The sequence below is a fragment of the Phalacrocorax aristotelis genome, chromosome 15 (assembly GCF_949628215.1).
Source record: "Phalacrocorax aristotelis chromosome 15, bGulAri2.1, whole genome shotgun sequence".
In the NCBI taxonomy this organism is placed as follows: Eukaryota; Metazoa; Chordata; class Aves; order Suliformes; family Phalacrocoracidae; genus Phalacrocorax; species Phalacrocorax aristotelis.
The window spans coordinates 1,428,882-1,711,622 of record NC_134290.1 but is presented as its reverse complement, the minus strand read 5'-3'; the positions used below and the strand labels follow the sequence as shown (position 1 = coordinate 1,711,622).

General features: G+C 45.2%; 11 protein-coding genes and 3 long non-coding RNA genes across 38 annotated transcripts; 8 read left to right on the top strand and 6 right to left on the bottom strand.

The window, feature by feature from the left end:
- Positions 1–10,988: 10,988 nt before the first annotated feature.
- On the bottom strand, positions 10,989–18,217 carry LOC142064933 (uncharacterized). Its single transcript, XR_012663240.1, has 3 exons — positions 16,954–18,217; positions 14,638–14,828; positions 10,989–12,471 (listed from the first exon to the last, which is right to left on the bottom strand). It is a non-coding gene; the product is annotated as an uncharacterized LOC142064933 (long non-coding RNA).
- A 1,199-nt stretch (positions 18,218–19,416) lies between these two features.
- Positions 19,417–47,376, top strand: CABP1 (calcium binding protein 1). 5 transcript variants are annotated; one of them, XM_075110490.1, is made up of 7 exons: positions 19,423–20,223; positions 37,439–37,615; positions 41,234–41,264; positions 41,948–42,091; positions 43,353–43,462; positions 43,872–44,019; positions 44,474–44,602. In XM_075110490.1, the coding sequence occupies exons 1-7, from the start codon at positions 19,630–19,632 to the stop codon at positions 44,551–44,553; spliced, it is 1,284 nt and encodes a 427-aa protein (XP_074966591.1). In that variant the 5' UTR covers positions 19,423–19,629; the 3' UTR covers positions 44,554–44,602. The 5 variants fall into 5 exon arrangements, with proteins under 5 accessions (XP_074966593.1, XP_074966594.1, XP_074966591.1 ...); XM_075110491.1 differs by lacking the exon at positions 44,474–44,602 and adding an exon at positions 46,758–47,376 and having other exon boundaries at positions 19,427–20,223; XM_075110495.1 differs by lacking the exons at positions 37,439–37,615; positions 44,474–44,602 and adding exons at positions 32,519–32,767; positions 46,758–47,376 and having other exon boundaries at positions 20,013–20,223.
- On the top strand, positions 25,347–81,984 carry ACADS (acyl-CoA dehydrogenase short chain). Its single transcript, XM_075110496.1, has 11 exons — positions 25,347–25,350; positions 74,398–74,477; positions 74,828–74,991; positions 76,753–76,902; positions 77,103–77,214; positions 77,616–77,767; positions 78,038–78,208; positions 79,507–79,644; positions 79,911–80,006; positions 80,351–80,407; positions 81,069–81,984. Exons 2-11 carry the CDS (start codon positions 74,426–74,428, stop codon positions 81,219–81,221), a joined length of 1,245 nt encoding a protein of 414 aa, XP_074966597.1. The 5' UTR covers positions 25,347–25,350; positions 74,398–74,425; the 3' UTR covers positions 81,222–81,984.
- MLEC (malectin) lies at positions 51,607–65,475 on the top strand. Its single transcript, XM_075110502.1, has 5 exons — positions 51,607–53,081; positions 56,313–56,491; positions 57,867–58,043; positions 58,186–58,243; positions 59,434–65,475. The coding sequence occupies exons 1-5, from the start codon at positions 52,874–52,876 to the stop codon at positions 59,661–59,663; spliced, it is 852 nt and encodes a 283-aa protein (XP_074966603.1). The 5' UTR covers positions 51,607–52,873; the 3' UTR covers positions 59,664–65,475.
- Positions 67,153–74,289, top strand: UNC119B (unc-119 lipid binding chaperone B). Its single transcript, XM_075110504.1, has 5 exons — positions 67,153–67,405; positions 67,992–68,105; positions 68,618–68,729; positions 68,967–69,139; positions 70,042–74,289. Exons 1-5 carry the CDS (start codon positions 67,207–67,209, stop codon positions 70,152–70,154), a joined length of 711 nt encoding a protein of 236 aa, XP_074966605.1. The 5' UTR covers positions 67,153–67,206; the 3' UTR covers positions 70,155–74,289.
- A 5,824-nt stretch (positions 81,985–87,808) lies between the features above and the next one.
- On the bottom strand, positions 87,809–150,603 carry SPPL3 (signal peptide peptidase like 3). Of its 5 annotated transcripts, XM_075110500.1 has the most exons (12): positions 150,191–150,603; positions 132,416–132,567; positions 112,897–112,974; positions 106,705–106,799; positions 103,539–103,658; positions 99,816–99,894; positions 98,963–99,075; positions 93,638–93,744; positions 92,486–92,649; positions 91,002–91,201; positions 89,813–89,922; positions 87,809–89,059 (listed from the first exon to the last, which is right to left on the bottom strand). In XM_075110500.1, coding segments are annotated over exons 2-12 (1,140 nt in total). In that variant the 5' UTR covers positions 132,418–132,567; positions 150,191–150,603; the 3' UTR covers positions 87,809–88,987. The 5 variants fall into 5 exon arrangements, with proteins under 5 accessions (XP_074966601.1, XP_074966598.1, XP_074966599.1 ...); XM_075110497.1 differs by lacking the exon at positions 132,416–132,567; XM_075110498.1 differs by lacking the exon at positions 132,416–132,567 and having other exon boundaries at positions 106,711–106,799; positions 150,191–150,601.
- Positions 150,604–157,506: 6,903 nt separating this feature from the next.
- On the bottom strand, positions 157,507–165,263 carry LOC142064932 (uncharacterized). The gene is made up of 2 exons (XR_012663239.1): positions 163,426–165,263; positions 157,507–157,727 (listed from the first exon to the last, which is right to left on the bottom strand). It is a non-coding gene; the product is annotated as an uncharacterized LOC142064932 (long non-coding RNA).
- Positions 159,143–175,616, top strand: HNF1A (HNF1 homeobox A). The gene is made up of 10 exons (XM_075110489.1): positions 159,143–159,746; positions 166,768–166,967; positions 167,883–168,069; positions 168,389–168,627; positions 169,427–169,584; positions 171,316–171,517; positions 172,874–173,065; positions 173,345–173,466; positions 173,757–173,898; positions 174,673–175,616. Exons 1-10 carry the CDS (start codon positions 159,412–159,414, stop codon positions 174,798–174,800), a joined length of 1,905 nt encoding a protein of 634 aa, XP_074966590.1. The 5' UTR covers positions 159,143–159,411; the 3' UTR covers positions 174,801–175,616.
- Positions 175,617–177,091: 1,475 nt separating this feature from the next.
- Positions 177,092–181,200, bottom strand: C15H12orf43 (chromosome 15 C12orf43 homolog). Its single transcript, XM_075110728.1, has 6 exons — positions 181,032–181,200; positions 180,566–180,611; positions 179,632–179,730; positions 178,895–178,968; positions 178,482–178,572; positions 177,092–178,086 (listed from the first exon to the last, which is right to left on the bottom strand). Exons 1-6 carry the CDS (start codon positions 181,198–181,200, stop codon positions 177,717–177,719), a joined length of 849 nt encoding a protein of 282 aa, XP_074966829.1. The 3' UTR covers positions 177,092–177,716.
- A 3,498-nt stretch (positions 181,201–184,698) lies between these two features.
- On the top strand, positions 184,699–200,199 carry RNF185 (ring finger protein 185). Of its 9 annotated transcripts, XM_075110507.1 has the most exons (10): positions 184,701–185,350; positions 186,147–186,270; positions 188,602–188,680; positions 190,696–190,927; positions 192,503–192,521; positions 193,177–193,289; positions 193,832–193,886; positions 195,985–196,102; positions 197,477–197,524; positions 197,632–200,199. In XM_075110507.1, the coding sequence occupies exons 4-10, from the start codon at positions 190,746–190,748 to the stop codon at positions 197,727–197,729; spliced, it is 633 nt and encodes a 210-aa protein (XP_074966608.1). In that variant the 5' UTR covers positions 184,701–185,350; positions 186,147–186,270; positions 188,602–188,680; positions 190,696–190,745; the 3' UTR covers positions 197,730–200,199. The 9 variants fall into 9 exon arrangements, with proteins under 9 accessions (XP_074966609.1, XP_074966608.1, XP_074966607.1 ...); XM_075110508.1 differs by lacking the exon at positions 188,602–188,680 and having other exon boundaries at positions 184,699–185,350; positions 190,737–190,927; XM_075110506.1 differs by lacking the exon at positions 188,602–188,680 and having other exon boundaries at positions 184,702–185,350.
- A 389-nt stretch (positions 200,200–200,588) lies between these two features.
- Positions 200,589–235,219, top strand: LIMK2 (LIM domain kinase 2). Of its 2 annotated transcripts, XM_075110403.1 has the most exons (16): positions 200,589–200,760; positions 203,313–203,412; positions 217,927–218,062; positions 219,351–219,460; positions 219,701–219,889; positions 220,338–220,443; positions 221,342–221,538; positions 222,249–222,435; positions 224,840–224,926; positions 225,666–225,797; positions 226,069–226,125; positions 226,313–226,378; positions 227,210–227,384; positions 228,729–228,784; positions 230,711–230,868; positions 231,464–235,219. In XM_075110403.1, exons 1-16 carry the CDS (start codon positions 200,745–200,747, stop codon positions 231,618–231,620), a joined length of 1,929 nt encoding a protein of 642 aa, XP_074966504.1. In that variant the 5' UTR covers positions 200,589–200,744; the 3' UTR covers positions 231,621–235,219. The 2 variants fall into 2 exon arrangements, with proteins under 2 accessions (XP_074966504.1, XP_074966505.1); XM_075110404.1 differs by lacking the exons at positions 200,589–200,760; positions 203,313–203,412 and adding an exon at positions 212,507–212,903.
- On the bottom strand, positions 234,281–241,149 carry PIK3IP1 (phosphoinositide-3-kinase interacting protein 1). Of its 2 annotated transcripts, none has more exons than XM_075110407.1 (6): positions 240,917–241,149; positions 240,672–240,788; positions 240,468–240,584; positions 238,210–238,395; positions 237,992–238,070; positions 234,281–235,967 (listed from the first exon to the last, which is right to left on the bottom strand). In XM_075110407.1, exons 1-6 carry the CDS (start codon positions 240,996–240,998, stop codon positions 235,760–235,762), a joined length of 789 nt encoding a protein of 262 aa, XP_074966508.1. In that variant the 5' UTR covers positions 240,999–241,149; the 3' UTR covers positions 234,281–235,759. The 2 variants fall into 2 exon arrangements, with proteins under 2 accessions (XP_074966508.1, XP_074966507.1); XM_075110406.1 differs by having other exon boundaries at positions 240,468–240,587; positions 240,917–241,147.
- LOC142064891 (uncharacterized) lies at positions 240,577–244,776 on the top strand. 2 transcript variants are annotated; one of them, XR_012663229.1, is made up of 4 exons: positions 240,577–241,078; positions 241,688–242,316; positions 242,407–242,489; positions 244,462–244,776. It is a non-coding gene; the product is annotated as an uncharacterized LOC142064891 (long non-coding RNA). The 2 variants fall into 2 exon arrangements; XR_012663230.1 differs by having other exon boundaries at positions 244,451–244,776.
- A 3,556-nt stretch (positions 244,777–248,332) lies between these two features.
- Positions 248,333–273,447, bottom strand: PATZ1 (POZ/BTB and AT hook containing zinc finger 1). Of its 6 annotated transcripts, none has more exons than XM_075110398.1 (6): positions 271,552–273,444; positions 269,084–269,147; positions 265,708–265,776; positions 263,191–263,362; positions 257,296–257,433; positions 248,333–255,430 (listed from the first exon to the last, which is right to left on the bottom strand). In XM_075110398.1, exons 1-6 carry the CDS (start codon positions 272,850–272,852, stop codon positions 255,012–255,014), a joined length of 2,163 nt encoding a protein of 720 aa, XP_074966499.1. In that variant the 5' UTR covers positions 272,853–273,444; the 3' UTR covers positions 248,333–255,011. The 6 variants fall into 6 exon arrangements, with proteins under 6 accessions (XP_074966499.1, XP_074966498.1, XP_074966503.1 ...); XM_075110397.1 differs by having other exon boundaries at positions 265,708–265,779; positions 271,552–273,443; XM_075110402.1 differs by lacking the exon at positions 265,708–265,776 and having other exon boundaries at positions 257,296–257,368; positions 271,552–273,447.
- Positions 273,448–282,741: the final 9,294 nt, after the last annotated feature.

Sequence of the window (282,741 nt, the reverse complement as noted above, 5' to 3'; positions counted from 1 at the left end):
CTCCCTTTCTCTCACTGCTCTTCTTTATCCACTCCTCCTCCCCTCCCTTGGGACAGAGCAACTTTGTGTTTGGTGCATTGGCACTAGATTCAGATGTGGGTCTACAGTGTCTTTTTGATACTGTGTACAGAATCAGTGAAAGGCAAAAATAAAAGCAGTATCAGAGAGGATCTGCTGAAAGTTCTGCAGAGCAATCAAACCTCCTAACATGAGCGCAATCAGTCTTTTGTGATTCTTATGACTGTGTCGTTTTCTCCTAAGATTTTTTTACCTTTAACACTGGGGAAAGGGAGGAGGTGAAGGTTCAATACCAAAAAATTTTTTTAAAAATTTAAAAAAAAAAAGAGGAAAGGACAATTGGCTGAACAAGAATTCATGGCTGAAGAGCAGTAACCACTGTAAATGAGATGGGCAATTCTGATGTTTGAGTACATGGTATCGGAGACATTTTTATCCCACAGACCAGATGATGGTGACTGACTGATACAAGTTTGCAACAGGAGGATATTTATCCTATGCATATGGTGACCTCCTCCATATTCCTATCTGCAGTGGAATAATCAGTTTCTTTCACTTTTTTTCTTAATCTGAGTCCTAAGAGAAACTGAAATGTCTGGACAGCCTAAAAAGAACACATTTTTTTCTGTTAAGCAATGATGATAGCAGATATGAGTGCTTGTGTCCCCATCATTATCTAAAACCCTGCTTGTAACTGGGTAGGATGACAGTATGCCTCAACCATGGCTTTTCCTGTACAGCATCATGGCCAAGCAGCTGACTACCTGTGCTTGACTTTTTTATTCCATATAGAGAATATTTGTTCTATTCTTACACAAAATTTAATCGTGCCACTTGGCAATTTAAGAAAAATCTCATTGCATAATTACTACATCTCTGCGTAATGCAGTAGAACGGGCAGAAGGGAAAGCGAAGTGGATCCAGTGCATCAGAAAGGAGAAAAAATATGATGGTGGTGAAAGGAAGCAGGAAAGAAAATAGAGTTGAATTATGAGTCCTGCATTATTCTTACCTGAACCTGCTTTGGGTTGATTTGCCTTTTTTTGAACTTTTTCCCCTATTCCTTTATGTTTTCAGTTAAAATATTTTGTTTGTCAGTTTTCAAATGCGGTGTCCAGTTTGGAACTTGACTAGCATGAATTTTTGTCTAATGCAAGGAGATATTGCTTATGAAAAACATCTTATTATCTCTGTTCACTTCCCTATGCTCTGCTCTTCATGGGATGTCCTGGGGAAGTACACAACCTAAGAGATAAGTTTAAGCCCCTCAGAAAACTTCCTCCCTTGGGATGTTTAAGGAGAGTCTGTATAAATTTCTGGAGCGGTTGGCAGGCAGCCTCTAGGGCCTTAAGACGGCCTGCATTTCTAGGGAATGAGTATACTTTGAATAATCCTAGTGTAAAAGACAGACAACCCACCTTGCAATTGTAGTGGATACCATGGATGCATATGGGCTAATTGCTTTTTCACTTTTTGTCTGTAGGAGCTGGAATTCCCCATGCTTGGAGTATCCAAAGAATGATATAGATGAGGATGAAACAGACCTGGATGTTGGAGAGGTACCTGCTCTCAGGTGAGAAAGGATATAGATAGGATCCTGCAAACACCAGTTCAACAGAAGGAACTACTTTCAGGGATACTTCCTCTCTCCCATTTCTTGCTTGACAATTGCAAATGGCAGGCCTTTCCAGGCAGTAGCAGCTCTGTAGCTTCACCTGCTGTGTCAATGTTCTCATCCTTTCCTAGCAGTAGCTATTTCATTTGCATTGGTTTCAGTATCTTTAATTTCCAAGTTTGCTGTGTGTGATAACAAGAGGGTGCCTTACAGTCTTGGGACAATTAGGACACTTGGTGGTGGAATTGTTTTGTTGGGGGTTTTTGTGTCCTGAAAGGCTGTTTTGGGATGTGTTGGTCTTTACAAATATTTAAAGCAAGAAATTGTATTTTGTCAGTATTTCCCCTGCTCCCATCAGAAGTTCAACCCTCACTAAGGCTCTTGCCTCTCATATACCGAGTTTTCTTTTTACTAACTATTTTCTTGCTCATTAATAAAATACATATAGTAGTACTTAAGTATAGGAACCACCATCCTCTCTGTTGTGGAGCAGTCACTGTAGCCTTTGCCATTGGCATTCCTTCCCATTGTAAGGACGGGCGCTCCCTCTGTGTACACTGGCCATATCTCTTGAAGGAGTTAGAATTGTATATTTGCAAATTAGAAATTACTCTCTTATGTATTGAGATATCTCTCTGTGTCTTGTAGCTTGTACTGGCTGTTATGTCTTCATCCAAGGAGCAAGTAACAGGACTACAGCTATTACAGCTATGGTTAAAATAACCTGCACTGAGATTCAAATACCACTGAAGACTAAAGTGTTAAGTTTCTGAATGGATAAAATACATTTATTAGTGAGACTGAAAAATCCTAGAGTGCTAAGAAATAAATGAAATTATGGGAGTTCACCTATTCTATCCCTTTCCCATCATTTATGATGGGGTTTGACATTATTACCAAGGGGTTGTCCTTTGTGATTTTCTTTCTTAGCCATCGTACAACACAGGAGCTGGGGCAGCACTCAGGTACAAGCCCAGATACATTTAGTATATTTAGTCAGTAGTTGTGCAACCTTTGTAAAGCTTGGATTCCACAGAGAGGCTAAGGAATATAGCAATCAATAGCAATGTGGGTAGATCTTTTCTAATTGCAAAATTTAGAGGTGAGAGAAGTGGCGAACCTGTCTCTTCTGCACAGCAAAAAGTAAGGAGGTGAGACCTTCTGTTGTTACTCACTGATACGGGAACATTGCAAGAGAAAACAGATATTCTTCTTTGTGTCCTTGTTAGGGGACAGAGAAAGGGTAATAGGGAGGAAAGGAAGGAGAGTTTAGAGGTGATAGCAGGAAGCAGAATTGTCCTTTTGTGGGTGCCAGGTACTAGCAAATAAATTTGGAAGTGCTGAGAAGAAGGTAGAAAGCAGGAGAGGGGTCTTTTCAAGGTTTAGGTTCTTCTGTGGAGTAAGTCCCTTCTGTTTAGAAAAAAAATAATCATCAGAGATAAAATATTCTCAGACAACATGAATATAGAAATGACGAGGCTGTACATGACGAACTTACAAAATTGTGAAGGAGGTTGGTTTTAAAACTCTGTCAGAACAAAGTCATTAACTTTTAACAGAATGTACTTTGTTGATTTGATGATGAATTAAAAATTGGAGGGAAAATGAAAAAGCAGCTCATGTAAAGCTGCATCACCCTCTGCCTCCATTGAGACAACACTGTATCACCTCTACTGGTAGCAAAAAATCTGCCAGGTTTTGTCATCATTTTGCATCACAGCGTGACCCAAAAGCAAATGTACCCTCTGCCATCACATAGTACAGTGCCGGGGACCACTTGCTCTGTTTGTTCTGTTTGTGTGGATCTTCATCAACCTTACCAGTTTTCAGTTCCAATAATAGCTATGTGTGAATTTTATTTTTCAAGATTCTACTTGCAAAGGTTTGGCTTCAGCTCAACCAGAAGGTCCTGTTGTCTGTCCTGTCCTGTTGTCCTGAGCTTGCTTTCTCACACAATACTTAAGTGAGCCACGGGTCACAGCCATTAAACTTAGTTTATGGAAAACATACCAGAATCACTTTGATCCCATTATCTTAAACTCTCCATTTGAAAGAAATGTAGCACTAGGAGATTTCCTCACTTCCTGTCTCCAAATCTTTATTTATTCATAACAGTAATACTGGCTTCCAGACCCTGCTTGTGTTTTTCTTTGGTATCTACTTCGTATTATCCTCCCTATCTGCTATTCACAGAATCACAGAACCACAGAACCCCAGGTGGGAAGGGACCTCAGGGATCATCTAGTCCAACCTTTCTGGGAAGAGCACAGCCTAGACAAGATGGCCCAGCACCCTGTCCAGACGACTCTTAAAGGTGTCCAATGTGGCCGAGTCAACCCCTTCCCTGGGGAGATTATTCCAGTGGTGACTGTCCTCACTGTGAAAAATTTCCCTCTGGTGTCCATCCGGAATCTCCCCAAGAGCAACTTGTGTCCATTCCCCCTTGTCCTTTCCTTGTGACTCCTTGTAAAAAGGGAGTGTCTGTCTTCTTTGTAGCTGCCCCTTAAGTATTGGTACACGGTGATGAATCCCCTCTGCGCTTCCTTTTCTCAAGGTTGAACAAACCCAGTTCTCCCAGCCTATCCTCGTATGGCAGGCTTCTTTTCCTTCCTTTTAACCCAGTATTGGTTTAAATTATTTCTCCTACCGTAAGTGCTTACTCCCAACCTTTCCAGTCTCTGCTAATCATAGCAAATTTGGTATGTTTATCTTGGCTGATACTTGGGCTTTACTTACGTACATAGGTGTTTTTCCTAAAGCTCATGAAACATCTATCTTTATTGTCTCAGGCTTGAGAAGGGACCTGTTTCAGGAGAGTTCCATTTGCCTCTGAATAAAGCCCACAGGAACAAAGCAAACAATTGCTCCAATTCCCTTACTCTTGGGCACCTGACATCCCTATGCAAGTTCAGGAAATCACATGGGGGAACATTTTGTGACAGGACTGGAAGAGACACAGCTGCCTATCAGCTCCGTGCATTGTCTTGTTTAGAAGAGGATGTGGGTCCTGGGTGAATTTCTCTCACAATGGACTAAGCAAATCTAAGCCTGAGTTTTCTTGTTAAAATTCTCATCTTCTTTCCTCATAGGAAAGACAGAGGCATGCCTAGTATCACACCTCACCTAGAGGTGAGGCTTTGTCAGCTCACCTACTTGTTGCTGGGTCCATTCACTGAACAACGTCACCAAGTCTTGGTAAGCAGAACTTCTTTGTAAGTAGAATGAGAGGGTCACTTTCAGAGATGTGCGCAATCATTTCCATAACAAACCCATTAATGGGTTAGAAGCTCCAGCTGAAAACCGGGGTGGCGTGGATAATGGTGTGGACAGAGGGGGCTGAAGTGCCAGTGTTGACTTCTAAGGGCTCTTGATGGATTTTACATTATTCTTATTCACAAAGTGATGTGGCTTTTGGGTACTTATGAGTAATGAGTAGAACTAGTTTGTTTAGTGTCCCTGTCCCCCAAGGCCACTGACCTTTGAGAGAGAACAGCGTGTACCACTGCTTTTGGCAGCCACGCTCCCAACCTGACGCAGTTGGTTTGTGGGGGGGCCACGGAGCCAGCAGAGATGACTCATTCCGCCTCAGTGGCTCATTGAGGAGCTGCAGGGAGAAGTTATTTATAACCAGACCTTTCAGGTTCAGCGCAGCAGCATCTTCAGCAAGAGGAGGGGGACAGAATGGGGATGGGACACAAGACTTTCCAGATACAGATCAACCCCCACCCCAATACTGTAGCCCCCATCTGACTTCAGCCAGCCCAAGCTTTTTGCTCAGCTGTCTGGGTGCTCTTGTCCTGGTGTAAGATTCTGCTGATAACTCATCAGCTCCTCAAAGAGCAGGGAGACAACTGTGAATATCATCAGTGTGAACAAAACACAAACTCCTTCTATGGTAGCTGCTAAGTGGACTCTTGCTGAATCTTTCTGACCCATGGCCATAGCATTATCTTTTCTTTGTCTCTGTCCATGTTTACTCTTGGCTTGCCTTTAAGATGAGCTCTTTTCGTGGGTGTTTTCAAACAGTCTTTACACTGCCAGCAAATCCAATTTAAACCTCCTGAGGTTTCTCCATACCCAAGCTAACACTATAATTTATAAAACTGTAATTGTTTTTCCGACCTTGCCGTGGACTCATTTCATCTTTAGGTGCTTCCATGACTCCATATGTGAAACAGAGATAATGATACCCCCTGGGTTAAGCACAGTGTGATCTATAGCTATGAAACACCACCTAAGTGGTAGTATTATTACCAGAGAGAGTCACAGAACAATAGGAAAGCATATTACACAACAGTAGAGGACAGCATGTGTTAAAGAAAATATTTACTATGAATACATATGTCTTTGTATCTAGGTAACTGTGGCCTTTATCTTGAAGCATATTAGCATACATTACAATTATTGAATTTTATGTTAAACTGCATGTCTTCAAGTTGTGGGTTCTCTTAACTGGCTTTGAATTCAAAGCCACGTGCCAGCAGGGACCCTGCTGCGTGAATGCTTACCCTGTTCTCATTCTACCTCTGCCCTGTTCTTAAACCAATTTGTGTGTCTGGAGCTGCGCTGTGGTTAAATGGCTCTTTGGCTCCTGTCACTCTGTAGGCTTCTTCTCATAGCTTAAATGCTTCTTATTTGGCTATTCATCTTTTCTTTTTCTTCCCTCTATTTCTCTTTTCCTACCTCTTCCTCATTAGATAGACAACTGGCTCTGCAGTATACAACGGGTATGCAGTTAGATGAGTATAAAGTCTCAGCACATGGTAAAGGTCATTTGGTAGATCCATAGTTTTTTTTGGTGTTCTCTCTTTTGGCTGTCCTGCATCACTGTGCTATGAGCCCAGAGGTATATTTGCCCTTTTTACAGTGTTTATTATCTTCATATAGAAGCTGTACTATAAATAATTCTTGCCTTCGGTTTTGGCAACCAACTAAAGGGGAAGTCTAGCCTGCATAAACCAAACGGTGCTGCAATGAACTTTTTTTTTCTCAAAGCCCAGTTATAAGACTGCATAGATTTGTGCATATGAGACTTACCTTCAGCTCATAATCTCATAAACTGGACTGGAGGTGGTCTCTGCACAGTAGCCCCAAGACTGCCTAGCTGCCACATTATTTTCCTGAATCTCACTTTTGTTTTGGGAAAAGTAGACCTCTGGCTCTTATGGTTGTAAATAAGCCTCTGAAACATCAACAAAATGTAGCTGGTGCAGAGATACCTGTACTGGTCTTGAGAGAAAGAGACCGTATTTCAGGGGCACGGAGTGTTGTGGGTTTTTTTGGTTTGTTTTTTTTTTTTTTGTTGTTGTTGTTTTTGAGTGGTAAACTAAGATATGCAGTGATTATAACTATAATGTCAACTTTGCTCCTTGTCTCTTTCTTCAGCAAATTTTACACGGTAGATAAAATGGTTCTTAGAGCTGTTGGTTTATCCTTTCAGTAGTTGCCTTGTCTTCCCTTTGGCACCTTAGGCACCCATTAGTACACTGTACATAGTGCAGCCGGCTCCCCTGCATGTCTCACTGCCTCCCCTTTGCCTGAGGCTTGCGACATTCTTGAGCAGACCCCTGGAAGGGGATCCCAAGGATGGATGCTATGGCCAGAGAGCGCATGAGGAGGTGTGTCCAGGTTTGGCTCCATGAACCCAGAACCGAGAGGGCCAGGAGGGGGAACCAAGAGTGTGCATACATGTCAGAGACTGAAAGGATTTACCTCTCTGCATTTCCAATTGCTTGTTTCCTATCTGGGGAAAATCCCTTTTGACAGCCCAGGCGGTGAGCTTCTAATTCCTGTCTCTGGCTCATTTTTCACTTCAATCCCTTAGTGAACGGATTTTAATGCTTGATGGATTCAAACAAAATTATTTCCGTTCCTGTGGCTTTGCAAAAGCCTCTAGGGTGTGTGTGTGCCTGTGTGCAGGGGAGGAGGGATGGGGCTTGTTTTCGTTACACTCCAGTAAACCTCCTCTCCAAGGGAAATATATTTCATTTCTTCATTTAGGGCTTTCTTGCTGATGATTCCTCCCATGCTATCCTCCTGGCTCTTGGGTCACCGGAGGACCTCTAAAAGAATTGCTCTTCCAAGGGGTACAAGGTGCAATGTTCCAGATCTGTTTCTGCTGCAAGTGGGGATTCAAATCATAGGACCAGGCTGAGCTTCCAGCAGTAGCACTGGATGGGGCGAATAACTGTAGGAAAACTTTCAGACTCCCCAGCTCTAGCTGGGAGTGAGACAACACCACAGACTGAGAGATGGGGTTGGTGACTGAAGCGTTGTCTGGGTAATCAAACATCTTGTTTGAACATGTGTATAATTCACCATACTGCTATTGTAATGGACAAGTATTGCTTTTTATTACAGTTCCCAGCCTCTCCTACCAGCAGAAATCACTGTAGGGAACGGTGCAAGGGCTCTGCTTGCATAATATTCAGTAATCGGTAAGAATTTCAGCTGCTCAGCCACCACGCGTTTCTGCTGGGCTTCTTCCACAGAGTTGCTGTGTCTGGGAGGCTAAACTATTTAAATGCTCAATATCCCCTTCTATCAAAGCTGAATCTTCACCATAATAAAAATTAACAAAGCAATCATTATATGATACATGGCTCTAATAAATACTTACAGCCAGCATGCTAAAGGTCCTCATTAGTCTCTGAAGGATTTAGAGTGTTGCATGATGTTGACGATGTATCTCAATGTACAAAACCACTGTTGTTAGGATGTGGTAAGCCCACTTGGTGATACCATATCTAGATTAAGTTGTTTCAACTTATTATAACTGCTGCCAAGCTGTCACTTGCTCAGGCAAGAAAAAAATCTTGAGCCTGGAGTTGGAAATGTACTGCATGTTCCTTTTCAGCATACGCCTGTCTTCTAGGACAACCTCCTATGTCCACAGCCTCCAGTGACTACTTGTTTAGAACTATTGATTTTCATCCTAAATATGTACTGCGTCATGCTTGTAAGCTGGTGGACCCAGGGACTCCCAGGTGTAGCTTGTGAGCTTGCCCTATTTTATCTATCTATATATTATTGCAAACCCTTAGTTCCTCTAACTTCAGCTTTTTTCAGTATAAGTATTCTAATTCTAATTTTTCTTTTGTTAAATGCATAGTCTCCAGATAAGAAGCCCTATTGTATTAATGTGGTTTTCTAACATGTTGCATCAGATACTATTAGCTTGCATTATAAATACTCAAAAGTATACATAAAGCATATCTTTAAGTTTTAGTTGTAAATATGGTAATAGCATTTCAGGAATTATTTACTTTATCTAGTTAACATATTATTGCTTGTAATTGTATGTTTATTTCAACATTGTCAATAATCCCTAAGCTTTTGAGCCAGGGACAATAAATTGAAGTGTTAATTAACTTCGGAACTTCATTAACAAAATCATGCTAAGTCTGTTAGGTAGAAGAGGACACTCATTTATAAACCAGTAGATACTGTCTAGCCTGAAAGCTTCAACTACTTATTACAGCAACAGTACAGGCAAGTCTCTTTACAATACCTTCAGATTGTAAAAAATTGTATCTAATTGACATTTGCTGAAGGATCAATAAGAAATCTAATTAAATGTGAGTAAAAAGGGAGTTCTTAAATTTCTATCTTGTCTTTCTGCTGGAAAACATGGAGATTTTACCGCAGAAGTAACGATTCATTAACCTTGTGGTTTGTCACTGCAGAAAAGAAGTAGACAAATATTTGGAAAATGTGTTTTTTAAATACTCTTTTGTTTCAGCCAATGTTCTGGATTGCTTGTGTGCTATTAATAATGTTTATTAATATTTTGGTTGAACATTTTCCTCAGTCACCAGGGTTCCTTTTGCCAAAGGCACAAGTTGTGAATCCAGCTGGATACTCATTGGATTTACTTGCTGCAGATCAAATTATCTAATATTAAATACATATTAGCACCTGATTGCACTAGTTTTATCAACAGCATTTGCCAATAACTGAAACTTATTTTAACAGTGGTTTCCACCACATTGTTGGAGTGAATATAATGGAGACTAGAAGTTACCTATAGTGACAGAATACAGCATCAGTACCACCGGGAAAGCATTGTGTTAGGGGTTTTTGATTTATTTATTGTCTCTTTTACATAGTTGGTGACTCTGAGACCGATAAGCCTTTCCTGCACTGGAAATGCTTAGAGATCTGGCTGGTGTCTTTCAACTGGAAAATCATTATCAAGCTTTTCTCTAAATTCCCTGTTGCGCTAACCTTCCCGTTTGTGCTGCTGGTTGCTCAAGTCTAGGGCTCACTGTGTGTTCGGCACCGTAAACAAAACTCTTAGCCACTACCCTTAAATGTTTTGCAGTCTTCTATTTACTTATATATCTAGTCTCTATAATCCTTTAATGGTGACAGGCTTATCAGTGTAATCTATGAATTTTACCTGGATGTCCCTTGCTCTCCCTGTTTGTTTTTTATTGGACATAAGACTGCTTCTAGCATCATACTCATTTGTGTGCCATTGTCCATTTTAATAGATGTGTAATTTCCTTTCAAGCTGATAGCATATTCATTTATCACTGCAACACTGAACTTTCCTCCTATGAACAGTTTACCTGAGGTAGCAATGCTCTGCTGCCGCTTGCAAAATTTACGAAGCTGTCTGATCCATGATATTTCTTCCATCTGCTGCCACATGCTGAGTATTTTCTTGGTCTGTCCTGGTTGTTGTAGCACATGTGTGATTCTACATGATTTTATCTTTGAGCATAATATGCTTTTCTTTCTTGGAGCCCTTGCTTGGGGTATTTTGTGGTTTCATTGTGTTTAAATCTGACTTGCACTTAATTCTGGACTGGATGGCTGCCATAGATTTGTTCTTTTACCTTCTATCAGTCCTGAAACTTTTGAGGGAAAACCAGCTCCCTACCAAGAGGCCAGACCATAATTTGAATTTTCAGCGGAAGTCTCGGGAGAGGCACCCCTTAGTAATCTTTGAAGAGGTAAGAATCAGCCAGGCACAGGCATTTCTTCAGTTTCACTTTCCTTTTTAAAATTTGCCTAAAAAAACATCTTTTACACTTCATTATTACGTGAAGTGCAACATCTCATAATATATATGGATTTCTAAGAGGTTTTCACTGCCAGAATTGACTGGAACCTCTTAAGCATTTCAAAAGCATCAAAATCGAGTATTAAGAGTAATAGAGCTTTTGATTGTCTTCCTTTTTACTGACCTTTTAGCTTTCAGATAAACAAGGATTTCTAGCACACACACATGCAATTTAGTATTTTCCCAATTGCTTTTGCTGTTTCCAGATTTCAGCTCTTCTGGGCATCTTGGTAGCTGCTTCTTTTCCACTCAAGTTACACTCTTTGGCATCTTTTTACTCCTGATACCATATGGCATTCCTTAATGCCTCTGCACCCAAACTGCTTTAAAAGACATTCCTTATTAATGACACATTTCCAGCTGTCTCTGCTTAGAATGAAGGCTTTTGCCACGTCCCTGTTCCTGAGCCTGGGCAACTAAACCACTTTTGGATAATTACAGTTGCCAGGGCTGTGGCTTGGGAGGGAATACGCTCCAGGCATGGTCCCTGCAATAGAAGGTATGGTGTGGGAATGGTGTCTTTGCAGAGGGGTTTTTACAAAAGGAGGATACCTCATAAGAAGTCTATTCAGAATGCAGTCAATACTATTTGCCTGATTACAGCATATTACAAAATAATATTTCTGTACAACAGAATGAAACCATCAGAGTCATTGTTCCCATGAGAATCATGGGGAAACGGCCTGAGCTTTTAAAGGAAATACCCTTTAGGGAACTTCCTTGAAGAGGTTGTTTTTGAAAAAAAGAATCAACCTCCAGAAAATAAATCTAATAAAACGCAGCTTGTTTATGTAGCATTGAGCCCTGTGAGCTTTGGTGCGAACTCCTCTTGGCCAGTGCACATGTGTAAGGAGCTGACACCACCGCTGAATGCCAAACTCCGTTCTCACAGGCTCTTCCCAGGAAACCCAGTACAGCTGCATACACGTAAATAAGCAGATGTTTTTCCCCATGTGTGGGGACGCCTGCTGTCAGAGGGCACATGAAGCTCTAGGCTGCACCCCAAGTTTGTTTTTGCTGCTGTGGATTGCAATCTCTGCACAAGTTGTTGTTGCTGCTGCTGCTATTATTGTTGTTGTTGTTGTTATTATGTGATGCTGCATATCTGTTCCCCTCCATCCAAGATGCTGTTTCAGCCACAGCCTTTTCTTTGATCACAGCCAAGAAGATGGCTTTGACACTGTATGTATTCCCCTAGCCCACCGCAAAGTCCTAATCCTTCTAATAGCTGGAGGTTTTCAGTTTAAATCTTTTATTAATATTCCATCTTAATTGTAAAGCGCTTCAGTGGTATCTAAAACCCTGTCTTACATAACAGCCTTATCCACACTTGAGTCCTTCAGAGCTGGAGTGTCAGGAGAAACGTCTGTTTGATCTGCCTAGTCTGTCATTAGCCCTCATGCCTTTAATGTACGTACCCATTAGAAATTAACAATACATTTCAAATGTCTAAGCTCAACCAATGTATATTTTTAAATATTTGTTGTTATTTAAAAATGAGAAACAGTATGACTTGCTGTCATGTACAGATTTAAGTGATGTAGTTAGCAAAGTCTCCATAAAGTCTTCTAGGAGCCTTGTTTGCAGCTCTAAATCACCTGGAAAGTGAAGGAAGATATAGGCAATGGAGACAACTAAGATATTTCGTAACATGACAGTGCTGATAAGATCCTACTACGTATTAGCTTTTTTTGAGCAGGGTAAATAGATGAAAGCACTTGGAAACTGGAACTACTTGTGTCCTCACCGTGAATATCCCAGAAAGTCACTGAAAAAGAAGAAAGGAGAGGTGTTATTGCTGAACAATAATAAACCTTTATGAAGTATGGTTCTTAAGATTTTAATTCGTTGCAGATGATTATCCCTTTTCCTCTTATACTGCTTCAGCTATTTCAGGCAATTGCCAGCTTTTCCCCAATGTTTATATACTTTAAGAAAGACTAAGAGTGAGTCTTAAAATTAACAAACCGGCATGTTTTCTTGTCTTAAGGAGATTTTCTTCCAGAGATTTGTTCAGCTCAGACACATATTGTTCAGACTGAACAAAGCCCAAAGAGTAAACAGAGAGCCTTCCTGGTAAACTAATGCAGGAAACAAACTTAATAGAGTTTGATGTTATTAATAAGCAGATAAAGGAGAGATGTAAACTTGAGCTTCAGGCAGCAGATATGAACCTCTCCTTAAATCCCACTTCAAAAGATAAAGAATGTACCAGCACGTGTCTGCAGTTTGCATTTAGAAGTCACATCCAGAAGCCAAAGATTTCTGTTTTCCCCAGCTTCTGTACATGCTGCGTTAAATGATTTTTAGAAGCCTGCACTTTCTACTTTGTATCTGAACAGAAATTATTAAATCCAAAGAGCTGAGAACACCTTTGGAAAGCAGGCGTTACTGTCTGTGCTTCCCATGGAAAGAAACTAAGGCATAGTGCAAAAAGCTGAAATCCCCATAGGTACTCTTCACTGTGGTGGAAGATGTCGGAATTTAGCATTCAGCAATTCAAACAAAATCACAGGCAGTCGGGGTTAGCGTTAGCTCTCATTTTGACACACAGCTCCCTGCTTATACACTAGTGCATGCTGCCGCCTGAAAACTGCAAAGCTGATTTTTGCTACTGTGTGAGATAAAACTACTCATTCTATATGAGTTAATTTGATCCTTTAATAACTATGAAATAGAAATGCTTCTCTAGATGGTTAACAAGATTTGCTGGAAATTACTGAAAACCTACATTATTGAATGTAACTTCGTAATTGTACTAATGAGATGTTGTTAGATCGACTACCAAAATATAGCACCCTTCTGAAATGATGCATAAAAAGCATTTTGCAACTAACTTATTTGTAGAATTGGCAAACAACTTTATCTGAAATGGAAGGGTAATTTAGGCAGACTGTAACTACCTAAGCTGTAATTTGTTCAGGACATGAGGTCTTTTGTTAAATTTTTGGAAAAAAAAATTCAGAGCTCCAAGTTTATGAATTTCTCATGACAATGACACTGGTAGCAGCATCTTGCTCCCTCTCCCTCTGCTAGCTGCCAACTCAGCAGGGAGGTGGGCTTGCACAGGATTTTTGAGCAGCTCTGCTCCTGAAACAAGGTGTCTTTCCTCTGCTGGCCACATGGTCCTGACCCTCTTCTCTTGTGTCAGTACCAGGGCTACAATTTTTCATCTGAAAGGGCCTACTGGCTGCTAATAGAAACCTGACCATATTTTGCAGCTCATACAGCTTCCCTTCTGGTTACAAGCCAGATGTGCCAAATCCTGTCTCTTCCTGAAGCTATCTTGTACCAGAACTGTGCTGTTTATGCACCAGTATCTGTGTTCATCAAAGAAGGTATTAGAGAGAGTTCTATCAAAAGAGAACAGCTGCCCTGGAGATAATGAGTGATTCACTCCAGCCAATCCCAAATGAATTTGAACTCACTGTAGTTATTTCATACTCTTGCCTCTTTGTTGTATAACTGAGGTTATGTTGTATAACTGAGTTGTCTCATTACAGTACCTCCTATTTTAGTTGGTGGTAGTGAAAGGGTCAAAGGATGAAAAGCAGCAACTACTTATAATCTGATTTCCCAGATGCATCAGTAGTGGCAGAATAAAATATGAGGACTGACCTATCATAATCTTGATACACCTTAACACCCTTACCATTGGAAGGTAACCCTCTCCCCCAGTAAACACAAGAGGTTTTCTTTGCCAGGAGCCTGGTCAGAGATGTGGCTGCCAGGCGATGAGCAAACAATAGCTATTTATTCAGCCTTGTCCCTAAACTACTTCCAACCCAGACCTCAAGTGTGTGGCCTTCAGTGCTGCTCTCTTTCCCTCCCATTCCCTGAACTAATTCTTTAGGCACTTGATAAATAACCCTTTTTTTTTTAAACTGGCAAAGATTAAATGTTCCTAGTCAGAAAAAAAATGCAGGCTTTTTACCTGATAATCAGGGATCCTCTTTAATGCAGCTGAAGAGTCCACCTGTCTCTCTGAAAAGCAGCTATAATCCTGTGGCCCAGATCATATTTCAGAAAGAGATCACTCCATCACATACGTAGTTTATTGTGACTGTAAAACATCTGCATGGGCTTGTGAAAAGCTTTGCTCATATCTAGGAGAGCTCAGGTCATCTGAAAGTGGAAAATTATGGAGTTATTTGATTTCCTCCTTCCTATATTCATTGCTGCTCTCAATGTAAGCCAAAGACAAGCCAACCCATTGAGCATTCCTTTGCTATTGCTCTTTGGCACATTACCATTTTGTGCTTTAAGACCGTGTCAAATGGAGAGAGGCACCACTGTCACCATTAAAACCACGTCAGTCTTGCTCCAGTCATTTTCGAAGTTTTTTTTTTCTAAAACCTGGATTTAGACCTCCACTTTAACATGCTTCCTGCCTGCCTTGTGGTTCACCTCCACTGGCACAGCAGTGCCTTCTTACATAGATGTGACTGTGAAGTTGATTGTAGTTTGGCAACAGAGACATCTGATACAAAAGAGGTGACATTTGCCAGCTGTGGGCTCTAAAACTGCAAAGCTGAGCCAGCTATATCAGCTTAATTAATTGCATTTCTAGCTGTGTGAAAGACTATGAGTCTCAAAAAGGGTGTGTGGGAAGGAGGTAGCATGAAGTGTAATTCTAGGAAAATTATTTACTTTTTTTTTCCCCTCACACCTCAAGTAGGTTGGGTCTCTTCTCTGGAGTCTAGCTAGACTGCAGATGGTAGCTCAGGGTGCTCAGCCATATCTGTCCTGTCAGTCAGCAGAGTTTCTGTGGCATCTTCTTTCATGTTATTTGGTTTAACAAGCTAAGAAAGGGTTGGGGCTCTTCTCTGTTGTGAAGTGTGGTCTCCTGCTCTGACTGGCCTCTCACGTGCCAACAAGATGGAGCTGCAGAGTTAAGCCAAGGTCTGTGCCCTCACAGAGCATCGTTGTGAAGAGGTTTATTGCTTCCCTTTGGAAACCTTCCCCTCTTCCACACTGATGATTGCTCTTACCTGTTTTTCCCACTTGCAGCTCCATGGGCACAACTTGGCCCTCTGGCCAGCCCTGTGTATTTAATGTATAGGGAGCTTCACCTTTGGCCCTACGCATTTTCTTCTCCCCCTTATCTCTCTGCCATCTTGCTTTCTTCCAGCTGTGGTTTTCCTGTAGTTCATCCGTTCCTCCTCTTGTGAACTGTTATTTTTGTTCCATTGCTCTTCATCTTCCTTTCCCATTCCAGTAGGCTTATTACAGGATCACAGTGCAGCCTTTCCCCAATCCGATTCTATTTGACTGTAGAAAACAGTGACTTCCAATCCATCTGCTGCTCTCATCCTGACAAATACAAAGGGAAGTTCTCCATTTGCAATCAGGATGCAAGTAACCAGGGTGGATTTGAGCACGGAGATTACAGCCAGAACAATAATGCCTTTGTAATGCTGTCGGGATTATTCCTCTCCCGTGGAGTAAAACCTGAAGAGCAATACCAAGTCTTCAAGCAAACAGAATCTCCAGCTGTTAGTACTTTCGCTTCCTTTGGAGGCAGACACATGCCTGTCCAAATACAATAAGCTGGAAGTCCAGTACTTGGCATCTTTTTGACTATTGAAACATGCCATGTTTCTGAAACCCTTTAAAAGCAATAGAAGGATAGTGAAGGGAAAGGTAAGCCCATAAATGAGGGCTAGACAGTTCATCTATGTTACAGGACATATTCCTGATCAGTATCCTGATTCTTAGCCCAGTCCAGCTTAGATTTTATTGTGCTTTGGCAGATTGTTTGTATGATATCATACTTACCCTAGACAATGATGTTCTTGCAAATGCAGGTGAGAGAAATAATAAAGACTGAGAAACTATCACCAAGAGAACTACTCCAAAACATTACAGACTCTGTGCCTTTCTGTCAATAGCTTGCTGGAGACTTTTTTTTTGTGGGCAGTTCTCTCTCATTTCATGCTCAAACTCCTTTTCTGGGCTGTTGCCTTTAACTGAAATTGAAATACACTGTTCCAAGTTCAGGGCAGGCAATGCAGCCCCTGTTTGTTTGAGCAGTGTTCTGAATTAAAAAAAAATATTTCTCTACACAAGCAAAGCAAAAAAAAATTATAACTAACCCTTCCCCCAAAAATGCTCATGCATTTGCTCATGTGCATGCTTTTTAATAGTGCTTTTAAAGAAAGACAGGATTTTACACTTGCAGGCAGTGCCATATTTGTCATTGCAAGCTGGAATTGGATCCACCTTCCCCTGCCAGCCCTAGGCTACTCACTTGCTCCAGTATCCCCCGGGTTTGGGGAGGACAGCGCAGCTCCCCTCTGGCTTGGCCTCTGACTGAATCACACGGGTACTTTTGACCTAGCTCTGTCTCCAGAAGCAGTGAGCATGCACATTACATAATATAATCGTTGTGTCTTGAGGATTCAGGCTTGTCCTCTTTCGTGCTGCCAGATGGAAGAGGAGCCACGCTTTCTCTGGAGAGATGTCCCCGTGCATCTCGCCGCTCAGCCATGCTGGAATAACGTGCTTCTCTCTACAGCCAGGCACTGTTGTTCCCTGTCATTTGGCTCCAGAATAGCTAGCTCTTTAGTATGCAACGGATGCTATGCAGCCACTGTGATCCCAAGATTAATTTGTCTAGAAAAGGATATACATGAAGAACCTCCAAAATGAATTTGTGCGGAGGATGCACTCCAGGTTCTTTGAAAAGCCAGGGTTTGTTTCCAGCTGAAACTCAAACACAGGCGTCCTAGACAGCCAGGTTTCTCTTTTTTGGCTCTTATGCTGTCCTACTTCACAGTTTTTTCAGCTGCTGCTGCTGTTTTGTTGCTTGGTTCTGCATTGTTACTGCCTCTGTTAGCCAAGCCACTTCTTGCCTTGATCCCTGACGTGCTCTCCAAAGTCATGAATCACACCTGCACTAGTGAGTCCCTTCTCACTAATGAGGCATCTGCTCCAAATTCTGCAGTGCTCAGCTGACTGAGGCACGGAGCTACAACCCACCTGTAGACAGCAGTGTCACTACAGCCCTCAGGAATAGCTCAAAAGACCCCAAGGAGGGTGAGGGCAGCATTAGTCATGCCAGGCGGAAATCTTAACTGTGTGAACTTCCTCACAGCAAATGCCTTGTCAGCAGCAGCTGCAACTCCAGAAATGGCAGCTTCTTGAGAAGCAATGTTACATCCTGATGGAATTAATTTCCTCGGAACAGAGAGGTATTGAGAAATGTTCATTTCGGCCTCCTGCTACCTCTGAGTCCTGGCAGAAGGTCCCCTTCAGAGCCATGGCTCCAGCAATGCAGCTGCAGCAGGGAAAGCCAGGGCTTGTCTTCACCCAGCCAGGAGCAGCTTCTGGAAACAGCCCCTTCTGGAAAAAATAAAAAACCAAACCAACCCAGAAAGGTAATTTGGAGCTGAAACAATGCTGCAGGTATGAATGGGAAATTGTTCTTGACAGACATCCCCACCACAAACCCCTTCAATAGCCCATTTAGTCACCAAGACAGCGGCTGTCAAGCATCCAAAGCAGGAAAGAGGCAGAGGATGGACAGAGGGCACCTTGTGCCGGAATTGCACATGGCTGCTGTGCATCTGGTGCCAATCACGCAGCTGACAGGACAGAGCACACCGAGCCAGGGCTGCAGCATAATTCTCTTTCTGTGGCAGCTTTGCCATGCGTGACTGTAGCACTGGGGGCACAGCAGCATGGACTGCAACAGGACCCCAGGCTGCAGGGAGAAGTTGCACTTGGGCTGTTCCAGAGAAGACTCTGTCATCACATAGTAACTGCTGTGCATGTGCCAGCGAGAGCAGAGCTAGCATGAGTAAGCTTATTATGCGATAATCACACCTTCGTCTTTCTGGGTACATAAACTGCTGAGGTATCCAAGTCTGGCAGCAAGGCACAATCACTGTCTGAAGATAAGCAAGAAGGAGCCGGGTCCTTTCCTCATTGGGAACCTATGTCTGATTTGACACCATTATCTTTTACTGTTTTTAAACAGAACATCATTAGGGAACCACCTGTTGCCACTTAATCACCCGTGTTTGATTACAAATATGCTAAGCAATCGGGTTTTTAAGGTACAAATTCCTTCCTTTTTATAACCGTTTATGATGTGCCCTAATGAAGCCTCTCTGTCGGTTTCAGAGGCTTGATCGAGTCTTCCCCTGTGGGCCATATGAGGCAGGCAGAGGCCGAGCGCCCAGCTTCCTCTCCTGAACTTTGGGAAATCTGGGGTTTAGATCAAGGATTTGAATCACCTTGGTTATAATTATAAGAGCCGGTATATCCACCGTGGTCCTGTTTGGGCAGGCTGAGCACCCAGGCGAACCCCAGCCCCACAGGGCGCTGGGTCCCAGTGCCGGAGCGGAGGGGCCTTATGGGGGGACGGAGGGCGGTCACCCCGCGGGGCAGGGGGGCTCGCCTTCCCGGCTCTGCCCTCGGGGACACTACGCTCCTTCCCCGAGAGACCACCGGGAGCTTCGGGGGTCAGGTTCCCCCGCCCTCCGGGGACGAGGCTCCGGCAGCACCGGCCCGCGGCCGCGCCGGGACAGGGGCTGTGGCCCTGCCCGTTCCTCCTTCCCCACCCTGTCCGGGGCCGCCGGGCCCTGCCCGTTCGCCCGCCCGCCGCGCTGCGGGAGCGCCGCCCGCCGCCACCCGCACCCCCGCGGCGGCGCCGCTCCGGCCTGAGCCGGCCCCCGGCTGGGGGAGGCCCCGGCTCACCTGGAGAGGCGGCGGGGTGGGGGTGGGGGGACACGGCGAGGGGCTGGTGTCCGCCAGCCCCCGCCGGAGCGCCCCATCCGCGGCCTTTGTCTGCGCTGTCACATGGGCCGCGGTGCGGGATTTAAGCGGGTCTCCGCAGGACATGCCGTGAGCGGCGCGCCGCAGCCCTGCCCGCAGCGGCAGCGCTCCGCCCGGCCGGGGATGCGGCTCTAGCGGCCCCGCGATGAGCGGCTCCTCCATGGCGAAGAGCGAGTCCCGCACTTCGCTGCTGAAGGCGGCGGGGAGCCGGAGGGCGGTGGGCGGCCGGCCCCAGCCCCGCGGCAGCCGGGACGGCAGAGGACAAGGCGGGCAGGCGGGGAGGGAGCCGGGCCGGGAGCCGCTCCCCGGGGAGCCCAGCGCCCGCAGGCCGCTCTGCCACCCGGGCGCCCGGGAGGACGGAGCGAGGGGCGCGGGGAGGCTGTCACATGGACGTGCGGAGAGCCAGACGGAGCCGGTGGAAGGAGGTCCGAGGAGAGGCAGCGGCAAGGAACCGGCGCGGACATCCAGGCACCACCACCTCCCGCCGCACGCCAGCCACGGCCAGCCCCAGGACCAGCATCCGCTCTCAGACAGGGATGGGGAGGAGGCGGAGGAGGACTTTTTCTTCAGTCACAGGCAGAGGTCCAGCAGAGAGTCCCTAAAGCTCTCGGAAGGCGCTTCACCCCTGTCCAAATCCAGCAGCAAGTACTCCACTAGGTCCAGCGGCAGCGATCGTTCCGTGGAAGCGGACCCCCTTTTCCACCAGCTGCACCCCATGCTCAGCTCGGTCTTTGGCCAGGTAAGGGGCAAAGCGCCTCTCGCCCCCTCCTCCCGCCCGCTCACCGACCTTCGGCTCCCCGCTCCGGAGCCCCCCGCGCCTCCAGGCACAGCCCCCAGCTGTAAATGCACTGCTCCCTGGCCGCCCCTGCCCAACTTCTCCCGGCGATGCGGCACCGCCGGGGCGCTGCGGGGCCGGCACCGGGGAGGGAGCGCAGGTCGGGGCTGCCCGCAGCCCCCGCCGGGCGCTCCCGGTGGTGCTGGCGGGGAAGGGCTGGGGCTTTCCCTGTCGCCGGGGGAAGTTGTGGCTCTGCCTGCTGCGGGTGAGAGTCAGAGAAACGGATTTTAAAAATGTGTTTACTTATTAGATTCTATCTCTCTGGCTCCCCGCCTTGCTTTGCTCTATTTGTTTACATCTCCTTATGGAACATTTCTGTACAATCAGCATATGAATCATTTCTGATGGTAGAAGCTGTCAGGAGAAGGTAGTGGGGAGGACGAAAAAAAAAAAATCCTGACCCAATTCCGAAGCCTTCCCAGTCACTATGTTAGGATGGAACAGATGCTTTCGGTGTTTGCAAGCTCTTTCGGTACAAAGCTGTCGCTTTTAGCTGCTTCTGGTAGTGAAATTACCCAACAGGGCTACCCTCTAAAAATGAAAAGGCAGAGGCAGACTGCCTCAAAATTTTCTTTTAAAGCCATTTAGGGATGTTACCGGGAGATATGATCTCCGGGAAGATTAATGTAACTGCAATCTCCCAGAAGCACAATTATAGGTATAAGCCAGTAGCCTGGACAGTTAAGTTCTAACCCTGGAAGTGATCAATTAAACCAGAAATGTGATTTGTGGGGTTTGTAGTGGTTGGGTCGTTTTAAATTTTTTTTTTTTTTTTTAAAGCGGGTCTGGGAGGCTTTGCAGGGTGCCCTTTCAAACAAAGATTATGGAGAGACTGAGAAGAATTCTTGCAATCGGGTGGAAGGAGGTGATACACCCCTATCTGTTTAAACTGGTGTCAGAAAGTATTGTCTACTTCTGTTCATCTTGACTTCTCCACAGAAAATATCAACCATGTCTGTTCCAGTCAACAGTTCTGCAGCTTCACTGACAGTCTATTATTTATGATTGTTACGGTTGCGTTTAACTCGGAACAAGTATCACCCTCCCTGTGCTGTTGCTGTACCAGAAGTCTAGATTAAAATTTTGTAGTAGCAATAAGGAAGGGCCTGGTGAGTGGCTTGGTGTTCAACTGGGTTACAAAAAGCAATATTCCAGCACCAGGCTTTGAAGTCTGTGGGCTCAGCTCTGACTTGTGCTGTCCCTGTAGTTTTAAGGAAAGTGAAGGTGTATCTGAGAATAGATTTTAAGTCTGTGGAGCTGTATGTCCCCAAAGCGTCAGAAATGCAAACAAGTCTGTGCCAGGGCTCCCACTCACAGAAAGCTCTCTGGTTTTGAACTCAGTCCTTACCTGAACAGCATCGTTATTTTACCTGCTTTGTTGCTTGCATTCCAGTGTCATAAGACACTTCTGAAAGCCATAAACTTAGCAAAATTTAATTGCAGGGTTGAACAATGCCCCTTGCAGAGAAGAGACAGGTACAATTCTAGTTCTCATCCTGTCACTGGGTATGTTGCATTAGTGCTTATAAACAAACACCAACATCTTTCTTTTAGAGCATAATATGATTTATTCCCATTCCTCTCTGTATCTTCTCTCACTTGCTTTGTTTGAAGTAACAATGAGAGCACAACCATCTAGTGGAGATCTTAGAAGTGGGCTGTGCAGGGGGATTTGTGGATACAAGAAGGGGAACTATGAAGTGGGATACGCAAAGGGCTGATTATAGGAAGAGAGATGTGAGGATTTTTTTGTAGCAATATCAAAATCCTGGCATGAATAAAGGCCCAAGGATAAGAACTCTGGAAATTCGGTCATGGAACTGAATGATGGAAATTTTGTTTCTGTGGGTGAAGAAACAAATGCTAAGCACTGTGGAAAAATGTGAGTAATGTTTTGAGGCAGACAAGGACACAAACCTGCAGGACCCGAAGTCGCAGCGACCTAGGGTCACAGGTGCAGAAGTGTCCAGGATTGCAGTCCAAGGCTGCAGAGGCTGTAACACCAGTCTGCTCCATGTTGTAATTGGAAGAGAGCAACAGCTCAGCAGACAATTTATTTAATACTAGAACTTCTCTCCAGCCCACTGTGAAACATTTAAAACAGTAATTTTGCAGTACATAGGAGAGGAGTGTGGTGGTGTGTATCTGCAGCAGCAGAGTACTGTGGCCCAGCAGCACCAGAATATCTTGTCCCAGCTCTACAGATGTGGAACATCACCCTGTTGTTCCACAGTGGTGCAGTGATGTGGTCACAGATGCAGACGCTACAGTGGTACAATCAGATACGCAGAAAAGATTGCAGGGATGACTTCATGGAGGATGTCATTATTGCAGTAACAGCAAAAAGGAGCAGCCCAGGACTACAGGGTCGTGTCTAAGGGAGACAGATTTGTAGCTGTGCAGAAAAAAAGACGGAGTGAAGGCAGAAGTGCCATGTTTATATAACTAGCACAGCAATATCGTGCACTGTGGGTGTGTACTCTAGGAGAATGCTAAGATACTGCCAGGATACAGGATGCTGTGATATTTTATTAATTAGGCTCATGCTCTACTGGTGCAGTGATGTCCTAATACAATAAAGCAATAATACTCTTTTAGGGCATTTTACCATTTTGTAATTGAGTGGTACACGAATTAACAAATGTAGGGTAGCGTAATGATGTGTTAGTATAAGCCAGGATGTCATCTTAGTCTAATGACATGTTTGCACACTGGATCGGCGAGGCAGCTGCAGAAAAGCACTCGGTTGTGGAGTTTACCGGGTTAGCACGCAGTGCTGCACGGCACTGAGTGCCTGGAGAACACAGCACTGACACCGCGGTGGTGTGGTAACGCAATCCTGTGGCAGAACAGAGATGTCATACTGGTGCCATGAGGTAGGAGTTTGGCAGCACACAGGCATGATAATTGTGCAGTGTTGTAGCCTGACAGAAGAGTTTAGCAGTCGAGTGATGTAGTAATACAATATTCCAGACGGGAGCTATTCTATACAGCAGTGATTACTTCTGGTGTGATATGAGCAAAGGGCTGTGCTGATCTGACAGCACCATCCTGCTCTACCCAGAAGGCAGCGAGTGAGGTGCTACCACTGTGCCGCAGTTTTTGAAGCACAGCTGTGAGTGAGCATGGGGCCAAGGCCACGAGCTGACATGGTGACAGAAGTGCACTGTGAGTATGGGCGGGTTATACTACATGTGCGACAGTGGGGCGGTGGTGTTTCACAGTGGCCCTGCAGCAGCGGTAGCTCGGTGCAGTGTGAGAGCAGTGCAGTGACTCACGGGTGTAGCTGGCGAGAGATGCATGTGTGATAATGCAGCAAAGTGGGAAAGCGGCGAGAAAAGGGAGTGTAGGGAGGGTGTTTCATAAAATTTTGGCCTGGCAGCAGGATAGCGTTGGAATGTCAAAGTGGTAAAGGAGCATCACAGAGCAAAAAGGAGCATGTTGTCACCGCTGCAGAGCAGTATAGAGTGATGGTCCTATAGTGCCTATAGTGTGGCTACAGGACACAGTTTAGCGACAGCACAGTGTCAGCAGTTGCCCATCCAAAACAGCAGAGGAGCAGTGATTCCCTCAGCAGCTGGAATGGCGGCGGGTTGGCAGCCTGGCGGCAGGATGGAGTTTATTAATGTGACAACAGTAGCAAGAGCAGCACAGAGACTGGGACAGCAGGGACTGCGATGCAACAGTTCTGTGGAGGCAGCAGGGCTCCTGGGGCGGCGGCGATGTGGCAGCTTGGCACTGGGCTTGTGGCACGGCACGGTATGGGTACTGCAGCACAAAAAGTGCCAGTTACCCTTGCTTCATTCCTCCTGTGCCACTGTGTTGGCCTAGCTGGCACCTTTAAGAAGAGCTTTTTCTGGGCCTTTGCTATGCAATATTAATTTGCAAGCGATCCTGCCATGTGAGACCTGACCGTTTCGAGAGCTGTTTAGCTTTCACACTCTGCCTGACTGTTAAATTTTTCAGTGAAGTGATTCCCCAACAGTTTTCTGTCAGTTGCTTCTGGTAGCATGGGGATCAGAGGGGTCAAACAATGCTGTAGGGAATCATTAAATATTTACAGGCTTCTACTGTTAGCACTGTGGCCAAAGGGGTTTTTGTATTTCTATTCTACAGGGAGCTAAAAGCCTCTATCTGCACCATCTCCCACTCCTGCTTTAATGGCAGCATCCACGTTACCATTAAAATAGGGAAGTAATCTTTCTGCACTTCCTGTATCATTTTCCTTTTCTTCTCCTGCTCCATCTTCCTTTCCTCACCAGCTTTAGTTCTTCTGAACAGGTCTTAACGGACCTTACAGCAAACTGGGATGACAGAAGTGGCCCCATTTTTGGGCAGGATGTGTCCCCGGGCTGCCTGTGTGGGAAGCAGGTGTCAAGAACATTCTTCTCTAAAGCAGCCGGGAGCAGGTAGGGAAAAAGTGCCTTGTCCAGCCTCTCACCCTTCTGGTCTCCTTATCTGCAGGCTGACCTTGTTCCCTCCAATGGCTTTGGCTTCAGCTGATTCTAACTGGAGTTTTGCCCAAGAGCAGTCACTGCATCAGGACCAGAGCGGAGCTCCGCCAGCAGAGAGCCAGGGAGCCCCGGCCAGCCCAGCCGGGCGATAGTGGTTAATGGCTCAGTAACCAAAGTTTTCAGTTGTGCCCATGTATTAGTGAGGGAGGCTGCAGCTCATCGGGCCGTGCGGGAGTGGCAACGGGAACTTTCACGTGTGGCACTGTGGGATGGCAAAGGTAAAGGTGAAAGGTCTGGGTTTGCAGTGCGTGCATGCTGTGTTGTGCCGTGCCGTAAGGCAGGGGAAGCAGTGGCGTGTCAGGGCTCCTGGTGAACTGAGGACAGGCTCTAACATGGTAAATGTGTAGCTGTGAAAGCGGCACAGTCGTTTGGGATGATCAGATTCTCCTGGCCCAGAACGACCAACTGCCGTAGTGATGCCGATCCCGTTACGTAGCCTTAGCTCGCTGGCGCGGAGCGTGGGTGCGCAGGCTGTGGGGGTGGAAAAAAACCAGAAGAAACACCGTATCGTCCCCCGACTTTGTCTTCCCTTTTTACGGCACTTCTGAAGACTTGTTCTGGCCACCAGAGGGTCCTCAAAGGGCGCGGAGAGCGCCGGGTGTCCCCAGGGCCGCAGGGGTCGCTCCTGCAGCCGGCGGCGCGCCCCGAGCACCGGCCGGGGCGCCCCGGGAAAGGCCGCTGCGGGCGGCAGTTCGCACCCCTTCTCTCCGCCGCGGGGGACCCCCCGGCGGGGCTCCCCCGGGGCAGCAGCTGCCCGGCCCGGCCCGTCCCGTCCCGCCGCGCTCGGCGGCCCCCGGGCGCCCTCTGCTGCGGGCGGCCCGGCCCGGCCCGGCCCCTTCCCCGGGTCCCGGCGCGGCACGAACCCCGCGGGCCCTGGGCACGCCGGGGCTGCCCCCCCCCGCCGGGCCTTGGCCGCTGCCCGGTCCCGGGGCCGCCCGGTGAGCGTGCGGGCCCGGGGAGAGCGCCCTGGCTCCCGTGATGGAGGCGAGCCGGGCCGGGCGTCCCAGGGTCCGGGTACCAGCGCGGGGCTCGTATGGCCTCTGTGCTTCCATCCCTGCATGTGTTGGCACAGCCCATGTCCATGCATGTAGCCTGACATAAAAACGCCTTCATATACGTGCCTTGTCTGTACACATACAGCACATATGTATGCAGCCTCTGCTAAGTCTTCTCTGTGGCTACGCAACCGCCTCTCTATGCGCGTATACATTCCTTGCTTAAAAATGATCAGCGTATGCATACAGCCATGCCTGCCGACACCCACTGTACCTTCCAAGGTACGTATCACATATTTTCTGTATGTAACAGACACAGACATCGAAAAACATTGCTCTACCTGAGCACATCCACTGAGCAACCCCCTTGCTCAACTTGGAGAAAAAATTATCACATTTATTGCTTGTAAGGAGCTTGAGGGATGGGAGCCAGACATACAGAATCACTGAGGGGGCAATGGGTAAGCTTCCTGCCTGCAGTGGGTCTGCCAGCAAGCATTAATCTTTGTCAGTGATTTACTTTTTAAACAAATCTGTTTTAAAAGGATATGGAAAGATATCAAAATAAAACCAAGCTAAAAGAACATTCATTAAATATTCCGTTCATAAAATATACAGCAGCATGATCTAATACACTGAAATACACAAACCTTCTGGTTAGATTTGGCTTATCTTTTGAGAGAAGAAAATCATTTAATAATAAATTAATCATCATTTAAATTAGTCCACTGTGCATTCCATCAACCTATACAGCCTTGACTTTTGTTTCATGCAATATTGGGTTTGAACAAAGTGTCAGGGAAGAGTTTAACTTTAGATGTAGTGGCTGGGCTGCAGGTTTGTCAACCGAATTAGCTGTGGTTCTTTGTAGCATCACAGCTTCAGTAACCGTTTTTCCCTGATGAGTCCATGAGTGATATTGATTTCCAATAACAAGCAGCTATATGGTGTGCATCCAGTAAAAGATGCCTAGCTAACTTTGGGCTCCCTTTCAATAATCCTCTGACATTCCTGTGACCTTAGAGAGCAACAGCAGTGCCCATGAACTTGAGTAATCCCCCAATTTCAGTCAAATGCCCCGCTTAGAAATAAAGACAAACAGCTGTTGTAGCTTGTATGGTCATATTTATTTTTTTTAGCAGCTTTCTGCACCAGCATAAGACCATGAATTCAATCCTATCTATGAATGAAGTAATTAGCAATATTCTGATATTCTTCCACCCATTCCTCCCCTAGAGTACTTTGCACCTTGCAACCATCTTCGGAAAAAATACATAGCATTGCTTCATCCCATAGAGATGAAACACATTCTCTGCTCTTGGAAGGAAACAGGCAACCATGTAACATTGTGAGGCATCATGTCACGGTGGTTGAAGGCAGGAAGTAGAAAACTGCCAGCAACCCCCCTGTGTTCTGCTGAAATAACGCAAAAAGGGTTTAGGTAGTTTGTGACCAGCTGTGTTGAGATACAGCCAGGGATCTCATACTGGGATGCACAGTTTGATCCTTCTAACAGTGCTGTCAGATCCTTACTCAAAATAGGAGTGAGGCAGACCTCAGTTTTATAGTGGTGGATCTCATGTAGTGCTACAGGGCTGGTTTGGAGTGTGTGGTTACTATTGGTTCCCAGGCCTCTGCTCACCTAATAATCAGCCACGCTTTCTGTAGTACCGCAGTGTGCCAGCCAAATACTGACCCCCTGACCCTTTTACTTTGAAAGAGGTGAGGGAGCCAGGGCAGAATTAGCTGCTTTTGCAGTAGTTCCAGAGGGACAGAGAGTGATTCACAAGTCTCGTATCCCTGAGCAAAGGGAAGAGGCTGCATAAGGTTTCTTTTAAACAACCTTTGTGCTGCGTATACATGGCAAATTGTCACAGCAGCTTCTGGGCTGTCAAGCTTGTACTTGTCTTTTTGTAGCTCATTGATGATCTTGAAAGCAGAAAATTTCCACAACACATTGTGCTCTGGCCAACACATCTACTGTGCAGGGACTTGGAAGTTGGGCTCGTGCAAAATACATGGACCAGAACTGCATGGAAGGTGTCAGGAGATGGCACGTTCCCATCTCTTTTTATCTAATACAGAATAAAGCTAGCTAATTACAGCCAAAGCTGTTCTAAACAGAAGTTGACAGTCCAGGCTTTGTTACCTTGAGATGGATGGAAAATATCCTTGGTCTTTTTAATAACCTTTCTGTTGTTTGTGATTGAATATGATCCAATTGCTCTAATGGAGGGTAATATTATGCACAGCATGAGTCAGCAACACTTTCTTCCTGGAACAGCTGACAGCAAAGAAAGTTCCCAAACTCTCCGCAGAAATATTCCTCCCCCCAGATGACGATCTGGACTGCATCCACCAATGCCTGCTGGTGCCTCCACTTGAGATGGACCTGTGCTTGTCTGACTGGAATATGGAACCATCCAAGGTTCATTGGAGGTTAGAAGTCACAACTTGATGTGCAACAAAAGCACTCAGGAGCCTGACGCAGAAGAAGAGAGAGAAGCCAGTCGCAGAAGTTCAGAGTGCCAGTGCGTGTACCAGCGCTTGTGAGCTTTGCAATGAGGCTCTCAACAGCACTGGCAATGGGAGAATGTCAGCAATTCCAAATGTTTGGGCTCATCTGAGGTCATCCAGTAAACATGACTGGGTTGTGTCTTGTGAAATACAGATCTATAGCCACCAGCTACAGGTTGGGAGCAGACTTGAAAACTGCTAATCAATATTTGCATTCTCCACTCTGTGATAGGAAAAAATAGTTCAAAAATCTTGCCCTGTTAGGTTAAATTAAATAAGGTGGTGTAGTTTAAAATACTAAATCTTCAAAGCATGCAATAGGCTCTTAGGTAAAAGTGTGGACTTCAGTGAAAAGATGGTAGGAATGAGTTTTCCCTGCTTTACTATATACTCCCCTTGGAGATTAACCCCCCTACCTACTGACATTGACCTGTTCCAGTGTCTGCGTTGTGTTGAAAACAACCATCTAATATAATGTTCCAGCAAGCAAAAGACCGTGCATGGAAACAGGCCTGGCATCTGAACCGTCTCGCTGTACAAATCCATACTTCCACTAGAATTTTTTGCCAAGCAAAGCTACAGTCTGATGAGCAGTCCCAAGTTTTGGATTGACTTTTGTTCTTTCTGTTGTGGCTGTTGGATATTTGCTGCCGCTGATAAAGTTTCTGGCAGCTACCAAGAGATTACCTATGGTGGGATCCAACATTTTCCTATGGAACGAGCGTTTCTGCCAAAGCTGCCAGCCCAAAGCACAGCACTGCTGCCTTTTAAATAATTCAGACATTTTAAAGCACCTAAATCACTCCCTGTCCAATGCCAAGTCACCCAGCCTCCTCCCTGTCTGTGCTCAGGTCAGTCAGTGTGCCAAACGCTTCTTTCCTGCGAGCTGAGACCTCGCTCTGTGCCAAACCACATCCACTGAGGTCTCTGCTCTCCACCTCGGGCCTCAGAGGAGAGGAAGGGATGGGGGCACATAGGCAAGACTCTCATTTTCACAATGTTCCTACTGATTTTTAGAAAGTTTACACCAGAGCCCCAGACCTTAAAAGAACAGTGTGATTGCCACAGAGAACAGTGTGGGAAAACCAGTATACATGCATGTGCAGCCCTCCCACACGCATACTGACTACCCCAGATATAGGCATACCCACAGATCAGCACCTACACACAAATGTTTTTGACACACTTATTCTCAGCATCCTGTTCTCTTACAGCAGCCTCAGTTGGAGGAAGGGAGAAAATATGTTCCTTCTAACCTAATCTTCTAATGACCTTTCTGCCAACTCCACTTTCCTGCCTATCTCTAAGCTGTCTGTGGTAGTGATGGGAACAAGATGCCGATGTAGAGGCTGACTTTCCTCCTCAGAGGTCAGCAGGGTCTGTCCGCTAGATTGTGATGTGCTGCCCAATTGCTCTTAAGAGATTCAGGGTAAATAAGGAGACAAAATTGTTTACGACTGCGTCTCTTGGGCCCCTTGCAGCTCTGCCGGAGTTCTTGCAGAGTTGAAGGACTGTGACTGCTGCAAACCTGGTGCAAGTAGGCTCCCATCACCTCTTCCCTTCCTGGATTGTGAACTCCCTGCCAAGCCTGGCAGCAGGTCTCAGCCCTCTCGCTCTGCCCTGCACATTACCTACAGCTGCCTGCAGCTGCAGAGAAGAAAAGCAGGAGAGCGGGCAAATGCGGCAGCATGCCATGGTGGCTGGCTCCGAATGCTCTGGAACAAGCTAATATTTAGAGGATAACCATCTCAGCTTTTGTTGAGAGGCTTTTAGAGCTCTGTAAGACATGCTCAACGGCTGTTTTCCAAAGCTGTCCTGTGGCAGTCTGGGGGCTGTGATGGATTCTTCTGGCAGGAGACGCCTGACTCCCTTGCTCTACTCCCTCTCTCCAGGAGGATGCAGGAGACGGGCACTTCTCAACCGCAGGGTGTTCCTGGCCTCCATGCTGCCTGTCAGGGGGAGATTCATTAGCAGCAGGGAGGCAATTCTCTCTCCTCTGTGCTCTGGAATTGGAGTCGTTTGTCTCGGGATGGGGCCCAGGCGCCTCACTCGCTGTGTGGCAGCTTCTGCTCAAGGGAGACAAGCGCTTTGTCAATAAACAAGGAGCCTGGGGAATGGCTCCAGATGACAGGATGTTATTAACAACCGGCACTTTGGCCAAGGGTAGATCAGCCTCCCATTAGCTGCTTTAAGAGGGGAAGGAGAAATAGAGCTAAAGATGGCAGCCTTGAGAGGAGCTGGGAGTTTTGGCATCCTCCTGCGAAGTCCCCTGCTGGAGGCCTAGGGCTGACACAGCCCCTAAGGATTTTCCCAGCATCAGGGGTCTTCAGACTGTGACAGCAGGAGACAGGAACAGCTCAGGAACAGTTTCCCTTCCCAGCCCACTTAAGGTGGTATGCTATGGAAGTCTTCCAGACCAGAGCTTCCCCATCCCCTCTGTCCCTCTCTCAGTCTGCCCTGGGTACAAGGGATGTCTTCCAGTATCTGCTACTGCAGCTTCTTGCTTTGGAGGGCCTGCGGACCTTTGTGCAGCTCCTTTCCAGGCCATGCAGTGAAGGTGGCGTAGAGGGGATCTGAGAGGAGGCTGTTCCACTGCCTTCACTCTTGGGAAGTGGTTGGTACAAGGAAGAGCAAGAAAGAGCAAGAAACACCATCCCACATGGCCATGACTGGCTGTGCCTGGAACTGGAAAAGCTGTTGATTCTTGTCACGGTTCGACTCCTAAACTCATGTCCTCAGGTGGAAGAAGCCTGTAAGCTCTAAAGCAACTGTTCATTCCCCTTACAATCATACTTAATTTGCCACAACACCATCAGGGTGGAAGCAGAGAAATCCCTGCGTTGTTGTGATATTGATAGTTCATCCTTCTCTGTCCAACAGCCCTAGAGCTGCCAGGAGAGTGAGTCCTTGGCTCTTGCACAAAAAGCACGGGGTGCAAGTACTCGGCCCATGGCTTATATCTTTTGTTTGGAACCACACTAGCAAAGAAAGTTGTCAAATCTTGCAGCTGAATGCCTGAATGTCCAATCAGCCTGCTGCATAGACAGGGTGAAGGATCAGTGTCATCTTGGTCTTTACAGTTCTTGAAGGAGGTAGCTCTTCATGCCATGGCTTCTTATCACTGTGGAGCTGCAGCTGTGGTAGCTTCATAGCTAACGGTACATTCACTGTCCTGTTCAGATCCTATTCCCTGGGTGTGATGGTGAGTTTTTTATGCAGTTTAAATCTCTCTTCAGACTGAATGCTCTTATGCTCAGCCTGAGATCAGAAGAAAATCTACTGGGGATTCATCCCTTTTTTTTTCAGAGATTGTTCTGTTACCACAGATTAATCTAAAGTCCTAAAGCCTAAAGTCCAGAGTTCAGAGCTGGCTCTAGGTTTAGGAGCCTCTTATTTATTCCAGGACTTGGGTGCTTGGAAATGGAATGGATGGATCGGACGTCCATATTCTTTGCTTCACATTATCTAGCCTGAGGCTGTCCAGGTTTAGGACTCAGGTGTGAGCCCATCTTTGGCAGACTTGTGTAGGTAAACCACCAGTTGATTTCTACTTGCACAAAGCTGGAAAAACTTTACCGCAAGACTGGCTCAAGGTCTCTCCCTTGTGGTTAAAAATTACCATCCTGGGGCTCAGAGTGTTGGAGGGTCCCTGGACCACTGCGTCTAGGCTTGCTTCCACTGAGGCGGGAAAAGAATGAGGGACTTCTAGGTCTGCAGGTATTTATAAGCTGAAACAGGCCCACCCAGATAAATGGTCCATTTCTGCTCCAAAAAGAGCTCTGGACTCTGCTCCAAGCCCCTAAGTGGATTGCCTTCTGGCCAGCCTAGCTCTCCGGTGATTGAAAAGCCGAGGGGAGTTAGAAGGGGGGTGGGTAGGGATGCGATGTTCAAAGGCTATGTGGACCCAAACTAGCTGGATTCACTGAACTCATCACTGAAATCACTTCTTGCGGTGCCTCTGTTTTAATTCTCCCTGAATCAGCCCTCTCCCATGAGTGAAACAATCTCGCCTGCAGATTGAGGGGGGTGGGAGGGATTTGAACATTAATCTGATGTAGATTATACATCCGCCTCCCTCTCTCTCCCCTTCTCACTCTCTCTCTCTCCCTCTCTCTCCCTCTCTTTCTGTCTGTTTCTCTCCCCTCCCTCTCCTTCCTGCTTCATCTCTTCAAGAAAGTGAACATAAAGTAAAAACACGGAGAGAGAGAGGCAGAGAGAGAAAAAGCTCCCTGAAGAGGGAAGCCCCAGCAGCCAGTAGCTGTTTGGATTTGCCTGGCGCTGCCTTTCTTGCTTTGCTCCCAAGGAATACCTTTAATGGGATCAATTGCTTCAGTTCCTTTATAACCAAGTCCACCGGAAAGGCAGACTCAACATATTATGGGCAACTGTGTGAAGTCTCCACTGAGAAACCTCTCAAAAAAGGTATGTTCCCTGAATCAAAGTGCGTTGTGCATTTCCAGCCCTGCTTCTTGGGATGGGTGACGTTGTGGGCAGATGGGAATGGGAGGTGGGAGAAACACAGAGGTGTGTACGAAGGGTTCAGCTCTCTTCACCAGCCTTTTTTTGTAAGAGCTGCTCATGCAAGTTGCAGCCATTAGAGCCCGGGATGCTGGGTCCCAAAGCATGTGTGTACATAAACGTGTGTGTATTCGTGTACATGGGTAGGCTTGTGTCCTGCTCCGCGTGTGTGTATAGCTGTCCTCTGGGTATGTGCAAGGTTGTGCTTGTTGATGTGCACAGTATGCCGGCACACATCTTCTGTACGGGCATCTTAATGTATGTGTATATGTGTGAGTTTGCCTCTGTGTGTGCATGTGCTTCAGTCTGCGTGAGTCTAGTCATGTGTGTCCTTTCTGTAGGGACATATATTCATGTGCAGGTCAATGGGCATGTACCTGCACGTATTCCTGTTGGGGTGTAAGAATATTCACACCTGATGAGCTCATCTCAAGTACATGTGTGTCCTTAGCTCTTTATATCCCTACATACACATCCTGAGGTGCGTGAGCAGGCGTGCAATGTTTGTTGTGAGTGTACAGGCGGGAATTTGTGTGCGATCCCTGCTTGTATGGTGCTGTGTGTGTAAACCTGCTAGTGGATGTCCTCACAGAAGTCTGTATGTAGACATGCATGCGTTTTTGTGTATATCCATCCTTGCATATGCACACATCTGGTTTTATTGGTATGTGTTTGGGTACAGAAGCATGTGATCTCTGTGATCTCTTTGTCCATGCCTCTGTTTGTGAGTGGATACACTGGGCCCTGGCTGCATGTTCGTGCCTCACGTCACACGTCAGCATGGCCCATGTATCTACCTGCTTGGGCTCGGCTGGACTTCATCTGCGAGCTGCCATGTGTATCTGTTAGGCTTCAACCCGCAGTCTGCTCTGTGCTGAGGTTTTACAGTGATCCCAGGATGAATTAGATTCAGGAACGCTTCTGCTGTTAGGGACGAGATTGAAATGGGAACGATGTGCCCCAGAATATTTCTTGTTTGACTGAGGAAGGTCTTGCAGCACTGTGTACCTGTCAGCCGCACAGTTCTCACTTAGCATTGCTGCAAATCTAATAACTATGCAATTCACTCTTTATAAATGAAAAAGTTATGCTAAGCATCCAAAGTATTGGAATGAGGAGCTACCTCTGTGGAGACCTTGCCGACAGTGAAATGCCACTGCCATCAGGATGCTCTACCCAGGAGACTTTGCCACCCAGGAAAGCTCCTCTGGGAGGGAGCTGTTGGGCAGAGGACCTCCTGGGCAGGGAGTTTCTTCTGGCCAGAAATTTGCCTCTTCTGTGTAGAAACACAGTTTCCTTGTTATCTCGGCTGCTGTAAACAGAGCCAGTAATGGCACAGTGCTGCTGCAGGGACCCGGGCTACACAAGGAGGGAATTCATCACCAAGCAGTGAGGCAGTGCTGAGACCTGTCCCTAGGTCAGGGTGACCTTCAGGGAGAGGGAGAGGCAGAAGTAGTTGAGGTTTACCCAAATGCTGCACATATGAAAAACCAACTTGATTGCTTGTAGGTCGCCTCCAACTTGCAATAAAAGGAGTTGGCTGCAGCTGTGCTCAATGTGATCAAGGTGATTGCAACTAAAGTCTGACGTGTGGCCAGGCTGCTTGAATCAAAATGGATTCAAGAGCCTGTAAGTTCTGCGTTGTCAGTCTTTTAGGTAATTTATGGTTTCATTCCTAAAAGCTGCTTCTAATAATGCACTTTGTGCCTAGTTAGAAGGCCTGGAATGGCAGGACTAAAAAGAGAAAGTTGCAAAGCTGAATTAGAGAATTTCTCAGATGTTGCTTCAGCTAGCCATGAATTAAGGCCTCGGGCACTCAGCCTGACAGGTCCTGGGGCTCTGCTGTTCTTTTGATCACAACACACGTGACTGTAGTAGAGACTTTGCAGATCAGTCTTAACATTGCACAACGGCACTTGGCTGCTTTATGATCCGGGGCTTTTTTCTCAGATTTTACCTTAGGCAAACTGATTTTGCTGAAATGGTAGAGGAGGGAAGGCAGACAATGTATGTGAAAGCTGCTCTTGGGTGACAGGCTGATGTCTTGAATACATGATTTCAACCCCAAATTTGGGAGTCACTCCCAGACACTGGCTGGCTTGGTCTGGGACTGGCCAACATGGGGGTACCTTGCCTGTTTTGGTGGCTATGTTCAGGCTTTGTCTCCACAAAGTCTGTTGTTGGCAGCTTCACTTTCCCACTGTCACAGTGTCCCTGCAGTGATCCCAGCAGCCAACCTGGCTGCCTTTCCCTCTGGGAGGCACTGCAGTCAGGATGAAGAGGCCCCTCTGGGCTTGCTGCTCTACCTGGTCCCTCTGACACGCAGGCAGGAAAATGAGGTGGATCCTGTTGTGCTTCTGCTGTGCAGAAAGGGAAAGCTTTGGCATCCAGGTCCCTTGCATTGCCACTCTTCACCACCACTACAGCCATCTCTGAATCAGCTCAGTCTCCTCTCTCCACAGTCTCTGGTGTGACACAGCCAAGGGCCAGACTCAGCCAAGAAGAGTAGTGGTCCTTTGCTCAGGGAAGGGACGGGGAAAGGTCCCCTTGCATTTTCCTAGTCATGCACGCAGCTCTTTCCCCTTTAATGGACAGCTGATGTTGCTTTGCCCCATACCCATATCACACCTCCTTTTCTGGCTCTGCCAGGGTGTAGGAGGAACGTGGTGGAGGGAACTTGTGGGGATACTTGAGGAGAAACCCGGGGGGCTGCTGGCGTAGGGAATATTGAATGCCATAAATCCTGCCTGCAGTGGCAGAGCAGGGCTGGGATCCTCTGTCAGGGTCTTGCTAAGACATCCACCTTGTTGTCCTGGCACTGTGTCGGGTTCTCTGGTCAGGATCTTTGGTGGCTGTTGGCAACTGTTTCATCAAACTGGCAATCTCTATCCACACAGGAAAATAATGGGAGGACCATTCTGTGGTACTGCTCTGTGGCTTGGTAATAAACTCTATTGACTGGAAGGGTCAGCAAACAAGGATTAGGGGCTGTGGGGCCTTCGATCTTTCACGTGACTTCACTGGAATTAAACACAGAACTGATGTGGGCTATTTTAAGTGATTCGTATTATTTGGTATATTAAACTGAAAAATGTGTCAGGAAATAAAGCTGATAATTTTGAAAGTATATTGCACTGGTATTACGAAGCTGTGCAGTTCAACACAGATGCCTTGACATTTAGCTGAGCTAGTAATATGCCATTTGTGGACGGATGCTCATCTTTCAGGTTTTTAAGGACAAGTGTCCTATGTGTCAGATTTAATCAGAGACAGATTTCTTCCTCATCCATGACTGCAATGAAAATGCTTTTCTGCTTCATCATTTTCTTTCTCCATGGCTTGCTTTTTGAGTTGTTTTTGTTTTGATCCTGGATATTCACATGACATTATAAATGAGCAGATTGGTGTAAGACTGTGTACAAAAATGCGAACTACAAACCATGTGTGCAATATAACAGCACATGGCAGACACAGCGAGTAGATACAATAGACTCGGACAAGTGTGAATGGAGCATGTGTGCATATCTGGTCTTTTAGCCTGAAAAAGCACCTCAGGCTTTAAGGAAATGGTTAATAGAGACAATGACAATTGACAAAGCTTCTCTGATCACCCCTGGGAACACTGGCTGTAAAAGTAGAATAATTCCTGTAGAGGAATCTGATGTATGATTAATGTTTATTCTATAAAACCAAGGGTCTTGTGGGTTGTGCTGGCTTTTTATAGCTGCATGGGAATATCAGGATAAGAGTTTTCTTGCAGAGCCAGGGAAATGCATTTCTATAAAAGGAAAGCAGTGCCTCCTTATAAAACCCAGATTCTGTTCTGGAGCCCTAGCTTAGCAGGACGTGTGCACTTAGGAAAATGTGCAAAGGCAAACAGACAAAGATGTTGTGCCTGTGCCTGATCTCCACTCTGGGACTGTCAGTGATTAGAAAAGGCCAGTGCAGTAACTGCCTGAGACCCTGAGGATGTAACTAATTAGAAGTGGCATGGGAAGTGTGAGCCAGCAGTTGGCAGAGCCACCTGATGCTGTAAATGGCCTTCTAATAATACTATAAAGCCTGTGATGCTGTGTTGCTGAAATGTAATGTGGGGCCTAACACGGGGTCTTTGTGCAGGCTCTGCCCGGCCTCCTGGAGATGCCCTGGCCAAAGCAGCTCTGCCAGCAGCTTCGCCCTGGGCACGGGCTGGCACTGTACCGTTAGGTTGGGGTGTGCTCATCCTTTGCAGCTCATTCAAGGGATTGCTAACTCCGGGGCTGACAGTGGGAGCATGACCCTTTGGGCTGTGTCTAGGTAGATGTGAGCAGTGCTGAGAGTTTGATGTTGTTTCAAAGCGATATTCTGCTGATTGGTTGTACTTCTATCAGCTTTTGAAAGTGAACTCCTGGACTTACTGCTTCTGTACAAAACCTAATAAACCGTTGGGGGGGACGCAGCGTGGACCAGATGAAGGAAATTTAGCAATAATGTCTCTGTGAAGTGGTTCAGTAAAACTTCAGAGGAACGGCTGGGCGAGATGGGGAGGTAACATCCTCTGTTGTGTTGTTTGCTTGCTGCTGGTTGGCTGGGAAGATCCGCCATGAGGAGAAGACGTGCTATAAGGCTGTCCAGACGAGCGAAGAGGGGCCGTCGGCTTGCGAGTACCAGGGTCCGCTCATGGTGCTGGCCCAGAACTGCGCCGTCATGCACAACCTGCTGGGGCCAGCATGCATCTTCCTGAGGAAGGGCTTCGCAGAAAACAGGCAGCCTGTACGTAAGTTACACCCAGCCGGGCGAGACACGCACAAAGCCACGTGGATGCGAGCCGGGGATGTGGAGCTGCCCACGCACTCCACTGCGTGGAGCTCTGTAACCCCCAGCCCTGGCTCTCGAGCATTCTGGCTCCAGCTCCAAGTGCAAATACAATCACAGGCAAATGTCTAACCTGAAGGATGTGCAGAGATATCCTCGTGCATAAACACCAGGAAAGGAGGATTCTAAAAATGCAGCTATGGAAGATAGATCCAAGCCTACACTCAAGTAAGCATAATCATATGGACTCAGGAGAAGGACTTAGGACTCCAGGACTTATATAATCGTATGGACTCAGGAGGAGTCCAGTGTTCAAAGCTGTTATTCCAGCAAGACATCCACATCTCATTCCCAGAGGCTCAGATTAGCATTTAAGGCCTAAATAGCCACTTAAATGCAAATCAGGGCATCCATATTGGGAGCAAGCTGTCCCACAGAGATGCATGCATCTGCCTCCTCACAGTCACCCAAACGCAATCTCTTATACACTGTCATACACAGCCCGACACTGCAGTAGTCCCAGTCAAATAAACCAAAGAACATCAGTCCGTCCTCATATTTGCAAATAGTGCCAGACTACCAAATGCTATTACTCATACACACACAGATAAATAGCAAAACTACATCCATCCATCCCCAGTCACACCTATTTGTAACTGTGTGTGGATATGCATATAACGTATGCATTTATAGACAAGAAATAAAAATATGTGTTTGTATGTAAATTCTAATGTACACACCTGGACATGTTAAATATACAGAAATACACACCCCAGTACTGTATCTTTACAAGAAGTAAAACATATTTTTGCACGTAAGCATTTAGTTCCTAAAATAACATGAATTTAAAGACACTTTTATTTAAACACACTTTTTTATGGATAGATAGGAGTGAATATGTGTGTTTTCAGATATTCACCCAGTGCATTCCATGTTGTTCTGGTGAAACAAAGCTCACCCCAATTACCTGAGCGTCAGAGCTTTCTTGCCTCTGTAAGAAATCTGTTTTACTCGTGCATTAATATGGTTATCTACAGCTTTGGAGATAGCTAGATCTTCATCTCTGAAACCTCTTCTTCAACCAACAACCCAAAAAACAGTGATTATTTGTAGCTATTGATCAAATAGCTTTTGTTCTTCCTAACCTTCAGCCTCTAAGTGATCACATATTCCTTGGGCCAGTTCAGTAAAACACAAAATGTAATATTCTCACACCAGCACACTGCACAGAGCTACCCAACACAGGAGAGAGGTCCAGCTCCCTAGGGGAAGGCTCACAGCTGGACAGGTGTCCATCCTGTTTAGGCCCTGGAAACTCACAGTACCGTAAGAAGTTTCCAAAATAGGATTAGTGAATTCTCTAACTACCCTGATGTAGAATAAATGCATCTGATAAACAGCTTTACTTTTACTGACTCTCTAGACCAAAAGGATTTATTGTGCATAGAACAGAAATAAATAAGGGTAAGACCATTACCTATAATGGACTCTCTGAGGGTCACCTCTGCTCATACATAGGATCTAAACTCTCTGAACAGTTTTATTCCTCTTTCCATATGTTCTCCAAAAGCTTTAGAGTGATTCAGCCCATTTCTTCCCGAGCAAATTTCCTCCTTTATCATTTTAGGGGATCTTCTTTCAAATTTAAAACAGAAAACCTTTTCATGACGTTAGTTATCACTTGAGTCAGATTTTTGGAGGGACATAAACCCTCCCCCTCCTTTTGCATTCGCAGTCTGTGGCTCTCTGATGGTAGAATCTGCATGTGCAAAGATACGCTCAGAGCCCTGCAAACGCAAATGCCTTGGTGTGAAAAATTAGAGCCGGTGCTGAAGCCCCCCTTTCTGACATGTCTCAGGCATGTCGGTTGCAACGTGGTCTTCAGTGAGCGAGGAGGAGGATGGTCTTGTGACGACTGCGCTGGAGGAAGGCCTGGGTCCTACCCCAGCCACTCTCACAAGACAGCAGTCACGGTGGGTGAGTCACGGCACCCTTTGCACCATGGTGGTGGTAACAATACCCCTGCATCCGCTGCTGCGCCGAGCTGGCTGTTGGCACACAGCACTATCTCCAGGGATTAATGTTTGCGAACTCTGGAATGAGGTGCACGAGGTGCTGGTACTGGTCGTGGGTGGTTTCCATCTGCTATTTTATCTAAGGCAGGAGGGCAATAATGCCTCCTGCGTCCGGTTGAAGGCGTTTGAATTGTTTTATTACTTGGTGTTGATGAAAGCAGAACAAATGGGATGACATGTTTGAAAATACCAGGTCTGTGAAGGATGAAACAGCAGAGCCAGCGTGCTCCGACAGTTCCATCCAGCACAGAGATGCCTCTGGGAAGGTTATGAGTGGCAAGCTGGTCATTTCTCTGGCACAGCCCACTTTTGCACAGACATAAACCAGTGTGTGCCCTAGTTTGCTATGCACTCTGAGCAGCTGCCATTAGAGTTTCCAGAGAAGCCTGTGGTCAAATAGCAAAGGATCATCCTTCTCAAACTGGTCAAGGGCACTGTCTCCAGGGACGTGGGGTGAGGCTGGAGGGCGGCTGGAGGGCACCTGGAAGGCAAGGAGAAACTCCCCACGGTTGAGGGGAAAAGCCAACAGTGAGACGACAAAAGAGATTGCGTTTCTGTGTTTCCAAATTCTCAGATGTTTTGGATTTGCTTGAGAGCCATGAGAGGAACTAGAAAGGGCATTTAAACCAGAAAGCAGTGCATTTCCATGCTCATCTCTTCTTCCTGGTGCAGTGTTCAGTGTTGGAATTTTCCTATACTCTTTTATATCCTCCCCCTTCTTCCAAGAAATTCAAATTGGATGTTTGAAGTTGCAGTGTTTCCTGAACATGGTGAATCCTTGTCTTGTTTGGTTTGTAGATGGCCTTGACGATGTATATGTTGTGTGTCTGCCTTCATGCCTGGTTTCAGAATGCTTGTATATGGAGTTGAGGCTGGGGGGAAGGGGGAAGCTCCTCCCTTTTTGTGGGGACTGACTATAGGAGATGGCCCTGGGACGCTGGCTGTAAGAGAGCTCGTGGCTGCCGCTGTCCTGCCAGAAGGACAGGGATCAAGCAGTGATCCAACCAGACAATGGTACAGACCTGCTGGTTAGAGGGACTGCTTCCAGCTGTTTTGATCTGGCTGTGTCAGTGGGAGCTGCGGTAGGAGATACATTCAGAGCTCTAGAGGATATCGCAGAGACAGTCTGCTCCAGGACGTGGTGCTGGGGAATGATGTAGGAGCTTCATGAAGGTGCTTATAGTACCCTCAGGTGGGGAGGCCGCACATATTGCTGTGCTGGCCCAGGTCTCTTCTGTCTTGGGGGAGCACCCATCATCCCCCTGTCCAGCAGATGAAAGGGAGAGGGGCTTCTACAGAAAAGTGTGCAGGCTAACACCCCTCCCATGGGGAGGAGAGCTGGGAAGCATTGCTAGGTAGATGGTATTAAACATGTCATCACCTTCTTGTTTCTTCTCTCGCTTTCTGGCTTGTCCCAGACTGTTTGCACCAACAAGTGTTATTTTGAACCTATATTTGTGGCAAGCAAACGGCTTTAACATAGTATGTTCTCTTTTTGCAGGATAGAGAACTGCGTCCAGAAGAAATTGAAGGTAAAGTTTGTCACTCCTTCTGTGTCACCTTTCTCCCTGACCATTGAAAACCTAATGGCTGACCCTTCCAGGTTGTCCCCCATGGAGTAAAATAATCTGGGGCAAAACAGGGGAGATGATTACTGGAATAATTCCTTGAAAAAGCAGGGAAAAAAAAAAAAAAGGGAAAACTGCAAGCGTGATGACTGTGACAGAATTTGTGTCCATTCCAGCTTCTTCAGGGTGGGAGGATAAGTAAGGTAATGGGATATGGGCTGCGAGGGAACTGCTGTCCACCCCAGCTTCCACAGAAAGTGTTGCAGAGCATGGTAAAATAGTATGCTCCAGGGAAGCTGTTACCTGCTAATCCCTACAGTGAGGGCAATATACTATAGTGTAGGGGCTAAAGTTGGGAAAACTTATTAGTTTCAGTTTCTTTAGGGGGTACTGTTCAGCAGTGATCAGTTTGTGACACATGTAGTCCAAGCAAGCTTTCCTGTAAGGAATGGGCCAGCAGTGCTGCTGACAGAAGAGCTTAACATTGCTCTAGTCATTGCCTTTTTGCAGGGAGATCTGCTGGGAAACTATGGAGTATCTCAGGGAGCCTGGCTTCATGAAGTGCTACTGATTCTGGGGAGGTTTCTTGGAAAAGGTATTTCAAGCCATGACTGACAATATTGTTCTTTTTGGATCCGCTTCCACAGAATTAAGAGAAGCCTTTAAGGAGTTTGATAAAGACAAGGATGGGTTTATTAACTGCAGGGACCTGGGGAACTGCATGCGAACCATGGGCTACATGCCGACTGAGATGGAGCTAATAGAGCTCTCCCAGCAGATCAACATGAACCGTGAGTAATATTCACCTAGCTGTACCTCCCTGTTGCTGCTGTGCCCTGCACCACTGCCTTGGGCTCTCTGTCTCCTGCTGTTTCTTTCCTTTTGGATTTTCCCCACCTCTTCTTTTGTTTCTCATTTTCACTCCCTATCATGTCTCCTATTTGTTTGTTGTCCCTAGAAGCTAATGCCTTTGTTTCTTGCTTATCAAAGGGACTGTGTGGACTGTGCTGTATGGGAACAGTGAGCTGAAGCGTTGTCCTTCATGCTTATGCTGTCAGGTATATAACTGCCCTTGATGGGGGCAGTTAGACATCAGTGCCCAGGTTGTGGGTGTTGTCATACTGAAGCTGTTGTCAGATGGTGTCAGACTCAAGAAACAGCCTGGGAAGATGGAGATGCTTTGGTCTGATGGGTGATGGGCAGGCTGTTCACTCCATGGTGGTTGTTTGCGGCTCTGCTGGGTGCCTGGGGATTGGCTGCAAGCGAGCTGTGCTGTCAGTGTCAGATGGGGGCATCTGCTGGAGTCATGGAAAAATGTGACAAACCCATCCTATTCACTGTAGCTGTGTTTGTGCTCCTTGTCTTTCACCATCATTTTTTGTTGCCTTTTGTCTGTGGCAGTGCTGGATATTACCCTCAGCCAGGTGGCAAAAAGGAGACTTAGTGCATGTTATTTCTGACACACAATAATGTAAAAAGGACAAGTTACTAGTCAAGGGAACAGTTGTGACATACGCAACCAGTCATACACAAAAGCAGCTGATAACCCTGGCACACAAGTGCTTAGGAACTTGAGAGTGTTACTGCCAGCTTTCAGATAGGGGATAAACAAGAAAAAGGACTAACACAATGAATAAATAGTTGGACGTACATTAGCCGCTGCTAATGGAACAAGACTCCACCACTGCTGCAGGGCACTGCCCAGGCCATGCAGGAACATCATGCTGTGCCCTCGCCTGGCACCGGCGCAGAGGGTTGCTATAAGCACTAGAATGATCAAACCTCTAATACCTAGTGTGTGATGCCATATGGATGTGACAGTCCATGGCAGCCTAGGATGGAATAGGTTGGGCTCATTCTGCCTAGCCCACAATCCAGAAAATACAAAGGCAGTGTAAAATTACCTCTGCTTTTCCTTCCACTGTCCTGCACCTTCTGTGCTTTGCTTCCTGGAGAACCAAGCCCTCTCTGGGGCACACAGAAGTGCAAAGTGAGTGCTGGGCTTGGCTAATGTATGGGGTTCTTACACACAATCTTTCATCTTGTCCCAAGTGGGTGGCCATGTGGATTTTGAAGATTTTGTTGAGCTGATGGGACCAAAGCTGCTAGCAGAAACTGCAGACATGATTGGTGTAAAAGAGCTCCGTGATGCCTTCCGAGAGGTGAGTGCTCCCTACCGCGCGCCCCCCAGAGAGGTGAGCAACAGGAGACAGGAAAGAGAGAAGACTCACTGGGGAAGAGAAGAGGAGAAGGAGAGAGCAGCACAGTGGAAGACAGAGAAAGAGCCAAGCCAGGCATGAAACAAGGGAGGAGCAGAGAAAGTCACTAAGATAAGGGAACCCTTGAGGCAAGGAATAGGAAAGCTGGTGCAGGCACAGCAGTTACGAGGGGTTTCTGAGGAGAAAAGACAGACTGGATCCAAAAGGCACCCAAAGGAGGAAAAAGAGGGAGACAAAAGGAATGCAGGAAAAACAGGGCACTGAGGAACAGGACAATACAAAATCCAACTCAGACCAAGATCCACTGCCATTAACCTAATTTCCCCTGCTGGTATTTTTCATGTACTTGCAGTTTGACACCAATGGTGATGGGGAGATCAGCACCAGTGAGCTGCGAGAAGCCATGAAGAAGCTTCTAGGGCAGCAGGTGGGCCATCGGGATATTGAAGAGATCATCCGGGATGTGGATCTGAATGGAGATGGGCGTGTTGATTTTGAAGGTGAGGAGGGATGAACGCTCCCTGTCCATCTGCTCTGGTGTGAGTCAGAGTTTCAGCTCAGAGGTGGAAGCGGAAGGGAAGATTTGCAGGCTTGGGGCCCTGGTATCTGAAGAAGGGAGGAAAAATCAAACAAGATTTTTTTTTTTCCTAGTCAGCTGAGGAAAATGTAGAACATAGGCCCACACAGGAAATCCCTCAGCTGAAATGTTCATTTGCGTATTATCTCTTGCTGCATCTCAGTTTTTCTTGGGTCTCCGTAACTCTAGCACGGTAAGAGATACGCCCTGTCACAGAGAAGCAGATTCTGGTGCACACATGCTCTGCCAGCCTTCTTTTTGTGGGGCATTTCCTTTCTCTTAAATATATTGCAAGGGCTGTGAGGAGGCTGGATTGGTTTGGAGAATGCATTGAACCTTCCATTTCCTCTGGCTCACTTTGTTATCTGGGTTTATAGAGAATTTGTTTCTGTGCCTTTACGCCAGAAGATGGTCACATGCCAGATGTGCTCACGAGGACTGCAGATATCTGATCTAGAAGCGTCATGTTAAATCCTAGAGATAAGTAATTTCTTCTCCACTTTTCATGCCAGAAGGACTTGGAAAAATAAGAGTGGTTAGGCTACTATCCTAGCCATTTGCCATGGCATGAGCAATATTAATAGAGCTCAGGGATTCTGGCAAGGGAAGCAGTTGATATCAGACAGCTAAGCGGATATAAGAGCTGGAAGGTGTGAGAGCATGGCTTGTTTTCCTAGTGCAAATCCAGACGTCCCTTTGCAGTAAGGGTAAAGCACAGGAACTACAGAATTAAAATAAAATTGACGTTATTTTTTTTGGCTCAGAGGCATCCCTGGGTCTCCTACATGACAAGGAGTTTCCGCCTCAGGATTACTGAAGCTTCTGAGGGCTCTGAGAATGCTAAAAAACTGGATATGTCTCCCTAGAAAGTACCCAGTAGCTGCACTTGTTCTAATGCACTGGCTGATTATAAGATAGTAGCTCTCCTTGTTTCCACAGCTAAATTGTGTTAGACAGCTAAAATACATGAAATGTTACCCCAGTATAATTTTCTCTGTGAGTTACTGCTTTAGTTGTCAGAGGATAGCTCCATCAATGGAAAAGGAGAAGTCAAGGGGGTAATTTCCACTGCCCTCCTCTTTGCAGAGTTATTAGTTCCTCAGCAATTCGAGTGCAGAATGAAAACACATTTATATTTGATGGCATTTATACTCCATTTGAACAATTGTAATTGACTTCACAAGCTGCAGGGTGGTGAAGAAATAGATCCAGGGTATAGAATCATAGGATCATAGAATCATTAATGCTGGAAAAGACCTCTAAGGTCATCAGGTCCAACCATCACCCCAACACCCCCAGCCCTCCTAAACCATGTCCCCAAGTGCCACGTCTACACGTTTTCTGAACGCCCCCAGGGATGGTGACTCCCCCACCTCTCTCGGCAGCCTGTGCCAGTGCCTGACCACCCTTGCAGTAAAGACATTGTTCCCAATATCCAACCTAAACCTCCCCTGATGCAGCTTGAGGCCATCTCCTCTCATCCTATTGCTTGTTTCTTGGGAGAAGAGACCAACCCCCCCCTCACTACAACGTCCTTTCAGGCAGCTGCAGAGAGCGGTAAGGTCTCCCCTCAGCCCCCTCTTCTCCAGGCTAAACCCCCCCAGCTCCCTCAGCCGCCCCCCAGCACACTTGTGCTCCAGACCCTGCCCCAGCCCCGCTGCCCTTCTCTGGACACGCTCCAGCCCCTCAAGGCCCTTCTTGTCCCCAGGGGCCCAAACCTGAGCCCAGCATTCGAGGTGGGGCCTCCCCAGGGCCGAGCACAGGGGCCCCATCCCTGCCCGGCTCCTGCTGGCCACACCAGTGCTGACACAAGCCCGGGGGCTGGTGGCCTCCTTGGCCACCTGGGCACTGCTGGCTCATGCCCAGCCGGCTGTCAGCCAGCACCCCCAGGGCCTTCTCCGCCGGGCACTTCCCAGCCCCTCTGCCCCAGGCCTGGGGCGTTGCCTGGGGTTGATGTGACCCAAGGGCAGGACCCGGCACTTGGCCTTGTTAAACCTCATACAGTTGACCTTGGCCCATCGATCCAGCCTGTCCAGGTCCCTCTGCAGAGCCTTCCTGCCCTTCAAGCACATTGACACTCCTGCCCAATTTGTTGCATCTGCAATCCTTACAGTTAATAATTTAGTTTTAATATAAATTTTAATCTCTAATTTAAGGATAATCTGTATCCTTACAGTTAATCTGTATCTTTAAAGACAAAAATTCCATCAAAGTAAACTTTAGTCTACAAAAATGCTGGTGCCCACCAAAACACTACTGCTTTCCCACACTGGTGTCTTTTTGAAGGGTCAAACTTACTAAGAAATTATACTATGTTCCGAAGACTGTAAATCAAGGCTTCCTGAAGTTACAGTGAAGGGAGACAACGCTTGCCGTAGTGTCTCACAAGGAGTTGCTTGTGGAAACAAAACTGTATACTGGCTGGGAAGAAGTCCAGGGGAATGAACTGACCTGCTGGTGGGATCATATCACCATATCTAGGGCAAGGTTTAAAACCTATTTTGTGTGAGCTCTCCAACGGCCAGTCACAGAGCAACACAGACCTGCTGGCAGTGTGTGGACTCGCGGTTTCACCGTGGCTGCATGCTATCTCCAGGGAACGCTGGGGTGGGGACCATGGATGCCTTCTGCTTCAGGGCTGTCTTTTCTTGTTGGTTGCAGAGTTTGTTCGCATGATGTCCCGTTGAAGATTATTCTCAGCTAAAGAAGAATCAGCACCTTAGAGAGGGCAGAAGAGGACCTAGATGGAGCATTTAGCCCCGATGTTCCCACCTGAAGGTTTATCGGCTGGCTGCAACTGGGACATTGCAAGATGGCCTGCTGCTCCTCCCTTATGGTGGTCCCCATGCCCCTCCACCCTTTCACACTGTGAAAGACTTGCAACTTCCTACAACTGGAACCATTCCTTGAAGATGATTGCAGGAAACTGCAGAGCCAGGACTTGCCATGATGCTTTCATGGGATACTTGCAACTTTAGACTCCTCCTCCCCAGCTTTATTCTCCCACCAGCTGCTGCAAAGCAAGAGCAGTAGAAATCCTCTTGGCTTGGTGGATGAGAGCAAAGCCATTGGGACTGGTGGCAGCCTCAGGGCGTGCTCTGCACTTCTTGATTTCCCTTGGTGAACCGTGTCTGTGTTTGCTGTCTGTGTGTGTCTATCTGTGTGGAGTTATTTATGCTTCCCCGGCACATATTTGCATCTCCTGTGGTTATGTTTACCAAGAGTAAATTCAAATACATGTCTTGCGGGGGGAAAGTGATAAATATGCACGCTGAAATGATGTGGAGCCTGGATGTCCCTGTGAGAGGTAGTTGCTGGGCTGGGGGTGAAGGGCTGTGGCAGATGCACACCATGGCGACTGCACTGGGGTCCAGAGGTGAGGCCCTGCTGCAGGAAGGGGAGTCACTGCTGGCCACTAAGCCTGCGACAGGGCTCTGCCCTCCCTCCTGCTGTCCTCACAGTGAAGGGGCCTGAGGATGCCTCGGTGAGGGCAGCGTGGAGGGTCCCCACCTCTGCATCCCCCTGGCTTGCATGGGGGCAGGTGAGAGCCCCTGCGGCAGCATGGCAAGGAGCAATGGGAGAAAGAGCACAGAGGGGAGCTGGGTGGGAGGGGGATAGGCAGCAATAGCCAACCCCCACCTTTTCAGACAATTTCAAACACAACTGTGAGCATATGCACAGTGGGGCCATGCTGCAGGAGCTGAGCTGTAGCTCAGCTGGTGCCGGGGATTGGCTGGGAGCCTCCTTGTGTGGCAGTGCTCTGCTCTCCAGCTTGTTCACACTCAAAAATGCTGCACATGTCTGCAGCAGTGACAACAGCAGCATCCAGGCCCTATCACCTGCTTCCAGACACATCAGATGCTCATCCTTCTTCCCCTTTCCTCAAGATGCTCCCAGTCTCCTGCTCCCTACCACTACTCTGCCAGACCTACAGTTGTCCCCTTTCTCTATGCAGAGGCTCAGTCACAAGTTGCCAGGACTAATTTATGCTTGGCTTCAAAGAGAGTCATCATGGCCAAGTGTTTCTCAGTATGGCTGGGAGCTGTTTTCCTCTCAGTTGCCCCCTTACTCCAACTCGGAGGTTAGGGACCAATATCCTCCTGCTTCCTCCATCTCAAATATTTCACTTCTCAGGTTCCCTTTCACATTGTCAGGGCCCACAAACCCATGTCCCAAAGGAGGATTTTCTCTTCTGCTTCCCTGTTGCTGTGCCAACCAGCATAGCTGCAGAGATAACTGATATCCCAGCAATGGAAAAGCTGTGTTTCTCCTTGTATTTTTGTGTGTGTACTCGTGTTTGGAAGGTGTGTGCACTGGGAAAGGTTTGTGTGCGTGCACATAAAAGCGGGGAGTGCAGATAGGTACCTGGGAGGGCAGCAGTAGAAGAGTTTGTTTGCCAGTGGGTGTATGCAAACTGTGTGTATCTATGGAGCTGGTGCAGTCTTAGAAATGTGGTGTGAGCCAAGAAACTGGATATTTACAGATCTCCACATTTACTGGTACAGCAGCTGTATTGTGCTTAGGAGATGAGGGTGATAAACTGAACAGAGTCCAGAGTCCTGGTAAGTTATATATGTTCTTACGGTAATGCTGGGGAGGGAGAGACCTGTGCGGGCTTGTGTCTGCCATAGGGAGGGTTGGTACAGAAATGTGCTTCACTTAGAGTGGAACCTGTTGAGGAGGAAGCATGTGTCTGTATGCAGAGCAAGAGGACAGCTGCACTGCTTGCCTGTATGCAGCAGAGTGACTGTGCCTGCCCACAGGGACCGGTGACAGCTCGGGGCACGTGCCTTGTGTCATAGCCAGCATGCAGAGGCCCGTCAGTGGCAACAGGCAGAGTAGCTGCCTCTGCCTGCTCCTTCCTGGGTCCTGCATCGAGCAGCCGCATCTTTTCCCCGCAGTAGCAGATGGCAGGACATGGTCTTAATCGATTTAAAATTGTAAACCCATTTCTAGAGGCTGCACTGATCCATGGCGCAGCATCGTGGCGGCTGGAGATGGTCTCTGCAAACTACTGCCATTTTCACTTAGGCAGGTCCCTGTCTTTGCACCATGGCAGAGCTGTGATTGTCTTCCCAAGAAATGCAGGGACACCAGTGCTGGGGGACAGGAGGGCTCAGGACACCTTTGTGTCATTACAGAGGCAGTCCTGGAGCCACAGCTACTTCCAAGGAAAGCTGGGTCTCTGCCAAATGATCTGTAGCTCTTTTCTGCAGGGTCTCACCACGATACAGTGGACAGGTCAGACAGGGCAGGTCTTCAAAGCATTAATTTTTTTTTCCTTCCAGCAGAAGCTCTTGCAGCAAGCCTGGTTTTACTTGCACAACGAACCCCAAATAATCCCAGGGACTTTTACTGTTTTCTTGTGCAGACAGGGTCAGAGATTAAAAGCTCCAATCTAAATAATCTAATTCCAGAGATAACCCTTTTGCTCTCATCTCCAATCCGATACCAGGGAGGCTTCTAAATAGCTCCACGTGGCAGGGCAGAGCTGGTCCCCTCTGGGCACCTGAGCCCCATAGCCCCGTGTTGTTCAGGAGCTGGCCCAGGCAGCGGGACTGGCTCACATTGACTTCTCAGATGTCTTGTTAGCCATGAGGTCTGCTTCAGAACCACACATCTCTGCTCTTTTTGGACATTCCAAATCCCAATCCCTTTTTCCTGCAGGAAATGGGTAATACCCAAAACATGTGCCCCACACCATTTGTGAATAATCAGTGCTGTAGTCCAGGCAGGACTGATTCAAGACCAGCAGTCATTTTGGCACAGTTGCCAGGGGCCAGGGAGAGATCAAGGGATTGAGAAGACAGCCCTGAGCCTTTCACTTGTAGGTTACTGGTGTAAATCCAGCCTGCAGCGAGGGACTGATGGCTCAGTGGATTAGTAACAAGATACAGACCCTTTGACATCTGTGGCACAAGCTGGCATCAAGTTGTTGGTGACCGCAAGTAATGACTCAGGGGCAGCAGGGTAGGACACGGCAGACAGAGGCCATCGCAGCATGCCTGCTGTCCTCTGCCAGCAGCCATGGCCAGACCCTGAGCCAGGGTGAGGGCTCTTCCTGCACCCAGATGAGCACAGCAACTATCCCTCCTCACTCACTGCTGATCAGTTAAGCCCTCTTGCTTCATGATGGGCTGCTGATTCTTGGGAAATAATCACCCAGGCTAGTTATTAGAAGATGCTTTGACTGGGGAGGCAGAGAAGGTATGGCAGTGTTCAGTGCCTCGCCCTCTAAAAAGGCTGTGTCCTCAGACAGAGGGGAAAGAGGCCCTGGTGACACTCCCAAGGCAGGGGATGAGCTGGGTTAGCTCCCAGCTACCCTTGTACACGTCTGGGGCCAAAAAGGCCCCTTCAGCTGAGGGACCTGTCCAGGTTATACCAAAATGTTAGCTAGTAAATCCTTTCATGTCTGAGTTCCTGTCTGTGGGCACATTTGGTTTGGGCTGAGCAGTTTGGTGCTATGTTTGTAACAAAGCTCCAGTCACCAACTGCACTGCCCCTGTGCCCACCAAGGCAGCGATGGTCCTGCCATGTGCCTTATGCTCCCCAGCCCACCGAGAGGCACCGCTGGGTTTCAGCCAGGCTCTGCCCAGCTAACGCTTGGGCCCCCACTACCATTTTGTTTGTGTGAGACTGGTGAGGGCCCTGCTGAAACAGGGGCCTCGGCCTGCCTGGGCCACGCAGGGGCTATGCATGGCCCTCAGCAGAACCTTTGCTGCCCTGGTGGGTCTCAGGGCTGGAAACATGAGGATTCACACCCACAGACATTGGTGTTCGTAGCCTCAACCCCGCTGCCTCCTCAGCCTGCTGATGATTCACACCACTTCACTTTCACAGCTCATGGCAGTAACCTGGTGACACACAAAGTGCTTACGTGCTTTGAAGGTGCACTCCTGACCGAAGCACATCCCAGTTTAAGCTGAGAAATCTTGAGAGATTGGGGAGGATCGTCTGTAATCAGTACAAATGAGCTCTAATGAAGCCTCCCTTGGCCTTGCCAACTGGACAGCACTGCTCTGGCTGTGGCTGCTCACACTCCCTTGCTAACTCAACTTGGGGGACACCCAACAGGTCACAAACACAGCAGGGATAAGGGAGATTAGTCTGGATTTGATCAGATGCTGCCAGGCTGGGGTCTGTAACGCTGAGACGATTTGCCAGGAACCAGTGTGAGGTAGCTTAATCTAGTGCGTGTGTGCATTTTATACTGCTGTTCCGGAGGCAGTTTCCTAAGCCACCTTGCAGTTTCAGGAACCCCTTCCCAGCAGCAGTGCTGGCATGGGAACACAGCAGTGCCGTGTCTGTCCCAGCCCAGTTATACCATGAGCCCAAGAGCTGACGTGACAGCAGCAAGACACGCTAGGGTGCCCGCTCCAACCTGGGCAGAGCGGGTTAGGGAGCAGGTAGTTACTCTCCCCTCACCAAACTGACTTCACTTCTCCAAGGCTGTATCCTGTGAAGAGGCCTCTGAGGTACATTACAAAAGCAACAAGCCCATTTAATTCACAATCTGCAGCTCTAAGTCTTTATTTCTAAAGGCAAATGCACTGTGGAAGACCCAAATTAATAAAATGTCATTGGGACTTAGGAGCAGCCACTGCTAATGCAGTTGGTGACCGAAGTGCAGGTGCGAGGCTTGGCTGGCATCTGAAGCCATGAGGAACACTAAGACCAGACAGAAGGCCAAACATGGAGGCAAAGATTAAGTTATTTGCTCCCCAGCACCGTGTCATGAGTTTCATCCAGTCTCCATCCAGGATGTCTCATTCCAGTCCTCCCAACACCTTGCCAAGGTCCTCCAGAAGAAAACCCAGAATCTTATGTTCTCCTGTAAAATGAAACACAGGGAGAAAAACGACTGCCAACATAACGGTGAGCTCCCCCACCTCCTTCTTTTATTGGCCGTTTTCAAGCAGATTATTGCAGTCCGAAGCGGCTGCGCGCCCCCCAGCCGTCTCACCCCTCACCAGGCGGGCCAGGAGCTGCCTCTTCCCCAAGCTCCACGGCAGGGGCTCAATGGGGGAACCAGCGCGTTTCGCTGAGGCAGAGGCTCCGCACTGGGGACGGCGTGCAGGGAGCTCCCGGGATGGAACGAGGAGCTGCCCCCGACGGCAGCGGAGCTCCCGCTGCCCCAGCTCGGGTGCCAGCCGCTCCACTCCGCCGTGCGGGCCGGGGTCGCTCCATCCCGTCCCGCTGCGGCGCCGCCCGTTGCCCCGGCAACCCGCGGCCTCCTCGCTTCCCGCCACCGTCCCACAGTGCTTTGCGTCTCGGCCGCGCTGGAGCTCCCTGATTGGAGGAACGGCGGGGGCGGGGCTCTCCCCTCCGGCGTCCGGCGCTGACAGGACCTGGCCGGGCTGCGTCCCCGCTCTGGCAGCACCACCGGGAAGACTCTTCTCTCCCCGCCGCTCCTCCCGGGGGAGCCAGTTCCGCCCTCGGTCCCCTCCCTGAGCGGCTGGCACCGGCCCTGGGCGCTCCCGCCTCGCAGGGACAGGTTCCCCGCTCCGCTCCTGCCGGGCACGCCTCCCGCCGCAGCGCGCTGCCGTCCCCTCACCTCTCAACCGAGCCTGCTCGCCCGCTCCCGCCTCCTATTGGCCCGGCGCATTATGAATATGCAAATAAGCCCCCGCCACTGCCTAATGGTAGACGAACGGAGAATTAATATTCGCGTTGCGGCGCGTGGATTGGCCGGTGCGCGTTCCGCCCCGGCAGCAGGGTAGGCTGCCCCCTGGCGGAGGCAGGAAGGGGCGGGCACGGCGCGGCGCCGGGAGCCCGAGATGGTGGGCGCCGGGGCGCGCGGGGCGCCGCTGCCGCCGCCCTCCCTGCTGCCGCTGCTCCTCCTGCTGCTGCCGCCGCTGCTGCGGGGTGCGGCGGGCGGCCTCGCCGACAGTGTTGTCTGGGCCGTCAACGCGGGCGGCGATGCCCATGTGGACGTGAACGGCATCCACTTCCGCAAGGACCCGCTCGAGGGCCGCGTGGGCCGAGGTGAGGGGGCGGGGGGAGCGCCGGTACCGCGCAGGAGGTGGTGTCGGTGGGGCCGCCCTCGGGGCCCGCTCCGCACGGGTGCGCGCCGCTCCGCCGGGGGCGGTGGGGCTCCGGGACTCGCCCGTGTCTCCTCCGCCCGGTGTCGTCCCGCCTCCCTCGGCCCCGCCGCGGCGGGTCAGTGGGTCTCCCCGCAGCGCTGCGGCGGCGGCCCGGGCGGTCTCTGGGGGAGCCCCTCCGGCGGAGCGGGCCCGGGGCCCCGGCAGCGGCGGGACGAGCCCTGCGGGTTCCCCGGCCTCGGGCTGCGGGGTTGTGTAATGCCGGAGGGGAAGTCGCTCCACCGGGGATCCCGGCTGGAAGGGCGGCGGGAGCTGCCAAGCCGGCCGCCTGCAGCCGCCTGGCTCCCCTTCCGTGTTTTTTGTTTTGTTTTGGTTTTCTTTCGTTTTCCACTGTAACACCCCAGTTTTCACAGCCAGGTCCTCCAGTTTGAAGCCCAGCCTGCAGCACTCTCCGTAAAACGCAAACACCCGTGCCCGCGCTGCACAGCCGAGGCGGGGCGATGCGGGCCACCAGCAGCCTGGTCCCAGCAGCGAGGAGGAGAAGGAGGAGCGCTTCCTGGGAGCCCCGGTGCTGGGGCCGGGTACCGGAAGGTGCAGCGGGCTGCCCTGCTCCACTGAGCAGCGGAGCCACAGCCCTGGCAGGGTGCTCAACAGCAGGGCAGCGACAGGAGCAGAAGTAGAGGCAGACGGGATATAATCAGCTGCTCTAACTACTGAATCAGTAAGATCTTCTATCTACCAGTAAGGACAGGATGGAGAGCTACTGCACTTGCACACGGGTTACCTTTTCCTACTTCCCCTGAAACTGCTCCGGTTGTAAGAATTTTGTTTGTTTCTGACAATTGCTGCATCAAATCTTAGTTGACTCACAAATGTACTGAAAAGTTAGCTGTGCTCAGCTGTTCCTGCTGTCAGTGTGACAGGTGGTGGAGTGCAGAGAAGACTAGATATCTGTTGAATTCTAAGTTCACTGTTTCCATGTAGGATGGTGAGTGTCCTGCACTGTACAGCTAGGACTGCCGTAGCTCGCCCTGTGTGAATGCCATCCCAAATGGAGAGCTGTTTGGGTACAATGGATACAGGGAGGACACATTTAAATACTAATACAGTTTGTTAGGAGTTTTTCACCCCACGGAAGCTGGTGCCCCAGTCACACAAGGTGCCCTGATCGCTGTAGGTCAGCTTCACAGACCCTTCCTCACAGAATTCCCTTCACAGACAGCTCATGTGTGAGTTGAAGAAGAAGAATGTGGACTTGAACAATTTATTTTTGAGTTGAGGGGGGAAAAAAAGGGTCTTTTTCAAACACACTGTGACATGCTTTTCCTTTGGGGAAAGCCTGTGGTATCTCATCTGAACAGCAGGCTGTTCCAGTAAGCCTGCTTCAGCCAGCGGTGCCAGGCACAGCGAAGGAAACTTTACCCCTCTGAGCTCTCAGCTGCTTTTTCCTCAATAGCTTTTTATTGCACCATTATTCGGTTTACTCTGGGCTCCTCTCTGTGTTGATAGGCATGTAATGGCTACAGCAGAAGGTGTTTCTGGGCTGTACTGCCTCTGGGCAAATTAAAACTTTTTTTTTGTCAAGCCTCAGTTCAGATGCTGTGCCCTAAAGGACAAAATATGCTGATGGAAATTACAGAATAGACAGGTGCCAAACATAGGTCACTCGCAGCTTAATGTGTCCTGCTCATCTCTCGGTGAGCTGTCTCTCAGCGCACCGAGCGCGCTGTGAAGTGAAGTTCACTTCCACAGCTATGTCAACAGACCTCTGAGATGTGGGTGACAGGTCTTCCTCTCCAGTTACCTTCTTGGATATTAAAGGACTTTCTTCCTCTGCAGGCTTTCCTCTAATAGGAGCTGACTTCTGTGGAGTTCTTGGTTTGCTATCACTGTCATCTCTAGCTGGCCACAACAGGTTAAACTTTTCACCCTCTATTTCTGGTGATTAGAGTCTCCAGCCTTTGCATCCAGGTTCGAGTGGTAAAGAGAAGCAGAAGATTGCCTGAGTGGCCCTGTGTGAAACAGGAGATGAAGAAACGGCATTAATTTCCTCTCCCTTGTTTGCACTGGCTCCATCTCTGGCAGTGTGTACTGGGTTACTAGTTCTTGCTTTGTCTTGGCCAGTGCAGTGCCTGTTCCCGTGGAAATGGCAGTGGAAGTGGCAATTGTCAGCAGAGAACTTTGTCTTGATCGGCTTCTGCCACCTGAAGTGCCATTGGGATTGGGCAGATGGTGTCCACAGTCTTCTGTCCTGCCTCTGCTTCATTGGGGAGTTATTTGATTTGGAGCTCTTGAGGCGTGCATCAGTTTGCATTTGTACAGTAAAATGCCAAGTTGGGTTAAGGTCCTTTGAGGGCTGCTCTAGAGGTGGCGAAATAATGACTGAGAAGAGGGAAATTTTATGATTCCTGTTACTTTCTCAGTTATTGTCCCATTTGGGAATGTTGTTTGGGCCTTTCTCAGGGGGGCTGTTCAGATGCCTGCAGACAGCACCCGTTTCAGCTGGCTGGCTGTGAGAACAGCAGCTGATGGAGCTGCCGGTGCTCTTGAAACCCTTGTGTTTCGTTTTCACTTCCTTCTTCCTGTCTTCAAGCTGGCAGTATTGTGTGGCTGTGGTGAGAAGAAAGGGTTTTGTAAGATGTCTAATGCTTCTCACCCTTCTGCCATTCCCCAGGTTTTCACTTGAGGAGGGTGAGTCTCTAAAACCTGATGCCATTGTCTTCTAACTTCAAATCTATTGAATGGAGTCAAGTCAGTCCTACTCCGCCTGTTTCGTTTTTGTACGCAGAGTTTGTGATTTGAAAATGTTGTAAAAGTATGCTAGGTTTTTTTCTTCTTTGAAGCTGGAGTCAATGGCCAAGTCCTTTGGCTCTGTGCCCTGTTTGCGAAACAGACTCTTCTTTCTGAACCGGTGCGAATGAGTTTACTGTGTCTTAGACTGCAGCAGGTCCAGACCTGTCTTTCCACAGGACCCAGGTTCTGGGGCTTTGGCTACCTCTGCTTCTGCTCCAGTAGCGCCGCCTCCTGGTGAGAGCAAGGAGGGGAGACAGGTCTGACAAGGGCATAAGTCCTAATGCCTCTTAGGGAGTTAAGCACTTCAAGAGCATATAAAGTGTCTCTTCCATGTGCCTCATAAATTAACCTTTCCTGTCACTGCTTTGTGCTTGAAACCCAGCTTCTGACTACGGTATGAAGCTGCCAATCTTGCGGTCCAATGCGGAAGATCAGATTCTGTACCAGACCGAGCGTTACAATGAGGAGACGTTTGGCTATGAAGTTCCCATCAAAGAGGAGGGTGACTATGTGCTGGTGCTGAAGTTTGCAGAGGTCTATTTTGCGCAGTCTCAACAGAAGGTAAGCAACAGCTCCTTACTTGTCTCTCTGATGCAAGTTCCTGGCTAAGATCCATGTCTGGGTTGCCTCTGCTGCTTTGCATGCTGGAGAAAGGAGTGAAGTAAGGCTCTAATGGTTAACTTTGTTCCTAGAACTCTCATGGGCTCTGAAACTTTGAGCTCTCTTCCACATTCCAGATACACAGTTGGCCTGGAAAATCGCATTACAAAGTATTCAAACAAACATGTACAACTAAACATAACTAGCACTAGACCTTTATGATCTGTTTAGACTGTGCTGGCTTTGAGAAGTGTTTTTGCCTTTTTTCTGGACACTTGTTCCTGACCTGATGGCATGCTTGTTCTGAAGGAAGTATTGCACAGATTGAATCAGGGAAGTGATCTGGGTTAAATAACCTACTCAAAACAATTTTTATGAATGTGATAAGGCTTGATGCTGGTTCAAACTGATCCCAAAAGCAGAGAGTTAAATTCAGCTGTCTTTATTACTCTCTAGAGAAGAATAACCCTTGCCCACGTTTGAAATCTCTCATGTACAGATGTGGAAGCAGAAGCACAAAGAACTCAAAGCCCTGTGATAGACTGGGAGAGAAGTGGTGTGTGTGTTAGTCTGGGTTTCCCCTGACTCCATCAGCTTCTTTAAAGCCCTGCCCCTTAAGCACTGTGCTGCCTTCCTGCCAGAGAAGTATTTCAGGGAACAGAACTGGTGGGGCTGGCTTACAGAATGGATGCAAAAAGCAGCCTCACATTAAGCTGAAGGGCTGAGGCATCTTTGGTTCCTCTTCCTTCATGTGGTTCTGCTGGGATTCCCCAGGTGCTGAGTGAAGTTTGAGTCATTACGGCCCTGAGGAGAACTTTCACTCTGAATTTACAGATGTGGTTAACAGTTCAACATTTTACCTCCTTCAAACCCTGTGTACTTCACCAGCTTGTTTCCTCTTCTCTGCTCTGCTGCAGGCTGTTAGTTAGAAATGGGTTAGCTCCCTAGGGTGTGGTGTGCCGCAGCCACCCTGGGGTGGTCAGAGCAGGTACTCAGCCAGTAGGTGGAAGAAAGTTGTGAAAGGAAAATATGAATAAACCAGAATTAAAAACGTGCTGTCCTCAGTTCTGAACAGCAAACACAGGGGTTATTTTAAAAGTTGAAGGCAGATTTGATGGTATTTGAAAGCAGTGTTAATGCTTCAGTGTCTTTACCGGGCTGTTTTGGGGCTCTGAATCCTTCCCAAATGAGTGGGGCATGTCTGGTGGGACAGTGCATGCTGCAGTGCTTTCTGGTCCTGGGTGCATAATAAGCAGAGACCTTGCCTGTTCTGTCTTACTTCCAACTGTCACATGCCTGAATCCCTTCTGACACTGTCATTTCTTCCACCCTGAAGGTATTTGATGTTCGCTTGAATGGCCATGTGGTGGTGAAGGACTTGGACATTTTTGACAGAGTTGGACACAGCACAGCTCATGATGAGATCATTCCCATGAGTATCAAAAAGGGCAAACTGAGTGTCCAGGGAGAGGTTTCCACGTTTACGGGGAAGCTCCACATTGAGTTTGTAAAGGTAATAAGCTTTGCTGGGCAGAGCCCTGATCTGCCTTTTCCCCTTCTTCCCTAGCTGTGAGCTGGGGGAGGAGACGTGATGGTTTGTGGAATATTTCTTGCCTCAAAACTGCAGCACTGACTTCCTTCTTTGCTTTCTCTAGGGCTACTATGACAATCCGAAAATCTGTGCCCTATACATTCTGCAAGGAACAGTGGAAGGTAAGCACAGTTTTTGAGCCAGAAGGCTCTTTGCTGTTGGAGAGCAGCCTGTTGCTTCTCAGACCATGAGATCATAGCTCTTGCTGACCCACCGCTGCCAAAACTTTATTTCTCAGCAAGTTCCCACAGAGTGCAGTTGCAGAATGAAATAGGGGTGTAGCGTCCTCCCACTCCGCCAAGTGCACAAAGCTGCGTCATTTTTGCAATAAGAAGTCAGTTTTGTTCAGGTCCTGCATATGGGGTAGAGGAGAAGGGAACACGTCTGGTCAGTGTTAGCTTATAGTTACAGCTATTAGCTGTAGATAAATTCCCTCTGGCCTTGAGTGTCAGCAGCAGCCCTGCAGACAATTAATTTACAGAGATCATTTAGCTAGTAGTTACGTGTTTCTTACCTGGAGCTTTGTTTTGCCTTCTCGGCTTGAGGACAAGGCCATGTTTTTTCCCAGATATCAGTTCCTCTGGATAGCAGTGGGGAGCACTAGTAAAGTCCTTGCTCTTTCATCACCCTCTTTAAGTCTGTGATAGAGTTGGAGCCCCCTTAGCTCCTGAAAAGGGGAGATTTAGGAACCCTCTGACCGAAGCGTGTTTGCTTTATTGTTGGTCAGGGATTGCCAAATGTTGCTGAGGATTTGGTGCATAACCTTGTGTCTGGGTGGCACCTCACTCTGTAGGGACCTGCAATTCAGGCTCCAGGCTCAGAGGCCTGGACTTGAGTGGGGTTGGGCCATGCTGCTCTGATAGGTCTGGGATTGAGGGGTGCAGTGATGTGAGGTAGGACCACCTGTGGAAAGGGTTGTTCCCGTTCCTGTTTGCACCTGTATCTGCTGGTCCCACAGGCAGCAGGTGCTTCTTCTTGACTAGATGGCACTGAGCAGCTGTGGCATCTGATTGTGTATGCTATAAGTGTGCTTTTGTGCTGCGATGTCTCCTGTGTGACAGGTAGATGGGGTGGATGGATGTAATTTTCTTTGCAGCCTGGGTCTTTAGATGCTCTTGCATCATGGAGGAAAGAAATAGTGGTGTAAGCCTCTGTGAGGGAGGCTGCTCCTGTCTCCTGGGTGCTCTGGCTGTGGTGTTGATGTGGTGTCGGGTGCCCTGCTGCCAGTGTGCCTGCTGGATGGGGCAGAGGGGTTTGGGTGATTTCCCAGGTTACATCCTGCCTCCTCGTAGCCTTTTGTCTTGTCCAACAGATGTTCCAAAGCTGCAGCCACACCCGGGTCTGGAGAAAAAAGAGGAAGATGATGATGAAGATGAATATGATGATGGCTCCAGTGTTAAAAAACAGGCAAATAAGAACCGGGTTCAGTCAGGCCCACGCACACCAAACCCCTATGCCTCGGACAACAGCAGCCTCATGTTTCCTATATTGGTGGCCTTTGGTGTCTTCATTCCTACCCTCTTCTGCCTCTGCCGATTGTGAGATCGAGCCCCACAGAGCATCAGCCAAGGGGCTGGGAGGGAAGGAGTTGGACCAAACATGGTTGCTTTCAATTTCTCCATATTGTTCATAATTTAAGGAAAAAAAAAAAAGAAAAAAAAGATGATTCATTTGGAATGAATAGCAGGTCCAGGTAAGAGGGAGCTTACCTTCCCCCTGCCAGCAAGCAGCGAGGCCCTCACCTTCCCCTTTGCGCCATGTGCAGCCTCCGATCCTCCCTGGGGCATCCAAGAGTAAACAGAGTCCTGGCTGTCTGTGTATTGGGCTGTTGGAAGCTGATGCTAGCAGTCCTGGGCCACGTCCCACGCTGAGAGAATGCGATGTGCTGCAGGATTTCTACCTGTGCTGGGTGGAATATGGTTCCTTAAGCAGGGAAGCAGCTCCTAAAACCAGGCCTGGGTACACGTTTTGTCCGGGAGCGTGGAAGTGTTGTGGTGCTGTTGGGTCACTAGCGACTGTGCAGGATGGGGCCTGGCTCAGCATCTCCCTGAATGTGTGCAACACGATGTATGGTACTCGCCTGTGTAAAGATACCAGGGCTCCAGCTAGCCGCTCAGCCTCTGTGGAGATGTTCCCCTCCTAAGAGTGCAAGCTGTGCCAGGAACAGAGGGATTTATCTGGCCTGATGTGCTGCACCAGTTGGGAGAGACGTTCCTAGTTTGACAAATGTAACGTTAGATCCATTGCAGAGGGATTCTGCTGTAGCCTGCGAGAGGCTGATGATGTTAGCGTCTGATCAGATGCACTTGTTTTCTGTATTGATTATGGCTTTTGTTTCCTTTAATATCCTTTTCAAAGGTTTAATTTTAAGCCCAATTCCTTGTTTTGCCCTTTCTAGCAGGTGACCTCTCCTTTGGAAGAAACTGAGAATCAGATGACCTAAAGGAGGTTCCTTGGCCTTTGTAACAGTTAGCTCCCCTCTCTGCCCTGTGACTACACAACCTGTGCTGTAGGACAGAGCGGAGCAACCTTGCGGATGCTCCCTGCAGTAGGGACCAGGCCTGCCTGCAAGCAGAGAGAAGTGCAGTGGAGTTGGTTAGTGTCTACAGTTAGCTTGGCCTTTTGCATATCGAGGCACTGTGGTGAAGGGGCAGACGTCCAACATTTCAGCACTGTAGAGCAAGGTGGTTCATTGCCCTCCAGAGATCTGGATGTGAGTAGAACACTGGAGACAAGGTCACCCGCTTCCCCGGGCGATACTTCTGCAAGAGGCTTCTGTTTCCACATGCACAGCCGGCGCCTGCCTGACAGAGGCCGAGCAGAGCAAAAGCCCTTGCTGCGCCTGCTGAGCCGGAGCTGCAGGCCCTGCGGAGCTGCCTTCCCACGGTCTTGGCCGCTGACATGTTGAGCACTTCTGGCTGGCAGGAGGGAGATGTTCTGTGTGCCAGAGCAGGATCTGGCCCAGGCATGGCTGGGTCCCTGTGGATCAGCTTCAATCCTGGTGAGCTCTGGGCTCACAGAACACTTTACCTCATGCTATCTCTGTTGTTCTCAGAAGTGCACTCTCTTTTTTTTTTTTTTCTGGAGCAGCTGCACTGAGCAGTGTCCTCCTAGCTGCCACTCCTCCCTGGGCCTGAGTTTTCCTAGTGGTTGTTCTTGTGTTTGATCCTCTGCAGTGGCTCAGCCTTTCTTTGAGCTGAGAAGGGACAGCACAGTTCCCTAGTTTCCCGAAAGGAAACCAGAGGAGCAGCCTTTCTGTTCTGCTGGGCCCAAGCAGCTGAAGCCTTCTTTTTCTCCTAACCCTCAATCTGTGATATGAGCTGTCAGCTCATGGGCTCCAGAACGGGAGCTGGGGGAAGTGCCAGAGCTCTGGTCTGCACAGCGGTGGCACTGAACCTTGCCTTTCTGGTTGCATACATCACTGCCATAGGCCTGACCTTAATTCTGTGTCTGTGAGCTAAAAAGCAAGCAGGAGGACCTTAATTACCTTCTCTCCAATTGCACAAGTGGTAACAGCCAGTTTGGCAGAAGCAAGAGGCTCCCTGCCACACCGGAAGGAGAAGACAGGCTTTAGAGAGAGCACATCTGAAGAACAAACCGTAGGATGAAAAGCTGGTAAGCTCGAAGTTGTCTTCTTCAACTTCTAGCTGCTGTTAAAATCCTAGTACTTATAAAACTTTTATATGAGCTCTGTTTTGTTTGGTGACACTGTCTGCAGATATTCTCCAGCTTTTGGGATTGCTCTAACTGGAGCACAGAGACATTTAGATCTTTATCAGTTTTGAGAAGCATGAACTGCGCTGATTTGTTAAGCAAAGAATCTGGGCTTGAAAGCAAGCTTCTCTGTAAGGAGCTGTTCTCCTCCAGGCCTTTTAGGTTACATTTTATTTGAGCATCCTTGAAGCAAGGAATCACTCAGCTTCTTTTGGCTCACCCAGTAATCTCTGCACCTTGCCTAGCATGAGAAAAGGGGCGTGCATTTAGGTGTGCAAAAGTCAGAGACAAGTCTTCTAGGATAGTTTATCCCTGCCTCTCCTGGCAGCCAGGGCACCCATGTAGTGCCATCAGCTGCTGTAAGGCAAGGCTGTGCAGGGTGTGATCTGTTGTGTCCCAATTGCTCAGTTCAAACGAATTTGTCTTATTTGAATAAGAATAGGGAGGAGGAATAGTTCATCCTTCATGGCTTCAATTTAGTTGTTTTGGCTCTGGTTTTATCCATTTTTGTCACTGCAAAGCTGGTGTCTGGGTGGTTGGAGGGTTCCTGACCCTGTTATGGTGCTATGAGCATTTTTCCTTGTTGGTCTCTCCCCTCCTGACAGGTTTGCCTTGGAAGGAGCCTTCAAACAGTGTGTGGGAGCACAGAAGGGTGGTAGGGGATAACCAGTGAGCACCTTGCTGTGAATGCCGTACTTGGGCTGGTTCCCCTTCTCAGCTCTGTCTGGCACCCGCAAGCCAGCCAGCTGGGTATAATGAGATACCTGGTCCTGACCAGGGAAAGAGAAGGTTTGGGTTGGCTGTAGCTTTCCAGCACAGGTGTTTGAGGGAATATCCAAGATGATGTTTAGAGGCAAGCTTGTTTGTGCTTTGTTGCCTTCAGCCAGCAGCAGCAGGTGAAGCGTGTGTCCCTGTGGGGAGCTGGGGCAGAAGAGACCCTCGCTTGATTTGTGGAGCAGTTGTGTAGAGAGGGGCAGATAAGGCAATTCTAGAAAACCTTGCACTTAATAAAGGGGAGACGACACCATTGATCATGTTTTGGGCCTGGATCCAGCCTCAGGGCAGTGGTTCCAAAACCTATTTTAATTACTCCCTCATCAGCCTCTCCTTTCGTACCTTTAAGCCAGGCCGTTTCCCCCTTCTGTGTGTGTGACTAAAACAACAGCTCTGACCCTTTTGAGTATCCCAGGTGGCAGTGAGCAGAAAGCCAAATTAATTCCTGTCTCTTTGGTGCCTTTGTCTCAGGCTTTAAATAAAAGTCTATTTGAAGAAGCTTCTTCTTCTTTTTTTTGTTTTTTAAAGGAGCTTCTGAGTTGTTTTTCCCCAAGGGACAGGCATTCCCTGCCCTTGTGATCAGCTGGGGACTGTCTTGCTGTCCCTGGATGCCAGCTCCAGAGTCACAGCTAAAGCAGAGAACCGTGAGTATCTTTAGTTCCAGCCCTTGAGGTCAATGGAAAAAAAAAAGCCTAGCAGGGGATAGAAGAACTGGAAGAGCTCCTTCAGGTCTGGTCTCCCCAAGAAATCTCCCAAGGGCAGAATGGAGAACTTCCAGACAGGCTGGTGCCTGCATGTCTGTGCAGTTCAGAGCTGAATGAGTCACATCTGGGTCCTAGTAGTTGTATGGTGCCTACAGCTTCTGGGTACAGAGTGTGGCTTGGGGGGTCCTGCCCCCCAATCTCACTCACTGAGGGCCTGCCCTGCGCTGTTTGGGTCTAAACAAGGAGCAGAGACCTATGCTTTGTCCTTTTCCTTCCTTCAAGTTGAAATGGGATTGCAACAGGCAGGGAAATGTCTTGATATAGGAAGTCTGGGCTGAACAGGCCTGTCTGATGGAAAACAGCAGGAGGAGGGAGAGGACCAGCAGAGCAGCTTCAGCCCTTGATATGAGACAGATTCTGAGCAGCTGCGAAGTACCAAGTGTTTCAGGCTCTGTTCGGTGCTCAAATGTGGGAGAGATCCATCTGTTTCTTGCACTTATGTGGTACGGAGGGAAATATCCTTGCTGAGAATCCAAGGGAAATGGGAGCTGGGCCAGCACTGAGCTAATTTACCTACTGGTGCTTCTGCATCTCCACAACAAATGCCAAAGTCTAATACAATTCAAGGATGCTTTTTTTAAAGTCAGCCTGGTTCCACCAGTCTGTCTTCACTAGCTAGTCCCAAATAAGCTCAGACACATATTCTCAATGGCACAAACATAACACCAGGCTGGAGCTGTGAAGGCTGAGATGTGACTGCACAAACAGGCCTCCTGTGCTGCACCCCTGCTTCGCGCGCTGCCCAGCAGGGCTGGGGCACATGCGTTTCACCTTGGATCCAAATGGATTTGTCCCAGGAATATAGTAGCAACCGCATTGAAATGGTGCTGGGCTGAATGGGAGAGGTGAAAGCAGGTCCATGTCTTCCGGGACTCTGGCTTCCTCAGAGTTTATTGCTGTATATTAAATACTATTTTTGGAGACTGGGGGGGGAAGATGTGGGAGGGGGAGGGAAGTGGCGGTGGTGTCCCCAGGCTGATCAGTGGGACACTACTGCAGGTTATTGATAGGTTTTGATTTTTTTTCCCAAAAAAAGTGCTTTATTTAAAAAAAAAAATCAACAAAACAGAAGTGCTTTCCTCCCTCCTTGAAAGAGCACTGTCTGATTAGAAAATGTGAATAATTTTTTGCAAACATCAGAGGTCTCTGCTAAAGAGTTTGTGTGAGAGATTTTAAGGCAAGGGGCAAAGTACAGATTGAACCAGTTTAACTGGGGAGAGTGTGAATCTGGGAAATGCAGGATCTCTGCCCTGGAGTTGTTCCCGGTCACACGTAGTGGGGATGTGCTTGCCTGTGCTACCACGGCTGTTCTGTCACACCGTAGCAGCCCCTGAGCTAGGGTGCTGGAGCAAAGCAGAATCTGGAAACTTGCTGGCAAGTAGGGGCTTGAATTTTTCATGGTTTCTACAGTAGCTTTGTGTGTTCAGGGCTTCCCCATTGAAGAAACGGCCAGGTTGTTAAAGCAGCCCCAGAGAGCGTGAGAGCAGAGGCAGGATTTGTGCTCTGTGTCAGGAGGCAGCAGCCAGGACTGAGATGCTGGGTAGGTGACAACTACGTTTGAGTCCTGTCATTGTAGCAGCTTTTAGCATTGGCAAATGGTCCCACTGCTCCCTAGTGCCCAGCTGCGTAGGCTGGGCTGTGTGGAGGTGACCTGTGCCGCTGGCATTAAGGACGTGTCACAAACTACTTGAAGATGCAGGTCTAAGTTGTCTGCAAAGGCCAAACAGTGTGGGGAGAGATCTCCATCTGTACTTGTCACCAGTACAAAGGGGTTTTAAGGAGGATTTATTATTTTACTGTCCATTGCTTTGTGTTATAACAACTTGCAGTGACTTTTTTTTTTAGTTTGTTTTGCAGCAAGCTTGGGCCCTGGGTGAAAAGCACAGATGTCTATTTCTGATTGCATTGGCTTTGCAAGGACTAGTTTTGGGGAAAAAGACGGGTGTGGGGGTGGGTTATTTTATTTTTGGTACATGGTAGCGGTTTTATTTTCTAATTTCCCCAGGATGTTTGGTTGAGGGAATGTTCTGAAATCTACTGTCTGGCAGTTTTAACCAGCAGTGTGTTAAAGGAAAATAAACAAAATTATATTGTCACTTGGATGAGGTGGTCCCTCTTTTCTAGTGGTGGGGATGGGGGAACCCCCTCTGCTTTACGGCTCGCGGTGTGGGAGGCCGAGACTGACTGCACTGCGGAAGGGACTGCAGGCTGCTGCTGAGATGCAGTGTAACATCCCACTGCTGCTGCAGCCCAGGGCCTCTCGCTGTGGCTGCCTGCCTCTGGTACAGCTCTGGTATGCTCTTGCCAGTTGTTTTGGGCATTTAAGTGCAAGCTGAATGGTACAACATCCTCTTAAAAGTGCTGATGTGGACCTTGTTGCTTCCTGCTCAGATCAGGAAGATCAGAGATGTAATCTACCTTCTGCGGTTTGCAGGCTGTCCTGGTTTCGTCTTGAAACTGCATCAGAGGCAGTCAGAAGGGGCTGGAGCTGGAGCAGACAAAGTGGCACCTTACCTCTCTAGGGGCCTGCCCTTGGGGGTCGAGGGACCCTGGTCCAGTGCAGAGTGGCCATTCTTCTGGGCAGCCTGGGTCTTCCGTCTGTCTTTCCTGGGGCACAGGATGGAAGGACCAAACCTGATGCAGTGAGGAGGATTTGGGAGCACTGGCATGGGCAGGCTTGTTTGAAATAGCATTCAGTTGGCAGTAGCGGGTGTGTGCCACTTACAAGCAGCGGCAAACGTCACTAACCGCTGGTCTAAATCTGTTTCCAGTCATCTTGAGAGTGTTGAGTGTTGGCTGAAGCCTGAAAAGAGGATGCAGATGTTTCTTGTTCTGCCCCAGTTCCCTGAAGAGCTGGAGGTGACTCTTAGCAGCCCTTAAGTGCCTACTGCAGGCTGGTGGGCAGCCCCTCTTTTGGGATGGAATGCATCCTTCCCTCTGTGTCATGTTCCCGTGGGACCTCTGCAATCTCTCCTGCAGGCTCAGGAGACTTCTCAGACATCCGCTGTGGCCCCTCCAATGTGTGCTTGTGGGGGTGATGGTGGCACGGCCAGGAGGCGGGCTGAGCTGGGGAGAGCGTGGCAGGGCTCCGTGGGGGACCCACCTTGGGGCACATGGTCCTGCCTCTGCCCGGACCTGGGTCCCAGCTCCGGGGGCCAGCAGCTGGGGTGTCCCCAGGCCAGGGCAGCTGTGGGGTGTGCACTCCGTGGCATCCCTGTGCTGACGGCACCCCAGCTTGCTGCTGCCTCCTGAAGAGCACTTCCCATTGTTCCCCCAAAAGGCCAGGGCTCTCTGGGGGACACCCGCTCTTTGTAATTACCTGCTCTGCTGTGGGATTCAGGCTGTGATTTAATTAACGGGTGACCCAGGTGTCCTTGCTGTGTGGCAAAGGGGTGACCCCCCGCCTTCCTGGGTGTTGCGGCAGAACTGGGGTGCGAGCTGTCAGTCCCGGGGTGCTGCTCGGGAGGGGGGCTGCTGGGGTGTGGGGTTTGTGTCGCTTTTGTGTTTCTTCTCCTCATGTAACCGCCAACTTTTCCGCCCAGCCTGGCCCGCTGCCATCAGCCCGCTGTGCGCAGCCCCGGGAGGGGGGGGAACCCCCCGAGGTGGGCGCTCGGTTCCGGGGCTCGGGCAGCGGCCGGGCGCGGCGCGGCTCCCGGCTCCCCCCTCCGGCCACGAACGCGGCGGGCCCTGCTTAGCTTCGGGTCCCGTCCCCCCCTCCCTCGCCCGCCGCGTTGCTAGGCAGCGCCCGCGCCCTCTGACCCGCCGCAGCCCCGCCCCTCGCTCCCATAGCTACCGAGGGAGGCGGCGGCCATCTTGGCGGCGGCGGCGGGGCGATGAGCGGCTCCAAGGCGCGGGCGGCGGCGGGGCCGGAGAAGAAGCCGCCGCCGGGGACCGGGGGAGCGCTGAGCCGTCTGCGGGGGCGGCGCGGTTCGGCCGACGCGGCGCCGAGGCCTCCGTGGACCGAGTCCGAGCTGCTGGCGCTGGAGACCGTCCGGCCCGAGCACGTCCTGGGGCTGTGCCGGGTGACGGAGAGTGAGTGCGGGCCAGGGGCGCGGGCGGCGGGCCCGGGGCGGGGACGGGCCCGGTGGGCCGGAGTCTGCTCAACGGGCACCGGGCGGACCAGGGGCGGGCCCCCCTCCGCCCCGACCCCGCGCTGATCCCTTAATACCCGGTGGGCCGCGGCGGAGGGGTTGGCCGTGTCCCCGGGGCGGCGGGAGCCTCGGAGCTCGGGTTGGCGCTGCCGGCCGGCGCGCCGCCGTTGGAGGTGGCTGGGGAGCGCGTACGTTGGCTGCTGGCTGCAGCAGCGCCCTGTGCCCCTGCCTTCAGCTTTGTTACAACTCCCAGAAAGTTGGGTGGGGGTGTGTGTGTTGGGTTTTTTTTTTTGTTTTTCCTCTGATCTCTGCTTTTCCATCCCGATCCCTTCCCTCTCGCCCTGCTACCCAGCACCTAGCATGCCTTTGTTTCTTCTAGCCTCAATTTTGTTCTTCTTTCACAAAGCTTATGCAAAACAACTCGCAGTATGTATCTTAATAGGCTGGGGCTAACAGAAAAAGGAATTCCTCTGGTAATTGCTCAGAGATCTTTTGAAATGCTACTATATGTTTTTCCTCTGTTCTAGACTATTTATGCAAACCTGAGGACAACATTTACAATATTGACTTCACCAGGTTTAAGATCCGGGACCTTGAAACTGGAACAGTGCTGTTTGAAATTGCAAAGCCGTCTGCTTCAGGTATGTCATGCTAACATTGCAGGGAGGCTAGAGAGACTTGGAGAGCTGACAAGTTGCGGTGCAGGACCCATACAGACCAAGCAGAAAGGTCCCTCGATATGTTCTGGTGACGAAATTCCTCTCTTTTAAGCATAGGACTGAGTTTACCTCTGCTGAGAAACTTGTTCTCATAAAAATGTGAAGTGGTTATCGTGAGATGGGGGAGTACTATCTGCTGCAAATCTTCCCTTGTTGGCTGATTATGGTACAGAGTTTCTTTCATGTGCTTTGGCAGTTGTGAGGGGGGATATCCTGTGAGATCGAGCGTGGTTTCAGCTCCAAAGCCACCAAGGCTGTGCCAACTGTCATAGCAGATCTTTATTACTTAGTGCCATTATGAGTCTCGGACCAGTTATTAAAGACCTTTACATTCAGAGCCTGAGTAATAGTCAGTTTGTCCTGATACACCCACTAGCCAGTATTACTTTGTGTACGCTGTTAGTAGAATAACTCTGAACTGGTGCATTTTCTAGAGCAAGATGAAGAGGATGAAGATGACAACAGTGAACTGGACACTAGTGCAGGCCGCTTTGTCCGTTACCAGTTCACCCCAGCATTTCTCCGTCTTCGGACTGTTGGTGCAACGTAAGTATGAGTTCATAGAAAGAAGGGAAAATCAGGTGTTTAGAAAGTGTCACTTGAGAGTTTATAACAAAACTGAGTCAAAGACTAGAGAACCCATCTTAGGCTACAAATATCAAAGTCTCTCTTTCTGGAGTGATCTGTTGGATTCTTGTGTAGCCTTGGGTCCAAGGCTCTGTTCTTCCCAATAGGAAGAGAGGTGTGTCATCTTAACTGTTTTTTTCTACTTTTTGCATACAGAGTGGAATTCACAGTGGGAGAAAAGCCAGTGTCAAACTTCAGAATGATTGAGAGACATTACTTCCGAGATCGCTTGCTGAAGAACTTTGACTTTGATTTTGGCTTCTGCATCCCTAGTAGCAGGAACACATGTGAACACATTTATGAATTCCCCCAGCTCTCAGAAGACCTTAGTAAGTATCTCCTTTCCCACCCCGAGTTGTGTTTTGTTTGTGCGTGTGCATATGCTCATTTTCACCCTCTCTACTTGTGAAAAAAGTTGGGGGGGGGGACGGGACAACAGGAATAAATAGATACAAGTTCCTGGTTTAAGCTATGTGTAATCTTGACTGAATTACAGATTTGTGCTGTAAATTCTCCTTTGAAAATGAAAGCCTAGGACAATCTGTGTAGCCAAGTCACAGGCTGTAAGAACTGGTCGGAGTCACAGGACTGACGTGCCTGGTGCCTAACAGTACAGCCCAGAAGATAACACAACCCTGAAAAAGGGTTCTCTTGGTAGCCATGCATCTGTTTTCAGCAGTTGCTTGTTAGGGCTTGAGCCTCCTGCTTCAGAACAGAACTGGCTCTTCTCAGAGAGGTGTGTTTTTGAGCCTACCAAGATGTCTGCAAATACACATTGCACAGGGTATGTTTGACCTCAGGGGATGGATGGAGCAGGAGCACGTGGGCCCTTTGGCCGCCTAGGCACTGGAGGAGGCACAGGGTTTGTACTTCGCCTGTGTACATGCAGGGAGTGCCGCTGCTTTTTCATTTACGGATTGCTACCTCTCTGCTTACAGACATGATTGTTGGTCTGCTCCAGGGGTGGCTCTGACAGTTTCTAAGGTTGTCTTATGTGGGATTACTCCATCCCCCTTTGTTTGCTTTTGACAGCACTTGTCCTGTGAGTAGGAAGAATAGGAAGGGTAAGGCCAGAGATTTTGAAGTGTGCTCAGCAGGTCAGTATGCTTCTCTTACTTGGGTAGGGCAGAGCATCAGCCTGGCAAATCCAGCAGAGTCCTTTTTACTGTCTTTATGCAGTCCAGTGGAGTGTGGCAGGCTTTTGAATGTAATTGAGCTTTTTCTTTCACAGTCCGGCTGATGGTTGAAAATCCATACGAGACCCGCTCAGACAGCTTTTACTTTGTGGACAACAAGTTGATTATGCACAACAAGGCCGACTATGCGTACAATGGAGGACAGTAATCATTCTGTGTCTGCTGGATGCTGTGATGCTGTTAACTGTTCCAGATGTCCAGGAGTGGACTGGAGTTGCTGTCTCGTGCAACAAGGCTTCTTGCCAAACCTTTTCTTCTTGCATGAGGCTGAAAACATGAAGCGAAGATGACAGCTCATGAAAGTAAAGGAAGTCTCCCTGCAACACTTCTCTGTCCAACACTCAGCGTATCCTGCCTGTCATTCTCTGTTTCTGTACCTTCTGGTACTTTGGTTAGGTCATGGATCAGAGGCACTGTTAGAAAGTGATTCCTGTTACAGTCTTTATAGTTAGGTTGCACTTCTAGTGCTTCTGATGTTTCACCTGTTGGGTGACTACCCTCTTTCAAGAGGTCATGTTGTTTGGGTAAGCTATTTCTTAGCAGGAAAATTTCCCCCTTCAAGTAGCCAGTGATGCCTGAAGAGCAGATCTCTTCTTCGGTTGGATAGATCATCTCTTCAGTGCACAGTGGTTTAGTTTGTAGCATGGCTGAGATTGCTTTTTAGGGTGCATTCCAATATTCTCCAGCAGGAAAGATAAAATAAGAGACTAATTTAGCTTCTGAGGTGTGTAGGAATCTTCCCTCTGCCTCCAGGAGCTTGAGCTGCCTCTAAGAACAGCTTAATCTGTATCTTGCCAGAGATTTCGCTAGAGATATGAGATAGGGAAAAAGAGGCTTTATCCAGGTTGGTCATGGAGTCAGTCTGACTGGATTTCTGTTTGAGCTCTTGTGAGCAGATTGTTGAATTTTGGGGCTCGGGGGTCAACCTTAGAGCTGAAGTTAATCTCAGTATATTTACCGTTTCTCCTGCTTCCCTTTGTGTAGGAATTTTGGCTCTTGCTATACAATGTATTGCCTTTTAGGTCAACAGCACATTGTCAGTCTAGATGGGGTGAAGAGGAGGTGTCAGTCTAGTGGCTTAGAGGAAAAAGGGAGAATGTCAAAAATCACTCAGAAAATGTGTAGGAAGCAGAGCTTCTTTCAACCTCTCTATACTTTTAAACCTGAATGATCTGTGAGAGGTGCTGGAAGGAGAGAAGGTGGTGCAATCAGCTCATTTGCTTTGTTTCAGTTGAGGTATTAGTAGCTAAAAGCTTCCCGGGTCAGATCACTCAGTGTTACGAAGTGGGATTCTTACAAAGTGAGAATTTATATGATGAGCTTTTTACTTGTTTGAGTTCCCATCACTGCTTTGGCTACTTAGCTGCTTATTTATGGTTTAGGAGGTTCTGCTGAGTTAGTGCCAGACCAGAGAGTATGTATTTCACAGCTGCGTTTGGGGATCTGGCGATAGGAAATAGCATCATGCTGCTGAGAAGACATGGGTCTCCCCACTGCCATGCTGGAGCCCAGCTCCTGACCATGCAGAATCTCAGCTAACAAAACCTTTTTCTACCTATTTTTCTGCTCTCAAGGCTGGTATTTTTCCAGTCCCCACCTGGGCTGGTCAGTCATGTCTCTTGTATATGGGAGTTAGGTTGCGTCTAGACGAGAGGTGGTTGGTAGTATTAGTTCCACGTGTTCCTTGACACAGTTGAAATCTAACTCCTTGGTGGATACAGTTGGTTACCTATTGTGTAAAGTACGATTCAGCATAGTTCATGTTTTAGCAGGATTAAGTGGGGTGTTAATGCATAGACAGCAATAGGAAACCACTGCCTTTACCTCGCAGATTAGCAATGTCAGCTTTGGTGTAGAAGATAGCTGGCATCAGGGTAAGCAGTGAGAGTATGTAGGGTGGCAGCCATTAAAGAATCTCCAGCTCTTGGGAAGATATTTAATTATGATTAACCACAACAAATGACCTGTTCTGGGTGGAGCATTAATCATGAGCAACCACAACAAATGTCTGGGGAATGCGGAGGGGCAAGGTCTGTGTGGTTGAAAGACAGTTCTGCTACCATCAATCCCCCCCAGCATCTCCAAAGGCACTTAGGCAATCTTGTTTAGTTATTTCAGAATTAGTTAAAGCTGCTTGTAAGGTGGAGTGTGAGATGCCTCTTGCAGTGATTGTCTTCAGAAGCCTCGTGCCATGCTGGCGAGCTGGGAAACATTTCTTTTGATGGAAGAACAGGTAGTTACTTGTGACACAGCAGAGCTGCCTGGAAGTATTTCCATCCTGAAGTGTTCTGAGATGCTCAGGATAGTGTCTGAAGAGCCTGGTAGTCGTTCCCTGGGAAATTTTAGCATATTGAGCTGAATTTGTATGTAGTATAAATCCTGGTGCCTTTAAAATGTTACTTTGCTTCACACAGAAAATGAGATAAATCTCTTGCTTTTCTTGTGAGTGTGATGATTCCCACCGGTTTTCTGTGTCAGTGTAAGGTTCTTAAAAGGAAGATAGACTGTTGCCAGAGTGAGCAGCAGTTTGGAGTAGTCAGTGTGCAGCTCTGCACGGTCGGGGTATTTGTAGGGGTGTGTGTGCCACCTAGCCGATGCTTTGCAGAGTGCGACGGAGAGCAGGAGAGTGCTCAGCCAAATGTAAATGAGACATTTGATGCTTACAGGAAAGTGGATTCCTGTTTTTAGTCATTACCTCTGCCAGCAGCAATAAGAAAAAAGCTTTGAAGTATTACTTTCCCATTGGTGAATGCATTGGCTATTCAGCAATAAAAAAAGGAAAACCGGAGGAAAATCTGAAGACTTGCAGGCAGCACTAGCACTAGCACCCCTTGATTTCTAGCTGAATTTGTTTGCTTTGGCAAATTAGAAGGTCTTTGCCCAGAAAGCATGCTGCAGGAAAAGAAGTCCCTACAAGAGGGCAACCCAGCACTGAAAGAGTTGATTGTAATTCAAAAAGTCAGGGATGTCCAAACTCCTGTCCCCGCTTTGGCCGCTTCCCTGAGGTTCCTTTTCTCTTAGATGCCTTCTATAGAGTGTCTTCTCTTTGTGGCAGGGATGATGTGTTTGGTAAACATGATCTAACAGAGTCTTCCTTCTGGATTGCATGCTCTGATGCTCTAATGATGGGTCAAAGCTACTCATGCCAGTGAGCTGGGAAGATATTCCAGTGGGATCTCATCCTTGTCCTGGCCAGGTGCTGTGAACACAAGGGAGTGACCAGTGTCGGTTAAAGTTTGAACAAGGGAAAAGGGTATCGGTGCAGACAGCTGCTCTCAGGTCGTGTGCCGAGCTGGAAAGAGTTAGGATCATGCTGTGTTCTGTATGTATAACAAAAAAAGGGACCAAACCCACAAACTCATGTTAAATATTTTCAGTATTTGTCCTCTTAGGACCAGGACCTCCCTTTCACATTTTTTGAGGCGAGTGCTTTGGATCCATGCAAGCAGGCTTCCTGGACAGCTATTTTCATGACTGAAGAATACATATTGCACCTTGTGAAGGAACGTCACCTCTTGTATGGACTGGGTACTGCTGCCCCTGTCCTCTGGTTTTGGTAGGAAGTGTCTTTGTGTCTTTTCCCTTAGGATTTTCAATGTCTCTTGCTGCAGTGAAGCAGCAGCAGCCTTCTCTCTGGTGCTTGAGGATGTTTATTCCGCTTATCTGAGGGTTCAGGAAGGATAAAACAAGTATTTGGAAGGCAGAAATGAATGAGGAAGGTGGTGATGGTGCAGCAGTAAGGTCCAAACATGGTAACTCTACTTCTCAGCCCTGTGTTTCATGACATCCTCTTCAGCTGTTTCCCACTGCCTTCTGCCCTGCTGTCCTGTCACACGGAGCTACTGAGCCTTGTGCTACCGCAGAGCGTGGTCCCGTGTCAGGGTAACCCTTGGACTTTAACACAGCCATCTCCCTGTAGCTTTATGGTGAGGCCGAGGGACAGCTGCCTGGCAGAGTCGTCACCCCTTCCCCTGCAGCAAGGGCAAAACCGAACACCAGCAACCGCCAGCTCCGCCTGCCTGGATCTCAGTGCCGTTACAGGACATGTATTTGTATCTCTCACAGCGTGGCCTTTGGGCTGCTGGCGCGTCACCCTCCTCCGTGCTGTCCCCTCTGGGCACTGTGCAGGGCCCGTGGTGGCCGTGCCCATGTGCTCTCGGGGTCCCAGCACGCTGCCGGCAGCCCCCCTGCCCTCCGCGGCGCGGTGTCCGCGTGACGACGACTTTGTACAAAACCTTATTTTGTCACCAGCAATAGTAATAAAGAAACCTCCCATTTTCGCACGGGCGGGGGTCCAGTTTTGGGGGCGGGGCCGAGGGCTGCGGGGGGCGGGGCTACGGGCAGGGCAGCGGGTGGGGGGGGCCGCCTCCACAGCGCGTGCGTCGTCGCCCCCTCCGCGCGCTCCGTGAGGCGGCAGGCATGGCGGCGGCGGGGCTGGTCGCCCGCGGCGGCGGGGCGAGGGCGCCCAGGGGTGAGGGAGCCCGCGGTCGGCGGCCTCAGTCTCGCATGGCCGCGGCCGTAAGGGGGGCTGCGGGGCACGCCCGGGGGGTGTGAAGAGACCGCGACCCTCGCCGGGGGGCGGTGCCCCGGTGCCCTTCAGGGCCTGGCGCGGGTTACCTCAGGCGCGGCGCCGCCCGTCAGCCGAGGTCCCCGGCCCGCCGCGTCCCGTGAGGAGTGCTGGGGAAAGGCCTCCCTCCGGGCAGGCCCCCGGGCGCCTTGCATGAGTCCCGCCTGGGGCCGGGCCCTCCCGGGCCGGCTTCACCCTTCTCCCCAGGGCGCGCAGGGAAAGCAACAGCGCTTAATTCCTTCCGTTCCTTCTAGCGCTGGCCTTCGGGTTCCTCCGCCGGCTGCACACGGTGTACCAGAGCGCGGAGCTGCCAGAAACCCACCAGATGCTGCGCCAGACGTGCCGGGACTTCGCAGAAAAGGAGCTGATGCCTTTGGCCGCTAAGCTGGATAAGGAGCACCGCTTCCCGGCCGAGCAGGTGGGAGGGGGGCACCGGAGGGGCGGCTGGGCTCCTTCAGAGCCCGACTTCCCCCTGCTGCTGCCGCAGGGCCGCCTGCGCCTGAAGCTAAATGTATGTTAAGCTCTGCCTTAGTTTGGACCGACTTGTGGGAGAGTTCTTAGAGTGTGGAGGTTTTAATGCCCACAGGACATTTTGAGCTCTTTACCTTTACTTGTATCTGGCTTTAGTACCATGGAATTTTCAGTTCTCTTACTGACTTCCCTATGGGCTGTAATTGCAAATGACTTACAAAGTCAATGAAATACTTTTATAGACTGCACATAACTATAAAAATGGTTTACAGTGGGAACCGTAGATGAGCTGAGTGCATTTCAGATAGTGAAGGGAAGAAAAGAGGTCAGGAGGTAGGAGATGCATGTTGGTCAGGAGGATGGGGCCAGACTCTTTTCAGAGGTGCCCAATGAGAGGCCAAGGGGTGATGGTCTCAAGCTGGAACACAGGAAGTTCCATCTCAGTATAAGAAAAACCCCTTCCCTTTGCAGGTGCCAGAGCAGTGGAACAGGCTGCCCAGAGAGGCTGTGGGGTCCCTTCCCTGGAGACATTCACACCCCGCCTGGACATGGTCCTGTGCCCCTGCTCTGGGGGTGCCTGCTCAAGCAGGGGTGGGACAGGATGATCTCCAGAGGTCCCTTCCAACCCCCACCAGCCTGTGATTCTGTATTACCTTCTTGCAAACCGTTTTGTAGATCATTTGTTCTGTAAAATTTTGTCCTTGTGCAGCCCTAGGCTGAAGCTCAGCAGTCTCAAAGGTAAAGCTCTAATGATTTTTTATCAGCCAGATTTCCCATTGAGAGCTTCCTACTGATAGGAGACAGGCAAGGAGAAAAGCTTTGCAAAGTGGGAGGCTAAGGAAATGCTGCTGGGGTTATGTCTCCCTATTTCACCTTCAGAAGGCTTCCCTCTAAATAATCGAGAGCCTTGTCTTAGGCAGCAGTGACTGCGTACAGCTCTTGTTGAAGTCATTGGGACCTGGGGACGCTTACCAGTTTGTACAGTCAGATTCCCATTTCCTCAGGAATTGTGCGCATCTTTTCCCCTGTGCACATCCCTGCTACGACCTGTCATTATCTCCATGTGTATTTGCTGTGGTGCTGGTGGTGCAGCGGATCTTGCTTGTGTCAGCAGTGGTGTGGCCAGCAGGAGCCAGGCAGGGATGGGGCCCCTGTTCTCGGCCCTGGGGAGGCCCCACCTCGAATGCTGGGCTCAGGTTTGGGCCCCTCGGGACAAGAAGGGCCTGGAGGGGCTGGAGCGTGTCCAGAGAAGGGCAGCAGGGCTTGGGGCAGGGTCTGGAGCACAAGTGTGCTGGGGGGCGGCTGAGGGAGCTGGGGAGGTTTAGCCTGGAGAAGGGGAGGCTGAGGGGAGCCCTTCTCACTCTCTGCAGCTGCCTGAGAGGGGCTGGAGTGAGGGGAGGGTTGGTCTCTTCTCCCAAGTCACCAGTGACAGGATGAGAGGGAATGGCTTCAACCTGCATCGGGGAGGTTTAGGTTGGAGATAAGGGACAATGTCTTTCCTGCAGAGTGGTCAGGCACTGGCACGGGCTGCCCAGAGTGGTGGGGGAGTCACCATCCCTGGGGGTGTTGAAAAATCACATAGACGTGGCACTTGGGGACATGGTTTAGGAGGCCTGGAGGTGTTGGGGTGATGGTCGGACTTGACGCTCTTGGAGGTCTTTTCCAACCTTAATCTATTCTATCTTACTTCTTCATTCCCTACCTGCAGGTGAAGAAGATGGGTGGCTTAGGGCTGCTGGCTATGGATGTGCCAGAGCAGTACAAAGGAGCAGGCCTCGACTACCTGGCCTATTCCATTGCTGTGGAGGAGATCAGCAGGGGCTGTGCATCCACGGGTGTCATTATCAGCGTCAATAATGTAAGTGTTTCAGGTTGTGGGTGAGGGACAGGTGTGGAGCTGAGTCTGGCGTCAGGGGGGTTACTGGAGAGGAGTGCATGGGAGAAATGGGATCTCGTCCTGTGGTGGGTTCTGGTGTGTTGGAGAGCACTTAGATATTAGGGAGTCACTGGATGGCTTGTACCTTCAGGAGGCACTAACTTGACTCTCAATTCTTAAAGTCTCTGTATTTAGGGCCAATACTCAAGTTTGGCTCTGAAGAACAGAAGCACAAGTGGATTGCTCCCTTCACTGGTGGAGAGAAGATTGGATGTTTTGCCCTTAGCGAACCAGGTGATGTGACTGTTACCGTTCCTGTTGCAAAGAACGTAGGGTAGCTTCTTTCCTTAGTCAGGCTGAGGATCATAGTTCTGTGAAACTATAACAGTTTGTAGAAAGGTGGTTTCTAGCAATTCTATATAAATGAAGCCTCAGTGCCCGAGGTATTACCTGCTGTCCCTGTGGTCCACACTGAAAATTTTCATCTCCTCAGTGTGAGCAGAGCTCTGGAGATGGACCTGTCTTAGACATGCAGGCCTTTCCCCTTCCTGCTTGGGTCCTCTGGGAGGGACCATGCTGCCGCTACTGTCATTACAGGCAGTGCCATGAGCTGCGGCGGGGTGCGGGCAGGGCGTGGGCTTGTGCCCTGGGCGGCCGCTGATTGCTCGAGTTTTGTTTGCTGGTGCCTTGCTCAGGAAATGGCAGTGACGCAGGCGCGGCATCCACGGTGGCACGCCTGGATGGTGACGAGTGGGTTCTGAACGGCACCAAGGCCTGGATCACCAACGCCTGGGATGCCTCGGCCACTGTGGTCTTTGCTACTACGGATAAAGCCCTGAAGCACAAGGTGTGTTCAGTGGGTCAGTCAGGAAAAGGGGCTGGGAGTAAAGGAGCTGTGCAGGAGAATCGCTTTGAAAAGGTTCTGGGGGCTCTGTATTTAGAGCTGTGCAGGGATTGAGCAGAGGAGGGGCTGATGTGTGCTGGCTTTGTTCTGTCTTAGCCCTCCCTTCTCCCGGTTACCCGGGCATGTGGCTCTTGTGAGCCATGTTTATTTCCTGCTGCCACACCGGTAAGTGGGAAGTTGGCATCATTTCCAAGAGTTCGGGTCTTGTTGCAGGGTATTAGTGCGTTCCTGGTTCCCATGCCAACTGCTGGGCTGTCGCTGGGGAAGAAAGAAGACAAGCTGGGAATCCGAGCCTCTTCCACTGCCAACCTAATATTTGAGGACTGCCGGATACCCAAGGCCAACCTACTGGGGCAGCTGGGAATGGGCTTCAAAATTGCCATGGTAAGAGACGGATCGGGTGCAGCTGTGGTGGTGTAAAGCTGTGGTTCCCAAGCTTACTGCCTTCAGAACCATTTTCAGCCTTAGGATCACTTTGGTGAGAACCGGTAGCGTAAGCTCTTCTGTGTAACATTAAGCAGTTGACCCCTCCTGCCAATGTGGGAGGAATCATTCGTGTGGTCTGATGAATCATTAATTTGCCATAGATCCTTGACAGCACTTTTATTACAGACTCAGTGTGGCAGTCCTCAGATGAAGGGATGCCAATGCCACTGAGGTACTGTGTGAGCAGGGTTGGAGTATTTTAATTTTTCTCCTCTCCCAACCCTCTACTCCTCCAGTTTGTACCTGTAGATAAAGGGAAAAGACAGCATTTTCCCTAAATTCTTTGGCAGAGGAAAGCTGTGCTGAGAGCACAGGACAACCTCTGGGTAGCATCTAAAGGGGGATGGGATTGGAGTTACAGCACGTGTGTGACTTCTGAGGAGCCAGGCAGCTGTGGAACAGCGCAGTCCCTGCAGTGCCGCGCTTCCCCTTGGAAGTGTTCATCGCTCTCTGTAGGGGCAAAACACATTTGGTGGCCTGACTTCTTGAAAAGGCTGAGCTTCGGGGAGACCAGCCCCTTCCAGTGTGTCCACAACTGAAAGAACACATCACTCACCAACCATTTGTTTTTTTTAAGACACTCAGTCCTGGGCTGAGAAGATGAAGCCTTTTTTCTTGCGCTGCTGTGAATTCTCCCTGCGCATAGTGAGGCAGGGAAGCAGTTAAGAGACTAATGGGCAGGTATTTGAGACAGGTCAGGTTACTGACTCAATTCACTAGTCGTTTTGAAAAATGCTTGCTTCAGTGTGTGTACTAATGATGCGGGCAAAGAGGAAAACGGAAAACTGACCGGATTTCCTCTTTTTTTTTTTTTTTTTTTTTTTTTTTTTTCTCATTTAAAGTAAAATCAGCTGCACAGTGACCCGGGCTCTAGCTGAAGGGTGCTTTTCAGCCTCTTCAAGAGCAGATGCTCCTTGCTGTACTTGGTTTTTTTTTTGTTAGCTAATTTTTTTGTTAGCTAATAAGAAGCAATACCTTTGCTTTCTGCTTTCCTTCTTGTTCCCCTGGCTTCTCTCTGCAGCGCCCAGTGCATTTTGTAGCTCTCCATTCCTGCATAACCGGGAACATTCTGAATCAAGGAGGTCTGACCAGAGGATACTAAGGCTACAGCAGCTTCCCAGCAAGAGCAGAAATGCGAGTGTATTATTTTTGATCAAGCACAAGTTGACATAACACATATACATTGTCTTTTGCAGCAAACTCTAGATGCAGGAAGGATTGGTATTGCCTCACAGGCTCTTGGAATAGCACAGGCAGCTCTGGACTGTGCTGTGGATTATGCTGAAAAGCGAACGGCCTTTGGGGCGCCCATCACAAAGCTGCAGGCAGTGCAGGTATGAGCTCGGTGGGCGGGGCAGTTCCAGACATTGCTGGTGCTGGTGGAAGGTTGATGTGGGTACTCGGGTGTGGCATCAGGCACACTTTGCACTGTCTGGCATAAACAAGGTCATCATTTCTGTTTTCAAACACCATTAAAACTGATGGGATGGAGGTGCTCCTTTTCTAGCAATAGCGGCCTCAGAGGTGGGAGACCTGTGCTGTATGTTCTTGTGTGGGGATCGGCTGCCAACTGGAACAAAGGCAGCGTTTGTTGTTGCAGTTTAAGCTGGCAGATATGGCTGTGGCCCTGGAGGGCGCGCGCTTGCTGACCTGGAGAGCTGCCATGCTGAAAGACAATGGGAAGCCCTTCACAAAGGTATTTCCAACCTCATGTTTGTCTAGCAGTGACAGTGCTGGGCACAGGCTCGAGGCAAGGTAACTGTGCTGTGTACAGCATCACTGCCTTCAGCTCCTGCCCAGCCAGCACTGTCGGTGTTTAACCCACCAGGAGATACTGGACTCTGCTGTCCAGCCTCAGGCAGCCTGCTGAGCCTAGTCCTGGTTTTAGCCAAGGGGGAAGGGGTGGCTGCTGTCAGCTGGTGCCAATGATGAGTCCTGTCTCTCTGCACAGCCGGTCTGTGAGCTTGCAAGCACCTCATGCAAGTGAGCTGCTCCTTTTTGTGGTAGCTGCACCCTCAGTGATGTTTTCCTTCCCCAAAGGAAGCAGCGATGGCCAAGCTGGCTGCATCGGAAGCTGCAACGGCCATCGCTCATCAGGTAACTGTTTCAGTTGACATTTCTGATATACAACATGCCGAAAGGAAGTTTGTGCTCCTTCCCCTTGTCACACAACCACTGCCTGGGGAAGGTGGGATGGAATTTTTTGTGTTTTGTTTTAAAAAAAAACAAAACAAACCCACACCCACGTGGCTGAAGTGGTCAGCACAATCATGTTGCTGGATTTCAGGGTGGGCAGGGGTTTATGCTGGCCTATGGTAGCATTGTGATTCCACCTTGTGCCTTCTGCTGTCCAGGGCCACGTCAAGGTTTTGACAGGGATCCACGGTGTGTGGGGGGGGGGGGGGGCGGGGAGCGTGGGTGCACCAGTCACGGCTAGGAGTAAGTCTGCAACACCGTGAGCAGATGGAGAAGTACCTCCAACCGTCATTTCATTTCCCATCCTTAATAAAAGTGCCATAGCTGAACATGGATGACTAACAAATACTGCTGTAGCTATTAATTCTCTCACTGGGACATCAGTCTTGCTCTCACCCAGCTCAAATCCTCTTTACTGTCTGAGTGCAAATGGGCTGCAGTCATCCCCATCGGCCCCAGCCCCAGTTGTGCCTGCAATGGGCTCACCTCCTTTGAAGGTGGCTGTGTTTTGTAGGACATGAATTCGCTGACCCTGCTTCCTTTCTAACATGCTTCGTTTCAGGCCATTCAGATCCTGGGCGGGATGGGCTATGTGACCGAGATGCCAGCAGAACGCCATTACCGTGATGCTCGTATCACTGAGATCTATGAGGGGACCAGTGAGATCCAAAGACTGGTGATAGCAGGGCAATTGCTGAAGGCCTACCGCAGCTGAAGACGCCAACTAGAGCAAGATGCTGCCCCAAAGTGCCTGATAATGGTGCAAAACTGATTTGAGTCTTGGCCTTCTTGAACAAGGCTAATGATGGAAGGTTTCCTCACCAATGAGTAACTGACGCTCATGTTAAAAATGTGCTGATTCTTCTTTGGACAAAATACGGTGCGTGGAAGGGCATATCTAGCATTGTAAGTGGTGGCTGTAAGTGCAGGAGGGAGGAGGCAACCTGCCCTTTTAGGGGACTATAGGTCTGTTCCTAAACCAGAGAGTTGTTTTGTTTTGGTAGCAGCAACGTCACTTTGCTCTTCAGTGAAGTCAGCAGCTTTCCTTGTGCGCTTCCCAGCCACCGCGTGTTCAGCAAGGATTTGTCACGACACGGTACTCAGTAACCACTGCCAATGAGCAGTGCCGCGCGACATGACCCTGTGCCCTGGTCCAGGCCAGGGTTGCCTCTTCTGATCAGGCTTTGATGAATTTCAGGTGTGGGATGCAGCTCTCTGTGAGCGCCTAATTGGACACAGGCTGTGCAGCAATGTGCTTCTTCCAGCCGGAGCGGAGCCAGGCAGGAGGACACAGGCACTTCCCCCATACAAAGGGTGCTTCGTGGAGCCTGTGGGTGCTGGCTGTGTGGAGGTAAAAACAAAGGTCAGGAAACCCCTCCCCGATCTCGCCCAGCAGAGCCCAGCGGCCTTAGACATAGGTCTAAAAGCAAAGGACACAAAAGCTGCAATGCCTGGGACTGATTTTTTTTTCCCCAAAACCAAAAACCAAAAAACCCCAAACAACCAGAAAACAAACAAACAAACAAAGCCAAACCACAACCCTCTGCTCCCAAAGCTGCTTTTACTATACCAATAACTACCCAAAGGAAAGGAAATGTGTGAAGTGGCAGTAACAGCCTTTAATATCTACATGGTTTGGGCAACAGCAAGGAAATGAGCAGATGTCATAGAAAACCGTACCAGGACGCTTTAGCAGTAGCACATATCCCCAGTCAGTTATCTTTGGCAAGACGTTAACTTTCAGAAGATGGAACAGCCAAAAGAAAAGCTCTGCACTGAGGAAAAGATGGTGAGGATTAAGACAAGCACCTGTACGGTCCACCCCTCCATCCAAACGAGGCGTACACTAGCAGTAAATTGTTATTTTCCTATGGTGCCATTTATTTAGATTTGTGTGGAGAGAAAACCAGCAGGCTTCTATTACACATAAGAAAGCAGAGACTACAAATAAAACATGATTTTTTTAAAAGGACCACTGGTCCCCACTTTTTTTTAATGCAAATGTGAATTCACTTAGAATATTTTCTTCCAGTCACAAGAGACAGGAGCAGAAACCACTCCGGCCTGCAGGCAGCGGTGCAGTGGGTGTTCGCTACTGCAGACATCCCAGCAATAAAAATGATCCCTTTGCAAATCGCTAGAGGGCAACTGGATGTTGGGGCAAAGTCTTCTAGTCTTGACTCTCTCCTTGCTGCTCTCACAAGCCTAAGGGTTAACCGACACAGAGCCAGGCAGTGACTCCAACAGGAGTATTTCTACAGGAAAACCATTCTATTGGCTGTGACTGTTGTAACATACAGAGGGCTTCTAGGAGCAACAGCTGCTTTTCTAGCTTGATTTTTGGCCCATGTCACCACTTTGATGATTGCTGAAGGCTCATAGCTAAGACTGTGCAGGAGACAGTGGTAGCATTTTTTTACACTCATTTCTCCTTGCAGCCACTCAGCTGGAACAGGCGCTGTAGGGCTGCTTGCTGCAAGAAGTGCTGACTTTGGGAATGCAGCGTTACTGGTCTGTGCGTGTCTTCCCTGACCTCGTGTGTGCGCCAAGGTCCAGCTGCAGCCCCAGTGACCCAGCACAGTCAGTCGCACTTAGGCCATGCCCCTTCTCGTCATCTGCTTCTCTTAGATGTGTTTCGTCAGCGCTTTCAGCCTGCTCCACACTTCAACACTGCACTGCCTTCATTCACCAACTCTAAATGGCTGCAGCGGCTCTTCTCCAGAGCGAAATTGCCCCTGTACACACACCGTGGCTGACCTAAGGGGAAGAGGAGTGATGAACCCCACTGCTGACACAGACCACACCTGAGGAACTCAGCCTGGATGAAACCCAAGTCCCCAAGGGGCTTCTGCAGAGAATATTGGGGGGAAGCATCAAGTAACTGGCTGTCTTTGGGGAGCCCTGCTGCTGCGGCTGGGACCAGAGCCTGCTTTTGGGAACACCTGGCCCATGCACTGCATGCCTCCTTACCAAGCTCCCTGCTAGCTCTGCCAGCAGCAGGCCAGCTGCCCCGCCTCACCGCTGCATACTTGAGGCTGACTTGCTGAGGGCTGCACCTCTGCCACCAGCTGTATCAAATTACACTGCACATCATCACATTACAGCCAGGGTGAGCTGGTCAAAAAAAAAAACCCACTGGTCAAGGTACAGCATGCCAGGCTGGTCCTCAGCCTAGGACCATCTTAAGATATTCTATTAGAGTTCCCTTTTGCTAGTACTAAAAACCTGCTTTAAGAGTCTCAAACAAAAGCCTTCCAGTACCACCTTTGCTGCCACAGGTCCAGAAAGGGACCAGTAACCTGCCACGCTGTGCTGCTCCACAGCCATGCTTTGGGGTAAACAGCACGACTAGGCACGAAGCTGGCCCCAGAGCCCTGAGAACAAAGACCTGGCGTTTCTCAGAGCAAGATACCGAGAGCTTACTCCTCACCGCTGCTGGCTGAGAGACTTAACCTGTAATGCGTGTGCGTCTGCTCCTCAAGGCTGTTACAGAGGGGAACTGCTGAAAGCGCAGAACAAGAACAAGTTTTGCAGCATTAAAGAGGGAGCTCTCGGCGAGCGCTGCCCCAGACAGCTCTAACCCGGCTGGGCACGGGCGCAGCCCCGCTCGCCTTTGGGAAGAGGGGCTATTCACAGGTGACGCAAAAAGTTTTTATCAGTTTACAAACTCAGCCAGCATTGCAAAGCTGGGACACGGAGATGGGCAACTCAGGTAATACTAGAGGTGGGGAAGGAGGTGAGCCGCCACCGCACTTTTCAAGGACATTTTGGGTTTTGCCCCACAATGCTCCAAGTGTACGTGGAAGTGGTTACGGGCAGACTACTGGGAGTGAAACAGGGGAGCCCTAACACGAATCCTTAGGAAACACAGTTGCAGTAATGAGTTACTTTCCCCACCCACCGCCTTAGATTGGATACATTTTATATAAAGCTCTCAGTCTCCTCCTGTGAGTTCCCAGCAGACTAAAGGAAGAGACGAGCTGTTCTGGGCTGTCACAATATAATACAGACAGGTGAGAAATACTTCACTCTTCCTGGGAAGCCACATCCTTCTTGGCCCGTCCCCTGCCACAAACGAGGAGCTGCCTGGAGCCTGGATCCCCTTCTGAAGCACCTGCCTTCCTCAGGCACTGTGGGACAGGGCTCACCTCGCCGTTTCACGGAGTTTTGAAAAAAACAGAAGTGCCACCTCAGCCTTCCAAGTTTAAGCAATGTATAAAATGTTTTACAGGACTCAGCTGAAATTGCTGCAGTATTGCTTTCACATCAGAGTAGTCGCCTCTACTAGTCTCTTCTGACTATAGTGTTAACTATAAGAAAAAATGGACAAATTATTTTAAATTAAATCTTGTTTTGCCTAAGTTGAGAGCCCTCATTACACACACAGACCTGGCAACAGCCACACATTCAGGTTATGTTGGAGATCTTGGAAAGCATGAAAAATATCAAATTTGAAAGGCATCCCGAAGTAAAAAAGCAAAGCACCTAGAAGAATAACAGAAAGGAGGAATGGGACAGAGATAAGAAAAGGTGATGGTGTTGCAACAAATGAAAAATGCAGTTTACTACTTGTTAGGTAAAAATTAATTTTGAAATCTACTCACTCGCTACTTGTATAAAGAGAAAAATATTTGGGGAACCTTCCTTCCACTCCCCGCTCCAAGGAGGTCAGTACTGAGCTGGGGTGGCCGCCCAGCCAACGGCATGTACTTCCTAATAGCCTCAGTGACTCCTTCCCCTTCTCTCCCAGAACACACCCTACTTCCACACAGAAGACAGGAAACGTTCATCTCAGCAAAAGGCTTCTGAACGCCCCACGACTGAGACTGCAGCACTGGCCACCCCAGCGCGTTGCTGAGCCTCTGCAGGCAGCGCCGTACCGCCTCGCAGCCGGGCTGGGCACGCGCTTCACACCTCTCCGGGCTGCTCCCAGCAGGCTGATACAGACACCGAACAACCAGCCTCCATTTCTGATGTACTTCACCCACACTGGCTGGCCAGACAACCCCACGTCACTTCTGAACTCATAATGTTTGCAAGATTAAGTGTGTCCTTAGGGAAACAGTAAAATAATTTCTAAGCTTACTATTCCCAGAGATGCAGCAGAACTGCAAACAGGTTTGTACATTACAATTCTGGTCCGTGTCCTGACAACTTTGCTATAAATACACTCTACGTCTGACTTTTTTGCTGGTATCCTTTTACCTTCCTACAAGAAGGCTGGTGTTAGTCAAGCAGTTATTAAAATATTTTTTCCTGACACCTTCTCCAAAGAAAGGGCTCAGCGATTTCACTGCAGGACCTCGTGTCAAGTCGTTTATTAAAGAGGTCAACAAGATGTTAAACCAAGGCGGCGTGAACAACCGTGCCAGACCCCAGAGAGACAGGGCGCACTAGGCCCGTGCCGGCCTCTGGAAATTCAGAGGACCCAAAGCCACTTGTACGGTTTCATCCCCAAGCTGCGAAGACGCATGGTCAGCCGGACTGAAGAACAAGAGGGGCGCATCCGCAGAGGGGGCCCAGCGGCTGCGTAGCGAGGGAGGGATCTGTTTTTGCTCCCCCCGCAAATGCTGAGGTTGCTCTAGACAGAAGAGCTGTGCATCAAAGCTTTACAGCTTTAACTCACTCAAAAACCCTAGGAGAATGCTTTTCCCTCTGCAGGCATAATAGCTTTGTATTTAGAACAGTTATGCTTCAATTAACCTCTGCAAAGCACCACCATCCTTTCCCTGCCAGTGGTGGCTGCGGTTCCACGCTGCAGGGACAGCACTTTCCGGTCCAGTTTTGCTCACCTGGCAGGTGGAAGCTTCCACCAGGGAAGCCAGGCAGCTCAGGGCAGCAGGCACTACCTGTGGCTTCAGAACAAAGCACTGCAGTTGCAGCTCGGTCTCTTACCTCAGCGCAAGCCAGAAGGGCGCACAGTGTGCAGGCTGGCAATACAGCTTAAAAAGGAAGGCCAAGATTTTTCTGGAAAGCTAAATTAATTCTCATTAAGTGTTTGTCAATTAGCAGTCCTTCAACTTTTTCCAGAATCCTCTTTAAGTGTAGATCATTCATAGACACACTTTCCTGGCAGGGACTAAAAAGATGCCACTGCAAAACAGAGAGAGGCCTTTTCTTTACATTCCAAATGCAGGAGGGAGCTGCTGAGAAGCTGAAAGCACCCGCGATGTGCATTGCTGTCAGGTGGGCAGAAGGGCTGGGAAGATAAAGCAGTAGCAAACTGGATCTAAAGATGTTATTCCACTGCTTGGAACCTCACATGGGAGAACAAAAAAAAAAAAAAAAACAAACCCAAAAAGTGTTTTTTTTTCCTCTGAATATCCTCATCAATTTCTTATTCCCCTTAAGTCTAAGGTGTGTAGCTGAAAACTGATGCCTTTCTGTTATCCCGAGCTGACTGCAAGTCTGTGACCTAACTCCTGCTATGAGCAATAACAGCAGATTTTTAATTAAAAACTATTTACGTCATTAACACATGACAGTTACCTGAGGATAAGCACTGCACGTGCTAGAGGGACTGTCTTCAACTCAGTGAAGGATATGAACTGGGGCGGGGGGTGCGGAATAATAGTAAAGGTCACGGCATTCCCCGTGCCACATGCTAAAGCTCAGGGCTCCCCCGAAGGGCCGTGCTGCTCCTGGCTGTTCCGTCCAGCGCTTTGCCTGTCTCAGAGACCCGTCCCATCCGGCTCCGAGGCCTGCGGGCCGCGGCGGGTGCGCCTGGGAACAGAGGAGGACACTCGTTAATGACGGTACATGCACACGTGGGGAGTCAAAATTTTCTACTGCGCTCACTGTGCTCTTCTTGTAACACCTGACAGAGCAGAAAGGATCAGAGGTTTCACTGAAGCCTCCTCACCTGTTAGAGTGAAACTGCACCCCAAAGCAGCGTTTCTGTCCGGTCAGGTGCATTCTGAAACTCCTGTTTTCTGTCCGGTCAGCGAAGAGCTACCAGCATCCAGCCAGCTAGCGAGAGCTACGGCCTTTCAGGATTGCTCCCCAAACCCAATGTGGCAGAGTGTTTTTAAAGACAAACGTTCTAGTTACCTCAGGGAAGCCTGTCAGTCAATAAAACAACATAATTGCAACTGCTGGTTTAAAAAAAAAAAAAAAATTAAAATCCACATTTTCACAGGCTACAGGTACAAAGCAGGCAACACACAAACTCCAAGCAGTCACAACAGTAAAGGACAGTTTTCTTTTTTCTTTTTTTTTTTTTTTTTCTCATTTCTTTAAGGGGCAGGGGCATGGAAAAAATACAGCACACTAATGAAACAAAATGCAAAAAATACAAAAAAATAGAAAATAGAAAAAATGTATTTACAAGTGATACATTACTATGATCAGAAAGCACAAAGACAATTGCTGCTATAATACATGCACTGGGTCAAGAAGGAACTACCAAAAACCTGCAAGGGAGCTGTTTGTTAAAAAAAAAAAAAAAAAAACAAAAACAAAAAAAACACACCACAACAAAAAAAAAAAAGGAAAGAAAGAAAAAAAAAGAAACCCCCCCCACCCCCTCCCCCCTCCAACGAACAGGGTTGGCTTTGACCTTGTTTCTTCCCTAGTTTGCTACATTGATCAAAATCGAGTATCCCCTAAAGTCCATGAGTACAATCAGTACAAATACTACACTTGGGTTTTAACTGCAGGTTCAGCTGGGGGGCGAGGAAACAGCAGCTCATTGTAAATCCATATACAAGAAAGCCATAGTAAACTGCTCTACATGCTAAAAATTACAGCAAGCCCCTGTCTGCTACATAGCATGATCTTAGCAGGTTTTCCTTTTTATTTATTCATATATATATCTATATGTGTGTATATATATATGTATAAAAATCGTGCCCTTTTTCACTGCAACATGACATCTGGGTGGAAATGTAACTCGTTACAACAAATTTTTATATGTATACTGCAAGAAGTCACTCGATGTCTGTGGATTTAATAAGTAACCTCACACCACAGGAAATATTTAATAAATCAAAAAACCCAGTATTGTGACAGAAGACCTTCTGTCTCAGTTCTTTTCAAAACCAATGTCCAGCAGGAAACTGGTCCCAATGTCCACAAGGGGTCTCTGAAGAAGCTTCAATTTGCTTAATTGTTTTTTCTTTTAGTGTTCACAAGTTTTTGAACGACTCCAAGCCGTTTTCAGTTTCAACTCTGTCTCTTCCTCTCTCACAAAGGTAGTAGTCTGGTACTAATCCATCCGAGTGAGGAAAAGAGGAAAGTGGCTGCAGTTCCACAAAGGGTCCCCAATTCCACATCTGCAGGGAGATACAGAGTCACACGGAGCTCCAGGATCTTAGCGGTTTTTTTTTTCCCCTTTTCCTCTTAATACAAAGTCCTTTCATACGAGTCCCGGAATTGGTACCTCCCCGAGTACCAGCCAGTCCAGCTTTAGGAGACAGCAAAGCCTCATGTTAAAGTGAGAAGGACCAAGGCAGAAGTTCAGGTCACTTTCTATCTGTTCCATCATACTTCCAGGAAACGGGAGCTGCTGGACTTGGAGTGGAAAGGCTCAGACCACATGCGACGTAGATCGCCCTAGGCAGGAAAACAGCAGAAGGACTGTGCCCTCAGAAACTTTAAAGTCCACTTAGAATTCAGATTTTAAAATGCATAAATAATTTCAAGCATGTCTTGAAGCAAATCTATTCACCTGTTTTGCACATTACAAGACAGACAGTAAAAAAAAAAAAACACCAAAAACAAAAACAAAACCTTTCCCCATGAGGCCAGAATGTCTTATTTTGGCGGCAGATCTACCCAAAATGGGTTTCTGACAGGAAGGAAATATTTATGCAGATGGAAAATTCTGCCCTTTCTTACACTCCGCTCTGCAGAGTGCTAGATGTGTGCTTCAACAACAGCCCTGTGACAGAAAAGGTTACATTTTAAAATTTCAGTTCAGAACAGGTGACTGGAAAGAGGTAAATTAAGTATCTGCCTCTCCAGTTGCCGCTCAACCTTTGCGCACACAGTCCTTCACGACCCGCTGGGCGAGGACAAACGCACTCGTTTAACTAAAACAGTATTTAATGCTTCCAAATTTGGTTAGTTTATAACTACTGGTACTTTATGTACATAAGTTATCTTCTATTTCAGGAACTTGTCTCCCACTCACTCAGTCCTCCAAAATGAAGGTTCACCCCAACAGCAGCAGTACCCTAGTTCTGGGCCAGGGCTGTTAAGGACACGTGTCGTCCTCACGAGAGCTGGTGCCCAGTGCAAGAGCCTTGAACCCGCGTCCAGCCGACCCCCAGAGCTTCCTGCTGCGAGTAGATAATCCTGCCTTACCTTTAAATAGGCCATGGTGAGGAGCGGCAATAAAGTAAATGGTACCAAATACAGTAGGGCAGGCTGGGCTGCCCGGTGAATACGAGAAGCTACTGTTGCAGTTAATAGACCTGTAAAAGAAAAAAGTGACTATAAATATCTTTAGGTTGCAGATGGATGTTCTAACCGTTTCACCCACGTGTGGCTCCCTTCCACACCATTCTAAAAGACAGGCTGTGGACAAGTTACTCACCTGTGCTTCGCCTCCCCTGAATATGATTTAAACAAACAAAAGAGTGAAAAATCACTCTTATTTTAACATTAGGCTGTGTTGAACCACTTGCTGCAGTTTTGAATCTCAAAGACTAAGCTAAGAATAACTGAAATGAACACCACAAAAGGCGAAGGGGAGGAAGTTGAAGGCACCGCACTGAAGTGCTGGTACCTCTTGAGACTGCTGGCCTGAGGCGCCAGCCTGGAAACGGGTGGCTTAGAGGAAGGATTGTACAGCCCAGGAATGACCTTCCCGGATACTCACTGAGAGGGAATGGGGGGGGGGGGGAAGGTGAGGGGGGGGAGGAGGAAGGCTCTCGGTAGGAAATGATCTTTCCTTTTCACCCTCGGAAGGACTGTGGGAGGTCAAGGTATGCATGCACACGTCCTGACCTTAGGGAAAAACCTATCTTATGTTAGGGAGGAGAGGGATGGCCACCTCAAACCATGAACAGCATTCCAGCTGTGACTGCTTATGATATTCTGTATCTACTAAAATGTCACAGAATCATAAGCATTAACAGTAGAATACAGAAATGCAGGAATTATCTAGATGAATTACCCAGACATGCTCTTGCACAGCATCATCCATCCAGAAACTCCCATATTTTTCCCATAACCCAGGTATAAGCTATGACACCTTATGTGCTAGTAAAGCAAAGTACAAAAAGTTGCTAACACAAATACACTGATAATCTCTTTCATCCTCTAAATAAAATAAAAAAAAAAAAAAAAAAAATCTTAAGACGACGACTAGAAGGGTTGTTCTCCCTAGACCATGCCTACGAAACCCGAAGAGAGGGGGACTAAAAAGAAAGAACATAACCAAGCACTCTCCCAAAGCCTCTTTACCTTTGCTTTCATCATCTTTTAAACCTACTACAATAATCCCACTTCTGCTCACTACGCAGCTATCCATATTAAACTAATTACTCACCTACAAAGTATCCAATAAGTGTGCAGTGAAAGTAAGAGACCTTCTGCATACGTCCAGAGATGTTCCCGGGTCCCGGGGTACCACAGGAATCACTGTTGGATTGCTTTTTGTAGTTATCGTAACGCAGGACAAAGCAGAGCAGAAGACCTGGCATCACAATATCTCCAATCCCCAGCATAGAGAAGTGGCTGCCTGTGGAACTAGAGAGCAACTGAAATTGGCTTCATGCCTGAGATGAAGGGTGACAAGCTCTACACTCCTCCACTTTGGTTCTGAGCTACATTTTGCACATCCCTTCTTTCTACCGGCAAACTTTTCTGTAGTAAAAGCCAAATCTAGCTCCTGAAGATTCTGTCCGCAGTGATTTTACCACCACCTCAGCTCAGTTTTAAATACACCAATTTTGACAGCAACGACATGTTGCTCCAAACCAGTTCATTTCTACCAGTAGTGTTGAAGCTGCTTTTGCTCTGAACTCACTCAATGAAACAAATCCGTCAACTCAGCGTTTCAATCTTCCCTCTTGTAGGCGTTGATGGGAGGCACCAGCTGACCATTTTATCAAGCTGTTTGATTAACACTGACAGTCACTGCACCCTCATTCCCCTGTACACAGATCACCCCTACTACAAGCCAATAAGTCAGTTTTATGGACTGCTCAGGTCTTTGGCCTCGTTAAGACAAAGCATGTAGAAAACTATAGTCTCACCAGGTTCCCAGAAAAGAGCCAATTGTTAAGTAGACTAAGAACTAAAATTGCCCATGATCTTAAATCCAAGGTCTTTTTCATTAAAACAAAGTCAAATCAAGTTATCACGAAGTTGACAAAATTAAGAATTTTGGTTTTATCACTGCAGACAGTCGATTCCTAGTCTCCGTAATTTCAGCATCCCAACATCTAAAGAAACAAGAACAGAGTAAATATGCCAACATAACCTACTGCATAACAGCTGCCACACTGGGGCTTACTGCCCAAGCGGGCCTACGCACACCTGGTTCAAAACCTGAGGCATCGAGGAGCTCCCGCAGTGCAGGTGTGGAATAGCCTCCCTCCAACGCAGCACTTACCCGGTAAGCCATCCTTGCTTAGATTGGTTTCTAACTCCTTTCCCAATCACCTGCAACTATGCAGTAATCAAGACTATTCTGACATTATAATAAACCTCAGGTCTTTTGCTTTTAAGCATTAGGTCATAAATCCTATAATAGCAGTCATTGAACTGTAGAACTCACACGTGCGTCGAAACGCATATCCTGTGCTGAACAGGCCACCTTTTAACCTAATTAGGATCATTTCTGCATGCTGCAAGTCAGCAGAGGCAAAGCGTCAATCCTCGGTACTCATTATGTACCTTTTCCTCATGAGGAGGGAGTGACTGAACAGGGAACTAAGCTGATATTTTCCAAGAGAATCAGTCCTACTAAAAAGTACAGGGAGGGAAAATTTTTCTTAACTAACACAGTAAATGAACTGCTGATTTTACCTTGGAAATACAAGTTTACCAGGCAGCGACAGACGGGGAACATCTCTACCCACATTTGGTCCCAGGTGAAGTTTCCGGGATAGAACGTCAAGGGGATTATCAGCTGGTTGTGTGGCTACTTTCACCATAACATTGCTGTTAAAGATGTAGGCAGAAAAAAAGACCTGTGGAGCAAGGAAATCGTCAGAAATTGCAAACTGCAATTATACAGCAACTCAAAGTTGCGTGTATTTTTGCTTTGCTTATTCAAGTAAAGAAAGGATATTATCCAAATTTTCCATATACATACGTTGTATATATGATGGTAAAATGGAAAATGTATTTCAAAAAAATTCAGATAAAGTTTTTTACACTATTAATCCTCAAAAATAACTGGAATATGCTTTCTGGTAGCAAGATATTGATCAATATCTTGAGATCCTTCGGCAAAGAATCTGTCTGGACTAAAGCAGGTAGTCCAGGACTACAGAAGCAGGTAACTGGATACTGAAAAGATGAGAAAGCTTGAAAGCAGAGAAGAGGTAAGTCCGGTGCTCACTCACACATGGAATGATGCAACACTTGTTTCAAACAGGTTCTTACACTACAGCTCACCACACTGGGAAACCGACTGGCTGCCGGAGCTGTCAGCAAGCGCTTCCCTGGATCAGTGCTCGATATTATATGAAAGTAAAACAAAATCCTCTCAGGATTACAAAATATATTCTGTCAGGTTTCTTCTAAAGGCGCAGTAAGATTTTATGCCAACCTTTCTGGCTATAAATCAGTTTGCATTCCTGTTTTGCAGATTTCACTGCTAGCCAGAAGTTGGCATGTGTACTGTGCAAATGTGGATAAGGCTTTGTGTCTACTTGGAAATGCTTGTTCTGATCTTCAGCCAGGCTTTCAAAATTTGAGGTCCAATTTCTTTTTTTAAATAATATGCCGAAGTTGAAACATTCTAATCATGTTTCTACTTTTGTCAACTAATTAGTGAGGAAATAATTTTGTATCCTGCTGCAGACTTCAACATCTCAGAATGGAGCAATGAAGCTGGTCTTCTGGCTTTGCCAGATTTCATCAACTTCATACAATTCATGTAAAAATGGCCCAAGGCCAATTACAAATCCAAAGGATAAAAACAGTTTTAGCAAAACCAAACAAAACACTTACCCAAAAGACATCATAAATTAGTAACCCAGAGAGTAGCAAGCAGGAAACCTTCAGGCTCGGCAGCCGAACAAAGGCTATCATTGCAACGCACAGGCCCATAGCCAGAGCTACAAAATGCAAGCACATAATTAGTTCACTAAAAATAGCAAAACAAACAAAACAAAACCCAACCCCAAGCCAATACCTCCCCCACAAAGAACACCCCAAAGAAGCCTGTTTGCACCTGTGCAGCACCACATGCACTAGATGTCTACTATTTCCAGATAGTGGCATTCTTCTTACCAGAGTTAAGAAAAGTCAGAATAGGGTCGGGTGACCAACGGCAAACGTGCTCCCATGGAAGCGGAAAGCCCTTTGCAGGCACAACTGCCCGTTCCGCTCAACTTCTACCACCCACCACAAAGAAGTGTTTTCATGTCTTGTGTCCTAGAGACTCCATCTCCCCTGTAAAACACTGACTACCCAGTTAAAAACAGAAGCAACAAACCATCTTTGAACTCTTTTGTGCCCTGAACATAAACCTCAACTTTTACACTATGAGGAGGTTTTCTAGTAAATGCATAAAATAAATTAAATCCTTGACTCTTAATTCAGAAATAGCATGGTTACGTGACATGTTGGAACATGATATGACAAAAACCCGTCCAAACCGATCTGCTTGGACAAGATTGTGTAAGACTGCCCAAACACTAAGTAGGAAATATTATCGTTTAGATAGACAGGGATTTCCCAATAACAAAAATCTATATGAAAGCCTACCTACCAATGGGGAAAAAAAATAAGGGCAAGTCTTTTCCGAACCCCTCTCCCAAGGGTGAGTTTTCAGCCAGATCCACAAGCTGAACGACATGCCGCAGCTCGGGTGTTAGTTCTGTTCCAGGGGGAATTTTGTCAGGGTAGAAAACTAAGATGTTACACTAAAAAAAAAATAAATCCCAGTCTTCACATTTGTGTGATTTCCTGCTTCTTTAAGCCTAGCTTTAGCTACCAAAGATACTCAACTGACAGTTGAATATATTTCAACTGGTTACAAGCAAATCCCTAAAGAGATACTTAAAATAAAAAAATTTAAAAAAAAAAAAAATCTACTTTCATCTACAGTATCAGTATATTTACAAGGAATAATGGAGTCCTGTTGGGACCAGATTACACTTAAATACGCACGCATTTGTAAACAAAACATTTTAGTCTAACATGACACAGAATTTGTAAAATTTATGATCCTATTTTGACCAGCTGAGACCTCAGGGAAGACTGATTCACTATGTACGTGCCCACCAGCACGATAACTTGGCTAGGCCAAAATTTACAAGTTAAACTTCAGATTCTTACACTATAATTATGCAACTGTGAAGCCACCTTACACTTGCATTTCACCTGAAAGATGAGCAGTTCTTCCAGCAAAACACTAAGGAAACATTTCCATACAGATTGAGGCTAAAAAGGTCACCAAACACCTGCCAGCGTGGCTGCCTGCGGCGCCCGGGGGTGGCACCCCAGCAACGACTTTGCCAAACCCACCTTATCTTTTGAGAACTAACAAGCTCAGCACAGCATGAAGTGTCATGGCTGCCAGTTTTAACGAAATAATGGGATTACTCAGATTAAAACGTACCCTAAATCATGCTGCATAACTGTAACTAGCTGTAAAATGTAAGCAAATTATTGAGGTTTAAAGAATTTGACACAGCAAAGCAGTGAGAAAAAGAACTGCATTCAGTAATTCAAGCCTTCAGTTACTGACTTCCTCCGGCAGAGGAGCAAATACAAGGGAAGAGCCTGTCTTAAATCCAAGAGGTTTCTCTAAAGCCTATGTTAATAATAGCTCAAGCAAGCCTAAATTTAGGAGAGGATTTCCAGGTTATAATTAACAAGAAGGGGAAATATTTTAACCAGCGTGAAGTTTTATCTCTTCTTTACACACCGTATTTCGCTATCACTGCAACAAACGCAGGCACACACACAAGACACTTTCAAACTAAGTAAATAACGGGTAGAAAAGGAGATGGAAAGAAGGCCTTTAGATGACAGTGAAATACACATGCTAATAATTACGCAGTTTTGCAACTGCTTTAAGAAATATTGGTAAATTTAAGAAACAGAAGGGAAGCAAGAATCAAAGAATGCCTGAGAGCAAGTACGAGTAACATAGGGCAAAGCGCAAACCACCAACAGGCTTCTCTAAATGGAAGCCAGCTTCCTTTTCCTATGACAAAGTCCAGAAATCAGATGAGAAACAAAGTCATCCATATCCAAGCTCATGGATGGTGTGGACAAACTATATAAGGCAGATCTTCATGGAAATATACTCAGAGAGAGAGAGAGGGAAGGTAAAAGAGCCACACAAACAGTAGCTCTGGGCTGGAAGTACTGGGCAGCAGGTTCACGGAGCTGAATAAGAGAGAACTAACTCAAAGAGTTAACCTTCAATTAACAGAACTAATTAACTTCACAGTCCCTGCAAGCACACTCCTTATTCCATAAGGATATTCTGAGGATTAAGAATATTCTTGCATAGGTGATTAGACTCTCCAGATACAGTGTGTTTTTCAGGTTCACTGCAGTACTGTGTCCAGAACAGATGAAACCACCACGGTGCTGGTGGTGTGGTGTTTGGTTTACAAACCATTATGCGAGTTGGCAAGGCTTAAACTTCCCCCCCAGGCCACCAGTTGACCTTTGAAGAAAACAGTTCTGACCTAATCGTGTTCCTATAAAACTCTCAAAGTGTATTTTAAAGAGTAAGAATAAGACTACATGAAGTAGCCTCTGCCCAATGCCGCAGCAGATGAGGTCTGCAGCAGTTCCCGGGTACCCGTGACTGTTTAGTTTGCTCTGTACCTATAGGTAAACACTGCATATATCTATAGCGTTCCCATTGTACATCTCCAGCTACGTCCAACTCTTTAGGAAAGCTTCTAAGCAGGCTTTACTAGGGGACACTGACCATCCTTGATTCTGTCATCCAACAATCCGCCCTGAGAAATAAGCATTTCAAGACCTATAAATGTACACCATCACATGACAGAACTACCTCCTCAGGCACTATCTGCTCATTCTATCCCTTAAAATGTTCCTGGCTTTAATACCAGTTCAACCAGCTCCTGTGCAGATGGGGGAATTGTAGTATTTGAGCAATGAAGACTGTTCTGGCAGGAACTGCCGTACTTCGATTTTGTAAGGACTGGAAGTTACCATGAAGTCTTTCCCCTCCTTTTTACTCAGCTCTGAAGTAGAAACACTCTCAGAGAGAGAGAGAGGATCAACTGCACAACAACAAACCACACACACAAAAATCAAGGCATACTGTGCAGAAGAAACACCTGCCCCACTTCTCCCTCCAGCCACCAGCCCAGGCGATGTGAAGCATGTTCACATCATCTACTTCATTTTCTGCTGGCAGCGAAACAGAAGATCATCCCCGTGCAAGCGGGGAGGAGGAGTTAGATGACAGCACACGCAGCAGCTGGCAGGCGCTGGCTTAAAGCAAGCGAGTGCTCTTCTTGCATATATTACTGAGCAGTACTTATTGCCCACATTTCCCTCCAAACAAGATTAATTGGGGTCTTAAGTATTCAGTTACAGAGAAGCAAAGGGTAAAGGCAGAGATGATGTGATTCCAGTTGCAGCAGCAGAGTGAGGAATAAAACTACAGAGCCTGTTTCCCTGACGAAGGCCAATGCTGTCCCCTCTTCAATGTCACTGACAAACGATTTAATTGGATTTGAACAAACGACAGGAGGCTTACCTATATAGTACGAGCTCTCTTACATAAACTACATAAAATACTCCAAAGCTAGACAGTATCAACACAATTCAGTAAATCATAAACAACCACCAAGAGAAATAAAACCCAGAAACCACTCTGCACCGGACTGGTTCAGTACTCTGCAGATTAATTACCTCAAAGCTCACTATTTCAGATTGAAGTGCTCACAAAAATAGCTTTTTTAAAGGAAACGCTTCTGTCAATATTTCAGTGCAGACAAGTCTTCCCAGATTTTGCCAAAATCCACACTTGACACTCCACTGAGCTTTGTAGCTACTGCAGATCAAAAATCACCCTCGATTTCATGGTGGGCTATTCTGCTTAACACAAAACAAACATCATCTGCGTTTTTTTTCATTTAGCATCTGGGTACTTTAAAAGGTATTCCCTCAGATACAACAGGTGGAACTTTTAAAGCAACAAAAAGCATGAATGAAACATAACGCCTACATACAAAAGAAATAGTCAAGGTGCCAGTAGAGGCTTCAGTGCCCAGGACTGGCTGCTGCTGCTATCTCATTTAGGAGGAGCTGGAAAGCTGATAGATTGTATGTTTTCTATTGCAACAAACAATTTCAAGGGCAGGTAATGTTGTCCAAGCTATTTTTCCTCAAGCAACCACCACCTCAGGGTGCCATTTCATGAGATGTCCTAAGCCAATTTAGCTGCCTGACACTGCTGAGAAGCAGAGGTCCTGCTCCAGGCTACCTTTGCATCCCTTACTATCATATCCATTCCATCCTCTCAGATCCCATCACACTGCCACTTACCTTTTGCCAAATCTAGCAGGTACCTGACTGCACAATAATCCAATTCATCTCACTGCAGCAGCAGAAAAATAGCTCGGCAAAAAAAAAGAAAGACAGAAAGAAAGAAAGAAAGAAAAAAAGAGTACGCTGCCATTCTAGTGAGCTGAATCAGTTTACCATGTGATTAAATGAGCGCCAGAGCTAGCACAAGAGATTTGTAAGGCAGGAGGGGAGGAGGAAAGCTCCTTTTGGGAACAGTAAGCTGTGAATTCAGTACAAACAGCATGGGGGGGGCAGGCTGTAGTTGGGAATCACACCTTCAAGCCAACTGGATGCCTGCCAGCTTCACCCATCTCACCACCCTAACCAGCAAGCATCAAAGAGATCAAAGACAACCAGGTACTGTGAACTGTCTCACAACAAATTATTTGATCATCTGAACCAAAAACCAACGATGCACAGCAAAAAAATTAACCAGATTGTTAAGATCAAGTTATGATTCATGAACAACCAGTGTCTCCACGCACCTTTAACTAGCACCAGCAATCCACCCTACACCACACAAGAGCAGACTCTTTCATGACTGTTCTGGCACTTCCTTGGAAGCTTTTACAAACCAGAAAAACAGGTGTCCCAAACATTACCCATGCGTGTTCCTGACAGTGGTTGTTTTCAGGGAGTCTACCACACAATACTACAACTCAGCAAGCCATTAATATTAGCAAATTTCACCAATCATTACCAGGTGACTGGATGTGTCAGAACAGGGACAAACCAGTAGTAAAATCCCTTAATTCTCATACTCACCATCCATGAGGAGCCAGTGGCCTGTTAGGACCCAGATAAGCACAAGCATCACAGACAGAGAAAATGAGAGCAACTCAGCAGCAGTGAAACGCCCGCAGCAGCCAAAGGAAATCCTAGGAACAACATATAAACATTAGCTAGAAGACTTCATGTTTCCATTTAAAGAACAGAAAATAAATCCTGTTGGAACAAGGCTCAGCCGCTGATGAAAGATGCCAGGAACAACTGAAAGGAAGTTCCTTTGCCACAAATAGGTACCAAAACAGCAACAAAATAAAAGCTTTCCTCACATTCAAATAACTTGTGTGAAGCATGAACTACAGCGATGGAAAAAACCTGTAAATCCTGGCACCTCTCTTGAAATTGTTAGCATGAATGCTATTTCCTAGTACCATCTAAGATAGTGCTTTCTGCAACATGAACTCCAGTCACAAGGTAAAAAAAAAAAAAATTAGTTTCAAAACATGACATTAACATCTGTGATTTTCACCAGTGTAACTACAGTCTCTGAAAGAGCCAGCATTAAAACCCATAGTCCAACATTAACAAACATGAAAATCCAATACCAAATCTCAGCCAAAATAAGCCAAACTTCTTAAAAACCACTGTTGGGAAACCCAGTCCCCTGCAACGGTACGGCCTTTCCCAGGCTGGCAAGCGTGCATGACTTGCAGAAATTGTGCTTCCTAGTTTCAAAGTGGAAACATGGTGTTGGCACAAAAAATATGCACAAACACCAGCCCTGAAGCCCTGAGGTTAGTGCTCGTAACCAAAGACTCCATTAAAGAATTCTCATTAAAAGAAATAAACACAACATACAAGAAGAGGAGCAAAAGATTTCTCAAGTCCTTACTTGTTTTGAGGTGAACAAGGCCGTGTTAAGTACTGGCACATCGGGAGCAGAAGGAAAGCAAAAGCTATTGTTGCAAGGACTAGAAAAATAAGAAAAGGTAATATTAGTACATTCAGACCTAATTTCTACAGCACACAAACAAGCTTCTCCAGTTTGAAAAAGCTCTTGCAACAATGTCCTATTATCATACGCTGCAGCATTATTAAAGTAAGAGCAGCTAAAGGCCTCAAGGTTTTCTGCAGAACTTTTATTGTTAGTACGCTTTCAAACTTCAATCAAAATAAAAGCTCTCAAAGGAATGCAATGCCCCATCCCCAAACCTTAAAAAAAAAGTCTTAAAGCTATTAATGATCGTGTCAGGAAGAAAAACAGTTTTCAAAGTATTCCGAGAGTCAAAACAAATATGAAAGAACTTACTACAAACCGGCTGAGATTCTTTTTAAATTCTTCAACATATGACACAGACTAAGTCAGCATAATAAAGAGGATTTTTCCACTTCTTAACTAAGATAGTCACATTTTCCCCCATCTCACTCAAAACACTTTATTCATTACTGAAACACAGTACGACTTAAAGTAAGTTACATCCAGTAGCTGGCAACTTCAATTTTTTAAAATGCAAAGTGCTTTACATTTTTGAAAACAGGACAATAAAAATACATAAATATCTAAATAGACTATTTCCATAAACATTTTCTTTTTAAAGAAGCATACTTATCCCACCCACACAGTTATAAAAACATTTAGTATTGGTATTTATAATCATTTTTCCTTCCATTAAAAAAAAAAAAATAATAGCACTGATTTTGTACTAAGGACTGTTTAAAAGGCTGAAGAGTGAGGGCATGGAGACACAGACACGTCAGCAGCACGCATCTACAACTGCTGTAGCAAGAACAGACTGAAATGAAAATCGAAGAGTTGCTCGACATTTTCTGCATGCTGCAAATCAAATCTTCATGCTGTCCTCTACTCGTTCCTTATAAAACTGGGGTGATGGTTGTTGGTCTTTAAGAGGGATTTTTTTTTCTTTTCTCAAATGAAGATGATGGGAAGGAATCAAACATTCTCTTTAGTACACAGCTTAAGTCAACCGGAGAAAAGAAATTGGTATGGTCAAACCACATCTTTCCACCCCTCAATTTTGCTGCTTCTGGTGGGAGGAAGATTTTTTTTAAATTTCATTTAAAAATAAAATTTTAAAAAGCCTCTGTATGTAAACAGCACTATGGAAACTCACGGGTCTATCAATATTTCAGAGAGGAGGAAAAAAAGCAGAGTGGGTAGGGAAAGAATGAAGAGTGGGGCAACTGTGCACATGTTGAACTGGGAACCTTTTCAGAGGTGCCTGGCAAAGAATGCTACAGAGCAAAACCTGTGCCCTGTTGCCCCAAGTCCTGCAGGCCTCACTGCCTGCCTGCCCTGCTCCCGAGTCTGCCTCCACCACCGCGGGACTGACCCTTCCTCACCCAGACTGACCCTCTTTGCCCTTGGAATCCCTCCCTCCCCTTCAGCTCTTCTCAGCAGGAAATGCTGCGCCTCCTGTCCTGATAACCCCAGCTGCTGCCACCCCAAGGCTGGGCTCATTCAGGGAGTACAAGAATTAAAATGTAAGCACACTAATACACGGTGCCCATGAGTACCTGCTCTCAGTCTCGTCTCTGACTGTCCAGAGTCCAGTCATAAGTTTTCTCTTCCCTCTAGTCTCTCAATTGGGAATCCCTTGGCTTAACGCCTGTCTGCAGGCAACGTGCCGGCTCTTCAGCTCTGCCCTCTGCTTAGCAGCTGGTCCTGGCCTTGGGCTGTTTGCTGTACCTACCCTTGCTCCTGACTCTTCCCTGAAAGGCAAATCTTTGTGGGAGAAAGATTTAGGAAGGATTTAAGGAACAGGACATCAGCTATAATTTAGAAGACCCCCCACATCAGTCTCAAATCTACAAAAAGAGGATGTAAAATAGCACTGCTTGAGCTTCAGGGAACAGAGGGACCAAGTCCCACAGTTCCCAAGGCCAGCAGGGTCCGCATCCTGCCGTATAGCTTCTAACACAGCTATGCATTTTAGAGGTTCTGAGGCCAAAGTCCCCTGTGCTTAATGACACCCTCTGATGCAAGACCAAGGAAAGGCACAAAAGTATCATAAAACCATGTTCAAGAATAAAGATACCCAAGTGCATTAAGCCAAACTGTCTCAATCCTCTTAAACCTCAACCATATGAGGAGTGGCTAAAGTCCCTGGGTTTGTTCAGCTGGAGCAGAGGAGGCCGAGGGCAGCCCCATGGCGCTCTGCAGCTCCCTCCCAAGGGGAGGAGGAGGGGCAGGGCTGGTCTCTGCTCTCTGGTGACCAACGCCAGGCCCCGAGGGAATGGCAGGGAGATGTGCCAGGGGAGGGTTAGGCTGGGCATTAGGAGAAGGTCCTTCCCCCAGAGGGTGGTGGAGTCCTGGAACAGGCTCCCCAGGGAGGCATCATGGCACCAGCCTGATGACATTCAAGAAGCACTTGGACAACGCCCTCAGGAACATGGTGTGAATTTTGGGGTGTCCTGTGCAGGGACAGGAGGTGGCCTTGATGATCCTTGTGGGTTCCTCCCAACTCAGGACATTCTGTGATTCCATGATTCTATGAAACCTGCAACAAGCCGCAACTGACAACATCGTCTTATTACACACCACAAATGTTATAAATAAAATTACAAATGTCAAGGTCATTCTGGAAATGGACCAATAAGCTTGACAAATTAAGATCTGTGTGTATATATATATTCCCTTAATATCTAGCATATAGTAGAATTTATATGAAGTAATAATTTATTTTTAATAGGAAAGAATGTGACATAGGTCAAAGTGATAAAAGCAGCATTCAACAGACCTCTCCAGGACTGTGCCTCCAGAGTTACAGGCGGGAGTCTCAAGAACTGTGTCAAGAGCAGAGATTTAGATTTCACCCATCAACATGAGCCCTGTTTAAGAGGCTGGAGAAGACACATAGCTCAGGAGTTAAATCATGAGGGAAAAGCCTGCACTGCATATACATGAAGTAGGAAAGGATGAGAGGTATTTAGGGGTTTAAAAATCTTCACAGGCTCTGTATGTGGAGTACAATTTTAAAAGCTGCTGCAAATTTGGAGCAGTAGGAAGAACCTTGCCACCCTGAACAGCAGCTGGTCTCTTGAAGAACTGCAAAGAGATCAGAAGGCTAAAATTTTCCCAAAACCAAAGCCCTGGTATTTACTTAAGTGACCAAATGACATGTCTGTTCTAAATTCAAGCAGTGCAAAAGAATAATACTCAAAATGCTAGTGAGACAAAGAAAAACTGAGTAATAGCAAAAACCAAAATGAAACTAGGAAAAGTAGTCTCTGGACAGGATCTCCAGAGTTAGGCTATGATCCTATAAGGCACCTGAATTACAAAATACCGTGTACGGTTCTGAGCACTGATTTATGAACAAGTGAACTTTACATAAAATAATATACCCAGTATCTTCCAAAACTCTGGCAATTTATAGTTCAGTGGGTGTTGCAAATCTCCAAGTGGAAAATACTTCTCAAATAATACTTGTCACTTTATTAATAGCTATAGAGACATGAAAATACAACTGTGAAACCTGATGAGTTTTTTTTTAATGTACTATGACATGTATTATGATTCTTATCAACAATATTTAATTATATCAATGCTTTCTGTTCTATTCCAATTCTTATGAAGAGAAGAAAACTTAGTCACCTGCTGTGCATATTGTAAAGACAACTTGAACTGAATCAAAGAAGAAGAACATAACTAGGAGAGACACAGACGCTCCGATCGGCAGGAACAATGCCTGGGTAGAATCAATGGTTTGAATACCTGCAGAAGAAAAAGGGACATTTAACTTGGGCTGTTTCTTACCACACACATATTGACAGCCTGTCCTGGCCAACACAACTGAGGACTCTGACAATATATCCCATTTCAGTGTTGCTGCATTAGATGTTTACTCTGAGATCCTCATGCACCATCATAACCAAGCACAGCAGTCAGTGCGAGAATGCTCCAGCTAAGCTGCACAACTGCAGTGGCTGGATGTGTACAGCAACAGCCCGGCTTTGCAGAATCCAAGAATGGAAAGGTGAAAGAAAACTTATTACTTTTTTCTTCTGCCATAGAATGAATAGCACATTACAAAAATTAACATTATTTAGGGATTACGAGTCATACAGCAATTATGTATTTGCTTCGTTTTACACTGAGCAACACAAACATGTTGAACAGAGCACATAAAAGTTTAATGTAACCTCTCAGCACGAGGTACAGAGCCTGACCCACAGCAGAGCTGCAGACAGTATTAGGCTGACTGAGCTTATGAAAAGGGTGCCACAGCTTCAAATTCCACTTGGATGAAGGCCACCACACACTTAAATTGTATCACTGATTGCAATCACCAGATAACATCAAGCCTAACAATAAAGGGTAGTTTTCAAAAAACGCTCAGGTCATTTACCTGTTTCTGAACCTACTAGCTCAGTTCAGCATGCCCTACAAATCGCCTTCTATCATATAAGCCAACCAAAATTCATGCTCACATTTTATAGCTGGAAGCCTTTTTAAACAGTGCAGAGATACTGAAGTATTTTATTCTGATTATTTACCCCACCTGAACCATGCAGTGTGACTACTAGGGATATTAATAATGGGACAGGACATTTTTTTTACTATATTTTACCACAAGTTTTCAGAATTACTACCAACATTGAGAAGATCAGGCTTTCAAAATTGGAAAAGCCCACCTACCCCCACAAAGTCTAATACTTAACCAGTCTCTGTAGCTGTATTTACATTTCATTGTGAGCTGGGGGGAAGGAAGCCATCACTAGTAACCCAATTAAAAATACAAGACATACTTATACTAGTAGAGCATTAAAAATGATGGGCAACATCTGAAGTAGTCACTTGATGAGATGTATCCAAAACATCTCTAATGAAAAATTAATACAAGACTGAGACTGAGATGAGATCTAAAACCGGATTAACATCACTGTGCTACCCCAAAATAATGGGACACTGCTGTATGAAGCATGGTTTTACCAGTCTCAAGATTGTAAGGATTTAGATTATCAAGCAGAATATCTGTGCATGTGTATGTACATACGTATACGCAGACATACACATAAAAGTATACACGCACGCATCTGTGTGAGAATATCCATTTCTTTTTTCCTCTGTGGAAGAGTAGCAAGTTGTCTAAATAAGGGGTTACCTACACAACTCAGCTACCAACATATCTGTGTATGTCAAAAAACTTCAAACACACATGAAATATGCTCACTACAACTTAGTATCTGTCAGAAGTGTTTAACCATTTCCATAAAAGAAAAGCTAAACAATGAGCATGGAAGCCATGACACTTGCACTGTATGGCCATTTATTAGTTCAGGTCACAGATCTGCTATTCTTAAACATAAGCAGCAGAATAAGTTTTAAAAACAAAAGGCAGAAGAACTCAGTCACTTGGGATTTTTATGGTACTGAGGTCTGGTACAAAAGGGTAAAGTACAATATAGATAGTCCAGTGATGACAGTGCAAAGACACAGAAATTCCCATGTTCTGACCTTTGACTTCAATCTAGTTCACTCTACTTTGGGGAAGTGCATTTACTTACATGCCCTTCAACTTCCCAAGGGAAAAAAACAAACAAAACAAAAACCCCAAAATTACATACTACAAACTACCTTAGCATATGGGAATTAGCGCCTGTAGTGTTAAATGTCAGAAGTTCTTCATTTCGTTTCTGATCATTTTGACAGCTAATCCCCTTAATGTGCTTATTCCCCAGCCCCAGACTGTCTTCTCTTACTTCCCAGATGCCAAAAGCCTCAACTGTTCATTGCTGAATCATCAAGCACAGCAACCTCTTTGCTCTCTGTTGTCAACAGAAGCAGAGCTCTGACAACCATGTAAATTCCAAGAGTCTATATTAAAAAAAGGCAAAAAAGCAAGAGACACATATAAAATTAATAACATGTATTATGTTGTAATTTTAAAGATATATTTCTCACTTAAACAAAGCAACAGTTTTTTTGCGTTTTGTGCACAGGGCTGCTCACATATCTCACTCCTGTCTTCTAAACTTGCTGAAACTATTCATTCTAGAGCCTGTTCTCAGAATATACCCATATAAACTGCTGTAAGTTAAATTCAGGTGTGTATTTACAGCACATTGTGTACAGCACTCTAACTGTTCACATACACATTTTTACCTGCAAAACAGTGCATCTCAAATGGCCAAGCTGCCTAGAATCTATTTATAGATTACAGAGGGGACAAGCACCACATAGGAGCTGGCATTAATCCCCACGCAGATTTTGTTGTCCATTATAGATGAGCTGCCCAAAGCTCATCGTATGTGAACTCTGTCCTTCAATTTCTCTATTGATAAAGCTGAAGCATCCTTACAGACTAGTTAACATACCAAGAGATCTCTCATTGCTTATGGACTGGCTAATACCTCACAGTGATAAACTCCAGACAAAAAGAAATTACACTCCCTTCTCATAACTGTGTGGTGGTTTGTTGTGGTCATTTGGTTTGGTTTTTTGTGTTTTTTGTTTTGGGTTTTTTTTCTAAGTAAAGCATATTCCATTTCCAGTAAAACCTGACAAACGGCAGCATGCAATTTCTATGAGTTATTGAAATGTTACATGGATGTTTTAAACTTAGCTTCCACGGGCATGAACTCAATAGCAGTATTAGTGCATAACAAAATGGTAAGTGCCAAGACAGAACAGTTCCATTTTATCAGGTGAATCTACAACCCACGCAGCTGAAACCCGTAGCTGAAACACACAGAGGGATGAAGCAAAAGAAGACTCAGCACTCTGAAGTGAAGAAAGAAATATAAGGAGTAAAGCTAACCCTTACTGTTATTGGTGCTGTTGCCATTAAAAGACCCGGCAGTGCTGCTATTGTCTTTCTCTTTGTCTTGATTCTCAAAGTCCATGTTAAGAGATCTGCAGGAAACAAAGCAAACTTAACAGGCAAGTTTCAAACTCCTATTTAGGCTCATCAGCTATGGTCTCGTTACCCTTCTACCGCACCACCCTCTCCCCGAGAAAGCCCTTTAATGCTGGTTATTAGAAAAAACACCATACAGACTGGAAAATTTTTTTTAAAAATGCTTATAGTTACAGATAAGGCATAAAAATCACACAGGTTCCAACAGTAAGACTAGTCACTATAGCGTCTGAACCGGTAAGCGTTAAGAGCAAACCGCAACAAAGATATTTATCTGCATTACTGGCAGGTGGTAGAACACAATGGAAATGCAATAAACGTTTCAAACCTCTGACGTATATGAACTCTTCCCAAGTTCTCAGTTTGATCCTTTGCATTCAAATTTAACTACTGCATTTCATTTTTAAAACGGTATTTTTTCCTTCCTCTAAACCTTGTCATGAACGATGACCAAAACTAGCTTTTAAGTACTTGTCTGCTGAATGCAAGGCTTTACTTAATTGAAAACGTTTCACCAAAGCCTAGAAAGTAACCAGATACATATTTCAGCTACAGGTAGAGCAGATGACCAGAGGAAGCTCTGAATTAAGTAGCACAAACTGATACAACCTAGTTCACCTACGTACCCAGCTTGCTCCCATTGATTTATCTTTTCATTTTAATATACACTCTTTAGAAAAATCCAAAAATAACACAGTATTCTACCCCTTTTGCCGCAGACCTTGACTTTGATCCCATTTCTAAATTATACTCTAGCAAATTTTGGCATAACTTTCTGAAACGGAGGAATTTCATTTAAGGTCTGTTTTGGCCAGCAGAAATTTCTATCATTAAATTCTAGCTTGTTTTACATAAAAATACTAGCAATCAAGTTTACCATGACAGTTTCTCAGTCTGATACATACACGTTATCCATGACTTAGCTGCAGATTTATTTATTCAAGTAAGCTTTAGAGAAGCACTGTACAGCTCCTGTCTTATGTCTGCAGCAGCATCAAATACCAAGAATTTCAACAAAACTTCCAGGGCAACAGGCATTAAACTCCTGTTCAGGTTACGCTGTAACTGTACTACACAAAGTAAACAAATTTTAATAATTTGTCAGACAAGTAAAAAATACACCATGATCTTCTATACAAGTCCATAGCCATTAAAGTTACTTCATTTTCTTGTATAGGTTACCTACTGCAATGCGCAGGTCAGCAATTTTGTGCCACAGTCATACAAGCCGAAATCAAGCACATATAGGTCTATAGTACCAAGATAGGTGTGGTGTGTGGTGTGATAGAGGGGTGAAGCAGTTTCACTGTATGAAACAAAATTTAAAAAAAAAAAGAAGAAAAACCTCTTCCAGTCTAAACCAGGTTTGCTTCTTCTGCATACAAGTGCTCCCAAACAGTGGTATGAAATTAAAGCAGCTTTTGGGCTCAGGCAAAATATGAGAAAGCTTCAACCTCAGACATACAGGACTTCTACACAGACTGTGTTTCATTAACTAAAATGTTATCAAAAATACCTAGAGGCAATACAGAACACAAATTCTCACAAATTAATCTATTCTTCTTAGCTTGTTCTTCTGAAGATCCCTCTGCTCTGCATCTTGTCTGGGGTGTCTTTATCCTTCATGCACACTTCCTTTTTCCCCATTAATGCACAGTAGCCTCATAATTTTCCTCTAAAGCTATAAAAATCCAGGTGGAGGCTGACAACCCTCCAGAACTTAATGCAAGATTCAGCCAAACAAGATCATTCTTTTCTCAGAACAGTGTTTCATTCCCCTATGAATTAGCACAGTTTAGCAAGATCTTCACACCATCATTCTCCCAGTGGCATAGGGCAACTCAGAATTTAAGGGATTGCTATCAGCAAAGAAAACTGAAAAGAAGCTATTAGAGCTACTGCTCGTAAACAACTTCAGCCCTTTTTCTTTAATTGCAAGAGTCAGCAATTATTACATATTCTTAATACATATTATTATATGTCAGCAATTATTACCTATGAACATCCCTACCTCAAAAGTAAGCATATATTAGGAAATTACTTTCACTCAGCAACACAGCTGCTCCAAGATCCAAGTCAACTTCTGAAGAATCTCCAACCATTTTATGATTTGGCCCTTCCCTCTGCTACAAATTATCGCTAACATAACAAAAAAAAAATGATAAGCTATCACTAAAACGTCCTCCAAGAAAGCAAAATTATACTGTTAAACAAGATACCCTGAAAACTACCGGACTGTAAAGTTGAGAAACATTTGCTTTTTTGTTCAAGTTTCTGATGGGTTTCCAAAGGCAACATTCAGCCAGCACCTCCCAAGTGGCAATAAACGAGACAGTTGTTTCTTCTGTCCGTCCTCACAGTTCAAGTTGGTAGGATTTCTAGCACAATGTTTCAAAGCAAGCGCAGCTCAGCCTCCCACAGGGAACCACTCAGTAGGGTTATGCTAAGGCCAAAGGAATGAGTAAGCTGCTGGCACATTATTATCATGGAAGTTCAGATTCAACTATGGATCACTTCCACTGCAGCAATGCTTCGGGGAAACCCTACAGGAGAATATTCTTATGAAATGAAGGAGGAAATATGAAAGCAGGTATGTATCTATAGAGTCACTTACAGATGCAATAATATATTCTTGCTCTGCTTAGTGAGGACAGTCAGCCGTCTTAACAGCTCTGGGACTATGAGAATTGTGGGTTGCCACAGAATTGCCAGATTTCAATTGCTCTAAATGAAAAATTATAATCAGAAACAGTCGTTGATCTGAGACAGTTTAGTTCAAATCTCAGTGCATATTCTAGAGAGAGAGCCTAAAATACGTTGTATGCTCTAACATTGCTACAGTCACTTATAAAACACTGCTGTGAGATGAAAGGACAAGTTCCAATGCAAGATCTGGAGTGGGAATAAGAATAGGGAAACGACAGCTGAAATTGCATGTAAAAAATCGCTGCCTAGGTGGAGTAAGAACGCCTGAATCCCACGTCTCTGATAAAAACATCTCACCTTCAGCAGCTATTATATCTGCACCCACTCGTGCGTGCAGATGTGCAGACCACCTTTGTAGCATTTGGTGAGCAGGTCTGTCCAAATCACCGATTCCACCCTGCCAGGGCTGCGGCTGTAGATGCTTAGGAACTCCACAGCCTCTTTCTAAGTTTAATGGTGAAATATGTATCCTGATTTCTGTAAATATTAAGTCGTAAAGCCAACCATAAGGATACTATTTGAACTATTTTCTATTTATGCACATATTTTAGGCACTCAATGCCTAGAGACAGAAGACACTAGTTCCATCCCATGCTTCTTGGTTTGGTTTAAAAGCAGATACTTGAACAGGCAGACTCTGGGTTAAATCAGGCTTTACATAAGCTGAGAGACCATGTCTGTGTATGTGATGGGATAGAAAAAGATTTAGCTGTTACCTGCCTGCAAAGTAACCCCAACATTTAAATCACAGAGAAGCAGATGGACAAGAATAGGTGGCTGTCTTGCAAGAACCCATAGGAAACAATCTGTTTCAAGCTAAGCTCACCTCTTTAAAAAAACCGTAACTAACACATACACTTGCATGCTCCGGTTTACAGCTTGTAACAGTTTAAAAGATTACACTTGCCCCTTTGGCAGTCAATAACAAAGTGTATCAAGTTCAAGGATGGAGAGACAGTCAGAATGTACATGGGAAAGATGTTCAGAAGGGCTTGAAGCTAGAACTCCTGACCCAGCACAAAAGCAGGGAGGAAACATTCACTCATCCATAGCAAAAGAAGCGGGAACTCAACTCTATAAACTGTATTTTGTTCATGCAGACTTTACCCACGATCTATTAGATGTTCTTCTGAATATCTTGGGGGTCTGAAGGGGTTTTTTGTTTCGGTTTTGGACAAACGCTGCTTGTATGAGTAAGGACAGTGGACCAAGGCTTTCCTTTGTTCCCCTGAAACCTCTTGCATTAAATTAGATCCACCATGCACATGGATTTTATCTTAATGACTCACCCACCCAGTTCTTTCTGATCCTATTACTGCACTTCTGTTTTAGTCACCTGCCAGCAATACCACGATAACTCTATTTGCTTCTTAACAGGCTGAAAATCAGTAACCAAACCCACTTTCTGCAACATGAAGGTTAACTAAGGAACGCTATTTGCTTTTTGCCTTGCTCCTTTTGAGACGAAGCACTCAAATCTAGATGAAGACATCATTGTTGTCATTTGAGAATGAGCACCCTAAGGCATAGCTTTCATCTTTCTGGCAAGTCACTTCTCTAAGGAAATCCACCCGCTTTTCTAGAAGTTTTTATTTTAGTACTTTAGAAATTTCCAGATAACTATAATTTTGCAATTTACTACTACAGTTGAACTTCTTAAATAACTTAATTGTATCTTAGACCTCTTTGTTAACACCACTGTACAATTTTCTGGAAAAAAAACAACCCTGCTTTTGACCTCACTTGCTGACCAAACAGAATGGGAATTTGTCTAAGTCACCATCATAACTGTGGGTTTCAGCTCAGGCATCAGCTAAAGAAACTACATATAGAAAATCAATTTTAAAACTATGGGACCCTATCTTGGTCTGTAATAGCTTGCATCTTAGGGTCTGCAGGGTACATGCAAAGGAAGTGGACTAGAACGGGGCAATCCCTCAACTGATTTGCATCCATCGCCATTCCACTGCTTCATCCGTAAGTTAGATTGTTCTAAGTTTGCAGTTTTTGTTACATTAACAGTTTTAAATGTAAAGCATAGGGCAAGATAGTAAAAGAGCATGCGTATATAAAATGTATATAGGATGGCAAACAGCAGGGGAAAATTTTTAAGAGCAAGGAGCTCTTGAGAAGGGCAGGCAATTTAAATTCAAGCACTCCTGCTGTTCTATATTTCCATATATTATGTTTCCACAATTTAATTTTAATAAATGCCATGGCTTCTTGCATCCAGATGCATAGTTTCTTTTTACACAACTGCATAAATTCAAATACTTAAAAACTGATTTAGTCGCTCAACTATATGCCAAGCTGACTCAAAACCTGAAGAAAAAACTAAACAAATATAACCTTTTTTTTTTTTTCCATCATCTCTGGATTTTCCTAAGACCTTCTATTCTAATTTCATCAGCAGTGCTGTTACCTAGTACTCACTAGCAACAACAGACAGCTCTTATCAAAAACTGGCTCTTTCATTATATGATTTTTATTAACTTGTGAAGGTGATTTAAAACCTCTTATCCTAACAGCTGCAACTTACATTGTATGTATAACCATGGCTATCATCTATGTCAGCACCACTCATAGCTGTTCAGAGACTTCACAGTGTATGTATGGCCTTTTACTATACACTGAAGCAATATTCTTAAAGAAACAGGAAGAAAAACATGCTGCACTTGAACAAAATACTTTCATGCTGTGATTAATTTTTAATATAACGGTATGAATCTCATTGCTTAGGTGCCACTACATTAAAACAAACTGTATAATACAAGCTGCAAGTCTAAAGGGACAACAATGTTTCTCCAAACTATACTAAAGTCTCCTAGAGTGGGGCAAATTTTATTTTTGAAGATTCAAATTTATCCTGCAGCAGTTCCCAGGCACTTTGCTGGAATCCAACACTGACAGTGTTTCCCACTTCTCTGTTAAGCTGTTACTCACACTCAGGTAAATAGCACTGGGACATGGGAATCTCTGTTTCACAAGACTTGTTTGCGATCACGAGGACATGCTGAATTGACCAACACTGAAACGTTATATATAAAATTCTACTATCAATAACACTCCATTCCTACCTCTCTTGAAAATCCTTTTATACCCTCCAAAACACAATTTTACAGAGTTGTCTTCAAGGACTAACTTCTAAGTTACCTTATGTGTGCTTGTAACTTGATGTACAATTTTGTCTTTCAGAAACCTCAACTACCTACTTTTTCTTCCTTTTCCATTTCCTTTTCAGAAGCAAGAAATATTTCATTCACATTAGCCATCATTCTGACACAGGTACGATGAAACAAAAGGCATAAACATAAATCATATTCAGTCACTTGCCATGTTTTTATTTTAAAAAGAAAAATTCTACAGGACTTTAAAGAAATATCTTACCTGAAACTGCCATAGACTATGAGGAGAATGGAAATCAGGAAAGTAGACACTTGACTGGAATCCACAAGGGAGTATGCCCTGGAATTGGAAGAAAAGGCGGCAGGTGTGTCATCACAAGTCTTCATCACTCCACTGCCATTTGCTAATTCTTTTTCTTATTATAACACAAATGGAGAATTGGACAACAAATCTTTATGGCAGCTCTTTCTAAAGTTCTGGTATCATCTAGGAATACAAAACCTGTAGCTTGTAAATTAAACTTTTTATATCCAAGACTGCAGCATGCAAAATCTGTACAACCACCAAAGGACAATTCAAAATTCTTGCGGTATTTTTTTCTGTACTCACCACATTCAGATTTTTTTTCTCAAATACATCAAAATTGCTTCAATTGCAACTAATGCAACCTTGCAGGTAAATAACACTAACCTGCTTTCTGTAAGAGTTCTTACATCTTAACTGATAATAGTTAAGCTACAGTATGGCAGTCAAGGTTCACTTAGTCCAGGGGAAAAACAAAACAAACCCCACAACAAGCTGCATTACGGTTTGTTTTTTTTAAAACCACACACAATTACTTCCCTATTATATCTTGTGGACCACTGGATACAAGATTCCCCACAGACATTTCAGCAGGAGACTTCAAAATTCAGCATTATTTAGATAGATTTCCTGATAAACACCACCTTTGTATTTAAAGCACAGAAATATAAGTATTAATATTTGCCAATTTTTTTCTCTACCATTTATAGACCAATCCCTACTCAGCAGCTTATGCTGAAACTTCATCTGTATGATTGGGACAGAGGCAGCCTCAGCAAATTCCCAGCTGAGAGCCAGCCAGAGAGAGTGGGGTTGATACAGCAGAGGACAGAAAATCCTTTAAGAGGGACCTTGATGAATAGACCAACAATAAGATGACAGCTCACCAGTCGATAGGCTAGGATAGGATTATTAAGGCTGGAAAAGACCTCTAGGATCATCAAGTCCAACCACCAACCCAACACCCCCAGGTCTCCTAAACCATGCCCTGAATTGCCATGCCTACACGTTGTTTGAACACCTCCAGGGGTGGTGACTCCCCCACCTCTCTGGGCAGCCTGGTCCAAGCCCTGACCACTCTTGCAGTAAAGACATTGTTCCTAATATCCAATATTAATAACAACATCCTAATATCCTCCCCAACACAACTTGAGGGCATTTCCTCTCATCCTATTGCTTGTTTCTTGGGAGAAGAGACCAACCCCCCCCTCACTACAACCTCCTTTCAGGCAGCTGCAGAGAGCGAGAAGGGCTCCCCTCAGCCCCCTCTTCTCCAGGCTAAACCCCCCCAGCTCCCCCAGCCGCCCCCCAGCACACTTGTGCTCCAGACCCTGCCCCAGCCCCGCTGCCCTTCTCTGGACACGCTCCAGCCCCTCCAGGGCCTTCTTGTCCCGAGGGGCCCAAACCTGAGCCCAGCATTCGAGGTGGGGCCTCCCCAGGGCCGAGCACAGGGGCCCCATCCCTGCCCGGCTCCTGCTGGCCACACCAGTGCTGACACAAGCCCGGGGGCTGGTGGCCTCCTTGGCCACCTGGGCACTGCTGGCTCATGCCCAGCCGGCTGTCAGCCAGCACCCCCAGGGCCTTCTCCGCCGGGCACTTCCCAGCCCCTCTGCCCCAGGCCTGGGGCGTTGCCTGGGGTTGGTGTGACCCAAGGGCAGGACCCGGCACTTGGCCTTGTTAGACCTCATACAGTTGACCTTGGCCCATCGATCCAGCCTGTCCAGGTCCCTCTGCAGAGCCTTCCGACCCTTGAGCAGATCGACCCTCCTGGGCAATTTGGTGTCATCTGCAAACTTACTGAGGGCACAGTCTATGAATGATCTGGATGAGAGGATCAAGATATTAAACAAGACTGGCCCCAAAAATGAGCCCTGGGGGCACCACTTGTGACCGTCCGCCAGCTATATTTAGCTGCATTCACTACAGCACTCTGGCCTTGGCCACCCAGCCAGTTTTTTACCTAGTGAAGACTCTTTCTTCTGCTGTGTTGTGATTACTCCTACTTAGCACTTGTGAAGCCGTATCTCGAGTACTGCGTACAGTTTTGGGGGCCCCAAAAGAGCAAAACCAACAGAGAGCCACCACGCTGGTGGGGGTACAACACACAAGGAGGGCTCCAGCACTACAACTCCCGACGGTTTTTCAACAACTTGTACTGAAGTGCAAGGTCCTGCACCTGGGGAGGAACAACACCCCGCACCAGTACAGGCTGGGGGCTGAACTACTGGAAAGCAGCTCTGTTGAGAAGGACCTGGGAGTGTTGGTGGACAGCAAGCTGACCATGAGGCAACAATGTGCTCTTGTGGCCAGGAAGGACAATGGTATCCTGGGCTGCATTAAGGAGTGTGGCCAGCAGAGCAAGGGAGGTTATCCTCCCCCCCTACTCTGCCCTAGTGAGACCACATTTGGAGTAGTGTATCCAGTTTTGGGCCCCCCAGTTTAAGAAGGATGTGGAACTCCTTGAGCAAGTCCAGTGGAGAGCTATGAAGATTATCAGGGGATTTACGAGGAAAGGCTGAGAGACTTGGCTTTGTTCAGCCTGGACAAGAAAAAACCAAGAGGGGATTTCATAAACACCTATAAATATCTAAAGGGTGGGTGTCAGGAGGATGGGACTAGGCTCTTTTCAGAGGTGCCCAACAACAGGCCAAGGGACAACAGGCACAAGCTGGAACACGGGAAGTTCCACCTGGACATGAGGACAAACCCCTTCCCTGTGCGGGTGCCAGAGCAGGGGCACAGGCTGCCCAGAGAGGCTGTGGGGTCTCTTCCCTGGAGACATTCACACCCCACCTGGACGCCGTCCTGTGCCCCTGCTCTGGAGGTGCCTGCTCAAGCAGGGGGTTGGATGGGGTGAGCTCCAGAGGTCCCTTCTAATCCCTGCCATTCTGTGATTCTGTAAAGTAAAAGGGAAAGAATAATGCCCACTGTTAATTGCATTAGTCTTATCCTACAAAAAACGATAAACATTTCTGAACACCAACTGAAAGGCTAATTTCAGCAAGACTACAGATATGGAACAAAGATAATTGAATTACATGATAGTTCCAAATTAAATATCACTAAGCAAATAAAAACTAAAGCTACAAGACAGTTAAAGAATCACTCATCCCATTCCCAATTGAAAAGCAATTTAGAGAAAATTACCAAACCACTAGACACTTTAAAATACCTTTTTTTATATATAAACACAAATGTGAACCTTCTACTATAGAAATTCGATATTAAACATCACTGAAAAACAGACTGCCTCTTTTAGATGAAATTATATACTTGTCAAAAAAGCTTTTAAGAAATGAGAAATTTCTTTTGTTAATGACGATAACTTCAACATTACCCCACCTAAAAGTGAATAACAACTATCTTATTTGCTCATAAAGTTGGCCAACAGAAAGATAATCCGAAGTTTTATATATTTTTGTTATTTCGGTCATGTCCGGCCTTTAGTTTCCAGGTAGTGGGAGAGGTCTTAAAAGCATCCATGAAGATCAAGATAGTGAATTGCAGATTCATGCAATATGTAACTAATCAGTGTATATATAAATGCTGTTCAGGTTATATACAATATAGTTCATTGCATATTAACTTTAGCCAATTATTACAGCAGACACTGAGAAGAAATGGCTTAAGGATAAGCACACCAGTTTTATGTCTTGTTATCAGCTTCAGTTTCAGCGAGAAGTATTCCCTCACCTGGCCTTGAGTGAAGAGAAAGGGAAACTTCATATCCTTATCGGATTTGTGAATAAATAGTGGAATTCACTTATTAGAAGGACCTTCAGAAACTCCCAATTTATAGGAAAAGCAAAACGATTTAATGCAATTTCAACTGAGATTAAACATGTCCAGGGTAATGCACTAAACTTTATTACTGATGTTCATAAAATTAGAGCTTCATAAATTGGCAAATACCTTTGAGAAGAACAACGCTTTCTATATAATTCATCATTTATTGGCAACTTCGGAAGCTATGATAATTAAAATGCAATTTCATTGTAATTACTAAACATTAGTCAAAACAAGGTTGTAAATGTTAGAAAGATTTATAAAACAGATAAAATAAGGATGGCACATGCATCATGAATCAGCCCTGTGTTTAATTCATTAAGTTTTGTACTAAAAACTGAGGGCCCTTTGTACAACAAAAGGAACGCAAAACCTGCAAACCCATTCTAAACAATGACCTAACAGACCATAACCCTACTGACAGGCTGCAGTGATGATCAGCTATCTGCTGATTGTACACAAGGGAGAAATGAGAATTGAAGTCCTTCCATCCTGCACAAGAAAACTGCAGTTATAAATTATAAGCTCATCACAGATCTGTAATGTTTCCCAACTTCTCAACACAGAGATCTTACAGCAGGACATCCTAAAAGCTCAAGGTTGGTATTGTGATTATGGTCTGGGGAAACTCACATTCACCGATACCCCAGCAAACAGGGTGTTCATTCACATGTTCACGTTCATTCTTCCTGAGGTAGCTGGACAAAGAGCTAAGCACAGCATGGCAAGTCTACGAATAAACGCATGGCGGAAGTCAAACAAGCAGCTCAGGCATGTCCAGATTCCATCCCAAGTTTCCAACACAAGTAGCCCACAAGCTAACTTCAAGAACAATTTTATAATGCTGAAGTGAATCTCAGTCATAAAACCCTGCATCTTTAAACATATGATTTCCCTACATTATATAAGGTACTGCACATAACCTAAAAGCAGAACTGGTTCCTAAAATTCTAACCACTGGACAGTTCATTAAGAGACTATAAAAACCCTTGATCCCAAATAAACACTTTCTAATGCATTAATCTAGACTGGAGATAATAAGCAAACGACAGCATCGCATGAAAGAGTCGAGAAGCAAGATTACTTCAAAGCTTTTAATATTATTCAAAATGCCAGACAGTGATCTGCAAACCCATTTGTATTTTTAACTGAAATTTAAAAGACAAGTCTGTTAAGAGAGTCCACATGCATATAACTGGATTGTGCTATATCAAGCGTGCAAGTCTGCACACTCCTGGTCAAACATGGCATCAGCGCCTCATTCTTCTCAAATGGGATCAGCCAAAACCAAAATAAAAATCCACACTCATGAAGTTTCTCAGAAGTTGGAGTAGACTTGGTGCAGTCACATGTAACCAGCCTTCCACTGCACATATGAAAACAAAACCGTCTTCCTTCTACAAGGCACTTTAGTAAAATTTAAGTATTTAATCTCAGTAGCGGAAACTTATGCACAGAAAATGCATGTAACAGGCCCGTGCACAGGTGTCCTTTGACTTAAATACTGATTTTAGAAGCAATTCTTAGTACTTACTACATGACAATCCATGAAGAAAGGATTGTTATTCTTCATTCTCATTCTGAGAATTCATACTGAATAAGGCCATGCTAAAGACTGCTGTCTTCTGAAGGACTTACTTTAGTGCAGTTCATCTGCGTGCCACATTACAAGAATAACTACCAACCCATTTCTAAACTCTTGCATATATGCAGAGCATACATACCGTAGTACATATGCTCAAAATACAAAGAACCATTGGTTTTCCCAGGGAAGTACATTTTTTAGGATTTTTACGCTACCACACCTGAAATTCAACATCCATGTAAGGAAGCTGTTTTAGAAGCTATTTAATCAGGCTGTCAGACAGATTCTTGCTACCTCAGTCAAGAAACAACTATTTATAGTTATTAGACCATGAGACCCAAGTATTTTATAAAACCAAACACACTGATGGCTTACTTTTCTCTGTAAGCCCATTTTCTCTGCCAGCTAGTGAGAGGTAACTTCCCAAACACCTTCTTTACAACTCCAGATCTCAACCTGAACCTGCACCTTTACATGGCTGAGATCAGTTTTGGCCAATTCTCTGCTATTAGGCATCTATTTCTGGCAGCTTCATGGGCAAGTGCTTACAACACAGAGCCTGCTAAGGCATGCCAAGACAGAGACACAGCAAGCACTGTTCTGTAACATATTCTGTGTGTCAGCCCTACAGCTATACAGTGAAAGTATTGTCCAGACAACAATCCAAGCAGCGAGCTCTCCAGCCTGGCACAGACTGCTCCATAGACCTTTACCTACAGAACAATTCCAGGGATGCCCAGCCATTGCAACACACTACCACATCCACCCGTCCCAAACAGTAACCATGCAAAATACGCCACACCAGTTACAGCTGGCGTTCCAAGCAGCACTCTCCCTTCTTCTGGGAAAAATGAATAACTTCTGTATTCCCAAGGGAACAGAGACCCACTTCATCCCCAGCTAGAGAAGACGGTAACCAGCTAATAAAAGCTGCAACAACAGTAATAGCGTTACATTAGAGACACTTACAAGCTCTCTTTCTGCTGTATCAGTAGCTGCAGGTCAAGCTCTCTTTTCCCCTGTGGCCACAGGTCCAGGTTCACCCACTTTTGACTGTGCACCCTCACCCTACAGGGTCTCTGCCATCTCACTGTTTAGGCGTTTCTTATAAAATCCCCTGGTTTAGCCCTTCTGTTCTCTTACTATATACTTACTACTTAATTCCTCTGGTTTTGTTACTTCTTTTGCACTTCCAACTTGAGATAACCACCCAGTCAACGCAAGCACTGGTTTTCACATTTCAGCTCTTATCACCATAAGCAAAGCAGTTTCTTGATAAGAGTCTCAACAGTCCCTCCAAGCCAGCAGGAGTCCTTCAGGCAAAGCTTGGTAATTTTCTTCACCCTATGTGTTGAGCAGTAAGTATCTGCAACTCACTTTGTTCAATAAAGACCCAGTGAAAGACAGAACTAGGAACCAAACATGCACAGAGCACTACCCTCTACATAACCTATTCATCATGGGCCAGTCTGATGTGACCACAAGCCAGTGCTGCCATTACACAAGCAACTGCTCACCTTTTCCAGTCACCTATTCCCTTTCTTCATCCTGTGCCAGCACAAGGATTTGCAAAAACACAGGGAAAACTAGATCAGGAGATTTGTCTGCTTGAATAATAATGGAGAATGAATGGGAAGGTTTCTCAAGGGATTAAGATTCCTGATCTGCCATGTTTTTGGACATAAAAATCAATGAGGAAAGCATTGGCTTAAGCACCCCAAAACTATCGCTGAGAGATCTCGGAAGTTTTATGTAATTGAAGTAAAAACCTCTTTCTGTTTGCACAAGATGCTACTAAATGGATTACCAAAGAAATTCAGCCTCCCAGTGATTCAGCAGCAGATATCACTCCCCTGACTTCCAGGTACAAGAAAAATTATTGTGGACAATGCTGCCAAGGCGGGAAGCAGAAGCCTGCATACCAAGTTTCCATAGCAATACATGCTACAGGCCTTGGACATGAATCATGCTCATGCAAAAGCTGTTGTAACAGCAGCAAGTTAAATTTTCCCTACACTTACTGAACATATATGAGAATGCAAATAGAGCAACAAATAAATCACATCAACTTGAAAAGTGCAGTAGATTAATTAACGTCACTAAAGTTCACATGAACAGAGAAGATTGCATTTCATCAGGTATTTTTCTTTATCAGTGATCATAATATCCAAGCACTTTCAAGACTAAGGAAAATAAAATTATAAAAGGAAGGTAAGCGTACTAGAATAGGCTAGAGTAAGGATGGATTAAAATAGAAGAGACAGGTCTTTTACTTTATGTAATGGACCAAATCTACAACTTGCAGACGTCTATCACAGAATCACAGAAATTCACACTGACAGGAACATCAGGAGATCATTTAATTGCTTGAGTTATAATTAGATCTTACTTTGGGGAAAGACAATCAGCCAGCCATGACAGATGTTTACCTCACCTGTTTGAAACACTCATTGGTGAAATCAGAAGATTTTTCTTCACCGCTAATGTAAGTCTTTAGATGACAATTTTAGTCTATATTTTTTTCCACTGTAGAAAAAGTCCTTCAAAACTCATCAGGAGCTTCTCGTACTGGACAGAACTGGGGTAAACTGGATCCATATGTGAATTCACCTGCATATTTCCATTTCTGAAATGTGTCTGTTTGACAAGCGACCACACAAAACTTTAAATACTCTTCAGCCCACATTAAAAGTCACAACTGTTTATTCAACCAATATGGTACTCTTCATCTACAATTAAAATATCAGTTTTACTATCAAATGTCCACTGTGTCCTCAGAAGGTAAGTGACAATAATCCACACACACCAAAACATGTATCCTACTTTCCCAATTTCCATTCTCTTCCAAAGAAAACTCCTCATAGGTAGGTACCAGCACTGGAAATGTGACAATGACGCATCTCCTGCCCTGCCCTATTACTTATCATTCATTTTCAGAACTTGCTGAACACATGCATTCAGTTTGGGGGTCCATCTCAGCAGACAGTCAATTCTTTCAAAGGGAACCAGAAAGAAAGAAAGAAAAAACCAAACCCCAATAAACAACTTTTGCTGGAAATCTGTTGTTAAATGACAAAATCAGAGACAGAAAACATTCCCTTCTCCCTCTCCTCCAAGGGTTTTATATATTTCAAAAGCTGTTTAATGTGTTTATTACATCAGCAATTGCTATAGCAATAGAAAAACAGAAAGTCAAGAAACACTAGTTGGTAAGTTCAAGACAAGTTGAAGAATATTTTGCAACTCACTTCCCCTGCCCAGCCCTGTTTCTTGGAGCCATCAGCTGTAGGCAGAAGTCAACGTTCACATTCACACTGCTGCAATAACCCTATGCATGTATTTTCTTTTGATCGTGCAAGAGTATGCCACTCAAAATGTTTTCTTGAATCTACTTTTCTCCAATATTTTCCAAACATTCCACTATTTTATTACTTAAAAGAAGTATGAGAGAATACAGTGATCAGAACAATTTATTACTAAGAGCAATTAATTTGGGGTGCTAGATGCTACAGTGCAAGGCATTTGTGAGCTGCCACTGTAGCATCATTTATTAAGACAAGCAAATCAAACTAAAGGACTCCAGAGCAGAGCCCTAGGGCATGTTAAAGAGCACTGCCACGTACATGAAGATCAATTACAGTTAATTACACAAATGTTCATTTTGGTTGGGGATGGACTCACTCCACAGGTAAAACCAATAGTACTTTTTTCCTTTACTGGATTCCAGGTCAAGGGTATAACTAAAAAGCCTCTTTCAACTGCCTTACATGTGCAAGATGTATACATATTTAAGAACCTCCATTAGGCTTGCTGCCAAACCAAAGTTAAATCTGAGAGTAACAGTTAAAGGTATAATTTTAAGCGTGAAGTCATGGCACCCACAGCTGTAAACATATCTCAACACTATTCCATTCTTTAGTGTGATTCATAGGAAAATCAAGCAAATTGCTAAGGCTTCACTTATGTTAAAGGGATGGCTTGTTTTCCAAAGTAAGTTTAAAATTTCATCGCATGGTCATGTGCGGATAAGGTCTGCTAAGTCTGAGTAATTTATAGAAACAGGGATCATATCAGAAAAAACCTAAAGTGAGTCTGAAGTGAAAAAAAAGAAATAAAAAAGTAATTTGAGATGTCCCACTAAAACCAGATTTTCCTAGGCAGGTTTGGTTAGGGTTCACACAGGCATTTCAAAGTTGTAACCAGAGAATGATTCCGCTGTTTATCAGACAGAGGGCTCAGCAAAACATTTTCACACTATTAGATACCGTATATATAAATATATATGTATGTATTTTTACACATCCAACTAGAAAACCCAATTTCCTCTTCTACACTTCCCAGACAGCTGAAGTATACAGCCAGTAAGGCATGAGGAGAAGGAATCTTGTAAAAAAAAAACAAAAAAAAAACCAAACAAACAAAAAAAAAACCCCACCAACATTTTCTGTTAAAAACATTATCTGAGCTACTCTTTCAATTCACCTGTTTGCCAACAGAACAAAGAATTACATATTTCACAGCGTTTAAGAATTAGAGTAACTGGAAGATTTCCAGATTTCACATTCAGCTCAGAGTACTCACTTCCCCGCAGGAAGGGGAGCACAACTTCCACTCCCTGCATGGAAGCATAAGAACACCTTACTCATTCGCAGGGGCATTACCTCCAACCAACAACAGGAACAGCATCCCTGTATATCAAAAGCATCCTCATCTCCCAGGGTCTCAACCACTCTGGGGGACCCACAATTAAAACAGGATACTTGGAAGCAAAATTTGCCATCAGTGGTTAATTGAGAAAAATTACATCTTCAAATAAGTTGTACTGGACACATATATCTGAGTATTAAGTAGCCAGAACCAAAATAAACATCCAAAACCATGTTGAAAGTCTTTGACGTTGCTGCAACAGAAAATACAGGCTTTTTTATTTCATCCAACACCTTTGTAGACTGAATGGGAGCCTGGATACATAATTTTCACCTTTTACCTACACCAAAAAATAAATTTACTTTTTTTGAGGGTCACTGTTTTATTGAGGAGGGAGGACTGGTTGGTTGATTTGGCTTGGGTGGGGTTTTTGCTGTAGAACAGCCAAACAAAAAAAGACCTGGGAACCTCCCTTCCTTTCTTTCTCAAAGAAAGGAAAAACAAGATGTCATGAAAAACAGGGCATGCTTTTACTACCAAATACACGTCAAGGAATCCTCTCCAGAAGTAGATTTGAAATTGTACCACAAGTATACACAACTGCAAACATTTTTTGAAAATGTGAACAAACCCTCCATACAATGATGCCTGCAAATTTAGTAGGTATCATTTCAAGCAGTTAAACTGAACACGAATATATGGAAAAACACACCTGACACCAAAACATAGAGCCTGTTAGCAGTGAATGCTTTACTCAATTCTGTATTTTAATTGTGTCCTGTTTATTTTAATTGAGCTGTTTCACCAGCTAACTTGCCCCAGAACACTGGCATCCTACTACAGACCAGCCCCAGCAAACTGCTGAGCTGAGGCACAGCCCTGGTTTTTACTTTTTAAAACAATTATTACTTTCACCCCTTCTTGACCGTTAAATCAAAGAGGACTCCAGCTTAAGATAGGATTTGCCTATATTGGTTTGAAAATCAAAAGTCTGAGGCAAGAGAGACTAACAAGGTAGCCCTACACTGTAAATTTTAGCCACTTTAAGTTAGCTCACCTCTGACTTCAGTGACATTAATAGAGCTCTGCCAACAAATTCTCCTTTTTCAAACATTTGCAATTACAATTAGCTTGGGTTTTGCTAGTAAAACTTATTTTATTCATGGGCAGGAAAAGAATAAAGAAGTGGGAAAATTACCCCAGCAAACCAGCAAGCTGACCTGGCATATTATCATTTTTATGAAGTGAGTTTTCATTCAAGCCAGCAGTTGCACAATTACTAGGTACGACGCAAAGGCGAAAGGAGTCAACATGTGGCCAGGGACAAAGTGGGACTAAAACCCTTTCAGGGGCAGCTTACAGTGAGGTCTGACTAAGCGCATTGTAACACACACACTTATAATCCAAGCTTTACTAGAGCTAAGGTAATTTAAACAAAATTAACCTTCCAACTTCCCTCTAACTAACCTTCTACACAGAAGTTAGCACTGGTTTAATTAAGTCAGTTTTCAAAACAGACCACAAGTACTGTAGCTGCTGAAATCTATGACAACATTTTATAATATTTGGTGCTATTTCAGTCCTTTCAGATTTGTTTTCACTAGTAAACTCTGCAGTTGCAGCATGCAGTAGTATCCACCTCTTGAAAATTATCATAAAGTTATCTGTCCCCACAAGCTCTTGGAACACCCGTACACTTTTATAACCCCTGGTGTTATAGGTGTCTCCAGACACCTTTGCTACAGCTGCATGATCCTACAACAGTATAACATCTTGAGGCATGGGCCACCCATTAACGAGACTGTCAGGTAAACCCCAGCATCATTAGCATGTAAGGTATTCTGTGAGGTACAAGCAGCAGCCATACTGCATTTGCAACGGCTGAACTATTACCATGTTAAAAAACATGTTTCATGAGAACAAGAAAAAGAGGTAAGGCTCATTTGCTGAGCTAAGTAAAGCAATTGTCTTGTCTGCAATTGCCTTTACAGTTTATCAATTTATAGAAGGCTTCAGTGTACTGCAGAGGATAGATTCAAGTTTTGCTGTAGTACCATAGAAATTGCCAAACAAAAATATTAATATAAAGCTTTTGTGGAAGAATTAAGATCAGCAAATATCAGAACAAGATGTAAATGTATAACTATTAAAATATACATAAATACATGTATGAGACATCTGACAAAGCAAGAAAGTTGCGGCTTAGCCACAAGAACGCACTGACCACATAGGAAGACTTTGCTCATCTGGAAAACTGTTTCCACAAATTTCACAAATAATCAAAAGGGGGACTGGAAGGAGGGAGAGGAGGTCAAATCAAGATGTTACACGCAATCCTTTCTTGACAGAGCCTCAAGCATATTTCTTTACGTAAATTTTCAGATTCCAACAGACCAGTGAACTCTACAAAGGTCAGTCCAACATTTAGCCTACCCAAAAGCTTTGCTGAAACAGCTCTTCTTTCTAAATTACCACTTGCAACTGTATGAATTTTCCAAAAATAGCCTTTTTTACATCAGGAAAAAAAAGGCAAATCAAGAGAGTGGTTACTGTAATTTAAGTCTACAGAGTACCACGGTGCAAGCTGTCTATAGTTCCATGCTAGACAGCCTCATCGTGAGCCAAACAACACTGTGCTTTCAGGAACAGCCATTTGGAAATGTCAGTGGTTATCCCTGGCACAGGAAAGTTTTCTCCAATTTTGACAGCTAAGACCTTTTTGGGTTATAAAGGTATCAGTTGATATCCCAGTCATACATGCAACCCAGAGTTTTCAATCACTTGGTACTACAGTTCTGCATTAGACAGAAGACTGCTTAGCGCTATGTTTCATTTTATGGCATTTACTCTACTTACAGAAAGAAGATAAAAACTTCCCCAAAGTCTTCAACTTAGGTTCCTATCTATGTTTTGATCTCTGTAAGCCTTTTTCTACTCAACAGAAAAGCTCATTAACAATTACTATAATCACTTAAAACACAAGGATGCTCCCTACTTCCAGTTTACAATGAAGTACATTTACTGCTTGAAGAAGAGTATGAGTCTCATCTGCACAAGAATCCCCCATTCAATAACAAAGACCCATCCAAGGTATATAGTCAGATGCCTACAGCCTAACAGTTACTGCTGCTAGCCACAGTACAGTCAGAACAGACTTGACGTGGGCTCAATGTGGGTATTTTGCTCTTACAGGAGCAGGAAGACCAGTTCCGAGCAGGGTTAGAAGCCACTGCAGTGAAAATGTTGACAAGCAATTTATACCGTGACTCAATGTTGTTAAAACAGCTACTACAACACAAGTTAATATTTTCCACAGCATCTCAGAGGACCCTAAGCCATAATGAAAAGTTGTCCAAGCTGATAAAACATGGGAGTTTTCATTATTTGGGATTAAATATTTGTCATAGTCTTCACTGCTGCTCCATCTGGATCAGGAAAACAGTAGTGAGCAAATATCTCACAATTAAGAGATTAATGTACAATTAATGTACCACCTCTCACAACATGTCCTGCAGAAGTATTTTATAGATACTTTTGTATCTGTATCACACAGGAAAAAAATTAGGTTTTGATTTAGTCAAAATTAGGTTTTTGATTTAGGGGAAAAAAACCCAAACCACAAGCCAAAAAAAACCCAACACCCCCAAATGCAACCTTCTCTCCCATATATTCCCAGAGCACCAAAATACGCTCACATAATTGCTCGTACTGGACCAACCTCACTTTTGAGTACCTTAAAACTGTGCCACTCAGACTCTAAGTTGTTCTAAATTTAGAAAAGTGGATGATAGTAAGGTTTTGGCTCTGCACTTGCTCATCTTAAGAACAACAAAAAGGTTATCAGGTCTATAGTAGACTGAAAGCTCTCCAATAGCATCAGATTACTTTGGCAGACACACACACAAAAGTCAAACATCTAAGCTGAATCAATCTATTCTCCAAACATACAAGTATGGTCAAAAGGCATATTGATAGAACCACCGTCATCGTTATTTCTGAAAAGATATGAAAAAAGTGCTAGTAGGGGAAAAATGAGCTTCAAGTGGGTCAAGGAACTACCAGCAATTGAACCCAAAGAATTTAAGATATGTTTAATTTCTTTATTGAAGCGGAAGCACTGACTGAAAATAACACCCCTTCTACTTTCCAATATAAGTGAAACGCAAGTTTAAAACAAAACAAAAAAAACTCCTCCACCAAACCTTTTATGTAGTCAGGAGAAAAGCTTTAAGTGAAGTCTCACACCAGGCTTTCTGTAATACTGTAGTGATAATATTTCACAGTTTCAGTACTTCATTTGTAGAGGAATAATGCACTGCGGTTCACAAAACCAGGAGTGTAATTCTAAAAAAAAAAATTAAAAATCAAACAGCAACATATTTTGCTTTTTAAAAAGCAAATGCAAGGCACCTTCTTTAGAAAGAATAAACTCCTTTAAACAGGCAAAAAAATGTCAAGCATCAGATATCATTAGGTTCTACATTACTGGTATGTCAAACAGCAGCTTTTCGCTGCTGAATGGATCCCACCCAGAGAGAACGCACAAAGCCATATTTGAACACACAACGATTCCCATGATTAGTTCAGTTACAACTGAGGCAGTGGAGACGGGAAATTAAGCTGAAAACTGGGATTTTGCTCCTGTTCTGATGCAAGCCATTGACTCCCTATTAACTTGAGTTAAAATTCTCACACCCACAAGCACATGACACACTCCAGAGAGTCTCTTAATCAAAGGGAAAGAATGGCTATTTTACTTAGTACAGAAAGAAAACAGAAACAAGTGAATCAGACAGCTACATGTATTTATTAGAGGAAGAAAATTTCTGAGTATTAAGCACTGAAATGATACACTACAAAGACAGACAGTCAATGCAGCATGTTTCCAAGGTAAATATGCCAAAGGCTTAGTGACTCAGGGTAGCGTGAAGCTGGGAAACAGAACTTCAGCTTAAATTATCAGTATGGCACTAAATGAATATAAACAGACTCTAATGCAATTAACTTGTTAAAAGTGCATATGATTTGGTACAGAAGTCAATTAAGGTTCTACATTATGAGCATTATGATTTTCTTATATTATTGAGGCTACTAATACAAGTATTTTGGATAGACACTTCTGTAGTCACATTTTCCCCGAGGTGTTCTCTCCTCTTCATGTCTCTTCTTTTTAATCCTATTTTCTAAGAGCAAACAATAAATAGAGCACAGGAAGGAGAGAGGACTATTAAGGGAGAAGGCAGGCACCGGTATTTAAGTGTGATTTTAGCTTTAGTGTGAGCAGAATTATCGGCCTGTCACTGGAATGAGTGCAGAACAGAGTTTCTAAGATGACTGGAAGAGATAAAGTACATAGTTGGGGAGAAGCAGGCACACAGGGAAAACACCAAATGAAGGAATTACAAGATTAAAATGACCTAAAATTGTGTTACTAGCAATAGGAGCATTCACATTCTTTCCCAGGGTTTTCCCCACACCAAACGGTAAACTGATCCAGTTGAACAGTTTTTCCCCCTCAAATCCACGTTCATTTTTAGACTATCAACTCCATATCCACACAATCACTAGTGACAACACAAGAGATGGCAGTTCTTCCACTTTCATGCACTGTGCTTTCAGGGAGGGGTGGGTGGAACACCAAAACCCAAACAACACAAAAAATTAAGGGACCTGTTCCAAACATATTATCCGGTATGTTCTTTTCAGTCTGGAGAAACAAGAAAAAGGAGGAGAACGTGTCCTCCTGCTCTTTTGTACTCATTCTGAACAGTAGAGGTTTAATGAAATGATAACGTTCAGACAGATTATTAGAGGCATCTCACATGCTGAGCCTCTGAATGTTGCCAGGCTTATTAACAGCAAACTTTCACAACAGCAGCTGTCATGTCTTCAATACTGCGCCACATCAACCTTTCGGACAAATTGAAGTATATGAGGCTCCATGTACAGGACCAAGTGACATTTATATTTGACCAGTATCAAATTACACCCATGTGAAAATGTAACTAGTTTTATCAGAGAGATAGTCTTTTCATTATGCATGATGATTCTTCTACAAACACAGAATTGAAATGTACACACCAAAGCCAGTGTCAGACAACACAGAGGGTAAGTCTCTAATATTTCTGCAAGCCTGGGGTAACCAGGTTCAAAAGCTACTAGAAATCCCAAATGAAACCAAAAAGATTGGTTTCACTGGACAAAATGTTTGCCTTTTAAAAAAGCAAACTTCTGTGTAAAGGCATCAAGATGAAAAGTAAGTTCTCTCATAGTCACAGGTCATCCATTAGTTTGCAATGGTCATCCTAAATATACAACTGACACTGTAGCAAAAGGACCCAAGATAACATGTTCACATCTCCCTCTTAGCAGAACATTCATTTTATTTCATTTCATTAATTCAAGTTGTACTCATTTAACGGGTGTTGTACACTAGACAAACTGGAACACATCAGAGCAGTCATCCACTTCTAAAAAAAAAAAATGTTTTTACTTAAGTGTTGATTAAATGTTACAGCAGAGTCAGATTAAATCTTCAACAAAAGAACTCTAACCCAGTCAGAAGTCCAGTACAGCACTGCTAGGAGCAGCCACATCAGATTTTTCAGGTGTTATTAAAAATCATATGACACTTCCAACCACATGGATAGAAAACTCATATATACAAGTCAGGTTAACTTCTATTTTTCCCACCTTTAACAGAATTGTTTTGAAAAGTGCAAACTGACACTTCTGTATGAATCCTGAAGTCCACTGAAACAATAGTCTCTAATTTTTACATTACCTTAAAATATTTTCCCTAAGGATTAGGGAGTTAATAGCTCAATACTTTTAGGAAAAATACAGAACCACTGGGCTCAATAGGGATGTCCATGTACCAGCAGGCTCCGAATGACTTAATATATGCCTGGCATCTAGGAGCTACTATAAAACAAACACTCTGTGGTTTTGAAGACATGCTGCTGATGCTATAGTAGAGGACTAAGCTTTCCAGGAAATTTCACATGCTGGAGGCCTAACTGCTGATCCTTCAGCAGCTATTTTGATTCACTTTCTCATGTAATATGTGTAGTAAACAACAAAATATAAATTAAAGTAAGCGTCCAGATTTAAGCATTTCAAACAAACAAAATTGTCTTTTCAACCCAGCAAGAGTCTCATGCTATCATATAATGCATACAAGTAAAAATCAAACAGTATTTGTGGAGAGGAACAATCTCTTGTTAGACCAGCTAATATACAACTGGAGAGAGAGATAAGCTTCTCCATACATAAACATGAGAGGTTTTGAAATCCTCAGGGGGTATATAAACCACCTACGTATCAGTTAGTTTAAAAAATTGCCTCTCACCACAATTACATTTACCATCACATCAACAATATTAGAAAACTGGTATAGTTACTAACTAAAATTTGAAAATCTTCAGTTTTCCTGCTTGAGGAAAAAAAGTGTAGAGCTAAAAGGTACACAAAATGTATTAAGAAAACGAAAAGGGATTGTCACAGTTCTCTAAGCAGCACCTAGAAACTGGTAAGGGGAAAAAATATCCCTCAGATGCACATGCAATTTTTTACCCATCAATATTGCTGAAATTTGGAATTTCAAGACGCATTAGCATATTTGCTTAAGACTTCTTCTAGCCATTCCAGTTTCAAGGTAGGCAGCCAGGATACATTTTTAAAGCAGTAGTCTGTATAATCAGGGATGTAAGACAGCTCATATAAAATAGAAGTCTAGCTCCACGAAATTGTTTCAGTTACACACATTTAATTAATTTAATCTTCAGAACTTGCTGGAGGTTTTTCCCCATACACATACAATGTATATGGGAATGCCTTAAAACCATTACGTACAACCTCCGTTTTCTTCCCCAAATCCTATATCATACCTGTAACATTTCTGTATTTTCTGAATCCAGAAAATTGTTTAACACTGATAGAGGACAGCTTTCTAAAACCGATCTCAATCAAAAAACTACTTTTTTTCCAACCAGAATGCAAATATCCAGAGTCTTCGAAACATTACAAACATATTTCTTATGCCGCTCCTAACCATTCCTTCCTTTCTAACTTGGCACCCCTGCTCAGTTTCATCCTTGTTCTGGATTCCCGTGCCTCAAAGCCGCCTACAAAAATACTTCAGAGGTAAATCCTCCCAATATCCCTCAGTAATCCTCAGAGTTACTTTAAGCAACAGACTGAAAATACCAGAGACCCCTGGGAAGCCAGAGATTACATGCTGTTGTACTGCATTTAAACCTCTGCCATATTTCTTGCTCAGGAACAAAATTCTTTCCTGGAAAAGGTTTTGTAGTGAACATCCAGATGTTTAACCTTCCTAAAAATAACCAAGTTCACCCTTGGAATGCTCTTTTAATCCCAGAGCACCATACAGGCAAAAGCTCTCACATCAGACCAGAGAAAGATAAACGCAACTCCAACAAAAGTTAAACTCAGAAAAATGTAGTAGCAAGATGACAAAGCTGACTCAAACATATTAGCAATTTTTGTGCATTGTTAGTTTAAGTATTATACATAAGCCACCTACTAAATTTAGATGTAATTGGCATTGTTTGTCATTTTGCTTTGATTCCTGTAACTAAAAATTATATGCTATTTTAAGTCATAATAATATTAAAATGCTATTTCACTTTCACAGCATTATTCAGATTTGAATGTACAGAGTGATGAACAAAGTGAAACCAATAATTTAAAAATAACGCTTAATAGTCCTTAATATTTTATTTGAAAACTACTTTTGCATAAGAAGTAATGCACAGTGGGGATGTAGCTACCATAAATTTTAAGCTGATTTTAAAATGGTATTTCATTACTGCTTGGTGTCTGGGGGACTTTTAGGTTAAGATTTTATGCACGAGCAACTACATCTTGTATTTTTGAAATACAAAAAGATAAATTTGTCTTAATCAAGTGATTAATTTCATCAGCCATGCATAAAGTTGCAAATCAAATACTAGATTTGGAGACAGAAAAGTCTCCAGAAAAATACATACAGGAAAATACATTTCATTGACAGACATCAATTCCAAAAGTTTACAGAAACAAAGACACAGAATGCAGAAGAAATATGCTGCTGCTGCTTCTGGAGCTTCAAAAAGTAATTTTAATATTTGAAGTTTATAAGTAGCATCTAGCTGGAACAAACTTATGCTTAGCGTATCAAATTATTAAGACACAAAAACCAGCTCTGCTCAAATTCATCCCAAACTAGGAAAAAAACCCTCTGAAAAATCACTTTGAAAAACACGGCTTCAGTCCACATACAAGTACTAATCCCCACCATACAGCCATTTAACTGTCACTTTTGCATAGCTTCTAGTGTGTGAAAACACCAAAAACCTCTGGCTAAGAAACAGGAAAGAGCTTTGGAATCTCTATTAAACATTATTCTTCCCCAGATTCCAAGAGTGAAGATCCAGGTGACTGCTTGAGACTTACATCAGAGATCCCAGATGGTCCACACCAGATTTTTGTCAAGCCCAGCAAATGAAGGCTAGAACGATGCTGTTCCAGGGGTGGACCAAAGCATGGCTACAGGAGCTTCCCCAAGTGCAGGCACAAACCACAGCTAAAGTCCCATGTCACTATACCTGGAAAGAAAGACACACATGCATATGCACACACAAAAGACTTTCCCTTTCAGCTTTCCTGTCTACCACTCTGGAAACAAGCACAGGCTGATGACAAAGCAAAAACTGCTCTAACACTTCACAGGAAGCAAAGCGCAGAATTAAGCAATTTAAAATCAAAACAGGACAAAGTGTAAGACATTTCTCCTATATGTTAATTTTAAGAGCGTTCTAAATCAAGGTATCAGAAATGCAAGAAAAAGCAAATAATTATCTAAAAGGAACAAAGTTGGGCAGCGTCTTAATGTGAGAAAGTGACGAAAACCGGGACAGATGTGATTTCTGGGTGAAAAACTGAAGGGAACTTTTCTTCATCGAGGACTTAACACAGGTTTGTCCAAATCTCTCCAGAAATTATAACAGTACAATTCTTAGAAAAAACATTTTCAACCCCAACCCAGTTCTAAAAATACTAGATACAGGCAGATCCACGCTCAATGGCACACACCTTATGGCAAGGGCTCACATTTATTTGTGATACTGCAGGAGATGCTTATGAGATGGCAGTTGTCCAAGTCGAAGAGAAGTTTCCAGACAGCAATTAGGACTCACTGACACCTCAGCAGATGAATGGGAATACTTGCCTTTTTTTCAGCTGTCGTGTTCTCCACAAATTTGTTTTAAATGTTCATGTTCAGTCAAATGGTGTTGTAGCAAATAGACACAGAGGTTATTCCAGTCCTCTTACCTAGAGCACCTGCAGCACTTCATTTACAAGGCCTTGCTCCCCGCACAGTCAGTAGAGAGAGACACGCTTCTACTAAGGGTTTGCAATTATCCCCTGGTCTCACCATTCAGATCAAGTACTTATGCAGTCCTAGACTTGGAGTTTAAAATTAAGATGACGCAAATAATCCATCCATATTTTCTAAAGCAGATATGAGTAAGAATTCAATAATCTACATAAACTTTGTTTAATAGTTGGTATTTTCTTTCTCTGATTAATAACTCATGGTGAAGGCAAGAAACATATGGATTGACATTAGTATGATTTTAGAAAACTAGATACAAAACACATACAGCCCAGAATAGTTTTCACCCAATTTAGCTCATGATGAAGCCAACCTTCACTCTTTTCTCTTTCAACAGCTCTCACTTACGTTCACCTAAGGAACCCTGTAGGAAACCACAGACATTACTAAATATTGGGAACCCTGCAGCAGACAAATGCTGCTTTAACCAGGAATGGGATGAAGAAGAGTTTGCTCTAGGCTTCTCTCATGTTATAGAAAGCCAATTTGCTTATCAATTCCTTTTAGGGGGAGAACGACAAGAGATTCCAGAGACGTAATTATCTACATGAAATCATGTTTCACAAAACAGAAAGTATGAGCCACAATTTCCACTCTCCTGGGAATAAAGGAGGACAAATATCTGATCATATTAGTCCTTGACACAGGAAAACAGTATGGGTTTTTTAAGAAGACAGACTAGAAAAGCACCTTCTCTTTTAACATTAGGCACCTCATTTTCTCCTGCAGTAAGTGTGCAATGGCAACACTACCCCACTACAGACATGGCACCACTACAATGGAGACACATCTTTCATTCTAATGTATTCAGCTATGTTGATGATTTTAATCTTTTTGTATTAAAAAGAATGACTAATAACTTTTTCTGAAGACAGGGAAGGATATACAAATTATCCACCATAATTCAGACAAGACAGAATTGAATTCATATTACTTACAGCAGCAGGAAAAGAAAAGAGGCGGAAGTAGCATAACTAGCTTACGATATGCAGTCACAACATACCACAGAATTATCATTAGTTTTGTAGTCTCCACTATTAGACATGGACAGTGAAGATGCTACCATCAGTTCTCTTCAGTGTTGATATGTTTAACACATACCTTAATGTTGCCTCCTCTTTGAACTCCAACCCACACTAAAATAGTCTTCTGGATTTATTACCTACTCTGCCATGGCCTCCTATTAATTTCATAATTAGAAAGATGTCTCCTTTTGGTTTCTGAGACCTGCAGGAGAAACTCTGCTAAGTATGAAACTGCCAGTCATCAAGTATTTAGGGAACTCGCAGCCTTCCCAGTTTCAGGCCCTCAGTACTAAACAGAGAGATCTCTGAATGTGTTTTTCTCTAGGGGAACACAAATCTAGTTTGGGGCACAATGTTTCTCCTAACCACATCACTTTGTATGCACCAGACAAAACGAGGCTCTTCAAAATATGTGGCTCTTCCCTTCTACCTTCAAAAGATAGAGACCATGAATCAGAAGGTTATATATTTTCTTTTGTAAACTGTGAGCTACCTTAGCAATACTGTTCTATAAATTTAGAAGACAGATATTGTGAGCATAAGCAGGGTGTATTATTTCCCTGCCCATCTTTCTGTGCAATTCTAACAGTGTCTTAATTAGCAGCATGAATTATTTGACATGCTAATAGGACAACAATCAAAGCACAGAATTATGATTTCCCTGAAAGTTCAGATGGAAGACATCAGCTAGAGATAAACCACCTGAGACATTATTAGCAGAAGACAAACAAAAATACAAGCACCTCTACTATGTCCAAGCCCAGACTATAGCACAAATGAAAAATTCCTTTACAAAACACAATACAGCTATATGAATGCTATGATGCTCCTCATGGTGAGCTGTGAGAAATAAGCGACTGAACCTGGAAATGTCCTCGCACATCTGTGACAGTTACCTCTTAATGCTCAGCCTCCTGTCACAGGCAAGTTATAGCAAAACTGTGGTGTCTGTAGCATTTGATTACAGACTTCTGATGCCACAGCATAAGCCATTCAACAGAAATTATTTTCTTTCAAGAAGTTAAACAATTATGAATTCACAAAACAAACAAAAAACAGTACAAGTGAATGCTCCAAAGTATAGAAGCTCTTCCTAAAGTTTGTGTTACAGGTTCTTTAAATTTAAAATAAACTTATGTTTAGTGCTTCCAGAGTCAATTATTCTTTCTCCAGAACAATTTGGAATAGTCGAGTGACACTACAAGACAGCTCAAGTTTCTGGGATCTTAAAACTGAGGATGTTCTGGAACAGCAGAAATATTTCTTTTTATAATTAGCAAATAAACCAAACAATCTGAAGTGTCAGAATAAACAAATAGGCCAGAAAAAGCATCACAAAATTGCCCAGAACTAACTATCCATACAGGCAAGTTTAACGACTAGTTACATGGAAACTCTTTTTAAGGACAGTCCTTTAACAGTTAATATTGTAATTTTTTTTCACTAATACTAATGATCTGTAACACTGTTTCTATTTTCTAAGAGACAAGCACTTCACTGTAATGAGACCAAGAAGCGATATAGCAGAAGTATTTTCAACTCCAGCATACGCAACGCAAAGCTGCTATTTAGACAAAATGTGTGGCTAGTAGCTAAATGAACAGAGGACCTAGATTCAGGACCACATACGAGCTCGTAACTCCCATTTCAACTACAGAAATGGCATATGTCTTAGTGTGAAAATTACACTTGGTACAGAACACCGCGGCTTGTTAATAAGCCAAGCAGGTAACTGATTGCCTCACCATTAAACGCTGCTGAGATCACAGTCTTCTAATTCTCTCTTAACGTCATGAAAGCAACAACATGGATCTTAAATCCAACCAACACAGTTATGTAAAGGGTTTCTCAGCTGCTCACTTTCCATTTTCTACCTAAAAGAGTTTTTGTAACTTTCCAGCAGGGAAAGCATAGCTTGGCTAGGCAGCGAGGAGGTTTTGTAGCTGATCTAAAGCAGAGCAACACCTTACAAGGAATTAGGAACCACCCCACTAATCATATGGCAGCAGAAATATAAGACCTTTCTTGAACTTTCCCCAGCACACCTTCACATTCACAGGATCTTTCTTCCTGGGGAAAGAGGGCCTCAACCTGACAAAGGTCAATCATTTTCCTAATTGCAAAATGAAAAGCGAGTTCTGGTACATCTCTGGTATATTTATACCATAATAAAAGATTTGAAAAAAAGCCTTTTGTTACAAAAATTCCAAATGGTATTACAGAGTTATGCAGGATTTTTATGTTCCCTACTTGCCATGTATCAGAAATGGGGAGGGGGAACTTTCAGTTTAGTAACACAAGAATTAAAATTTAAAAAAAAAAAAAAAAAAAAAAAACAAGGAAAAAAGAAAAAAAACTTGGTTACCAACATGCTAAAAATTTAACTGAGGACTCAGTTAAATTCATTAAGAAAATGTCCACTTAGCACTGATTTCTAAAAATAATCTTGATATATTATATGCCCATAACACTTTTAGTTAAAAAACATCTACTACTCAAAGCAAACTTTATTTCCAAAATAAGAGCACTATAAAGTTCTATTACTTGGGCATTTTGCAAAGTCACTGCCCACAACCTTAAGAAAATCTAAATACTTGCTGAATTTTACAATGTTGAATAGCTTGCATGGGAAAAAAATGTGGGACATCACTCCCCTTATAAGGCACCATACTTTCTAAGAATCATAAATTCACATCATTCCTACAACTATTTTTAAATTTTTTCCACTCTCTTGCACAAATTGCCAGCAAAAGAATTAATAAGCCAGAGAAATGGAGGGCAAGTTGGATCTCTTCAGATGATTGGGGGCATTATTCAGTGTCCAGAGGGGTCAGGAGATTCTGTTATCTTACTTCAACAAACAGGTCAGTTTTGAAAGACTATGGCACTGCAGCCTTTCCAAATTAGTTGTACACATCCTATTAATAAATTGCCATGGAGTTCTGGAACCCTGTTCATCCAAAGCTATCCATTCCCTATGCAGTACTAAGATACAGGATATTCAACATCAAGTTTCCTAATAGCGTGGAAAAATTCAATTACAAAAACCTTCCAAGGCTGCCATTAGTAACAAGAGATAACAAATTTTCACACTTTACCATAATGAAATGAAACTATATTAGCGTTTTCCAGAACTGAAGCAATACATTATTTGAACAATGTTCCAGACAACTGAGTCTTTAACATAAGAAAATGCAGCCTATCTTCTAGTAATGCAATTCAGCCTCATCCCAGACACTGCCGGTCATCCAAGTCCAGACACGGCATTCTTTCGAATAAGGTTGTTCAAGATAAATACTCTATACAATTAACAGCTCAACTTCACCTTCTTCCTCTTCCAGCAATATTACCCGAGTATTCAACATCCTCTGAAGATCCAGGGCTAAGTTCATCTCATGTGCAACTTAGCCGATGCAGATCATCCTGGCCATATTTATCAACATTGAACCATATGCAGAGCATTATGGTTGTCATGGTGCCAGCAAGCAGTTAAAAAAGGGCCGTGACAAAAGAAAACAGATTAATTTGTGACAGAAAGAGAGGCCTCTCAGGACATGCAGGGAAATTTCTGTACATCTGTTAGCCTGCAATATTCTGCAAGAGAAGTCCCAGCGCCAAGGGCAGAGCCCCATACCAACACTGCCATGCTGAGACTGTCCTTCAGCCCATTCAGACAAGTGCAGATTTTGCAGGGCCATCGTGGTCAGACTCTTGCCAAGGCATCTTAATTGTGTGAACCGAAGCAACTGCTCAGTTTGCTGCACCAAAAGCTAACCAGGCAGCCCTCAGTTGACAAGCACAGATAATCCAGCACTAGAGACAGGACAAGCTGTCTTGCCTCTGAGATTCTAATAACCAACCTCACCTCGTAAATCTGATTGTACAGCACTGTAAGATAAATACGTAATCATTTTGGCAGCTTTGCTTGGACAGGAAACAACACACTAGCAAAAAGAATACCTAAATATTTAAGACAATAAATCTTAACAAATCTGTAATCTGACTTCTTATGGGATGCAGAGTCAGGTAACTGACTGTAACAAAAAAGTTCAGACCAGAGTAAGAGAGGTATCTCCATCTGAAGCAACACAGAGAAGAACACACAGAAAAAGCACAGTAGGTTTCTTAACAAGCACACAAAGGAATACCACCACTCAATACTATATTTGATCTCATCTAGGAGCCAAAACCAGAAGTTGGTCCTCTTCTATGGGAACAGCTTCACTCGAGACACAAACATTATACTGGAGCGTCCATCTTAAGTGGCCTAACTCGCTCTCAAAGTATTACCTAGAAACATTCTGTGCCTATGGCCGGTTAACCTATTTTCCTCATGACCAGCTCCATCCTTTGTCATTGGGCTCTTGCTCCAGCCATGTTCCTCATCTTGCACAGGCACCCCAAGGCTGTAATCATAGCTCCGCTCCAGGAGAGCAAACTGCCCCAGACCACTAGAAAGTCTGTGCCCAGTTCTGGACTCTGTATCTGTCAGCACGTCTAGATCCAGCAGTACAGATATTCTACTGCTAACCTTTTGTAACTATCTGGAGTATAATACTCGCTGGAGCCTAACAAAAGAGGTGTTTATTCGTAAGGTTTCTTTCTGTAAATGAGAGAAATGATGAAGCAGAGCAGAACTCTGATGGCAGAACATGCTGCTAATCCCAGCTCCTTGGTAAGTCACTGCCTCCTAGTAAAGGAAGTGCAACAGGTGAGGCTTCACAATGGTTCAGAAACCGAGAAAGTGCAAGTATACTTGTACTAGAACCACACAACTGATTATCTCTCAGATACAGGTGGTTTGGTAACTAGCACTACAGAAAAGCTTAACATGTACATATGCAGGTGCTACTGGGAAGAATTAAATTAAATCCTAGAACAGGTCACGGGAGCATACCCTAGCACAGATCCCAGGACCTCTATCTTTTCCAACATCTAAGTATCATCACTTAGTAGTTTACATAGATTCAAAAATGCAACTGGACAAACTGATGAAAGGACACTCGTCTAAGACCTAATGTACAAAGGCACCATGAAGTCCTCTCAGATTTGGAGGGTATTGATCTGACTGTTGCATTGCTTCCTAGACAAAACGCGTCTTTCCATCCCAGTACCAAAAATATTTTTCTTCATTCCTAGGTTTAACTTCCACAGCAATTCCCATACTTAAGTTAGAATAAAGATATTCTGCATGTTTCTAATTTTTTTTATTTTTCAAGATATCGAAATGCAGTAGGCTTTCTAATCAGAAAAAAGGTTGGTTGTTTTTATCACGGTCAAAAAAGAGGATGTTATCTCACCTACATTGACTCTACTGTTGACTTAAAAAAACCAAACCAAAACCACGCTTGACACTTAAGCCAGTATTTTATTATGTACTTGTAAATCCAAACTCTTTTTAGCAATGTATTCAGAAGTCAGATCAAAAAATAAAACTAACAACTAATAGTTTAATCAAAGCATTGAAGAACCAGGCCTTATAATCAAGAAGCCAAAACCAAAGTCAAATTGATCAATATGACCTTGTCATACAGATGAGAGCAGCTGTGAGTGCTATTGATGAGTTGACTTACCCGCACAGTACAGCATTATGACATACACTTTACTGGGTAGAATTAAACACTATTTTTGTAAAAATTCCATAAAAGAATGAGTTAACACCATTAGCACCAAAGTATGAATCTTCAGTGACAATGTTCAAAGTACATTCCTGTATGAGTCAAACCTATAGAGTAGCCAGCCTGTCTCGCCAGAGTTAAGCAGCTTTCATCATGCAGGCTCTGTAGCAACACAAAATAATGTTGTCAGATGATGGCTGGGGAGATTCTGAAACAAACGCGACTATTCACAACTGCACAAAGTGGAGAGAGGGGACTCAGCTGGCATGAAAATACAAAATACAACCCATCAAAACAGGCACCCTGTTTTTGCTATCTCCAATTAAGAGAAAGGCAAACTCAAAAAAAGGTCTTAACAGTAACAAATGCGGCCACTTTACAGTTAAACACACCTCATACATGAGAGACGTTCTGTGACAGACTGGACAGGGCCTGATCTCTGCCTTACAACTTGAGTGCAAGAGAAGCATGGTGCATTAATGCACTTGAGCACCAGGCTTAAGGTAGCAGTTTCAGTTCCAGTTGCAAAAAACTGGCAGCAGAAGAACAGATGGAGGCTGTTTTTAACAAATTCTAGCCCAAATATCTAAAAACCTTTGTTTGTCACAACAACAAAAAGTAGGAACGTTCTTTAGAAAGGGTGCTTTGGGATTCCTATGAAACTTCTTCCAGTAAAGCACCCTGCAGAGTAGTATTTCTGGTTTATGGCAGACTTTTTTAATCTTTTGATTTAGCTTTAAGGTAGCTCCTTTTTGTGTTCCATCTGCAAAAACATAAAAAATAAAGATAAATACAACTAGCTGGAAAACTAACATTGGGGTTCTTGTAAGGCACTTAAGTATGATAAAAAGGTTCTTTCTGTTTTGTACCATCTGTAACTGTGTACAGCTGCATCTGCTTTAGAAGTAGTCAAGTTAGCAGAAAATTAAATAAAAGTCCAGCTCTTCACTACTTAGTTTTAAAGTTTCCATTTTGAAAGAAAAAGCTCTTTAAACTATTTTCAACATAAAGCTTAATCAGATTCTACTCTTCATCCTCAAAACCCTATAGAGATCATAATATTCCCCACTAGACCTTTTAGCCCTTTGTGATAACTTTTCAGAGCAGCTATTCAAGTGGAGGTATAGGACCAGCCACCTCAAGAAAAGAGTTCACAGAGCAGATAACCTTTCCTCCAGCAAACAGACTATCAATCTGAAGTTCTAAATGCGACCAGAATGACCTTGCACCATCAAACCTAGAAAGCAAGACACCGTCATACCTCACCTCGCCAGTCTGCAATACAGGCTACAGAAAGCCGTATAATCCAGCTCTGTTTGTCTCCTGCTATTTCACTGACCTCACCTTTAGCTAACAGTCACCTAGAAATTGGACTTCCCATTGACTAAGTAAGTCAAAGTTATGCTATACATATTTCATCTTGCCAAATGGGTCTGACACAGATGACTGAGATGAATCACAACTGTAGCCTTGAAAGTGGTAAATTTATACTAGTAAAAATAGTCCCTTGTATAACAACATACCATTCAGCATTGGTCTCATACATTCAACATACCTGTACCAACAGCTGGCTGATCCTAATTATAATGATTACTCAGAATTCATTGTTGAATTTCTACCCACTACAGAATTTCCAAATAAACTTAAATGAAGTTTTAAATTGGAGCTAGCTATCCAACAGAAGGAAGGATGGCAGATTGCTAAGTGCCACAGACACCAGAACTGACAGGCAGCAGGGAGAGCCGTAACTCAGCTGCTGTGTTCACCTCTGTCCTGCTAATCACACTACAGCAGAGCTCAAACATTTTGCAATGCTCGCTCTTGCCCAAGCTACGCTATCTCAAGTAGAGTAAACGGAACTTATTAATCCAAGTAACTACTGAAATTAAAATAAATCCTGACAATATACTATCTTAACCTTTGTGGAGAAAGCCCCTGCAAAACTCCCAGTGCATCGCTGTATCACACAGTGCATCAGTGCTGTAGAGACAGGTGCAGCAAATTTACATGCTGAGACCACTTGATTTTTTTTGTACCACCTGAAGCTAGGCTGCACCATGAACCCACCTGTACAGTGTTTTTCCTATTCTAGCAGGAAGTTGCTATTTGTGGTACTACTGACATAAGAAAATGGTGTAAGCTTCTGTGATTCAGTGGAACACTATTAACTCTTAACATTTCTATTGATCTCTAAACTTCTGCCCAACTTTTAAAGCTACTTAAAATTATGTATCATTGCAAATTTACTAGAAGTTATCTTCTGGCTAGTTATCAGATGAACAAAAGAACCTTTTTAAGATACCTCTGTCCAAAAACAGTAGAATGAAGAAGTAAAATTGGGCTTTCAAGACACAAATTGGCAAGCAGGAAAGCACTGACCAGGTAGAACTAATTGGGAACACCAGAGGACTGGAGGGGACTCGGCTTTAGAAGCTAGTAGTTCACGCTGCACAGCACTTTTTTTGCTTTTAGGAGCTGGACTGAAGAATGATCCAGATTCAAGCCTATTCCTGCAGGTAAGCTTGCCAACCTGTACCTAAAGTTAAGATTGTATGTGTGAACAGAGGGTGGAACCCCCTGGGTATCCTCCTGCTTCTCCCACGCTACCTCCATTATGGAGATGCCTGCAGAAATGCAGTGAAGGCATAAAAATGGAGGGGAATCGTTTCAGTCTTCAGCTACGTACCCATACTGTACAGGAAAACAACTTCTTGGGTCAAAAGCCTATGAACTAGCTACAGGAGGTGAAGGAAGAACATCCAAACTGACACAACCCAGACTAAAATACTGTTTTCAGAAGGAGGAGGGGGGAGAAGAAATTAGAGTCAATCATCACCATTTTCCTTTCAGATTCCACTTGTTATGGAAAATGCTACCATTTATAAACTGAAAGATATGATTATCTCTCTCCAACTTCTATATGGGCAACTTCAGTAATAAGAGAGGCATCTTAAGCACAAGATTGTGCAATACAGAACAATTTCCTTAGTGCTTTCTCCTCTCCTTCAGGACACCAGCTGTGATGATTTTAGAGAACCCCTGTTCTGACATCCTGAAAAAGAAAAAGCAACTCCATCCTTAAACCCTGTCCCCACACAAGCAAAGTATAAAAATAGTTTAATTTAATATATTTATTATTTTGAATACTTGCTGTCAATAGGATATTAAAAATGTACTAGTTTCACTGATTAGTTATCAGTTACGGAATACATTTCCAAAAAGCCAGCAGAACATTCTTACTTTCTGACATCCCTGTCTATATGCCATATCACTTAATGTGACATACAGCTACGAAGGCTATCCAAGGGAATCTGGGACCTGGGGCTTAGACCTGGCCCTAAAAAGAAATACTCAACAGAATCTAATAACGAGGATGACAGCCCAATGGCTACACAATTAATCAGTTCCAGGATAATCTCATCAGGGTGCGTCTGGTGGACAGAGAGACACTTCATGTATCATGAGAGCTAAGCTTCTGTAGGGATGGCCCATGAGTGGAGGACCCTGGTCTGGCAGATCAGAGTATTTCAAGCACAGACACTTCTTGTAAAAGATGTAGGAGAAAAGATCACCAACGTTAGCATCTTTGGAAGAATTAGAGAGGGAGAAAGGGGATCAGGAAGTGTTGCCATGACACATATGCTCCATTAATCTTATTAAATCATCACCTTTCAAAGTCAGTTTGATTGCCAGGATCCAGTTCAGCTAGCACACTAGCTCATGTTTCACTCCACTCAACCCACGTAATTGGCTAAATCATTTCAAATTTTAATCTTAATCAGTTACACTAAAGCAATGTAATGCCGAAAAGAAAATGTGCACAATTATTTTCTCTACCAATTCCAGCCTTGGTTCTTCCTGGAAACTTTAGTCAGAAGTCACCAGAATTAAATCATACTGTTTGACTAAATGGCTTGTGTCAATTATTTGCTTTTAGAGTATATCATAATGCTTAGCATCATCAGCAAATGTCAAAGGGCAATAAAGATGGTGGCACTTATGCCAGAGACATTGATACATCACATTACCAAAATAATGAAATAAAATAGCTGAGATACTAAAAAAGAACAGAATCTGTTTTGCTCTTCTTCCAAATTTTAGGAAATAGAACTCACTGCATTTTAAAAAGCATGACATGTGTTTCAAAATACTTCTTGTAGGAAGGTTTCGTAAGTACACATTTTTTGGCATGGTGTTTCTGTGACAAACTACTAATGACAGAGATTTTAGCACCTGAATCTAGTATTTAAAACTCTGGCATTCACCAACACACACCTAATCTCAGAAGAACTTAATATCCTCAGTGAATTTGGCCTGCCTAGTGGTCCCCACACAATTCTTCTAGTTCCAAGAGCATCAGGTTGTTTAACTCATACCAAAATCCCAAAGTGCACAAAATAAGCAATTACTTTATTGGATCACAATAAATTTCTCTTCAGTAAAAGAACGAGATGCTCGCAGGATCATCAAACCTGCCACAAAACACAAGGAAAGGTTGTGGTAATGGTAGGTCCACAGGCCTAACAGCTCACTTACCTATGACACAGGAAATCATATTGAGGGTTTTCTTCTGTTTGTGGGAACTCAAACTTTCACCTCTAGAAAAACATCCTGAACTACCCCGCTAGACTACAGTGTTCCAAAGTGCATTTTTAATCAAGGCAGGAAGTGGAACCCAGGTCCCCCCTAATCCCAAATTAGTATTTTGACCATTAAGGCAGAAAGGCATGCCTGCTTCCTGGTTCAGCAAATATTTACAGTATTCCATAGGAACTGAAACAGATTTAAAAGGAAGCACAAAGCTCAACCTCTAAATAACACATAGTTTGGTGATGAGAACACTCCCCTGGAAGGTGAGAGATGCAAGTTCAGAAACCCTGGGGGGTGGAACTCACCTCCTATATGCTGCAAGGAACCACTGACTTCCGCTGCCACAATACCCCGAAAAGGCTGATGGCAGAACTGAGAGAAATCTTAATTAAAAGAAGTACTGCACACCAGCACCAAGAAAACATTGGTTTATGTTCTTTGCTTTCAAATTTTTCTTAAAGAATTATTAATATATTAGTAAATCCATCCTTCAAATTGAAGCAAGAAAAAATGTTTCCCTTTGCTAATCACAGTCACTATATATACACACACACACACACACACATATTCAAGTAACTGTAAACTTCAACTAATCCCATGCTCTTTGCCTTATTTGTCTTTCAGCCCAGTGCTGCAGACAGAGTCCCTGCCTATATGACATATAGGCTGAGATAGCAAAAGCTAGAGGGAGGATAACAAACAAGTGAAGTGAGACTGGTACTGAAAGACAAACATATTAACTGTAAACCTGATATTCTCAAACTTACTGAGGTTTAAGTCACTTTTCTAATACCTGATACAGACACACATTCATACAATGACATCCTTGTCCTCAGGGGGCTTCTAACAATCGTTAAAATGGAATGTGGCCAGTAATTTCAGTTCCTGGAAAACATAAGATTGAAGGCCAAACTCCATGTATGTAAGCCAAGCTTTCACAAAAGATTTTTAGACAGTATGCACAACAGAATTTCACCTACATGCTTTGCAATCTGTCGCCTAAAAAGTGCAAGACTTTAAAAATTCAGGTGAATGATTTGTTTTGTTCCTGTTGTAAACTGCCTCCCATCCTCAAAACACCTTAGTCGGTTAAGGTCTCTCAACCTGAACTGAGCAAAGCAAGTAAAAAATCTTGAATGCAAAAAAGTATTTTACTAGTATTTGACAAGTTCTGTCAACAAGCTGTAGCTCCTTTTACTCCCTGCCCTCCCACATACACATCTAATCCAGCCAACTAAGACTTAAAAGCACTACCTCAGCCTTCTGGAAGAGACCGTATTTTAATTCATGGCAGTAGCACGTTAAATGCTTAAATGCAATGAAAGCAAATTCTCAGACCTCTGAATCTAGAAAGACTTAACACCAAACAATCTGAATTCTCCCAGGAGCAAAGATGGCACTGTACATTTACATTTATTCCAGGATCCAGTAGTTTTATTGATTACTCTGACACATCATTAGACTTAATTTCCACACCCTTTGCATTACGTAGAGAAGTTTCTAAATATATCACCATTTCCCTCATCAAACATTTGATGGCTAATACAAGAATCATTCCACCAATTAAAACATTTAAGAGGAAGGTCAGTTGGGTTTAAGATTAGTGACTCAATACAGGGGCTTTTTTTGTTCTTAGCTTACCCTCGCAGTCTGTCTCCTAATCATCCACCTGACAGGACATGCACACGTTGCAGTCCATATTACTCTTATACAACACACTGGGAAAGGAAAATTAAAAAATATATTTGGGTTTGGTGTAGAAACCCCCTTCTCCTTCTCTCTTCACATATGAAGGAAGCTGTGAAAATCTTTTGTATATTCAAAGGGCAAAAAAAAGAACAAAGCAATCTCTATTGCCAGACTGGGCAACAGTAAAAAGGGAGGGGGTGTTACATCAGGCCATGAAAAACGCTAAACACCTACTAACTGAAGATAAACAACATATGCATGCTGCTGTGCCCTCTAAATAGGATCCAGCACAAAAATCTCACCACAAGATGCTAGAAATTAAGGAAAGACCAAGTCTTTCATGAAGTCATGATCTAGGCCCTGCTGCTTCCATGTCCATCTGTTTTAATACTTGCAACAGCTGAGCAACATAAGATAAAATCCATGGCATTTACTAACCTCTTACTCACACATGTATACATCTGTGATGTGCAAACAGCTCTTCCCATTATTTAGTCCCTCCTCCGTTGCAGCAGGAACTTTTGTCACTACCCAGTCCCATTTCCTTGCTGGAGTACAGACAGGAAGCAAAGGGAAAATGGGTATGCCACCACCTCTTCCCTCTCCCAATCCATTCCACTCACAGGAAAATAATTCCACTTCTCATACAAGCTGGAAAATCACGAGCAGCCTTGCAATGCAGCAGTCACACTCCTCTGTGGCCTGCAGATTTGAGTAACTCTCATAACTTCCCTCCATTATTGCAGGTACTTGACAAAGTAAGTTCCTCTGCTCACTACTGACAAGCATTTTACTCAAACACCCTTTTTTATTTTTAAAGGGTGCATATCCTTTGAAAGAGTATTTCCATCTGGCACTTATTCCACATTGCATATTAAAATTATTTTTTCCAGGATGACAGTATTCAGTTTCACCAGCAAAATTCTCAGTGGATCCTCCTTTCAGGGATCACACATGTATCTGAAATACTGGGTCAGCAAGACTACTTAAGACACCAAAAAAGAGCTAAATAAAAGTACAGATGTTTATAGGTGCGGGCATTACTGAACAAAAAAAGAAGAAGAGGTTTTGTAAGAGATCACTCACAAGGATAGTGACAAAAGACAACTTATGTATTTAAAATTACGAAAGGGATAGGGAAAAAGCAGAACTACTGCCTCCTTATACCATCTTAATAAAAGAAAGTAATTGTAATCAGTTTCAGTTGGTAATTAAAAGAAAAACATAAACCCATCTTAAAATCTTAGATTTATATTTTAAAAACAATAAATATAGCAAAATGAGAATTAGTTCTCATCTCTTCAAAACAACATCATTAACAGAGACACCAATCACTTTAAAAAGCCCTATTTTGCGTAAGTGTTTGGCAATGCTAACGTCCAGTAATCATAGCTTGCAAGGACGTTTTTTACAAGGTATTTCTAACGCATCTGAGACAATTTAAAAAACAAAAAAGCAACAAACCCCAAATAAACCTTTATCATATCTTATGACGCTACAGTGATTAGATGATGCGTGTTGATAGTTATGTACAAAAAGAGGCATAATCAAGCCTTACACTCCTGGACAAAAGGGAAGCACTACTAGGGCCAGGAACCAACTTACATCTATCTATACAAAGATAGGTTTGTGGAAGGTTTTTTCTTAATGTCAAATTATGTATTTTCAGATGCCAAATACGGTATCTGTACAGCAGCTGGACACTACACCGAGGAACACGGAAAGCATTTGTTCTGAGAAAGCCTTTGCAACACAAAAAAAGAAGCGGGTCTGGCAAACGAACAGGATGTGATCTGCCAACTTCAAAACTGTACAACAGCATTAATTACTGGACACAATTCTGTATAATTCTTGTATAGAAGTACTGGGTTCCTCAGCTGACAACATGCACATTTTTCCTAAAAGCACTAAAGCACTAAGCAATTTTATGCTGAGCTGCATTACCATAATTAAAAATAAACAAATGCAAGATTGTCACTATAAGTTAAGTAATTAAACATGCATCCACAGAGAAGAGCACACAAATTATAGAACAGGACTCCTTAGTCTGAAACTTGATTTTTACTCTTTCCATAGCTCCCAGACAGTGCCCATCATGGGTCAAACGGCAAAGTGACAGAAACCTCAAAAACATGAGGACACATTAGTGAATACAGACGCAGAATTACAGTGTTTGGAGATGTAAGCCTCACATCCTTGTTCTGTTACAACCACAATACTGTAAGAAAGCACTACCTTTCTTATGATCCACCCCACAAGCAGTGAAGAACAACTTAAATCCCAATGTCGCTCCCCTAAAACATGCAACCTAAAGAAGAGTTAATCTTCCCCCAGCCTCTGTTAAAAACCTTTCCTTCAGAATACTTCTTTGCCAAAGACACTCATTCAAAAAAACAAGGGAGTTAAAGATCAAATGTACAATTGACATTTTCTTTCATGTAGTTTTTTAAAGAAAGCTGACAAATCCCAGAGTAGTTTATAAATTTAGAATTTCATTCTGCAATTAGAACACACTAAGACAATAGTTCACTAGCCATTTAATTGAACTGCATTAAACTGGCTAAATCTGTACCAACATTCACTCACTGTAACAAGATGTAGTTCATCCTTTAAGGCAAAGTTGTCTTTTTGCTCTTGTTTTAAAGCACAGCAGGCCACTGCCTGAATGGAGCTCGTGAAACAAAACAAGAACATCTGAAAAGCAGAAGACCAATACGTGTACCAGTTCTTGACAGAGAAGTGACAGAAGATGGGAGAAGGGGCTGCCAAGGGCTTAACATGTGGCAGAACAGAAAACCCCACTGGGTTCCATGTTTTGAAAAAGTAATAGGAAAGATTTCCAGAGCCATTCAGAATAGGAATATTCCTTGCATATTCAATCCCTTCTCCACATTCAGCACACACCAAGGTCAAGAGCTGAGACATAATTCCTCTTTTAATAAGGATACCATAGCTTGTTTCAAAAAATCTAAGAAACAACTCTGGATTATATCACTGGAACGGATTTAAAATGCAGTAAGAGTACCACAATTAAATGGCTGCAGCAGCCAGGTCAATTTACCTGTGCATCAGCTCTATTATTTGAGATACTTTGGCTGTGATCCGTGACAATGGAAAAGAACAGAATTATATGAAGAAACCAAACTCTGTCTCTCTCATCCGCTGCCAGCTACGCCCAAGACAGTGGCAGGAGACAAAAAAAACAAATGCCCTCTACTTTCATTTGCTATACTTCACGTCTTCCCACAGGAACTGGTCTATTCCTCCTCATTCTATTTCCTGTATACAGAACAAGCCTATTGTCACTAGGTGAAAACACACACACATGCCACCGACTCACCAGCCAGCCCATACTAACACGAACCTCCCTTTAGGCAGAGATTACCTGCAGCCTCAGCACCCTGCAGGCGGGTGCGGTGCCCGCTCCAGGCCCAGGGGAGCGCGGTGTACCCGCTCCAGCCGTGCGGGGATGCGGCTCACCTAAGGGGACCCGGGGGACAGGGGAGGATGACAGCCACGGCGATCCCCTCCGGCTCCCCGACTGTCAGCGGGGGGACCCCCACAGCCCAGCCGCCCCGTCCCCTCGCTCGCACGGCGGCCCTCCTCCCTTCCCCCTAATCCCTCCTACTCAGCCGCGCTTAAGCCTCAGGCCACAGCCCCTCCGCCAGCTGCTCCCCCGCGCCCCAGCCCCCACCGCCGCCCGCAGCGAGGGGCGCGGCGCCGGCTCCCGCACACCCCCGCACCCCGCTCGCCCGGGACCGCGGCCCCGCGGCCGGGGGCCCGCTCGCCGCCGGAAGGAGGCCGGACCGGAACACCCCCTGCGGCCGGCCCGGCCCGGCCCTCGCCGCCGCCGCTCCCCCCGCCCCGCGGCCCCGCAGCGCCGGCGCCCGGCCTCAGCCCCGCGCCTCACCAGGAGTAGGTCTGCTCCGCCATGGCTGCGGCTGGGCGGCCGGCCGGCTGGGCTGTACGGGGCGGCCAGGCCCCGGGCTCCTCCTCCGCCTCCTCCTCCGCCTCCTCCTCCGCCTCGCAGGCTCCGGGGCTCAGTGGCGGCCCCGCTGCGGCTCCCGGCCCAACATGGCGGCGACTGTGAGGAAGGAGGGGAGCGAAGGGGGGGTCCCCACCCGGGCGGGGACGGCGATGGTGGTGGCGGGGAGGGCGGAGGCTCAGCAGCCGCGACGCAGGGCCGCGCTGGGGCGCCGGCTGGGCCTCATGGCCGGCGAAGCGGCGGCGGCGAGGGGCGGGGCGGGGGCGGGGAGGCGGCGGGCACCGGGCGGCCGGGCCAGGCCGCGCCGCGTCCCCGCGCGCTCGCGCACGGCGGGGGCGGGGCCGGCCGGGGGCGGGGCCGGGCGCTGCGCGGGGGTCACGTGCCCACAACACGCTCACGTGCCGCCGGCGCCAGCCGGGCGCAGGCGCTGTGGACGAGGGAGGCGGCGGCGGCGGCGGCGGCTGGGGCGCTGGTTGTCGGGGTCAGCTGCGCCGCGCCCCAGGCCCAGCCCCAGGCCCAGCCCCAGGCCCGCGGGCGGGCTTTGAGGCTTCGGCCACCCGGTGCCGGCAGCCCCGCTGCTGTGCCCGCTCCGCCCGCAGGAGGGAGCGGTCGGGAGAGCCGGAAAAGCCGAGGGCGGGCTGCGGGCGGGATTTGAGGCTGGGGGATTCTGCGGATGGGGCAGTGACTCCTGAACCGCAGCGGGCAGCCCCGGGGGCAGCGCCCCGCAACCTGCCCGCTCCGGGGCAGCGCCGAGTTCCGCCGGGAGCTTCGCGGCCTGGGCTGGGCTGAGCTGGACTGGACGGGGCTAGGCTAGGCTAGGCTAGGCTGAGCTAGGCTGCCGGCCGTCCGGCTGCGGGGCGGGACTACCCGGGGACGGCTTCTAGCGGCTCCGCGGTGGGGTTTTCCTCCGAAGGAGGACGAGATGGTAAATGCAAAGTTAGGTAAGATAGCTCCGAAGTCCGAGTGATTGATGTGAGTTCACAGGGTGTTTCTAGAGCTGGCTAGGCCTTCGTTATCTTTCAGACGAGGTGAGTAAAATGAATAGGATCAAATGCTCAAAATATCAACATTCAAGATACTTTGGACAAATAAACATCATAAATATCACCAACCCTGTGTTAAAACTGCAAGTCCCAGGCAGAGGAACTGGCAGCTGCTGATACTGGTCTCACCTCCCTCCTCCCTGCTTTCTTTGGTGCTGCCAAATCTTCAGTCCTTGATTTTGTTTCTGCCAAATGTAGAACTAGTGTCTTCTCTTACGTTTGCTCCCTTGAGTAATCCTTGCCTCCTGTTACTTCACTCGCAGCGATTTGTGCAAGCGGGGCTTTGCAGAGTCCAGCTGTGCGGCTTCATTCATTGTTCCTTTTGGTGGGGGAGGGACAAGAACCAGTTTTAACTTGCAGTTGGAGGTGATGTAACTGCATTAAATATAAATAGAAGAACAATGCCTGGGTTGGGTATTTTTTTTTTAAATAAAAAGTATGGAGAAATTCTATGCCTTAATATAATTGTACTAAAATATTCAAAAAATTAATGGGACATTGGGACATTCTCATTGTATCTACAGTGATGCCAAGTGCCTCTAAAATGGCATTTAGAACCCACTCTAGTTCTGTTTGTTCCTTGAATAAAAGATTTCCATTTTGTCCATCTCATTTATTCTCTTGAATGGAAAGAAACTTTGTCTGGTGTATAGTCACAACACAGGATTGAAAGTAAGGAACAGCTTGTTTCTTCTCAGTTCTGTTCCCAGTAATCTATCCAATCTTATGTGGCTCAGTTCATCTCTTCTAGCTTGGTTCCTTCATCAAAAAAGAGGAAACTACCACAGGTTGCAGCCACCCAAATTTGCGGGGCACTGCCAGAGGAGGATACTGCGTGCACAGCGCAGACTGACATGGTCTCGGTAGAGGGAACACCTGGGACTCTCGTGCTTCAGTTAAACAGCGCTTTTAGTAAGATGGTGCTGGACTTTGAAGGCTTCTCCCCCGGTGTGCCTATATCTTTATGCATTGAAGATGAGTGATTTGGGTTGTTGTCACATCTCAGCATCCAAATCCACAGTGCTTTTCACAGCCCTTTGACCTTGCAGACAGGAATGACCTTAGAGCTTCGGACATAACCAGCACTCCACCCAGTTCCTAAAATCTGCTTGAGAATTGGATTTATCAGCTATGAGGTGGAAATACTTGAAGTACTGTGACTGACTAGCTTACTGGGATCCCTGCTGGGGTCAGTCATGGCAGCTAGGTGTACTGGAAGGATTAAATGATGAGTAATGCCAACATTTCCTCTCATCCAGCTCAGGCTGGGCTACTCTGAAAAACTTTCTCCCCTATTTGACCATATAACCCCCTGCCTTCAAGCCCATACACAGTCATCGTGCCCATCTCCATCGGCATGGAAAGCTTTGGTGGATATGATGCAAGGAGAGAGGAGTGAGCCACGCTCAGGATCTTGAGCTGTGGGGTACACAGCCTAGTCAGTCGCTTTGGGTGGAAATTCTGGTGTTCCCACATACACATGTCCCCTGTTAAAAAAAACATGCTCAGGCTCTGGGTAGGACTTGCACAATGGAGAAGTTCCCTGCCTTTATTCTCCCTCAGCACAGCAGAAAAATCTTCAGTAACAATTAGAAAATGGAAAAATAATTGGGAATCCTCGCTCCACTGTGCAATGCCCATTTATGCTACCCTTTTCACTGATTATGATGGAGTAAATGCAACAGAAAAAAAGCAGCTCTCTGTCCTTTTCAATCAATGCAGGGAAAGATAAATCAGGGCTCCAGCCTTGTCTTGGTGCTAAAGAGCCTTACTTATTTTTTTTTCCCTGAGACTAGGATGTAAAACTGATACTGGTATCTATGAAACAATATCCCTGCTTTGTGTCCTTATTGAAAGAGCTTCCAATTTCTCAGTCTTGCAAGATTTCCAGCACATTAATTTCGCACAAATGATTTATAGTTGATGAGCAATTAAAGTATAATTTTTTTTCAGCATCTCAGGCTTTGTGACTAGACTACTAAATGATTTTGCAAGATTGCTCATATCATTGCAGGATAGCGGTGGGATGAATTCACAGAAATGTATCCCTCCTGCAGCCCCAGCATCTGCTCTTACTGCAAATTGGAGCACTGCTTGCATTCCCCAGGTAATTTTCTCAGCATATCTTTTGTACAGTTTTTCTTTGGACCTACAAGAGAGCTTTACTCTGAATTTCAGTGACAGTTTACTCTGACATTACAAAGTCCTTCCAAAATACCTGTTCTGTCTGGAACCTTTAATGTAGACTGATGCATTACTGAGACATGTCAGGGTATTTCAAAACTAGCAGCAAACAAAAATAACATGGGTTTGAGGTTTTTCTTTCTTTTTATATTTGGAAGGGTAGCTCCCAGAGGTAAGTGTGGTGGAGAAAAATCAGATTAAAATACTGGCTGCAGAGAGTCCTCAGCTCCAAATTGCTTAAATGTCATTACATGACATTTAGCTAACCGTGTCTTGATTCTGCTCTAATGGCGGTGGAAACTCCATTAGAGCAGCTTCGTGTAGACACTTCACCTTTCAGGAAAGGACATGACAGGTATAGTTGTCAATGCTGCTTGGTTTTGGAAGGAACTAATAGCATGGAAATGAGCAGAAAGGGAAGGAAAAAAAAAAAAACAAGAGATCCAGTTTTGACACTACAGCTCAGAGCTACACTATACTATTCTCCTTGTAAGGTCCTTGTGGGATTCCCCTTGATAAAAATAATTAAGATGTGCACTGACCAGTAGGTATGACACGATTCTCTTCACTACCACCTAGTGGGAAACTCCTCCATTAACTGAACTCCAGAGCTGCTCCTGCTCTCCACTCTCACCCTCACCCTGATGGTAGGAACGGTGGGTAGTGAAGGGGGAACAGAGGGATGGCTGGGAGGAAGAACACAGTCCTGTTTCCTCATACAGGAAGAGGAATGTAGAGAGTCAGCCAGCCTACAACTGAAACCCATTATGCCCTAGAGCATTATCACACCACGCCTTAATAGCTCTACATCCAGGCCACTTCTTACTGGTTGTGACACCTTAGCCTCAGTTTAACTGAGACTCCCAAAGCTTAAGAAATGTTGTCTTTGGAGATAAAGGGCAAAGCATTTGTTCATCTGGATGCAACTGAATCTTGCAAACTGCGGTAAGGAGAAACTTAGGAAGTTACTCCAGTGTCTCGGTCAAAAGGCAGCCTTACCCCCTTCTTCGCTCGGAAAGGTTACATTGTTCTGCTTCTGAGTGTACTACGGGAAGTACAGAAGGAGGCGCCAACTTCTCCATAAAATCACATTTTCAATTACAATTACATATTTACAACAGACTACTAAATTAAAATGTAGATGGCTATATATTTGGAACATTAAAACCATGTATTCAAGTGAGTCCTTTCCCACTGAGATACTCGGGGTTTGCACAAATAGCTGAAATCCAACCCTACAAAAGTAACATATAAATGACCATTATTTCAGATTTTTCACTCTTTTGTGTGCCACTTGGGACTAAGCTCCCAACGCACAAATAACAATCAGGTGTGGTTGCATAGCTTGCTTTTCCCCAGCCACAGAAATAAGGGTGAACATTATAATAATAGCTCTCACATTTCAAGGAGGGGATGATGTTAATATCATTCAGACCAATTAAGCGTTTAGCAGTCTCAGCAGGAAGAACAGTAAAATGGTAAAGAATTATTAAAAGAACCATTTCTCTGTTTCCTTTGCCAATAGCAATTTTACCACTGTATTCAGGGAACGATATAGGCTCCCTCTGCAGCACTTTCATCATAAATATATTTAGGGTTTTTTTCCTTCTCTGTATGCTCCTTGAAACCACATTACATTGGCTTTAACCCAGCAAATTACTATGTTTTTCATCACATACACTCAATAATGGATATAATTCATGAAATGAAAACATCAAAGGCAAGAACGGTGTTGATAGAAGGCGGCACGCTCTGGGAGCCTATTCTGCCTTCCATTCTGTACACAGGACTCTGCTGCCCACTACTCTGGTTTTGCCCTAGTGTAATAAGCAGAATACAGAGGAATAAGTCTAAAATAAGAATAAATGTTCCTATTGTATACCCATTTATACTTTCATGCAGGGTTCTCAGTGTCAAGTAATCCACTTAATTAGTAATTCGACTACTTTATTACATGTAGGGGAGTTGGCAGTCTGTTCCATGCACATTAGAACAGTTAATCAAGACAGACTATTATTTACCAGTAGAATAGAATTCCATTAGAGGAACCCAAGACATCCTTGCCCGGAATTTGGATATTGGAGAATGACAGGAACCCAGTGCTACGAGATAGCAGTCACACAGTGTTATCAGACTGTCTGGCTACCTCAGGAGAAAAGAAGAAAAATCACCAAAAAAAAGGCACAGAAGTTGTATTTAAGCATACATAGGACAATGAAAGTAGTTGAACATGTTCAAGTAATCTTTGTTAAATCTGTCATTAAAATAAAACAGAAATCAGGCTTCTGTGATTGCTAATTGATGTATTTCTCCATCTGCATCCAGACTGATTTGTTAATGTAACATTGTTCCTGAGCCTGCTATTAAACTGACGAGTTTAATGTTGTAAAGCTGCTTGCATCTTGTCAGTAAAGCACTGAACTTGAGGGGTCTCAACCACTGTATTAGTTGCACGTAAGGAAAAACAAGCCATTCTGCAGGAAAAAAAAAAAAAAAAAGATTAGAACAAGCAGGTATCACTCGGTGTCTTCAAACTTCAAAAGTTTCCTCTATCACAATTAACAAGATCCTATCTGTCAGGGTGACTTAGGAACAAAGTATGGCCCAGCAAACTGTTGCAATTAAGGAAATCAACGTATACAAAGCACTGGCAATACATGAAAATGGGTATAGCAAAGTCAAGACCTTTTCTTTCAACTATTCATCCTCAAGGCAAATCCCCGAGTACAACTCAGTTACAGGAGAACGTTCTCTGGATTATCGCGCTCTACAGTTTTGTTCTTGTTCTACTACTAGAACTATAATCTAGCTGGTTAATCTTTGCAGCTCCCACCTTGGCCTCTGCTATTCTTATTACATCAGAACTGCATATTGTGGCATCTAATAATAATCATCATAAAATTATCTAATGATCTGAAAAATATGATAAAGCAAACCTTAGTGCCAGGGTATAAAATAGGGGCGCTGGCTAACTTGCAGCCCGAGCCTCCCTCCTGCTTCCCAAATGTTCAGTCTGACCGCTCAGCAATTTATAACATTTAAGAAACACTGAAAAGCTTGCTGGTTTTCCGGCACTGAAGAATCTGAGATACTTAATGGAGTGCTGAACCATTCACTAGCAGAGTCTGGCAGGTTACAGTGAATGTAAAGTCGACAGTGTATAAGTTTACTTCTTGTTTTGTTAATTGTCCTGTTTAAATGGAAAATTCTAATAGATGAAGAGAAAGAGCCCTTCAGGATAAAGTGATACAGAATATTTACCTCCTCCTCAGCATTTGAAAGGTTTCTATAATCAGCTAAGGATTCTCCACGTGGCATCCAGTTGTAGCATTCAGCGAGGCCCTAACATACAAACAGATGTTCATTTCTGCTTTTATAGACTTCAAAGTTCACCGTTTTCAAGACAGGCTGTTTTAAAAGCCTCTGCAGTGGAAGGTCTTCAAGGCAAGCAGAAGCAGCAGCAACAGGACTTTCGGGTGCATAAGGAATCCTTGAAACCAGACGGTACAGACATGATTTGTTGCTACGTTTTCTTCTCTTCACAGTTGCCCCTGACAAATATCACTGTTCTTTGTCTGAACTTAATGGTCTGTGTCCCCACCCCCCCTCAAGCATTCAACAGGTATATATACTTACAGAACATAGACTGGACAATCTTTTAAAGAACAATGGTAGTATTTTCCTGCTTAGTTTAGGTAAAACAAATCACAATGCCAAAGACAGACAGAAATAAGTAACACAGTATGACAGAATCTTCTCTGTCATATATTGCAGGCGGCACGCAATCTGTTGTCTCTCTTTGCAAAGTTCTTGAATTATAAGGACGTATTGTGCAGAAACTAGATGTCATGGTTGGATACTGTAATTACAGTTGTCAATTACTGTTATCAGCCAGTGTTGTTGGCATTTCTACCTGGGGGGGGGGGCAGGAAATGAGGAACACTCTAATAAAAAGAAATCAAAAGCATGGAAATTGTATCAAAACATTGACAGAAAATGCCAAAAAAGCTCACCATTCTTTAAATACTTTTTATTAAGAGTATGGAAAAAAAGTTTAGAAACTAAAATGTATTTTTACATTAATGTTCACGTGAAAATTTCTTACACTAAGCGTTTTAACATCGACTCCAAATTGTTCCTTCTTTTTAGCCACACAAAGAGAGTCTTCTGTATCCGTCTGAGATTTTTTAACTCACGGCCATGAGGGGACCTGGTTCTCTGGGTGCAGACGCCATCTGAAACAAAAGCTAACAGTTAACAATTGTCCCAGTTGAAAGGGTCAGCCCAGCAGCCCCACTGCAGCTTGCTGTGCCTGGAGGGAGGAGGGGGTCTAATCTGCAAAGGAGCTCTGTCCTTCAGCTGCTGACTTAGCATGTTGCCGCATGAGCCTGGAGAGCATGGCTAATGGTGCCCACAAAGGGAAAACGGGCCAAGGTCACTCGGCAGCATTGTTTTGGGACATTACTCCATTTGGGGACTGTCCTACTAGGCTCCTCTTAGCTGAGGCTTGATGGGAGCATATAAAAAGCAACAAGTAGCTGCCCCTAGAAAACCTCTATTGAGACAATAGTTTTAAATCCTCCTGTTGATCACACAAGGAATCATTTGCATGAGATGCTCATGCTTCAAGTCCACATGTGCACATCAAGTTATTCCCCAGTTTGGCTGCTCAAAGCAGATAGATTAATTAATATATTTTCAGACCAGAAAAGCCAATTTAGTTACAAGGACTCCCTGAGAACTGCACTAAGCAACTCCAGTCTAGCTAGCGAGCCTATTTAAGGAAGTCACCCAAGAGGTGGGAGCAGAACCTTAGATCAGGGCTGGTATCAAAAGGGGCTGGAGGTAGATAATAAATGGTAACCACAAGCCCGCCCAGAGCACTTCTCAGAAGAAGCAGGGCAACTGACGATAGAGCAGGGACTTTCAGCACGAACCAACACCCAGGGCCATTCTTTATTGTGTGCTTGAATCATAAGCTGAGTGGGGCAAGCCCTGTAATCCCCTGAAATTACGTGGGTACGCAGCTCCTGCTCGTCAATTAAGCAATGAACATAGCAAGTTGTAATGGAGGTACTAGTATTTGCACATCAAGATACCCAGCAAGGCAAATCCAGAAGTGGAGAAAGTCATTTAACACTTGACACTGCCACAGAAGTCATCTGGAGCGCCACAACATCTTGTGAGTCTTGGGAACATCCGTATAAACCCAATGGTCACGCTTCTCTGCTGGGGATTTGCACAAAGGCTAGTGAAGCTGCCAGCATGGCTTTCTCTCAGCCCAAAGCCTTTGGCAGGGGCTGAGACTGGCTAAACCTCACCACTGCCAGAGTTCTGAGCGGGGCCAACAATCTTCCAGCGGCAGCACCTTCTCCTGAACCGCACATAGCCAAATGCACCTCTTCCTTTCGGGTACTCCACCTCCTTCCTTCTCTAAAAACAATGGGGCCAGAAATAAGCCACATTTCTCCATCCTCATTTTCCTAGTTTTCTTTCCATAGCTTACTTTTCCATGCTGCAGACCTTCTATCCCTTCATTTTACTCTCCTTCTTCCCTCCCTTTCCCCCTCCCCCTGCTTTCTCTCCCTCTGCACTTTGTGAACTGCTGCTGCAGTGCTGAAGTCCAAAGTTCAGTAACTTGCTAAGCACACAGATAAATATGAACCTTGGAGAATTTACATTGCTCCAATGTAAACAGATAGCCAAGGGTCCCTTTATCAGCACTGGCTCAGGACAGTTGTGGGGGGTCTGAAGTGGCTCAATTTAGTATTTTGGTTTTTTTGGGGGGGCGTAAAGGCGGGAGGCTGTGCTGTGCCCACTCTCCTGACAATTGGGCGTGTTACCTCAGGAACATGGTGTAGGGAAGCTGGAAGCAGGATAACCCGAAATTCAAACCCAAGAGACACCAGCCTGAAGACCATGGCCTCGAAGCTGAGTCATCTTCAAGTGGAGCTGCTGGGAGCACTGCTGGAGTCGGGGCTAACCAAGGAGACCCTGATCAAGGCGCTGAGTGAAGTGGAACCCTACGTGCTCCAGAGTGAAAGTCAGCGTGCTATCAATGCCCTCCAGACCGAGAAGGGGGAACCCTGTCCCGACATCCCCAACCTCCCCAACGGAATGGGGGAGTCCAGGTTATCGGAAGATGAAACCTCTGATGACGGGGAGGAATTTACCCCTCCGATAATGAAGGAGCTGGAAAACTTGAGCCCTGAGGAGGCTGCTCACCAGAAGGCTGTGGTGGAAAGACTATTACAGTAAGGACAGATTTGCTGCTTCTCTTTGCTGCTTTCTCGCACGCTCCCTCTAAATCGCTTTTCCTTTCCCCTTCTGCTCAGTGTCCCTGGTATTCACAGTTTATCTAGCTGCACAGAGACAGTCTTCGTTCATGGCTGCTAGCCCTTCATTCATCTCAGGGCTAGCAGCCCCAAAAAACACTCCCCAAATTCTTTGTAAATGCTCAAACCTTCCTTTTCATCTCACTTAAAATGCATGAAGGGAACCATGGAGCCTGGTTTTGTATTTGAAGTGCTTATACCATCAGGCTTCAGAATAGTCCGAGGCCTTTATAACTTGCATCTCTATGACTGAATGTTAGTTTTTAGGATTTAAATTTAATAGGATTCACAATTTCAGTCATCAGGAAATTAAAAAAAAAGAAAAAAAATATCTGGTCACTCTTAACTGATGTTGTATTTGCCTGAGGATGTATAGTAAAGTGAAGTTGTAATGTTTCCCTGCTGTATTTAAGGAGATTAATATTGTGAATTTCACTGGGTTGTGTCATAGATTGTTGGTGAAGAGAACTTGTTCTTGTCATTCTTGTGAGTGCAAAGTTCTCCTGACTTCAGTGGGGATTTTTCTTGTAGAAAGAGCGCACACCAAATACATGCAGAGGTTAAAACCTGGGCAGAACACCCTGCTTCTATTATCCACTGCCTGTCACAGCTACAAAGTACCTATGCAGCAACAATTACAGGTTTTACGGCCACACAAATCTGCTTTTGCATAAAAGCATTTTTGAGATCAAAAGGTAGAAAAAGTTCCCTGAACCAATAACCCTCACAATAGAGTCGGAGAAACATTCACCAGGTTTCCCACTTGGGATTCTTCCTGGGATACAATTCCCATGGGCAACCCAAGAGGTTTGTTGAAGAACGGATCGGGTCCATCCAACCTATCAATCACACCAGAACCAGATTCTTGCCCGTCTGTTTTGGGGGGTATTTTGAAATGACAAGCTGATAGAAGACAAAAAGATGCAGCAACGCCCTGCACTTAAAATCTTCACCAAAACTAAAGTTCCTATAGAGTATTTCTCAGGCTTTCTGATCACTCCCCTTCATGTCCAAAGCAAATTTAACATAAAATGTAACAACGAAAGCAAACCTTAAATCCCACCATAGAAGGCCAGAACTAGAAAAACAGCATGATAAGTGTTAGCATTCCCTGTAAATACTTCAGAGAAGAAAGCTCCCTGGTAGATATAGGAATACTCTGCAGTACCCCGTGGAGGAAAATTCACTGGATCAGCTCTTACCTGCGTGGGGAAAGCATCCCCAATAGTTCAGTCTTCTTTCTGGCCCAGTACGTGCCTCTCATCTCTTCCCCACTTCCAGCTCTGTCACATCTTTTAGTCTCCTCTGTTCCTTTTATCTCCTTCCCATTCTTTTTACGTATTTCCCTTCTCCCTTTTGTCTCCACTGCTCATCCTCCCATTTTGTTGTCTTCTTGCCTAATTCTCTCTCCCTTCCACTTTTTCTTCCCCTCATCCTCGTCTCCTTCTCATCTTCCTGAGTCTGCGTACAGGTCTTGGGGTAGTTTGAGCCCAGTGGCACCGGGCGGGCCCTGGCTAGTTACTAATTATCCAACGGCTTTATTATTTCTCTTTTGTCTTATAAATTTATAGATGAAAAGACCCTGATAAGCTTTTTGATCATTAACTTCTGATGGTTTATCAGGTATCTCTCCACAAAGGAAGCCATGGAAGTTGAAGAAGAGCACCTGGCTTTGCCCCATTTTCTGTAATGAATGGGTGAAGCAGGAATGAGGTGCCATCCGCTGTGATCTATGAACAGACACACGGATGGAGGGAAGTCCTTCCTGCCACCCTCACTTCAGCATGAATTCCAGTTTCTGATCCTCCCTGTCTTTCTAGCAGCTTGCTGCCAGTCTTTCCTGTGCTTACTACCAGCCTCAGCACAACAGCCTCACCTCTCTTGAAAGCCTGGAATATTAATGCTTTCTGATTCCCAGCCTCACATCTCTCTCTAGACAGTCAGTTGAGCAGCATTCCCAATTTACAAATGGGAACTGAGGTACTGAGACATTCTATGACCTACCTAAAACCCTACGAAAGCACAGAGATGCTGGGAAAGAACCAGCCTCATACTGCGTCTTAATTGCAAAGTTTTATTCTGAAGCTTCAGAGTTTTCTTTCATCAGTTCCCTGTATCACAGGATAAAGCAATTCACTTCTGCTATTGAGCACAGTATGTGGGGAACAGAAGCCTCAGTTTCAGGAAAAAAATTATGAGTATACTTATGAAGGAATATAATAGATCAAAATTAGACAAGGTAAAATGAAAATAGTAGGAAGTCTGTATCGACATCTTTCAAATTTCTGGCTAAAGATTAAAAAAAAGCAACCGTTTGTCTGAGGATCTATTTGAAGCATCTGAACCAGTATCAAGGTTTGATAATATGTAAGCAGTTGTTATCTATTAATAAACTGTTTTTAACAAGAAACCTTTCCATTAATAGATGCTAACAGGTAATGGCCTTAAATTCTGTTACAAGTATTGTAAGACAGGACAGAACAGCCTATAATAGAAATTACTCCCAGCAATAGATAAAAGGAAGGCAGGCAAAAATCTCCATGCCCAGGGATCCCCAGGAAAACTTCAATGCTTGCAAAGCTATTGCAGCATCTACACAAGGATGTGAAATCCAGAGACCAGATGGAGGCACTTCTGCCTTTAGGCAGAAGCCTCTTTGGGCGTTATTAACAATTCCTGATCTATAACTGTAGACCACATTTTAACAGAGAGATTGACTTGTGGGCATCTATTAGTGATACAAGAAAGTCTTTGTGGTAGCTGCAGCCTTTGCTTATAAGGTAGAAACAGGAAAGTGTCTGTTAGGCTTTCTAGGAGTTGGAAAGGAAGAAAATGACAGTGCCAAGAGACCAAGTATGTCCTCACAGGACCACTGAAGTTGAAACCACGGTTTGGAAAGCACTAGACAAAGCTGAGTAAAACAGGATGTAGAGAGATACACCCACACGACCGGGTGCACCTGTGGATATTGATTAGATTTTGTCCCTACAGAAAAAAAAAGCTACAGGCAGTTCAGACAAAGGCTTCTCTAGTGAGGAATTAACATAATTTCATTTTGTCCCTTAATCTGTCTCACGGACCTTCCATAGATTTATAGTTTGAACAAAAACTTCCTTTCCATATCACTCCACAGAGAAAACAAATTGCATCTATGATAAAGAACAAACAACTCAGTAGGGAGATGGAGCTGTGTGGAATAATTCCCAGATATTCCCCAGAGTAGAAAGGAAGAGAGAAGCTGCCACGCGGGAAAGGACAGATCATACTACCGCAGGTACAGCAAATGGAGGGAGGTATAGCAACAATTCACTGGTAGGGCAAGGGGTGAAATTCCATTAGGAAAGAGAGAAATTGAGATAAGCAACAGATTTCCCCTGGGGGCAGGGATAAAAGCATGTTTTCCATGAGGAAAAGAGAAAACAATGATATAATGATAAAGGTGCCATCTTTTCCTCCGTGTAAGCAGTATCTTAGAATGTCTCTAGCCTGGGGAATCTGGAGATGAAGCTGCCACACCCCTTTCATTTCCACATATAAACCAAGATGAGGCAAACCAGGCCAAGTTCAATAGAAAGGAACCCTGCCGCGATGGTCTTACCTTCCCTGCTCTCTGCCTAGCCTGGCTCCAGGCTGTGCACTGACATCAGTGAGGCTTGTCTGGCAGGCTCCAGAGGAAAGGGCCAGAGGATGGTCCTGAGTACTTCACAGCTCTGAACCTCTGTTTAAGCAAGGTCTGGTCCAAAGCAACAATTCAGAACCCACATCAGGGACATGAAGGCTTCTCTCACCTGAGAATCTAAGAGCAGGAAAGGAGGAAAGGAAAGACAGAGAGAAGGAGGAAGAGGAGGGGAAAGAAACAAACAAAGGAAAAAGAAAGAGAAAAGTCAGGAAGAGTGAAGGAGGGAGAAGGTCCCTGAATGTTACATCCCTAGCTCTCTGGAATGGGTTTTCTTTAATGCTAACAACTTGATATTTACTTTCCATTTAAATTTGAGATGTTGCTATAAATTATCAACCAGCCTCTTGTTCCCTTTGAGTTTATAACTAACTACCTGGGTTACTTATTGTTCAGGTAACAAAAGGGAGGTGAAAACGCCCTTAAAAAGTGACCTCAGAACTAAGAAAATGTGAAGCTGGCATGGAGAGAGGACCCAGGCCCCTGTGGTTGAGATGAGCCAGGGAGAGGGGCTATGCTCTGACAGCAATAAGCACCTGAGAGCAGGAGAGCAAGACTTAGGAAGAAGGAAGTAAAAACTGTGTGAGAAGAATTTTGAGGCAGAAATCAGACCTTGGAGAATGAGAGGAAGGGGGACACAGCTTGCATCTGGTGACAAAGGGAAGCGAAAAAGCAGAAAATAAGGCTTGGGGATAGGGAAGCAGAGCTTGAGCAAGGCAGACCCATTTCTGCAGTTCTGACTCACTGAAGCAATCGAGATTTTAGTGCAACTACAAAGAGGAGAACTAGGTTCAGGGTGAAATCCTACCCTCTGACAGTCAATGACAGTCTTACTGTCAGTGAAAGAGCAAAGGTTTCAACTTATGACGTCCTAGTCAACGGTGAAGGCTCTGCAGTTGGAACTATGTATTTGGGCAATGGTTCATGCGAGGGTTCAGCTGACTAACTGCCATCACTTTTCTGTGATGCAGCCTTGGGCCTGAAGGAATTGCTGCATTGATAATACAGCCTGTGCTTTGACAATGTACAGAGTAGTTAGGATTTCATACAACTGTCCTATGAAATCATACTGCACTAAGATTCTCCTGCAGTTTTTGCCTCACAAAGCTCCCTGCTTTGTCTCAAAAGAAGAAAGAAAAACTACAGGGCTTTAACCACTGTGAGAAGAGCCTTGGAGATACTTCCTGCTCTGTTCCTACCACAAAGGAGTGAGGATCTCGACAGGGGAGACACAAGTGACTCATGACTGGGGTACAGTAAGGAAATCAAAATGTAACAGAGGCTTCCATCAGTGGTAACACAGTCCTTCCTCTCCCCATCTGAGCCAGAACTCAAATCTAAGAGACCAGCAGATCCAAGCCAGAGCCTTTTCTCCTTTGCGCAGGGACTTGTTTAACGAATTCAGGGTGCAGGCATTGGCTAGACTAGCACAAACATAAAGGGAGGAGATTGGTCCTTGGTTTGGACAGCAGAAGAAAAAAAAAATCACACTGAGGGAGGAAAAGCTTTTGTGAGTTCAGCCCAATTTGAGGCTTTTGAAAGACAAAGATGGTTAGGGGAAGAAGCTAGGAAATAGAAGCCTCTAAAGCAAGCATCCCCTCATAACAGAGAAATAAGTGTTCCTATATTAAGAAAGCAGGTTCTTCAGAAGGCTGCAACTGACACTGCTTCTGTCACACTTTAACTGCAGCAGAGCTTGCTCCTTGGACTATTCAGCCACTGGGAGAGAGGCTGCAGGGGAAGAGATAAGGGTGTTTGTACTGAAAGAACAGGTGTGGACTTTGTCCTCCTTATCACTTTGCAGCCTCTGGTAACCTCCTGAGTCAACACAGGAATGAACAGTATGGTTGTTGCCTGTTGCTCAGACCTGTGTGTTCTTGTGACAGCTTCTGCACAATCCTAGGTACCTTCCCCCTGCCCCACCACTGCGTCTTTGATGCTAGCGTTGGATGTGACACACATGCTGTAGAAATACACTGAAACCATTTCCACCAGACATTTAGCACAGAAAATACATAAGAATGCTCTTTGTTTAAACTGAACCAAAGGTTTCTCTGCATGGAGGCTTCTGCACTGTTTGGATTTAGACTGCCTGGTCTCACATCCTTCTATTTCCACTATGATTTTCAGCTCTGGTGAAATCAATACACACAAAGAAGTCAGAGTCATGTTTCCTCTATTTTCCTTAGGAACCTTCATGGATATTCTAATCAGAAATCCTAAAAATCAGAGATACACACTCATTATGAAATCCTGACTCAGACTAGCTACTCAAATTTTGTGAGTAGGTCTCAAATAGGACTATTCCCTCCACTGTTACCCCAAAGGAGGGTGGCAACAGGACGAATTAGTGGTTTGCCAGTTGTTCTTTATTGCATTTAGAAGCTTGAGTGGATCTAGGCATGAATCAGTGTGTTGGAATAACATGTAGCAGACGTGCAAGAACATCATCCTGGATAGCCTGATGTATTCATATGCATACACAGCTGTCATGTGACAGTATGATGAAAGCCTGTTTTCATTTTTTCAGTCACTGCAAGGCAAACCAACTTGAACCACAATCAGGGCATGAGCTAGGTTCAGCCTAATATCACAATGAATCTGTCTTGGAAAATTAAGTACATCTACCCCAAGCACTTATGCCTTAAAGAAAGGGTGACAGAGAAAAAAAGCTTTGTAGGGAAACTAAGAGAAACATCAACTCTGAAAGAGATCTGTAGTCATAAAACATCCAGCTGAATACCAAAATGCAGCATCACTTCCCTCCACACACTTTTCTCACTAGCAGCAAAAATGCTTTGCATTCACATTACTTTCCAACAGAAGGGTCCACCCTTTGCTTGTGTCACCGGTCAGCACTTTCTGTCATTTACAGGTGACAATTGCCCAGAAAGAACAGGCCAAAGTCTTGTATCCAAACAAGCATAGACAAAGACTATGGCCATGTATTGGGAAATTCCCTTGATAACCAAAGAGTCCACTTCTAAGGGGAGATCAGAGTGCCTACAGGAAGCTAGTGCTACATCTTTTGCACTTCATCTCTAATACCAGTTTTTGCCCTGAATGCAGAGCCAAAAGAGAACAAGGTACCACACTGAGGAACCGCTTTCCCTCACGCATCCAGTTAACACTCTGGCCTCACCAAACACAATGGAGGTGACTGACATGTGAGGTGCACCTCAGGGGGTGCACCTAGGACTCCAGGTCTGCTGAGTGCAGGCGTTAGATCTCTCTCTCCTGATAAGTGTTTTCTGCTCCTTCCAGAGAGGATCCTTGGCGAGTAGCAAAAATGGTGAAATCCTACCTCCAGCAGCACAACATCCCTCAGCGTGAGGTGGTGGACACTACTGGTCTGAACCAATCTCACCTCTCGCAACACCTCAACAAGGGCACTCCCATGAAGACCCAAAAACGGGCAGCCCTCTACACCTGGTATGTCCGCAAGCAGCGAGAGGTGGCCCAGCGTAAGTATGGCAACAATTGTTCTCTTATCTCAATTTCATACAGGCCTCAGCTCTGCCTTGCTAATCCTTACTCCCTATCTTTATCAAGGAAAAATGGAAGGAAAGGCCACTTCTGGCAGGACGCTCAGAGAAGTCTAGGTCAGCATTCAGTGGTGAGGTCAACCAAACAATGCTTAGAAAAAACACTCCCTCGAGAAGAAGCCTGCAGTCACCCACCCCACCTTCCATTTGGCTCAAGAGAAGCAAACTAATACTCTCCCTTTGCAATTAGAGTGCTACACTCATCTTCAGACTAAAGCAGTGTAGTAGACAGATGACAGAGACAAAATTTCTGCGTGAGAACTACACTTTCGCAATTTCAGCTAAAGCAACAGTTCCTCTAGCTGCAGAAATAGCAGGCTGCTATACTCACTGTGAAAAACCATTGTGGGCTAGCACCCCATGTGAAAAACCACTGTGGGCTATCACCTCATGACCTCTAATCCCCTTCGCTGCAGGCACCCACTGGAAACCCATCCCTGCAGTATTCATTAGCCTGTCTGGAATCTGTCTTGCTTCATTTGTATTGGTGGGTTGCAAGAAAAGTGGGACATTTGGCCTTTGGATGGTTTTGGAAAGCAGGACTCCAGTCATGCTTACGCTAACACAGCTGCATTTGCTCTCACTACTCCAAAGCGGGAGCAGAGATGCAATGCATGCAAAAGAACGGACATGTAAATATGGTCCTGCTAGCAACATCTTACCAGTTTCAGCAGATAACGGAACTTTATTTCTACACTGTTTAGATTCAGCCCTCCATCTTGTACGAGATATCCCCCAAGGGTAAGCTGCATTGGGTCTGCTAGGCACCCAAACAGACAGAACTATTGGAAATGCTTCCAGAAAGCAAATTCCCTTGCTCCTTTATGCCTGCAGAATTCACGCATGCTGGCCAGGGTATCCTAACGGAGGAGCCCATGGGAGATGACCTGCCCACCAAGAAAGGAAGAAGAAACCGCTTTAAGTGGGGTCCTGCCTCACAGCAGATCCTGTTCCAAGCCTATGAGAGACAGAAAAACCCAAGCAAAGAAGAGAGAGAGGCACTGGTGGAAGAGTGCAACAGGTAACAGGGTGTCTGCCTTTGAGGAAGAGGGGAACAGCAGGGCCTCCCTGTGTTCTTGGTGTTTGCTAGTGCCTACGAGAGGCAGGCTAACAGTACGCCAGCGGCTGTCACCACTGGCACCAGCTGCATTTGACTGAAATACCACAATTGAGGATTCACTGTCCACAAAGGATCGGTAATGCCTCATGCCTTGCTATACCTGGCAGGATCCTTCCACACAGTGTGCCAGACCACAGCCACTTTGCAGCTGTGCACTTACTGTTTCTCTGACTGACTAAGCCTGGCTCAGCAAGGCTCTTCTTGTGCTTTCCCCCAACAGAGCAGAGTGCATCCAGAGAGGTGTTTCCCCATCTCAGGCCCAGGGACTGGGCTCAAACCTGGTGACAGAGGTCAGAGTTTACAACTGGTTTGCCAATCGCAGGAAGGAGGAGGCTTTCCGGCACAAGCTGGCCATGGACACCTTCAGTGGACCACAGCCCACCTCTGCTCCTCCTCTAACGCCTCACAACTCTTCCTCCCTCCAGCCACCATCTGCTCTCTCACCCAGCAAAGTTCACGGTAAGAGACAACTAGAGGGAGATCTGAAAGAGACACGAGTGAACCTGCCCAAACTCAGCCACCAAAACTATCTCCCAGTCCAGCCCTTTAGCAGGTGAATCTACAGATAGAAAAAGCAGACTTGCTACAAGGAAAGAGCACTGGTGACAAAGAGACCGCGTCTCCAAGTGAGGAGAGCGGCTAGAATAGCAAAGGTGACAAAGTTCAGTAACAAAACTTTCAGCCAAATCTCCTTACTTACTCTTTGACATCCTGCACTCCCTCATGGCTGGCAGGTAGTAATCCCCTTTCAAGGAGTCACCCACTGCTGCCATCACAAATCAATTCTGTATCCTTTCACTCCTGCGTGCCTCCTATTCTTTCAAATACCTGCACCATCAGACTCTGTAACTGAGTCTTCAGGCATCAGGAAAGGTCATTCTCCATCCAAAAAGAGCAGAGCTTTTTCAGTGTCATAGACCAGAGCTGGTAATTGCTCTCACTCTGGGAAGAGATGATCTCGCTGAGACTCTCTCCCCTCTACACCCACATCCAGAGGAGTGGTTTCTAGTGAACCCTGCTTGCTCCCTGCAGCACACAGAGCCGTACCTTAAAGTCAGTATCTGAGGAAGTAGTTGCGCCAAGTTACAGAGGAGAGCCAGGGCAGAGTGGTGAGAATGCCTGTTCTCCTGGTTCCCCTATTACCTGCCTTGTCTCTCCCTCAAACATTTAAAGGCAAGCACCTGCAAAGGAAACTGATTTTAGTGCTTGCCAACGTTTCTAATTTTTGACAAGCAGTTTCTCCCCTGTTGTGATGCAGGAGTGAGGTACAACCAGCAGCCAGCTAGCGAGGCAGAGTCCTCCAGCAGCAACCACCATGGGAACAGCTCCATGGTGACCACCCAAACCATCCTGCATCAGGTTTCTCCCCCCGGACTGGAGCCCAGCCAGAACCTACTGAGCACAGACACTAAGCTGGTAAGTGACATATACTTCAGTTCTGGGTACTGGAGGACATCAGGTCCTCTGCCTGTAGTCACAATATGGACTATTCAGAAGCAGTTTTTCCTAGAATACTCTTAAAATTGCCTTCTTATAGAGATGTTACATTATACCGACCATGTAACATGATCAGCCCTGAGATACACGTGCCCTCTAGACCGCTGGTGAGGGTGGGTATTAGAGCATGAAAGCAACAAGTATAGCCATTTCCTTACAATCAATCAAAATAGTCTATTCTGGAAAAAAAAAAGAGCTCAAGGTATGACATGATTTCCTCATCCCCAGGAAACCCTGTTCTCTGCTCCTTTCCCCAGTGAGATTCTCGTCATCTCATCTCCACCTGTCAATTGAACTCTACACATCTCAAGGTAGTTGATCAGACACCAATGGGATTAACAGAACAGAGACCCATACTTACATACTATCTTACCTGGAAAAATTAAGCCCTACAGCCTGTATGCAGCACATACCATTGAGACATTTACTGGATATCTAGATTGTAGCAATCTGCCTTTGCAAAGCAAATTTCCTTTTGAGACTTGACCACACCTGTCCCACATAAATAGCAATGAAGCACTAGAACTACATGACTGATCATTTTCGGCGTGCATACGCTCCCTTGCTTACAGGGAAACAGTTCGCAGAAGTTTTCATTAGTGCACACTGGCCTGAGGCAAAGTTAAGTTCACTATAAATGAGTACGATTTAAATCTCGTCAGTCACTCACTCTGCTGGCTTTCTGGTCTCTTCCTGAAGAAAAAGTCTTTCATAAGGTGCAGAAAATCTTTTACAGCTGTCTTCTAAAATTGATATAAAGGTGATTTGTCCCACTCTTTAACCTGTTGGTGCTTACTCTTACTAAAGATTCCTTACAGCTTTTTGTCTGAGGGGAAAAAAGAAGTACAATATAAAACACTGAACTTTCTCTATCAGCCAAATTATTAGAATGCTATTTTGCTGTTCCACAGTACTTCAACTACAGGTCTCCACAGGTGTTGCAAACTCAAAACCCCATTACAGCACAGACACAGGTTACGTGGTTCATTTTAGAAGCTGAGAAAACAGTCAAGTTATTAAGTTTCTCAATGGCTCAAGGACAGACTGAATCGGCAAGACACCCAAGCACAGAACAGGCCTGATCTATGTAACAGGTGTGTTTCTTCTCTAACAGCAGGGAACTGCCAGGTAATGCAGCCTGAAGAACACACTGTATGAGAAAAAGGTCTAAGGAAACTTTTCAGGAACTTCTTTAAAAACTCAATCTGAAAACTCACTGGTCACTAGAAGACACTTGCTGGGAGAAAGGGAAATTACAGGCATTTCTCAGAGGAAAAGGTGAACAACAAAAGAGGAACTCCTGGATTCTGTGCTGAGCTCTGCAGCTAAAATTACTTCTACCCTCAGCTGTAAAACAGAAGATAAACTTTCCCTATACAGAATGCAGTGGGACTAATCTCACTCTTGTTTTTAAAACCCTTATGATTTCTTAAACACAAAAGAGCTAAAACAGCAAGGATTTATCAACAGCTGACCTTTGCCAGTTAATTGATGAGCCCAGGGAAACTGCAGACAAGCAAATATGAAGTCTTTCTGTTAGCAAGTGGTAAGAGCAGGCAGGAAGAGGGAGAAGGACGTTTATCACAGCTTGGGGACCTGCCACACTCAACCTTCTGCAGATGGCATTTTAACCACTCTCCTTTCACACAGGTCTCAGCTCCTGGAGGAACTCTCCCTCCCGTCAGCACTCTGACTGCCTTGCACAGCCTAGAGCAAAATCCACATGCGCTGAGCCAGCAGACTCAGAACCTTATCATGGCATCACTGCCAGGTGTAATGGCAATTGGAGCTGGTGAGACCTCATCCCTAGCACCAGCATTCACCAACACAGGTGCCTCCACCCTGGTGATAGGTGAGTAGTGGTCTGTAATGACTCTAACTATCAGGATTCAGATAGAGACCTACCTATGACTGTTAGAATTACCTGCCTCATTTTCAGAGACAAAAGTACTAAGTTAGCAGTGGTACAAACCTGCGGAAATTGTCACAAACCACAAAGGTTCTCCAGCAGCACTACTTACAAGTACCAATGGAATTAAGGGACAGATATTCCCTATTCGTGTTAGAATGAAGTTACACACAAACCCATGACTTAAGAGCGAGGGCCTTTTGCAATCTATTCCTATGCCAATGTTTTGGTTTGCTGCTCTGCATCTTCCCAAATATAAATATAACACTTCCTTAAAACTATGAATATTGAAGCACGGCCATAGCTGTTGAAAGACAAAACACCCTGTTCTACTTCCTGCAAATAATAGCATATGCCTTTGGAACCCACAGCAGTAATTACTTCTTTTTTTTTTTTTAATTTATTTTTCACTTTGACAGCTTTTCTGCATTTGTATGAGATTTCTTTTCACTCCAAGACTAGTCTACTGCCAAAGTGTATCTCATTAGATAAAGGAAAATAAAATGTGACCTCTCCTCTAACACATCCTTCCCAGGAAGAAAGAGGCCTTATTTTGTTCCATGGTGACAGCTGTGAACTAATTTCCATTTCCAATGGAAATTATCCAATTCCAATCCCAATGGAATATCAATTCCAATGGAAATGGAAATTATACCCAAGATTAGGATATGGACTCTAATTTTGTGCGAACAAATAAAATCTTGGAGATTTCTACACAGTGGGAATCTCTCAGTGCTGGAGAGACTTGATCATTTACAGGAACAGGGTCTGCACAGTCATGGGAAATGGGGAGTAAGGCATGAAACCTTCTACCTCTTTCTCACTGGTCCAAATTCCACAATGTGCTTAAACCCTGTTCCTTGTGGCTGGACAGCGGCACCATAGTTCCTTCTGTTGCCAACAGCTTCATTTAAAAAAAAAAATTAGAATGAACTGGACATGAGACGATGCTCTGAGTTTATGTCTGAGCAAGGCCTCCCCAGTGGAACCCTCTATCAGGTTATCACTAAACTGCAAAGTACACAAGGGTGTACACAGGAACAAACACTAGAAGTCAGAGGTGGTTTTATGGTACCTGCTTGCGTTGTACGTTTTGCACTCCCCCACTTCTTTTTCGCAGGTATGAAAACTATTCATAATCTCAGATAACACGTGGACCACCTGAAAAGCAGGATCTGAAGTCACCCTGTGACAACAGGCCTGCCACAATGACTGTTTCAGACACCCCTACTCCAAAGCAACCACACTCCTCCCATAGTGTGTGACACTACTGTCATCAGTCCTGTCCTTGTTTTTCAGGTCTGGCCTCAACTCAACCCCAGAGCGTACCTGTAATAAACAGCATGGGAAGCAGCCTCACTACCCTGCAGCCTGTCCAGTTCTCCCAGCAACTGCACCCATCCTACCAGCAGCCCCTCATGCAGCAGGTCCAGAGCCATATCAACCAGAGCCCCTTCATGGCTACCATGGCCCAGATACAGAACCCTCATGGTAAGAAAGTGGGCTCATGTGCTCAAGCAAATGAAAAAATAAGGCTGTGTTCTGGAGCATTTGCTGGGTCCTTGGGCTTGTGGCACTCTATTTTCCTCTTTGATTATTGTTGCTTTAGTTATTACACTATTTTTCTCTTGTATTTGCCTCCCTGTCCCTCCACTCCCACTGTTTCAGAGACAAGACAGCAGGTCCACATGCATGAGGAGAACAACTCAGCCAAACTAGTCTCATGCAAAGCTCCAGCATCTACATGATCTTGTTTTCTTTCATGCACAGCTCTCTACGGCCCCAAGTCTGAAGTGGCCCAATACACACATACAGGCCTCTTACCACAAACCATGGTGATAACAGATACAGCCAATCTCAGCGCCCTGACTAACCTGACACCAACTAAACAGGTAACAGCCTTCAGCACATGCCTTTGTTCCCCCACCCTAGAAATGCACCAGTCTGCAGGTAGCTCCTTGCTTGTCAAAGAGTTTTTGGGGTGTGATCTATGCCATCCCAGCAGGATGATCTTTCTTATCTCCTCACCTTGCTGGTACCAGCTGCAATACTGGCTTTAGATACTCTTTGCTGCATCATTGAGGGGTATTTAATCTCCTTGGAAACAGCACCTGCTCACTCTTCTCTCATACCTGTTAGAAGGGATATAGAAACCAGGCACCGTTAACTTTCTTTTCTCTAGGCATTCACATCTGACTCAGAGACTCACACAGAGTCTGGGATGCATACACCAGTGTCACAGGCGCCAACGATACATTTACAGAACCAAGACACAACCATCCAGCACCTTCAGCCGGGCCCTCGCCTCACCTCAAGCCCTGCTGGTAAGAGTAGCAGCCACTATTATCTTAAACCATGTATTGCCGTTTCTCTTGACAACAATGTAAAACAGAAAATGTGAACTGGGGATCACCATTCTCTAAGGGGGCCCTACCAGTATCTTGGCAGGGTCTGAAAAGCTGGTACAAGGAAAAGATTCAGAGCACAGTCTGTGCAGGCTGTGTAAGGCCAGACTGTGGAAATGAGACCCTTTTTCAGGAGGAAAATAACCTTAAAAATATTGACAAAAATCAGTGTCCATGCACAGTCAATCCTGCAGGCAGTTTTCAGGGCTGAAAAGCCCAAGACTCCCTCATGAAGAGGCTCTTCCCCCAGAGGGTGGTGGAGTCCTGGAACAGGCTCCCCAGGGAGGCATCACGGAACCAGCCTGGCGATATTCAAGCAGCACTTGGACAAGGCCCTCAGAGACATGGTGTGAATTTGGGGTTGTCCTGTGCAGGGACAGCAATTGGACTCGATGAGCCTTGTGGGTCCCTGCCAGCTCAGGGCATTCTATGATTCTGATTCCCAGTTCTAAGAGAAGAACTAGGACATTAACAGTCAACTAGAATCCTCAAATCTGAACTCCCTGATGCCGTCAATGCTTTCAGGCTAGCTTTGGACTTGAGCTAGGTATACAATGGCACACAAAATAGAAAAAAGGAGTTATGCCCCTATGCCATGAGGTTTTAGTCATGCTGGAAATGCAAGTGTGTGCACACATGGTAAGGGGACTGCAGTGAGAATTTGTACTTAACTTCTGCCTGTGCCTTTGACAGTGTCCTCCAGCAGCCTGGTGCTGTACCAAAGCTCTGACTCCACCAACAGCCACAGTCAGCTGCTGCCATCCACTCACAACGTCATCGAGACCTTCATCTCCACGCAGATGGCATCCTCCACTCAGTAATCAAGACAGCTAGCTCAAGGGTGACTGCCACGACCAACCTGTCAGGTGCAACTCCAACTGTGTTTGCCATCACTGTCACAACTGCCTTCCATGGGAAGGAAAGGCTGCTGCGCTTAGCCGACCTCCAGCCCCTACTTCCTCATACAAGCCCCTTACTCAGCTGCCTCCATGAGAGAAGATGTCTCAGGCTCAAGACAGAAGCCATGGAAAGATGATGCTGGCACTGCTAAAATCCACTGCCCCCCAAAAAAACCAAGCAAACCCAAACCCCAGGAGCCAGCCTACAACAACCAGACATCCATTTGTGGCTGCCCAAGACGGAATCCCATCAAGAGAGGGATCTGAATGCAGTATGGCAAAAATGCCAGGCATGGATGGGACTTTCATTCTGCTCAGCCTTCATGAAGCTGGGCCTGTACAAATCTCCCAACACCAGACTAAGCAGGAAAGAGCAAAGCTGAGCTGCCAAAGAAGGGACATCATCTTTAAAATACTCACCTCCTTTGCTGTAAAGAAGCACCAATGGGAACTAGGAGAAATAATATTCTGGAGGCAAGAGTGAGAGAACCTGGTTCCTGATTACGACGAAAATCACCAAGAAACAGATTCAGGAATGGCTTGGCACAAACCTGTCAGTAGGGGATCACTGACTACAAGCTACAAATCCTTTAATTAACTACAAAAATACCAAACATTCTCAGTTAAAAATGACTTGCTCTAAAATCATGCTATCCTAGTGGAAATGGCTTGGTTATTTTTGATATAGCTCTGCTTTGTTTTAAATGCAGAAATTAAAGTTTAACAGCAGCAAGGAGATTCCAGTACTCTGCATTAACCATGTGGATTCTCATCCCGTGCATCTTGCTGAATGAGCCAGGGGATGGCATTCTCCACAGGTCCCTGACACTGCACAACACCTGGGAGGTTCTCATGCTCCACAAAGAGCAGCGGTTCCTTCAGTTGTTCTCTATAAAGATGTCAGCTTGGATTCATTTTACAGCACACAGTTCATTCTTAGCTTCCCTGTAGGCTAGATTCTGCAGTCCTTGACATGCAAATAATTACCCTAGGGTCTAAGAGTTTTACTTGCACTAAGTGAAGGTTTTCAGCCCTAAGGATCTACTTATATAATTCCTCTTCTAATTATTCCTCTCTTCTCTATTTACTCTCAACCTTCACATCACTCATATGTCACTAGCCAGACATAAAAAGCCCTAATTAACATGGTTTTTGTCACTGTGACCAACACAGAGCTATTTTTTCAACTGTGAAATGGATTAAAACCCTTGAGACTAGAAAGTGCTCAAGACTCTTAGAAGGTTGAGATATAAAGGAAAATTAAAAAAGAAAGAGTCCAACAGCAAACTTTTCATTTATATCTGGAAATTTAAAATTGCAGATGTCCATTACAGTCTGTATTGATATGATTTTCCTCTAGATACTATCAACCATCATCAACCAAGTTCAGTAACTAGATTCTCCGAGGAATCTTATCCTAGAATTGTTTCCTGATCTCCTATGTGCATCACTTGCAAATACGTATTACTTCTAGTTAGCATAAAAATAATAATAATAAGCAAGTCAAAAGATTAATTTTTAGGCCACTGTGCATTTGAAACACCAGATGCTAGCTTCAGTATACTGAAGTTTTAACTAGCCATAAGACAAGTCACTTCTGCTGGCACATTCAGTTAGATTACAAGCCAATTTTCTACTTAGCCTTTCCATTTTTGGATGCCAACTGTGTTTTCTTGATTAAAAAACAGCAAGGATCTTACAGTAAGAAAGAAAACATCTTGGGTTTTCCCACGCTCAAAGAGCAACAGCTCACTATTTCAGTTTCTCTAATCTGGCTTTCTGGTCTCCTGAATAGGGCAAATGAGTTAGAGCTACTGAAACCCAACAATCTTAAAAACAGAAGAGTATGTGTCCAATAACAGGTAATTTCCTGAAATATTGGAGCTGAAGTATAAATGGACTAAGAGCCATACTGAATGCTACCAAAACCTACTGTATTTCAGAGAGACAAAAGGTCATAATCAACCAAAATAAGGACTGAAGTGCAGTGACTTTCAAGTGAGGCTTAAGTCCTTCCTGTAGCAATCTCAGCATTGATCGCCAAGCAACTAAAGAGCCATCTTTATCTCTGCTGGGGGAGCCGTCTGAATACAGCAAGAAAGCCACTGTTGTACAAAACCTGCCAAATTAAATAAAACTAATAGTGTAATAGAATTTAACAACAACAAATGCCATAAAAAAGCTATACATGAAAAAATTTCAAAGGACACAACTTGAACAGAACTACCTATTTATAACAACCCTGGAATAAGCTCTCTGCACACTTTGTTTATATGCAGGGGCCCTGGAGAGGTGGAGGTGGAGATTACAGAGGGATTAGTAACATGGCAGGTTTCAACAACAGATTGTTACGATGATTCCAGGAAAAAAAATAAGGGGTTCCTGATATCTGACAGGATGCTTTTGATAAATGAGTCTCCCACAGGCTGGAGTTATTCTCAGCAGGCATCTAGCAGAAGGCAAAAAGAAGGAGCCGATCACCTCTTGCCATGTAAACCAAATTCAGTTCATCATATACTTTCTCCAGGGCACAAGATTTGGTTTCATGATGTGAAGGAACAGACCAGGAGGGATGTAGCTATGATTATATCCCTCTGCCATGCAGGTCTGTGCACAGTATTCCTTTTATGCTAGGTCTGCATAAGCAGCAGCACAGATAACTGCCGCTCTAGGAGAACAACGTTTCCTTCCTCAGGGGAGGCCAACAACATAGGAAGTCACTTAATTAGGCTCTCAGGCCACTGAGCTTTTAGAACAGAAGCTCTGCCAATTCATTTTCCCTCATCTGCAGCAACCCTGTTAGGTTTTTTCTTTTCCAGCGTACTTCAACCATCATAATCACTTGCCATTTGCAGAGCAAGATCTTAATTCTCTTTTTTTCTTCTTCTTTTTCTTCTTCACAACTCCTGGCAGCACTGAGCTCTCTATATGACTGCTGTCCTGTCTCTCATGCTGTCCATTTGCAGACAGGAACCGTGGCAAACCTTTGCTGATCTGCTCACACTCTGTTGGGTCTATTTTTTTCTCTTGAATATTGTTCTTTCCTTTAATTTTCTTCTTTTTTTTCTGGCTGTGCTCTGTATAACTGTCACTCTGATCCTGGCTGGACTCCCAGGACAGTGCAGGAAAAGCACTTTGCTTCAGAATGTCTGCGGCTGACACAGCAACCTCCTGGTACTTTTGCCACTCTTGGTCACTGTCCGTATCACTGGCAAGGTAACAAAGTGAAAGGCAGTTACGTTATACTTTTGCCTTGAATTCACCAAAAGCACAAACAGCAGAGTAATCCAAGCCGAGAACACCTGATAAACACTCAGTGGTACTGGGACTCTGATACAAGTTAGCATTTACCCAGTTTGAAGGCTGAGGTGTTCCTTACACATACTAGGAGGGAAAACATCATCTCCCACAAATGTTTCTAGTTCCCCAGCAATGAGAAAAGAAAGAAAGAAACAAAAATAATCTGCCCTAGCCCAATACAGGAGTCATAAATACACACTTCTCAAGCTCTTCAGCTACTTATTCCCTTGCAAGAGTCCCTGCTGCCTCTGAAATGTGGGATGCAATAGTACTTCAAGAGCAAAGCAGCTGACAGCACCTCACCTGGAGCTAGATGGCTTTCTTCTCCTTGCTGCAGGGCAAGGCTCTGATTTCCCACAGTCTCCTGGGACAGAGGAAGAGAAGAGGCGAAAACCTAAAATACGTAAAAGGGAATTTTAGCCACGATATAAAACAGAGGTGAAAGCAATCAAGAGCAATCTCCTTAGGAAGCCTCACTGCTGTTACTGTATTGCTATAGTGCCTGACAGCAATTATTTGGAACTATCTGAGAGGAGTTAGGGCACAGAGATCACTGCTTCAAAGCAACAGCCTTCATGGACGCTAACAGAAGTTCTTCTGCTGCAAATGCCTATTAGTGAGTTGGGTGTACAACTGGCAACGGACAGGATCAATCCCACTTATCATTTAACTAACAACGTCACAGAACAGCCACAACGGCTGTGACTAGAACTCACCATCATCTGCAGAGTCAGACAGTGGCACAGAAGTTTGTGAAGGTCCTGATGAGTCCTTCAAGACAGTGATGAAACTAAACAGAAAATCCCAGTCAGATCTTAAGACAGGTTTGTGCAAACCAAGCTAAAGTTGGGTATTTCTAGGAAAGAAGATTATAGGGAGATGTTACATAGCTTCTTTTTCCATAGTGAAGCTGTCTCACCCCCCTGCTTTCAGAGCAGGCCATACCTTCTCTCCTTAGCAATGCACGCCACAAGAATGACTTAAAAGCAGCATTTCTAAAGCAAACTCTAAACACCAGGAATTCTAGTTCTCCAGAGCCATATTTACACAATAAATAAAGACAGTGGCAGCCCCGTCAGAAGCATATTGCCAGCACAACCCTAAATCAGGTATTGGTTTAGGTTGTAAGAATAAATGAAACATTCTTATGCTGGCCTTTAAATGATGAACGTGCTAAGGCACCCAAATCCTACTTTTTCCTACCCACAACCAATTTGCCACACAGGCAAATGAACAGGGAGTCTTTACCAGAAGGGTACAGGACATGGGCCAGGTTAGATCACAGAATAGTGGAAGTTTGCACTAAATACGTGAATGAAGGATGCAAGAAGAGAAATAACTTCTCCTCCATATTCAGGCTGCACTCAGATCTTGAATTTCCTAGTTTTAGCACAAAAAAGCATCGGTGTACTTGACCCATAGAACAAACTTTTTTAGTATTGCTTGCCAATACCCGTCAAGCATTGCTCCCAGTTTCTTTGCAACATGTGCTCTGAACTCTGGCGTCGTCTGTAGCTCATTTCCATCCTCATCATGACCATTCACTTCATGCCTGTTTAAAATAGGAATAATTATTTTCTCTTTCAAGGCCAGTAACATCTTGCACTCTCGCCCAAACAGGAGACAGGGGACTGTAAAATCTCCTACCCTCTAGTTATCAATTCATACTTGATAGGGAAGACTGCTAAGAAAGATGGAAAACAACTCAGTAGTAACAGTTCAGTTCCCAAAAGAGAGCTAAACATTATTTAGCCATCTCCATCATAGTTAGTAATTGGATGATTTTTCTCACTGAAACGGCCTACAAAAGCAAATAAATTATGTCAGGACACCCCTTCTCTTGCATGTAGTTACTGTGTATGTTGCCACAATTAATGCAAAACCTGACCCAGGAAGAGGATTTTATTAAGTTGCCTAGCTAACAGCCTTTGAAACTGAGCCTACAGGAATGCTACCAACTTAAATAGGATGGCATCACCTCCATTACAAGGCTCCCAGTTCAGGTGTTGCTTTCCAGCTGATGAGTGCTTGCCTTTGCAATTGCAATGCTTTTTGAAGAAAAAGAAATTTTTTTTATACATAACTGTAATAATTCCTTCATAGGACACTTGCAGAGTTGGGCAATTTCTGACAGTTGGAGCTAATGCTGTAACTGACAGCAGCAGTAAACTTTCAAATTGTATATTCCCCTGCTGCTAGAGGGATGAGAAATGTACTTTAAAAACCTATTAGCTATTCCAGATTTAAGCATAATTTCCGGTTATAGTTGGACTAATTCCTAAAACAGAATAAGCTCTTCCAGTAGGAAGTGCCACAAGGCACAAATACAACGTATGCTTATTTTTTTCTTCAGTGAAAGGGAAGTCTGAAACCAGAAGCAAAAATACCTTAGGCTAGATTGAGCGGGCTGTAACCGATCCTTTTTAAAGCCACCTGACAAAGGAAGAAGCAAAGACAAGTTGAAAAGAGCTGTGGTCAGGACCTCTTTAATCCCCCCTCCCGGCACGTGTGATTTTATAGCAAGAGGAAGCATGACTGAAAGACAACCCACGCCCACTTTCGGGGGAGGGCAGCTATGAGGGGATAGGGAAGCTTCCCGCCGGCCAGGCCGTAGCAGGCGGCCTGCCCGGGAAGGGGCTCCGGCCGTGCACCGCCACGGCTCAGCCCGCCGGCAGGGCCGGGCCGAGCCCCCTCCCAGAGCCCCGCCTCGGCTCCCGAAGCGGCCCGGCTCCGACACCGGCCCCGCGGCAGAGATCTGCCTCCGCCTCGCCGCCGCTCCCCCGGGACGGGGGAGGACAGGGCAGGCCACAGCTGCGGCAGGTGAGCAGAGCCTAGCTGGCCGCCGACTCTCACCGCCGCCCGTCTCCACCCGCACCGCCGCCGCCTGCGCAGCGCAGTCCCAGGCGGCCTCTCGGAACCGGGCTGCCGCCTCGCCGCTGCTGTCCGAGTCCGTGTCCGTGTCCGTGTCCGTGTCCGTGTCCGTGTCCGCGCTCACGCCCGAGCCGCCGCTGGGCGCCGCCATCTTGGAGACGCGACAACCGCGGGGCACGCTGGGCGCCGTAGTCCGGCCGGGCGGCCGCGGAGCATGCTGGGCGCTGTAGTCCTCCCGGCAGCCTCCGACAAGATGGCGGCAGCGGGGCCGCTCCGGGCGAGCAGCAGCCCCCGAGGGCCGCCACGGGCACCCCCACCTCCCTCCCAGGGCAGTTTCTTTTCTTCACGTCTCTGTGAAAGAGGCCTGGTGAAGGCTGCGCTCACGGGAAAAGCGGGGGGCGCCGCTGAGGGGGGCAGCAGTGCGCTGTGGGCTGCAGGCCAGGCCTTCCAAAAAACCAAGGGAGCCTGGGAATGAGCGTATAAATGGAAGGAACTGCAAGGAACTGGGTGTCAGATGCAGAATTGTGAGGTACCGTGAAAGAGGAATCTTTATGCTGGATATTTGTACCAGCCTCCGTAGGAGAGCAGGGCAGAGGGTGCTGCCAGGTGTTTCCCGTGCTGAGAAACGCCAGAAGGGGAGCGAGGGGAACCACTGCTTTCCACTGCCCCACTCTGGGCTTGTGTTATGGTGAAGAGTGGTGCTTGTGGGTGGGAAGTTGCTGAAAGTAAACACGGCTTGTTTTTGCGCCCATCTGTTGCTGAACAGCCTCCTTTCATGCGTGCCGTACAGGCAAATAGCTTAGTGTATCTCAGATATAACAGCTCACAAAGTAAGAGTGAAAAATACACCAATGACAGCAGAATGCCCGCCCTGCTTTTGAGTTTGGACAGGGAGAGAGAACACTTGGCATTAAAGAATAAGGATGTGGAAAGAGTGAACAAGTGTAATAAAACTTCTTAGTACTTTACCGCTTTTTGTGAGATGGTAATTTCACTGTTTCAGAAATACTGACTGACAGCACTCAGATGCAATTTTTGGTGGGGAGTCAGACATACTTATGCAGTAGACAGCACAAAAATCTTCTACCATGAAAGCATGAGATAAGAGGGGACCCATCTGCTGTAAGAAGTTATCTTTCAAAAGCAGGTGAGAAAAGGCACTAGAAACACAAAATCCCTAAAGATATGTAAAATATATCAGGCAGAAAGCATTTAATTCCCTCACCTCTGGCAGGGGAAAGAAAGCACGCATCTCCTCTGCCTATGTGTTTTGCAACTGCTTTGTCCATATATATGGAATGACAAGTTCCAAGGATAACAAACTGACCTTCAAAAAGGCATTAAATCTGTAACTCAAAAGATCTGAAGATTGCACGGAAGATGTTCTGTTTAGCATTCTTAACCAACTTGCCTTGGCATCTTTCATCTTTGCTTAACAATACTCTTCTGGCCATTTCCTTCTAACTGGCTGTTAGAGGCATCGGGATTTCTATAACAGATTGTGACCGTGTTGCAGCTCGATTATTTGCCTTCATGGATGTCAAGTGCCAGATGTTTCAAAGCGTGTCTTACTCAAGCAGATCAGGCAAAGTTCAGCGTCCTTACAGGCCTACGCTTTGAGATATGGCAGTTTCCAGAGATACGATGCAGGAAAAAACAAATGCATGTCCCACACCAGAAATAACTGTATGGCCTCCCATCTTTCTGGTGTGGTATTGAAAAGGGAAAAATGAAATGAGCAGAGGCTTTTGGAAATAGCTCTTGCTGAAGAAATGCAAAAGGCCACAGACGGACAGGAACGCTTTCGCATGGAAATTTCAGGAAAGGAAGAGTATTCCCAAATGAGATTTAATACTGAATTAAGGTACCATTGGGTTGAAAATACAAGTAAAAGAGGGAAAATTTATGAGAAAAATACTGATAAGAGGTTCAAGGACTTGGATTCCTGATATATGTATGAGTTTCATAATTAAGAATTTTAGGAGAGGGTTTGTGTGTACCATAAATATCAACATTATGTGACTTAGATCATGAAAAAGTGAATAAATCAAAGTGATATATTCTCATGCACACCATGAGAATGAACTGGCAACCAGGGCACAAGGTTTTTCTAACTCTAAGCAATTACTGGCTACCAGCTACGCTGGTGATACACATGTCACCATTAGAATATATACAAATATAAGTGATATTTCTGTTCCCATTAGGCATGGGATATATAGCTCTTTGAAAGCTGATTTCTTTGCTTCAGTAAGGAAAGTATTTCCTTGCATCATTTACTACAGCCATGCAATGTAATTATTCTTTGCCAATGGGAGTAAATCTGAATGTCCCACGTATATTCTCCAGCTGACCCACTGGTTTAAATAAGTCTGTTCCCTTCCTGTTAACCCTAGCTGTAAACACAGTTAAAATTTTCATTCTCTTGTACACCACCTTTCCATTCATCCAGTCTTATTCACTTGCTGTCTCTGGATCTTTTCCATTTTAAACAGAAATCTCTCACTAGAAGTGGAACTGGGGTACAGTAAATAAGTCACTACAGAAATGCTTAATAACATCACTCCATTCTTCTGAGACTTGAAACAGAAATAAAATGTTAAAGTTGTCACTGGGCAGTGCAAATATTCCTGGGCTATGTTGTCTACGGCAGCAACTGTATTTCTTTTCAGATTGCTGTAGTTATCCTACGATACCCAAACAATAAAGACTGTACTGAGCATTGCTTATTCCCATAATACCAAAAAACAACCTTTTTTACTTCTTATACTGAAATTCTTTTGACTCTAGACATCCAGAGCGACTAGTCTAAGCTGGTCCAAATTTCATAAACACATCCTTGGTTTAATCAGCATCCAGAGGATACCATTTATACCTTGGAGGCCTTGTTAGCTTCTTATTAATCTGATACTACACTGAGATGCCAAATTTTTGCTTGAGTGCTGAAGCTGTGCCAAACCGTGCTGCTTTACTGTCTTGTTGAAAGTGAGATAGCCTGCTTTGTTAGAGAAATCTTTGCAGGCAGCAAATACACAGCTAGCGCGGGTAGGACAGCTTTGCAACACATGTCCTAATGCCATAAGCACCATCGTTTTCAGGTACTAACTTCATCTTCACCTCAACTACAAATTTTCCAGTGTGATACAACAATATGTATGGCAGTTCCAGGAGGGGTGCTGGGTGACGCCTTCAACATGGGTCTTGCCAAGCCCACAAGCTGAAAGTGGTGTGAAGGCTAAGTAACACCTCCCAGCTTGCATGTTCCAGCCTTCACACTAAAGCTGTGTAGTCTCAGACCACCTCAGCCAGCAGACAGGCCTCAGACAATATCCTTGGTCTCTTTCTGACAGGCTCCCTTGGCACTAACCTCCCTCCACTTCCTAGCTATTCCCTCGTGAGGCTTGCCTTTAAGCGGGAGACCTTGGTTTAGGATTCACCCATTCTCCACTGTGTAAAACGCCAAGCACCTTTGGACTGTTTTCCGCCTCTTTGTCCCCAGAGCAGGGGCAACGGGTTTTCTTCAGAGGTGGCGCCTCCGTCACTTCCCTCAGCTCTGACCTCTCCTTCAGGCACCAGGTCTCTTCTCTCCCTCCCTTTTGCCTCTCTCTCCGTCTTTGCGGTTGCTCACAGCTCTGTAAAATACCTTTGTAAAACTCTCTGTTCCCATCCTGGAAACGCTTCTCTGCTCAGATCCTAGCGCTCTACACGCACATTTGAACAATGTCATCTCAAAGCCGCCACTTTCCTTCCTTCCTTCGCTGCTCGGGCCGAACATTTCCCGGCCTTAATAAGTATTTTTTGCTCTTTTCAGAGGCCGGTGTTCGGACCCAGCCGCCGCAGCACCTCCCGATGAGCAGGCAGCAGAAACGCAATTGAAACACGAGTCCGAATCCACGCGGATCGCGCGGGGGGGGGCAGGGTATGGCGGTGGTGACAGGGCGGGGGCTGTACGCCCCACCAGCCCGAGCGGGTCCCACCGGACCCGACCCCCGACTGCGGTAACACCGGCCGGGGGGCCCGGTCCGGGGCTCAGGGGGAGGACGGGCGGCCCGGCAGCGCCAGCCGCCTCCTGCCCGGGGAGCCCTGCGCCGCCGCCACCGCCCAGTTTCCGAGGAGCCGCCCCCGGGCAGTCCCGGGGAGCCGCGGGCGGGCGGAACGCGGCCCCGCGGCCCGGCGCGGTGGCGGGGAGGCCGGTCCCTTCCGCCAGGGCCGGGCTTCCGGGCGATCAGGTGACGGCGGCGGCTGGCGGGGGAGCGGCTCCGCGGCTCGGGGCTGCTGCGGAGGAGCGGCGAGACCCGCCGGTGAGTCCAGCCCAGCCGAGCTTGGCCCAGCGGGTCACGGCGAGTGGCGGAGGGTGGGGGCAGCCGCGGCCGGGTGGCGGCTTTGAGACGCCAAAGGAGCGGGCGGGATCCGGGGCCGGGGCCGCGGGAAGGCCGGAGCCGCCTGAAGGGACGAGGCGGGGGTGGTCGGAGCGGGGCGGGAGCCCCGGCCTCGGGGTTCGGGGGGCCTCCGGCCCTGGTCCCGCAGCCCCGATGCCGCCCCGGCAGGCCCGCCGCTCGCTGCCGCAGCTCCAGCCCGGGGCTCGCCGCCGCCGCCCGCCGGGGTTTTCACCCGACATCCCCGGTTCCCGCGGCCTGCTGGTACCGGGCCCTCGCCCTGCGGCAGGGCTGAAGCCCCCTGCCAGGAGGGGGGCCTTACTCGGCGTTCGGTAGCGTCTGGCTCTCGCTGTGGTAGCACGGCGTCAGCTCCTGGTACGTGCCGTCCTGGGTTTTGTTTCTGTGTGGAATTGCTTGTTGCTTCTTAAACCACATCGTAGCTTTTTTTTATTATTATTGTTTTCACATTTTGCGGCTAACCAGGTCAGCTCCCTTAAAAGGTATTTCATGCTGTATGTAGCACTCCAAACCAGGAAAACGCTCAGGCAGAATTACCCAACTGGTTGTATCAGTTTTCTTTTTTTTTTTTTTTCTTTGCACTCTATGAGGTAAGAGGATAAAATCTTTGTCTAAAGATCTGTGCAACGTTTTATTGGCATCTGTCTTACACTTTTACGGAATAGTTAAAGACACTGCTTTAATCGCTTGCTCTTTTTGTTAGTTTGTAACAGTGCCGTGCCTTTGCGAGGTATACTGAATCCTTAGAGTTGCCAGAACAGCCTTTCAGCAGGGCGCTTATCCTGGAAGCAGCAACTGTATCACAGAGGTACCCTGCAGAGTCCCAGGTAATGAAACGAGGCCGGTTCTGCGGGACCAAGCAATCACGCACACTTGTGTCTTGGGACCACTTTATGGTCGTATTAGAAGCGGGTATGTGATGCTGTACAGGTTACAGGAAGTGAAAAGATGAACTTGGAAAATGTTTCCGAGGTGGTAAAATGTAACGTGTTTGGGGGACAGAATAGAGTAAAAAGGTAGTGAGAGATACATCTGTGCTTAATGGTTAGCAGCAGGACTTCAGTCGTGTCTGCTGAGAGCGTCTAACAATGGCTGTCAAGCAGCAGATGTTGATAGTGCCTAGAAGAAAGTACAAGAATCAGACTTTTCTTAAACTTATGGGTGGGCTTAATTATATAAACTCTGAGTAATATATTTAGATAGAATTTTTAATGTTAATATTCCTTGTATAAAATTTGTCATATGCGCCTGAAAATGATATTGCCACTGTAGCGATAAGAAAAATGACCCGACAAGTTTTCCTTTTGATTTGAACAGCAAAAAAGTTCAGAAAATAAATCAGAACTTGTTTCAGAAACAAACTAGATTTGGATTATTTCAGTTTCAGTAATCCTAGGTAAAGTAAGATTCATTAGGAAAGAAATACGGAAAAGCAAATTTCTAGTGGAATTTTACACCCAGCAATGCTCTTTTTATTTTGTTGTTCTGTATTAGATACTGCAAAGAGGAATAAACTTTGTTTTTTGTTAATAAACTAGCCAGAGCCCTATAAATTCACTGGAAATTTTTCTCATTGCTTGAGAGATGATTAAAAAGTAAATACTTCAAACATCCTGACATTGTAGTGCTGTGAACATGTATTCTGCAGCTGTTTCATGCAGCTGATGTTTGCTTCTAATTTATATTCCCCCTCTGCTTTCTCAGGTTGAATTCTTGTTCGCTTGCTGTTTCCAGTGGGTTTTTTTGTATGCTTTAACTCAAAGTAGAACTCTCCCAGTCTCTCTTTAAGTGTTTCTCTTGTATTTTTAGTCAGGTCAGTGTACTTTAGCAAATGCAGTCATTTTTCATTTGCTGAGGTCAGAGACATGATCTTTTACAGTAGACATTTGGCTCACGTTTTCCTGGTGTGCAGTTGCACCCACTAGATTTATAGATTTAGTTTTTAAAGTATTTGGGTAAAAATTCTTTCTTATTGCCTGTTAGTGAGAGATACACACAGTACATAGACTTCCCCAGTTTCCTGTGCTTACTTCTTTCACGGACCTCCTGTGCTCTCAGTTGTCATGAAAATTTCAGGTCCCAGTGTGCCTTCTGGTTCTTGGAGGTCCAGTTTCACCACCTCTTTCAGCCATGCTTATTATTGGTGGGATTTGTGCTGGATCCCTAAACATGTATCTTCACTTCCATGTCGTCTTCACACTCCACCAGACTTTTTTTTTTTGTTTAGGAAGACTAGTTGAAAAAGGGTTCTCTGTTTCTTAACCATTCAGCTGCTGCCACTCTTGATTTTTTGGATGTAGTAAATGTCAGTGTTTCAGTCCTTTTCAGAACAGCCTGTTGGGATATCATAGGGGTCGTGATTTAAAGGAAATAAACAGATAATATAGATGACTTTTAAGTAACATACTGTTTTCCTGTAAATATCTAGAGTGCAAAGAAGCAAGAAAAAAGATGATCTTTGAATGCTTGCAGTTAGATCACAGATGATTTTTATGTCCTTTCACTTGTTTTGTTTGCTACTCAACATACATCCAGGGTTGGTTTGGAGACCTGATCTAAAGGACAAGGGTTTAGCAAACCTGGGCTGGCAACTCTAAATTCTGTTTACTTAACCCCAAAGAGATGTTACATCCTGGTGTACTCATACTCTTCCTTCTGAACCCTAAACCAAAAAGCAAACCAAAAAGCAAATGGGGTTGGTTTGGCCTGTTGTGTTGGTTGGGGTTGGTTTTTTTTCAGTTTATGGTTTGGTTGGTTGGGTTTTTTTTTTTCCCCTCTAAAAAGTTTTCTCTCAGATGTTAAGTAGTTCAAGTGACATTAGAACATTTTTGAGCTTGTTCTATACTCAGAACAAGTTGAATTTGCAGAAGAACTACTGTAGGATTCACAGACCTGCACAAATGACACAACATATGATTATCAAATGTAAGTTTGGTCATCGGATGCTGTTTGATGCTTGCTGCTCTGTATACATGCAGCATGAACGATCTGCAGATGAACGGACCCCAACAGCACTTGTTATAGACCTAGTTATGTTAAACAATATTCCATGGACAGGAGAATGCTTTTATGAGAAGGCTTTTCAGAATAAGATCGATTACTTTTATTGTGGTATTTTGATATATTTTTGATATTTTAAATTGGTTATACCCTAATAGGTCATCAGACCCAATCAGCCTATGGAGAAATAATTAGGAGAGGATCCCAGTACAGGCTACAGAATGACCTTCTAGGAGCGTAGGTTCAGTGCCGCTTGTGTCATATCGTTTTGCCCTTTCTTCTGTCTCAGCCGTCTTTATGCCATTACATTATGATGCTCCTATGGATTTCTCTATCATCCTTCTTCATACTTAATGATTTATTTACTCTTCATAGTTACTAAAAGCTAAGAGTTTTTTAAGTAGGTGTTTGTGAAGATACAGATTTTATCTTTCTGATGAGTTTCCAGATTTCTGGTGTTAAATATAGGGAATTTAATTTGGAAAAAAAATGAACTTTTTTTCCCCACCTTGGTTTTAGGGACACAGAAATTCATTTATTTGCCTCTTCTACATACTTTCATTGTGTTATATATGAAGATATAAAGCCAGACGCTATCCATAAAATGATGCTGGTGTTTTTTACAATGTGTTGAACTCCTTAGTTTTAAGGTGGTTTTCTCAATTTTGATATTAATTCCCAGCAAATATATATAGGTCCAGGCTGGTAACTTTTCATGCATTAAACTCTGAGCAAGATAGGTTGAAGATGCTGGTAGTAAGGATGTGTGAAAAATCCAGGCATCTTTAGCATACAGTTTGTGGGCTGGCAGCATTTCCATCTGCCTTGAACTAACATGAATTTTAATTTTGTACAATGAACTGTGTTGCTGCTGAGTGTAAATGAAGGCATGATGTGAAATGCTGAGAGTCAGCAGTGCTGAAAGCAATGTATGTTGAAGTACAGCAGCTGTGACTACAAAGCTGCCCTTCTGGGACACTGTGCAAAATGGTGTAACTGAGTGAAAAAGCTCTGCAAAAATATATTTCACTTGCAGTAATTGAGTGTCTTCGGTGAAATACCTTTATGAGGCTTGAGTATGATGCTTTCTTGACCATGCATTGGGACTATATTGTATGAAAAAAGCTGTTGACAATAACAAGTAGAGATACTGAGGTTTTATTTTGCTGCCCTGCACCTGTGCTTCAGCACTGCTACAAAGAGGGGACGCTAAGGACAGCCTTTAATTCTTGTGGGGTAAGCTTGCAAAGAAATGAGCTTCTGAAAAATTCAGGTTGCCTTTTTAAAATGCTTGACTGTGTGTGCACTTGTAAAAAGTTCAGATAATCACCTGTTTTCTCTCTCGCAACCTTATCTAGGTATTCATATCACTGCAGCAGTGACATGATGTCAGAGTTTCATGAAAAGCACAGTGGAATATTTTAAACATTTTTGTTTTGGTGAATTAATTTCTGTAACTGCTGAAACTCTCTTAGTTCTTGGATTAAAAATCCGGTACTGGTAGAAGTGTTTGTTTCTGGAAAAGTAAATGCCTTGTGCTGAGTCTCAGAGTTTTAGGTACTGTGGAATTTGCATATCTAGGAATTAGACTGTAGAGGTTGTTGCTACTGAAATAAAATAAATGGTGTTCTTCGGTAAACATGATGATGTTGATGAGAGGTGAAAGCATGTTAGTAAAATTAAAGCACATAAAAGTAAAATTTTTGTACTTCTGCATTATTACTAGATTAGAAATGATTGATAGTTTGAAAGTACTAGAAATGTTCGGTAGTCATATCAACACACTGCTGTAATAGCAGCAATATAACGCTGATGAGACAAGTCCAGTACTGAGCCACCTTTGCTTGCCACTATTACCAAACTGTGAATTGCTTCATGATTAAATCCTGTTTCAGAATGCATTCACAGTTATAACTTGCATTGAATTTTTGGAAGAGCATGTATGACTAGGTGAGCTCATTCTTCATAAAGGCAAATGGCCTTTATGAGAAAATAAAATGGTTTTGTTTTTGGCTGTGTATCAGTAATTTTAAAATACTTGTCACATATCAACCAGCTCATACTACGGGTCTTTAAAGTAGCTTAGTTTCTAAAAAAAGATCCCTCTTGGCTATGTTGAATCCTATTGTTGGTGGGTATTGTTTAAGCACTTCTTAGGTAAATCACTACCAGTTTGGAACAGAACAAGAATGCCATGTCACAATGCCAAGAAGTTGCTTGGTGGTTATTTTTCCCCCCTTTCTCACTGGTAGGATTCCAACAGGAAAATTTTCTTGACCTTGTGTCTGGGTAGCTCTTGAGGATGGCAAGCAAAGGACCCACGACTTCTACATCAACAAAGAACTCTAGTACTGGAGGGACCAGTGGCAGCAGCAGCAGTAACGGTGCTGGGGACAATGCTAATCAGGACAACACTTTTGAATGCAACATCTGTTTAGACACTGCCAAGGATGCAGTTATCAGCTTGTGTGGACATCTCTTCTGGTAAGTACTCAAGCCCCACAGATAAACCAAAGCACTGTATATTTCTCTGATCACATAACAGCCTTTTTAGATTTTTATAATTCTAGTTGTCAAATAAAGTCCCTTGTTAAAAATTAGTAAGGACCATGGGTTTGGTTTAGGAGCAGTTTGGCTGTTGTTCTTTGCTCGTGTTCCAAGGAGTGGGTTTCTTGAATCTTAAACTTCCTATACTTGTGGAATATATTGTAAAAGCAATCAAACAGGCAGCCCCGCATAGACAGTTCAGCATTCATCAATACTGCTTGGTTATGCGTGTTGTTTTATTTGTGCTGTCTGGTCTAGCATAGATGTCTTGTTCAGACCTGAATTCCTTTCTAACCTGTACATACCTAAATCCGCATCTGAAACTAGGTTAAAATTGTAGCTTGCTTTTTTTTTCCTTTGAAACCATGAAAAAGAATTAGATAACAAGCTTTTTACGTATGGGCTATTTGTCTTTTCCCAGGGTATTGCAGTTGTAATACTAACTTTTCAGTTCTTTGATCTAACTTGGGAAAGTATCACACAAATATAATAAGCATGCAGCATTTCTTATTTGGGTAACTTTGTCAATATACTCTTTCTTGAATATTAAGAAGTTATTAAGGTTTGACATGGCCAAATGTTTTTTTGTTTTGTTGATTTTACTCAGTAGGCTAAATTATGCTCTTCATTAAAAAGGGGCTTAAAAGAGCATTTATTTTCTGTGTAAATGTATGTACCGTCTGAAAAATCCAGGTTTTTATTCTGGGAGATGGAAAATCAGTTGCTGATAGCATGTTAAAATAAAACTTAAAATTATTGCACAAAAGGATTTGGAATAATAGAACCTTCAAAATGGCATGTATCTTGTCTGAGTAGTGTTGTCAAGACCACTTTGAAAGCAGAGAGCTGCTTAGCAGTTTTCTCGTAACTTGCTTGTTTGTCTTTGACCTTTTTTAAGTTGCCATACTAATATAATCTTAAGAGTAGTTCTGTATAATGGGATTTTCTCTGCCCTGAGCAACTGGGTCTGATCTCAATAGCTGACCCTGCTGTGAGCATCAGGTTGGACTAGAGGCCACCTGAGGTACTGTCCAGCTAAAATTATTCCGTGATTCTGTGAATGTGGCCAATGTTTTAGCTACATGTCCCTTGTGTGACTTCTTTTAAGATCCTGAAGTCTCATTAGTTACATCTTCCTTATTTGCATGTTAGCTCAGGGATATCTTTTCATGGTATCAGAAAAGAAAATCTTTAAAGTCTAAGCCTCTGTATGGGCCTCTGGTATACATGAGGACCCACGAATCAAAGGTGATATGCAGAGAATCATGTTAGCAACTTAGTTAGATTGCATAACCTGAAAAGACCAGTGGAGATTGCTCTTGGGCTGTGCTTTCAAAAATTATTTTAATGGGAGGTTATGGAACTGGTGCAGCTGGATTCCAGGGTTCTGTTTTCTCCAAGCTGTGCTGTCTGTGGTACACTTATACATTTGTTGGCTAGAGTTGACATCAACTAATTCTATTTCCCCTCTTTTTCTGCCCTGTGAACAAATTGTCCTGGGAATGCTCACAGTTGGCCTTGTTTACACCAGGTAAGACAGGTTTCCTTTTACTTTGTCTTTCATCAGCTGCTGTTACTCAATAAAGACCTTGGTTCTCTGGAGTATCCCCCTCTTTTCAAATGTGCTGCTTTCTCTCCAGGGCCACTGCACTGTGCTAATGCAACTTCATGCGCAACACCTTGCAATCTGCTCTGTCAGCAAAAAGAAAACTTAGAATCTGTTCCACCTGCCTCCCACTTCTGAGTTTCTTAAACACTTGAGTCTTTCCCATTTTGGTAGGAGAATTATTGTAGGCCCATCACATGGGTTTAGTTTGCAGGCTTAAGTGCTGAGTATACTTCTCTTTGCACATGTAGTAGTGGGTTTACATTGTGGTACAATTATAGAAAAGGTAGATGAAAGGAGTGTATCTACACTAGCCCTTGGCCTATGCAGGACTGTTGGTACTGTTTATTTCTTCATATTTCTCCAGTGTAGTTCTGAGTGTGTACACATCAGCAAGTGAATCATACCAGAACAATAGCTGAAATGCCAATGCTTTGGAGAGTACTTTGCCATTAGTAAAACGTTTTGTTCCGTGGCTTTCTGAGAAATTGCTGAAGTCTCTGCCTGGCTTCAAATGAGGTTTGCATGTTGTTGTTTTCATGGTCTTCTACTAGTTTTCTTATAATTTCCTTCCTTTTAGTGGCTAGAGACCAGGCCAAACAGACAAGTGTGTCCTGTATGCAAAGCAGGAATCAGTCGAGATAAAGTTATTCCTCTGTATGGAAGAGGTAGCACTGGGCAACAGGATCCCAGGTAAGAAGCCTAAATACAACTATTTTTCTGTGAAAATTAAAATAGATGAATCTTTAATTTAAGGTCTTAAGATGAAAACACCGAAGTGCTGGATTCACAATTCGAAACACTGTCAAAAGACAGAGAACTGACATTTCTGCAAAATATTTCTGGCTTTTTAGGGACTGGATTTGCATACCTTGTTTCTTGTTCAGCTGGCAATTTATTTTAATTTGAATTGAGTGTTAATTATCAGTTACAAGTGGCAAGTTGCAATGAATGTTACCTGACTGGAGAAGCTTATATAAAATGTTCATGTCTTCAGTTTCTAGCCCTTGCAATGGGAGATCTTTTATTCAAAAGTGCAATATCTTAATTCAGTGATGTGATGCTGAAGGTTCATATAGCTGGGTGGTTTACTCGCTCACATGCTACCTCCAGTTCTGCCACAGCATGGCCCTGTGAGAGTGTGCTCTGTGTTTGTTCTGTCTTATTAGCCAGGGTATTGCAGGTGCTGTTGTCATGTATCCTTGCACTTGAGCTAATTTCACAACTTCCCGCAGAGAGAAAACTCCACCACGACCCCAAGGACAGAGACCTGAACCAGAGAACAGAGGGGTAAGTGAAAAAGCTTGAGCAGATAAGTTGTTTTTATTGATGGTGGTATTTATTCGTCCTGGAGGACGTAATGTGTGCATGAGATCCTGTAACTTATATTCTTGCTCATCCCCGGTAGGTTGTTAACAAATAATTGATAGCTGCTTTGTGGCAGAAGACTCCATTCCTGTAGTACTCTCTAGCATCGCAAAGAATGGGCTAACCTGAATCGTGCTTCATGAGAGCAGCCCTGTGTGGCATCACTGGAAATGCTTTTCTCCATACTTGATTGTTCTCCATACAGAAATCAAAGGAACAGTTTGCTTTGAAAATTCTTTGTGGAAGTATATTTCCGTCAAACTCTACCTGTCGTGAAAATATGTAATCCATGAGTGAACTTAAGTTTTTGGCACTGACACCTGCTTCTAGCATCTCTATGGATATTACTGTACAGAGAATGTAGATAGCTGTTGGATACGTGTTAATTTGAAGAGGGGTTTTGTTGAGGAGATTACATAGAGAGAATGTAAACAGCAGTTGGCATAGCTTGAAGAGATGTGGGAGTAGCCAGCAGGACAAACCAGTGTTCTTCAGCAGGTTGGCAGAGAGTGTGACCTGATGAAACAATTGCATATTTCTGTGTAACTTGGCCTAGGGTCCTCAGAGAGCATTTGTATACCTCACGCTTCAGGCAAACAACTCAGCTGGGTGTGATTAAGGAACGTTTCTGTATTGAATGGACTGGGAACTCAGTTGTTCTCTCTCACTGGGGAGTTGCCTTCTTATTAAATCAGCTGCTATACCTTGTTTCAACCTTTTAGCTGGTGCTGCCATAAGTCAGAGGAATCTGGTATGAAGACACATGAGTGGTCATGCTGCCGTCCTGTTTCCTATAGGTGCAGGACCTGCCATGCAGAGTGCTTTGCTGTCCCTCATAGTTAATGGCAAAACACTTCAGAAGAGCATAGTCAGAAGACTAACTCCTCAAATCAAGGATCAACCTAGAAATGTCTGGCTTATATGAGTGAAATAATCTTTGGAGGTGATAGACCAGAGGGTTTTCAGAATTGGTATTACTGTTTTAATTCTGACACCGGAGGACAGTTTGCCGGATTACAGAACATGGCAACTGTAGCTGTCATCGGTTTTTAAACTGAAATTAGTTCTCAAATGGTACACTGCTTTTATGTACCAGGAATCATCTTTATTCAGAAGACTTCTGACTTGATGTGGATTTTCAGTCTGGATCCCATAGGGGTCAATGTTGTGGCATTGTAACTCTTCCTTTTTTCCTCCTTTCCTTATGTCTTGCATTCCTGCCCCAGGTGACTTTATCTGCCACCTTAATTTGAGCCCCCCTGGTAATTTTTTTTTTTCTTGGTAAATATAAATTGCCTCCCACTGGCACTTTATTGAATGTTTAAATGATGCACATGTATCATGAAAATCAATGCAGATTATTTTTTTACAATGCCTTTCTTACAGCTATATGGCTAATAGCTATTAATACATGTTTAAGGCATTCTAAATAAATTGGTAATGTTGATTTTTTTGATATATTGTCAGATATGTTTTGATATATTGCCAGGTGCCAGAGCAGGGGCACGGGCTGCCCAGAGAGGCTGTGGGGTCCCTCCCCTGGAGACATTCACACCCCGCCTGGACGTGGTCCTGTGCCCCTGCTCTGGGTGTGCCTGCTCAAGCAGGGGGTGGGACGGGATGAGCTCCAGAGGGCCCTTCCAACCCCCGCCAGTCTGGGATTCTGTGACATGTACTATTTTAGGCTGAGAAATGTTACAGAAATTCTTTTTTTAATTTGCGGTCTTCAAGCAAGAACTGGGGTTTCTAGTTTTCATTTTCTCAGTTTTTCTCATTTTCTGTCATTTTCTTTTGGGTTGCCCTGGCAAGTTTGCTACTGTGTGAAACATCTGAAAACCAGGAGAACTAAGGAGGTATTTAACAATAGTGTGGCAGACTGAAAGTTGCCAGACAGTATGATTACTCCTTCAGCCATAGGAAAGCCAGTGAGAGGGAATGTCTGCACTTTTAAAAAATATTCCAAAATAGGCTTTAAATGATTGGTACTTTTTTTCCTCTTCTGTTGCTTTGTTCTCTGCAGGGATTCCAGGGCTTTGGGTTTGGCGATGGCGGCTTCCAAATGTCGTTTGGAATTGGGGCATTTCCCTTTGGTATATTTGCAACAGCATTCAACATAAACGACGGGCGACCTCCTCCAGGTACCAGGCATCCTGTCTTCTCTGAGAGTCCTGTCACAAACAGATGTTTTACAAACTCCCTTGTAACTTTTAAACAAATACCCTGCTAAATGAAAAAACTTTCTGAATGGTAAAGTAAATCAGTGTTGTATACACAAACACAAAATGAGGGGAAACACCCAGTAGAAACATAGTCTATGCCTTACAGGTTTTGTACAAGCACTTATCTAAGAAGCAAGTTTGTCACTTCCATATGATTTGCTGAAGGCCCTGTTGAGAGGAAAGTGGGACTGGAGAGGGACAGTGGCACTGCAGACTTCTCCCCTTTAATTCAGATGTCTCCTCTGGTATTTCAGCAGCCTCGCTCTGAAAAATGAGACCAATTGGACTAGAGTTTCTACTACTAATAAAAAGGAGACAGTAAGGATATAGAAAGGAGACCTGTATCTTGAAAACAACAGGAAAGGACCATTTCCTGAAAGATGAGAAGGAAAAATTTAAAATGGTGCTCTGCACCACAAAATAACGATAGCAAAGATTGTTCATTTTTCAGAAATTTATCCCTGAGAGAGTCATCTGTATTCCACAAGAAGTAATTTTCTGGTGAAATAATTTCACTTGCTTTAAATAAGAAAAAACAATTGGGTTACTTGAAGTAGTGGCCCTGCTCTCTAAAAATTAAGTAATCCCCAGAAAACCTGCTCCCCATCTGCACTGTAGACAAACTGAGTCTACCTGTTTTGAAAAAGAAAACCTACTGCCCAGGGTTTTCTGGACTTCCTCTGTGAAAGGTGGTGCCTGGCAAACCTTCTTCACCGTGTCACATAGCATAGGAATTACAAGAAACAGAAACACATTCTTCGTGTCATACCTGTGTTGCTGAGAACCTGTGCTGTCCTTGGGTCAAATTAACTTGCCCATTAACTATACTTCAGTGCCCACTGAAAATTTGTGCGGGGGTGTGACTGAGCTATGGAGTATGTAAATATATGCTGCTGTAACAGTCGTAATTTAACCAACTCCTTTATCTGCTTTTCATCTGTGGGTTCAATACAGCAGTTCCAGAAATTGTGCTTTTCATTAGTTCTCTTAGTCAAGGCTACACACACAGTTTTGACTGTTTTACCATTTCCTTATTCAGAGATATTTCGCCTTGATGGGGAGGAGCGCTCAGGCGGAGGTGGTAATGTTCCTTAGGGTGGAAGCAGTGAACTTAGTTCACTGTCGAGTGCTGAGTTAAGTCATTAACTTAGCTCAGTGCTATCCCCAGAAGTACTCTGAGCAGACCTGCCTGTACTCTAGCACTTGGAGCTGCCTGCTGCTATTAGTCATAAGCAGGTTTACCATGTGTCCTGCTTCAGGAAGCTGATGCTTGTCTTCCTTCTGATCTTCCAGTATGGCTGGCCGGTCTGAGGGTAGGAAATAGCAACAGTTTCTCAGCAGGTATATTCCTTGCTTATCTTTCAATTTATGAATGTACTATGTTCAGAATATACATGATTCCAGAGAAGAGGAAGGAGCTGAACTGCTTTTTACTTCCTGTTTTCCAGCTGTTCCAGGGACTCCTCAATATGTGGATGAGCAGTTCCTATCCCGCCTCTTCCTGTTTGTGGCTCTGGTGATAATGTTCTGGCTGTTGATTGCATAAATCTTTTCCATTATTCTGTATATTCATGGCCATCAAGGCCACTGAACAGTTACAAACTGCATCCCCATCCCATTTTAAACCTCTTGGTGTCTGGTTCCATAGCTAACTATGGGCTTCAGGAATTGGTGGTACCACAGCACAACGAAGAATCTCACATTTTGCACCAGAGTTGGAAATTAAACATTGGTTAAAAAGCGTGTTTCAGCTCAGCTATCTTGTACAAGAGGTTCCTGCCATAAACCATGGGCCTAGCTTTGAGCTCTGCTCCTAGGAGTCCTGCTTTGAAACCCTGTGCCCAATCAGTGCCACCAGGTTTATGTGAAAGAGAGTTGCCCTGAGGTAGACTGAGCAGGTAAGGAGACTCCTGCAGTGTGATCAGTATCTCATGCTGGACAACCACTGCGGATCTGCCAGAGCTGTGGATGTTGTTTAAGTCTTCACATCAACATCCAGCCTTCTTCAGGAAATCATCTGCAGCGCTGCTGAGATTCTTTGGGCAAGGCATGTGATGAAATGGAAGCAAGTTTGGAGACTGGTTTCTTTCCTTGATGTTATTTCCCAGCAGAATGGAAAACCCCTCCTGAAGCGGTTCTAATGGCTGTTAGAAGATAACAAATTTATGCTGCAATTTTTTTAAAGCCTGAATTTTCTGGAGCCAGACACTGGAAGATTCTCTCGTCGTGGAGCTGGGTGGGGTTGTGGAACAGTACGACGTACCTGTCTGCCTCACCCAGCCCAGTTCCTCACTGACAAAACAGTGTTGTCTTCCTTGGTTCTGCGCAGCAGCCTGTGGCTGCACTCATGGATAATCCCCTCACAGCCTTGTCACTGTAGCTACATTTATTCTTCCCAGGGCTTTGAGACTTTCCATGTGAGGTCATGTACTCCAAATAAAATCCTATTACAGATCTGAGATCAGCTTGTTTGGGCAGAGGAAAAAAAGGCATCTTTATGTCAGTTTTGAGGTTAAACTTGTCATACTGTAAAATTATACAGGAGGAAAAATGACATCCTGCCTTCGCTAGCGCATGGCACAGTAGGGAATATTTGGAAGAGCTTCTCCCTGCAGGTGCATACAGCTACTCCGTGCCACAGCAGAACGGCTGTAGTGCAAGAGCCTCTGCAGTTCCTACCAAAGATATTAATCTGAAGTCCTGGAGGAGACCACAACCGTTTATGTGCTGAGAGGAAAATATTTCCGAAGGTGAGCACTCTGTAGCCGTTTTGGAATCCTGTTGGATATACAGCTTTAAAGAGTACTCCTGATGTATTTGTGTAGATTCTTTCAAAGCTGCAAATACGAGAGATTCCCTGGCAAGGTGAACAGTTTTCGTATTTCTCTGACTAGGTAATTCCTTTTTTTTTTTTCTCTTATTATTTTTAGGTTATTTTGATTCAGATCGCTGATAGTCATAATGATTTCCTGTAGATGAGCATTGTGACTTCCTTGGCAATAGACAGACAACTGACAGAACAAATCAACTCACAGAAACATTCTTTCAACAGCTAGGGTTTTTCTAGTGTATGGATGAGGTTCCTGGGCAGGACACCTTAATTAATTGTTGTAGGAGCTTATTTATGTAATTATAAACTGTTCACTTTTAGTCTCGAGACAGAGGATGACTAAAGTTTAACTTGCCTACCTCCAAAATGCCATCTGGTAAGTCGAATGTTGCAAAGCTTCTGCAGGGTTTTGCCACATCTAGTCACATTTATACCTGACTCGATGATAATCTGGCAGAATATATTGCTCAACTATAAATAGTTGAAGTGGTGCTTCAACTTTTGTCGTGTGGCACTTTTGAGAAGCTTAACTTCTTCTGCATATGGTTCTTCTCAAGTGCATGTCTTGCTAACTAGGACCCTTTCTAGGAGAAAGACTATTTATTGTGTTCTTACAAACAACTGGCTTTGACTTCCTTTCGTGAGCAGGCAGCACCACCTGCTGATGAAAAGGGAGAGTTCATGCGATCGTAAAAGGGATGGGTTTCCCTTTTTGTATTGAGAGACACGATGCTAAGAGCAGAGGTTATCCAGGGAGGAGTACGGTATTCTTTTAAAGCATTTTTCCCATAAAGGGGAAAGAAAAGTGACTGTAATAGGTTCAAGAGGTATTGAAACTGATTTAACTAACACTTATATTTTAAAATACAGAATTTCGATGGCTTGGGTTTTGTTTTTTTTTTTTCCCATCTATTGGTGAGAGACATAATGGACTTAAACGGAGGTGGCTGCAGAAATGTGACTGAGAGCCCTTGTTTTCTGGCAATCCAAGAATGAAATAGTCTAAAAGTGTTAACGTTTTTGTTCCTACATTTTTCTTGGTGTGCTTTTTGTATTGTACCACTTCCCCGCCCCGTACTCAGACTGCACACGGCCCATACGGCTTGTTTAGTGCATTACCATTACTGTTCACTAATTTTCACTGTTGTGAAAGTGATTTAGAATTAAAAAAATGGTTTTACATTGACCGGAGCGTGAAGCCGTTCCTTTTGTGCTTCGCGGGCGGACTGAGGCCAGGCGCTTGCCCCGGCCCTACCCCGAGGATGAGAAGCGGAGGAGCCCCTCGCCGGTGCGTGCCTCAGGGAGCGGGAGGGCCGGCGGCACGGAGGGCAAGCGGCGGCTGGCGGGGCCGGGCCAGGCCGGGGCAGGGGGAGGACCGGCGACGGGTGGCGACAGGAGCCGCCGCGGCACGTGGTGGGAGGAGCCGGGGGTGTGGCCGCGCGGCCATTGGTCCTCACCGCGGAAGGGGCGGGACGGCCGCCGCGAAGTAGCGCGGTGATTGGCCTGTGGCCGTGAGGGGGGCGGAGTGCCGATTGGCCTGCGGCAAGGAAAAGGGTGGGGCGATAAGTTGCCCTCGGGGCGGGGCATGGCGCCGAGATAGCGGAGAGGGGAAGAGGGGTGGGGGGCGCGCCCGCGCGGCAGCGCGCTGCCGGGCGAGGTGCAGAGTGACCTCCCGTGCGCTCCGTAGAGGTTGACGTCAGGCGCGGGCGAGCCCCGCGGCGGTGGCGCGGGATGGAGGGGCCGCCAGGTGAGGGGACGGGACCGGGACGGGCTGGGCCTCCGGGGGCCGCCGCCGCCGCCGCCCTCCCCGCCAGGCGGGCGGGCGCGCCTACGCGAGGCCGCGGCTCTCCGGGCGGCCGTTCCGCGGGCGGCAGCCCGGCGGCGGAACGGCAGGTGCGGCGCTCGGGGCAGGCCTGGGCCGCGGGGCCGCCACCCCGCTGGCTGCGGAACCCGCGCCTCTGCTCATGTTAGCCCGCGTCGCGGGGAGCCGGCCGGTGGGGCCGGCGGGCCGCCCCCGCCGGTTTGTGGCCACCCGCGAGGTCCGGGCTCCGGCGGGGGGCTGCCCTGGCTCGGTGCAGCCGGCCCCGCCGGCGGTGCGCAGCGGGGCTGCCTCCCTCGGATCGCCCCGCTGCCGGGCGTAGGATCTTTCGGCGGGAACCGGCCGCCCTGTCCCGCCTTGAGCGAGGTCCTGCTTCCCCCCGCCGAGGCTCGCCGCCCTCCCGGCCCGGGGGCTGCCCGGTGCCCGCCGGGGCTCCCGCTGCTGCTGCCGGGGAGCCGCTGCTGCCGGGGAGCCGCTGCTTTTCCTCGCTGGCCGCTTCTGTAACATCCCGCCTGCCCTGGGGGACTTGACAGACCTGGTTTATTGATCACGGCCGTTTGCTTTTCCTTCACGCGATTTCCTGCTCTGGGTTTTTTTTATTTTTCCATTCACTTCCGTCACTTCTTCTGGAATATAGGACTACGCGCTTCTATTCACTTCTGTTTGTGAGCTGATCAGCCTTTCTGGGTACAGTTAAACACTGTAGCACTTCAGCTGGAAGTAAGGCAGCCGCTACCTGGAGTTCAGAAGCTGGTGGGTAAAGGTCTGTTTGGTCGTTGTGGAGGAGTATCTGCTGCTTTTAGTCAGCTGTGGTGTAGTCATTAGTCTCCAAATTCCTTCAAGTAGGATCCGCTGTCTGCGTTCACATTTGCGCCTTGTGCTCGTGGCGCTGAGCGGGCGGAGATGGAGCAGCAGCACGGCTGGGGTGCAGGGTGCCCTGGCCTGCAGCGCGGCGGCAATCCCACAGGTTCAGCTGGCTTCCAGGGCTTGCGCGGCTTGGGAAGGGCGGCATCGCCTGCCCGTGCACCGAGGCACGGGCACACATGGCTTTGCCTTTTATTTCCAAGCCTGTTTAGTGTGCTGAAAAGCAATTTGCTTCAAGGAAGAATACGTGTAGTGCCGGGTTTTTCTAAGTTTCTCCCTACCCTTGCTCTGTTGTGCAGATCTGAGGCCAGGTGCGGTTCTCGGTGTCCCAGAGATAGCAGGAGGGCATGGACACGCTCCCAGGCGTGGAGCTGATGCTTAGTTGGGAACTGAAGTAGCAACTTACACCAAACATCGCGTTTGAATCAAGGTGCCTAGTGCTATAGTCCGCACGGAGACCTTTATAGGTACTGCCGATCTGCTCTGCTGGTGAGGTTGGTGCTTGCTTGTGCTTGAGCAACAAGTTTTTTCTCTGAAATAGCTTTTTGTGTAAAACATACAAGGAGATTTTCACCTTGGTTATTTTTTAACACTGTCACTGACCTCCACAGTGGGGTAGAAGCGCATAAAGGCTGATGGCTTCTGTTTTGTGTAGCTTCAAGGAACTTGATCTTGGTATCAACTTGCCTGAGCAATTACCAAGTTATAACGTTCTTTGGAAAATGGAAGTCCGTGGTTCATGGTTTTCCGTCTCTAAAAACACTTCTTTCCTTATGCAATCTTACTGCGAGTAAACTTTTGGTAACAGGAGGAAACAGGTTTGAGATCTGCCCAGCTATGAAATGCCCCTTGCACCATCCTGTGCTGATCCAGGTCCTTGACTCCTACTTTAATATGCCTGTAAAGCTGTTTGGGTTTTGGATAGCATTTACCTGTGTGCCAAATGCTCTTTGTGCACAAGTTTTCTTGCTGTATTTCCTAGCTTGCATGCATCTAAATAACTAGCTCTCTCTGGGGCTTTATGGCAGTTGTAACAGAGAATATTACAACTATTTTTTGAAGGGACAACAGGCCAGTAGCAGCAGCCCCTCTTCCTAAGTCTGACAGTAGCCTGGTGTTGGCTGTACAGTCTCTACGGGAATAATCATTCAAGTGTGTAATTCCTTCCTCGTAGTCAAGTTGTTCTCTACTGAATAAAGTTTGCCTTTCTTTTTTTTCAGCTCTGGGAAATCCAGTTAATTATACAAATGAGTGCAAATGTTATGTGCTGAGTCAGTGGCGTAGGGGAAATAGTATCATGGCTTCCTGGCCTCGCTTGGTTCTCTGTGGGAATTGTTACGCTAGACCAGTCTGCCTTCCTTTCTTCTGCAGAACATGAAGGAGCAGATAGGGATGTTATGTTGGGAGACAAAAAAAAAGAGTATATAAGATATCAGAGTTCGATTTGGGAGCTCCACTCCCTGGGGTTACAGCCTGCCTGGTATTGGCTTAACTTTCTGTATGAAGGCTTTTGCATCAGTTATTTAATTGAAGGTTGTTCTTTATCAGGGGTGCAGCAATCCTTGTGCTCTCTGAGGTAAAATGGTTGCTGTATGTCACTTTATTCCTGCATACAGGTGAGGAAGTCTGGAGATGTCTAGGATGCGGGGACAGCATTGCTGCTGGTCAGTGCCTCTACAAGACTGTAAATGAAGCTTGGCATGTTTCCTGTTTCCGGTAGGTAAAACTTTAGCCTGTTAAACTCTCTTTGTGTTGTTCAGCTGACTCGGAACCTGGTGGATAAGTACCAATATTAACAGGGAGTTCTCGCTGTCAGCTCTGTGCCTGACCTGTTCCAGAGCCTCTTGCAGAGCAATTGCATACTCTTGCTTGCGGCCGTACTTCTGTGCTTGCAGTAGCACTTTGGAATTGACTTTCGGTCCCGGCAGCAGTCTGACGCTGCCTGGCAAAGCGTTGCCATGCTGACGCACACGCATACGGGAATACAGATAAAGGACAAACGAAAGCTCTGACTTACTGGTGGTGGCAGAAGCCATGGGTTGCGTATTTGTCTTCAGCTGCATTCCAAAGTAGTGCCCAGGCAATTTGGATAGCCTGTTGCTTTTTCCATACGTGGTAGGTACAAGGGAGATATCAGGGTGTCGGGGAAAACTGCTGTTATGGGGGAAATCTTGCCTTGAACTTAATCTCCTTTTCAGACTATTAAGATGCATAAACTTATGAAATCTGTCAGATAATGTTGCTATTGGCAAGGACTAAAAGGCATCTCTGATATGCTTTCCTTCCTGGCAGTAGGAGCAACGCCTCTTGTCGATGTTTCATAAATACTTGGTCCAGTTTTCGTGCTCCAGAATCACATTTCTGAAGGGGCCTATATTTTTGAGAGGGGTTGAGTACCTGCAGCTTCTGTTGGCTTCTGAGTTGGCTTGAATCTGGAGAGGCTAATGCTTTGGACACCACTGAAGCAAATGAGGGGAAAAGGAAGCCAAAGTGTGGCTTTGAAGGAGTGTTTGCTGTGCCAAGATAAGCAGGTACTGTCCTGGTTTAAAAAAAAAAAAATCCAAAAAAATACCCGAATTTTGTTGAAGTGAGAATTATGGTATTGGTGTATTAAAAGAAAAAAAAACCCAAACAAACACACAAAAAAACCCCTAAGAACATGCTGCCAAAGCAATGCTAGCTCTGTTGGCTTGGAAAATGCTGTTAAGTTAGAATGACTTGTTGGTGATCACAGTTACAGCTTTATATCACTGCAGATCCCAGTCTTTTGGGTTTCTATTAGTTTAAGTATTCATGTTTAGCTATGTTGAGTCAGCTTCTCTTAACCCTGGTTTTCTCTTCTGCCTAAAGAACTAGTATCCTGTTGTTGAGCTTCCCTAGGTTCTGCCAGTAGCCAAACCCAGTTGTGTGTGCTAGTGAGTCTGTCTTGCCTTTGAATATATTTCTGTTGTGGGTCTTGATTTGCAAATGTCTTGGTGATTCTTGCTACTGGGGCTGTTGAGGTGGGTAACATGAGCTGGAGGCAAATCCTGCCCTTAGGACACCTTCAGAGGATGTGAGGTCATAGTTTATATTGTAAAGTGGAAGTTTGGTGGGTTTTTTTTTGTTAGCTTTATACAAGTGAAGGTGCTAGCTTTTCTCCTGAGATGTATAGTAACTTTCCGCATTTGCCAGCGCGCTTGTCTTGTGCGCTGTGCTTTTGGCTAGCTCGAGCACCCAGCTAAGCTGCCGTGCTGACTGAACAACTGGAACCTGCAGTAAAAGAAGCTGCCCTTCCCTTTTTCCTTGTTCCAGGGTAGGGCTGTACATGGAAAACAAATTCCCGGTTTGCATGCTGTTCCCCCTTCTTCTGTTCTCCCTCAGCCGTGCTGAGCCGCCGTCTTGTGCTTAATATCCCAAAGCCAAACTTTCAAAAGTGTCTAACGGTAGGAGCCTTTGGCAGCTGGTAGCTGTGAGTTCCGGCACCTCTTGGGGAGTGTTGGTTGTTTTTTTTTTTTAAACAGTCTTCCTGTGGATTAGCTGACTCCCTGGCCTGGCACATAATTTCTGTAATGCTGGTTGGCACTGTTCCAGGCTCGTTAGCTCTGTTTGTCCTTGGTCAGGCTGGGCTGCTGATCAGGCTTGGCACCGGCAGTAGCTGACGTACAGGCGTGTCTCTGAGGATTTAAGCTTTCTGTCACTTCCCTCCTTCCTCAAACTGCATGTGCAGGAGCTTTGTCTCTGAAACCTGTATGTTCTCTGGTGTGGCTGGAGGGGCGAGCGAATCCCTGTTTGTGTATCTTGGATATTTTAAGCCATTCTTTGGCCAGCTGGTCCTTAGGCTTGAATCTGAATGGTTGGATCTGGCTGAGGAAGTTTCTTAGATGTTTCTGTCACGATGTCTGTTGTGAATTAACTCCGAATGTACTTCTGTGCCTTGGAATTCTGTTGAGGTAGCATATACTTTCAAAGGTCGTTGTTTTTCGCTGATACACAGTTCCACTGGATTTGGAACTTATATTGCACACCACTTCAAACACTACACCAAGAAAGGGAAAGAGAGAAGCAGCAAGGTATCTTTCCTAGGTCTGGATTGCTTTTACCTAAGGGGCTTATTGGAAGAGGGTTTTTCTGACCTAGGGCATGCTGTTCTTATTGCTTTCAGTCCAACTTTCTTTACATATTACAAAAGAGAAGATACTGCCTTGAATTATACCTTTGAATAACGTATTGATACCTGGTATTTTGATGGCCATTTTTGGTGTTTTGTATTTATTTTGTTGGTTTGTTGGTCCCCCTGCCCCCCCTCGATACAAATGAAATTAAAGACAATTCCCTCTTTCTGTAGAGATATTGCATATTTGAATTGGAGTAGGATGGGATGAGAAGACCCAGATATAGCAGCATGGCTTAATCTTAAGGACACAGTATTTGTTAAAAATCCAGTTTTGACTATTTGAAAACCATGAATGCAGATCAAGCCTTTTGAATGCATCCAAGTGGAAAATGCTTTTGGACCCATATGAAGAAAAATATTGGAAATGATGGTAGGAATTCCTACTGTAGCGGGGTGCTTAAGAACTTTTTAGGAAGGAAGACAGCTGAGGTTCAGTTCCTTCCTAACCGTGAAATAACAGAGGATGTATATTACTATGGTCTATAAAATAAATCTAATTTCAGTAGCCAAGCAACACAAGCTTGCTGCAGAAATCTCAAACAAAAGCCAAACCCACCTCATTAGAGAAAAACTGTTCACAGCGTATCTTCAAGTTACTGATGATGATGGATTACTGATGATTTTACAGAAACAGATTTAAAATTATACTCTTTAATTTATACCAAACCCAGGTAATTAAAAGCTGAAAACTCAGGAGTTTGAAGAGCAGGAAAGCTCATCTTCCTCCTTCTGGAAGAGGAAAGTAAAGCAGGGAATTTTTGTATGAATCCAAAAGTTTTCATTAGTAAATCTAAACCAGTGGAGATTATGGTGACCAGAAACTATTAATTCAGTTTGGACGAATATTTTTGCTTAATACACCAGATCTTTATGCATCTGCAATGCAGCTTGACTTAAGGAAAAATTCTCCTGGCTATTATTTTTTTTAATTATATTATTAAATTGTTTGATGCTAAGTTAATATTAACTGTGTGACTAAAAAGTGTAAGCTTTTGATATCTGACTGTCGTGGTTTAACCCTACACTGACTAAATATAATTAAATTTTTTGTACTGATCAGGGATTATGTTGTTATATTTAAGTAGTTGTAAGCAGTAAGTTGACTGTCACTTTGTACTGGGTTCTGGGGAGGCCCCACCTCGAGTGCTGGGCTCAGGTTTGGGCCCCTCGGGACAAGAAGGCCCTGGAGGGGCTGGAGCGTGTCCAGAGAAGGGCAGCGGAGCTGGGGCAGGGTCTGGAGCACAAGTGTGCTGGGGGGCGGCTGAGGGAGCTGGGGGGGTTTAGCCTGGAGAAGAGGGGGCTGAGGGGAGCCCTTCTCGCTCTCTGCAGCTGCCTGAGAGGGGCTGGAGTGAGGGGGGGGTTGGTCTCTGCTCCCAAGTCACCAGTGATGGGACGAGAGGAAACGGCCCCAAGCTGCATCAGGGGAGGTTTAGATTGGATATTAGAACAATGTCTTTACTGCAAGAGTGGCCAGGCCTTGGACCAGGCTGCCCAGAGAGGTGGGGGAGTCACCATCCCTGGGGGGGGTACAAACACTGTGTAGACATGGCACTTGGGGACATGGTTTAGGAGGCCTGGGGGTGTTAGGTTGGTGGTTGGACCTGATGATCTTAGAGGTCTTTTCCAATCTTAATGATTCTATGACTTTTCAGTAAAAGATATTGGCTAAAATTAAATAGTCTTGAAATCATTAAGAAACTGTTCATGCTTGTAAAAAATAAATCTAAAGTAATAAAATTTGTTTACATTACAATAAAAATTGTGTTATTACTTAGAGTTAAATCAGTTCACCTGACGGATTCTTTAGGGTTCAGCTGCTTGCACTCTCTTGAATGTGTCACTCCATTTCAATTTCTGTTAACCTTTATTGGAACTAGAAACTAAAACACAAGGAGTGTTGTAACCGCCAGACGGCTGTTTTCTCTAAATGAATACTTTGAAAAGATGGAACAGTTTTGGCAGAGTGCAGAAGAACTCCTGGCTCTGTCTCCTGCTGGTATTCTGAAGTGAATTTGAAACAAATTCTCCTTCTGACTGTTTCTCAGTAGTGGAACAAGGTTAAAAGTAGATTCTTCCCAGAATCCCTCGTAGCCTGCCTGTTGTGCGCTCTCTGCAGCATGACAATTGTCCATGGTTGGAAAACAACTGGATTAGCTGTCTGTGCGTCAAGGGGATGGCCAAAGCTCCAGGCTACGGAGCATAAATAGAACCACTATTAATTTGCCAACTCTACTAATTTGATTTTCTTACAAAAATTTGATTCATCTATACTGAAGAGCATATTTTGTGTGCTATAGAAATACTTTCTGCTCAGCAAAACTCAGTGAATCATTGATTCTTTTTCGTATGGGGGCTGGTGAAGGCAAGCCATGCAACCTTATATTAAGAATGAATATAGTTTTGGCAGTTGCAGGATAAACTAGATGACTTCTGAGGGTATCTTCCAAATCTGTGTTCTGTAGTTCTTAGCATATCTACTAAATTTCTACTTACATTTGAAGCAAGTAATTTCTGTGGCTTTGGAATGATCAAGAAACTGGTCACCTAACCGCCTCCCATCACTGCAGGTTTTTGATCCCCCAGACTATGTCTGCTAGCGCTTAATTATCCTTAGGGTTAGAAGCTTCTGTGTACTACCCTCAGAAATCCCCCTCGTTGCAATTTAAATCAGTTTCTTCTAATCAAGTTCACAATGGGCATGGAAAACAAACTCTCTTTCCTCCCTCCCTTCTGTTACTCAGGTAAGCCTTTCCTGTTTGCGAAGTAGCAATCGTGTCTCGCATCAGTCTATTCTAGACTGAATAAGCCCTGGACCTAGCTTTTTCTCATAGACTGTATTTTCTAGACTTTGGATCCCTTCTGTTAGTTCAAACTGTTTGGCACAGGCCTTCATTTTCCAAAAGCTGCTTCCTCCCCACAGACAGCAGGACAAATAGAGCTACGGCAACAGGATATGAAGCTGAAATGTACAAAAGTTGACAAATAAGGATGTCAGCGAAGGTGTATATTAAGATGAATTTGAAATGTGGGGATGTTTGAGGCTTTGAGTCTTCCTTTAGCTTTCAGCTGTGAACACAGTGAGCAGCAAAGTTTGAGAGCAGGGGAAGGTTCAGTAGTAAGAAAAGGCAGTTGAATTATGGTAGAAGCAGGAAGACAAGTATCTCCTCCTCTTCCCTGTCTTAAGTTTCTGACAGAGAAAGCTAATGATAGGAGGTGAGAGTTCTTCACTAATCCTGCTGGCTCCTCAGAATGTCTTTGGTGTTTCAATCGGCGTTGAAATTCGCCTGCTCACTATCACATTTAGGCAGAACTAGTTGCAAAGTGCCTGTTTGTACACAGATCACCACAACTGTTTAAGAGCTTAAAAATCCAGAGGAACAATGAAGCACTTTGCAGGTGGAAGTTGCCACATTCCTCAGGGGAATCTATCATGATGACAACCCTTTAAGGGGAAGTTGGGCATTCCAGTCCAAACTTTTTTTTAGTTGTCTTGCACAGCTTGTCCTTTAGGGCATTGCTATCGGAACATTATTATATCAGGGTAATTAGAATTTACTCACACAGCCTAGTACGTGGTAGGCTTTCCACATGAGTGAGACCGAATCCTTCCCTGAGGAGTTTAGCACTCTGCACAGACAAAAGCAGCAAGTTAGCAAGTGAGGATGCAGCGGTGTTAAGTGCTGGTCTTATTGCCATATGGGCTGCATTTACAGATTGGAAGTCACTGCTTCCAAAACCATATATAATCTATAAAGTTCCAATAGGTTTAGTTTCTTTGGGTTGCTTCTCAGCCTACACATACTCAGGAGGTCTGCAGCCTTTAGGCAAGATGGTGGAGATAATTCTATCTCTGTCCTAATGTTGTCCTTAGTGATGCTGGGTACCGAGAAGGCATCCCTGTGTTTGTCTGAAGTCCTGCTGCTTAGAAGTAAGATCCAGTGATGGAGATGAGCTTCACTTCACTGTTCGTTTTAGTTTACTCAAGAGCTGTGTGCAAGAGCTTTCACTCAGAGGTATGCGTGTATCAAAATAGTATTAGTTTTAGTAGCCGATGCCAGAAGCTGACTCGGTCTTTCAACAGCAGCAAAGCGTGTGCTATGTGTAGGTGCCTCGGAAATACAATGAGGTGTTGGGATTGTACTGAACCATCTGGAATGCCTCCAAACTGTGCCCATGGTGAAACAAAGACTTGCTGCAGCCTCTTCAGGCATCAAGCAGATGCCTCTTTCCCAGTTTATACCAGTCCCACACATACCAAAGTGCCTGTCTGTGCCAGGATAAATTTGTGTATCTTAGGGCTGGTAGATATGCTGAGCAATGCATATGTCTGTAGGCATGCTATTGGACAGCATGAACTGTGTGGTAGAGAGGGTGTCTAGATGTGCAGACTAACCCCAGCTGTTTTAAGATATTAGTCACTTGAATATCACAATAGCTATGTGGTGCATTTCTGTGGGGATAAAGCCGTAACGGCTGCAACAATTTGCAATATATTTAATGTTAAGTCATTGTCAAGGTTTTACATTTGTTCTTTTTTTATTTGCTAGTTATATTTTTCAGTCTTTTTTCTGGCAAAAATGACTGTACAATTCTAAACCATAGTAAGGAAAGCAACTCCTTGTGATGGCCACATGTTTGTGGTGGAAATGCTGTCAGCTTTTTTGCAAGAGAGAAGATGCTGATATCTGACTTCAGCTGGTGAAAAAGAAATTTGCTTCAGTGTATTTTGGCCCTCAGAGATGGTACCAATAAAAATTACATAGAGAAGGTAGTTTGTCCTGTCTGTCGCTCCCTCCCTCCCCCCCCCCCCCCCCCCCCCCCCCGCACACACCTGTTTATCAGCATTTTTGAAGTATAGTCATTCTGGCAGGAATTCAGATCTAGAACGCATTAACACCTTTTCCAGAGCCCTTTTATCAGAGCTATTGTGTTCTCAAATAGGTCATAGAGACCCAAAAAAAAAAAAAAAAAGGCAAGAAGTAAGGAGAATTCTGTGTAAGAAAAAGTAATTTACTGGCTGCTGCTAGGGCTTGCTGCAAAAGTAAAATCATTTTGATAAGATGTTTCCTGTTTAAATAGACGTTTCACTCTGTGTCCTTTGGCTTTAAGGAAGTCAAACAAAATCCCTTCCCAGTTGCTTAGCTGTCTGGGTGGTTTTCGTTACTTTGAAGTTCGGCTTTATCTGCTGGCTTCATTCACAGACTAGCTGGCTGCTTATCACATCTGTGAATCAAATCTTCAAAGGTTTTGTCTAAAGAGTTGGGATTTATGAGGTCACGTGGAATCCCCCTTGGAGGGAGTTCAGCCCATGGCAGCCGAATTGTGGGGAAAAGCTTTTGTCTGTAGGTGATACCGGGCAGGGGAGGGGCTCAGCGATGCACCGGAGGGGTGGGTGTGCTGTGGGGTGGTGCTGGTAGCCAGGGAAGCCTGGGGTTCTGAGCGCTGGCCCGTTTTCAGCACGCAACATATAGAGAATGTGGGAGACCAGAGTGCATTCCTAGACACAGACTCACCGTGTTGCTGCTTCCAATAGAGCTGTGTGAAATGTCAGAAGGAATTAGACCCGTGCCGGAATTGACGACCACATCGGGCTCTGCAGCACTGGGCTTTGCTGCAGTTTTACACCCATGCTTAGAAACGGTGCTGAATGGGTGAAAATGATGATTTTCCCACCCCCTCCCGAAAGGCGACTCCTTATTAAAAGTTTTTTTAAAAAAAAACAAACCAAAAACAACCCCCACCACCTCAAAACTAAACAACCAAAACAAGAAAAACCTACAAGAAAAAACAACCCAAAAGGCTGCCTGGCTTTCTGCTTACTTCAACAGCAAGCATCAGCTGTCAAATCTGCAGCCAAGACTGCCTCATCCCAGCCTCAAGCGTCCCTTGAACAATATGCCATCTGAGAGGAGCATCTCCAGTAAAAGCACATTTGAGTACTCTTGCCTCTGGAACATAGCATGATTTTTCAGGCTGTGTTCAGGCATGCCAGGCTTTGCTGACTGTACAGAAATAGGAGGGCTTGGTGCAGCAACATATGTTTGTTGCATTTCTGAGTGTCTTACAAACAGCTTGAGCTGATTAGGCCACTAGAGATCATGCTTGGCTTCAGAGCAAGCAAAAAGATAACTACATGTGCTGCAAGGAGGAGAGAGTACTCATCTGTGCTGATTTATACCTCTCGGCTTCCATTCAGGAGATAAAGATTAGTTTAAATGATTGCAATGATCTGTTAAAACAGTGTTGGAAAGAAAGTTATTTTTCCTTGGATGAAGCACACTGAGTTGCCTCCTGCAAGAGGGCGAACAGATTGTAGGTCCTGTGAAAGTAGTGTAACCCTGCTCACTGTGAGGGGTTTAGGGAGGTATGTAGTAAACATTAACCTGATGTGTTTGGAGATGTGGCTGGTTATGTTCGTCAGGCTGCCTTCCTTGACTTCCCCGTCAGGAGATGCCACTGCTGTGAAGAGTAGTTTCACGTTTATGCACTTGGCTCTTATTTGGCAAAAGCTGCTATCTTTCAGCACTTACGAACACAGCCCCTCTTTGGATCAAAGCTCCACCCTTTGGGAAGGAGTAGAGCTTATTCAGCCTCCGCAGCCACACGCTGTCCTCCTGCAATGGCTCCTCCTCCCCTCCCACCCTTGGGTGGAACCAGAGAAGGGAAAACTTGACAATAGTTAGCAGGCAGCAGAGCTCGCAAGAACTATTGCAGAAGCATGTCCAACTAGCCCGGTTAGCAGTTATTCTATCCTTCCCAAGGGTGCCGCTGCTGCTGAGTGCAGGAGAAGATGGTTATAACCATGGGAGCCAGGAAAAATCTGAGAAGGATTGAGCAGCCGAGAGACCTGGCATTTCTTGGGCAGCTTCAAAGAGAGGTGAAGTATCTGAATCAGCGCAAGATTAAATGAGCACTAGCTGCTGCCATGTTGGCAGAACAGAGCTGTTCAGAGGCAGTTGGACAAGTTTGTGGCTGAGCCGGTTTATCCAGTGTTGAAGATGGGAAGTTACTTGTCTGCCCCAGCTTACTTCGCTCCCAAGGATCCCTTTCGGTAAGTCTTGTGCAGGATTAGCAGTGGACCTCAAAGTGTCGTTTTCCCCGCTGTAATGCTATCTGAAGCAGTTAGCATGCGAGGCATGAAGAATGAGGTGCAGTGCTTGTGCAGGGGACAGCCGGCCTCAAACTGGGGTCTTGGCTCACTTTAAGGAGGCGACGGGGAAGATTCTTGTCACTAGCCTCTGCGCAGCATTCTGGTACGAGGGAACAGCACCTGTGTTGTGAGGCAGTGTCTGTGTGGCCCAGGCGAGCGGGCTCCCTTTCAGAGCAACGCTACACATGCCGCTTTGCGCCACTGCCCGAGGGATGAGATTACTGTGGCTGCTGCTCCTTATGTCTCTTCCAGAGCTACATGTGCTTGGGCATAGCGCTGGGTGAGGCGAGGTGCTGCTGTTGTGAGTTCGAGAAGGTGATGTAATCTGCAGCGAGGGAGCGTGTACTCTTGTTTGAGAAAATAAATCAAGTACTTTGCAGGTAACTAGGGACAAGCAGCACGCTTCCCTTACATGGAAAGGATTCTTCTCCTGTGATATTTTGGTTTATATTAACAACCATTCTTGGTCCGATTGAGCAAACAAGGCTTGAGAAAGGCAAGCTACAGAATATGCTTTGATTGCATTGTATCTCCATTGTGAAAGCTGTTAGTGGGGCTGGAGGCAGCCGGGATGGTGACCAATGCTGATGTGCTGATAAGAGTGAATGGATGGGGAAAGGCACAGCTTGCAGTTTCGTTGTCTCCCTCCTATCCCCTCTGCTCGGATTTGCTCATTACTGATCCTATTCCTACAAATGCTTTTGTACTGATTTGGAAGTAAGGAGCCTATTGTTAAAACAGTCGAGGACAGGAGTAAATACTGCTGTGCAATTGCTAAGCTGCTTTAGGCAACTTTCTGAAACAGCATTTCCTTTCAGAAGAAGAAAAGTGAGCAAATGTTCATTATTTGTAATATGTGTAGGGCATCACGCTAAGCCATAGATACACCTTCTCCTAAGCGTGTGGAAATGGTTTTGCATAGTCAGAGCTTAAACACACTGTTTTCTGGCACGTAGTCTGTTTTCTAGCATCTGTTCTTCCTGTCTAGTGTCTCTTAAGTAGCCAGTGTGCACACTTCTGCTAAGTCCAGGTGAAAAGCCTTTGGGTTAGCTGCAGGCTGGGGTTAAGTTTTATTCTGCAGCTTTCTGTCTGTGTGACTGTCCTTTCCCCAGCTCTGCCTGCAGAATTGGAACCACAGCTCTTCTGAGCCTGTCTAGCATTAACTGATCTAGCCTGACAGTGTGTGTGTGGGGGTGGGGGTGGTGGTGCTGGTGCTGCATTTTATTAATGAGCCCTTCTCAAAAGGATCTGTCTCTTCAGTGCCAGGGAAGTCTTTGCTTCCATGAGGGTATTGGTTTTCATTTAGATGTAAAAGAGATGCCACATCAATTCAATCATCAGTATTGCTGAAAACCAGGCTGGTTATCTGTTGTGACCGGATCTGCCTACCACCCCCACCCCCCCCCCCAAAACCAAGGAGCCATCGAGCAGTGATCTGTGAACTCTTTCCGCACCTGCTATGCTGCAGAGCGTCAGGGCTGAACACTGCGCCCATGTGCTGCCTGGGGTTCCTGGAGGATGGCTGTGGGAGGCAGGTTAATTTATTCGTTATAGCCAAGTCTGGGAAGCGAAGAATCGTAACGAATGGCACTGTATAATCAGAGCAGGGCTCTGTAGCTCTGAAAATGGTGGCTGGGTAGCAAGAGGAAACACGTCAAGTATGGCTGTTACCAGTCCTCCAAGAAACTTGATTACCATGCTTTGTTACTCTGTAATCAGAATAGCAAATCACCTCAGAGAAGATTACTGTTTTCTAATCTATAAAAGAGGAGCAAGAAATCTTCCTTTCTTTTGGTTGTGGTGACTGGCAAAGATTAGCTTGCTTAATACCTGTAGAAGTAATTGTATTCCTGTCTCAGCTAATGTGAGCCCTGGCAACAGCAGCGCTGCAATGCCACACTAGCGAGGAGGAAAAGGAAGGAGTGGTAACTCTTGTATCTTCTGCAATAAAATTCTGACATATCTCTTCAATGAGAATCACATAGAACAATCACGTGATGCCTTTGTCATTTGGGCAAAGGCACTGAAACAGACCTTGAAACTGTCATTTCTATGTGTGCTGTTGGCCAGTTCTCCACACCTGACAAATCTAAAGCCTCTTGTACATTACAGAATGCATGGTAAATAACAGAAGGTGCTGCTTGGCCATATGGGCCGTAGCCTTGTCCCCTTGCTGGCACTGATCAAAGAAGCAGCCAGCTAGAGCCATTACCAGTATCTAGCCTCTCTGGGGCTGGTTGCTTTGTTCCTGTTGCCTCACTGCCCTGGGTGGGGTTCTGAGCCTTAAGCTGCAAACTTGTCCTGCCCAGATTTGTTTAATTGCATAGCAAAGAACTGACTACTTGCTGGCTCCACCCCCTCACCTTAATTTTGGTATGGGTGTGTTGCAAATTAGATACCAGTGCTTTTTTCTGGATGGAAGCAAACTAATCAAAGTGCTGTAAAGTTGAAATCAAACCGTGAAGAAGTAGGAGAAGGTTAAGGGTAAGACAAGCGTACACGATCCTCTGGAGCCTATCTAAACAGAATTGCAGTTGTGTTGTTTTTTGCAGAAATTTTAGATTTTTCTTAGGGAGAAAAAGGAGTGGTTGAAGGTGAAATTGAAGAGGGGTGAGGAAGGGAAGGTGTTTTCCTTAAAAACAAATAAATACATAACCCACCTGCTTAGAGAGAACTTAGGCAGAAAGTCAGGTCTTGAAGTCCTGGTGGAGCAGTCTCCAATAGTGCTGTCTGCATCCCAAGTGCAGGTCTGGTCACAGCACCCTGTTTGAAGATGTAATCACTCCCGGAGCACGCACTGGTTCAGGCATGCACGCAGAAGTTGGATAAGTCTGAGGGATCCGATTTGCCCGTGCTGAGCCAGATGTTCCTGCCACAAGGTGATAGAAATCTTTGCTGTTAGTCTCCACTTGCTCTTTTTTCCCCTCCCACTCACCTACTTGATCATTCAGCATGGAGTATTTACTGCAAATGAAAGCCAAAGGCTAGTGGTTGAAGGTAAAATGCATTGCAATGCCCTCTAGGTCCCTTGCATACCATGAGCAGGGTGTAACCAAGACAGTGCCCTCGGGCTGAGGCTGTAATGATGCATGTACCATGTATAGCAATGTTACGTTACTGCTCCCCCTGCCTCAGACAAAAGTGACAGGGCCTGTTGCATGTGCTTCACTGAGGAAGGGACGGGGGGCAAGACAGGATTTGGAGCTCCTCAGCTGGGAGAACAAACACTATAAAAGCCAAATACATTAGAAGGAGCAACTTTCCTGAGAGTAGGGTACGGCACGAAATACCTCATGAGGTGTGTTTTCCCCTAAACCATAGGCTGCTTACAAGCAGCTTCACCTTGTTGCTTTGCAGTCTCTTGAGATGGAGCAAATAACTCTCTCCATGCTGGAGCACGGCCAACTTCACATATCATCACGGTTGTTACAAGCTGGTGGAGTTGACAAGGAATGTGTTTGGCACAAATAAGCTTTCAGGAAGCTTGTGAAAGGTGAAGTCAACGGTAGCTCTCATCTTAGGCCTGGAAGCATGTAAAAAGTGCACCTCCATGGCCACTAGCTGACTTGAATGCACTTGTGCTGCCCAGGAGGGCACACGCCCAACCTGGTGCAGTGGGTTCCCCTCCGATGTAGTAACTGAGACAACTGTTGGGGTAAGGGGCAGAAGAAACTCTTCCTTCCACCTTTGGGAAAGCATCACGCTGACAGTGATGTTGATCCTTGAGGTGTTTCTTTTGAACCAGTTATTGGTGACTAGCCTGCCTTGGTTTCTGCACTCAGAAATGGCCAATACCAGACTAATTTTCCATTTAAAGTCTGAGAACGTACTCTCCTGGGCTAATGGAATAATCTTTAGTGATGCAGCTGCTGTCTGTGCCTTATCTCTCCATTAAGTCACACCTCCATGCTGCAGAAGTTATACTCCCTTGCCCAGTGCATCCTGCTGAGGCAGGATTGATTTGTGTTCAGGAAGCTTGAAGATCTGCGTTCTGCTTGTGACTTGCTAAAATGGTATTTGCAATATAATTACTTCTTTTTTTGGGGGGAAGGTGCGGGGGAGTTTTTCTTGTGGGGGGTGTAGGTAGAGGATTTGTAATGGTTGGTTGTTGAAGCGGGAGCTGACAGTGATATGTCAAGGATTTTGAGACTCCCTTTGTGAAATTAGAGAAATAGTTTTGTCTGGGATTTCTTTTGGTTGGTTGTAGGTTTTTCTTCTCCTGCGCTTTCATTAGCAGAAGGAAAGGCAGAGCAGTTGGTGGGGTGAGATGGAGGACTTCCATCACAATTAATTGGTGGGTGCAGTAAGTATGGGGAGCTCCAAGGATGAACTGCTTTGAAAACTTTCCCTCAAATGGATAGTGCTGCAGTTGACCTTTTTGGGGGAGGTCTACTCACAGAAGAATAGAAAGACTTTCCACAAAGGTTGGTGCCAAACTGGCTTTCCGTTGCATAGGGAAGTGGATCCTGCCTCTCTGGCCCCCTTTCTAAACTGGCTGAGGAGACAGGCACAAGATGGTGTTTCTATAGCATCACGCCAAGTTGAAATGTAGCAAAGCTATATGTGTGCTGGGCAACTCTGCAGCTGGAAGCTTGCATCGAGGAAGCAGAGGAGCAAAATTTATAAGGCAGAATTTATAAAACACATCAGTAGGTTTAATAAATGGATGGGACTTGTTTTAAACTTTGGAAGCTTTTATTTTCCTTTGTATTAGTTGATACCACCTCTCATTACAAACCTTGGTTTTGGTCCTAGTTTTCAGTTGAAAAAGCATTGGGAAATGGACAGGTTTAGTACATCCGTAGCTAGATGACCTGGTGGTGAGCTACTGCTGAATGTCTGTTTTCTCCATGCAGGAGGGGAGCTTTTCCATTGATTTGTGACTTGTTGCCAACTGGAACCTTGTTCCTTTGTTTCCCTCAAGGTGCTCTGAATGTCAGGATCCCCTCACTAACTGGTACTATGAGAAAGATGGGAAGCTGTACTGTCACAAAGACTACTGGGGGAAGTTTGGGGAATCCTGCCATGGCTGCTCTCTGCTGATGACTGGACCTGTGATGGTAAGGACTCTAAAGGACTTCTGCCTGGAGGCAGGACATGCCTGTCTCCCGCTCCTCGAAAGTGGTTGGGAGTTGCCTTAGCTGTTCAGATAACCAAATAAACTGAAGGTAATAGTCTCTTTGCTACTCTTATCAGAGATTAGAAATGCGGCTTATGCTTGCATCTTCTAGATAAATTTTGAATAGGGGTAACTCTTAAAGGAGGGAGTTGTGAGGATCTGAAGCATATGAACAAAGAAAGGTGCTGAAATGCACAGGCATGAGAAATGGAAAGGTGATTAGGGGGACATCTGTTCAGTTTCTGTAGCACGGTGCCTCAGTGTCTCCATGGGGTAATTTTCCACTGCACTGCAGAGTCAAACCTCTCGGCTCAGGATACGCAGCAGGTTCTGGCTTTGGGAAAGGTTGCCATCCAAGCCCCACTTGGACTGTGGCCAGAGTGGTTTTCTGGCTGTTGGTCTCCTGAAGTAGCGTTAGCCCCAATTGCTCTGAAACGCTGAACTCTGCCTGTACAATATGGGGCTCACCTGAGCGTTCCCCTCCTTGCCACAACCCTGCAAATATTTAACCTTTAAAACTGTCAAGAATTAAACATAACCATTATTTTTCTAGGCCCTAAATAAAAGCAGCATGGCACTCAGTAATGTGATTGCTACCTCAAAGGGAAGTACTGAGAAAAGTGCAGACAATTTCTCATTGCCTGCAGAAGTCTTTGCAAAATACTGTCAATAAGGGAAGTTCTCATAAGGAAAATAGATCAATGAATAAAAATATTCTTTAAAGGTATTTTGTCGTATCAGTCACGGCTTGCTGAGTCTGAGCTGTCAGCTGGCTGGTAAAGTATCTGAATTTGTGCATTGCCTGTCTGTCAAAAAGAAAAAAGCAAAAGCCCTTTCAGCTTTATTAATTCAGGCATAATATTAGTTATCTTGACAAGAGCAACTGAACAGGAAGATTTAATATTTTGTTTACTAGTCTGCTGCAGACTAGTAAACAAAATATCAACCATTTTTGATAGCTGAGCAGCTGCCAAATATAGCAGAGGTTCCTGGGAAACAAGCTTTGCTTTGCATGTTGACACGTTTGTTTCAGAGAGGTTTTGCAAACAAGGTGCCAAGGATGGGGTTCGGGAAAGGTAGAATGGGATGGGTTAACGTAACTCTCCAGTAAAAAACTGCCACTTGACTTTGAGATCTGAATGAACATATTTATTAGAGAGGAGAGCAAGTAGCTGCATCTGCTCTTGGATTTTGGCCCTGCTAAGCTCTACTCCCTTTTCTGTCTGTAGGTGGCTGGCGAATACAAGTATCACCCTGAGTGCTTTGCTTGTATGAGCTGCAAAGTGATCATTGAAGATGGGGACACTTACGCACTTGTGCAACATTCCACTCTCTACTGGTAAGACAGAGCTGCATGCTTTGCCACGGAGTTGCTCCCTGCTGTATGTGTAAGCTGTGTTTAGCTGGCTCAGTGTGGTTCAGCCAAATGCTACGCTAAGGAATGTTGGGAGGAGGGAGGGGGGAAGGAATAGAGTAAGCACTAAAAACTATAGCTTATGGTCATTGAGGGAACTTAGAAGTGTGAGTTTGGCAGGGAGGGATAGGATGCTGCTATAATTACTTTCTTCGCTTCTTTTAGTGGAAAATGCCATAACCAGATTGTGCTGACACCAATGATAGAAAAACACTCCACTGAGTCTCTGCGTGAGCAGCTCCCTTATACGCTGACCCTCATCTCCATGCCGGCAGCTACTGATGGCAAGAGGGGGTTCTCCGTGTCTGTTGAAGGTGGCTGCTCCAGCTATGCCACTGGTGTCCAGGTGAAAGAGTGAGTATGACATGGTTGTGTGCAAGGTACATGTCTGCAGAGGGAGCTGGTAAAAATTCTGCGGCGCTGCCGTCCTGCCAGCTCCTTTAACTGCTATGGGGATCTGTCACGGCACAACACGGACATGTGTTTGCTAATAACCATTTGTGTTTGGTCTCCATTTCGCTCTTGTGATGACCTTAATTGATAGCTTTATTTCTCAGTGCTGTCTCCTTCACTGAACACAAAACGTTTAGCAAATTGTAAAGGACTAACAATTTTTGCCATTGGGCAAATGAAGAGCTCTCCCCAAATGAGCTCAGACCTAAGTACTTGGTCTAATGGTAGCTCCCTGTGTTGGTAGATTAGCATTGGTTTATTTCAGAATACCAACCTGAAAGGAAGCGTCAAAATATTTTTATAGTTTTGGCTGAACTGACTTCCCACACACTATAATTCCCATGTTTAGAGTTAACAGGATGCACATCAGCCCAGATGTCAGAAACGCCATCCACCCTGCAGATCGTATCCTGGAGATTAATGGAGCTCCTATTCGTACATTACAGGTGGAGGAGGTGGGTAGAGTTCTGTTCTGAAGCCGCCTTCTCATCTGCCTTCCTACAGCTTTTCCGTTTCTCAGCACTGTTCTCCCGCCCTGCGTACAGTGTCTGTACACCCATAGTACTCAGGTTGACGGTAGGAATAAACATGAAGACAAGCTTTGCTACCCCTTCCAGTTGAAGAGGAAAACGTAACACGTAAATACAATTAGGATGCAGTTCTGATTTTGTGGCATTCAAACATGAAGGGAGGTAATAAGAAAAGTATAGGGTTGTGACATCTCAGAGGACAGAGAGGCTGCGAGGACTTTTCATGTGTTGCTAGTGAAGTCCACTGTTCTGATGCATTTAGAGGCAACTGCTAATAGACAAAGGCTCAGCTGATTCTAGGGATTCATTTTTCCCATTACAAAAAAAGTACCTTATGTCTGTATTTACAAGTAAATGCTTTATGCAGATATCAGGTGATGCTGCAAGAGGGTAGCGAGACCACCATTACCTTCACTACGCAAGGGTTTTATTTACTGTTGGTGCTGAAGAGAACATTAGGAGCACAAGAGACATCTCAGATAAATCTCCATGTAGCTTTTGCAGAGCTGTTTTTCGCAGTACTGTTCAGGATGGAAGCTTGTGTAGCTTTTGAATGCTTCTTAGAAAAAGAAAAAAAAAAAGTCTTTGGTCACTGGTAGCTGACCAGAGAGAAGGGGATTTGGATAGCATAAGGAACTTCCGTGTTGCTAGCCTGATTTGTCTGGTAGACAGCTGTGGTGCATGCAACTAAACCACAACTATGGAGTGATCTCACTGAACTCTCTACTCTGATTCCTGAGGGGCATCCTGCTGCGTCTCCTCTATCTCCTGTCATTTGTGTTCCTCTGGACTGCTGTCATCCTGTCCTTTGGTTTGATTGCAGGTGGAGGACTTGATTCGCAAGACAAGCCAGACGCTTCAGCTGCTGATAGAGCACGACCCTGTCTCGCAGCGGTTAGACAGGCTTCGTTTGGACTCCTGTCTTCCCTCCCACATAAAACCGCCCATTTCCCCACGCTCCCTCTCTCCATTGGACATCAAGGAGAATCTGGAAGGAACGCTCCGACGGCGCTCCCTCAGGTAAAGACTGGGAAGTGCTGCCTCTGACCTGTGGTACCTGGCTAAGCTGCTCTGTGCCTAGGCCCTGCGATTGCCAATGACTGCAGAGACGTGACTCATCTCTGATGTGAGCCTTGGTATAAACCATTGACGAAGCAATGGAGGGCTTTAGATTTTATTGTTGACATGTACTCTCTCTATTGCCTTTCAGGATGGCAGACTTCCCTTAATAAAAATAAGGAGCTCTACTTTTAACATAGAAAAGCTACTAACCCTTTATAGTTAGAAAATATAAAGGTCAGATTTTTACCAGCCTTAAGTGGCTGGGGAAGAATGTGTCCTTACAGTGAATATGGCTGAGACTTGGGATCTGGGGAAAACCCTGTCTTCCTAGACTGGGGCACTCAGTTGCTCATTTAGTTATTTACCATGGTTTTAATCTTTGTTTAGAGACAGCAAGTGCTGCATTTTCACAGCTTCCTCCTCCTGTTCACAGAGGTCCACCTCTGACTGACAGTGCAGGAGATGTGTTGTTGTTAGGCAGCCCTGACTTGGAAGCTCCTCTAGGTTTGTAAAGAGCTTCTGCAGTGCTGGGAGAGCACCTGGCTTTTGAGATATGAAGAACACTGAAGCACATTTAGAAATTGGTCCTTTAGGAGCTAATGATGGGATATGTTGGACAAAAGTTTCCTAGCAGCTTCCCTGATCTTCCTGTCTCCTTTGTTTTCTAGGCGAAGTAACAGCATTTCTAAGTCTCCTGGCCCCAGTTCTCCAAAGGAACCACTCCTTTTGAGCCGTGACATCAGTCGTTCTGAATCCCTACGTTCCTCTTCTAGCTGCTCGCAGCAAATCTTCCGGCCCTGTGACCTGATTCATGGCGAAGTACTAGGAAAAGGATTTTTTGGACAAGCAATCAAGGTGAGGGAGGACCCCAAACATTCATCATTTACTTTGATTACATCAATGTCTGCCTATCTCAGGGTCCTTTACCACTGTCTCAGTGGCCTTTGCCCTGATGATAGTGATTGGTCTTGGAACTCGCCTGGTTTGCTCAGTGAGATCCATTTCTGTGTTTCATTCCCTGATCATGAGTGTCTCTGGCTGCGGGCAGTTTTGACTTTGTCCCCTTTGAATGTCAACCTAACTCATCTCCTGAGTTAGATTTAGAGCTCCTGAGTGCCTGTGCAAGGTGGGCAGAATGGGGAACAAGCTACACTTTCTCTTACGAGCATCTTTCTTTTGAAGAGATGCATTCAACTCCCCAGTAAAGCATTTCTCACCTACCCTTTGTGTGGCATGCTTGGGGATTTGCCAGGCTGCTGTAGTGACCATCTCTCATACCCCAACGGAGCCTAAATGGCTTGTCAGTGTGGTGGTAGTGGTCAGGTCTTGCATGACTCTCACAGTTAAAACCTCCATTAATAGCAGTTCTCTTGTATTTAAGCTCTCCAGTCTTGACTTCAGCAGCTCCTATCTTGGCATCCCTGACAGCATCAGGGGGCAGCTTCCTCTGCCTTGCCAAGGTGCTCTGGGCTCTTCAGTACTCAGATTGCTATTCACCGTGTTATGGGACTTCTCCTTACACCTGTTTATTTTATGAGGTTTTATACCTCAGTTGTCCAGCCACCTTATTCATCTCATGCTTCGATGGGAAGGTGTTGACCCAGTACTACAAACCCAATGCTTTTGATCCATACTAATGAGCATATTTCTCTTCTCCTCTGCTCGTAGAGAAATATCAGGCCCAGGTAAGCGGAACCTTTCCTCTGTCGCATGCTTTTGTCATCTGTGTCCCCACAGTTAATGGCACAAAGGCATTTCTTTTCTGCTCAAATTACCCGATAGCCATCCTGTTCTGGTGCATGCTCTGGGAGTTAAAATTGCCCTCTTGGAGTTTCATGATTACACTTGTTTTGGTTTTGCTGGTATGTCAGCTTAAGAATTCCACTTAGCCTTTCCTTGCCTTTGTCTCTTCACTTCCCTTTATCTTTGGGTATTAGATGTCCCTGGCTTTCATGTCCCTGGCTGAAATGTGTAGCGTTCCCTGGCTCGCTACTTGTATACAGATGCTTGATTTCGGACAGGAGCAGAAGGATATTGTACTCTTGCTTCTGTTGTGTTATTCCATGCGTTTGTATTCTACCTACATCAGCCTTGCTATGGCCCATAGTTCCAAACAGAACTAGTGTGGCACAGCGTTTGCAAGAGCTCATAAGCTTCCTACATACCATAACCGGGTCTTGTGTTCTGGATTGCAGTTCTGGAGGTTTTCTGAAAGGCTTTTTATTTCAAAGGGTGTGAGGCAAAAAAGTGGCACCTTTCTTGAGCTTCAGATTGACTGGTTTTGATGCAGCAAGTACTGTATCTGGTCAGAATAGTGCCTAGAGAGAAGGTGGTTGTTTAGTTACCTGGAGATCTTAGGGAGACTGAGCTGTCCTAGTTAAGCAACTGAAGGGGAGAGGATTTCCATGAAAACATGCTCATCAGAATTTGGACCCTTTCTACTCACTGACATACCCCATGCAAGCAAGGCAGAGCTAGTTAAAAGAAACCTCTAGAACACAGCAAAATTTCAGGAACTAGTTGGATACAGGCAAACAGCTCTTGAGGAACTAGAAATGCTTTCCATGTTGAGAGCCAGGAAATTTATTACCTGATGTTTATGGTGGATTTCTGTGTTTGTCACCATTCTGGGACATGGTTGCAGGTAGCAATACACTGCTCCCAAGGAACTCCCTGCCTTAACTGAACAGCCTGTACATACCAGTTTTGCTTGCACATGAGTAAATTTGATAAGCTCATCAGAAACCATCATGCTTCAGAGTCCCCATAAAACCAAAGCCTGTAGTGATGTAGTTTAGGGTTGTTTGGTTTGGTTTCTGACACAAGGGAATGTTGATTCCTTTGCAGATACAGAATGTAGTTTTTAGGGTCTGTGTACAAAATGTGAAGATCATGCTGGGCAAGTACTTTCTCTAAGGGAACTTGAGGCATGTACAAGTATGGAACTCCTGCCTTCAGAGGCTTTGACAGCCTGTATGTGTGCTCAGCTACCTAAAATAGAGACTTCAGCTCTGGTTCTTGGGATGCCGTTGGTCTCTTGGTCAGCTTTAGGTAGTTTGTTTCATGTACAGAATCTCTGAATTCTGAAAGGAGGAATTTTATGCAGTTTTCTGCAGATCCCTGGCCTCTGAATTTTCTCCCATCTCCATTCTGCTCTGGGTGAAAGGGAATGTTACCTTCTCTTTCAGAAGAGCAGCAAGAGCATTGGAGCTATATATTCTTGAACCTTGCCTGTAGTTGTGGTTTCTGTTTCCACCAGGTGACTCACAAAGCAACAGGAAAGGTGATGGTGATGAAGGAGCTGATTCGCTGTGATGAGGAAACACAGAAGACTTTCTTGACAGAGGTAGGAGCAAGATTTCAAAAAGCTTCTGAGCTGGTAGTGTGGTGGAACTCTCTTCCATCTTTTCCAGAGAGCGAGCGATCATGCCAGCAACCTGGCAGGAATCAAGCCACTGAGGAGGGAGACATCATGCAGGGAAAAGCTGATGTGAGCTGCATGTTTGCTGCAGCGAAGTGTGACTTGCTCGCACTGAGCAATAGACATGGCTTCAGCTTCCAGTTCATTAATTTTTCAGTGATAAAAAGCAGCCCGAGTCTGAGGCAAATTGAGCTGCGCAACACACAAAGGATTTTATCCGCTGAGCCTTCTGCATAAATACAAACGACGAGGGCCAATATCTGTAAGGAATTTAAGACTCCTGCTGTACTTCAGCTAGACTATTTTCTTAGTTGCTGCCTATCATGTTTTCCAAAGTCAGATTTAGCAAATGGCAGTTCCCTAAACACCTAACACTGCTATTCTGGCCCTGACGCATGCAGTACAGAATGGATAGCTGCCCTGGAGAGCTCCTGTCTCTTAAAAGTTAGCCACACTCAAGGGTGCTCTCCTTAAAGACTAAGATCGTGTTAATTGCACAGTGTGAAAATGAAGAGGCAACAGTTAATTGACTCCCTTAAGGTTGGGGTTTGAATGTACTCTGTGATCCCTGGAGAGGACATACAGCATTGCTTGTCACCATACAGCAGATCTGTCAGGACTTGTTCCATTCTCTTCCTTGGGGTGAGATGTCTCTGCTTCCCAGGTGAAAGTGATGCGCAGCTTGGATCACCCCAACGTGCTGAAGTTCATTGGTGTACTGTACAAGGACAAGAAGCTGAATCTCCTCACTGAGTACATTGAGGGGGGCACCCTGAAGGACTTTCTCCGCAACGCGGTGAGCATGGAAGCCTGGTAGACCTCTGCTCAATGGGCTTGACTGTGTGCTGTTGGTTGTACCAGCCTTATGGTGCTTCTTGTTAGTCAGCTCCTTTGGAGCTGTGAGGCAAATCTGCTGCTTAGCTGTGGGTGGCCTGAGGCAGGAAGCGCCTTCTTCCTGGGACTCTATCATCTTTCTCTGACTGCTGCAAGAGTCCCTGTTGTGGAGGAATTGCTGTCACCAGCTGGCTGGTAAGGTAGTCCCTGACCATTGAGGACTTGTCTTTCAGGACCCATTTCCCTGGCAGCAGAAGGTCAGCTTTGCCAAAGGAATTGCCTCTGGAATGGTGAGTCAGACTGTCCCTTCATCACAGAGCAAACCTCCAGGGTCAGGGTTAGCTTCTTCAGCAGGGTGGTGTATGAGGGGTTTTGAATGCTTCCTGACTACTAGCAGCTCTTGTTGAGGTCTGTAGATGCGAAGGGACGTACTCACATGGGAACCCCTAACACCAAGTTTTCTCCATCTGTTTCCAGGCCTACTTGCACTCCATGTGTATCATTCACAGAGACCTGAATTCACACAATTGCCTAATCAAATTGGTGAGCTACACCCCTGTTCCCCACAGCATGCTGCTCCCCTCCTTGTCATCTTCCTCCCTTGGTTTTTTCCACATGATGTTCCCGCATTTGTCAGGGTGGAACTGATTTCAGAGAGGCTTTTAGTGGCCTAAACAAGGGAGCTTCATCTTCACAAAGGATTTTCCAGACTGATCTAGCTTTCACTGTTTCTTCACTCTGTTCTCTTACCCCCTTTCCTGTGGTAGTATCTCCTATTAACAGTCATGTTACAAGAGTTAGTACTGCTCAGTTCCTAATCTCAACTATGAAAAGTTCTCTACAGCAGCTTCTGTTCTTTTAACCACTTGATTACTTTTTTTATTGGCACTAGGACTCAGACAACTGCATGAGGGCATGCAGATGTGCGTGGTCTCTCTTTTTGAAATGTTAGGTCACAAGATTTTGTTGTGGCTTCATTCCCTCAAGCCTTGCCCTTGTTCACTTGGCTGGAATATGAGATTAGCATGTAGGCTTCAAACGACCCAGGATGAAAGTCTAGGTTAATTCTTGGCCAGGTAGGATAGGAAAGTCTGAAAGGAAAGGTCCAGGTTTGCCCTAGCAAGTGTAGCCAACTTGATGGGATTGGTGTTAGTGACCACACAGGAAATGAGACAATAAAGAGGGGAAATTATGAGTTGAGATTGTGAATTGGGTGTCTTACACCTGTCTAGACAGCTTGCTACGCTCATCTGGCTGCAGGAAACCTTGCTAGTTACCCTTACAGTGTAGTTGATAGTGAACAAGAATTGCAGCCTCTTTGCTCCTGAGAGGAGCTGAGAGGAATCAGTGGCTTGTACCAAATCCCTTGTGTAGGATAAAACGGTGGTGGTGGCTGACTTCGGGCTGTCTCGGCTGATTGTGGAGGAAAGGAAAAAGCCCACTTTGGAGAAGCCATCTGCCAAGAAACGAACCTTACGCAAGAGTGACAGGAAAAAGCGCTACACGGTGGTTGGCAACCCATACTGGATGGCCCCGGAGATGCTAAATGGTAAGGTGCTGATACCGGCCTGCAGGTGAGGAGAAAGCCTGCAGTGAGGTGTAGGGATGATAGGATTACTGAAAGCTTCTGGCCCCTACTAACAATCAGACCTATGGTTTTAGACCTGCTGATACACAAGCTTGCTTATACACACAGGTACCCTAGCTGCACTCCTCTTGCAGCACCTGACCTGATTAGCCTTTGCACCAGCTGAGGCAATGTTTCTGGCTTGACAGCAGCATTCTTCAGGAGGACAACAGACCTAAACTTGCAATGGTCCAGATAACAGGGAAGGCAAAAGAGGCCTGAAATAAGACTGAAACTGAAATCAATTTCTGTTATAGCTTCATGCTTTGGAACTGCCCCTTGAGACAGGGAATCATTAAACTCCAGGATGAGGCTTATGTGTGCTGTTGCATAGATCCAGGGAGAAGTCATCTGCTGCCAGATTTGCTGAAGTCTCTGGATTGGGGTGGGAGTTTTCCAAGTGCAGGGAAATCTGGGTTTTGGCATGCAGCTCCCAGTTGCATTAAGGATAAACTATATCCCTTAGGGGAAAAACTGCCCCTGCAGAATTTGAGGTAAGTGTGAAATCCTATGGATACAGTTTGCTCCTAATGAGCAGGTCAGTCAGACCAGGCTGGGCAGTTTGGCTGGCTGAAATCAATATTGCCCAACAATGTCTGCCAGGGATTGGAGGACTGGGCTCCTCTCCCCAAACTCAATTCTTCTCCATATTGCTTTTTTGCGTGCTGTTCTGTTTTCCTTCTCTCAAGGCTTACAGGCCCTCCTGGAGTCTCAGGCTGGTTCTCAGAGCCTCTCTCAGACCTGCCATTTGTCAAGAGAACAGCAAGAGTGTAGTCTGACATCACCTCTCAAAGCAAGGCTGTTTAGCAGATACTGGCTTGGGAGGGTAGTGTCTGTGAGCAGAGAATGGCATGCTGGAGCCAGTCTGCTTTCCCAGATTCAAAGTGCTGCAAGTGTGTAGTTTATTATCTCTGTGGTCCCTGAAGCAGGGACTGGGCACTCGCTGGCTGCTGGGGCGGCTGAACACTGACTTAGTGCACTGTAGAGAGGTGCTAGAACAGCAGTCAATGGAAATGGGCAGAAGCCTTCCATAGTTATCATCTGGCTTCCCTGTGTTGTCCTGTAATTCCGCAATAGAGTAAAGAAGCAGGGTTAAGATGTGATGGCAGTATATAGGAAGATGTAGCTGGTATACGTGTCTTGGGGATTTAAGCCTTACCTTGTCTCCTATTTTAGGCTCCTCCACAGAATAGGCTTAGTTAAGCTTTGGACTGGCAGCTCCTGGAGCTGTCACTCGCAGAGCTGAATGTCTTATGTTTCCTGCAGGACAGAGCTACGATGAGACAGTGGACATCTTTTCATTTGGGATTGTCCTCTGTGAGGTAAGACCAGGATGTTTCATCTTTATAAACTTTAATGGACTTTGCCTTCCCTGCCATCTCCTTGCACACATTGTATCAGACAGTTCTGTGTGTCCGAGTATGCAATCTGTGACCTAACAGCACAGGGAATTAGGCTGGGAGTACAAGCTTACCCTGCCCCTGTTCCCTCAAGGAAAGTAACTGTCTTGTAACTTGTTGGTCCCAGAGAGAGTTTCTTCCTGGACTGAAAGAAATACAGAGGTTCCTCCTGGACTGAGAGAAGCTGTAAAAATGTCCATCAAGTTCTCATTGAGCCCTGGTATCCATTTGAAAGCAGACATATTCCTTAAAACTATGATATTTGTTTCTTTTTCTACTGCCTCATTAAAAGTCAGCTGCGTAATCTCCGCAAATTCAGGGCCTCCACTGTGGATGTCACTTCACTTCGGAGAAGGGGAAACTGAAACCTTTTTGCAGGTCGATCAATGAAGCTTGCACCCTGCAGTCTGCTGGCTTAGTTTATCTCTGAGCCAAAGAACAGTCTTACTGTTGTATCAGGCTTTCTGTCTACAGAGCAAAGAACAGCACTCAAAAGCTGCAAGGTGTTTTCAGTTTAAAAGGCGTGTAAGACAGTGGAAATACAAATGAAAGGTGGGGTATTATGTGTACGGATAATACAGCTGTTACAGGAACAGCAGGGGAGACCAGCAGTTTCACCTTCAGCGTTTGGATGAAGGGCACAAAGAAGATATCTGTGCATAAATCTTTGTGGCTTCATCTGGAGCTGTTTACACTGGGGCCTCCTCTCAGAGAATGTTGTGTTTGTGAGTTGTAGATTTAGGAACTTGAAAAATCTGTATGCGGGATTAAAACAGTTGTTTCATCTAGAAAAAAAGACAAATAAAGGGGCAGTAGCATATGAACATTTTCCTTGCCACCAAAATAAGGATGCTAAAAAAAGAAGTTACACCCTCAAAAACAGATAAGGAAATTACCCTGCCAAAATACATAATGGGCGTTCCACTGTCTAGTTACAGGATGTGGTTGTCCTGCTGAGTTATTGGCATAGAACAGCCTGGGCAGTTATATATAACACCCTTTTTGTGATACCCGATAGGCTATAAACTCTTCCCCATGTGAGAGTTTGTCTTGACATTGACCTTGGCTGAGTCCAGATCGCCCCACAGCCCTCTGCTGTGTGTTCCCTCTTACCACGCTTCGAGTCCCCCAGTGCTGGAGGTGGTGAGTGCACCTCAGCGGGGTAGGTGGTGAGCGCTGGGACTGCTGAGTGCTGGGGCAGGGCTTCTCTCTGTTCCACCCAGCCCTTTCCTCTACCGCCTCTCTCTTGCAACCTCCTGGGCATTTGGTTGTTCTTCTCCCTACCTTCTGGCTGTGGGTGGGGTTGAATCTGCCAGTAACAGAGCAACTCAGAATATTGGTGGTGCTGTTGACTTCACAGTGTCATTTAGGACAGGCTCCGTAGACCAAGGAGCTTTGTTGGTGGTGTGGTAAGATTGTGCAAGAGGGGAGAGATGGGATGGTGATGCAGGTTGTGTTGATTACCTGCAATCAGGAGGGGCTGCATCATCCCCAGCAGCATACAGCACAGTAGCTGATCCAGCAGCAAGACACTGTTGAGATCTCTGGGGTGCACATAATCCTGTATCTTCTATCAGAGGAACCCTGGGGAAAAAGATAAGGCATCTGGGCCTTCACAACAGTGGCCACATCACCAGGTCTTGAAAAAGTTTCATGTGAAGTCTGTCTGTGTGCAGTGCCTTGCTCATTCCCATGTACAGCTAGCCCCGCCGGAAAGGAGGAACAGTGTTTCTGCTCTTTCACTTGCACCCTAATACTTCGAAGGCACCTCTGCCGATGCTGTAGTTCCCTATTTGTTAACACTCTGGAACTTTGCTGTATTTAAGCACTCCTCTAATTTTTCCCTAGATCATAGGCCAGGTTTATGCTGACCCGGACTGTCTCCCACGCACACTGGATTTTGGCCTTAATGTCAAGCTGTTCTGGGAGAAGTTTGTTCCTGCTGACTGTCCTCCAGCCTTTTTCCCTCTGGCTGCCATTTGCTGCAGACTGGAACCAGAGAGCAGGTAGGTTTGGGCTCTGGAGGACTCCTCTTTGTAAGCCTGAAGAACATGTCTGTATCCCTTTGGTGGAAGGATTGCTCTGCACAGAGGGTGGAAGTGGGCTGTATTCCAACCTTCTGTGGGAATGCTCAAAGGCTTCCACACAGGGAGAGAGAGGAAAGAGAGAGGAAAGACTCAGCGTGGGAGAGAGACTGCTGTATATGGTAGAGGTCTCTGAAAAACCTTCCAAGGCAGAGAGGGTAAAGGAGGAGTGATTGTTCAGGGTCTGTCATGTACAAAAAGTAGGGGCAGACCTTGACAGCAGCTCTGAAAGGTGAATACTTCATTTAATTTCAGTGGTGAAACCTGTAGCTTCAAACCAGTGTTGATCCCAAGTAGGTTCCAAAAAAGCAGGACCTCCCTGGTCGTTGGCTGTAAAAATGGGTTGCCCAGACAGGTGGGATCTTGGCAACCTCAGAAGCTGAGGTGGGGTGGGGATCATGTCCATGCTCACACCTCTGTGCACAGGCCAGCAGCCTGGACGGACAACCAGCTCCGCCTTTCCAGATGCTGTTCTGCTTCCTCTTTCCCACTCATGTTTCTTTACTGCTGCTTCTAGGCCCCCTTTTTCCAAGCTGGAAGATTCCTTTGAAGCTCTCTCTCTTTACCTGGGAGAACTTGCCATCCCCCTCCCGTCCGAGCTGGAGGAGCTGGACCACAATGTGAGCGTGCAGTATGGACTGAACCGTGACAAGCTACCTGAAGACACAACCTAGTCCACTCATCCTGCTGCCTGCACCACTTCCACTGGAGTTGAGATGAGTGACAGGGAGGGAGATGCACTTCAGCCACTTCCAGGGCATTAATGGGGCACCACGCAGTGCGTTTGCTGCATTGCCTCTCTCTCCCCACCCAGCACCCCTCCTCATGGACATCCTGATTCACTGTGGATTTCTGGCATGTTTCAGAAGCAAAAAGGGCTGTTTCCTGCCAACTGCACCTAGGAAAGCTGCTCAACACTATTTTTCTGGCTTGAGAAATGTTTTCTCTGGCCTTTTCAGGCTTCTTTACTGTGGTGCCTTAGAACTTGGCTGCAAGCTGTGAAGCCACCCTGGCCTGTCTGCCAGGGAGGAAATTGCTATAGGAGACTCCTGGGCAAGGACCAGCACTTCTGGAACTGCTTCTCCCACTGACTCAGAATGCTGGGGAGATAGGACATCTGGCAAAGGGCCCCACCGGGACAGCATGTGCATGTATGTTTGTGCATGTTTTCCAGAACAACCCACTGAGATTTTGGCCACCAGTGTCCATCAGGGGAGGGAGTGAAAAGCCCCAGGAATTGGGTAGGTCTCCTAAAATATCTTGTCTGTGGGGAAGTGTGTATGAATTTTTATTTTTGGTTTGGTTTTGTGGGTTTTTTTCCTCCTCTGTCTCCGAATACCTCCAAAAGCCTGCCTAGAAACACTAAGACTGTGCTCTGCTTGCCCCTCCTAATGGTGAAGGCAGGCAGCAATGAGCCACTTGAGCATCTTCAGACCCTGAGCCTGCACAGTGAGTTTGCCTGCCCAAGAACCCTAACCTAGGTGCAAGTATCTGAACCTGAATGTGTAGAACTGCACTAGACACTGGTTGTGGACAGCCCTGGAGTGCTGAAGCTGCTTGAGCTCCTGGCCTGCGGATGTGAGGTCACAGAAGGTGCTTTTCAGAAAGCCAGAGGTCCGGAGTGGCTCAGCCTTTGTGTGTGGACAATGGCAAAGGGGGACATGCCCAAGGTTACTTAAAGGATGGACTTGACATGAACAGAAAAATGCTGGAGAATGTCCTGTCCTCCCAGGAGTGGCAGCTGGAGAACTAATAATTCAGTTGCCATTACCTCATCCTTTCCTGCAGGCTGTGCAAGTTGCTCCCTTTGAAGGTCCTTCTTGCAGCTGCTGCTGCAGCACCTGAGCTGATTCTCCAAGCAGAAACTTTCCTCAGGGTCATTCCCTGCTTTTGGGGAGAAAAAAGGGCTTGGGGTCCTTGGGAGGTGGGTAGGGGTGTATTTTCTTCTGGCACTTCTCTTCTTCCTCCCTCGGTGGGAGAAGGAAGCAAGCTACTGCTCCAGTAGCTCCTGTGGTTGGCAGAACTGAACAAAAAGCTGGCTCGAGTCCTGTTCTTAAGTTTCACAAACACCTTGGTTTAACTGGATTTTTAGTGTGCTCCTTCCCCACCCCCCCCCCAAGTATTGAATGGGTGTTAGTCTTTGCTGTTACTTTGATTTCTTCCCCCTGCCCATGAGTTTAAAGTATTATGTAAAATACCATGGGACCAGCCATCACCTGACAAAGGGGGGGGGAGGGGGTGGGACGGACAGTGTTCTTACTCTGTGTAGTGGTGTTTTAGAAACACTGGGGTCTCCCTGTGCTGTGACGCAGTGGAGGAGCCTCTCTAAACTGGATCCAGTGGGTTCAGGACTGTTAACAGGATTTTCCCTTTCTTTCCCCCTCGCAGGCTCGTTTGTGAGGGGACCCTGAAAGGGCAAGTCCTGGGGGATGTGTGGGTGGGGTTTATGAACTGTGATTTGCACAGCTCCATGTTCTAACTAAATTAAAAAGCAGTAACTGTATGCTATGAAAATAAGATTTTGTTGTCTCTGTTACATAAAGCAGGAAGCAGTAACGGTCCTGTGTTTCTGTTGTCACAAAAGGGCTACATCAAAACTGCACAGGTCTGGAATCATTCAGAACTCCCTTTCTTGAGCCAAAGGGCTCTGCCACCTTTACAGAAGTACAGCGATGCAGTGCAAAGTCCTCTATAGTGCCTGGAGTGATGGAAAGGGAAGAAGGTGTCAAGTGGTGTTGGTTGGTGGTTGTTGGGGTTTTTTTTAAGGGTGGAGAGGAGTCAGCAGAACATGGAGTATCGCTCCATTTTTTTCCTTTTCTGAGCCAGGGATAAAAATACACCCGGTTCTTGGAAACCTCTTATTCTGAAACATGTAGTTCAAGGGGCATTTATTAAGGCAACAACTGAACAAACATGCTCGCTATGTCAGCATGTCCTGTAACCTGCTGTGCTCTGCCTCCACCACGCTTTCCAAGGCAAGGCCCCCAGGGATGGCGCCGCGGCCGAGCAGCACCAAAGCAGGCCTGACCTGTGTCAGTGCAGGAAGGGGCTGTAAGAGAGTGCCTTTCCACGGGCCAGCCTGCTTAGTCAGCACAGCGCTCACACCCACCGCTGCTTTTCAGAAAGAGTGTCCTAGTCCAAGACTAGCGGCTGGCAGCAAGGAGACAAGCTCTATGCCCCTTGTCAGTGCTGCTGCTTGTAGGGATTTACCTTTGGGCCTGGCAAACTGAAGTGGCATCTTCCCTTCTCATTTCAAACTCTGCAACAAGCAAAAGGGTGCTGCTCTGACAGGAGGAATGTACAGATGAGCCACAGCCAAACAGGTTTACAGAGGTTGGTTTTTCGGTTTTGGTGGTTGTTTTTTTTTTATGCTTTAATACAAGGTAGCACAACCTGCACCTTCTCATAATGAGGTATTTAAAACATTTTACAAATAAATGGTATTCCAAGGCATTTAAAAATAAAACATTTCCCTTTTCTGAATCAACCATTAACACTAAAACCCCTGCTGCCAAGTGCTGCTCCCCATTAGGCCCACAGCTATAAAGCAGATGGCTAGAAAACTTACTTGAATGGCTTGAATCCCCTGAGGTGGGGGATGGATGGTTCCCTGAACTGGCCTTGCCTTGGTGCCATTTGGGAGCCACTGCAGCAATCGTCCCTTCCAAACCCCCTGAAATGCTAATAAAAGTTGTTTAAAAAAAAAAAAACACCTCTAATAGGGCCAGGCTCTGTAAGCAAGTAGACTGGCTGCACAAGCAGAGTGCGTGTGAAGGAGGCTGGGCCAGGAGCCATGCTGTAACTTTGGGATCGTGCAAGAGCGGCTGCCCTGTCCTGCCCCGGCACAAGAGCTGCTGTATCGTGGCTGGGGTGATCTCTGCAGCTGGCCTGGCCGCTCTGGCCAGAGCTGGCTCTGTAGAAAGCCAAGGGGCATTCGGTGAGGATGTTACCTATCCTCAGTGATCAGTCTGCTGTAGGTAACAGTTTGTTACCTACAAACTGCTGAAGGGCAGTTTGTTTTCTTCACGACTATCTACTGCTAGCCTTTGGTCTCCTGATCTGTGTAAGTGAGCAGGAGGCGCAGACCACCTGGACACCTACAGCTGTGGCTGCGCGTGTAGCACCACAGGGGAATGGAGATGTGGCCTCAGACCTGGAAGACCTGGATTTGTCAAGAGCTTGAGAAGAGCTTTTACAGCTCGACACTGGGGCTAAGTATACTGCTCCTGGCCAAAGCCATCCTTCAAATAAACTTGTCCTTGGGGAAAAAAAACAAACCACACTGATCCAGTAGCAGGATTCTGGACAGCGTCTCCAGCTCTCAGCCATTAAAGCAAAAAGGCAGGAACTATAATCAGAGTGTAATTATCTAGCTAAGTCTGACGTGAAGCTCCCCTCAGTCCCTGCAGTACTGCTCCCTCCTGGGGTTCCAGGCTGAAACTTAAGTAACAGTGCACACCGTTAAATAGGAAAGGAACAGAAAAAGAGGAAGCCAAGACCACACTCCAGGCTATGGGATCGGTGGCCAGTCTTGAGCCTGGCCCATCATTCCCCCCCAGCTCCTCAGCATGCCATGGAGATAGGTGGGAGGAAGCAGCAGGGTCCACCACACCAGTCCCTAGCTGGTCATGCACCAAAGGGTGTCCCTCAAACAGATCATGATGACTAGCCCATCGCTCTGTCCCCCTGCATCACCTTCATCTGGCTTCCATCAAAAAAGAAAACAGAACAGAAATGAACACACGCAGCCCCCTGCACTCACAGTGGGAAGCTGGAGGCTTTGCTCAGCCTGCACCGCTCCTGCCCGAGCTGCTCAGGCACCAGGCGTACCCGCCTGCCCCATGAGCGGGCCACTGCCATCGTGCGTGTCCTCCACAGGTGTCTGGTTGGTGTGCACCACGATTGTGTTCTCGTCTACAAGTTCACAGGCAGGATTGGTGAACGCTGAGAGTGGCAGTGTGATGCGCTGCATTTCACGCTCATAGACTTTCTGTTCATGCTTTTCTTTCAGGTCTTTTCCCCTGGATTAAAAAAAATAAAAACCATGAAATATATATGTGCATGGGGGTGAGTGGCACTGCTTGGAGGCAGAATCTCAGTAAAGGCGACATAGCAGAAAAAAGGGACTTTGCTCTTTAAGAAACAGATGGTTTTGCTGCATACAAAGGGCCAGAAACACTCCCTACTGTAAGCAGAGGACCCCACGTGAGCATCTTTAAAAACATGCAGTCAAGCGAAGTCTGGCCCTCCCTCATAAACTGGCTTATTCACTCCAGCTAAATGGGGACTGTAAAGCCAGGCTTCTCTTTCAAACCATGGAGCTGCCAAATGGTTCCACATGGTCCCACAGCACTGCCTGGTGCAGGCCCAGGGGCGCAGCGAGACAGCACAGAGCCTGTGGAAAAGGGCTTCCGCAACGTGCTTCATCTGACGGAAACACCAGCAGTGGTGGCAGACTATGCCTTTTGTTGCAGCGAACAAACCTGTGCAGCAAACTAAGCTGGTCCTGAAAGTAGTAAAGCTTACTTCAGAGCTGGCCCTGCCTTCTGCCACTGCAGCTAACAGCTTAATACCACAAGCAGCGCCTCAAACCTACCTCACTCTTCAGCCTGTTGCTAAGGGAGGCGACACCGCTGTGATTTGTGCTGAGGAAGAACTGCCTTGCTTAAAAAATGGATGGCATTAATAGCACAGTGTCTCCAGAAAAGCTGTGTATACCAAAAGCTACTAAACCCGTTAAAGGTTTCTCGCCACACCTAGCCAGACCTGCCAGCTCGCACATGGAATTTTTAGAGAAAGGCAAGAAGAGCGGGAGAGACACGAAGCATGAACTGCAGTCCTGCTGCGGGTGCTCCAGGACTGAGGAAGCAAAGCTGCGTTTGGACAAAGCTCGGCATTGCTCTGTTGCTTCTTCATGTGGAACACAGCGAGGCGTGAGGTGCGACAGCACCCCTCGCTCCCCCTGGGGCTCATGATCCCAACCGGGCAGAGCTGCTGGGGTTTCCTCTCAGCACATAGGCATTTTGGCTGCTTTTCAAAGCTGCCTACAAGCGTGCAGCAGCGGCTGCCGTTCCTGCCAGCACACGAGACAGCGTTCTCTGAAGTGACACCTCAAATCAGACTCCTCGACAAGCAGCGCTCTGTATTTTGCCCCTTATGTAACACTGTTTTTTTTCCTCTCGGCATTTATTATAAACACTTACATAAGGACATGTCCTAGCTTGGGAAAGGGCTCCTTCTGCTCGCTGTGTCAGACTGCTGTCAAAGAGCCAAAAAACAGAACAAACCCTCCCAGAGGAGGGAGCCTGGGCCTTCACTTGCTGCAGCAACATCCACTGCTGTTTGCTACTCCTGCCCTGTCCCTTACAACTCAGCTGCTTGCTATTACTGCTAACCTCAAACGCTGCTGGGCAGAACTGTTTCTGTAGCTCAACACAGTGAAGTGGCTGAACCAATCACGACTTGAGCATGAATCAAAACTGACCTTAAAGTATGCAGGAGCTTTGGTAAAATGAACTTTGTTTTCAAAAAAAAAAAAGTGCTACTTGATATTCAGCTTCACAGGATACACGAGTGGCAAAGAATTTGCCAATCGTTCTTCTAGAGAAGGCAGGGGAACAGCTGGCCTGCTAGAAGGACTGTTCTCTCTCTGATCACAAAAGAAACTTCCTGTGAGGGCACGTGGGCTCTGCTCTCTCCAGCTCTTACGTAAAATTCAGCTCCCCTGAACGCATCTGAGAAAGCCACATCAAGGCACGTGTGTGCACACACAAAAACAAACAATAAAGAAGACATTTTGAAACTTTAAATGGGACAGAATACCGCATTGATGGGTGAAACAGAGACGAATGGGATTAACTCTTAAATAGTTCTTTCCTCAGTGCAACGAGCGAAGCTCTTGCACAACCTGCCATATGAAAACATATGCTTCCATCTGCCTTTTCATTAGGATCTGGTTGGGTCTGCAGGTGCTCAGATATTCCTGCTCTACACAGGCTGCTTCGTGCCTATACCAGCTTTTGGAAAAAGGAGAATAGCCACTGACCTCTTATACATGTATCCCAGGACAATGCCAGCTCCGATAGCAATGATTATCACCATCATGATCAGCCCCAGCACATACCCTATGAAGAGAGAAAGGAAAGAGGCAAAATTAGAGGTAGTAGATCCAGCTATAGCATTGCTTTCAGAGCCTCAAAAAACCCCAAATCCACCCTGCCAGAATTACAGGAATGGATCCCTCACGTGATCCTGGGTTTGTACCTAATGTCCCTAAGTCCTTCTTTTCTTTGGAGTTCATCTGCACTCTCTGACTGATCCCAATGACAGGCTGCACAGCGGCTGCCTCGCTCCGGGAGGGCAAGGTGTCAGCCGGTTCAAACACCTGGTCAACCTCCTGAGAAGTACTGATTTCTGCTGTAGGGTCCGGGGCTGTGGCAGCTGTTGCATCTGTTGAGAGAAAAAAAAAAAAAAAAAAAAAAAAAAAAGAGATGTACAAAATACAAAGCATTGATGGGTACTTCAAAACAACACGTGCCTTGTGAGTGGGACAGATCTAGACTGGTATCACCAAACTGCCTTCAAAGTACACTGACAAACACTTGTTCCCACTTAAGTTGTTCCAACAAATCCTACCAAGGGAGACAAGAAACAACCTCCTCCCCCCACTTTCCTTTGCCGTGAACCTATTTTAAGAGTGCAAAGCACCGCCACAGCGAGACTGAACTCCGCAGGAGAACGAAACCCAGGTTCAGGGCATGAGTCCAGGGGATGCACAATGACTTCATTTAGCGTATAGATCGATATGCAGGCTGCAGCTTCAGTCATGCTGAACAGACACGAACAAGACGATGAGAACCTCCACCCTGAATCTCCCAGGAGCCTATTTATCTCTCTTCTGCCTCAATCTTCCTGACGAAGGAAGATTTGATGGAAGGAGACTCCAGCTGCTGTGACAACAACCTGGGGACATCCTTCTTACCCAGCCCCTTTTTGCAGCCATGTAGCAAACTCCTTTAGCATGATGGACAGACAGGCTAAGTCAGAGCAACACTTGGGCAGCACAGCCACCGACTACTGTAAGTACAGCAAGTTCCTCCTCAGCCAGAGCCCAAACAACGGTGCATAAGGATGGATGCTCATAGCACAGACTCCTTTCCAGCCCTATGGATTTGTTATCAACAGCACTGAAAGATTTTCAAGGTAGCTCCTTCCTTCATGACACAGTTAAAATGGAAGCTGTAGCACAGCAAAAGCTGGCAGTGGAAAGTAGGTATCTATTACCTGTCCCAAACAATAAACCCCTACTTTCTGGAAATGCTATGCACAATGTGCATCCACACCTGAAAACTCTCTCCACATGATCTCACCCCACAGCTGGCAGTAACTCTGTGTGGATTGTCTATCTGCAGCCATTTTGAGTCCTTAGTGGAATGTGAAATGGAAGTACAGAAGGGGAGTCAGAGACAGGAAATCAAGGTCTCCTGCACTGCACAGTGACTCTGCATAGGGTCAGCCAGGGAAGCTGAACTATGGGGACCTGCAGGACAAAACTGCAATAAAAAAGGTGCCCACTCTGAGACACAAAAATAGCCAAGCCCCTTAAACATGGAAATGGTGTATTGGCTGAAAGGTCAGGTAACTCCCCTGATCCCAAAGCTGCAGGACAGTTTTGGCAGCAGAACATTTGTTTTGCTCTAACTTTAGGGAAAAGCAAGCAAAAAACAAGCAAAGTGAAGAAAAGGGGAGGGTGTATGTGTGGGTGTGGGGGAAGTGTTTCCATGCAAGGACACCAATCCTGAGGGACAGTGGAGTGCATACATCTTGAGGGGCTCAGAAATAAGTAAGCAGATCAAAAAAACCAAGTGGTTACTCTGGCCTCAGTCAATACTGCCATCTCCTCTACCTGAAACAGGCTTCAGCTACAGTTCTCTTGACAAACTGCTTCCCACCCTGACCATCCAGGAGGAATCCAGCATTTGGGGTTTTCCGTTTCTTACTGTCCTCCCTTCAGTCCTCATTTTCTCCAAGTTCTTTCCCCCCACCTGTTCCCAAATCCACCCTGGCACTCGTTTAGCAGCAGGACACTTGTTCAGACAGCAGTAACATGCCCCACAGTAACAGTCTGCGAACAGCTCTGCAGTTCCTAGGTGCCCAGACCTCAGCCTTTTTCAACACAGCTAAAGACCCTACGGCGAGTGGTGAAACAAGGGGGGGGGGGGGGGGGGGGGGCAAGGCTTTGCACGGGCCTTTTCTGGCACTAATGGCAGCGCTCTAGGGGCGGAGCAGGGCACGGCTGGGGGGCAGATGTGCACAGAGGGGCGAGGACCGGAGGGCAGCCCCCGGTACACCCGTTCCCGGCGGAGGGCAGTAGGTGCTGCCGTGGCCCGGGGGGGGGTTCGTGCGCAGAGGGGGGCCACCCCGGCTGCAAAGCCGGCCGCCGCCGGCGGGAGGCCGGCCGGGGCGGGCAGTGCCCCGGGGAGGGCAGGAGCGGGAGGGCGGCCGCCGGGGGCAGCTCCTACCTGCGCACGGGGCGATGTCGCACGGTCTCCGCTCGGGGACCCCCCCGGCACCTCGGATGTAGCACCAGGGCGCGGCGTCGCCGTCCGGGTTCCTGCAGCTGTTGTGGTCCTCGGCGACTGCTGGGGGGCGCCGGGCCGTCAGCGGGGGCCCGCCGCGGCCCCGGCGCCCCCGAGCCCCCCGAGCCCCGGCTCCCCCGGACCCACCTGCCGGGAGCGCGGCGCCGGGGCCGCTCCGCACCGCCAGCCAGTTGAGGCACGGGGCGCCGCCGGAGGCCACTCGCTGGCTGCCGCGGTAGGACGCGCCGCTGCCGCGGAGGCACTCTGCGGAGAGAGGGACGAGGCCGGGCCATGCGGGCGGGCCGGGCAGCGCCCGCCGCCCCCCCACACCGGCCTTTGTGCGTGTGTGTGCGTGCGGCCCCGACAAAGCTTTGTTGCCCCCCCCAGCTCACCCTCGGCGCCCCGGGCGGCCGCCAGCAGCAGCGAGGCCAGCAGCACGGCGCCCAGCGCCCGCCGCGGGCCCCCCCGCACCATCCTGGGCGCGGAGCAGCCGCCGCAGCCCGGCCGAGCAGCTCGGCTCCGCGGCGAGACCTGCCCCGGCTCTGCCCGCCCCGGTAAACAACCGCCGGGCTGCGCTTCCCCCTCCCGCCCCGCAGCCGCCGCCGGGTCCTAACGCTGCCGACGCCCGCACGCCCCGGGGGGCCGCAGGGAGCCCCGGCACGGCGAGGAAGGGGCGGCCGCCGCGGGGCAGGGCGGGGGGCAGCCGGGGACCTGCCGCCGCCCTCCCGCCGCCCCGGAGCCCCGGGACCGGGCGATGACGGCGGGTGCTCGGCACCGCGGCGGGAGTTTGGCCCCGGAGGGGCCGCGGGGAAACGCGGCCGTAGCGCAGCTCCGCGCCCCCGGGCCCGGCCCCCGCCGCCCCGGGAGGTTCTTGGGCCAGGCGCGGAGGCTCCGGCCCCGGAATGAGGCTTGACCCGCCGACGCCGGCGGGGAAAGCGTTTACGTTCAGGGACCCACAACTGCCATCTCCCCTTGAGAGTTACCGCCAAGGACTGAATTCTCCTGCCCCGAGCCTCCCGTGGGTTCCCCTAGCTCTAGGGAGCTCACGGGGAGAGACCGCGGGTGGGGGTACACCTACCAGGGTAGCTCTACCCCTCCACCTTAAAGCTCTACATGCTCCCATCTGCTAATCGATGGCTTTCCTTTGACTCCCCATGCTCCAGGAGCTGTGCCTGCTTATAGAAAAACGAGGTAAACAGCCTGAAAACACTCCAGAGCGGTGATACTGCGGGCATCCAGGTGCCATGATAAAGCCTCTGCAGACCCATTTCAAATGGGTTACAAAGCCACTTCTGCATCCGAACAGTATTCAGGTACTGCAAGGCCAGTGACTGTACACAAGCATCTGGAGCCATCAGCAATGTTTTTGTTTTACACCAGTGGAAAATAACCAGCTGAATACTCGGTCCTGTTCGACCACAAGCTCTCAGAGGTGGCCTGGGCCAAGTGATGGGTCAGTAGCCAAGGCACAGGCCTGCGGCACAACAGAGTTCCTTCTGACCTTGGCGACTCTTGCTTCGCTTCTTCGCGCTTTCCCTTCCTTTCTGTTACAGGAGGTACAATCAAACCTTCCTTCTCAGAAAAGGATAGGGAAGTTCCCTTCTTTCAAAGTACTTCAAAATCACATGGAAAACATTGAACATCTAAAAAGTATTTCTACACCAGGAAGCTGCACATCGCATTCTGAGTTTGATTAATCACTTTTCGAGGCAGTGCTAGCTGGAGCAGAGGTCCTTCCCTTCCACTCCCAGATGTTTCCATCCTGTCGGAGCCCTCTGTCCAGCTGTTACAGGTACTTGAGTCACAAGCAGCCTCAAGGTGCTGATCCAACCCAACTTTTGCCCTTTTTTTACCAGGCCATGCACACTTTAACCTTTTACAGCCAGGCTGCCTGCCGCATCCAGTCCACAATGGAGCCACAAAAACCCAGATGGACCAGCATGACAGGGGTAATGAGGAAAGCAGGTCAATTAAGCAGCACTACCACTGAACATGAAACCATAAGCCTTAGCACTTGTGTGCGATTCATGCTTTAGCAGTATGATTTAACACTACAGTAAGTCTCGTTTAATAATGTCAGATTAAAAAAAAACCTGCATCCAGGTTGTTAAAAAAAAAACAAGCAAACCAACTGTGGGTGTCAGTCCTGACTGACATCACCAGCTAAGATGTCTGCTTTATGCCTTGCGCTCATTGTCTTCACAGACACTCAGTTACTGCATTCCTTATGCTCGCCAGTTACTCTGCGAAGGCAAGGCTGACTGAAGTAAGCAAGAATTTTTAATAAGGACTATTGAATCAAGCCTTCTGTTTGTAATAGCTCTTCGTAGGAGATTTTATGGGACAAATTCCATTCAGTCAGAAACTGCAGGGCTGCACAAGCATCCAGCGGCACAGCCCATCCAAAAGAGTTTGCAGAGGGCTGCCAACCTGTACAATTAATTTCTTTCTGCTCATTTCATGAGACTAACGCACGCTTCCATGCCATCTTGCACAGAAGGCACCTCCTCCTGCACATACTGATCCAAGAACTGCAGGCTGGGCAGTGATCTCTGTGGAAACAAATCTCAGACCTTCCCAGCTCCCTCTCCCGTTATGTAACAAGATAAATTTGCACTTCTCATTACACCCAGCCAAGTTCCAGCAAACAATTCGAGTTTCTAGTCCACAGAAGGACAACTGGGAATCTGGGAGAAATGCAACTCCCTTCATATTAGTGCTAAAGATCAAAGCCTTTTCCACGACTGACTTCTAAGCCTGATTTTTTTTCTCTTTCATCTCTAGCTTTCTCCAGGATGAGGGAAGATTTATGCCTGGCGGTTTCACAGAGTTAAGTTTAATAGGATGCCAGGTGGCAGCTGTCAAAGGCAGGCTCAGTTGCTCTTTCTGCTGTTTGGGAATGGGTTTGCTCTTCTTGCTATACTTTTAGAGATTAAACCTGACATTACTTCCTAGGACTTGATTTTAAAGTAACTACCCATACTCTATGTAAGCTAATAGCTCTGCAGCTACACCCTCACATGTATAAGGCTGTGGGTATATACACATATGTGTGCTACAACACATCCACACACACGTCACAGGCGAATACATACACTATTTTGAGGCACAAGGGACATTATGCATCCTTCCTAAACTCAGTGTGAACCAGTTTCACCTGTGAGCTGGTACCTTTCTGCTGTTTACTTTATACAGGTTCCAGAATGAACAATGTCTGCCTCTTCTTTCTCTCCTTTCCGTCAACTGCGTGTTCTTGTTTGTTCTACTTTTTCACCTGTGGAAAAATTCAAAGTGTAGGGAGAGTTTTTTTGAAGAAGACGACTAGACGGAAGCTAACATAGCACAGCATGCTGTGCAGAGGGAGGCAGCCCCCAGCTGTGTAGCTCTGGAAGGGCTCGGCAATAAGCCACCAAACCCACCCTCCTTCTCTGGCCACAGCCAAGTGTTCAGATCTTCCCAGGCAAAAGTTAATCTAACCTCCTACAAAAGAACTAACATGCTTCATTACTTAATCTTACTAAATAAGATAGGTGGGAGAGCAAGCCAAATCAATTTTCTAATCTAGGTATTCTTTCCTAGCCAAATTGACGTGGATTGCTTAAAATGGAAAAAAGATTATCATTGCCCTCTTTGTAGCAGGGCATATGTCATGTTCCCCTAACTTGCCCTTTCTTCTTTCTAGGCAAACCAAAATAACTCTTCCAATTTTTCCTCAAAACTAGTCTTTCTAAACAGTTTTTCATTCCAGTTCACCACTTCTTCAACTTTTCTGCTTCCCTCATAAACTGCTGTCCTGGTTTCAGCTGGGATAGAGTTAATTTTCTTCATAGTAGCCAGTATGGGGCGATGTTTTGGATTTGTGTGAAAACAGTGTTGATAACGCGAGCTGTTTTAGTTGTCGCTAAGTAGCGCTTACACTGGTCAAGGACTTTTTCAGCTTCCCAGGCTCTGCTGGGTGCACAAGAAGCCATGAGGGGACCCGGACAGGACAGTGACCCCAACTGACCCCAGGGATGTCCCACACCACATGGCGTCATGCTCAGCACATAGAGCTGGGGGAAGAAGGAGGAAGGGGGGGACGTTTGGAGCGATGGCGTTTGTCTTCCCAAGTCACCGTTACGCGTGACGGAGCCCTGCTGTCCTGGGGATGGCTGAGCACCCGCCTGCCCGTGGGAAGGGGAGAATGAATTCCTGGTTTTGCTTTGCTTGCATGTGCAGCTTTTTTTACCGATTAAACTGTCTTTATGTCAACCCATGAGTTTTCTTACTCGTATTCTTCTGTTTCTCTGCCCCATCCCACCGGAGGGGAGTGAGCGAGCGGCTGGCTGGGGCTTGGTTGCTGGCTGGGGCTAAACCACGACAGCTGCGATGCACGAGAACTAAGATAGTATACTCTGAGGCCTCATCCACCATGAACAGAATATTAGAGCAATTTGAGCTTAAAGCTTAAAAAAATTTAAGCAACAAATGCTAGTTGTACTATTAAGTACTATTAAGTATTTGCAACTCCAACAAAAGTAGTTTTTTTACTCCTGTGTTGCCTCTCTCTGGATCATGAAAATAGCTGTGGCTCTCACCTGTAAAAAGCCTTCCATAAGCAATGATGTAAGAGTCAGAAACAAATGTGTTTTATTCCTAACCTAGAAACAGTCTGAAAAGAAAAAACTATCAGGGATGCAACAAAAAGATCAGAAGTTGAGTTTATTAAACTGAACTGAGTATAACCAAAAACCAAGACAGACAGTCACAACAAAGGAGCCAGCGTGGAGCAACACAGATATATCTGACTGCTCCGTTGCATCCCCCTGCTGACATGTTCAAGGAGAGGCTTCCCCTCCCCCTTCAGTGACAGCATGAGCTATTGCTAAGTAAATGCCAGCCACAGCCTCCAAGGACTAACAAGGAAGTCTGCAGAAGCAAAACAACCATATGCGATATTTGAACTGGTTCTGACTGGTTCAGAGAGTTTGCTCTACTAGCTCAAAGTGCCTTCTCAGATGAGCTTTCTGTGTGGGCTGCAATAAAAGGCTGGAGGCCTCAGGAGGGCAATCCGGGTCCTATTGTTTACCAGGGGAGAAGCACTGCAGCTGCACTCTCCTAGCATTAAGAGATCAGCACTAAATACTCTCAGCAATCACCGACTTAAGAAATTTCACACCCGAGTCCTCTAACAGCAACACTTCTTTGTCCTTTTTGTCACAAACCGCCCAGTGCCTTTCCACAATTCCCTCCGTGGTTTTGATGGGCCCAACTGCCCATAGGCATTGGTACTCACACTGGTCCGCTGGGGCTGGTGAAATTTGGACACAAGTTGCTCTTGGGGAGATTCGGGATGGACACCAGTGGGAAATTTCTCACGGTGAGGACAGTCACCACTGGAATAATCTCCCCAGGGAAGGGGTTGACTCGGCCACATTGGACGCCTTTAAGAGCCGTCTGGACAGGGTGCTGGGCCATCTTCTTCTAGGCTGGGCTCTGCCCAGAAAGGTTGGGCTAGATGATCCCTGAGGTCCCTTCCAGCCTGGGGTTCTGTGATTGTGATTCTGTGAAAGGGACCCAGCTTGGATCATGGTCCTTAGCTCCTTCCCCTGCTGGAGCATTCTGGAATCGGTATCTGGATCACAGACACTGCTTTTACCTGCTATCCAATGGGTGTGTCTCCTAGCAAGATACCATAACACCGTACCAACGTTGTCAGCAGTAAGGTACAGCTATCTGAAGATGTTTCAGCCCCCACTTGCACCATGGTGTGGTTTTCTTTTTTTTCCGACAGCCGCAGGCTGCTATTGACAGAAAACAGAGCATGTGTTTTTAAGGGTGGAGGAAGGGAAGTTATTTTGAAAGATACTGTGTTCTCAAGAGAACACAAAAGTCTGAGTCAAGAACAGAGCCTTACCCTAAATTCTTTTACCGATTTGTTGTTTGATCTTAGGCAAGTTTCTGCCTCAGTTTCCCACGTTAATACTGCTTATGTCACAGAGGCAGAAAGGATTAGATGTCTGCAGAGTGCTTTGAAAGCTTCAGACACAGGATACATACCTTATGAAATGGTATTCAAGGGGAAGGAATCATGAAGAGGGATATGAATGGAAGGTCTTACGATGTTCTCAAGTTCTACATGCGTAGTGCTGACTTAGATGAAAAGTGCACGTAAGCATTAATGCAGGAAGAAAAATCAGAATGTGTTTGGTTTCTGTTTAAGAGTACCTTCGTAGCTTGCTTGTTTCTTAATTCACTGTTGTGCACAGCAGTAACTAGCAGAGCTAAGCAGTCAGATAAACCAACATTTATTCTTGTCAGAAAATGTCCATCTGAAAATAATGGCTTATCTGCACATGAGAAACATGAAAAAGGCAGCACCAAAACATCTGGAGACTTGCGTCAAAGGGAATAAACATTTACGTTCTGATATCTGTTCAAATTAACTTCCAGTAAATTGGACGGGACTATTAAATATCCTTCTACCAAACTTTCATTCACTGTGGAAGCCAATTTCACAGTCAAACAGAAGCGATAGCCCAAAACTCTCCCGTTTAAACGTCAATAATCATAGAATATTATCAAAGTGAGAGTTAGATTCCATTGTGGAAAGCACGAGGTTACAGAGTTGCACTTAAATATGCAAAACTTCCAGTTCCTGCGGAAAACTTACCAGGTCTAAATAGCACAGTCACTCGTTGTAAGCAAGCGACCCGTATTCCCTGCCCAGAGAAAGGCAATAAGCTTATAAATTTGTACACGTAAAAAAGCCCCAAACATATGTTTTCTTATCTGTCTAGGGTTTTGGGACTAGGATTGGAGTCATCAACACAACAGTGGAGACACATTTTGTAATGGCTCTTTGTAATTCAGCACCGGAGCAGGGAAGCAGACAGCAAACCTTTCAGTAGAGCTACTACTAGTGTTTCCTAACAAAAGCGCAGGATTCCCGGACATTTACAATGCAGATCTCACCACAGGATTTTATTTTCTTAGCTGACCTGAAAGCAGATAAAACCATTGGCACGTAGGTACTGTGAAAGACCTCTCTCCACAGGTGTTTGCCTGAAGGCTGGGGGAGGAGTTCTTTATTTTGGGAAGTTGCCCTTTCCTGCGTAGAAAGGCGAACCTCTTTATTTTCCCTTTGGGTTGCACCCATGCCATAGGCATGCAGAAAGAGCCTTTTTCATGACTCTCATATATGCACGTGGACTTTTTAACATCTATTTACAAAAGCGAAGACTCTGTTCCTTAAGTATGTTTACAGAATAGGGCAAACCTCTGTTGTTATTTTGGTCCTGATTTGCTGTTCTTTTAGAAAGTTAGGGCTCAAACTGGTAATGCCGCAAGGAGGCAAAAAGACCAGGAAGGGATAAAGGATTAGTAAAGTTTCACCTCACACTTCGCACTTCTCTTTAGAATACAATGGTGTCAAGTCAGAACACAGTGTGCCTGACTAATGACCTCGCACCTCGGGCAGGCCGGCCAGAAGCATTGCAAAAATATATTTATATATCTTGGCTCATTTTTATTTCCACTGCCTAAGTGAAGACAATTTCACTTACACTTGTTATTCCAACCACTTATGCTATAAGAATGTAAGACATTTAATCACACAGCACCATTTTTTAGTCAGAATAAGGCCGTCCTGATACACAATGTGCAACCTGCTCACGATGCTATGGGTTTTCACGTAGAGCTGTGGAGATAAGCAAAGGCAGGAACTCTCTCTGAAAAGAGGAAGATTTTGAGATACGAGAAATACAGGCTGTATCTCTGCACTCACGGTCTCTGCTCTCCATCTCCGGGAAATGAATGCATGCAGCCTGCACAGTTTAATTCTCTTTTGGTTTATTACTATTTAAAAATCAGTTTTTGTATCCCCTTCTACAGAGGCTTCACCTTCCAACAGAACATACAAAAAAATACACAGAATAGAAAAAAAAAGATAGGTAGGTAAGTTGCTTTATACAAACAGGTCCCTAAGAACCCAAAAAGGCTAAAACAGGCTCGGTTTCAATAGAAGCAGGCCCATAAATAGGCAAGAGACTTCATTCAAGTAGGGAAAGAGTCATCCATCCTCACCTAAGATCCTTTCTTGCTCACACCGAAGCCAATGGGAGGATTCCCAACACCTTCAGTAGAAGCAGGATTGGGATTCATCAGAGCCAATGGCAAACTTTTCTGCTCCTTCCCTTCCAAGGCACTGTCTCTTCCATATGGCGTGCAGCCAGGGAAAAACGCCAGTTCTCCTGGCTCATCCCACACTCATGTTTCAGTTGTTCACTCTACAGGACATCTGAGAACAGCTTTTTATTTTCTCTCTTACACTGTGTATTTGCACTAATTGCAGCAACCTTTCAGATTACAACAGTACTGAAGAGAAATTCTGAGCCCAAGAGCAAGGCTTGGTTGATCATTTACGAGCCAGCAGTCAGTCTGACAACTTTGCAGAGGGCACGTAAAAATTGCCTGAAGAAGGCACCAGTTTGTAGACACAGCAGCCATTAGCAAGCATGAGACTGATTTATTATCAGAGCACTTACCCAAGCTCACTATGTGATGCAGGAAGCTCAAGAGCATTTATGGCTGCCGGTGGCTGTACGGAGTGACCCCATGGTCCGCGTGGAACCCAGGAGCTGGGAGGGAGTCACTGGAATGTCAGTGAGACCCCAGTTACCTCCTTCCTTTAGCACATCTCAGCTCAGAGCACTTCCAGGCCTCCAAAACTGCATTACAAGTAGAGAGGCCACCCAGGAAAAGCTTAATTTACATAAACCCTGAGAGTAGACCAATAGTGCCGGCCAGTCTTTAAATGAATTTAAATATTTCACCTTTCAGGAAAAACATGGCCAAGTGTTTAACTTCGCATTACACCTGAAGTCAGTGAGGCCAAACGTTTGCGGCAGAATCCGGCAACAGAATTGTGCAGCAGTTTGGTACGTCAATCAAACCTTGAAACGTTCTTACCCAAGGGTTATCATCTCATTTTATAGATGGGAACAAAACACAGGAAGAGGCTAGAGATGACAAAAGGTGTGTTAATTCTTTACAACCAACCAGTCATTATTCACTACCACAGAGCGAACAACTGTGGTTTTTTACTAACATGCTTCAACCAATCCAGCCATCACCACAACCCCTTACAGCCACGGTTCCTGCTCCTGTTCTGCACCACTTCGCAGTTACATCACATAACCATTCCTAAGGTTTTTTTTGTTTGTTTCTTTTTAGCCAAATAGTTCTCTGGTTTGTTTTATAGCTAACAGTTATTTGCAGAGCTGTGTATACCCGAGTAGGTACCACACTGTCGCAGGAATGTGCGGAGGGCGAAGGTGTCAGGGGAGCAGGAGCAGGCAGGAAGACATGCCCATGTTGCTGCTGCTGATTGCAACAGTAAATGTGGCCTCAGGCTGCAGCCCCGGTGGGTCTGGGCTCAGCGCTCCAGCCCTCCTACAGGGACAGGGAGCAGCAGATTGGGCCGAAAGCCAAATCTGTTCCCAAAGGCTCATTCACAACAGCTGAAGGATCTTGTTTTGAAAAGGATGTTCAGGATGAAAACCGTGAGCCTCTCAGGGGACGTGGGAATCTTCCAGAATATGTTTTCCCTTCTAAGTTTTCCTATTGGGTTGCTCATTTGTTTTGCCTCTCGGTGTGGAACTGAGAGCATAAGCTCAGAGATTCACTGTGAGCTTATGTTCTATTCAACTAAAACTCAGGTACTGTGCCCAGGCAAAAGGTGAATGGTACAAAGCTGGCTTAATTTACATTAAAATATTCATAATGGTATTCATAAGGTATATTCCTAATGCTGGAAAAGCCAATACATTCCATGATTTTGTTTGGCACTTGCTCTCAGAGTTTCTGCCATGCTGAACAATTGAAAATACCTGATTATTTCTGTGGGTGATAAAAGCCTTTCCTGTTTCATTACTTAAAATTTTGGTAGCTGTTTTTTTACTTTGTCCATTTCTCTCTCATGAAACCCAAAGAGAGCTCTTGCTCTCCATTCATTCTTCCAACACTGAAGTCTGGAGTTCCTTTGAAGTTTACTTTGGCATCTACTTCCTCAAGCAAGCACCTTAAAAAAAAATTAAAGCTGAAAGTGGTACCCCACTCCAGACTCAAGACATAAATTCAGATATTGATTTCTAGGAACAAAGATTTAGTGAAAAAACAAGACACTAAAGTTACAACAGAGCCTACAAAATCTAGGTTAGCTTTCATACTATCAATTCAATTAGTTGAGTTAGACAGACATTCAGTTACACAGCTCTTCTATTCAAGTCATTCCTTACTGCTGACAGCAGTTGAGGGAGGAACAATAATTTCAGGGAATATGTGGGGAGAAAAACAAATATTCCCTAAGTCACTGGCACTCAAACAGGTCTAAAATCGTGACTGGGCATTTGCAATTATTCAAAAGATTGGTAGGAAGACCAACTCCACACCATCTTATAGTTCTAGGCTTTAAAAAACAAACAAAATGATCATCCCCCCCCCACCATATAATACTTTGCCCTACTATAGTTAAGGCACTGGATTGAGAGAAGGAAAATCTGTGTTCAATTTCTGGTTCTGCTATCAATTTCCCACGTCATCACGGGCAAATCACTTAAGGTTGAGAGCTCACACACACCACATTACCACGCATCAGGTGAGCCACACTAGTAAGTCTGTTTGCACACGTCTAGCACATGAAAAATGCAAGGTAATGTCACTTAACTCAGTATGGAATAAATTCACATTAAATCGCTTTACCTTGCATTTGTGGTGGATTAACAGTACATAAAGATAAATTATTTCAGGCAACAAAAGAAGCCTGATGATAAGTCTGTGCCCCTATATTCAACACAACACTTAAGCATACATGCAAGCGGGTTTTAGACCTTCATCTTTATTTCACTCATCACCTATAAGCATCTATTCCTTTCTTGTCTATCTTTATTGTTTAAATTATAAATGGTTGAAGATGTTTTCATCATACCTAATATACAAGGGTCTGAGCCTCAGTTGAGGGGTTTAAGGACTCCCTATAATACAAAGAAATACTACAACTCTGATTATAAAAATTTGTATGAACTGAAGTTTCCTTCTTGGCAGAGAAGTGTGCTGACTCCAACATTGCATTGCAGTCCCACCAAAGAAGATGACAAGGAAAGGAGGGCTGGCCCATTCACCTACACACTGATACACTGGTTAAAAATGTAACAGAAACAAATTACGTGAGGTTGCAGCTCAGGGCATGCTAATTATTTCCCTTTGAACCCTGAACTTACGAGGCTGAGTTTTCTGTTTGGATCTGTCTTCTGCTCTATGAGAAGCAGACGCTTCCCAAAGTACAGAACATAAAGAATTTGCATGTAGATTAAATTACTACCCAGAATGGAATATGCCCCCAAAGAAGCAAAAAAGCTCTGAAAACACCACTGCTAAAGATCTGCCCAACCTACTGCTGGTGTTAGTCTGCACCCACCTTGTGCTGGTGCAAATCCCTCCCATTTACACTAGGATGATCCAGAACTGTCATTTCAGGATTGTTAGCTTCCTGCCTCATTGTTTTCCTGTCCACTAGACTGAGAAGTAAGTAGCTTTCATTCAATGTATTCATGACAACTTAGTAAGCATTTTCTTTGACAAGCAAAATGCACAGTTAGTGTTTTAGAAGGCTTCCTTTTTAGTTCAAGGCTTTTCATTTGTTTCATCAGGTCAAATTCTGTAGCGTTCAAAATTAAATTCTGATACACATGACCAAAATTCAACCCACTAGTAACACTAAAGTCAGTGGAGCTAAATGTAGCATGAAATGTCATATATTCTGGACTTGGCTTTTGAAGTTGGATTTTACGACTAGTGCACTCTCTTTGAGTGCATATAGGAACCTCTGGAACACAAACTTCTCATGTCTTCAAGAATACAGCCTCAACTCAACAGAAATTTTCCTGGTGACTTAGATACTACTAGTAAATCAGAGTGACTGCAGTTGCATTTGCTAATCCCAATAAATTGTCATGCTGACTGGAAAGCCTGCTCTATCTTGATTTGCTTAGCAGCTTACAAGGTTGTCTCATCATGGTCTAGATTTGTAAGGTATTTTACAATGTTTTGTTACCTTTCCGAAATGTCCTGTTTCTACTTGTCAACTAAGCTTACCAGTACAGCAAGAGCAATTCCATCAAGCTCTAGTTTGAAGGTGGGTTGGTTTGGTTTGGGATTTCTTTCTCTTTTAAATAAGACTCATACCTATTCCAGGGAGTCTGGGGAAGATGAATGGAGAAGAACATGTCCTTCAGTCTCCCAACACAGATTAATAGCAAAACATCAAGTCCACTGCAACATGCTCTCAATTTAGAAAGTGCTGGTGCTATAAACAGAAAACCATTGATTATTCATCCTTCGTTTACAATACTCAAGAGCAAGTACAATAAAAGTAGCTTCTTCTAAGAGAGAAGCTGGGGCTTCCCAGTCTGTAGAATTTAGAACATCATTCCAAAAATCCATATACTTACAAAAGGCTCTATACTTCTAACATAAAACCAGAACAGGAATGTGTCTTATTTCAGTTATGGACTAGTTGCAGGGTTCGGATTAGGAGCACCTGGGCAACACAAGTTGCGGCGCAATAGCAGTTTGTGGCTACGTTCACATTTAATACAGACATATCTCCTGCAGAGGATGTCGGTCCTGGTCTGAGGTGGTCTACCCTGCTCCAGCACTGTATTAATGATGGAGACAGTTATTGTTTCATAGAATGCAAGTTTGGTGTGGGACTTGGGCTCTTCAGAATGGCCCTTCTAGAAACATTCCGTACACAGAGCAACTTAGTTTACCAAATCACTGCTTAAACCTTTGCTCATTAACCCTCACAAAAATTGTGAGAAAACTTTTCACAGATGGGAAATTAAGGAATAAACTCAGTGAGCTGTCCTATGTGACCTTGAGCATCAACAGCAGAACCATAATTATAACTCAGAGTATTCCTAACTCCTAACCCTGCGTTAGTTAAACAACATTTATACCTGGGTTTGGTACATAAAGACCTTGACAAGTTACAAGGGAGGAGAGAGAGGGCCAGAAAGGACATTATTTCTGCACAAGTGGTATTTTCAGATTAAATGGAACCTCCAACAGCCTAGAGCCCAGCTTCTCTGCATTTTGTAATCAATTCTTTTTCAGAGATACGCTGTTTGCAATTCCCATCTCTTATAGCAGAAACCTTCTTCTTTGGAAAAGAAAGGATTAAGACTGGCTTTTGCAAACCTGACTGGAGGCAGATCAGGACAGCACAACTCTAGCCAAAAAGCCCGGGTCACTGAGAATACAGTACAGTGTGGAGAGGGATTAATGTCTTATTTACTGGTTCTCATTCGCACACCTTTTGGACAGGTGGCTAAATTGCTCAAAAACCAGACAAGACGAGGGGATGCAAAGTAACATACTAACTTCTTTAATACAGTCCAATCCAATTAAACCAAAATCACTCTGTGAACCCCTGGGTTTATTCACACTAAACAAGTCAGTGGTACATAGTGTTAGCCCGATAGCTGATCATGTTTATACCCTAGGTCCCCACATGAAAAATGAGCACCAGTCAACCAGACTGCAATGGTATTTTTCCTTCCTTTTTTTTTTTCCCTCCATAAAACTATTTCTTTCATAGACTTAAAACAATCAACTAGCCAAGTTATTAATTATGGTACATCTAAAAAAAAAAATTAATACTAACCCTAATGTGACTGCTGCCTTAAGAGTGCTCTGTGTATCACCTTAGGCCGGCTTTTCAGTAGCAATTCACTACAACAGGTCCTAAAATAATAATAGAGAATTAAAAACCTGACAGCAAGTTTAATGGTTAAAAGTAACAAAACCAACCTGTTCTGAATGATTTTTCTCAGCAGTTCATTCCTGCTGCAGCACTCACAGCCTCACAAATGGCAGAAGGGGTTCAAATTCTCTCACCTTCTTTACATTTTTCTGTTTTAAAACGGACAACTGCATTGTAACCTTCTAGGTACCATGGGGCATTTTACTTAATGTTATATTCAATAATGGGTCAATAATGGGTCTGTTTTTAAAACTTACTGTTTTTCTGGGGTAGGTTAGGGGAGGTGGGGAATAGAGAGAGAACAAAAGCATAGCTCCCTGTAGCTGTAGCTCCCCAGGTGCCTCAGTCACTAGGACTAATTCTCAGATCAGTGCTGGCAACTTCTGTTTATTCTAGAGGATCATGACAAAACACCAGCAGCAACCTCTAAAGCTCCATTTGGTGTTTTAGGTCATGTCTCATATTCAAGGTCACCATCTTCTGTAATTTATCAGCTAAGAAGCATTTTTTCCCTCTCCTCAGTGAAGGTTTAAAGGTGGGGTAGGGCATAAGACAAAGAGGGAAGCTAAAATGAATAAAAATTTCTCAGCTATAGAACCAAATTTCATTACTTCCTCTTTCGTTCACAGCATCTTATCATTATAGCCAGACTGCTGCTTTGCTTTGTTAAGATCAAACTGATCTCATTTCCCCTCTGGCCCCATTGGTTGCTGGTCGACCTCTGGATCCACTAGGGATGATGCAAATGCTGACTGGACGATCTGAAACCCAAATGACTCCAGGAGAGACATGTTCTGTTGGGGTGAAAAGGGGGATCCTAGAGCAGGACCGAGGTCCCCCAATGGGCCACCGAGGGCCCTGACGTGAACTTTCTGTATGTGTTTGTTCAGGTAAGACTTTGATCTGAAAAAGCTGCCACATTCAGGGCAAGGGTACTTCTTCTCTCCTTCCGTCTCCATTTTGTTTTTGCTGACTGCCATGTCACACGAGAAGGACCCATTGGTGCTCTGTTTCTCAGGAGTCTTGAGGTCACTGGTGTCAGAGAGGTCTCCGTATGAATCAGAACTCTCAATCGGGTCCGAATGTGAACATTTCTGGCCTTCTACGGGAAAAAGAAAAGAGAGAAATTTTCAGAATCTTATCTCCTCAAAGATTATTTAACATGCATCCAAACAGACGATATTGGTTACCACCTGCTTTCACTAATGCCTGTGACAACAGAATGACACACACTTAACATCGCCATCCCTCATATTCTAAGGCCCTTTACCACAGGTCCTCTTTACAAACCGCTGGGCTGCTATCAGAGCGACACCCAGGTTCTTATTATGGATTTGTCATGATACTGAATGCATCCATAATGGGTCTCTGGTTTATATAATACTTTTTTGAGTCCCAAAGATGTCTCACAACGTGGATACCTCAGGCACTACAAAAGAATGGACCTAATGATGAGTTTTTAACTGCAAAAGTCACTCCCACACTTCTGAAATTTTGCTGATACTTTGGGGAAGAGCCTAGAAACCTAATAAAGTAAAACAGGCTGCAGCAAGATGTGAAGAGACCTGGAAATACTCAGCAAAACAGCAGTGAGCAACTGCAATTTAAGAAGCGCAATTCCATTTAGCCTTTGAGGAACTCTTTTTTCACAAGTTAAGCACAACGTTTTTAGAAGTGAACTTCGTAATCTCAAAACTGTTTCATCTTTAAATACTGTAGCGTGAAACAGGAGAGAGGTTAGGGACACTATTTTAAGTTGTTTGGATACTTATCCTGGCAAAGCTGTTGATATGTTTGGAGTGTTCCCTGTTCTCCTCTGGCCGTACGCCAAGAAAGTTTGTCCACACTTTTTGCTCAGCGCATATGAATGAGCGTGGGAAACCCAGACGTACTCCCCAAACAAGGCTCTGAATACAAATAAGCTGTATCTACTATTAACTCTAAAAGACCAAAGAACCACTTGGCACAACCCGAAAGACACATTTGCTCTGGACTCAACGTTACAAACCAAACAGGATACGCATGAAATCAATACACCACTGAGCTGAGTAAATCTCTTGTCAAGCGAGCACACCACCCAAAACCAAAGGGCTTCTGTAGTAACTCTATCAGGACTTCAACAGAAAAAAATTACACCCTGTAGCTTTCTGCTGGCACAGACTTTGTTCAACCCAGCCTGCTGTGTCCTCCTGGGCAAGAAAAAAAAAGAAAAGTAACTTTTTGGGACAACCATGGTTTTGGAGAATTTTCTGATGTTTCAGCTTCACTGGGAATACTGACAGCTCAAACCAAGAAGCAAAAAGCAAGCTATTCTACATAGATTAACATACAGCTTTACATATTCAGAAGTTAAACACTCTTTAGCTATTCCTACATCTGGTTTTTTTTTTTCCAAGAAGTTAAATGCAGGTTAAAAAAAAAAAAAGTAACGGTACTATTATTATCACCTTCTACCTCTCCTCCCCAACAACAGCATTAAGAAGAGGAAGTTTAACTACAGATAGTTGCGTGGCTCCTCATCAGCCTGAGGATGAACATTGCTTTCACTGCTCAAGAATCTTTATGAACTGCGTTCTGTGGCTCCCCCTTCCTTCATGGGAAATCAGAAACATGATTTGACTGACGCAAGACTCAAGTATAGTGGCACTAAAGAACCGTCAAGGATCTGCAAAATTCAAATACTGACTGTGCCTAGGAAGATGCTCAAGATGAACTAACTGACTTTTCAATCTCTAAAATCAAAGAAGCTGCCAAAAATTCATATACCCTTACGGGTCCATCTCCTTCCCCCAGGCTTGTTAAACCGGCTAGCCAAGAACAGGCATGTGTTCTTGTGACGCTATGTGATTTCTCTGCATCTCCCTAAGCTTCTTTCCAGTATTATCGCTGTCCTTCCTCCCACCCAGCCCAACATCCCACAACACAAAGTTCTGCACAGAGCAAGGTGCAGAGCAGCGAGTCTCTTGCCTTTGATGCCATAGGTCCTGACGCAGTGGAACGCTGCTCCCCCATTCGGGATGGACTCCTGGTGCCTGGAGACCTGGGGAAGGGGAACACCGTGGTGGGTTTTAACATGGACCTTTAAGTAGGAGGCAGAGGAGAAACCTAAACAAGATAAAAGGAGATGAGATCCTGCCACCAGCAAAGACACACATCTGCCTTCCCTATTGTTTTAATCTTTCTCTTGCTGCTACTCCCTGTTACCAAGTTGCCATTATACTAGCTTGATTTCTGGTTACCTACAACATGCTCAAGTAGAATTCCTAGGCATAACCGGGCAACGAATGCAATGCATACCTTTCATTAGACTTCATTTGCTTTTTGGAAGTCGTGATGAAAGAACAGCCTCCTTGAGAAACAAATCCTATGTAAGCAAACCTAGGAGGTGACACGAAACTTTCGGGGAAAAAAGGGCAGATACACAAAGGCACCCATGTCTCTTCACCATCTTTGTGACATTTTATTTATTTTAATTAAAAATGCCTTAATCATCTGATAATACTTCGGAAGATAGTGCAAATTAGTTTATTTTATGCTGATAAGATTTGCAGGAATGCCATTTAGTAACACCCCTCTTTGGTACACAGTGTGCTTTCCCCTTAGGTTTCTAGCATTTATAGTAACTCCCAGAAGGCAGAAAGCTAAAACTACGGAGTTTTTAAGGTACACAGTTCTGTCCTAGCATAATTTTTGAAAAATATTTCCTCTACTCAGCTCATCCTGAGTTTTTTAAAAACATACTAAAACTCATGTTTTGTCTGCAGTTAACAAATAAAATGCCAAAACCCTAAAATAAAATTTCAATATTTCTATTAGCTCTGATCTGTAAACCACTGAAATCAAAACCATATATTCCAAGAACTGATTTCTGAACAAAACAGTTTTTTCATTTGTGCATGTGCTTTTTAAAATTGTTTTTGAAGTCTCACAAATACGGCCTTTTCCTTTAATGCAATAAATTCTCTCACATATGTTTTGGAATGTTTTTAAATTCAGATTTGAATAAGATTTGCAATTAGTACTAGCACATTTGGACCATATACAAGGCACAAGGAGGACAGAGTTTTAAAGACTTCCTACACGTGTAAGCCTTTCAACAACCACCTTAATTTTCAATTAAATTTTGAACAGAATATTATCACACTTTCATGTTAGAAACATTTTCCTTTAACAAATGAGAACACAACACAAGTTTCACCATCACAGACACAGAGTTCCAGATTCCCTTTCTGGATAGAGAAAACCCAAGACCTAGATTTTTTTTAAACCCTTACAGCATTTACAGCACAAGCCCTTGCAAGAGAACTTCCATACCAATGCTTCACTTTAAATATGAATAGATATACTACTGTAAAGCCATTTTTACAGTGATATAACTGCATTTACATTTGATGATTTGTAATATGTTAGGAAGGATGCAAAACCCACACTGGCACGCCTCTCCGGTGGATTTTCTGAGAGCAGCTGTTAGTTTCAGGTGCTGAATTTAACAAGGAATGTAGCTTTACACTAGAATTCCCTGGGCCTACCCAACAGAATATCCCTCTACCCAGACTCTTCTTCAAAGCCACGATCAAAGAGCATTCAGGGGTTATTAAGAATTATACACACAGGACCTGCAGAGCAAGACAAAACTCCACAGCAACCTGCCGAAGGGGGAAAAGGGGAGGTTGCCGAGAATGAATAAGAGTTACTGCAGACCCCTGAGTTGAAGACAAAAAGCGCAGAAGTAGTAGATACATCACAACTGAGGAAACCAAGAACATATGACTCTCAAAACAGAATGGAGCAGAATCACCTAGGCCAGTCATCCAGGGAATGAATGTAAGGATGTTATCCTCTGAAATAGTGCAAGACCTACCCTCAGACACAAAATGCTGTACTGAGTATCTCACTGGGCCACAAGGGAATATATTTTTCTAAATACCAAAAATTCACTGCAGACATGGAAAGGACCAACGTTTGACTGGTAGAGAAAAGAATACAATGTGCAGATATAACGGTGATACTTCCAACTACAAGGTACTTCCCTTACTTCATACATGTGTCTAATAACCACACGCGTGCTGAGATGAGCCTCTTCACGTAGCGATGCATTGAAATCTCACTGCCAGCCATTAAAAAGGACTACATACAGGTATTCAGTGTTTTCCTACACTACAATAGACACAGGAAAATCTGAAGTTGTAATCTCTGCTAGACAATATTTTTTCTGAACCCTGCAATTCTATTTGTAGAGTACATTGTTTTATATAATGAAAACTGCCTGCAAAGTGTGTTAGCTCCCCTTTATGCACTTGGCAGATGAACATGTGAGTCATCGACTTCCATCAAAGCAGTAAGAATGCCAACTGCTTCATAGGAAGTGAGATTTTTTTTTGTTTTCATCCTAATTTTTTTCTGAAGCACTAGCACTGGTCTATTTTTTTTTTTCACCAGACCTTAATTATAAATGCCTGTCCCAGGAAGATGATGGATTCACAGACAACAATCCTTTACTTTTAAAAATCTTTTTAAAAACAAAGTCAGGCTAATGCAGAGGATAAAGTGGCAGGTTTTTTCAAAGGGGGAACGTAGTTATTGCTTTACCCGTACACATCTCTTAGCTTTGCAGAGCAGATTATATTTCTTCATACCAACATTAAAAACATGTATAGAGAGGAAATGATCTGCTTTATATAAATGGGATCTATCCCTTGATCTCTTAGATAACATCTGTAAGGAGACAGACTATAGAAATAATTGCAGGTTGCTCCTTTTTCAAAAATTCTAATTTAGATTTAGCTGGAACATCCAGAGAACGTGTCTTGCTTTAATCAGCTCTGTATCCACCAAGAAATAGACATGAATTCATCTTATAGTAAAAAAAAAAAAAATCTAACGAGATTGGAATATTTACCCTTCTCCTAACTAATTTGATTTCTGTGAAACAAACAACGCGTATGTGTCTGAAACAGAAAATGAATCTTCTGAGTTGCACAGGTTATTGCAAAGCACGAGCTCTAGACTTGCCACAGTCAATAATCTCTTAAATTCTCTGAAAAAGCCCACATAAGCAAATAAAGTTCCTAAGTATGGTAATAGAAGATTATATAACAACAAAGCAGGAGCTGGTCTTTTTTATTTAAACTGATTAAAGAGAATTTGTCTCAAAAAGTGAGGATTAGTTTTCATAAGCACATTTTAGATGAATTCTTAAAAAAAAAAAACACCACCAAACCAAACAACCAAAACCCAAACAGAAAATCCCAGGAAAAAACCATTGCACAGCTTCCCTGATTTAACAAGATTTAATTGCTTCCATAATTATTCTAAGCATAAAGACCCTAGGTAAGAAAATAACTTGGAACAAACATCAAACCACAGATGGTAGTTTTTGGACATACTGCCATTTTATAAAATAAACAAACAAATAAAATCAGCAGATGGGTACACGCATGACATGGCAAACCAGGGGCTACTGCTCTCAGGGAGTTACCGAGTTCCTCATCTCCTAAATCTGTTAAACATTCAAAGGAAGGTGAGACACTTGATGATGTTCCACACAAAAGCCCTCAGTCTGATGGGATAAACTGAGGGGTTCTAAGCTCTGTCTTTAACACTAGGATATGTTCAGCTCTGTAAGAGCCACCTTTTTATCCAGGTTGGGGTTCTTTTTTTTTTGGTGGGCCAAACCCCCAAATTCTCTCTACGAGCAGCTTGAGCATTCTTGTTTGACAATTACTATATCCAGCACTAGCTAAATCCCAATTCAAAAACACAGCAGCGCGTTAGCTGAGGGAGGAATAAAACAAAACCCCGTTGCCGAAGCACCCCAGCCACGGCACAATCGCAGTTGGAGGGATGGTGCGTAGCTTCTGACTGCACCAATGCCATGGAATAGATGTTTCTAATCCAGAAATTTTCCACCATAATTCATGTTGCCAGGCTCTACAATTTAAAATATATCTATTTAAAACAATGAACATTAGAATTTGATTCTAGAATGCTTTGGATTAAAAATTCTGCTGTCAGGGATCATAAATCTATAATCAAAACTCACAGCCTATAAGAATGAGTTCATAACACAGTTGTTTGACAAATCCAATCCATAACTTCCCTTTCCTATGAATTTTAACACTGAGTAGATATTTAACAATAATTCACCAGATTAATTATGTTTTCTAAGCACTGATGTAAACTGAAATTCACAGCAGACCAAATTCTGGCAACAAGCATGAAATATACAAACTGTAAGAAGATAGTAATTGCTCAAAGTTTGCTGTACAACAGGCTCCCTATCCTTCTACAGAGAAGTGTGTATTTTATTTAAATTTCCACTGTACATTTAAACCTGTAAAATGTGAATAAACCATTCAGTTATTTCATTGTCTGAATGCAAGATCTGCCTTTGTCAGGCCGGCTGACTTTGGCAAGAGGCTGCACTGACACGCAGCGGCAGGGAAGTGGAAACGCAAGCTTACAAATCTTGGAAAGGAGACAATTCCTCCCAACCCATATGAGTTTCTCTTTGGCACCAGGTTCAGCTGAAGGAGAACAGGACAGCACCTGGATCTTGGATAGCATCTTCTACATTGTTACCCCAAAAATAACAGGGATAAGCTTAAGCAGTTTTCCAGAAGATAGGCCTTCAGCTGAAAAGGAGGCCAAGCTTCATTTTGTACCATGCACCTGGAGTTTCAGAATCTGAAGCTTTTCAGCCCAGATGCCTCTTCCACTCAAACTGTTAACTTCATTTTCAGGACCTAACAGACAGTTCAACTACTGGAAATACCTCCCTTGCAATTTAACGTCCCTCACTACTCATCAACTCCTAGTCATCCAAAAGCTCTCTGTAGAGGCCTCACTTTAAATAAAGAAAAGCTTTCTTCTCTCAAAAGATTTCACCTCTCTCAAATTAGAAAAGGGAACACACATCATAAAAAAATGACTCATCAGAAAAAACAAGATCCCAAAACACATCAGCAACCTCTCCTACGCTTACTAGGTATGTACGCCTGTGAGCCAACAATATATTTTGAAGTTGTGTATTAATCATTAAAAAAAAAAATAAAGACACCAATAAGTCAAAATCATTTTTCCAGCTTGCCTTACATCCCACAAAGGCTAAATTTACAACTCTCCCCACCTGAAGAGTATCACAAACAGATGGAACAGCTTCAAAAGCTCTTAGTCATATGGTTTAGTTTTAGGTAGTCCTGCAAGGAGCAAGAGTTGGACTTGATGACCTTTACGGGTCCCTTCCAACTCAAGATATCCTATGACTCTATGAAAAGCTGTATATGTACAAATAAAGGTAAAGCACATCTCTAGTGCTCTTCAAAAAAATTGTTTTAGAAATGTACATTAATACAAAGCAATTTCTTGGGTTAAGAGGGAGAAGCAGCTTGCCTCTACTGCTGCACCAGGAGGTTAAGCAAGACCGATAATATCATGTAGATTATTTTTTTGTTACATACAGTGTATAATTTTCAACTTGGTGTGTATTTCAAAAATTCTTCCACACTGAATGCAAGGACTCAAGTCTAACCAGGTGTAGAAAAAAATGTATATGGTGAATAGTGGCAAGGCAACACATCATGGTTATTTTATAGGGATCTGGCTATTTAGCAAATAAAATTTTTAAAACAGTCTAGAAACAATTTGCTTCAGATTTAAACTGAGTTTCTTCAGGAACTATCAGCCATGTAAAAAGGCCAGGCCTAAAGCTCCACCAGTTTCAAGGTTAAGCATTTGATAAGAAAAACAAAGAATATTTACACATATATGGTATAACCTCCTCCTGTTGCAGTCACGTAGCCTTACAGCTTCCCTCAACAGTTGTCCCGTCCCACTGAAATAAAAAAATAGTTTCTTCATTACCTCGGTTACAGATAGTGCAGAAATTGCTTGGTCCTTCACTATGTTTCTTCAAATGATCTGCCATATATGCGGCTCGCAAGTACTTCCCACACACCTGGCATGGAACTTTGTCTTCATGACATGCTAGGTGTGAGCGCAGTCGGTCACGAGTGGCAAAGGAAGCATTACAAGTCTGCAGGTATAATGAGAACCATGTGACTCGTCAACTCTGCTAAAAACACTGATATTGTCCAATATATTTAGTATGCTTTACAGTAAATACCTTAGAGCCTGTGCAAACACACAAATGACAGGATGAACAAACCATTTCCCCACAGATAAAAAATTCAGATCACCAACATACAGCACAAGATGTGATGTTACTACTTGAAAGAATTTAGAAAGCAGGAAAACAGCCCTAACATACTACAGACAGTAAAACTTACATCAAGATAGAGTTGTAATGCCTCAGCTCCTCTCTGAGGATTTAACTTTAAGTAATATTTAACAAAAGAAATAGCACAAACCACTTCATTCCATTTACAGTAAATTCTGCTATTTCACTGAGCCATTACAATCACTTTAGACCACTCAAAATGTCCTCTCCGTTATCGTCCTAAATTTTACTCTTTGGTCTGAGCAATCTAGCATCAGCACACAGAATCCCTCTGGAGTATGAAGACATACAAACAAAGCACCAGAGAACTGCTGGGATGAGAATATGACATAGGACAGCAAAAGATCCACCCCGGTATCCACAGTAGCAGTGCAGACCGATTGCAAAAGTGAAGCCTCAGAACTGAGCAGGTATCAAAATAACTGCATGACACCGTAATCTGTTTATAACTTACCCCTGATCAAGGTATCATATTCCACTTACTAGCATGAAACAAGCTTGATTTGGCACAAGATAATATTGATTCTACTTGCCCACTTCCCAGACATAATCCATATGACGAGTGAAGGCTCCCTCCCACTTTTATAGTCACAGCAATTGGCAGGCAGGCATGTATAGAGCCTACGACAACACCCTGCCAGTTCTGAAAGGCTTGTGAAGGAAAATAAATCACCAGCAATACACGGTACAAGTTATTAAAGATATAGTCTGGAACCACTGCTCACAAGTCCAAGAGGAAAAACAAAAGCAAACGTACACTAGAATGACCAGACCAAGCGGGCAACAGTGACATTCAAGAGTGTACAGTGTTTCGTTTATACCACCTTTATATAAAATAACTGTTTTACAATGTATAACCAGAACCCCTAAGAGACAATACGAGACTATTAAGTGACCTGGGAACTGGATATATTCTGACTTTGCAAGTGTCAGTGCGTAATTAAACAACTGTTTCGGCAGAGATGGACTTTTTAAAGCAACAATTCTAGTAAAATTACAAAATTATAACTTCAAGTAAGTGAAAATGACAGTACAGAAGAGGATAACCCATATATAAATTTATATAATTTAGTTAATCAAGAGCTTAATCCAAAAAACATTGAAGGCAGCTGAAAAGCACCTATCAATTTCAACAGGCTTTACACTCGTCCGATCCTATGAGATGCTAAAGTATGGTAAACTCCCGGAGAGCTGAGGCAAGCACAAGACTTAGCACCTCAGAGGATCAGGACCTAATGAACTTAAAAAGACAAGAGTGAAATGATCTGGATTTCTGCAATACACACAGTTTAAGTAAGCTCACCAGACAAAGATTCATAAATTACAAGTAGTGCAGATTAAGAGGCAAATTCTTGAACAGGAAAGATTTCTCTTAATTTGAAATCTCAGTACACAGCGCTGAGCAAAACAGGTGCAGCTTTCACTTACTAAAATGATCTTAGAGGGAAACACTCATTTAAGGCAGGATTCCAGCACTGATACCAATCAATCTGTTGGATATCAACTAAGGGTATGTAACTAGACAATCAAAGGTGACAGCCAAGAGATTCATCATCAGTAAGTCTAAAAATATTGAGCCACAGTAAGCATCCATACAAAAGCATTGGGAGCGCATTAGTTGATGAAGCAGACCAGAGACAAACCACGTAAATACAGGGATGCCAGAAGTAAAACCGTATCTGTCCCGTATTGAACTTATCAAGTCGAAAGCTTAGGGAAAGGCAATATAACCATTTCTGTGTTTGATTTCTCACTCTTGCTGCTGAGATGTGCAAAGTTCACCTTTGGATAAGCTATATAGTAAATATATCTGCGAAGAAGCTTAAAAAAAAAAATTAAGTCCAGCGGAGAAAGCAAGAATCAGTTTAGCTGAATCATAACAATGGGAGACAGGACTAGGTTTAAAGAAAACCCCAAAGTTAATGTTCAAATAGTTAATATTTATAAAAGATATAGAGCAAAAAAAAAAAAGGTTTTATTTTACAAAAGATGTGAAGTGCTAAATGAGTGCTAAGTATTTATCATTAATTGTTAATCATAGAAGAAAACTCTCCAGTGCTTTCCTATCAAACATTGCACAGGTATATAAATAGATCAAAAAGAATATATATAAAGTTTAAAAAACATTGTTTAAGAAATACCTCTTGAAGTTTCAACTTTTCTATGGATGTGGATGTCTCTGAGCTTATTCCATGGTGGCTGCCATTTTCCTGCTAATAGGCAGGAAGTAAGAGAAATTAGGACAGGAAGAAACTCATTCTGCATTGAAATCAAGGGGAAAAGCACTGGACTTGGGATGCCGATTTTAGGTTTACTTAAATAACTAGATCTTTTTCTTTGTCAAAAGTTGTGCTTTAATTTAACCTGTGTTTTTCTCCTTTTTCATTTAAATTGCCAGAAGAACAACCTGTCTCCTGTCTCTCAGAAGGAGCAAACTCCTGTTTTCTCCCCTTGTTCTTTCATGTCCAGTGATTTTTCAGATCACCATTTCCTCCCAAACTGCAGCCTAACTCCCGTACCATTCACACTCAAAAGCCAACAACCCAGCTTCACTCCTTCCCATGACGAGTCTGCAAACTGAGATACCCCATCATGGCCAGAAAACTGATTTACCCCTTTCTCCTACATCCAGAACTCAGCTGTCAGATTTAATTAAAAAAAAAAAAAAAAAAGAAAAAAATCACCAGTGCAACAATCCAGGGGAAAATATCCAGACCACCACATGGCACCTTGTCTGGACACCAAAGCCACTTCTTGGACCCCATTTCTCAGCTACCTTAGCTCTGTGGAGGCCTTCCCTACTCTGAGTCTATTTTAACAGTAACGAAAAAGCTGGAATCGGGTCTTTGTCTGGCATCAGGTGCTGGAACTTTGGATAGTTTTTCAAAGATCTGTGAAACTCAACCATTATTTCAGCGGGCTGAGTGCAGGATTACATGCTGAACACTGAAAACTGTAGCTGTTGCAGTGACGTTCAGCTTACAATTGTCCTGCTTCTCATACTTTAATTTTATTTATTCTGAAGTTGGGTTGACACCTACACACTTCTGTTTTGGTGGTCCAACCGCACCACGATGCCATACCAACAAAACATTAGATATCCGCTGGTTTGCAAAGATACATGAGGGCTCAGAGAAACGGCCAGTGGATTTTGTTTAAATCGTCATAAAGCACCACTTCCAAGAATGCCATTATGACAGAGGACTCTGGAAAGCTTCTCTGTTTGCTGACGGAGTACTTCTCTTTTGCAGTAAACATAAACAAAGCATGACAATAACAGGAATTTTCAACAGGAACTCAACAAGTTCAAAAATGATGCTCAATGCTGTTCAGACTGCTCTCACGGGGAGCTAATTTGCCAAACAAAATCAATGGAAAAGGAGAATTGAAAATGGAGAAACAACGTGCCAATATTAAGCTATTTTCCTTCTTGGTGGCCAGATTCTGTGTTTAGATACACGTCATGGAACAGAAGTGTTACTGGTTATGAGATAATCACATGGAGAACTTTATCAATTTATACACCAGCTTTCAGATTTGAAACAAATTTTCAGTGCGACAGCCTCCCTTCCGTGGTTTGTACCATGTGTATCAGGCCTGTGCACATTTAAGACGACTTTCTAAATCTGATTGTAAAGTATTTTTGCAAAGACACACAACAAATTTTCTACACCTTAAGATTAATGAAAAACTAACTTTCTAAGGTTAAGCAGTCAAAAATCAAGAATGAGCCAAGCCTGAATGACAACCTCAACTCTGTCCTGGTGCTTGTAAGCTATAGCCTATACTTTTTAAAGGAAATGAACAGTGCGTATGGTGTTATGGCACTTTAAACGACACACAGTGAGAAAGACTGTTCTCAGAAATTGCTATCACAAAATACATCTGTGCGAGGAGGCGGAGTTCAGCTTGGCTGTACAATCTTAGCTTCCATATTTCTTTACTTTCTAGCTCTTAGTGTAGCCTCTGATTCACACAGCGTTTGTATTTTATCTTAAATTAATCAGAAAACCATAAAAAGATTATCAGGTATCAGCCGGCAAAGAACAATTACTGTCTATCAATGTAATTCATAAACTGCATTCGTTCAGTAACCTTGATATCAACTGGCAAAAGACTGATGAGTTTCTGTTTCTTTTGGGACCTAAACATGCATTTTCACACTTGCACACAAATACACACTTACGGAAAAAAATTTGTTGTCATCTTCAGTTCATCCACCTAGACCCCTTGCTATCCCCGAATCATGAAGTCTTTTTATGAGTGGAATTTTCCAATTTCTATAAATCTATAACCCCTAAATCATCTTAAGAAGCTTAAGCCAATCTAAGGGTTATATAGGATATGCAGTTAAATCAACGTGAAGGCTGATTTTCAAAGGTGCTGGGCTTCCTCAGATCATATGAAGGTCAACAAACCTTTAGATGGCTCTGTATGTCTGAAAAACTGTTCACTGGATTATTAAAGTTGCAAAATGTTTCAAAACTCTCACAATTTGGAGGAAACACAGGAGAGGTGTGTCGAGAGGTGTGTCAAGAGGTGGGAAAAAAACCCCACAGACCAGAAGGCAGCAGTCATGTAGGATTGACTAGGTTCAGATAATGTGGTCAAAAATTTTAGAAGAAAAAAAATCCTTTAACCTTTGCTGTCTTCAAAGAAAATTAAAATTATCTTGCTCCAACTTTCTTTAAATAAAATGTTAATTAAATCTTTCTTCAGAGACCAAGCATGGAGACTGTTAGCCCAACAAGTTTTTTAGAAGTTTGCCCAACAACTGTGAAGTCAGTGGGTGATAGCGGAAGCTGATTCTGAACTTTGGTTTTAATTAATACTTCCAGGCACCTTTTCAATCTCTCTAGAAATGAAATATGAAATAACTTTCTTGATTTGATCTTTCAAACCATAATGAATAATTTATTAACCGTAAAAAAAACCACTATACGACATTATGACATTGTATTACAAAGGATACTGTGATGCTGTTATTTATATTCTCCCTGGGATTAAAAAAAAAAGCTTCCAATTTTGCTCAGTGCAATGTTCTGAAGGCTACGTGATTTGAAAAAAAAAAAGAGTATCTTGGCAAGTTGTGATAATTTACCAATTCTAGTTGAAATTGTTCTAAAAAAATGAAGTCAGCATTGGAGCCTCCTGTTGGCAACAACTGTAATTAAAAAAAAAGGGGGGGGAGAGGGGAGTGGAGGGAATCCTCTGTGACACTGACTCTAAGCCCAGGGACACGGCGCTGGGCAGGAGAGCCAGGGCAAGCCTGGGACAGAGCAGTGGTAAGGACACCTGGTAGGAGGGGAGGGAGGCAGGAGGACCAAAGCTGTAGGTGACACAAGGGGCTTGGGGAGGGGTGTAAAGCAGCTGTCGCTGTTGAACACTGTTACTTACAAACATTTATCCCAATTCAGGCATACAGGGTGTTTTTACTGATACTTCATGATTGCCTGCACACATAAATGCAATGCCAAAGGTTACCCGTACGTCAGTCTAAACCCCTCCAGCTCCTACCTGACACTTGTGAGGTCTCTCTGAGGTATGCACCTGTTTGATGTGTCCGTTCAAGTGGTCTGGCCTTAAAAGAAAATACACATAAGCATACTTAAAACAAATACTAAAAATAAATGTACAATTTTAACAAAAAAGAGAGATAAGATCCCAGTGGTGGATCTATTAAAAATGCCGTGATATTTAACTTTCCAAGAAGCAGATCACCAACAACTGGGACTCTACCTTGATAAGTACCCTCTCCAACTCACTAAAAAGGCAGCATTTTCTCAGGAAGAAACTATGACTGAATGATCAAAGAGAACAGGAAATACAAGCTAAAGTTTTCAAGCCTGCACATCCCCTTCTAAAATGCTATTTAGATCCTGACAATCAGGGCACTTAAATTTTCAGTTGCTGGATACCTGAAAAATCAGACCCTTTTGGTTTATGTCCCAAACACGGATGTAAGAAGCCAACTTTAAGCACTCTCTGTGCAAAAAGACCGACTCTAAACTCTGTTGCTGTGACACATTTTCCACCAACAAGATGACAAAATACCGTCCTAACTCACAACTTGGTGGGCAGACTGCATTAATACAAATAAAGTGCTCTGAAGGTCCCAGCTAGAAGGTGCAATGGAAGAGCAAATTATTACTGAAAAAAAAAAATTAGACCATTCTTCACAACCAGCAAAGCCTACTTTGAAGAAGAGAGGACTGAATAGCTGCAGATTTTCCTGGTGGGAGTTTCTCCTAGTGGGAAGAAAGCTTTTCATTGTATGAGGCCAAAACTGCTTGGAAACAAGTTCTCCACCCTCTCCTCCCCCAACTTTCCAGCTGCGCCAATGAGAGGGCGCGGGATGGAATTCACGCACTGCAGACAAAATAGACTGAACTTTGCAGCTAGGCTGTTAAACCTGATGCTCCAGCAAGTGGGCTGGAGCGGTGTAACGAGAAAGACTGGTTGGATGGGGTCCTTCTAGGTACCTCAAGCCTAGCAACCTCAGGGCTGGCTACTGAATGAAGGAAAGGATACTAAAATCAGTCATCACGCTCCAACTTCCTCTGGCTGCTCCTATGGCGGAGTACTGAAGCTTAAAGAGTCTCTACTTTTCATTCATACTTGGGTTTTACGAAGATGTGGACATTCTTGGTGTGCCGTTTGGTAACAGCGTTCCTGCCTGTTCACATCAACTTACTGGGAAAAATGAGAACTCAGCACGTATCTTTCACTTTCCGTCATTGACAAAAACCCCTCATACAGCAACAGCAGAAATCGTTAAGCGTGAATAAAAATAATAACAAATTGGCAGATGATCCCAGGTAACACTGTAATAAGAAAAATATTTTCACTTCTAGCTACAGATAAAAATCTTCGGTTTAAGACTTTCCATCACTGAATTTACAGTCCTTATGAAGATGCATCCCTAATTATTGCTGATTCAACAACAAAAAAAGTCTACATTTGCTTAGTTTATTTCAGTAACAAAAAGTCCCTCTATCAAAAAGAGAGCTAGCAGGGGCACAGTTCCTACATTTATGTGGCTGGGACAATTCTAGCCCTAGTAGCCTTTTGACTTGTTTTTGTACCTTGATTCCTTCCCTCCTGTTAGAGCAAATCCACCGCTGTAGAAAACCGACTGCTGCTATGAAAGTAACAGAGCGTGCGCGCCCCCCTCCCCCCACTACTTCTAGTCTCAAAGCGAGCGTCAAGCTTCCAAAAAAAGTTTCAAATTCATTAACTCCAACTAAAAGATACCGCTAACACGACTACGTGTATCAAGCTACTTATTAAATTAACTCCCACAAACAGCGACAACAAAAAAATCAGCAACATTAAATGCACAGATCTTACGTATGTTGCAGGGCAGAAACAGGCTCCCCTTCAGAAGGATGTAAACCCAAGGGACACAAAGATCATGTATTAAAAGATACTTGATGCTGCAGCCTTTGAAATCTCACCTCTTCCTTCACATTTGGGTGATAAAAAACATTACGAACTAAGAGAAATGAAGGGAAGTTAAGAAAAAGAAAATTTAAAATGGATACGAGAAAAATGATAATCTTGAGATGTATTAATATTTTGCACTTCAACAGCACCTTCAAACTACCTGCAAATGAGTAGCCTCGAGACGCTTCTGCGAGGTAGGTGATTTATTTCAATACCCATTTCACAGAAGGGTCGTCTGAGGGAGAGACTGACTGATCTGCCCAAGGACACGCACGCACGGGGCCTGGGACAAAGCTGGGAATGTTACCCAGAAGCCGGCTGACTCCCAGTTCTATGACTTAATTACTTTTAAACCCTTTCAAAAGACTGTAGAACAGCGTCCCGGCGGAAACGATGGCAGTCTCGTTTCTCGAGATGTTCTAAAATGGAACAGTCAAACCATATCCTAAGCACAAAACTGCTCTTGCTTCCCAAGGGACGGGAAAGACAACTTCCTAGGTCTCCAGTTGCGTCTACAGTCCTTACGCGCACTCTCTTACCTGGAAAAGCCTTTTCCGCAGCTCTGGCAGATGTAGGGCTTTCCCACAGAGCCATCATGAGACCGAACATGATAGGACATCCTGTCTTTCCGTTTGAACCGTAAGCCACACACCGGACAAGAGTAAGGCTTCTCGCCAGAGTGTGACAGCTTGTGCCGATTCAGGTGGTACACGTCCCGAAAAATCTTGCCACAGATCTCACAGGCCACCTGTTTCCTCGTCCTGCTTCTTTTTCGGGGTGCATCAGGGTCATCCTGACCGGGGACACCGTTCTCACCCAGTCTTGGGGGTGGGATGTCTATGTAGCCCAGCTGTAAGCTCGTCACCCCGTGTTGAGCCTCATGCTGACGAAGACGGTTAGCATCCGTAAACACTTTCCCACAGAGGCCACAAGGCAGGATACCGGCCTCTCGTAGGCCCCCCGGGGTACCAAACATCATGGAGTCCAAGAGATTGGCTTTACGGGGACGCCCTCTGCCCCTCTTGGTGCTTAAAGTGGGGGCACTAGCAGCAACGTTCTGGAAGGGCGAGGCCAGCAGCGGTGGGGACAGAGGTCCTGCCACCATGGGCAGGCGGTCCACACCCTGCAGAACGGGGAGGGAGGACTGCGCAGCCGTGAGCGCAGCCCGCGTGGCCTCGTCTTCAGGCATACCGGCAATGCCGTTGCCATTGGGGGCCAAAGCGGCACCGTTGGTCATGTCAAGTGGGAAGCCGAGGTCAGCAGCCCCTGGACGGAAGAGCATAATGTCGGGGCGCGCGGGGGGCACGAGGATCTGCACATTGGACTGCTTGATGACCTCCTGGCAGATGTCAATCACAGAGCGCATCAGCAGGAACTTCGCGGCCGTCATGAGCTCCGGGAAGCTCTCCAGCCGCACCACGATGCGCGACGTGTAGGCGAAGTCCAGGATGTCTCCGAACACCTTGGAGCTGATGGTGTGCATCTCCAGCTCCCGCCCGCCCCCGGGGACCCCGCCGGCCGCCGCCGCCGCAGCCCCGCCGCCGGCCGCCGCCGCCTCCGTCGCGCCCCCGTCCGCGCCGCCGCCGCCGCCGCCGCCACCTGCCCCGTCGCCCAGCTGCGCGCTGAACACCGACTCGAAGTACTCGCTGCAAGCGGCCAGCACCGCCCGGTGCGCCGGGAAGCTCTCGTCGCCCACGCGCAGGAGCACGTCGCAGAAGCGGCCGCCGTTCTTGCGCTGCTGGTTGAGGCTGTGCAGCATGTCGGCGCTGTGCCGGCTCACCTGGTAGGTGTAGCAGCCCGCCGAGGGGCCGCAGGCGGCGGCTTCGCTCACCCGCTCCATGGGGCTGCGCCGCCCCGCTGGCGCCCGCAGGGGGCGCGCGCTCTCAGGCCGCCCGGCGGCGCGCGCCGCCTCCTCCTCCCCGCCCCTGTCCGGGCCGACGGCGGCGGCGCGCGCTGCGCTCCCTGCACAGCGCGAGGGGATTGCGGGGGGGGGGGGCGAGACAAAAGGCTCGGGCGGCCGAGGGGCGCGCGCCGCGCGGGGCCGCCGCCGCCGGCGCGCGAGCTCCGCCCGGGCCCGGCCGCCACGAGGCGCTGCGGCCGCGGAGGCCGCCGCGGGAAGGGGCGTGCGCGGCGCGGCTGCAGCGAGCCGGGAGGGAGGGGGGCTCCGGCGGCTGCGGCTCCGGGCTGCCGGCTCCGTCCGTCCCTGTGTGTTTGGAGCGGAGGAAAGATGGCAGCGGCTGCACTTCCTCTTGCACTTTCACCCCTGGGGGGAGGAGAAGGAGGGGGCGATACCACCCCCCCTACAAAAATCCAGCGGGGGCCCCCCGGCTGCTGCTCCCCGACCAAGCGCCGCCGCCGCCGGCTCCGGTCCCGGCCCCGCCCGCTCCGCCGCACCCGCACCACCGGCGCCGCAAACTTTCCTCTCTTCTTTGGCCGAGAAGACCCCCACCCTATTCATAGAGACCCCCCCTCCAGCCACTCGGGCTCCCCCCTTGCCCCCCCGCTTCCTGCCCCCCTCCCTCCCCGCATCCGCCAATGCAAGAGCAGCCACAGCCAGCAGGCCGGCCCCCACCCCGCCCGCCCGCGGGGGCTGGGGGCTGCGGGCTCCCCCTTCCCCGGCACCGATCCGCCAATGCCGAGCCGGCAGCCGGGCCCCCGCCCGCGGCACACGGGGGCGGCACACGGGGTGCTGCGCTCGCCCCCTCCCCCAAATATCCGGGCTGCGGCTCGCCCCCCGCGCCCCCCTCCCGCCGGAGAGAAGAGGAGGGGCCGGCGGGGGTGGGGGGCTGCAGGCAACCTTCCCCCCCCACACCCCGGGCGCAAATCGTCCAATGCAAACCCTCCCGGAGCTGCAGAGGCGCAGAGCGGCCCCCACCTCCCCGCCTCGCCCGAGGAGCGCCGATCCCCGAGGGGCCGGGGGCTGCAGAGCGGAGCGGCCTCCCCCGGCCTCGCATCGCCTTGCTCGCCCCCACCCCCCGCCCTAGGATCAACTCTCAGCCCGACCCAAAGAGCGCGGCGCCGGCATTGTGGGGGAGGGAAGGGGTACAGCGGGAAGGGAATTCTCCCTGTGCAACCCGCCCTCCTTTCGGGAGGAGTTGCGCGAAGGGGCACCCGCGGGCCGGGGGCTGCGGGAGGCGCGGGCAATTGCACAACCCCGAGCGCCCGCCTCCATGTTGGGGAAACTCTGCTGCCCCGCGGAGCCGCGTGCTGCCCGCGCCCCCGAGCTGAGCCTGCCCCAGGCCCGGCTTAGCGCTCCGGACTGCACCGCTGGAATTCACCGGCCGGGCTCGCCTGGACTGTCCTAGTGCTGAAGCTTCCCCGGGAGCTCAAGGGCTCTCTATGAAGAGCTTCTGTGCCAACATCATCATCATCATCACTCGTTTAGAGATGAAGTCTGCTTTCTGTCTCGGGAAGAATTATCTACTTTTGAAGAAATATTTCCCCCGCCCACCCCCCCCCGGCCCCGTAGACACACGCACGCTCCCAAAACAAGAGTTTTGTTTCGTCAAAGACAATGCTTTTTAAAGCGTTCTCAGGGGCACTTTTTCGCATTTGTAACATCAAGCCTAATTAAGAATCTTTGGGTGCCCTATTCACGATCCAATATCGTCACTTAAACTGTTCTGTGGAAAATGCTGAACTTAGCGCAGGCGAGGGCATCACAAACTACAGAGCCTTCCAAGAGCTCGAACCCAGCACGCACTTGAATTAAATAGTGGTGGAACTGAAAAAGCACTCTGGGTACTGATGTGCAAATGAGCGCACCAGGCTTCCAACTTCCAAAATGCAATATTACGTTAACACTTAAGGCCACGCAGTGCCCTCAGCCCATGTGCCGGATTTCTCCTGCTTTCGATACGAGCTGTTTGCCTACACTGCAGGCAGAGTACTGCCAGCAGCTTTTCATTACTGCATTATGTATGCGCACACCCTGATATGAACATATATTTTTAGAAATTTGAGGTTGCCTGAGTGGTAGCAATGCTGACAAACCCAGCTCAAATCCACCGTATTATGGAGATCATACAGTGCTCACATTCCATGTGTGTGCCACAGACATGAGAGTTGTACTTGCTACAGTGAGGAAAATGATTCGATTTAAACGTACTAACCAGGCTGCACGCACCCACACACAGAGCAGTTAAGGAATCTGGAATTTGCTTATCTTTCTTAGTGGCTTTGGTCAGTTGTGCGCCTTTCCCCTGGTGGTTTATTAATTTGCTTTCTTTTAGTCCCCAGACTCCTGACATGGTTCCTGCTTCCTATTTCAGTTCCCTCCTTGCCTGTTCTTTGTCTCTCCTCTAGGCAGGGGGAGGGGGGGGGTCCTGCCGCTCTCACTGCACTTTCCTCAGAACTTTCTCCAGTTGCCACGGAACGTTCTGGTTTCAGCTTCCAGCCTTCCTGTTTAAAAGGCACCATCCAACACACCCTGCCTGCTTCTTTAGGTAAAAGCCAAGTATTCACCCCAAAGCATGGCTGTTTCTTGGCGAGTGACCCATTCACACTTGCCGTGAGGACGCCAGATCAGCATGCTGGGAGCTCATATTCCAAGTACGTTGCTGGACGCTCGTTAAAGATGACCGCCAGCACGTTGCACTCCCAAGGAAATCACAAGGAGACCAACATAGCCATTTGCCTTTGCTCCTCAGCGCTCTGACGTGGTAAGGGCTGGATCTCTGCTTTTAGTACTCCCACTCTTACTATCCTGGCCGCCCCCACCTTACAGCTTCAGCAACACATTTAAAGGACCACTTCTTAGAACTTTTTCTGGTCCCCAACTTACCCCCTCTTGGAACATGAGACTATCAAAGCAGTCGTTCAACTAGCCTTTGTTACAGCAATGCCAAATGTCTCCTATTTGCAAATAAGCAGTTTGTGCCATACCGAGACAAAAAATGCCTCATCAGTGTAACCCGACTTGGAAGATGAAGTTCCCTAAATTTCATGGGAAGACTAAATGTCATTTCCCCGTGCTTAACTATGTAAGTGTACAGGTACAGTCGTACCTCTGAACTCATGGATCATCACTAGATAGTTACTGTCTTGAGGACAAAGTTCCAGCTGATGTGAGAGAGTTTTATATTTGAATTTAAAAATTTACATTTTCAGTATAAAGAATTTCCTCCCCTTTTCAGATGATTCCTAATCTATTTTCTCTGACATCTTCTGCACTGGGATCTGCTGAACTCCTTTTGAATTTACCTCTCTTTTAAAGGCATTTTCCTCAGCTACTTTATTCAGCTTCTCACTATTTCCTGTCTCACTTCTGCTCATGGGAATTCCTGATCTGTCCCTAAATGTTTTGCAGCTGTCTGGTCCCTGCTGAAGCACTTCGACTGGTATTTCGATAGTATTAAAAATCCTCTTTTGCACCGAACATATGTGTACCATTTGGGAGCATACACTGGACATTGCTCACTTCTCTGCAGATCAGCTGCTACCAGCGTTACACCAAAGTGCAGACCTTAAATTGGTCTGCAAATGCAGGAGGTGACTCCAGACTCTGTTACAGTCAAATCTATTCAAATATATTTGGGTGTGTGTTAATTAGACTTGAGTCATATCTATTTGTTGAACATACTCAGCTCATGCATCTGTGTAGGTCTTCAGGCTACTGAATTTTTTCAGAAGAGTCTCCATTATTAATACTCTTTAGAAGGTTAGTCAGTCAGTATTTCACATGGATTATAATATCAGCAGACACATTTCTGCGTAGCACTTGTGCCAGCTAATGCAGTCATATGAGCCGTTTCCTTTTTATGTGTTCTACTGAAGTACATAACATTGCGTGTTTCATGGCACACTTGCCATTTCAGTGAGTAGCTGTCAGGTTTTCTGAGCTTTCACTGGAATTTTAATTAACTGCGACTGATCTAACAAGCAATTAATTCAGCACTCATTACTTGTTAGGTTGATTATTACTTAAATTTAGTTTTTTAAAGCTTGCTCAATTTTTTTATTGGGAACCATCTCATGAGAATGCTAACCCTAGCAGCAAGTATTGTCAGACTTGAAGATAGCGCAGTTTCCTCTGCAATCCAGCCGTGGGTTAGTGATTTGTCAGCTTTCTCCTCTAGAAGCAGACAAACAACTCTCGTTTAAAAATACCTAGCATTCTCACAAACACGACAGCAACTGCTAATTGTATACGAGGGAGGTATATAATGCTATGAAAAGTATGCAAAAGAGTTATTTTCAAAAGGTAAAATGGCACTGTTTGCTTTTCTTCTTTTTGATTCCTCTCCTCACTGCACTCATGCTGTGTAGTCCATCTGTTGCATGGCAGTCCACAACAAAGTCTGGGGAGCTGAGGCTAAACTACAGAATTTTTGGTTGTTGAACTAATTTAACACAGTCCTGGAAGCCAAACTTCAATACTTAATGTCCCTTTTGTTCCCCTCATTTCTTCACTCTGCCCAGTTTAACTTATTCTAGACTGCCTGGAAGCAAAGCAACCCGAGCCATTCAAAACAAGATTGCCACATTAAGGATCTGGTCAAAATGGGAATACAACCTAGGATTCCATCAAATTGACTCCCCATGAATCAGGCATCCATGCCTAGCTAAGCAAACCTGACAGACAACTTTCTCATTTAGAACATACATTACAATACAATCCTAAATATGCAATGCAAGTAGCAAATGTTTGGTATTTACAGATTAATAGCTAAACTATTGTGCTGTCCTGAGAAGGACTTCTCCATAAATACCACCTAAACCAGCATAAAAAAGTAAATCCAGGAAGACAACTAAGAATGGCTACATCTGTATTTCTTCCAACATCCGAAAGATACACAACTTTCTCTCTGTTGCCCCAAGAGTCAGTGAAGATGTGAATTGCGTCAGCTTCCAGAGTCACGTCACCTCAGGTGATCAGTATTACTGAAGACTCAGTACTAACGGGTCTCAAAAACCAATCGTACCTTTTGATAGCGGGTTCTCAAAATCTCTTTCCTCCACATGGGTATGAGGCTGGCCCTCAGGCAGCTCATTATTACCACCTTAAAATGGTTTGTCTCCTCTTCAGCATGAGCAGTTCTTCCCTGAAGCACAAAAATAGGGTTAATTAGCAGCCAGTTCTCAAATCAAAGTACAATTCACAGAAAAAACCCAAAGGTAAGTTTGCAAAATTGTAAAAGAAAAAAAAAGAAATCACAGAAAAATGAGAAAAATTACCTTAAAAAGAACAGATTCTCTATTTGCCTTAACTTGCAGTTACCCTTTTTTCATAAGGGAACTGGCAGGTTGGTTACAGTCCCATTCCCATAATTCCTAAAATCATAAATACTCAGGTTGAGGTTATAATTTGATACAGACTGTTCTTCACTGGGCTGGTGATAATTCTGAGAGGATATGAAATTTCAAGAGCCTTGTTTCACCTACAATCTTGATTTGATTTCCTCACCATCACCTCCCTCCCACTTTTTTAAATGCTGCAGAAATCACCACCCCCACCGCTGAGCTAGAAATGTAGTCCCCAGCAAGCCCACAAACACACGGAGCACTAGCGCAGCTGTTTGCCAGTATATTCCACAGCTTCTGTCACAAGGTGAATTACCAAAACCACAAGTGCTGTACTACCAGAGTGGCTCTTAAGCTAAAACGACCTCAGTCATAAAATCATAGAATGGGTTAGATTGGAAGGGACCTTTAGAGGTCATCTGTCCTCTGTGAATAGACTTGTTACCCACAAGTATTTTGCCATTGAAGTTATTTATTAGAATAAAACCGAAGAAGAGAAAAAAGAATTAAAACAATACCTAACTAAAAGAGCATGTGCTGCCTGTTTTTAAGAAGGGTCTTTATGGGATTTTAATGAAGCATACACTACACAAGTTATCATGATTGACTTCATACTCACAGGTTTTAACACATATTTTACAACGGTAAATTTTACATGGTTATCCAAAAGACTTGCAAGCCTTTTCTCAACATACCTAGGTGGCATCTCATGCAAGTAAAAGTCTTACGCAAGCTAAAATAATAGCTGTTTCTGAAAGAATTTCAGAATTTGGCCCAAAATGAAGCAGCTTATTTAAAATTGGTAGTTGGACAGAAAACACACTAAATGCATTAACTGCTCAGCTCTCCCGTTGAAGCAATCTACAGTTACCATTCTCGCAGGGCAGTGCTATGGAAACATCAAAGTCTCAATCATTCTGTGGCAACTGCACATTCCTGTTGTGCAAAAATAAAACTGAGGCACAAGTAAAGGAAATGACTTGCTCAAAATCAATGAGTCAGCAGGACTGGAGTGTGTAGAATATGAATTTCTGAAATCCATTTTTGCTACAGCCCTCCATCGTTCAGATCGTGCTAATGAGGTATGTGCCATTTCAGTCGCATTCCTGTCATTGCAGCATGATGAAACACGAACTCCCAATCACTGATTCCATACTGTGTCATGGTTCTTGATTGTTTGATGAGACAGGCTTTATTTCAGATGCAGTTTTCCTGCACTTTCTGAACACCCTGTAGTGTATTGCTTTCCTTACCTTAGCAAAAATATAATTAGAAAAATGCTTATGCTGGATACTTTCACTGCTGAACACAAGCCAGCAGTGTGCCTAGGTGGCCAAGAAGGCCAATGGCATCCTGGCTTGTATCAGGGACAGTGTGGCCAGCAGGGAGCAGGGCAGGGATGGGGCCCCTGTGCTCAGCACTGGTGAGGCCCCACCTTGAGTGCTGGGCTCAGGTTTGGGCCCCTCGGGACAAGAAGGCCCTGGAGGTGCTGGCGCGTGTCCAGAGAAGGGCAGCGGGGCTGGGGCAGCGTCTGGAGCACAAGTGTGCTGGGGGGCGGCTGAGGGGGCTGGGGGGGTTTAGCCTGGAGAAGAGGGGGCTGAGGGGAGCCCTTCTCGCTCTGCAGCTGCCTGAGAGGGGCTGGAGTGAGGGGGGGGTTGGTCTCTGCTCCCAAGGAACAAGCGATAGGACAGGACGAGAGGAAACGGCCTCAAGCTGCATCAGGGGAGGTTTAGGTTGGATATTGGGAACAGTGTCTTTACTGCCAGAGTGGTCAGGGCTTGGACCGGGCTGCCCAAGGAAGTGGTTGAGTCACCATCCCTGGGGGCGTTCAAACACCGTGTAGATGTGGCAGCTGGGGACATGATTTAGGAGGCCTGGGGGTGTTAGGTTGGTGGTTGGACCTGATGACCTTAGAGGTTTTTTCCAACCTTAATAATTCTATGATTCAGTTTATCAGTTCATTGATCATTTAGGCTTTTTTACTCCATATTTGAAACTTTATTTGGTGTTGTCTGACACAGTAGGCAGTTGGCCACCTGAAAGATGGACTCAGCAACTGTTGTGCAATTCACAACCTTTGGAAATATATCCCCTCTTGCTCTTCATCTAGATTTCCTAAATAGAATTATCTCAATTTAAAAAAAACATACATATACATTTTAAGAAAAACATGGCAATTCACATACTCTATCTTCCATCAGTGCCCACTATGAATCTCAATTAACTTTCCAAGTAGATCTCAGCCTCTTGCATCTCTTTTAATTTTCCCTCTGGTTCCACTGGGGGCTTTTTCCTCTTCTAACATTATATCCAATTTTCGGTGAATATTTTCCTTATTTTTTTCCTTCTCTGCCTGATCTTTTTTTCTTTTAATAAACTTTTATCATTTGCTCTCCATTTTCTAGTTGTCAGTGCTGTCCTCAGCGGACATCATTAATCCGTTCCCAATTACCCACCTTTCAGTCACTTTCTCCGTTGTCACGCCTAAGCTCCCATGGTCATAACCACCTGTTCTCCAAGCACCACATAACATAGAACACCTTTATGTCAAAAAATTCACAACAGTAATCACAGTAAATAAAAATAATTACACCCTTTTCACAACCTGGAACCAATCTCTATTGAACAAGCCTTTCTGAAGCTTAAAAGAGGGTGCTGTTATAAAATAATATGAACTACTTTAAATATTCTAATCAATTAGAAAGTGTTAATCTGGCTAGGAAAAAAAAAGACAAATTATCTTTATTAATTAAACTCTTACTCCCTTCAGGTCATTAAGGACAGTGCTCAACACTGAAAGGAGTTTTTAGGTGCCTAAATTCCTTATAGGATCTTTGCTTGAGTAAAGTTCTGGGAAAAAAGGATTTAAGAGCATATACTGAGCAATTGTGTGTTAAGAACGATATGGATACCTATACCAGGAAAACAAAAGCCACCCAGTAACTACATTTTCAAACCGTATATTTTATCAACATCTTTGTTTATTCAGCCCACACTTTGAAAAACAATTTTCAATTAGACTAAATATATATGATTTGGAGTGAGTTTGCAAAAACAACTATTGCTGTTGCTAGCAACAAGTTCTGAAGTTTGCCAACATCTACTGCAAAAATAGAGGAGGTCTTAAACCCTGATGGAGCAGTCAGAATTTGCATTTTTCTCAGTGTTTTTTCCTGTTACTAGCAGGGACCACAAACATGGACTGATTGTATGGCTGAATTCAGCTGAAGCATAAACAAGTCCAATTCCATCTGAAATAAATGGGAAAAATTTATACCAGGACTAAATCTGCTATGTCCTATGTTGAAAACAGATATTGTTCAGAAAGAATAATTAGAAAACCATGAACAAATATACAGTGGTAGGTGCATTTATATTTACCCTAGCTTAGCTGCACTAACATTACCAGGAAGAGTAATCCCATTTTATTTGAGATTCTATTTTAGTAAGCTCTGTATAAGCTTATATTAATGACAGTTCCTACTATAAAGAGTTTATGACATTAAAGGCTGCTTTTTTTGATTAGGATGGGACAAGAAGGGGCTATGCAGAGGCAGAAAGAGGTAGCAAACAGCAGTGCGGTTTCCATTGCACTAGTGCAGTTTTTTTTTCTTTTTACTCTAAGTTAAAGAAGACTTAATGATCAATAACAATTCTATTACCAAAATTGTTACAAGGTTAGTTAAATTTTGTCAATCCTACAATACTCAGAATCCTGTCTGAAGACGTGGCAGGTCGTTCTGCAGGCATTGTTAGAAACTCTTCTACAGCAGAAGAATGTATTTTTGTTTAAAAAACATGTTAAATTTTACATTTAGATATGTCATATAAAAACAGACTTTGTAATAAATTGAGACAGAAGAGCCTTCCTGGAAATGTTGCTGAATATGGAGAAAATGGTCTTTATAAATGGTTCCAGTTCAGAGTATGACGTGGAAATAAACTTGGAGGCTCTACAATCCTGAAAACTTATCAAAATGTATTCCCTTATGTAATAAAAATAATTTTTATTCCAAATCCAACTGTTTGGCCTCTTGTAATACTGTCAAAAGCTGGAGATACTCGGCTTTTTAAAGTCTGAAGGGGCCATTAAGAAAAATCCTTTATCTATTTAATTAGCCTGCATTCAGTGGACAGTTACAGATGTCCCCGGGGCAAAGTGGCATGGCCCGGGCTCAGCTGAAAGGAGCCGAGCGACAGGTTCGGAATGGAAGTCCTGGTTTTGGAACGCGTCAGCTGAAGGCGGCTGTCCTACGAGCAGTGTAGCGGCTCTGCCCGAATCAGCAGGGCTGCGGAACACATGTGCGCACCTACACAGCCGGTGACGAGCAGTACTGCAGGTGGACTACAATAAAGACAAGGGCAGAGATAGACCTGCACGTACGTCGAAGCGCCAGGTCCAGTTTAACCAAGGGGAGGGCACACGCCAGCTCCCCTCAGGGGCAGGCAGTGCCCCCGGCTCCATGGCGGGCGAGCCGCCCCGCCTC

Excerpts from the sequence above, each read along its gene's own strand:
- CABP1 (XM_075110490.1), top strand. The coding sequence starts at position 19,630 with ATGAGCGGCTCCTCCATGGCGAAGAGCGAGTCCCGCACTTCGCTGCTG. Across the intron at positions 37,616-41,233 it reads TCGCAGAAAACAGGCAGCCT|GATAGAGAACTGCGTCCAGA; the intron begins GTACGTAAGTTA and ends CTCTTTTTGCAG. Across the intron at positions 41,265-41,947 it reads GCGTCCAGAAGAAATTGAAG|AATTAAGAGAAGCCTTTAAG; the intron begins GTAAAGTTTGTC and ends CCGCTTCCACAG.
- MLEC (XM_075110502.1), top strand. The coding sequence starts at position 52,874 with ATGGTGGGCGCCGGGGCGCGCGGGGCGCCGCTGCCGCCGCCCTCCCTG. Across the intron at positions 53,082-56,312 it reads CGAGGGCCGCGTGGGCCGAG|CTTCTGACTACGGTATGAAG; the intron begins GTGAGGGGGCGG and ends CTTGAAACCCAG. Across the intron at positions 58,244-59,433 it reads TCTGCAAGGAACAGTGGAAG|ATGTTCCAAAGCTGCAGCCA; the intron begins GTAAGCACAGTT and ends CTTGTCCAACAG.
- UNC119B (XM_075110504.1), top strand. The coding sequence starts at position 67,207 with ATGAGCGGCTCCAAGGCGCGGGCGGCGGCGGGGCCGGAGAAGAAGCCG. Across the intron at positions 67,406-67,991 it reads GCTGTGCCGGGTGACGGAGA|ACTATTTATGCAAACCTGAG; the intron begins GTGAGTGCGGGC and ends CCTCTGTTCTAG. Across the intron at positions 68,106-68,617 it reads TGCAAAGCCGTCTGCTTCAG|AGCAAGATGAAGAGGATGAA; the intron begins GTATGTCATGCT and ends TGCATTTTCTAG.
- ACADS (XM_075110496.1), top strand. The coding sequence starts at position 74,426 with ATGGCGGCGGCGGGGCTGGTCGCCCGCGGCGGCGGGGCGAGGGCGCCC. Across the intron at positions 76,903-77,102 it reads TCATTATCAGCGTCAATAAT|TCTCTGTATTTAGGGCCAAT; the intron begins GTAAGTGTTTCA and ends CAATTCTTAAAG. Across the intron at positions 80,007-80,350 it reads ATGGGAAGCCCTTCACAAAG|GAAGCAGCGATGGCCAAGCT; the intron begins GTATTTCCAACC and ends CCTTCCCCAAAG.
- SPPL3 (XM_075110497.1), bottom strand. The coding sequence starts at position 150,213 with ATGGCGGAGCAGACCTACTCCTG. Across the intron at positions 103,659-106,704 it reads CAGCACCAATAACAGTAAGG|GTATTCAAACCATTGATTCT; the intron begins GTTAGCTTTACT and ends TTTCTTCTGCAG. Across the intron at positions 93,745-98,962 it reads CCACTGGCTCCTCATGGATG|CTCTGGCTATGGGCCTGTGC; the intron begins GTGAGTATGAGA and ends TGCATTTTGTAG.
- HNF1A (XM_075110489.1), top strand. The coding sequence starts at position 159,412 with ATGGCCTCGAAGCTGAGTCATCTTCAAGTGGAGCTGCTGGGAGCACTG. Across the intron at positions 168,628-169,426 it reads CTCACCCAGCAAAGTTCACG|GAGTGAGGTACAACCAGCAG; the intron begins GTAAGAGACAAC and ends GTTGTGATGCAG. Across the intron at positions 173,066-173,344 it reads CCAGATACAGAACCCTCATG|CTCTCTACGGCCCCAAGTCT; the intron begins GTAAGAAAGTGG and ends TTTCATGCACAG.
- C15H12orf43 (XM_075110728.1), bottom strand. The coding sequence starts at position 181,200 with ATGGCGGCGCCCAGCGGCGGCTCGGGCGTGAGCGCGGACACGGACACG. Across the intron at positions 178,969-179,631 it reads CTGGGAGCAATGCTTGACGG|TTTCATCACTGTCTTGAAGG; the intron begins GTATTGGCAAGC and ends TTTTCTGTTTAG. Across the intron at positions 178,087-178,481 it reads AGAAAGCCATCTAGCTCCAG|TGATACGGACAGTGACCAAG; the intron begins GTGAGGTGCTGT and ends TTACCTTGCCAG.
- RNF185 (XM_075110508.1), top strand. The coding sequence starts at position 190,746 with ATGGCAAGCAAAGGACCCACGACTTCTACATCAACAAAGAACTCTAGT. Across the intron at positions 193,290-193,831 it reads ACTGGGCAACAGGATCCCAG|AGAGAAAACTCCACCACGAC; the intron begins GTAAGAAGCCTA and ends AACTTCCCGCAG. Across the intron at positions 197,525-197,631 it reads TAGCAACAGTTTCTCAGCAG|CTGTTCCAGGGACTCCTCAA; the intron begins GTATATTCCTTG and ends CCTGTTTTCCAG.
- LIMK2 (XM_075110403.1), top strand. Across the intron at positions 222,436-224,839 it reads TTTTTGGACAAGCAATCAAG|GTGACTCACAAAGCAACAGG; the intron begins GTGAGGGAGGAC and ends TGTTTCCACCAG. Across the intron at positions 227,385-228,728 it reads GGCCCCGGAGATGCTAAATG|GACAGAGCTACGATGAGACA; the intron begins GTAAGGTGCTGA and ends TGTTTCCTGCAG.
- PIK3IP1 (XM_075110406.1), bottom strand. The coding sequence starts at position 240,998 with ATGGTGCGGGGGGGCCCGCGGCGGGCGCTGGGCGCCGTGCTGCTGGCC. Across the intron at positions 240,588-240,671 it reads CGGCGCCGCGCTCCCGGCAG|CAGTCGCCGAGGACCACAAC; the intron begins GTGGGTCCGGGG and ends GGCGCCCCCCAG. Across the intron at positions 238,071-238,209 it reads GAAGGACTTAGGGACATTAG|GGTATGTGCTGGGGCTGATC; the intron begins GTACAAACCCAG and ends CTCTCTTCATAG.
- PATZ1 (XM_075110397.1), bottom strand. The coding sequence starts at position 272,852 with ATGGAGCGGGTGAGCGAAGCCGCCGCCTGCGGCCCCTCGGCGGGCTGC. Across the intron at positions 265,780-269,083 it reads AGAGACCTCACAAGTGTCAG|CAGGAAAATGGCAGCCACCA; the intron begins GTAGGAGCTGGA and ends CCTGCCTATTAG. Across the intron at positions 255,431-257,295 it reads CAGGACCTATGGCATCAAAG|AAGGCCAGAAATGTTCACAT; the intron begins GCAAGAGACTCG and ends TTTTTCCCGTAG.